Source organism: Necator americanus, chromosome II (assembly GCF_031761385.1).
Source record: "Necator americanus strain Aroian chromosome II, whole genome shotgun sequence".
In the NCBI taxonomy this organism is placed as follows: domain Eukaryota; kingdom Metazoa; phylum Nematoda; class Chromadorea; order Rhabditida; family Ancylostomatidae; genus Necator; species Necator americanus.
In genome coordinates this window covers 8,898,070-9,139,132 of record NC_087372.1, presented here as the reverse complement: position 1 = coordinate 9,139,132, position 241,063 = coordinate 8,898,070, and the positions used below count along the sequence as shown (strand labels likewise).

General features: G+C 39.2%; 15 protein-coding genes across 32 annotated transcripts; 5 read left to right on the top strand and 10 right to left on the bottom strand.

Annotated features, from left to right (window-relative positions):
- Window positions 1-713: 713 nt before the first annotated feature.
- RB195_017237 (uncharacterized protein) lies at window positions 714-11,051 on the bottom strand (the record flags this gene model as incomplete). Of its 2 annotated transcripts, XM_064184152.1 has the most annotated exons (19): window positions 714-789; window positions 850-1,005; window positions 2,191-2,285; window positions 2,402-2,494; window positions 2,682-2,804; window positions 2,905-3,027; window positions 3,132-3,197; window positions 3,343-3,408; window positions 3,492-3,588; window positions 3,661-3,761; window positions 4,582-4,668; window positions 4,729-4,864; window positions 4,935-5,093; window positions 5,156-5,269; window positions 6,423-6,475; window positions 6,529-6,540; window positions 10,763-10,766; window positions 10,839-10,841; window positions 10,969-11,051. In XM_064184152.1, 19 exons carry the CDS (start codon window positions 11,049-11,051, stop codon window positions 714-716), a joined length of 1,647 nt encoding a protein of 548 aa, XP_064040032.1. The 2 variants fall into 2 exon arrangements, with proteins under 2 accessions (XP_064040032.1, XP_064040033.1); XM_064184151.1 differs by lacking the exons at window positions 714-789; window positions 6,529-6,540; window positions 10,763-10,766; window positions 10,839-10,841; window positions 10,969-11,051 and having other exon boundaries at window positions 846-1,005; window positions 6,423-6,517.
- Window positions 11,052-11,471: 420 nt separating this feature from the next.
- RB195_017236 (uncharacterized protein) lies at window positions 11,472-26,163 on the bottom strand (the record flags this gene model as incomplete). Of its 4 annotated transcripts, XM_064184148.1 has the most annotated exons (21): window positions 11,472-11,595; window positions 11,651-11,713; window positions 13,339-13,409; window positions 13,537-13,659; window positions 13,714-13,776; window positions 13,833-13,919; window positions 13,986-14,075; window positions 14,172-14,350; window positions 15,181-15,256; window positions 15,796-15,924; window positions 20,876-21,024; window positions 22,072-22,192; window positions 22,339-22,502; window positions 22,630-22,735; window positions 23,237-23,358; window positions 23,407-23,536; window positions 24,058-24,087; window positions 24,237-24,331; window positions 24,405-24,467; window positions 24,984-25,018; window positions 26,117-26,163. In XM_064184148.1, 21 exons carry the CDS (start codon window positions 26,161-26,163, stop codon window positions 11,472-11,474), a joined length of 2,067 nt encoding a protein of 688 aa, XP_064040028.1. The 4 variants fall into 4 exon arrangements, with proteins under 4 accessions (XP_064040028.1, XP_064040031.1, XP_064040029.1 ...); XM_064184149.1 differs by lacking the exons at window positions 24,405-24,467; window positions 24,984-25,018; window positions 26,117-26,163 and adding an exon at window positions 24,134-24,150 and having other exon boundaries at window positions 24,058-24,074; window positions 24,218-24,330; XM_064184147.1 differs by lacking the exons at window positions 20,876-21,024; window positions 22,072-22,192; window positions 24,405-24,467; window positions 24,984-25,018 and adding an exon at window positions 23,727-23,820 and having other exon boundaries at window positions 24,058-24,150; window positions 24,218-24,331.
- Window positions 26,164-30,418: 4,255 nt separating this feature from the next.
- Window positions 30,419-34,888, bottom strand: RB195_017235 (uncharacterized protein; the record flags this gene model as incomplete). Of its 3 annotated transcripts, none has more annotated exons than XM_064184144.1 (7): window positions 30,419-30,484; window positions 31,285-31,419; window positions 31,579-31,690; window positions 31,796-32,026; window positions 32,091-32,236; window positions 34,020-34,136; window positions 34,673-34,888. In XM_064184144.1, the coding sequence occupies 7 exons, from the start codon at window positions 34,886-34,888 to the stop codon at window positions 30,419-30,421; spliced, it is 1,023 nt and encodes a 340-aa protein (XP_064040025.1). The 3 variants fall into 3 exon arrangements, with proteins under 3 accessions (XP_064040025.1, XP_064040026.1, XP_064040027.1); XM_064184146.1 differs by having other exon boundaries at window positions 34,673-34,837; XM_064184145.1 differs by having other exon boundaries at window positions 31,579-31,687; window positions 34,673-34,837.
- Window positions 34,889-51,849: 16,961 nt separating this feature from the next.
- On the bottom strand, window positions 51,850-55,730 carry RB195_017234 (uncharacterized protein; the record flags this gene model as incomplete). The annotated part of the gene is made up of 5 exons (XM_064184143.1): window positions 51,850-51,990; window positions 52,322-52,433; window positions 54,900-55,099; window positions 55,581-55,664; window positions 55,725-55,730. The coding sequence occupies 5 exons, from the start codon at window positions 55,728-55,730 to the stop codon at window positions 51,850-51,852; spliced, it is 543 nt and encodes a 180-aa protein (XP_064040024.1).
- Window positions 55,731-55,952: 222 nt separating this feature from the next.
- RB195_017232 (uncharacterized protein) lies at window positions 55,953-62,702 on the bottom strand (the record flags this gene model as incomplete). Of its 2 annotated transcripts, XM_064184141.1 has the most annotated exons (7): window positions 55,953-56,035; window positions 56,150-56,282; window positions 56,368-56,427; window positions 56,963-57,002; window positions 59,770-59,915; window positions 61,598-61,660; window positions 62,541-62,702. In XM_064184141.1, 7 exons carry the CDS (start codon window positions 62,700-62,702, stop codon window positions 55,953-55,955), a joined length of 687 nt encoding a protein of 228 aa, XP_064040021.1. The 2 variants fall into 2 exon arrangements, with proteins under 2 accessions (XP_064040021.1, XP_064040023.1); XM_064184140.1 differs by lacking the exons at window positions 59,770-59,915; window positions 61,598-61,660; window positions 62,541-62,702 and adding an exon at window positions 57,056-57,165 and having other exon boundaries at window positions 56,150-56,218; window positions 56,372-56,427; window positions 56,769-57,002.
- RB195_017231 (uncharacterized protein) lies at window positions 57,435-74,518 on the top strand (the record flags this gene model as incomplete). 2 transcript variants are annotated; one of them, XM_064184139.1, is made up of 10 exons in its annotated part: window positions 65,572-65,614; window positions 65,683-65,778; window positions 67,474-67,581; window positions 67,664-67,775; window positions 68,501-68,540; window positions 68,584-68,648; window positions 69,170-69,348; window positions 69,673-69,796; window positions 70,599-70,708; window positions 74,502-74,518. In XM_064184139.1, the coding sequence occupies 10 exons, from the start codon at window positions 65,572-65,574 to the stop codon at window positions 74,516-74,518; spliced, it is 894 nt and encodes a 297-aa protein (XP_064040019.1). The 2 variants fall into 2 exon arrangements, with proteins under 2 accessions (XP_064040020.1, XP_064040019.1); XM_064184138.1 differs by lacking the exons at window positions 65,572-65,614; window positions 65,683-65,778; window positions 67,474-67,581; window positions 67,664-67,775; window positions 74,502-74,518 and adding exons at window positions 57,435-57,774; window positions 61,178-61,278; window positions 67,897-67,999 and having other exon boundaries at window positions 68,501-68,648; window positions 70,599-70,767.
- RB195_017233 (uncharacterized protein) lies at window positions 57,771-58,035 on the bottom strand (the record flags this gene model as incomplete). Its single annotated transcript, XM_064184142.1, has 2 exons — window positions 57,771-57,885; window positions 57,932-58,035. 2 exons carry the CDS (start codon window positions 58,033-58,035, stop codon window positions 57,771-57,773), a joined length of 219 nt encoding a protein of 72 aa, XP_064040022.1.
- A 25-nt stretch (window positions 74,519-74,543) lies between the features above and the next one.
- Window positions 74,544-76,515, top strand: RB195_017230 (uncharacterized protein; the record flags this gene model as incomplete). The annotated part of the gene is made up of 5 exons (XM_064184137.1): window positions 74,544-74,613; window positions 74,762-74,900; window positions 75,595-75,773; window positions 75,839-75,962; window positions 76,350-76,515. 5 exons carry the CDS (start codon window positions 74,544-74,546, stop codon window positions 76,513-76,515), a joined length of 678 nt encoding a protein of 225 aa, XP_064040018.1.
- An 898-nt stretch (window positions 76,516-77,413) lies between these two features.
- RB195_017229 (uncharacterized protein) lies at window positions 77,414-80,455 on the bottom strand (the record flags this gene model as incomplete). 2 transcript variants are annotated; one of them, XM_064184136.1, is made up of 11 exons in its annotated part: window positions 77,414-77,546; window positions 78,066-78,204; window positions 78,378-78,518; window positions 78,587-78,707; window positions 78,765-78,812; window positions 78,881-78,999; window positions 79,073-79,184; window positions 79,386-79,559; window positions 79,611-79,731; window positions 79,989-80,158; window positions 80,330-80,455. In XM_064184136.1, the coding sequence occupies 11 exons, from the start codon at window positions 80,453-80,455 to the stop codon at window positions 77,414-77,416; spliced, it is 1,404 nt and encodes a 467-aa protein (XP_064040016.1). The 2 variants fall into 2 exon arrangements, with proteins under 2 accessions (XP_064040016.1, XP_064040017.1); XM_064184135.1 differs by having other exon boundaries at window positions 79,386-79,490.
- Window positions 80,456-83,027: 2,572 nt separating this feature from the next.
- On the top strand, window positions 83,028-128,537 carry RB195_017228 (uncharacterized protein; the record flags this gene model as incomplete). 3 transcript variants are annotated; one of them, XM_064184134.1, is made up of 18 exons in its annotated part: window positions 83,028-83,154; window positions 84,660-84,835; window positions 84,897-85,019; window positions 85,172-85,256; window positions 85,786-85,891; window positions 86,019-86,130; window positions 86,195-86,433; window positions 123,202-123,307; window positions 123,755-123,825; window positions 123,955-124,096; window positions 124,664-124,730; window positions 125,102-125,217; window positions 125,272-125,427; window positions 125,499-125,582; window positions 125,732-125,857; window positions 125,963-126,075; window positions 127,911-127,951; window positions 128,461-128,537. In XM_064184134.1, 18 exons carry the CDS (start codon window positions 83,028-83,030, stop codon window positions 128,535-128,537), a joined length of 2,067 nt encoding a protein of 688 aa, XP_064040013.1. The 3 variants fall into 3 exon arrangements, with proteins under 3 accessions (XP_064040013.1, XP_064040015.1, XP_064040014.1); XM_064184132.1 differs by lacking the exons at window positions 83,028-83,154; window positions 84,660-84,835; window positions 84,897-85,019; ... (4 more) ...; window positions 127,911-127,951; window positions 128,461-128,537 and adding an exon at window positions 119,646-119,683 and having other exon boundaries at window positions 125,963-126,136; XM_064184133.1 differs by lacking the exons at window positions 123,202-123,307; window positions 123,755-123,825; window positions 123,955-124,096; ... (6 more) ...; window positions 127,911-127,951; window positions 128,461-128,537 and adding an exon at window positions 87,376-87,424.
- Window positions 128,538-129,373: 836 nt separating this feature from the next.
- RB195_017227 (uncharacterized protein) lies at window positions 129,374-136,968 on the bottom strand (the record flags this gene model as incomplete). Of its 2 annotated transcripts, none has more annotated exons than XM_064184130.1 (24): window positions 129,374-129,528; window positions 129,749-129,902; window positions 130,152-130,265; window positions 130,393-130,471; window positions 130,524-130,606; window positions 130,667-130,772; window positions 130,957-131,038; window positions 131,413-131,521; window positions 131,608-131,716; window positions 131,770-131,922; window positions 132,008-132,081; window positions 132,375-132,470; window positions 132,534-132,598; window positions 132,663-132,733; window positions 132,814-132,964; window positions 133,302-133,433; window positions 133,489-133,629; window positions 133,761-133,859; window positions 134,394-134,457; window positions 134,701-134,805; window positions 135,418-135,548; window positions 136,235-136,384; window positions 136,704-136,756; window positions 136,913-136,968. In XM_064184130.1, 24 exons carry the CDS (start codon window positions 136,966-136,968, stop codon window positions 129,374-129,376), a joined length of 2,532 nt encoding a protein of 843 aa, XP_064040011.1. The 2 variants fall into 2 exon arrangements, with proteins under 2 accessions (XP_064040011.1, XP_064040012.1); XM_064184131.1 differs by having other exon boundaries at window positions 132,375-132,458.
- A 2,537-nt stretch (window positions 136,969-139,505) lies between these two features.
- RB195_017226 (uncharacterized protein) lies at window positions 139,506-154,353 on the top strand (the record flags this gene model as incomplete). Of its 3 annotated transcripts, XM_064184129.1 has the most annotated exons (20): window positions 139,506-139,533; window positions 141,531-141,653; window positions 142,932-143,083; window positions 143,409-143,487; window positions 144,558-144,697; window positions 144,788-144,917; window positions 147,055-147,234; window positions 147,991-148,105; window positions 149,483-149,634; window positions 150,072-150,238; window positions 151,262-151,342; window positions 151,428-151,503; window positions 152,009-152,111; window positions 152,241-152,330; window positions 152,538-152,596; window positions 153,535-153,650; window positions 153,719-153,829; window positions 153,912-154,024; window positions 154,107-154,210; window positions 154,289-154,353. In XM_064184129.1, the coding sequence occupies 20 exons, from the start codon at window positions 139,506-139,508 to the stop codon at window positions 154,351-154,353; spliced, it is 2,184 nt and encodes a 727-aa protein (XP_064040009.1). The 3 variants fall into 3 exon arrangements, with proteins under 3 accessions (XP_064040009.1, XP_013292031.2, XP_064040010.1); XM_064184128.1 differs by lacking the exons at window positions 139,506-139,533; window positions 141,531-141,653; window positions 142,932-143,083; ... (3 more) ...; window positions 147,055-147,234; window positions 147,991-148,105 and having other exon boundaries at window positions 149,484-149,634; XM_013436577.2 differs by lacking the exons at window positions 139,506-139,533; window positions 149,483-149,634; window positions 150,072-150,238; ... (8 more) ...; window positions 154,107-154,210; window positions 154,289-154,353 and having other exon boundaries at window positions 141,533-141,653; window positions 147,991-148,118.
- Window positions 154,354-161,550: 7,197 nt separating this feature from the next.
- Window positions 161,551-170,183, bottom strand: RB195_017225 (uncharacterized protein; the record flags this gene model as incomplete). The annotated part of the gene is made up of 14 exons (XM_064184127.1): window positions 161,551-161,702; window positions 162,744-162,897; window positions 162,958-163,059; window positions 163,190-163,347; window positions 163,425-163,543; window positions 163,705-163,787; window positions 163,963-164,028; window positions 164,102-164,233; window positions 164,365-164,542; window positions 165,588-165,690; window positions 166,048-166,113; window positions 166,178-166,261; window positions 166,357-166,442; window positions 170,122-170,183. The coding sequence occupies 14 exons, from the start codon at window positions 170,181-170,183 to the stop codon at window positions 161,551-161,553; spliced, it is 1,545 nt and encodes a 514-aa protein (XP_064040008.1).
- Window positions 170,184-197,374: 27,191 nt separating this feature from the next.
- RB195_017223 (uncharacterized protein) lies at window positions 197,375-237,274 on the bottom strand (the record flags this gene model as incomplete). 4 transcript variants are annotated; one of them, XM_064184124.1, is made up of 31 exons in its annotated part: window positions 197,375-197,485; window positions 199,309-199,416; window positions 199,474-199,606; window positions 199,676-199,848; window positions 199,912-200,061; window positions 201,090-201,184; window positions 201,280-201,350; window positions 201,417-201,467; window positions 201,746-201,915; window positions 201,983-202,069; window positions 202,308-202,484; window positions 202,861-202,926; window positions 202,996-203,141; window positions 203,196-203,262; window positions 203,342-203,454; window positions 203,592-203,715; window positions 203,786-203,966; window positions 205,024-205,139; window positions 205,916-206,038; window positions 206,101-206,210; window positions 206,345-206,468; window positions 207,178-207,377; window positions 207,693-207,764; window positions 207,826-207,897; window positions 208,095-208,191; window positions 208,417-208,483; window positions 209,858-209,959; window positions 210,018-210,052; window positions 226,546-226,647; window positions 226,724-226,762; window positions 237,200-237,274. In XM_064184124.1, the coding sequence occupies 31 exons, from the start codon at window positions 237,272-237,274 to the stop codon at window positions 197,375-197,377; spliced, it is 3,357 nt and encodes a 1,118-aa protein (XP_064040003.1). The 4 variants fall into 4 exon arrangements, with proteins under 4 accessions (XP_064040003.1, XP_064040004.1, XP_064040007.1 ...); XM_064184125.1 differs by having other exon boundaries at window positions 202,996-203,129; XM_064184123.1 differs by lacking the exons at window positions 226,546-226,647; window positions 226,724-226,762; window positions 237,200-237,274 and having other exon boundaries at window positions 209,858-210,036.
- RB195_017224 (uncharacterized protein) lies at window positions 232,308-234,674 on the top strand (the record flags this gene model as incomplete). The annotated part of the gene is made up of 3 exons (XM_064184126.1): window positions 232,308-232,367; window positions 234,087-234,176; window positions 234,552-234,674. The coding sequence occupies 3 exons, from the start codon at window positions 232,308-232,310 to the stop codon at window positions 234,672-234,674; spliced, it is 273 nt and encodes a 90-aa protein (XP_064040006.1).
- Window positions 237,275-241,063: the final 3,789 nt, after the last annotated feature.

The following is a 241,063-nucleotide window of genomic DNA, read 5'->3' as shown; positions in this document are numbered from 1 at the left end:
GTTTTCCTCACTCAGCACCAATGGTTGCACCCCACAATGCCCGAGATTGAACGAAAAATGGCGAGAAATTTGCAGCAACGACACAACTATATCCTCCATATGATTTCTGATTTCGTATAACAGATTCTATTCCTACAACTCTTCTCCAGACACGATTTTCTAAGATTTCTACTAACATCGCTAGGTCTTTATCGGGGCATACGCCCCTACCATTACTGGTGAATAGTGAAACATTGAATTCGAAATGATGAATCTCACATTCCTTATTTCCCACAATTTATTATTTGAAAAAAAGTACGTAAGACGCAATAAACGCAAACAGTGATACAAAACACCATAAAAATGCCATCTTTATTATCACATTTCTAGTTTGCAGCATATTTGCGCACCGTCGTTAAGTCATTCAATTTCATGCATGTTTTTCGTCAAAATACCTACTTTACACTCTTCCTTTTCCTTTTTGTTCAATTTGAACGCCTACAGGACGCCATCCACTAAATATACTGCAATTTCTTTTTAGAAAATTAAACGTACATTTGATACAATAATCGACTAGCTTTCACTAGAATACACTAAAAAATGGTAGAACGAAGAAGCAAATTGGAAACCGTATGTGCAAAAATGTGATAGGCAAGTCACGTAAGTAAGGCATACTTTCTGTATTTGTTCTTTAAAATGCAGCTGTGTATCAAAGATCATAAACAATACCCTATCTACAATAATACAAGCATATAAAGACATAATTTTGAGGTTTTTGAGCGTAAATGCCGGAATTTAACCAACGATATCCTAGAATTTCACCTACAAAGCAATACAAGCACAGACTATATCACAGTGTAGCATCGTTACCATTTCATATTACTATCAAAGCGGTAAAACTGTGAATATAACAAGCCCGTCGTCGAGATCGCATCGTCCACACCAACAGTTTTCATCGGGAATTTGCACACAAGCACTGGTGTAAAGATGAAGAGCGTCTGGTCACGCATCCATGATGCAATCGGACTACAAAAAAAAAAACGATTTTGTGAAAAAAAAAACAATGGTAAGGGATTAAATATATGCAAGGTGTGCGAATATTCTTCGTGGCAACTCTACGACCAAAAAGAAATAGAGCAATATGGCGAACGGTTCGGGTGAAATGCAGGGGATGGGGCACTCTGTGGCGCTCTTATTTCTGGAGTAAATAACCAAATCCCTAAACGCGGCCATAAGACCTAAGCATTAGTCTTAGAGAATCTATGATATGTAAGCTAAAGTTTCTAATAGATAGAAGTAAGTTAGACCGTCCACAAATAAGTGCGCCGTGGTTAAGTGGTTCGACCACAATTCGTCCGTCTATGTCTTCATGATCGGCTCAAAGCGTAACAAAGAGCTTTTTTAAGATTGTCAGGATCTCTAGGAATGATATGGGTAGCTCAGTTCCTAGCAAGTAATTAGACAACGTTTTCTTCTTGAAAAATAAAAATGGATAAGACAGCGGAAGTGTTGCATTTGCCGCGTCTGCCGCAACGCATGCACCTGAAAAGCAACGAGCATGGCAAGAGAGCACATCCAGTCGATCAACTATTTTCAAATTCGATCCCTTTCTTTCCACACGCAAGTCTCTTTCTTTCGTCACTTTCGCTTCGTGACCTTTTCGCTTCGAAATGTGCATACCCTCGCATGTGCCCGTCGTCTTCTGACTTCCCATTGTTTTAACGTGAGAACCGGTGATATTTTCACAACAAGTCTGAGAACAAACGATGTGAACTGATAATCAATACGTACGCATGCAACTGCAAGCACTTCTTGTCTTCGTTGGTTCATTTTGAGCCCAACGAGTCTTGAGACCGTTTAAACAGTGATCTTAAAGTCCAATCTAAAGATTTTAGTCTATCATCTGCTAGTTTGTTCAATATGCATTTTGGCCCCTCTTCATGGAATTGTTTTCGATTCGATTCGTTTCCAACCAGGGCGTGTCACGTGATAATGAGACTATTTATTTGGTGTTCCTAGGGACAAAGATTATCAAGGAAGAGAAAGATTAGTTGTTCAAACATCGAAAAAAAGGATGTTTAACACTTCTAGTACATCTTGCCCTATAAGATATTGAAAGTCAAAAGTCGTCTTTACATAGTTCTTCTAAACGCGCATTGGCTTCTTAAATTTAAAAATCACATATTCATTGTCAAATAATCAGACACTTACTTATGAGCATGGAAATTGTACATCTTTCCAAGCTTCTTGTCCAAAATAAATGAAGGTGCTGTCCTTACTTCCAACAAATCTGTTTCGATACGTGCCTTAAAGAAAATGCCACAAATAGAGATGATTGAACAAATTAATGTAAGAGTGCTGACAGGTAAAGGACAGAAAACTCTTCAAACCTACACATTTTAAACTATAGAAAACAGCTTACTTGATTAACTAGATTACATGCCATCCTTCCGGCAAGTCGAGAAGAAGCTGCCAAACCCGAAGCAAGATTGGACCAATCATTTCCAGAACTAACCTATAAATGTAGGATTTAGAAATTGCAACGCTAGAAGCGATGGGAGATTTAAAACGCTTGAACGACACTGCTGGAAATACTTACAGAAAAACAGGATTATGTCTTTAATTAGACCCAAATTCAAAGCGTGAGCATGCACAAAACTACATGCTTCTGACTTTTGGATAAGTAATAGAAAATAACGTACCACCATTTGATAAGTCAAACACTGGAAATGAATCCTTTGAAGTCGGTAGCCGAAATTCTTCGAGTTCGGATTCATTCGATCACGTCCAAATGTTTTTAAGAGCCAATCGAGCATCTCTACGACCTAAATCCACCAGTTCATTTGTGACAAACTTTTTTGTTGTCGTTGTTGAAAATGTAGTTGAGAAGAAAGTTGTAGAAATGATGATTGCAGATGATCATACCTTGTGAGCGTGAACAGTTCCTGCTTGCACAGGGTACTCTTCCATATGGGGCCCACCTGCTACATGAGACAAAAACGCCAACTCTTGTTCATTTATACCCAATGAGTCTACGTGTGGTATGATCTAAATGAAGTCGTGGCTAATATCGGGTGAACATTTCTCTTATCAGAGAAAATATTTCAATTTAAAAAAATCAAATAAGCTTGTTATTTACGAGCGAAACTTACGCGATGTAGGATATCAAACATGAACGTCGCATCGGCAAGACTTCCCAGCTCGAAATGGATAGGTGTCTGAAGTGCACATGTGGTTAATGTACCGTTACTTTTCATTAAATTGTTCGCACTACCTTGGTTGTTTTTCAATACTTCACAAAAAATAATCACTTCTTGGTGAAAATTTAAATAATTCAATACTATCATTTTAAGAAAAACGCACCTTAGACGAGATTTGTAAGAGATTTCGTCGGATCATTCTTAATTTCTCCAATCGCATTTCTTTATTCTGAAAAAAGCGTTTCATAATTGCTCCTAGAAGTTTTTGGAGAATGCCATAAAAAGAGACATTTCACTACATTCGAAACTTACATGAAATTCTAAGGTGTGAATACCAGATAAGATGATGAGATCAGGTTTGAATTGAGCGATTGCTTTGAAGAACATCTCCATAACTACAGTGCTTCCGCTGCAAATAATTTTTTTTCCACAACTGACAAAATCCCCTGATTTACATGTTGTACATTTTCCTTAAACTGACCTAAAATGGTCGTGGCTAGTTATGAAGCGACTACTACTTGGTGCGATCCAATCACCCAAAGTCTCGCCTTGCTTGTATTCCATAATCACGTGTAGTTCATCCTTAATCAACCTATGAGTCTACGATGAAGCGCGCGATAAAAGTAAACATAACACTTGTGAAAGATCTGAGCAAGAATTTTCAAGCTAGTAGGAAAAGAGAGCCCAATTTCCAAGTAGCCCAAAGTGAATATATAGTAGAGTCAGAACGACATGAAGCACGGTGTAGTTGGGACGGCGATTGTGCTCGAAGCGGCGCGGTGAAGATAGCGGTTGGAATCGAGAAGAGTCCATTGCGAACTGCAGCGGTGAACGGTGGTAGCAGGGATCCTCGCTCGATCCTAACCAGTACGCTCCACCGCACCGCTCTGAGCGCAACTGCTTAGACAACTGCACTGTGTTTCATATCTTTTTGACCCGACTATAATTTCACCATGTATTCGAAAATCCTGAACGATGTAAAACACATTTGTGCGAATTTCGCAAGCATGAAAACTCTAAATTCTTGAAAACATAATCCCACTACTAGCAAAAGTAACAGGACGCAACTATGTACATCTTGATTTCAAGGAAGAAACGCCAAAAATCAGGACAGGAATCAGTTGTTTTTATATTAGTACACAGATCTTACTCTACTCCACGATTTCGACTTTACTGAAATTTTATATTAAGAATTGATCTACCATTTGACAAGAAAAGAGTATCCAATGCACAATATAGTCGGATGAAAAGGACATGAAGCTCGGTGATGCTGCGCAAGCGGCTCTGCTCGAAGCGGTGCGCTGGAGCTAGCGGCCGGTATCATCGCGAACTCTAGCGATAATTGATGCTAGCAAGGGTTGATTGTTGTTTTGACCTGACTATACTAGCTGAAAGCACTCACCTTTGTTATTCTCGTAGAATTCGTCCGTCTCACAGACGGATTCAACAAAGCTTGACTTCTTGGACCAATGGGACCGACAAGATAAACCTAAAACAGAACAAAAATTCATTTCTCAAAAAAAAAAATAACTGCGAAATTGTCTTGAACCTCAGTGCTAGGGAAACCAGACGCTATTCGTTCGGCCATAAGGGCCGCATTTCCTCCAATATGATATTGCGCACGAGGTATAGCCGCTTCTGCTTGCCGAACTACCGTTTCGAATGTGCTTTCGGATGACATATATCTTGAAAAGAATATATTTTACAAAACCACTACTACACTGTTAATTAATAGATATAAAAAGAAATATTAACCTTTCAGCAGGTGCTCCTCTTTGGAAAAAATGTACAAATGTTTCATGTAAGTCATCCAATGTTTCCAAACTTTCATGATCTTTGCCTTTTTCACATGTTGTGTTCAGGTTCTCAATAATCTGTATCCCTGATACGATAACATCCACATTACAGTTAAAACTGAAAGTTTTTCATTAAGAAAGAGGAATTAACTTTTGTAGATGACAAACTTCAACTCTCACCCTACAACCGCCCTTCTGAATGGTATACCAGGTTTTGCAATTGCTCGATCCCATGCTAATGACATGGCCCGTTCTACTGAATATGATCTCAGCTGGTGTTGTTCATGTAGATAGCTGAAAAAAATCAGGATGTAGCAGTATTGCATCTCAAAAACTGCAGAACACCATCACAGGTTTAGATTGAACAGAGATTCTGAGTTATTGGAACCAGGTGGTCATCGTAAAACACCTTTTTGAGAAAAAAAAGTGTGACTAAGGTAGTAAGAAAAAGTGCTGTCTGGTAAGGCAAAAAAAAAAACAATAAGATTAAAGTATTTCATAAAAGTGCCCTCGACATTTCCAGATGTAGACGCCTTGGTTTGTAGCTCATTATATTGGAGAGATATCCATAAATTTATCACTGGACGATCCTCGTATAAGCGATCGCGCAGATACAATCGATAATCGATGACTGCTCAACTGCCATTCTTTACTTTTGCCCTCTATTAACTGTGTATATTGCTCTATAGCGGCCACAATTCCGCATAATTATTGCGATTTCATTGTTACAGAGTCAACGATGAGAAGCGCATCGATCCGAAGCCATGTGAAAAAGATGTTGGCACTGGGAATTGCAGCCCAGAATGAGGAAATGACAAGCAAGGTTTTTCGTTTCCACAGTCGTATCAGGATCAAGCATTTTGTAAGATTTGGAGTCAAGAGCTCTATAATGATCACAACTAACATTTGCTGATACTGAGTATGTCATTTATGACACGCATTGCTAGAGGAGTGATGGTCACCCGCGCGGATGGTTTCATTCTTGCCAGACCGTGATTTTGAGCGGTGCAACGGTTGTTGTCGTCGCCATCCACAAAATTCAAAATAAAATGCTTCCCATTGATTTCAGTTCCGGAATGCGGCGACGAAGAAAGAATTTACAGTAATCTGTGAAACGAAACATCAATTCCATTGCGGACAAGCGAAGATATGATGCATTGTGACACATTTCAGCGTGTGAAAAAGCAGGGCAACAGTTTTCTATTTCGCGTCGTCCTCGAGAAGGAAAACAGTCGACATCCTTCTATTTGATTTGTTGAGCGAGACGCTCAACTTCACTTTAGGCACTATTTAGGAACGAGCTTTCGCTCATAGTTAATTGAGAAAGTCTTAAGAAAGCAATAGTTCTGATGTTATAGAAGTTACCCAACAATTCTTTCACATCAACAACAGAGACAAGGTGTTCAAAAATCACAGAGATTTATCTGGTAAAACCTGGCAAACTAACCTGTACAAGTACGGTACAATGAAGAAGAAAAATGACGCATGTAGTAGCCGATGCTGAGGCGAGAATAAAAATGGTACCCACGATTCGATGAACATCACCACCCTACCGCATCAATTCCCTGATAATTGAAGATTCAATTACTGCACTGTCCGATTACTGTAGCGAACTTAAAGACGACGAAGTAACAACACCAACTTGACGCATCGATAGAAACAAAATGAGGCAGAGGGTATGGGAAAAGGAAAGTTCACGCATATATTTTTTGAATAGTGATAGCAGAGCAATGCAGCACAACACGCTTATCAATCAAAGCGTAGACAACAGATGGTGGTCATTTCAGAGTGAACAATGAGGTTTCAGCGGTACTCTACAGCTTAATCTATGAATTTCTAAGTATATCAGATTATTTATGAACTAGCTATAACAACGAAGAAAAAATTAAAAGATTGAGGTACCAAAAGTTGGGAAATAAACAGACACTGACACTCATACCGACTTTTCCCTATCCAACGTGCATTCAAAAAATAAATTTTAGCTAAACTATGCCTGAGTGCTTATAATAACGCTAGAACAGTATTACGAAAATGTCCAGGCCTACACATATGCGAGCCGCAGTGAAATGACATTGGCACTGAATTGTTCGGCGCTTTGAAAGTGTCGGCGCCACAAAAACAGCAGTAATTCACGAATTCCACCCACGAACATAAGAGAACGTGCGAACGTGATGACAATTGTACAATTATTCTTTGAATATCAATCAGATAAAGACCGAAAAAGACGCTTCATGTATTCTTTAATCTAGTCGCGAGCAAAAGTTCGGATGAACAAGAAGTGTGGGTTTGGAAGAAAAAGGTTTTCCTGAACTTAAGCTCACAACTATAGTACTGTCTGAATTTTAAAAATTCAACCTTTTTTTCTAGATCATTTAAAAGTAGTCTTAAACAGTGCAACACATTTTTAAAATATGCAGAACGGTAGCAAATTTCCCTTTAAGGATAAAACTAGTCCACTTACCTAGCAGCTCTTCCTAGAGTTCAATCGATTTAGATCGCCAACTATCAACAACTTATACCTTTTTATAGAAGTGAAGATGAGGAGTTGCAAATTGTTTATTTTCACGCTCTTGTTTTAATACCTCTAGACTATTACGAAGGGTTCAGCAACTTCTCTTCAAGACTAATTTTCAATAGTTCATCACCCCACAAGTTTTCTTTGCCAGTTTTCAGATTTCTACTAAGACTTATCGGACGCTTATCTTTTGAGAACTGCTTATCGAAATCACTGGAGTGCAATAATCCTAACGATAAACGAAGAAAAAATAGTCTTACGATGATAGCAAAAAGTCGAGAATTTGAAATATTGGAACACCCAAGACTCTTACTCATTTTTCCTTATCCAACTTGTATTGGAAGAAAGAACTTTAAGAAGACAAGTTCTAGATGAGCATAGCACCGTTAGAACATTATTACGGAAATGTACAGTAATGTAAAATGCACATACATGAACTGCGGTGATTGGATTGACATTGAATGGTTCGGCGCTTTGAAAAGTTTGTAGACGGTCGCACAAAAAAAGCGGCGCTAATTCGTGAACTGGTTATTGAAGACTCTCACGAGGGAACGATAAGGTTTTTAACGTGCCGCCATGGTAGCGTTGTGCTTTTATAGATGGTGCAAACTATCGACGCAATATCTTGAGCCAGTTACTCATCTGCGTATGCACTTTTCTTGGTCACTCTGAGGGAAGGGAGATAAGCTTTAATTTTTTTTTTTTTGGATGTCTTCAGATCCTTTATTTCTGAGAAAGACAAGTTTTCAGAAGCTTTTTCCAGTTTCATTTCCGCTATCGAAGTTCCCCTGATTCCGCATTAATTCTTCGAAATTTCATGTCTCACCACTATTTCAGTTATGGTAGGTCAAAATGAGATAGCGGAGTTCTCAGTTTTGAAACAGCACTAAATAACTAAATTTTGAAGAAAAAAAAAACAACCACGCTACTTCAGATGAACAGATACAAAAGACTCTGACTATCGCATTAATCGATAACATTGTTTGATAGTGAATAATAATGCAAGGTGATAAGTGTGAAATCAATCGATGATCGGTCGAAGTTCTGATCCTAATAATCGGAAATCAATCATTCCTGTACTATGTTGTGAAACATGAAGAATGCAGGTATAGATTACGACGTTTCATTTTTTTTTTTTCAAACAAATCAGAATTGTCTGCATAGTTCCTGGACGGAGTAGTTTCCTACTCAATGCTACATGCTTCCTAAAAGCTCCTATTATTTGTTCTCGTTTATATAATCGTATATATAGGTGAAGGTGATATCATGCTACACCCTGAGCATGATATGTGTTTGTAAAAACTTTCATAATGATCCTTTAAGGGCAGATATCTTGTGTTAATTGTTGTCTCATTTTCATTGCAAACTGAAGGAAAACTAGCTGAGTATATGTAGGTTACGATACGAACCGGCAACGAAAAACATCTACTATCGCACGTTGAAAGAAAACCATAGTAAACATCAAAGAAATAGAATAGAACACTAAAACATCTCCGGAAGTGAAAAAGAAAACGCTATAAAAGCAAGGTTTTGAAGAAAAGAATTCTAACGAGAACCATCTATGAATCTTGCTAACATTCGCATTAGAGGCGAGTTCGAAACAGGTGGAACGCGTGTTCGAAATATCCAAGACACGTACTGAAGGAGCATCTGCGAACAGCAGAACGTTTGAGCAGAACGTAGTCTAATGTCCAAAATAATCTCTTCGACAAAAGACTAACAGATATAAGTATTATATCAGAAGATCCCTTTTCATTTCGAAGTGCAGTTGTAGAAAACTGTAGTTATATTCGAAGAAAAGAAACATACATGTGGTACAATTTTCAATCTCGTTTTCAGCTAACTGCATCTTAAAGACGTCTTGTAATTGCAATGTTGAAGCGTTTTTTTTTTAACATTAATAAACATTAACGAAATGCGCGCATGTAATCACATCTATTTTGAAAATGTGTGAGTTCAAGAAAAAAGATTAAGCAAATAAAATCCAAAATTCGGAGTTAAGAAACCGAGACGTGGGTGCAAAATCCAGTCCGGGCCTACCCTCGAAATGGACATGTGTTGGCTTGACAACCTATTTACAAACACTGTTCATATCTTCGTGTTTATTTTTTCCTAGATTACATTAGATTAGATAGGGTTAGATTGTTACAGAACAGAGATACATTGTCTTGCCACATATCATAAGCTCTCCTGCTGGTACTTTCAGGCAAGCAGATACTTGCAACTATTGGACAATAGAGCTGGACTATTTACCGCAAATGTGCACATCTTCAACTGGATTGAGAACATATTTGCAGCTACCAAAATAACCATTAGAAAAAATCCAGAAAAGTAACACAAAACTATCACCACCTTTCTTTTTTGCAATGTGTTGGATTAAAAAAGGCATATGTCATGTGTTCATACATAAAAAGAAACGATATTTCGTCCGAACGAGGGAAATCTAAGCAAGAGAGAAAAATATCCCGATGAACTTGTAGCCAGGTTTCCAAACATAAACAACTTCATTATTGTGCTTATGCGCTCTCTATTCTCTCATATAATTGTGATTTATGCTGTCTACGAAAACCAATATTTAAAAAAAAAACCTCCCCAAACTCAGCCTCAACTGCTTCTCATGTTAGAGAAACGATCTGACGGAGAATCGCGATACATAGCTATACGTCAGAAACATTTGCAAAAAAGAAGATGAATAGACTTTTTTTTTGCGTGAAGAATTAATGTTTGATTTAATGTTCAGAAATACACTTAACATTGTACTCATTCATATAAACGCTGTAGACCTAATACTGCTAAATATTTGTAATTCTACTAATCAAGAGCGCGTGATATGGGAACACAAGCTACATATCATTTAAGGACTCTACGAGGTTAAAGGCATCACCCCACGAATCTGAGGTGGTGCAGGTTTCAGGTGGAGTATTCTTATAAGGGATAGTAGATAACGGAGAGGAGGGTAATTCCATCCATTCCTTCCTAACTGCCGTAAAAAACGGACCGGAAGATGCGGCGCCGCACAAGCCTGGCACGCTCCAGTCGAAATCCTTGTAGAAAAAAGTGCGCCAGAACGCCCGAAGCCGTATCTTCCGGGCGGTTTTTTTTTACGGCGATTAGGAAGTAATGGACGGAATCACTCTCCTCCCCATAATCTACTATGCCGTATACGAATACTCCACCTGAACTTCCGTACCACCTCAGATTCGTGATGCCTTTAATCTGACGTGAGGACTAATACATCCTCTCAAACGTATAATCAGTAAACCCTATCATACCTGTCTTGACAATCACATTAACGTAACAGCTGGCATTTCACAAACTCATTTCGAAATCATGACGCTATCAAGGAACGCTCTGAATGGAAAAAAGACATCCGTATGTATTATCTTTATTAAATCACTTCAGAGTATCCAAATGATTCTTCCCAAACAACAATCTTTATGATCTATCAACCGATTTTCATTCAGAGAGAAAACCGCACCTGCATAACATATAGATGTACGGAGGAGCGCGCGCAAACAGTTGATACCCGCTCCACAGTCGATCTCGTCTTGTAAACGTCATCAATACCGTCATTATATGGTAATAATGTGTATTACACGAGCACGTACTCGAACAAACTTAACAAAGTTTCAAAAGACGAAAATAAGTCGGTTAGTACCTGCACGGGCACAAGATCACCAAGTACGGAAGAATGAAGACGGGATTCTCACGGAATACGCCCACATTTGCGTGATACGATGTACAAGATGAAGCGCGAAAATAAAAAAAGACAGCAAAGTACCATAAATGCTTTGAATTTAAATTAACGACCTTATTTTATATCTCAATCATTCACAAAAAAATTCACAAAAGAGGAATATCTCTACCAAAGATGTTGCCAAAAGGAAACCGTAATATTGCCACAGAAGATGCGGGAAGGAAATCGCGGGACTGGGGATCCTCGCGCGCACCTTTACTACTCGCAAGGCGAGCCACAGATCACTAGCGGCGATGTCGTCGGTCACGATCTTCCCTGTCTCTGTCGCGACGATCGCGATCATCACGGCGATGCCTGTCGCGAGAGCGACTGCGGCGTCGATCACGGTCACGCGAACGCGATCTAGACCTGCAACTCGGAAAATGCTTTCGATGAAATAGATCTAAGTACAATATGGGCCCACCTCCTACGCCTGTCTCTATCACGTGAGCGGTCTCGTTCACGTGAACGTCTTCTTTCTCGTTCACTGAAATACCATCAAATATTAGTGAAGATGGATTTTCTCGCGTCTGTTGACAAAAAAACTGTACATTAACAGTTCGCAAAAAAAACGACGCGAAAAGATAGTCATATTTCACAAGGATTTCACTCGATTAACTCCTCGTCCAACTTCGATTCATGCAAAAAGTAGTCAAAGTGATGAAGTTTATTTCCGCCATGGTAGATTAGCCTTATACACTACTTAACACGAACGCGCGAGCGCATCGCTAATGGACTGATTTATGCTAGAGCTTTTCCCTTCAATATTTACACACACTATTATGTGTCTACAACAATTTCTCAGCCTTGCTTCGGGGAAAAAAACCCGGAAGGTAGTGTAGGGAAAGAGTCACTGGTTGAAGACAGCATACCATGAATCTGACGTGGTGAGGGAATTCGCAGAAAAGGCTAGGAGGAGGGGTTGGTGGTGGTTCCGCTCAAAAAAAGGGGTTGGTAGAGGTGGTTCGACGCTCATCACCTAACTAAATTCAGCCTAAAAAAAAAAAACAAAACACAAAAACGCCTGACGGATTTTCCTGATAGATGGATTACCTTTCCCTCGCCACCTCAAATTCATAGTTTGCTACCTTTGAGACTTCAGTTCCATTAATGTATTTTACATGATCGAATCATAAACCACACAAATGTCACTGATCATCACCAGACCCTGAAGGAAACCTAATCGATTTTCTGTGAAGTGGTCAAGTCGCAGGTTCTCGTACATCAACACGAAAGAAAAATTGATGTGTCTGTCAAATAAAAATACTCTCGTCTGCATGCGACTTCGCAAACAAAAGGTTGACTCTTCCACGGGAAAGAGTATCTGTTGTACTAACCCTGTTACTTTCAACATCGAGAAAAGTCCCAACAAGCATAAACACATCTTAAATTAATGATCTACGGTAGTTTTCGCAAACCAGTGGATTGTGACAGAAAGCGCCACTATAATGCAATTCCTAATTTTATCACTACTTCATGACTGTCGGTGCCCATCAGAACTATGTAACTATCACTGCAAGCAAAATGTATCTGCGATGTTTCAGTTTACTGGGGCCATGTATGAAATGTGACCCGCAGTACTACACATTTGTTTTATATAGCAAATCTTCCTCTGTACAACATGTCCAAAAGTATTTCACAAAGCACTCTTCTCGCAAAGTTGTTTATGATCATACTAACTTAACACAATATTCACACAATTTGAGCACATTTGGTAAGTAGCTGTAACTAAATCCAACTGTGAATTGTTCGAGACTGCGTAACATAAGTGCAATAGATAGGAACCGGAACCTCCTCAGATGAAGGGGTCTAGACCATGTGGTTCAGATCAAGTGGAGGATCGCTTTCCCAACCGTGCAAAAGTGAAGGAGGTCCTTTCGCCAACCGTCTAAAAGTAAAGGGGAACTTTCGCCAACAATCCAAAGGTGAAAGGGGTCGGAGCAAGCTCTGAGCTCTGCGATGCTCAGCAATGCTGCGTAATATTGAATTATTGAACGTCAAAGCCCTACGATATGAACAAAAACAAAATAAAAACTCCTGATTACACACTTGCACACCACCACAAAAAATAGAAGAAGAATGTTCGAAACGCAATGAATTCTAGAAAAATACCGCTTTTCTCGCTCTTCCCTCATTTTTTGTCGCTCCTTCTCGGTTTCTTCATCCCGTTTGCGGATGCGTTCCTGAAAAGAAATCAATTGAAAATTTCCTATGTACCACAACAGGATTGAGCTGGAATAAAAATAGGCAAAAAAGACAAAAAGGTGTGGCGCAGTAAGTCAGCAACAAAAATAACGTTTAGAAACATACCCTGAGTTCTTCAATAGTAACCTTTATTTTCGAGAATCCCATGTGCATCTTGCCACTTAAGTGTTCCTCGACTCTACATTGGGCATCATTCTTGATAAGCATAGATCCACATACTTCGCAGACCTTAAAATGTGTTATCATTGTTGAAAAACTCAGAATCCAGAGATAAACACTGACTTCCATAACTTTGATAGCAGATTCGTCTATAGGAGGTGGTAGAGCAGTATTACTGTTTACTCTCTAAAAATAAGTATGCTTCATAGTCGTAAATGAATGAGGCATGTATGCTATGTCACCTCTTCAACTGCTGCCTTTTGCTTTTCAAGCTGCTCGATCTTTTCCACAAGTTCTTGGCATTTAGTAACGAGACCTTCTTCACCAGCCTTCAAAAGTGTGATCGACACTCTTTTCTGACTTGGAAGAATAAATAGAAAAAGAAATACTGCTACCTTTTCAGCTTCGGCCATGCATGCTTTGATTTCTCCATCTATCCTCGCCATTTCTTGTTCGTCACGAAGCTTTCGCAAATCCTCCTTCTTCTGGAAATCAAAGAACTAGAATAAAATACTGCATGAACGAATCTTGACTATAGGCTTCGCTAAAACGTAACTGAACAAGAGGACTAAAAACATTACTTGGCCATTTTCTTCATTCGCTTTGAGCTTTTCAAGGTTCTTCCGAATTCGTCTCTGGTTGTCTTCGTCCAAGCGCGACAAAAATTTCAGAAATTCTCTTTCGAAGCCAAGCTTTTCGAATTTGTCACTTTTTGGATACTCCAGCCGTAAGTTGTCGTCGTGCACTCGTGGACAAGCCCCTGAAGGAAAAAAAGTATTTTAAATAGTAGTGGTTCAAAAAAAAGTTTCGTAATTATGAAAACTACCACAGAGAAAGAGTAAGATTGCATACTCGTAGTAAAGAATCGTAACGGGATTCGCTTTTTTAGGGTAACAGGTACAAAGTACGCTTAATACCAAAGGAAGTACAGCTCGATGAAGTAAATAAAAAAAAGTTAGGAATCTCAAAGATAAGTGAAATATTTTCGCCTGCAACTTCATTACTTGTATGCATCATCACATGTTTTTTATCACAATATGTGAATGTCCTGAGGCGTTAATGTTGTAATATTGTAATAATATTGTAATATCTTCCATTAGTTCAAACCCAGTGCATATGCGAAAGGTTTTAAACAATAATAATGAAGCGAATGAAGTTCATTCATGCGTATCGATTCAAAAATGCAAAAGAAGTCACGCAAAAGTCCCAACTATAATAGTTAACAAATTCTTTTGCTCTTCAGTACGAGGCAAATGTGAAGCATTATATGAATTTCTGACGCACGTCTACAATAGAGTGTTTTCAATATAAAAACTTAGGTGTAGCTTTATGCATTCTAAACAAGAAAAAACACCTACTTCAGTAAATAAACTTGTGATAAACGGAAATACTACCAGTTTATATTGTCCAATGATAAGTAAAATTACACGATCTCCCATAGCTCGTGAGAAATAATACTACGTTTTAAATTAGTAGGTATGTCTACCTGAGGGAGTGCAGACCCGCACACGGCTAGAGCCCGCACGTCAAAAGAAATGCAATTACACGCCAAGTTACACTGTTTAAAAAAAAACAGCAGAAATGACTCACCTAAATCAGCTTTTGTGTTCACGAACATGTCATGCGGGCAAAAGCCAACAATATAGTACTTGCATATGTCTGGATCCTGAAAAACAATATATGTTTATTGTACTAAAGTAAAACCATTTACTGTTATAATGATCCAATGGAATAATAAGAATATGAAGGTTTGAGTCGAAGCGCTGTAAACGCGAAAAGCACAGAACACAAAAAAGCGACTATATGCCGATTACATTAGACACCTGTTCTGCCGTGGCGAAAAAGAAAATGGAGGAAAATACCAGAAAAGTTTGTTTTTTTTACAACAGTAATATTATCTGACTCAGAATGAATTCCCTTCTTGGAAATGGTAGTCAAACGACAACTGGTTTCAGGAGTGAAAAAGTACTTCTACGATGTCCAATCCATATACTGGTGACAACAAAAGTTTCTTCTACATACCTTTTGGGTCCATTTCCCGAAATTAAATTAAATTAGATATTTAGATTAAATTGCAAGTAACGACTATTTCTATTGTTCAGCTAGTTCAGTGTTTTGAAGTGAAGTAATAACTTCTAAAACATATACGTATCTATGTCTTAGTGTATTTAATGAAGGAAAAACACAAATGGCGTATGAGCTTACATCAAAGGTGACTTTGGTGTCCTTGCCGAGTTCGACGTTCCGCTTTGGGCCCATAAGCTCGTCGAGCATTGCCGCCATAGCGTTACGCGCCGACATCGCTACGGGTACTAATGCTCTTACAGATAGGTCCTAGAACAATAAAAATCGAGTAAAAAACTCAACAAATAACTGAAGGTTACAGAAGAAGAAACAGCACGACGTAGCAGACTTTACAACTCATTTTGATGGGGTTCAACAGAATGGGATGTTCTTTTCATAAAAAAGAAAAAAAAACAACTACAAAATTAGTAATTCATGACAGGAAAAGAACTAAGTGATCACTTTCTAAAAGCATAGAAATAGCAAAAATAACGAACAAACAACATTAGCAATAATTCATCTCGCGTCCGTACTTCTGTGCGAGACCCCTACATCAGTAAGAACAAGCCAGCACAGTAAGACATTCCTCAAAGGCTAAAGAAAAACTCAGAAAATAAGAAATTGTGACAGTAAAGAAAACAAAATAATCGTCAAATGAGGACTGAGGTAAGCGCTTCTAGAAAAAAATGGTTGCCAGCCCAGAGACGCGCCCATGCATTCTAGGCGGAAGGTGCGATATTTGTATGGTGCATTGTCGTTGGAAACAGCAAAACGTAGTGGAAATTTGGGTTGGTTGCGAATAGGACGAGCTGATGGAGCTGAAAAGCTTCCCTTCTGTTATTCAGGTAGTAAATGTCAGGAAAGAAAGATTGAACCGCGCTCTTATTTCTGGAAATGAATAAAAAAAGCCAGTCGAGACACTGAAACCAAAGCTTTAGACTTAGCGGACCTATGACATGTAGGCTAAAGCTACTACGAGAAAAAAGAAAGATAGAGACTCCAGAAATAATGCTATTGGGTGCCTCCCACCTTTTCCTTTCTCCGAACTACACATTTTCCGGACTTATCTCCACTACGAAAGGAGTTCTCGGTTGAGAAGAAGCACAAAAATTTGCTTTGCAACGAGCTATATTTTGCCTTCAGGTTACGTTTGTTTGTTTGGTTGGTTGTCCACTAGTCATTTGATGTAAGGGGATATTGAACAAACCCATATTCAGAAATAACAAGAACGACGAATTATGAATTTCTTCAACCAAAGCCGAGCACTTTGCTTATATAGTTCAAGCACAGAAACTGTTAGGGGGTGTGTGTGTTGTGTGTGTCTGGTGTTAATCAATCCGTTTTGGATGCTCCAATGCGTTCGAATTCAATTCAGAATCGTTTGAAATCTACAAACGTGTGTCTCGTCTTGTATGTCAAATCAGTGTCCTCCCAGACAAGTCTAGTGCAAATCTGTCGAATCCGAAGGGCTGAGAAGCTTGGCAAGGCAGTAGGGCGGCTTTGAGCCAACAATCGATCCTTCAATCACTGGGGAACCTCTTCTCGACTGCGCTATACACGTCCGTAGAAACTACTATTCACTTGGAAATATGAGAACATATAACACAAAACGTGAATAACCATATTCACATTTGGGTTGTGTGTATAGGACTTTATGCTTACTGTTTAAATTTCAGCAGTGTAATACCAGATGCCCAACCACTCAAGTTAACTTAACACGCAAAATTCAGTCTAAATCTAATAGAAAAATCGCTTATTTTATTACCCTGTTTGTTAGAGGTACAGTGATCTTCTAGCTATATCCAGTTATACCTGACAAAACCACGGAAATAAATCCTGTATAAGTTGACTTTCAGTGGCTAAAAACATGTAATGTCACTGTTCTTGATAATATATAGATGTGGTCGGGTCAAAACGACCTGAAGCCTGGTGCCGTTGCGTACGTTCGAAGCAGCGTGTTGAAGTGTGGATCAATATCGCTACCACAACACATCGCCGCACTCCGCCTGACGATTGTCCCACTTCAATCCCACCTGTTCTGCTGCATCGCGTCGCTTCCGCAATTGCACCAAGCTTCACGTCGTTTTGGTCCACAGCGCTGCATCGAGTGCGGTCGTGTACGCAATTGCACTAAGCGATCAGAACGGCACTAAGAAGTCGTTTTAGCTCGATTACACATTTAGAGTGATTCATTGTGGGGATAACATTCCTACCATTCACACGTATTTTGGATGGAAAAATCCGACAACTGGCTGTTCCCCAATGTTTTGTTGCTTCCAAAATAACCGATTAATTTATATAAGGTGAAACGGGGATGAGCTGTTGATTTGAAGCGAATTAAAGGCAGACACTAATTCGATGACATCTTTTTCCACAGAGTTATTCGGAGTTCTTTCTCTTGCATGTACATAAAAGAACTAAAGGCACATCAGAATAGGATACGGAAATGGCTCTAACTTTTTCCTTCAACAGTTTGATGACAACCAACCAATTTTAGCGGCAACATAAAATTAATGGCGGTAAGGAGGTGCAATCAAATATTATTATAATATTATTATATTATAATACAATCAAATATTATTATAATATTATAATATTTGCCAAGAAGTGATGTGCTTGAAGGGGACCTCATAACCTCACATTTCGTCACACCTTCAATTACGCCGAGCGATCAATACACCACAGGCGTTAAAGGCATCACCCCACGAATCTGAGGTGGTGCAGACTTCAAGTGGAGTATTCGTATAAAAGATGGGAGACTACGGAGAGAGGGGTGATCCCGTCCATTTCTTCCTAATTGCCGTAAAAAACGGCCCGGAAGATACGGCTTCATTCGTTTTGGCGCACCATTTTGTACAAGAGGTTCGATTGGAGCGCGCCAGTCTTGTGCGGCACCGCATCTTCCGGGCCGTTTTTTGAATTAGCAAGAAATGGACGGAATCACCTCCATCTCCGTAGTCTCCCATCCCGTATACGAATACTCCACCTGAAATCTGCCCCACCTCAGATTCGTGGGGTGATGCCTTTAAACGAACGACGAAATAGACATTGTATTGAGACGAAAGTGAATGAAAAGTGAACGTAAGCACAAAATGCTTCGACCAACACTGGGAACCACGCAGTCGCTTGTAAAAAAAACATCAATGAAGGTTATAGTGTGGTCAACATGACATGAAGCCCTGTGCGGTTATGTAAGCGGCTGCTCTCGAAGCGACGCGGCGGAGCGGTAGCGATCGAGGTGGGACCGTCGAGAACTGCAGAGATGAGTGTTGCTAGCGAAGGTCCCCTGTCAATCCTAACCGCTACGCTGCAATGCGGTGCTTTGAGCGCAGCTGCTTACAATCGAGTCAAAACGATATGAAGCACAGTTCAGCTCCACGAGAGGTCAAGCTGGAGCAACGGGTTCTTGACCGCTCTCAGGTAGTCTGCGAGCCGTCTGTTTGGGAGTTTGCCAGATCTTACCAAATGACGTCACTCGGACCAATATTGGCATTTTATTGCTGGTTTTTTGAACTCTTTGTCTCTTATTTTTCGTATCTTCGTTGCTTACTTTGTTTCCTGTATTTGCTTTTGCTGTAGAGATCTATATTGGATCTGCACAGCTCTTATGTTATTGTATTGTTCGTTGTTCATGTTTTGTTTTTGAGATTTGTTTCAAAATTGTATTTATTTCTGTGTAAATGTCCTATAACTCCTGTAGTCCTGTAAGTTCTGATGCTCACGAATGCTAGATCCTTCTTCTCTTTGGAATATGAATCCAATAGCTGAATCAGTTTGAAGATTTTGCTTCAAAACTGAATTTCCCCTGTTTTAATAATTTATATTGCTACTACGAGTGTTCCTTAGCAACCAATAGAATCTCAACACATTAGACATCTAGTTAGGCTAACGTTGACTCCCTTTTTTGAAACCTCCCCTATAGAACTAATAAAATCCTGTAAGTTCATTCAATGTTCCATTAGTGTCATTTGCCCTTATTACTTCGATCTTTCTTGTAAAGATAACATCTTTGTACGCTGGGGTGAAGTTTAAAAAAAAGAACCGGCAACAGTCAGAGTTTGATAGAAGCACTGACTTACATAATCCTTTCCAGTAACTAAATCCAGTGATAGCAGGACTGATGTTAAATTTACAATTCCAATGCCAATTTTTGAATAAGTCAGAATAGATCCTCTTAGCTCCAAAACAATCACATCTTACATCGTGTTGGTGAGCAGATGTGACGTGATGTGCCTCTAAACATCATCATTAGCTAAATGACTTCTCCACTTATCTCTTTAGTAGACTGCGTAGCTAGTGTCCCCCCGCTCAATGCTCCTTCAAAATCTTTAGCAGAGAGGAAATACGGGACAGCGCCAGTGAATTTATACGGCTAGAACTTCTGTTGCCTAAAAGTCTTCTCCAAATAACATTCTTGTTCACCTGAGAATGTGCAAAAAGCTCTTTTTGAAGTTGAAATGAGCGAGGCAGTAATACTATACCTCTTTTGGGGGAAAAGGAAGTTCGGGGCAGAAAGGGGTTGTAATGGCTACCTAAGCAGATTTGTGGAGGTCCAAACCACTAAACAGGATTGGCTATTTACGAATTACGCTGATTAGCATAATCCGCTTAATTGACCAATTGTCATTTTTTATCAGAACTCGTCCTAATGGCTTTTTAAGGTTGTGCCTAGAAATCCAACAGCTGCCGAGCAATGTAGAACTTGTCACAGCTTCCTATTCGTTGGAGGTTGATCGCGAAATATTTTCGAAAACTGCCGTGTATAAGGTCGAATCAACGGAAATGCGCCATTCATTGGCGAAGCGGTAAAAATGGCTGCTGATAACTTGCTCACTTTTTGTGAATTCAGTGTGATTTCTAAAAGAATTCAGCGAAACCGCATAATGGATGGGGGGACGGACTCGTCTAAGGAACAGGGCATAGGCGCCGGCGCGCACGCGTCGCTTCAGCAAGGTTGAACGCGTACGGTGGCGACTGTGTTCCTTATAATATAGTCACTTTGAGATCCAGACTCTGTAGACACATTCACAACTAAGCATAATACTGCCACACTGTTGACTCCCAAAAGTTTATCTGTTCTCTGTTAGTCCACGATTACATGAAAAATGCAGAGTTGAAAAAGCGAAATACAAGAAAACTAGAATATAGAGTTAACAATATCATAAAATGCATCATATGGCGTGATAGTTGCATAATGCAATTTCTCGTTCTCATAGTTTACTTCTTTCATTGATAAAACAATTGTGATAACAACAATCACAACATAAAAACCGGCTGTAGCTGTGGATGACATAGAACGGTACACTTTGCTGACTTGGAAGTAGAAGAAGGAGGCGACGATGAGTGAAATGCAGAGTCCTACGTCAATAACTGGAAAATAAATGAACTTTTTTCTTCTTTTCAACGTCAACGCTCTAAAAAGGCGTGTTCCCGAGGAATGTGAATAAGATCATAAAAAAATCTCTACTCATTAGTGGGTCTCAAATGCAGCAAACCACGTCGTAAGAAATCGTAAAAAAAAACGGCATTGAAGACGACATTTTTTAAAGACGAACTCAGTTGCAAAGGGCCACCCTTGTGCAGGCGCGGCGTCCACGTGCGAGCGGTCGAGGATCAGTGATGTCTTCTCACCGGCCTATTCAAGCGACAGCGACATTCAAGCTGAGGAGACCGGAGCGTGTACAACGATTAGCGTCCTAACGTACCTGACAGGAACTAAAGCGGTTCCCAAACCGTTCTTTCACGACGATTAAGAAGAGATGAGCGGAACCACTTCCGAGGCCCGCAATCTACAACCGCACCTCTATCTTTTTTAGCGAATTGTCTCACGAGGTCAGCTTCATGGTATGCTGCCTTTAAATCATTACTTCAACCTTACTCTCATCACATGAGTCTCGCAGCGCGTTCCTCAAATATGTAGTTGCCAGAAGAAAAATGTCACCTGTTCTCGCCTTTCATTTTACTAAGTTTTTGTTCTTGGTACCAGTCCACTTCTTTTTGTCGTTTTTCTGTTTTTCTGTGTTGATAAGGATGACATCTTCTGTTTTTCCCGCATCAGAGAATAGCCTTGCACTCGCAAAACTTTCAAAAAGTGCCAGTGCGTCTGTTTTGTTAAGCTGTTCCCATCGGAGTAATTTATGAGCAGGCATTGATGTTTGTTGTGTGAAGTGGGAAACTCCTTTACGTTATTTTACATTATTTTACGTTCACCTACACTCACATTGTTAACCAACCAATTATTAACTAAGCCAGTTGTGCTTGATGATGAAAGTTAGTTCACGATTATAAAACAGTAATTTCGAAACGATTAATTTACAGGTGAAATAGAAATTCGTTCGATTCTATTTTTTTCTTTAACAAAGCTCGACTTCTGTTTTGTTCTGTCGTGCTAATTACGACCAACAACTTAGAACTTACATATTGCCGTGATATCGCTGTAGTAAATTGCTATGCAGTGAATTGGCCACTGTGCTAAATACAGTGGATACGAAATATTGCCCAGAAATATCGTGACGCGATTGGTGAGGAAGGAAAAAGACTAAATATTGAGAAAGAGTAAGTGCATAGGACTGCTGAACCAGTTTATTTATTTCGAAACATCGCTCTTTGTTCGTTGATGGTACTAATGAACCTTAACTACAGTACCTATATTGAAATTAATAATTCGCCTCAATAACGTCTAACCTCTCCTTTTTGACCTGCATATAGAAGAAGTGATCCTGCAGCAGTGATGTATAGTCTGAGGTCGAAAGTCGGAAATCGGAACCAAACCATAGGTATAAGCAAAGGTAAGAAGAAAACTGGGTGGCGCAAACATGTGCGAATATAGTCTGGCCAGCTAGTGCTAACTGGAAGTATAATACTACTATAGTTATTATAATATTTTACTATTAGTTATTACTATTTAAGCAGAATATTATTGTAGTAGCGCTTATACTAATGTTAGTAATAATAACCGCAATATTTTTAAAATACCATCAGATCGGTCTCCTCGAAGTTTGTCGGTGTTGCCAGAAATGGTTGACTTTTCTTGTGTGCTCAATAATGCTTCCTTCTCAGGGCTTTGTTCTAACTCGTAATCCTATGGAGTCGTAAGATTAGCGGAAATTTTAGATAAGTGGATTCGATGGAATTTGGAGATATAAAACATGTCAAGGACCCGCTGTGAAATACCGAGTAACGAAAAGTTCGCGATTCTTCAGCAATTATTGCCTTAACCTACACACCTCAGTTACTTTGGAAACAGTGAGAACTGCCAGTTAACAAAACAACCACATGTTTTAGAACCCTTGAATATTCGGATCATCACGTGTTCAGTTCTTACTATTACGTTGAATGGGTTATGGTGTCAGTTTCAAGAACAGCCCTTGTTACTTTTCTACAAGTCGCACTCAAAATGATTTGTTTTTGCGAAGTGAGGATACCATATGCAGAACAACCATAGGTTTTAGAACCCTTGGGCCCATGTGCAGATCTATTAATAGCTTTAACATCATTAGCTCCTAAGAAACTACATATTCTTTTCTTTATACCCTCTTATTGGGATCTTCCTCTAAAAAGCCTTTGTGCCGGTGAAACCTACTCGTGGTAGGTACAACGCGGCCATAACTCCACCACAGAATTGCCACAAACGGGAGTGTAACCAATACGCTGCGACCATATTTCTCGAGAAAAGATACATCACCATTGAAGCGACAGATATTCCTGGGCGGATAAGATTGAAATTACCTTCAACTATTATGAGGTGCTCACCTGTAAAGAATAACTTATCCTTGTCCGTAAGAACTCTTTGGATCCAGAATAATACCGGAGCAACCAAATACCATTGCATTAGTATGCAAGGCAACCAATTGTGGCCAAAAGCGTCTTCGGCTGAAGGCAACTGAAATGTATCGGTAGCGTATGAAGAAGGAGCTTCTGCTGTAGAGGTGAGTGACAGAAAAGACACGACATCGTTTTTGGGCACTACTCTTTTGATTGTTATTATATTGAAGTTACCTATTGCATTACTGTAGCAAATCTTAAAAACAGCTAACAAGATAATATGGCAATAAATGAAGTCCTCAGCGTACCATGATCGAATATCGATTCTCAAAGCATGTGAGCTTTATGTTTGAGATAGCTAGCAATGCCGTCTTGGATCGTTCCAGGTTCATTTGCTGATAACTAATAGGAAAACACAAATAACATGTCACAAGTGTCAAGAATATGCCTGTGTAATAAAGAGGCAGCAGTCGTTTCGCTCTGAACAGTGTGTCCAAATGACCAGAGGCTAAGACCGTGGTAAGCTAATCGACATAATCTGTTCCATGTAAAACGCGTAGGTTTTTACTACTCATTTAATATCGTTGATCAACGAATTCCACGAATTCATTATTTTGCAAACAATTTACATCACTTTACCTTCTTAAATAAAAATCCTTTATGATCGTCCTGTCAATCACTCGTTCTCTTCGAAAACTATAAGCAGCAATAAAACCGGACACAATCATCATCCTAGAGGTAAACTATTTGAATCGTAGGAATAACAGCAATCAATAGACAGAACAATATCAACACTTACACATCAGCTCCTACGTAACCGTTCGGAAAGGTGTCGTTGTGAGAGTAAAATAAGAGGAGAAATATAATGCTCCATCCGCGAAGTCCCTGGATGACGTCTCTTTTTGGAAGCATTCTGAAAGTTCAAGATCAAATACGTAAAAGCGGAAAGAAGCAAGACTGGTGATTTCAGAAAGTAATGATCTTACCAGGTTGTAACGTAGTAGATTGGAGATGGTATAAAATAGGTGGTACGCTCAGCGCCGATGCTCCTCAAAGATTCTCTTTTCATCTCATCTACACATCAGCAAACGTGCACTTTTTCGCAAGATTTGACAAAAAAGAAATGAGATCTTAGAGATAGACATCTTCATGTAATGAAAGTAGGACTTTCGGTCTTTTTCTTTCAAAAATTAAAACGTGTGCGTCCAATCAAATAACTCTTTTTCAGCTGTACCCGCCGTCCTTTCCTAGTCCACTGTTCTTTATAGTTGCGATACTAGTTGCGATACTAGTCCCATTTTTGTGTAGGATCCACCATTCTTTTGCGGAGGAGCAAGCAAAGCTTCAAATCATGTATTAATTACAACCACAACAACTACAAATTGTACTAATTAGCTGCTTGCTTTAACTGGAGCTAACCACGAGTCAATGGAAAGATACGGTTATGTCCGAATAAAATAAATTAAAACTAATTGCTAGAGAAAGTTTTCTGTAGATAAATCAATCCGCTTACCTCAACAGAGAGATTGTTGACGCTTTTCATGAGTTTGTGCATTTTCCTTCACTAGCAGTAACGTCGTTTTTCTTCCGGGAATATAACCTAAAGAAAAATGTTAATAAATCTAATAAGTAGCGAAACTCGTGATTGCACTTAGGTGCATTTGTTATTTATGTTGTTCCTGACAGCCTCGTTATGCGTAGATCGGAGTTTATCCTCACCTAAGGTGGTGTATTGTCTGAAATGACATGCTCAATCAAAAGATGGTCACCGACAAATGATTCGGTCCGAAGTGACCTCGTTTATAGATCAACATAGCGCAAACAGTCAAGGTGGAGCCAAACGCTTTCCCGCAAGCTGACAGCTAGCGTATCGTTACAACGTACAATCGTGCTAGAACCACCTGAAGCCTGGTGTACATGCGTTCGCCGCTGCGTTTAGAGCGGCCCGGTAGAGGCAGCAGCTGCGATCGATGTGGTATAGTCGGATCAAAACGACATGAAGCACGGACAGCTGCGCAAGCGACTGCGCCCGAAGCGATGCGGTGGTGCGTGGCGGTTGGGATCGTGTAAGGATCCCCTCTACTGCCACCCATCTCTGCAGTACGCCATGGTCCTACCTCGATTCCAACATTCCCAGTTGGGGATGTAGCTGCGCTCGAAGCGTTAGGATGGAGACAGTGGTTGGAGACGAGATGGGACCATGACGAACGGTGGAGATGGATGGCGGTGACGAGGATCCCTACACGATCCATTGCGCGGCTTCGAGGGCAGCCGCCTACGCAACTGTTCGTACGTCATGTCGTTTTGACCCTACTACAAGTAGTTTAAAACGCAGAGTACCGTTGTGTTGGTTTGAAACTGTTTTGTTGCTAAAGCAGTAACGAAGGAGAGCACAAATTTGATCCGTGTGATCAACCTAGATGTCTCACACGATACTCATCCTGCCGAAGATGGCGGTCAACGTCCATTCGACGTATAACATGTTGCAATGTTTTGACGCGACGCATCCTCGGTGCAGGCGCACACAGAACTCCCTACAGTATGCGAAGAACTCGTTCTTGTTTCTTGTTCGAAACAGCCTATATGATAGATACAGCATCTGTGAAAGATGTGTTATTTATCCTTACGGAAAAACAGGCGACTGCGCAAAAATGGAGTAATATATGAGATTGAGTGCTTGATATGCAGTGCAACTTACATTGGGGAGACCGGTAGGAATGTTGGAGTGAGGATTGGTGAACGCATGGCAGGAAAACGACGAAAAAGTTTGATAACACCTCTAGGAAGGCACAGACATGAGGATCACAACGGAAACGATTACGATGTGAAATGCGTTATACTGGCTCACGAAACAGAAATATCGGCAAGGAAGACGTTGGAGGCATTTTGGTTTCTTAAAAGAAACACTTCAATGAATAATAGGAATGAAAGCTTGTCGATAACGAATGAGTTCTTGCCACTTGTACCGCTCTGTGACCTATAACCGCCTGATATTCTGTGTGTAGATCAAATCATCTATATCGTCGCTGGTGATCTACACGCAGTAATACTCATTCGCTGGTATACTGAGTGACAAGTGCGTACAACCAGCCACGCCACATCCGGTGGAGCAGCAGGTAAGACCATTTTCAATGTAGATAGGTTTCTGTTTTCACTACCCTGAACGATTATCGAAACACTGACCCAGGGTAGTGTGACACTTGACGGGATAAACGTAGCATTGCTCTAGTCATCCTCTATTTAGGCCTCTGAAGACGGCGAAAAAGCCGAAACGTCGGGCAAATAAAGGCTCCATCTAAAAATCTCGTAGGCACACTATAATAAAACTCTAACGATACAGTTTGTAAGGATCTGGTTCTGTTGTATTTTTATTGTGTAGTTGTATGCTCAGGTGAAGACGACATGAAGCGTGGGGCAGTTGCATAAGCGGTCGCGCTCGAAGCACTGCGGTGGAGCGACCGGTTGGGATCGAGGAGAGTCCATCGCAAGCACCGATGATTGGTGCAAGCAGGGGTCCCCTCTTGAGACTGACTGCTGCTGTGTTTCACCGCACCGCTTCGAGCGCGGCTGCTTACGCAACTGCACCATGCTTCATGTCGTTTTGACGACTATACACAGCAGGCATCTTTCGTTGTCGTAATACCGAGAAATCCTTTTTCGCAAGTTCATCATTTTCCTCGATTCCAGGGTATTTGTCAAGGGCTTCAGTTTGCAGGAATTAGATTTCTGGGGTAAGTTGTAGTTGGGGGGAGGGGACTCTGACGCGACTGAACCGAGCTGTGCTAATACTGTAATATGGAGTGTATATCGATTGTGCTATTACTGTAATAGCGTGTACTGACTTGCACTCAGAGCGCGGAAGAATCCATGGGCCACAACACGTGCAAAAACGTCCGTAGAGCACAGGGACCGTTCTCGTAATGGAAGGCATCACCCCACGAATCTAAGGGGATTTCAGGTGGAGTATTCGTATACGGGATCGTAGATTACATAGAGAGGGCTGATTCCGTCCATTTCTTCCTAATTGCCGAAAAGAACGGCCCGGAAGATGCGGCTTCGGGCGCTCCGGCACGCTATTTTCCACAAGGTGTTTGATTGGAGCGCGCCAGCCTCTTCGCGCCGCATTTTCCGGGCCGTTTTTACGGCAGTTAGGAAGAAATGGACGGAATCACCCCTCTCCATAACCTTCTATCCCATACATGAATACTCCATCTGAAATCCGTACCACCTCAGATTCGTGGGGTGATGCCTTTAAACCGTTCCATCGGCATGATGGCTTCTGCTGCTAATTTGCTGACTCTTGGGGACTTCACTCTGGTTAGTACGTGGCCGCAGCTTGGATCAAAGTACGAAGAGAAATTTGACGAATGGTTCGATGGCTATGGATTGCTGTTGAAGGAGCGACCCTTACATAACTTTGGAAATCCTGTAAAGTCACGGATTAAACGAACGTGAACAGCTTTTATGAAGACTAACCCAACGACCCTCTTCGGGATCACCACCGTGCGAATACAAATCGAAAATATGCGAATAGAAGTTGCTGGATGCATGATGATCGTGGATTGCCATAGAGTTTATTTTCGGTTCTTTTTTCCTTGGAAGTAATACATGATATGACTTAGCTACTCACTTCTGGTAGGCTTATTTGAAAGATTTGGTAAAGTTAAAGCAGTAGTAGTTCTGCCTTTCTTTTTTCTTAGTAACTTCAACCTACATGTCGTGGATCCTCTAACACTAACGCTTAGGTGTCAGGGCCCCGACTGACTCAGCTATTCACTTTCAGTAATGACCTAACCTATCGCCTTCGTAAATGCTTCTCAAATGGGAAACCTATTTGTCACTTCAAAACGGTATTTGTACTTTCTAGACGTCTCTGCTCCTTTGCGTCTTCTCCATTATGCGCCATGTTATGTTATGGTCGGGTCAAAACGACATGAAGCACGGACAGTTGCGTAAGCGGGTGCGCTCGAAGCAGTGCGGTGGAGACAGCGGTTGGAATCGAAGCGAGATTGATGGCGGTAGCGACGGGTCCTTAGACGATTCCAACCACTACCCTCCACCGCGCTGCTTCGAGCGCAGCTGCTTACGCAGCTGTCTGTGCTTCATGCCGTTTTGATCCAGGTCCCAACTACAGCACAGTTCGATTCTGCCGCGTCGGAGTGCCCTCCCCTCCTGCATCCACATTTCACCCGATTTCTGCCGTATTGCGTAACTGTAATGTGCACAGTTGGTGTTCTTGCAACAAACGCTAATCATGCACATCTACACAAGAATTGTATGTTTCAATTTAATGATTCGTCTTTCGTCTTCTCTTTCGTCTCTCTTCTGTTCATCGCTCACACATAACAGGTCAAAGGACTTCATAATGTGTAATTTCGCATCTGCACTAGTCTATTTGCCCGGTTCTTCGAAAAGGTCCTTTTGATTTCCGAAGAACAAAGCAATTAGATGTCTGCAGAAAATTACTTTTCCAACCATTGCCCTAAAGCCGACTACTCAAGCAAAATGATCTGGATTAATTGGACGAAAAGGGACAGCAGCCATCTTTTTCAATGTGTGATGTATGCGGGTCAAAACGAAGATGAAGCCTGATGCAATTCCATAAGTGGGTTCGCTCGAAGTAGCGTGGAAGAACTAACGGTTGGTATCAACTTGGAACTTTTGCTAGCTTCACATGGACTGCAGTGCCAACGCTGGTCGCACCTCGAGCCTCTGGCTAGGTCGGGCGCGCTTGAAGCGCGCCCGACTTTGCAATTGCACTATGCTCCAGGTCGTTTTGACCCGACTATACTAGTCATGGGATGGGTGTTACGCAGTCGGTTAGAGGTCCGTTGTAGCCACACAGTGTAGGGTTCGAAACCGCCCTAGTTCAAACCAAGCCTTTCATCCCTCCGGGGTCGATAAATTGGTACCAGACTTGTCTGGGAGGATAAAAACACTGACTTGATCATCGGCTGGACCTTGCAAGTCATTGTATAGGCCAACACGCGTTCCAAAAAACTTCATCGATTACGAATTCCAGTCAAACGCGTTGGCGCATCCCGAGCAGATTGATACGCCAGTGACTTTATCCTTTATCCTTTTATACTAGTCATTATTTACAATACCATATTGATATGGTGATCGTTAATGTTGCCTTATATGCTCCGATGCCAATCCACAATTTACAACCCATCACAAAGATGAAAAAGCATAAGTCCTGCAAAACATCGGAAGTGGATTGTCAAATGTCTGCAAAAGAGCGTCGGTGATAGCACACACAAAAATCCGTGGAAAACTGGTCTAAGTTTGAGGTTTGGTCTTACAGTTTTCTTTTCTTCTGTTCACATTTTGCGGGCAGATTCTAGAATTTTATGGATGCAGAGAGTATCGCATCCTTTCGCGCAAAAACCCTTGCATTTCTACATTATGAATCACGGAGGTTTTACGTAGATACTTTTTTGTTTTATAATGGATGCTTTCAACGAAGTTTGAACACTAAATGTACTCAATGATTCATTTCTGATCATCCAGAGGGGTCGCGATGAAAACCATGTGTAGTCGGGTCAAAACTACAAGAAGTATGGTGTAATGAATTGCGCGAGCTGCTGCCCCCGAAGCGGTGCGGGGAGCGGTTCGGATTGAGGGACCCTTGCCAAGACAACCAATCGCTGCAGTTAACGATGGACCCACGTCGATCCTAACTGCTAGCTCCACCGCACCGCTCGGAGCGCAGTCGTTTACGTACGTTACGTAACTGCACCGATCTTCATGTCGTTTTGACTCGACGATATTTGACCTCTCGTGATGATGAGATTCATTTCCTCCTTTAAGTTTTCGTATCGTATCCGTATTTGTTTCCGTGTCGCTCACTTTTACAGAGAACTAAGTTACTTTTGGAGTACATAAGAAAATGTTAAGTAGTTGCAGTAGATTAAGAGCAATATGATATTCATTAGTAATATTTCAGTATATACAATGAGAGAATCTATCAAGATCCTTATATTGCAGTGATAGACTGTTAGCTTCGGATTGTTGTAGTTTTCTTTTCGAGGACTTCGATGTGTGCTTGACTTTCAGGGAAGGCCTGCAAAATAAAAAAAAGTAGAATCTGGTTATTTTTGAAATCTTCTTATCATCAAGGTGTAAATTCAGCCGGCGTCGAAATTCTTTGTTCCGGCTACCGCAACGCATCCGCAGCAATGGACGGAATTTCTTTGCCTATTCTTCGGGCGACGTTTCACGAAATTTATGATGTTGATGTTGAGATCTCTGCACGGCTGGGTGGAGATAGTGGTGTAACCCACGGGTATGAGAGGATCATACCCAGCTCTTCCTCCAAAAGATCCAGAAAGACGCATGTACTCACAATTATTAGAAGGATCACGATCAATCCACCTATCTAAAAATTCAGAAGGATGCATGTTGAGTGACTCTGTCTGTTTTCGTATCTTTAACGATAAGACTTATTACGCGATGGTACGAGGACAAATTCATAGTCGTCCAAAGTCCGCAATCTAAAGTTAGTACAACTCAAGCAGCAAAAGCTATCCAACCATACAGTCGCGCACGCGTTGCGGATTGCCCACGTTCTATCACACGTAATAAGTTGCATGGTAGGGAGAGACGAAGACGCGCAGAGAAAGTATATAAGTTTCTTCGGATTTGGAGAGGTACGAATTGAGAGTGATTCCTCTGATACTCTTGAACCACACGTCTATCACTATCTACTCGTGCGGAAGTTCCAACATCGTGAAAATATTGCGATACGCTACTTTTAACAGATACTCTCTGTTCTCCTATCCTTTTTCAGTCGTGCACGCATCATTTCTATTCGGGCAAAGAATTTTGGCGCCGGCTGCAGAAACCTGGTCAAAGTTTTCTTACCTTCCTATATCCACACGTTATACTATGCAACGTTCGATGTCGGAATTCTGGACTCAGAGCAATATAGAGGAAGAGATTTATTGAATAAGCAATAACACTGAGATACGTGCTTATCTGTAGTGTTAGCGGTGATATCTGAAACTCATCCATAAAAAAATGGAAGAAATGTGTTAATTTTATATTAAGAAGGCGACTGAGGACAGCATACAACCTGAAATGACATTCAAGTAAAATTCCTAGTAGCTTTTTTGCAAAGATGATAGCAGTTTGACTTTAGTATAAATGAATACCTACAGGATTTATGATGTCCAAAAATGATGAAGCATTTGGCACAGAAATAAGTAGAAAGGATACAAAAGAGACAATCACGGCAATCTTCAGTGATCTTGCGAGACTGGCGTTTCTGCTAAGACACATAGTATATTTGTAGTTGTCAGTTTTAAATGTATTGTAATAGGTATGCACCTACAAAAGATTTTAGACCCATTAAAATTGATAAAGCTATATTTACCTCCTGCCTGTTCTCACGAGTATAAATGAGAAGACGTTTGACAAAAATGCCAAGAAGTATCCAAATACGAGCACTACGTATATGATCATCGTATAGAAATTCCCGAAACTTGCACGACGACCGCAGAAAAACTTCACAGGACCACTATTACGACGCAAAAATGCTAAGTAGAATCCGATCGGTAGGAACAAAAGCACTGCTACCACAACAACGAGGGGAAGTAGGAGCTGTCTGAATTAGAGCAGAGATTAGACATTTTTGTTGATAAATTGAGCTGGCGTTATACCCGACCCACCTTGTGGCGATGTTTGAGCGATACCACAATGGATATTTCACGCAGATAAAACGATCGAATGCGATCGCGCCATGAACCAGCGGTGACATGACGTTACCGATATTTCGGAGATAGACTGGTGCACTTAAAGCGCATGAGAGAGAAGTCTGTAAACACAGAAAACACACTTTCCAGTATATACTGGACTTATGGTGGGATCAAAACGTCATGAAACACGGTTCAGTTGCCTAAGCGGCTGCGCTCGAAGGGGCTCGGTGGAGGACCCTCGTTAGTACTGTTCTTCGCTGTGGTTCGTAATGATTCCATTTCTTTTCTAACTGCTTTCTCCATTAAGCCGCTTCGAGCGCAGCCGCATGCGCAACTGCACCATGTTTCATGTCGTTCTTACCGGACTATGATACCCCTAGATCTTTTCTTAGGTGCGTATTTATGTATTACTGCGTATACTGTATGTACTGTACTTATTACTGCATGCGTGTAACTTTAAATGAAGTAATCACTGGTGCTCGGCCAAATCGAGAAACAACGGGTGTGAAGGTGATTAATGTCCGAAAAATAGAAGTCGAATGAGTTGCAGTCTTGTTATAGCGATAATCTGCTCATCATATTTATCTCTGCACTCCATTTTCAGATAGCGAGGGTCCCACCTCGATTGCAACCTCACGCTGCACTGCGCCATACTTCATACGATTTGGTCAGACTACAAATCGTGTTTTTCTAGGATTGTGCTGTAAGTTTATCTTCGGTTCAAAAATGAACTTTGGAACATAGAATATGCTGTGGATGCGGAGGGTGCGAAGAAAAAAGTGTGGCCGTTTTTCAAAAATTAGTTGTTTGACACATTGAAGACCTTGCGCTTTTGAATATTTTATTTTTGAGATCTGAAAGCAGATCATTATTTCTTACCTCTCTTTGATGTTCTCCTGTGGTCGTTTTGTACCCAATGATAGCATTTTTGTTGGAGCTTTTTCTTTTTATAGTCGGGTGGGTCAAAACGACGTGAATCACGCGTGTAGTTGCATTGCAATCACGGTGCATTCGCGTACGCGCTCGAAATAGAGCAGTGAAGGCAGCAGTTGGGACCGAGTTGGGACCGTCGCAAACAGCAGCGATGGGTGGTGCCACCCGGTGTTTCACCACACTCGAAGCCACTACCCTCCATCGACGCGCTTCGGGAGAAGCTGCGTACGTGCTTCATGTCTTTTTGACCGCACTATATTCTTGGTGTTTTTATTATTTTTTTTTCATGTGGTGGTGCGTGAGTAGGATTACAAGCGTAACGACGCTTTGCACCGAGAATCTTAGTGCATATGTCTACGTGCATTGTGCCGTTCTCTGTGTGCTAATGAGATTGAAAATAAGATTGAGTAGTGAGAAATAAGTGTGCTTTGAACATAATTATAGAGGAAGATTTCCGAGATTGCAATACGTTACTTTACGAGTAATTCACAAAAAAATACGGGTAAAATGTAGTTGGAAGGAGGCTACTCAGTGGCGCTCTTATTTAATAATTAATAATTGAATCAATCGAGGCCATAAGACTTAAGCATTAGTCTTACACGATCTATGCCATGTAAGCTAAAGTTGCTAAGAGAAAAAAAGTAAGTTAGAGCGTCGAGAAATAAGCGTGCCACTGATTCCTCCCCCCCTCCCCCTTTCCTCCCTCCTCTCCACCATTCAACTACATTTAAAAAAAAAATCCTTCAAACTCTTTTCTTTTCTCAGAAAAATTTTGTCGAAAGGAGAATAATATCAAGCGTATAGTAGGGTAAAAACGACATAAAGTACAGTGCAGTTGCGTAGGCGGCGCGGTGGAAACAGCTGTTAGAATCGAGGCAGGACCATCAGGATCTGCATCAAAGAGTGGTGCTAGCAACAGCCCTCATATTTTAAAGGAGTATGGCGGCGACAGAACCAGAAACCACAAACCTCTTCAGGAACAATTTTATCCCGAATAGCCGTAGTATAGATCGTCACTGAATGAACACCAAGAGTTAGAATAGCCAAGCAATTGGTTGCATCTGCTATGCATAACAAGATGGGGAGCTGAAAAAAATTATATGCAATGTTTTTTCAAAGAAACTTTGATTAATGACACTAAACAGTCGCGTCGAAACGACATAAAGCCCGCTGCAGTTGCGCAATTGGCTGTGCTCGAAGTGGCGCAATGGAGGTAGCGGCTGCGACCAGGACGGGACCTTTACTCATCTCTGGATTCCGACTGCAGGAAGCGAGGGTCTCGTCTCGATCGCAATCGCTCACGCGACTACACCGGACTGCAAACTTTCGACGCGACTGTAACGTCAACAGTTCCTTCCAAAATGGCGCAATTTATAAACCTAATTTCCAGTAATTATAGTCGGGTCAAAACGACATGAAGCGCGGTGCATTTGCGTACGCGCTCGAAACGACGCGGTGGAGGCAGCAGTTGGGACCGAGATGGGACCATCGCAAACTGCAGCGATGGGTGATGCCAGCAAGGTTGCCAGTACGCTCCTAACCGCTACGCTACGCCGCACCGGCTCGAGAGAAGCCGCGTACGCAATTGCACCGTGCTTCATGTCGTTTTGACCCTACTATACCTTGTAATCTTTCCGATATGAGCGATGAGCAAGTAATACAAAAAGGAGTAGGATATTTGGAATTATCCCAATTGCGCCGAACACCTCGTAGAAACAGAAACTGATATGCCACATCCCGAAAAGTTCTGGTCGATCGCTCGCAACCACTGGACGGTACCCGTGCATGTTGGCAGCTTCCGGTTGAAATTCTAGAAAAAAAAAGAGAAAAACTTTCATTACTTCACTACAACTACATTTGTATCTGGGCAATGAAGAGAAAAGAGTCAGATTATAGTTTGGTCTACAAACAGCCCAGATTAAAAAGACTAGGAACAATTAACAACAATAATAAAGACATTAAAATATTAAAATCTATCGGTCCAGAGCTGTGTTCTGTGAAGAACAGATACTGCATAATTCCTCGTAAGGAAATTGTTTAATGGATGTGGAACAGAAGTGCGAAAGTTCGACTTTCCTTGAATCTTGGCATAGAGATTGCAACTTGTTGATACTCGAATTTAAGCAACAGCCAAGATTGTTAACAAAATTTATTACGGCTAACGTTTAGGCGAAGGCGACAACGCCGAAACATTAGCCGTAATAAATTTTGTTAAGAATCTTGGCTGTTGCTTAAATTCGAGTATCAACGAGGATGTGGAACACGCAATCCCATACTGGAAGGATTGATAACGCCAAGTACGGTTCACGAGTTGAACGAGAACGATACATCTACAATGAATCTGTGGGCGGTGCGGCGCCCGCCGCTCACTTGAGTTACTTCAATTGGATTACAGACGTCGAAAGACGACAGACTTTCCCACGTTCTATTGTGTAATAAGTTGCATCGTTGAGGGGACGGGATCACGCAAAACTGTTTCACACGCCTTTTTTGTAGTGATGCGATGGAATTGAGGGTGACGACGCTAATAAGCTCATAATTGCACCTCTACTCCAATTTCATCATAGAGAGACTTCCTCACTTTCTATTGTGTAATAAGTTGTATCGTTGGGGATACGGGATCACACAAGGCTGTTTCCTAGTTTCGTCAATTCCATGCTGCACTCTTTCAACGAATACGTTAAGAAGAACAAGCAACAAAAAAAAAACACTAGAAATTGTTTATGGGTGTGGTATGATAATTATGACAACTAATTATGACATGATATATGTGATCCATATCCCCATCTTCTCCTCGAAATCCCTAGCATCGTCGATCCATCACGTTATGGAAATTACCGTTTGAAGGCATCACCCCCCAAACCTGGGGTGGTGTGGGTTTCAGGTGGGTTACGCCTATACGGGATCGTAGATTGTGGGGAAGAGGGTGATTCTTTCCATTTCTTTTTAATTGCCGTAAAAAAACGGCAGGGAAAGTGTGGCACGTGCACAAGGCTGGCGTGCTCCTTACAACTTCGTACAAAACAGCGCCTCGGAGCGCTCGAAGCTGCATCTTTTGGACCGCTTTTTTTCAGCAATTAGGAAGAAATGGACAGAATCGCCCTCTTCCCTATAATTTACGATCCCGCATAGGCATAACTCACCTGAAACTCGTACCACCCCAGATTCCTGGGGTGATGCCTTTGAGCAGAAAGAGCAGAGATTCCCGGCGCAACGTGGGAGACAGCATATTCCCGACGCAACGTGCCTGTGGTTGATGAAATTACCTTTTAGGCAAAAGAGATAGAGAGTCAACTACGTTACAATTATAAAGAAAGTAACTGAAATAAATGTATAAAACGAATAAATCTCCGACTCGAGTGTAACATATACAGCGAAAAAGATGGAGGGAAAATGCAAACCTCTTAAATTTTCAAACAAGACTAACAAGATCTTTTTCAAACGCAGAAGATTTGCAAGAAAACGACTGTCAATTTGTGTTGATTCAAGGAAATTCTCAATGAATTTCGCCCTCCACCCATTCACAATTCTTCGTATCTGCACTTTCTTTGGTTATGTTTACAGTACATGGGGACTTAAGCTAGATGTTGGACTTTTTTCTATCGAAGATTTTAAAACCAGCATATCTCTATCTCTCTCGTAAATGACACCTGCTCTTATCGTGCACTGTTGTTTACAGACAGTGGTGAAAATCACTACAAATCACTACAAATCACTACAAATCACTACAAATGGCCTATTAATTATTGGAGATATAACTGAAAAAACAGCAAGTTATATAGTTCGTTGAATGCCGCTAGTTCAGATTAATATCTAATTCTTGCTTTTGTCTTTTATAATAGTTTTTGTAAAATAGGAAGTTGAACTTGAAATTGCTTCCGGTCGTCAGTGAATTTGAATGAAGAGGACTAAATTGAAAAAAAAAAATACAGAAAGAACATGTTCAGAGTATTGAATGTACTTAATTTGAGCGAATGTACATTGGTTTAATCGCACATTTCTCTGGGGGAGTCAGTAAAAGAACGATTTCTGCTAAAACCTGTTTCTGTAGTGCATAGTGCACATTCATCGTCTTCTTCATGATGTTTCACTTGTGTTTTTAACGTACGGCGGCGCAAATATCATCTCATAACAGGTTGTGACGCACCTACGTCTAGCAAAGCGTAGACGTAATCCCCTCGGGATACGCCTGCGTCGCGTTCCGCTTCAATTAAAGGCATCACCCCACGAATCTAAGGTGGTTCAGAGTTCAGGTTGAGTATTCGTACACGGGGTCGTAGATTATGGAGAGAAGGGTGATTACGTCCATTTCTTCCTAATTGCGGCGTAAAACGGCCCGGAAGATACAGCTTCGGGCGTTCTGGCGCATTATTTTCTACAAGGAGTTCGACTGGAGTGCGCCAACCTTGTGCACGCGCTGCATCTTCCGGGTCGTTTTTTACGGCAATATACGGCAGGAAGAAATGGACGGAATCAGCCCCCTCTCCACAATCTACTATCCTGTATACGAATACTCCACCTGAAATCCGTACCACCTCAGATCCGTGGGGTGATGCCTTTAAGGATTATATCTGGTTTACGAACTCGAATGTATTTATTTACTTTCTCGGAAACACCCATAGGTGTGCCACGAAACGGAAAACAGAAACAACAAACAACAAAACTGACTAGAAATTCGCCAAAGTTCCACTTTTTATACAGAAACTCTGGCCCTTTATTGTAATTGTGTGGTGGGTTGACAGATCATTCTCCTGCTACAGAAAGTGAGAAATGCTCACCGAAATCCCTTTCCGAACACACAACGCTACAGTAGACAAACGGTTACATAACCCAGACGTAAGAGTCCGTTAGGAGCTCCGGGAGAACGAGTCGGGGGATCTCAGGCGGAAGGGCTCGCTAACCTTGCTATCCTTAGACGGTTAACAACTATTGGGAGAGAATAAGGACCATTTATAGGACCGAACTAGAAAAAGACCATATCAAGCCAGAATTCAAGTTGGTTAGTGTCACAAAAGAAACACAGAAGGAAAAAGCCCCTATGCAATGAATTGCGGAAGCTGATCTATCACATCAGTTCTCCTCCCAAATCTGTTTAGCATCGACTTACAGTCGCCGAAAAGATAAAAGGCTTAGTCTGCCTCAATGCGGTTTCCAACCGTCGACACTCGCAACCGGAAATCTTAACGATTGCACTTTCGGAATGACTGATTTCTTAACGGATGAAGGACGACTGGTAATACAGGTATCTGCGATTCCTTTTGAAAAAAAGTGTACGAATTTAGAGTGTTCATAAATTTGTCTGTCTTTGTTTTGTACCCTTGTATTCATTTACACGTTGGTAATCATGGAGCAATCAAGTAAACAAATATTCTTTGAGGTTGGAGTTCTTAGAATATTCGAAACAAGATTTCTGAATTGCTTCGGAATTTGATCAGCGGATCTATGAAAAGTGAACTGAATCATATGTAACGAGAAAAGGGAAGTGTGGACATAAATGTTTTGATTTTATTTGCCAATGCAATGAACAGAAAATGCCTCATTTCACCTCTCAGAAATTTTCAAGCAATTCAGCCCCTTCATTTTACTTTGTTTTGCTTATTTTATTCAGCCATTGAATTTTAAGTTCCATTCAGTTCCAAATTTTAATTGGAATAGTTGTTGAGGAGGAACCAGAACTATCCCTATGTAGGAAATCTTTGAATTTATGAACGCATTGCTTATAACAATTTCCTGTAACACATTCGGTGGATTTCTAAGAAGAAGAAAAAGACGTAAACGAATTTCGTCGAAACAAATTCGGTGCGGTGTGAAAACAACTATGGGATATCCAAAGAGGCGCGGGGAAAAACAGGTAATGATACAAATTATTGCTTTCTGCACCTCTAGACACAGACAGACGGATTACTGTAACAGTCTGGCGTAAAATAGCGAGATAGAGAAGCGATAACCGGTGTGCTCGTAATGTACTTAAGATACGTCATACATGTGTACGTGTCTATTCTTAATATACTTCAAAATCGATAGTTACTCAACAGAGAGGAAAAGACACGAATCCGCGTCTTTTTTCGTCTTTTTTCATGACTGGGCTCAAATTTGTCTTTATTTGTTGTTTCTGAGTAGCAGTGAATTTGTGGACAGAAGATCTATCGGCTGAATTCAATTAGAACTAATCAAATGTGCCGCTAGAATATTTTCTGAAAAACAATTACACATCTTAGGACCTCAGATAATTGCCCTCTAGAGGTATGTTGTACTTAGTAGGATTGATTGTTTGAAAACAAAAATAGTACTTACGTATTCTACCATTTACGTATCTACAATTTAAGAAAACGTGAACTGTGGTTTCTGAAAATACGTTTCACAGACTTGGACAACAACAAAAAAAACCGAATTTGTAGTCATTCGACAATTTTTTATGAGTGAGGAAAGCACCTCAAATACGAGCTACAAAAAAGGAATTCTTCAAAATTGAAAAAAGTTGTTGTAACTTGGAAAGAAGAGGTAACTTAGCGGAATGGATTAATTATTTCTGAAAACTTCGTTCTTGACTAAAAGAAATGGAAAGAGAAAGAAGGGAGAGAGAGGGAGAGAGTGAAGCAAAGAGAGAGGGATAGAGAAAAAAAAGAAGATGTGAAGACCAGCATTCTAGCAGCGGTACTTTACTTGCACCGGTACATCAGAGAAACAGTATTCGCGCACATGTGACTCGGAGGCGGAGTCTAAAGTAGAGGAGAGGTGAGCATTTTGCAGCGGCGGTGTCGCGGTCGCGCGGATGAACCGGCGTATGCTCTCCGTTGCAAGACAACATGTCCTGCACAAGTGAAGAAAAAAATGGAAATAATGGTTAAAGACCACGTGAGATCATTAACTCGTCACTACTGACCCAAATAAGTAACAGGTTCACATAAACTACACAATCGAAATGCAGCTGCTTTCACGACAAAGTATTAAAAGGGAAAGAAAAACAAATAAGGAGCAGGACGAAAAAAAAAGAGATGAAAAGAGGAAAAACTCATCATTCTCCTTGCGGCAACTACTGAATAACTTCTACTTGATTGTTTAGTTCTTCTGTCGCCTACCGCGCAGCAAAAAGTGTTGAAGTTTTTCAGTCCGAGAGTTCATGTATCCTCCAAAGAACACTCAAGACACCTATCCTTTCCCCAGTGGCTCCACATTTTGGGATCCGAAAAAACAGCGCATCTAATTTTTTTTTCTCGAAATTTGACCTGTTTTTTCACATTGATGGATCCCTCGTTAAATATGAGCTAGAGGAATGGCTGCTTATCTGTGATAAAAAAATATTTTTTGTTATTATATTATAGATTTTGTCGAGCAACACTAGTAAAACGTACCGATTTCAGAAATGCTGCCGATTCCCATAGATACAATGAATTATAGCGAATGTTTCCATTGCTCTGGGCGTTAATGTCAGCGTGCGATAAATTCAAGAACCAAAAAGCATCTCGTACAAATAACAGCATCCGTAAAAACAAAAGAAAAAATTATTTAGTGGTAATACAACTGTATAAAAAGAAAGGCTTGTTTCTATTTTGTTAGTATTTCTGAAAATTGTCGTATGAGCAATTATTTGAGAAACATACGTATTTGCTAAATTTTTATATTTTATCGATTTCTGTACGTCTATGTTGGAGTATTATTATAATTCAAAGCATCATTGAAGCTCTCTTTTTCTTATCTGAAAAACCAGAGTGTACCATTCAAGAAGATTTAAATTAGCTGAGAATTTATAGTGAATTCACCTAGAAATTTCGATCCTCACTCTTGGATTACGGTAGTCTCGTGACAAAACGGAGTTGCACTAGAAACAGCTCAAAATTAAAGGCATTTTACCCGCAGTCGTATTAAAACGTTCCACGGACGGGTATGATTTACAGCGGTTCTATGATTAGTGGTTATATCCATGAAGAAGATTGCATGCTAAGAGTTGTACACAGCTGTGATCATCAAATTCACGTTACGTGGAAAAGGAAAAGAGACAACGACAGGTTACCTTGAAATTGAAACCAATTACACGTCTAAATATGATTATTGGGAAGAAATACTGAGACTACGGTATCACAATGTTTTACGATATTAGTGCAAATTCGGGAAAAGTGTCTATTGTCTACACAACTTTGTAATATTTCGATTTTAACAAATTTTGAGTGAAATAAAACGAAATTTAGACGGCGAGCTAGAATTTTTCAGACTATGTGCAGTTAGTAGCGAGGTCTTCGATTTAGTCCTATTTTTCAAGAGAAATTTTCTCTTTATCGTAGAAATGTGCTAAAAACTTGAGCATAGACATTGAAGGGAGAATATGAGATTTTAGCCGTTAAAATAGATGGATAGATAAACAAAAGGTGTGGTGTCAGCAAAAAAATAAAATAAACAGAAATAAATTTTGAATAATGATGAATTTCCCCAATCTTCAGTCGCAATTTCCTTCTTTGTTTGTTGCAGCTTTAGCATAAATTCTTTCAACTATGTTCATTTTTAAGAAAAGAAAAAGGGAAAAGTCGGTTTCTAGTGTGAACAGCTCATGATCTACTCAATGACGCAGCCTCTACCATGAAATTCAAAAGTGTTTTCGCATGTCTACTACTGGATTTGATTTAATTGGCACACGAACGTATCCACAAACATTGCCATGGCTAAACAATTAAGGAATTTTCACAAAACTCCCATTATTTATGTTTGTAATCAAGGCAGAGATTGCTGCGAATTGTAAAAATCACAAAAATAATTCTTCTAATCAGTCAGCCTGAGAAAGCTGTGCAACAAAAAAAAATCAACGCAAGACGCGCTATGCGGGCCAAAGTGATTACCGCAATGGAAGAGCGTGAACGCTGAAGAACAAACAAAAGTTTATAAATCCATTCAAGCGAGGATTCGATTCCCATCCAAAGATAGTCAGAAAATGAAGAGCTGGACCTATTTCCATAAACAATTCGTCGTTGCGCTATCTTTTTCGTCTTATTTTCACCATGAAAATAAGAGGAAGAAGATATTATCTAAGCGAGATAAAATTTAGGGAGATTTTTCACTTTACAACATAAAGTTCGCTCAATAATGAAGAAGTTTATTATAGCGTAACTTTTTTGAGTTTTTTGTATATATTTATATTATTGCTCTGGATATTTTCCTGGCATTGTGTGAATTTGAAAATTAGTAAAGCACATAAAAAAACTAATGATTTCTGATGCAGAGAAAAAGTCAAAGTAAATTTTTTGACTTTACAAATGAACATCGCCGATATGGCATCAAGTAGGGTTCTTTACATCATAAAACACACATATTCCAATTTTACGTATATTGTAATGTGATTTTTTTAAAAGTTTTTTTTTTAATGTGTCCACACACGCGTATTCTATTATCTCAGAAAAGTTCATTATTATGTCTCGTCAGTTTTTTTTTAGCCTATCAGTTCTAATAGTTTATTAGTTACAGAAATAGTTGCAGAATTAACCACAAATAACGCTAATAATATGTATATGAATGGGTCTTTACGTACAAATCTAATTGTTACTTCCAGAACACTGCCAAAGTCCACACTCTCATTCACACAGTGCCTGGGGGCTTTAATGGAACCTTTGGCTACAAACGTCCGTCTCGTAACGTTGAAGTTTCGTTCGGTGTCCAGTGAACTCTAGGTATCTGTATCTGTAGCGCCGTCTGCTGTAGTGCGAAAAACACACATCAAAAGACGTCCAATCAACGGTCCCGAAAACAACACCGCATGCGGTGATGCTGATGAGAAAAAAGAGCGGCTGTGAGATAGCTGTGATGAATTACTACAATAAGTTGGCGAAGGGATCTGGCTCAAGAAGCGCCTACCAGAGATGTCAAACTCTGCCGTAGAAGTGCTAGCGCATTTGTATTTGGATAAGGACGCTTCTTATAGTGAACTCAACACCCTGATGTTCAAGATACCCAACCGGCAGAGGGTTATTGCGGAATTGATGTTACCGCGGAGATGGATCTTATCGTGTCGGAATCACCATACGATATGCATAGAAAATGGTATCATCCCGGACGTGGACGTGGAAATACTTACAGCTCCTCCCCCATCTGGGACTTGTGAAATGACGAAGATCACCCGTTCGATATGAATTGACAAAAGGATACATGACTCGTGGAAATACACCTCCAACGAAGTCAACTTGCGAGTCTACCTATCCGCAATTTGCATTGTCTGATGTATGGATCGGAGGATTGGAAAGTGCCGTCGGCCGTGATGAAGAAGGAGAGAAAGCTGTTCAGGCTACATTTACCCAATTGTGATAAAATTACAAAAAATATTTGGCGCACAGACCATAGAATCAGCAAAGAGCAGAAGTTTTATGAAAAGATATTCCCTTGTTTATGAGAAAGATTCCTTTCAAGTCCAAAAATAAATAATAATAATAATAAATAATAATAATAAAAGCAGTACAAAATAAAACTGAACGTTGGATGAACTTCAAAAAGATTCCGTTAAAATACGGTTTTCAGAAGCACGTGATTTGTTTTTTTTTAAATGATTTCCCATGTGGCAGTTTGACGTAGCTGTTAATAAGAAATGATGACGACAACAACGATGATCTTTGATAATTTAACAATTCAGGAATTACTCGACCGAATGTAAAAGAGCGACTAGCTTTGGAACCATCTATGTTGACTCCTAAGGTAATACCATGAAGACGAAGATATATCAAGAAGTTGTAGGGACTTCTCCAGGAAAAGATAAGGTCGGGGTGCGTTAGGTAAGGGAACTTTTTTCAGGCAAGGAATGCACATAGTAATGAAAGTTATTTTTAAAACGTTATGAACCATTCGGAAGAAAATTTCTCACTCTACAAATCAAGTAACATTCTGATTTTTTAGTTTTATTATTTGCCTTTTTTCAGATGAAGTGAAGCGTTAAATGAACTGAGTCGAAGATTTTCAGGACATTGGTTACTATTCGCATTTAATCGGGATAATAAGAATGTGAAGCTGAGATTGGTGCTGTGTACGGAGGAAAAGAATGTAATGCCTAAGAACACTCTTGTGTCTATCTTCAGGAATTAATATTGGGATTTTTGAACTCGAGAACGGATCACACACAGGTGAACCGTATTGTCGAAAAAAATTGAAAACAAAAAACATCTAACTGGAATTAAAAAAAAACGGAAACAGGGAAGAGTCATTCTAAACCGCCTTTTTTACAGAGACACTGCTGCAAATTAGTTGGTAGTACACTGTGAATATTCTTTCCATCGCTCCCATCAACTTCCTCCCATCGCTCAGTTTTTCAATCCTCCTTATTGCTTTTTGTTTTCTCACGTTTTTCAAGTTTTTTTTTAATTTCTAGACCTCCTAATCACTTTTTGTACAAATACGAATCCAACAATCAGTACCAACAACTTTATTTTCTCGATTAAATATAAAAAAGATTTTTTGTCGAAATGTTCTCTTCTGCTCAACTGACATTCCACTTTAATGACCTTCAAATTTTCGATTGTTCGGCGTTTTAAAAATCGGGAAAACGGCATACGAAACTTCCTTTGTTGCACAAACTTTTCCCACGAGGCACCTAACGACGTGCTCGAAATGGCAATGATCAGGGAATACAGGAAATAGTAGACCTAAAAAAAATAGGAATATCCCTTTTTTTCTATTTCATTTTACGCGTACTTTTGAGAAAAAAACGATCACCACTTATTCCTCCACCCAATAGTTCACGAGTATAGAAGCGATCACAGGCAGTTCCCCTTAATTATTCGGAAAAACGGCATACGAAACTTCCTTTGTTGCACAAACTTTTCCCACGAGCATCTAACGACGTGCCCGAAATGGCAATGATCAGGGAATACAGGAAATGGTAGACCTAAAAAAAATAAGAATATCCCTTTTTCTTGTGTGAGAAATGCTGCGTATTAGAGCGCCAACGTTTAGCATTTCTGGACTTTTAAGCTGATTTCGACTCTCCTCAGCGAGGCTCTCTTGGAAACGCGCCCCTGGAGTATAAAGAAAGTTCGTTGGTTGATGAAATGAATCAAGAAACAGCTGCTGCAGTTCGAACACCAGCCGGATGTACAAAACCGTTTGAGGTGGTAACTGGGGTAAGACAAGGGGCAGTGGCAGGACCCTTCCCTTTCAATTTTCCCATCGACGAGATCATTCGAAGGACAGTAGATCAGTGTCCTGGCAACATCGTCTTAGCACCATCAGGGTGCCCTGGACCGATGTCGGGTACGTCGACGATGCTGTTATATTCGCGACAGGCAGGGCGAAACTTCAACACGCTGTATCGAAGCTAGCTGCGGCCTATGCACTACGTTTACGCCCTGATAAATGCAAGAAGATGTGAATCTTTGTGTCCTCGAACGGGAATAACGGTGGACGGACAACCGATCGAACTCGTCGATGAGTTCTGTTACTTGGACTGTGCGCTGAAGAACAATGGTAGGAGAAAGATATCAAAAAATATGCGCTGTGTCCATTTCTGCATTTAACTCATTAACGAAATGCCTGTGATCGACTCCCACCACTATCGAAGTTAAGTTGCAAGTCTACCTATCCGCAATTTGCCCATCATGATGATCGTAGACTTGGGCAACATCCTCTACGGTGAAGAGAGGTTCGATTGCACGGGAAGAAGAAAACTGCTTAGATGGTTGGTTGGCTACTTTTGGATTAAGATATGGCACAATGAAGACCTTTACGTGGAAATTGATATAGTGTATCGGCGGACGACACGTGGAAAATATCAACATCTTGCACCGCCATCTAAAATGGCTATAGAAAATTGTCCTCGCTTCTTTGATCATACATTAAGGAGAACAGCAGATTGCCTTGTTCATTGAGTTCTGAGAAGTTTGTCAGGTTCGAGCTGGAAGAGGCTACCTGGCTAAAAACTGAACTTCTGGACTGAGGTGGTGAAAGAGGGCCTGAGAACACTCGGCGTGGATAGGCAGTCCAGACGAGACGTAAGGTTTCGCAGGATATGGAATAGCGACGATTGGATTGATCTTGTGCAAACTCTAGCAGAATATCGAAAAGGTTGGGCAGAGCTCTATTTAAGAAAGGCACCCCTCAGCAAAGATGCGGGTAATCGCGTCAGCTGATGACATCAGCCCACCGATTAAGTCAAGTAAGTCAAACGTTGTACCAATTTATTCTATAGCAGCCTGAACGTCCGTGGTAAAACAGAATTTTCAGATTTTTATGATACTCAACTTGCGCGCCTTTCTAGGTCAATGAAAATTTAAAGCAGGGACTCTTTTGCATAGTTCTGCAGCAGAATTAGGCCTGTTCTTCTTGCTGACAACGGCTATTCTCGCTCGTTTTTAGAAACATTTTAGCATTAACAATGTTTAAATTTCTCTTGATTGGGAACTTGATTGGGAAGTTCTACCTACATCCTACTTACTCTCCTGACTTGGCTCCTGACTACCATTTGTTTCCGACACTAAAGGTGCATCTACGAGCGAGAAGATTCGATGATCAGAAAGACCTGGATAGTAACATCTCGCATCATTTCGACTCGTGGCAGCCAGAGTTCTGAACTTCTGGAATTGATAGTTTAGTGAAGCGTTGAACATGCGTAACTTGTCGTGATAGCCATTATTTTGCTGATTGATATCTATGAACAATAAAGTTACAATTGTTAAAAAAAAGTGTGAAATTTGGTGCAAGACTTATGGGCTAACCTAATAATAATATAATAGTCCTAAGAAACATTGTAGCAGCATTCTGTTTTCTTCACGTGGAAGATGGAGGAGTGACCCTTGCCGTTGTCGTTTGGTTGAAAATTTGAATGGTTTTTCAAGAGTTTTTCGAAAGCACCTTTGTTTGATAGGTCAATTTCTTTTGAAAAAACATGTCCACCTGATATTTGGAGAAATCTTCGTTAAATTGTAAAAAATAAACAAATAGAATAAAAACATAGATAAGCAGTAGAATCGCATGAAAAGTTGTCCTCTTTGCTGCTTCAAGACTGATTCTTGGTACGGAAGAAATGAAAATAATTCATAGGACTGGAACCGTTGCCTTAAGCGATGTTTCAACGCATGCCATTTGTCAACGATTAACGAGCTTCTAAAAATCACCATAAGTAGTATAAAACATCAAAATTGTAATGTAAGCTGTTGAGCTGGGAAACCACGGGAAAAGCTTTGAATTGTAGCTTCAAGGGATACCAAGCTGTTCGCAGTAGTATGTACTTAACCTAACTACTTACTGTAACTATCATTTTACTTTTCCAACAGAATATTCACGTCAAAAATTATATACCCTAAGAACGCACTTATCCTCGGCTCGGTCTTGTCAATGCGTAATGTTTAATAAGCAGTAGGTAATTGTTTCAGAAAGTGTTTGAAAACAGTGCATAAAGCATGTCCAAGAGGTATGAAACTAGTACTCATCGGTGTTTTGTGATAATTCCAATTTAATTGTGATAAATTTTGCTTCAGTATTTCTAAGATAACGTCGTTTTCAGTATTTCTAGTCTAGTATATGTCTAGTATATCGTCGCTGCGGAAACGGCAGACTCTGCTTACCTACCGCCGGTTGTACACTGCATCGCAAACTTGCTGAAACGGATTTTGGCCCGTCGAGGATCACGGAACTATTCACAATGCTCAAGGAGGCAGTATACAGGAGACTAAAATGTTTCAGATGCATACTTTCTTCATAATCTGAGTGAGAACTTGTTTTGCTTCTGGTATTGCTACAAAATTGATGTCATGTTACACAACAATACCTTTCCTAATAAGTAACGGGGATGAAGAAAATTGATATTCTGTGAGTTCCGAGTTATTGTAGTCTAAGTTGCTTACGTGTGAAACATACGAATAATATTTGAGAGAACTGAATAAATATCGAGCGGAACAGCAAAAATCTGGTGGTATGGATGAGAAATAGATCTCTAGGAATTTTTCGCTCCGTATTACCTTGTAAGTGGTGCAGTTCTCTGCGTGCGTGAAGCCAGGAGACCATCTAGGTTTTTTTCTGTGTCTCCGTGAACGTTTCTGAATGAATGAAGCATAGTACGTCGCCATATTCGCCGTTGTTCTTTTCCTATTCGTGATACAACATTTTTCCATCATCTCTTCGTTGTTGGTCCTTCGTTGTCGTTAGTCCTTTGCGTTCGATATCGTCACCTCTCCAGCACCTCTAAGAAACGATTGCATTTCTGTCTCAAAACACTTCGGTAACACTTCGACTTCGATTAAAAGTAATAACAATGGTAAGCGTCGAAGACGCGGCTTTTTTCTCTCATTCCTCTCCCTAGATTCAAAACTGAAACATGATCAAGCGAAATGAAAAAAGACCACTCAAAAATTTTTGTACAATCGAATTAGGGTCTTTAAAATATATGCATGACTTAGCCAGCCGAAACTGTGGTTAAAGGAACGTGCAGAAAATAACCTAAAATTATGAAATAATCTTATTATCTAATTGTAGGGTATTTGTTTAATTGTTCACTGATGTGAAACCAGCGGTGTGTCGTGAATTACGGCTTGGGCATAATTATACAAAATTATGGAACTAATTTCAAAGAAAACCGTAACTATTTCGAACTCGGAATAGTCGGCGGACAGATCCGCGTTTTTCTACAGGAAATATAAAGGTCTCTAAACGGAGTTTCGGATGGCAAAAAAGAAGTCTTCAGAAGAAATTTCCTAGGTCTCAATTGGATATCAACTACAAACTGAGTTTTTTCGTTTTGCGCAACACCCCTTGACCTTGACAAGACCAAATCGAGATGTCTACTGAGGCTTGAAAAAGAGTGACTGGGATGAGTAAGTGTTATCACACAAATAAAAATAAATAAACAAATAAAAAACAAATAAAATAATAATTTGATCCGCAACCATGTGTCAATTTGTCAAATGATCGAATGTTAATAAATTCCAAAAAGTTCCATAGCAATGACTTTTCCTCTTAAAGATTGTCTCTATGGATAGGCTAAATATAGAGATAAAACCAAAGGATAGAAATGAAGTTGTTGGAAAAAGAAGGATGAGTAGAAAACATTTCGATACGCGAAGGTTCAATATACATCCACTCATGCATTAGTAATTTCACTTTCGGTGAGAAAATTACTGGGGAGAATGATTCGCAGTAATTCCATTTCATCCGCGAATTCCTTTTATCGCGTGCTTAGAGGGTGTTGATGTGTTCTGTGAATTTTTTATTTGAAGAAATCTACAGAACTCCCATTGGTTGGTAATTGTGATGTACAGCGCAATTGGTAAGAGGTTCTGCTGTGTCTGCAATCACGATCGCTCCTAGTTTCGAATCCGCCGTGATGCCAATCAAGCATTTCATTTTTCAGGGGTCGGCGAATCGGTACCAGACTTGTTTGTGAGGATAAAAACACTGAGACATCGACTAGCGCGCAAGTCACTGTATCTGAAATGAACGTGGTGGAGCATCCCAAGCGGATTGTTTACCACCAGTCGCTTTATAATATTGTAGACAACTATTTGCGGAGTTCTACTAAAGAATACTACTTAAAGACATCACCCCACCAACCTGAGGTGGTACGGATTTCAAGTGGAGTATTCTTATACGGGATAGTAGATTATGGAGAGGGGGGTGATTCCGTCCATTTCCTGCTAATTGCCGTAAAAAACGGTCCGGAAGATGCGGCGCATGCACAAGGCTGGCGCGCTCCAATCGTAGTCGTTGTAGAAAATAGCGCGCCGGATCGCTCGAAGCCGTATCGTCAAGGCAGTTTTTTACGCCAATTAGGAAGAAATTGGCAGAATCACCCTTCTCTCCATAGTCTACGATAAGAATGCTCTACCTAAAATCCGTACCACTCAGATTTGTGGGGTGATGTCTTTAAAGGCAGCGTACCACCAATGTGACGTGGTGAAGGAATCCGCGAGGAAATCTAAAGTTAGGGTTATAGATTGCGGGATTAGGACTGGTTCCGCTCAACTCTGGCTGATCATCGTAAGAAACGGCGTGGGAGACGACTTTTTTTAAACGATTTAAGTTGCAATGCGCCACCCTTGCGCACGCCCCGCCTCAGGCTGCGCAGCGGTCGAAGATCAATGAAGTCTTTTCAGCGGTCTGTTCAAGTAAAACCAATGAATAAGTTGCTAACGGAAGGGTTGCTTGCTAGGGAACGGAACATTTACATAGGTGAGGGTTCTAACGTACCTCGTAATAACCAAAGTGGTTTTAACGCTGTTTCTTATGACTGATTTCTTATGATCAGGGCTGAGAGAGATCAGAGATGAGCGGAACCACGCCAATTTCGCAGTCTATTATACAATCCCATGCCTAGCTTTCCATCACCGCGTCAGATTAATGGTATGGTACCTTTAACTATTCAAGTAAATCGTTTCCCTTTGAAACTATGATGCCTTATGTAAGATAAAATCAAACTAAAATAAAACTAAATTAAATCAAATTGATTAATTAATTGAAATACCTGCAATCGTTGCTGAATGTGTTCAGACCGGTTGACGTGACGCGTCTGCCGCAACGCAGCGCTCGAATCCGCCTTAGTGCTCACCATGCCTTTTATCTCTCCAGGGTCGATAAGTTGGTACCAGACTTGTCTGGGAGGATAAAGGCGCTGACTTGACACATCGGTTAGCCACCGCAAGTCATTGTAAAGGCCAGTTGCACGTTCGTAATCCTGAAACGATTCCGAATTGAAGTGAACGTGGGGACGCATCACAAGCGGATTGACGCCTGAAACTTGATCCTCCAGAAAATATATATACATATATATATACGTATATATATATATATATATATATATATATATATATATATATATATATGCACGTACACATACATATGCATACACATTCCTTCCGTTTCTCCTCCCTCTAACTCGGCCAAATCAAAGTATACTATGTAGGTCGAGTTGAGTTGAGGTGAACACATTCGTCACCGACATCCTTGGCTTGGAATGCGCCCCCACGTTCACTTCAATTTAGAATCGTTTGAGGTTCAGGAACATATAACTGATCTATATAATGACTTGCAGTGGCTAGCCGTTGTGTCAAGTCTGTGTTTTCATCCACCCAGACAAGTCTGGTACCAATTTATCGAACCCGCAGGGATGAAAGGCTTGGTGAGCATTAGGGCGGATTCGAACCTCCAATCAATCGTGCATGAAGCGGAACCTCTAATCGCTACACTACAATGGATTGTTGAAGCTTTACCTGATGTTACCCAGTTGAAAGTAAATTGGTGCAAAGCCACGCAATTCCGAAACCGAGAAAACCAATTTATAGTAGGCATCACTAATACGAACGTGCGGTTGACGCCCTCTATGCCGTCCAAAGCGAACTGAGTCTTTCATCTTTAGTGGGACCAAAAATCAGTGTACATGTTTTTTCCAAACAAATTTGGTACCATAATGTGGTACCAGATTTGTTTGGGAAAAATATGTACACTGATTTTTCAAGCGATTAGGTAGGCCATCTACGGACTTATGAAACTCAACTACTTTCAGTTTAATTTGAATTCACTTCTACATCCCAAATATATCGATCAGTGATGAGATCTCCATTTTTTATTTCCCTTGTAACAAAAGACATCTGGTATTGAACACATACTTTGCACGGTAGACGGAAATTTGAGGTAAAATATGTTAGTATAATGTTTTTCTTGAAGAAAAAGTGACCTTTTGCCTTTTGGTGAACTGGAACAGCCACAACTTTGAATTTCAATCTGCACAAGGTAGTCATAGAATTCATTTTATTACCAGATTTTAAGATACAACATTACAATCTGGGAAACCATTATTATGAAAATACAAAAACTCCATGAACTTATAACCAAACATCTAAAAGGTTCCTCAAACTGCATGGAAAGCAATGTTTCTTCGCAATGCGTTCGCTGATTGTTCCATTATGTTTCTGAAGTTTTGAAATTTTGTACTTGAATCCTTCTTCTTTACGGTTATAGGCACAGGCACAATGGTTTGTACAGAGGATTCCTGAATGACCTTTATAAACCGTGAAAATAACCCGTTTATCCGTACAAAATATAGCATCGTCAAGAATTTTCAAGAATAATCCAGTTTCGTAGTGGTTAGTATTTTCCTTACGACTTACCGTTGAACTTCTGCAGCACAACATCTGCACAAAATTCTTGCGAAACGTTTTACTGAGTATGATATACACAAATAAGTTGGCTGAGTACTCCGGAAAGCACATAAAATGCGCCACTACTAAATGTATGCTTGGCAGCTATAAAACAGTTGAACAGTAGAAGAATTGTGTACCTAGCATAAAACTCTAGATTATTGCTTTTCCGAATAAACTTACTTCCACCACCCGACTCAATAACGATGCACTGTTAGGTACGGATATTAGCACAAAGGACAGAAACGACAAGACTGTTAAAACCTTAACAGTTTGTCGATTCTGCTTGGAAAGGCTGAAAATTTCAATAATCACATGTTGTACCAGAGAAATACAGAACTAATCAGAAACGCCAATTCCTTGTGCTTATGTGAGCTTATAGCTGATCGACAACAAAGTTTTTCCTCTCGGAACAGTTGCCCGTTCGAATAAGAATGTTGTAGGGTAGACTGATATATGTCTGAACATCCAACTAACTTTGCCGTTAGACATCTTGTAGTGCTCGTTCCATTTGCCTTCAATGACCAACAAAAATTCAAAGAAAAGCACTTTCCCAAAACTCTGCTCCAGAACGAGAATAGCTTTTCTTGAACTGCACTTTCTTCGCTCTTTTAAAATCAGGGATTGAGCACTGACGAAATATTTGATGATCATCTCAACTCCTCATCTGCTTAATATGTATGTATGTATGTATGTATATATATATATATATATATATATATATATATATATATATCTCCCGTCTCACTACATTCTACCTTCGCGTTCTAACGCAGGCCCTTTACCTCTTTCACCACTCTAATTGTATTGAATTGTATAGCGATCGCGCTGTTTCACTCACATATTCGTCACCAAAGCTCGTATAAGAAATTAGAAATATTAGGAAATTAGGCACCAGATCACATTCAATTTCCTGGTCTGCATCTGAGACAAATAATACAAGTTGGTGTTGTACAGATGGTGACGTGCGAGGAATTCCGAACTAGCTAGAAAATGCTTTAAAATGTTCGGTGATTTTTAGCTGTCTAAGTTTGCTTTCCTCAGACAATGGGTGGTGTTCACTTCATTGAAGAAAAGAGGAAATACGTCTTGTCCGAGGTAGGGGTTTCCAACTATCCTGCTCCCACATCCCCGTATCTTCTTCTTGGACCATATCATAACCATTAAAAACAGCAATCTTGCGAGCGAAAGCTAACACGTCTCTTTTGTTTCAAAACTTTCTTGCTGTGTGAAACATGTCGTTAGGACGGCTTTCTTCGTTTGGAATGGATGACCAGAAAGAAAGTGAACTGAGATGTTCCTGCCATTAAGTTTGCGATACCATTTCATTTGGCACCTACCTTTCAAGATGTCAAACTTGACGCTAAAAACTAGGAGTCAATTGGCCTCTGAATTCTCTCTTGTGAACTTAATGTGTTGGGACTGTCCGTTGAAAAAGACAAAACATTTGTTTTTCCCTAAGTGCGAATGAAAAAGCAACCGTCGATGAACCGAGAGTAGAACAAAGGCGAAGTTCCAAAAAAAGACTATTGAATTTTGGTTATCAAGGAAAAAAACTGGCTGGAAAGCCAATTTCCGTCCGTGACCAAACGTTTCAGTTCTGTGAAAGAAGTACCCGATAATTTGAAAGTATTGCAGTCGAGACGCGCTTCGAGGGGAACGATTAAGTAGGGTTTGATAATCCGTATAAATTGATGGTTCTCGCTTTTTTGGGTAGTTCGAACAAACCCCCTATCGCAGAGTCATTACGCACATTGTACACAAGTTTTATGTCCGTACACATTATCTGTATGTCGAATGACTCCATGACACAGTCTTCTGTTAGGTGTGCTGCGAGCAAATGAACGCACTGGTGTTTGTTGAATGGGCGTATACATAACCCAATACCTGCACAAATATTTTGTTTAGGAGCCGTTCTAGTGTAGACTCTCTCCTATATCACTGATGTAGGTGTCATTTTGAATTGCAGGATTAGTCGAGTCGTAGTTGGATGGGAGTTTATGCGTTCTGATAAGGTGATAAAGTACTGGACACACCGGCAACTTTAGGCGAGCGATGGGAGAAGAGGATAAACAATATACTGAAGGCTCTTGCAAATGTCTTTCTGCTCTTGCAATATCCAACTGGTGTTGAACCATGACTATGAACTACCCACTTTCATCGCTAGAGTAAAGCTTTATTTGTCATGCCTATTACCTTGCTTTTTTGCAGGACGAATGCTACCTCCTAGTTCTGTCCTTATGATATCGGGCCACCGTTTTCGGAGTTTTTTTTTTAAACATCGTTTGGGTTGTGGAAACACCATCGAACGAATTAAAATTTCAGCTGGATCGGAACTACTTGTGTGATACCATCTGTAGCACACCAAAGTGTATTATCGCCTAACACGTAGACCAGGAAATCGCATGAAATCCAGTGCAATCTATCTCTCTTGCTCTGGCTATGAATATGTTGGCGAAGCAACATATACTCGTATCGAAGAGCATGTAAGTGGCAAGAATAGTTTACGAGAATGGACAGCTTTAGGCCCCCATAAAACACAAAAAACACGACGAAGCCAATTTCCAAATCAGGATTCAAATCTTTGCGTACAAATCAAAAACGTTAGCTCGAAAATTGCTAGAAGGATTTCGGATCTAGGCCAGAAATCCTAGAATGAAAAAGCAAGCTTAAAGTTTGTGTGTATAATTGCCGCTTAGACTGTGGAACGACCATTATAGGCTCTGAAGAAGGCGATTGGCCGAAACGCTAGCCAATAAACCCAAATAACAACATCATGTAAAACTCGTCAAAAATCAATATAACATCGTCATCATCGTCGGCATCGTCGAAGTACTCGAAAGCGGTCAGGGGCAGCTCGGTGGTGCTAGGGCGATGTCGGCAGTACGCTGGTTTACTGTCCTTCGCATGATGCCATTGAAGAAGAAGTTGAAGAATAAGGGTCCTCTCGTTGTCACTTGTCTTCAGTTACCGATTCAATACATGCCTTTCTGGTTCTTGTTATCGGGTCGCAGCAGTTTTTCGTTGATTCATGTAATCAAATAGACGAAATCTCTTACTACTCCTCCATAGAGAAGCACGTTGAGAAGATGGAACACCTGGTCAACCGTGGATCAAGCGAGACGAAAGCCAGCTTGCTCATCGCGGGTTGTTTCTTCGCGATGTTTAGTAAGTAGGTCTAAGGTAATCCGCTCCAAAACCCTCAGAAAACACACAGGAAAGAAGTTCCTTGATAGCTTCTTGGATCCGTGATTGAAAACTTGTTGTGGAAAGGAATTATGAGGGCGTATCTCCACAAGTTAGGTATTCTTTCGTCAGTCTATATTGAACGAATGATTTTCGTCATCTCACTAATTCCAGAGACAGGAGTAACTTCCATCATTTGTGTTCTTATTCCATCTTTTCTGCCGGGATTTCCTTTGCTCCTCTTCTGGATACAGACCAGAACATCCGACTCAGTCGGTGGTTCCTCCATAATCACATTGTCGGTCTGCAAACGTTCTTGATTTTCGGGGGCTGACGGCGCCTGCTATTTCAGAAAGTCATTGAAACAATCATTCTAAATTGCTGTGGTTGCTCCACTAACAGCCATTGGCAGTGTACAAGACTGTTGAAGACTTTTTCGTCTTGCTTCTACTGTAAAGTGCTAGCTTTCTAGCTCTTTCATTTTCAACGTCCATTCATTTCCGCGGTCTTTTAACAGTTCGGGACGTAAATTCCTTCTCGTAGCTTTTCTAGATTGCAATTGCCTGTGCTGCGGAAGGCACATACAAAGTGAACTCACACATGAATAGAAAAGTTGGCGGATCTTCGTTCAGCATTCCTCGCTTTTCGGAGCTGCGATGTCGATGTTAGCTTGAAAAGCGTCAGCTTCTTTTGTGGAGAAGTGTTTTGGAACTGAAAACTCAACCTCCAAAGAATTTTCAACAAAAACACCTTCAATGTCTCGACTGAGGGATGTTATCCGTCACTATCTAGTCGAGTTGACGTTTTAGAGTTCTTATCTCGCACTTGCGCTGTTGTTCAGGCGTCGAGTGGGCTGACCCTTGCCACGTTGGGTTATGGCATCGATGGTTCCTCCTGAACGTGAGAATGATGATGAGCCCCCTTTATTCACGTAAGTCGACTGGACGGCTACCGTTATCTAACGTAGATGACGCTAACCGTCTGGTCGACCTATGCACTTATGTGGATAACACCATTTTCATTTTTGCACTTTCTTAGCATACTGACGGCTGTTCAAGTCCCATCTTCGCATTCTCGTCGATTCCGATAATGTTGACCTCTGGCTGGAAATTTTAGACATCAGCATAAAACCTTGGGTTGATCATGAAAGGCGTCCCAATTGTTGTCGTTAGCGGTGTCGGTAGGTGCATCGGTCCCTACGATTCAGAGTTTACGTCCTCTGCGATCTCGCAGTCGTACAACGGTGTATCTCGGCGACGTTAAGCCAAACTCCTCCACTAGGTTCTTTTAGCCGTTCGTCAGAACTATCGCGCTGCCTTTTATCTTCGCCGCAGCAAGCAGTGTGTCAACGCTATGAGACGGATATTTGTTTCCAATAACTCCATAAAAAGAACAAATAAATGACTGATAACAATAATGCTTGCTGCACCATTTAAAAACATACGATTTTTGCTTTGCAAGTAATACGAAACATGAGAATAGACAAATTATGAAGGCAGCTGTAAAGCCGAACACAGCCAACGCATGGCTAAAGATTTCGAAAGCTTCGCCGAATGTTGGTCCACGTCCACACAAATAATCAACATATCCCATGTTGCGATGCAAATATGCTACACAGCAGCAGCCTACTAATACTACCATTGTAGCTAGAATCACAGCTGCAGCAAAGCAGTACTTCCTAAAAAAAGTTTAGAAGGAACCAACTACACATACAGTCGTTTCGAAACGAACTGAAGCCTAGTACTTGGAAGCAGTATACCAGGATTCTGACGGTAAGCGAATCCACAGGAAAAACTAGAGATGGGGTAGTAGATAGCGGAATAGAGGGTGGTTTCACTCATCTCTCCCTGATCGACGTAAAAAACGGCGTGGGAACTGCTTTCGTTTTTACTAGATACGTTAAAACGCTCTCCGTACACGTTCTTATCCTATCAGCACTAACTGATTTTACTACTAGGGTGTTCGGAAAGTATCTGGCGAAAATTTCACAGTAGCGCAGATTTTTTGAGATGTTCTAGAAGTTCCCATTTTAAATATATTATATAAGAACACCACCGCTTGTATACACATAACATATCTGGCTCCCTCTTCCTTGCCTATTTCATATATAATGACCGAACATTCCACCCATATTCGACACGTACTCCTCTACGAGTTCGAATCTCGCCATTCCGCTGCTGGAGCCCATCGAAACTTAAGTCAAGTATTCGGCACTGAAGCCCCTTCTGAGCGGTGTGTGCGCGCCTGGTTCCAGCGCTTCAAAGTCGGAAACAATAAACTCGAAGATGAGCCTCGCTCTGGTCGACCGACTGCAATATCGTTCGACGAACTGAAGAATCTGGCAGAGCAGCATCCATATGAAGGTGTGCGGTATTTTGCTTCCAGTCTTCGCTGTTTGCTGTCCACCGTGAGCAATGGACTGCGATATCTCGGGATGGTGAAAAAGCTAGGTCAGTGGCTCCCTCATGCATTGAGCGACGGCAACCGCCAAAGACGCCTGGACTTCTGCACTCAGCTGCTCTCCAAAAGCGGCTGATTCGACTGGCTGGACACCATTGTCACTGGAGATAAAAAAATGGGTCCTCTGCGTCAACCACAGCCACAAACCTGAGTGGTGCGCTGGCGATGAAATGCCGGATCCTTTCGTGAGAGGTGAAATCCATGAGAAGGTCATGCTGAGCATCTGGTAGGAAGTTCATGGAATCTACCATTTCGAACTACTGCCAGACAACACGACAGTTACTGCCGAGGTCTACAGCGCTCATCTGCAAAGACTGGCCGACAAGATCCGCAAGGAGCGCCCGAAGCTCGACAACGTTCGCCTGCTGCACGATAACGCGCGCCCTCACATCGCGAAGAAGACTTCCCAGAAAATTCCTGAGCTCGGATGGGAAAATCTATCGCACCCATCGTATAGCCCAGACCTGGCCCCGTGAGCGACTACCACCTCTTCCGATCGCTTCAGCATCACTTGGAAGAGTAGCGCTACGATGATCGTGGCCACCTCGAAAATGACCTTCGGGCTTTCTTCGCCTTCACGACGCCGGAGTTCTACGCCAAAAGAATCCGTGATCTTGTGAGACGGTGGCAGAAGGTTGTCGATGTTGATGGGGATTTTTTGGTCGAATAATAAAATGTTGTTAAAAGGTTGTGTTGTTTGGAATTTTGCCGTATTTCGGCAGATTTCCGAACACCCTAACAGAATAGGCTGGTGAGAAGACCTCATTGACTTGCTTAACTTGCTCGCTCATGCACGCACCGCATCCAGGTGTGATCGAAGATCAGTCCTGTCTTCTCACCGGCCTATGCAAGTTGAATCAATGAATAGGTTGATACGAAGACCGGGAAGTGCGCACAGAGGAGCGTTCTAACGTATCTCGTAATAACCAATGTGACTGCCACGGCGTTTCTCACGAGGATCACGTAGAGATGAGCGGAACCACCTCTTATCCCGCAATCTACAATCTCATCTCGAATTTTTCCCGTGGATTTCCTCATCACGTTGTATTCGTGGTATGTTGTAGTTAAAGGCATCACCCTACGAATCTGCGATGGTGCGTGTTTCAGGTAGGTTATGCCTATACCTCTAGATTATGGAGAGGAGAAACTGGCGCGCTCCAAAAGAACTCGCTTTAGGAAATGCAGGCGCACAGGAACGCTCGAAGCCGTATCGTCCGGGCCGTTTTTTTACGGCAGTTAGGAAGAAATGGACGGAATCACCCTTCTCTCCATAATCTACGACACCGTATAGGCATAACCCATTTGAAAACCGCACTATCCTAGATTCGTGGACTGATGCCTTTAAAGGCAGCATACCACGAATCTGGGGTAGTACGGATTTCAGATGGAGTACTCGTGTACGGGGTCGTAGATCATGGAGACCGGGGTGGTTCCGCTCATCTTTGCCTGAATCACTGCAAGCAGCCGGCCCCTGAATGCTGTTTTGTACGATGCTTTCTATTGTAGCGCGCCACTCTTGCACGCGTAGCGTCCCTTACTGCCTTTCGTGGCAGTCCGAATTGATTTTCAACGAATCGCAGGGCGGAGGGGGCGCAGAGGATGGAGCGTTGCAATATATGCCGTCGTACAAAACTGCATTCTGGAGGCGGCTGGTCGCAGTGATGCAGAGAGAGAGATGAGCGGAACTACCCCGGTCTCCATAATCTACGACACCGCATACGGATACTCCACCTGAAGTCCACACCACCTCAGATTCGTGGTATGCTGCCTTTAAGTGGCTGCGATCAAGGTAAGGCTCTCGCTAGCACTAGTCGCATCCAGGAATAAATCAAGGTCGCACCACTTCGAGCGTAGCTGCATAAGCAATTGCACCACGTTTTACGACGTTTTGACCAGACAGTATAAAAAAGCGTTTATATTTGTGAAAAAAAGCACTTTTTTTAAACTGCTCCCAGATCGAAATAGAATCATAGAAAAATGCCTACCTGCCCATTGGGTTCCGGCGATACATGCCTGGAAACGCTACGCAGATGAAGCGATCAGTCGCAAGTGCTAACGCCGAAAGAGGCGTCATAACACAGGATCCCATCCGCAAAAAATCGAAACCGTATAGAAAACATGTCCACGAAGTCTAAAACTAGACCGTTTACATCTTCTGTAACCATCCCAAACACTAAAATTTCTCTTCCTTCTATCAATGTGAAGAATTAAACATTATATCTAGCAAGTCAGTTAAAAAGATTTAGATTTAGAGATTGACAGAAAATGATTGATTTTGATCAATACTTCGTGCGCACTCCGACTTCAATTCAGAATCGTGAACCACAAATCTAAAATCAGTAGGTATACTTATCCACACAGACAAACTTAAGCACTTACATGTTATGTTACCATGATACGCATCAGGTTGATGCAACAGTCATGCTTCTAATTCTTTGACAAAATTCCGAAAGTTAAAGGCAGCGTATCACGAAACTGATGTAGTTGGGAAACTTGTGGGAAAATATAGAATTCAGGGTATAGATTAGGAGTACCGCTCGATTCCTACTAGTTGTCCTGAAAAACCGCCTGAAAAAGGGCATTTGTTCTGACGAGGTACGTGAAAACGTCCCATTTTTGAGCACGCGCGGCCGTCCACCAGCGGCCAATCGGAGATCAACGGGGTCTCCTTACCAGCCTATTCACGTAAAAGCGATGAATAGGCTGCTGAGGTAACCGGAATGTTTACGAGGGTAGCGCGTTCTGACGTATCTCGTTGGGACGAATGCGATTCTCACGATATTTTCAGGACGCTGAGACGGAATTCAGCGTGGTCACGGACATTTTCATAATCTAATCTCCGAGCTCTATAAAGTCCATGAAAGGTCCAAACATCAAAAATTTGATGACACCCTGCCTTTAAGAAATCATCCAAAACACAAAAATGGTAGATAACCATCTAGAACCTTATCAACTCTTTCATTCCTCTGTGACTGATATTGGACTTAGCTGCGATGATAAATAACGATAGAGACAACAAATGCTTTATCTGGGTATGCTGCTGAGTGAACTCAATTGATTTCCGTCCGCTCGATCGCAGACGCGGCGCGTGTCCTTCATATGGCGCATTAAACAGTGTCGGGTAGGAAAACTCGATCGACGAGGTAGTTTCCTACACCGTTTTTTTGGACGATTAGTGAGAATGGAGCTTGATTGGGCTCATTTTTTTTAATGATCTACGCTCCTAATCTTATCTTTTCATGGAGAGATTCCAACATTGTCATGTTTCAATTAGCTATTATAGAAGCTATGGCTAGTCGCTAAATTGGTGATTGAAAGTAGGCTTGGAGTTTATCAGTTTAGTTGTGGAGAGGTTGGTCGTTTAAATTGTAGATTCAATATCCCCCTTTTCAGGCTCTGAAGAAGGCGATATGGCCGAAACGTTAGCCAGTAAATTTATTTACCAACCTCGTGTACAGCTTATCAAACTCGATACTACATCCAACTATGCCGAGGTTCATTGAAAGTCGAACTTTCCAACTGCTATGGCAACAGTCGGAGTTCGTTTGCAGCATTTAGCACCGCAGTTCTGCAATGTTTGAAAGCGTGCGAGCCAAGACTCATATCTTCCTTTGTTCGCTGCATTCGAAAAAGTCTGGATGTTTATTGAATACATTTTAAACAAGAGATCAAAGCAACTCACCTTATCACGCGCTTGGATAAAGACTTGATGAAGTTATTCACCCTAAGAGAGCATTGAATTAATTCTCCTCCGAAACTTATCTGCATACTCGGTTTCCCGTTTATGGAGGAGGTCATCAAAGAAAACCTCACGAAGCCCATGATAATATGAGATATACAAGCCACTGCTTCACCACTCGACAACAGAATGAGCAACTGAAATGGAGATTTCTTTTCCTTCCAGTCATTCCTTTTTTCAAAAATCTTGCTCAGTGATTGATAGACAAAAGCTTCTAAAGATATAGTAGGGTCAATACGACATGAAGCAGGACCGGTTAGGAGCGTACTGGAACCCTTCCTGCCACCACCCATTCTGCAGTCTGCGGTGGTCCCATCTCGCTTCCAACTGCTGCCTCAACCGCGCCGTTTCGAGCGCGTAAGAGAATGCACCGTGCTTCATGTCGCTTTGATCCAACTATATGTTGATTTAAAGGCCGTATACCACGAATTAGGATAATTAGACATAGGAGAACCTGCGGGAAAGCTAGAGATGGTTCCGCTCATCTCTCCCTGATCGCCTGAAGAAAAAATCAGGGGAAGGCTGTGATTTTCACGAAGATTTCAGTTGGGGGACGCGCCACACTTGTGTACGCGCTGCGCAGGGGTCGAAAGGCAGTGAGGTCTCTTCGGCTGCCTATTCAAGTGAATCCAATGAACACGCTGTTAAGAGGACCAGAAAATGTATAGGGGAGCGTGCTAACGGGCCTCGTAGGAGTTGATGTGGTTCCCACGCCGTTTCATAGAACGATTAGGGAGGGGTGAGCGCAACCTACCCGGAGCCGGCAACCTTAAACCTCGTCCTTTTTCTGTGGATTCCCTCACCTCGTCAGATTCGTGGCATGCTGTCTCTGAATGTACGCGACCATTTTCGCCATACCCATAACCATGTATGTGACACAACGCTAATTTACTTTTTTCACACCACACTTTCTCATTTTTAGTTACTATACTATCCTAGTTTAAGAAAAAAAACGCCTAAGGAAAATAATAATACGATGGTATGAAAGGTAGATATGTGAATACTTCCACAACTGACCGGATATTCACGACGAAACGATCGAAAATACAAGATAGTTGTTACAAATAATATGCTTGGTACGAAAGCTATAAGAGCAAGAATGGCATCAATGAGGTATAACATACGGAGTGAGTGTTCTTGTGAGAGTGTGTCATTGATTGGATCGGATTCCGAACGCATAGCTAAAACAACATATCTTATACCATTTCAAAATTAAGCGTGTCTCTGCAGTTGTTCTTCATTTGATTCAGATGAGTGCCTAATTATAAGGATTTTCTAAGAAATAAAAAAAGCTTTGGTCAGTCTCCTAATTGTCATAAAGTGTGCATTTAAGAAGACGCAGAAGGGATTTTTGGCAAATATCCAACGAATCCAATAAGATATTTGCTGTGATCTGTGTGTTCTCCTTTTCGAGCAGCATCTCTTGACCTTAATAAAAATGCGGCGAAATGTTTATTAAAGGTTGGAAATTAGAGCAAGTGAGATGAGAAAGTGTTACTAGACAAATAACGAAGCAAGCATTCCAGTCCAAAAAGCGTAGTTGAGAGGAGGGAGGAAAACAACGAAGCAAGACGTCTCCTTACAAAGGCCCAGTGTCGTTATATTCATGCATTAGAAATCGTGTTCGATGAGAAAATTATCGGTGTGTGGTTTACAGGAGATTTCTTTTGTGCATTCCTTCCATTATATTGGGCATTGGGGCGTGCGGAGAATTTTTAATTTAAAATAGAGAGAAAATCTAGAGCTCATGAGTCTGGATGACCATATGTAGAATTTGAAAAAAGGAATAAATTTTTCCTATAATCAGTTGTGTACAATACAACATATTCTTTCAAAATATAATTGGTTTTTATGTTGCATCAATTTTGTTATGTAGAGGATGGAATGGATACACTGAAATTTGCCTAACGACGAGCAAAACAGTCAGTCGATGTTCAACGAGTTTTACCGGTTTAAAGTCGACGTAGAATATGTGGTAACGCGCTGATGCGACGCGTCCACCGGTGAGCGCGGATCTTTTCCGCCGACCACGACAAGCTTTTCAAAGCTTTTTTCCTTTTCGTTTTTAGATAGTTTTTCGTTCTTCTTTTTAAGTCGTAAAATAGTGCACAGATCGGATTACGGAGTCGTAGAGAATTCTTCTTCATTAGTTTTGTCGTTTGTTTTGCTGCAGGGGTACCTCACAACGAAGTAAGACGTTGCCTGATACATTTCGTTTTGCAGGAATTGAACGACAGTTCCACTTCTTCATATGATTGCTCTTAATTAGTTTTGGAATTGTAATCGCAGCAGAATTTTAAAATTCGACTGAGAGAAATGTTAATCATGCGCAAATAGACTGAAAACTGGGAGAAATTCTATTCTAACCAAATAATATTTTAGATGAAAAATTAGAAATTTACGCATTAGAACTGTTCGACTGTCTGTCTCCTGCAGTGCAGCAAAAGACACACAGAGATATTGCAGAAGGCTGGTTAGAGCGGTTTGTTGGAGTTCACTCGATAGTGTTCGGCAGTTCAGCGTGGCGAAACGAATGGTTGTTGCCAAAGATTCCATGCTCGCTTCAGGCGGTTGACCTTTCAGGTTATGGGCTTTGGCGATGTGCTGGACGACAGCACCTTTTTGCAGTGTATGGGAATCTTTCGCCATATAACAGTGCAGGTTATATAGCTCGTACGTTCCCAATGCGTTCTCTCGAACGCCTGATTGCGTTTAGTTAAAGCAGGGCCACCACGTGCAGATAGCAATCAGTCTCGTATACGCGGCCCCACGTAGCTACTTAAAGGAAGCATACCACGAATCTGGGGTGGTACAGATTCTAGGTGGAGTACCCGTATACGGGGTCGTAGATTATGGAGACCGGGGTGGTCCCGCTCAACTCTCTCTGAATCATTGCAAGCGGCCGGCCCCTGAATGTTGTTTTGTACGATGCCTTCTATTGCAGTGCGCCACCCTTGCACGCGTAGCGTTCCTTACTGCCTATCGGGGCAGTCCGAATTGTTTCGCATGGCGGAGGTGGCACAGGGGGTGGAGCGTTGCAATAGATGGCGTCGTACAAAACAGCATTCTGGAGGCGGGTGTTTGCAGTGATGCAGGGAGAGATGAGCGGAACTACCCCCGTCTTCATAATCTACGACCTCGTATACGGATACTCCACCTGAAATCCGTACCACCTCAGATTCGTGGTATGCGGCCTTTAAGTAAGCTTAGTACTTACGCAACGATTTGGGCTCTTCTGGTCTCTGGTTCCGGGTGTAATATGTTGGGGGATGGTAACTTGTACTGGATGAGGCTTTTGAGGGGATATGTTGCAAATGTTCTGGCTTTTCAGGCTGTGACGAAGGCGACGGTCCCGAAACGTTAGCCGCAATATAAAGTGTAAACGATATTGTTTCTAGCTTCGCATTTATTACTGACCATGTGCAAGGTTAGCCTTCTTCTAAGATGTTTTTTGATTCTACTATGATTCCGATTGCAAGAACACTAATCATGTATCGTCGCACAAAAAGTGTGTCGAAACAAAATGAAAGGGATATTGGGATCTCAGGAGAAGAACAAAACATGAAGACAACGTAAGCCTACCATCCATTATTATACGGAAAAAATAGTGAAAATATAAGAAGCAAAACGAAGAAGAGTGTTCCGGAGAGTTTTCCGCATCCTGTAGAGAAATGCTCTGTGCACGATTTCGCCGAGTAAGTGCACAGAGCTGTCTCAACATAGTAGGGGCTTGAGGCTAGGTGCGATTGTGAAAGCGGCTACGCTCGAAGCGCTGCGGTGCAACGCAGCGGTTACTGTTGGAGTGAGGAGCCTTGCTAGCGCCATTTTCCGTTGCAGTTTTCGATGGTCCCACCTCCACCCCAACCGCTTTCTCCACCGCGCTGACTCGAGCGCAGCCGGTACACAAATGCACCGAGCCTCAAGCCGTTTTAACCCCACCATATAGTTGAGTCAAAACGACATGAAGCCCGTTGCAGTTGCGAAAGCGGCTGCGCTCAAAGCGGTGCGGTATAGACAGCGGATGAAACCGAGGTGGAGAACTGCAGAGATGGGTGGCGGTAGCGAGGATCCTTACACGATCCAAATCCTCGGTCAGTGTTTCGTTTTGACCCTACTATACGTTTTACGTCGACGTGTGGAACTTGAGTTCCTCTTATAGTGCTGATAATATCAGCGCACATTAGCCCAGGAGATTTCCAGATGGAAACCTTCATCAACCTGACATTTCGGCCTTTCGACGTCTTCGGAGGCCTAGGTAGAGGTTGATTGGGACACTTTCACGTCTATTCCGTTAAGTATCACACTAATAGAGAATGTTTTTCGAAATAAACGTGAGATTGTTCCAGTAAATCTCTGCTAGGTCCTCTGAAGATCACGAAGAGCCGAAACGTAACGAAGGTCTCATCTGAAAACCTCTTCGTCACAGTAATAGAAAACCTAGACAGAAATATATTCGATGTTCGAAGACATGAGGACGTTTGAACATCTTGTGATAGGGTACCCTGATCCCTATCAAAGTACTATACTTTGCTTTTCTCTACGTGTTAGCCTACACAATGACTTGCGGTGGTCGATGTCCCAACCAGTGTTCGTTTTTCCCTGAAAGCAAATAATCAAGTTTTAATTATAGACCTTATTTCTTTCTTTCTTTTGTTCTCGCTCATTCATTACGTTCATAATACATTTGCAGAAAGAGAAAGAAGACAGAAAGAAATATGGTTGGATCTAAACGACATGAAGCACGGACAGTTCCGCAAGCGGCTGCGCTCGAAGCGGCGCTGTTGAGCGTAGCGGTTGGAATCGTGTGAGGATGCTCGCTTCCACCACCCATCTCTGCAGTTTGCCATGGTCCCACGTCGATTCAAACCGCAGTCTCCACCGCATCGCTTCGAGCGCAGCCGCTTGCGTAACTGTCCGTGCTTCATGTCGTTTTAACCCGACTATATAAGCATAGATGAGCTCTACTTCGATATCGCAAATTCGTCTAAAAGGGAAGGGAAACGAAAAAAAGGGAGTGGAATGGGTGTTACTTGGCGTCAGAAAGTAATATTTTGCTATGTGAAGAAGTGAAGCAATGTTCGAATCTATCGTGTTTATTTGGGTTTACTAACCGAACCACTACAGCTCAGTGAAAACAACTTGATTAGTGGTGCAATGTGGTGTAAACAGAACAGTTGAGTGAGACTTTAGCTTAGTTTTCCCATCAGACTGGAACCCAGCCCCTACCTGTCCAGTAATGTTACGTTTGCAGTTGCCTCTGAGAGGCTTGGAACGCAACTGTTTACGCCATATTGCACCATAAACCAGATCGTTCAATCGAACTACGAAAGAACTTGCTACGAAATTTGTTCTTAAATTCTAATTCATTTTTGGATGTGAGTGATAAGTTGGCTACAGATTACGATGGGACCAAAATTCGCAGCGTGGTCTGAAACTTTGAAACTGGGTCACGCGTGGGTGCGTATCACCGTTTGAAACGTTAATATCCTCTTATCACTTCGGAGACCAATGGGACGCTAATTTGGTCTCACGCCAAACGGTTCAATCCTGTGTTCTGCGGAAATTCTATCTCACAATTCTTCGATTACTGCCTCCTCCTCAATGCCTTTTTTACTGCTCGTTCTGCTTCGATATCAGTTGTTTTGCTTACTTTTCAGCAGCAGACACTTAAGGACCCCTCATTACTTTCTTCTTAAAAAGAACTTGGAAAAATCAGCGAAAGTGGTATCAGTTATGGTGCCATGCATGTTTGGGTGGTGAATAGTAGTGATGCAATCGATCTTGTTATTTGTAAATTAGAAGAAAAAACCAGCATAAGTTTATGAACAACCCGATATACTCGCATGTGTGTCGCGTATGGTAACTTCAAAAGGATTTGCGATCCATAATTTCTCGAAATCTATCGTGAAGAACGTTTAGAAATACCTGATTTTCGGTTCATAACTTCTAGGGGCTTGCATTCGAATCGACGTGGCGGGACCCCTCACTCAGCTTCGCTGCGTGACTGAGCTGACAAGGGTCTCACCGCGAGCGCAACCGCCTACCCACAACAGTTCAGGTCATTTTGACCTACTTGACTTGCTACTGTCTTGCCATATTTATTTGGTATTTCCAGTATAATGTCTGTCTCTTCATTTTAGGAATTTCTACGACTTTGCGAAATTGGTTGAGAAACTGGAGGAATGTTACTCTTACTGCTATTGGGGCTGCGGACTGCTACAGCCTGTATAGCAAGCATAGACCCAGAAGATAGTAAGTGTTAAGCACATTCATAGATTTATTATTCAAAGTTTTTCTTAGTTGCCTGTAAAATGTTGTAAAATGAAAAGACGCATTGAGATCAATTTCTTTGTTTTGTTTGAAATTCCTATAGTCGGGAATGCATAGTCAAAACGACACGGACAGTTGCGTAAGCGGTTGTGCTCGAAGCCGTGCGGTCGACGCAGCGAATCAGGTTGGAATCGAGGACCGGGATCGTGAGTGGCGGTAGCGAGGATTCTTACACGATTCCAACCGCTACGCTCCACGCTCCGCTTCGAGCGCTGCCGCTTACGCAACTGTCCGTGCTTAAAGGCATCACCCCACGAATCTGGGGTGGTGCGGGTTTCAGATGGCTTATGCCTATACGGAGTCGTAGATTATGGAAAGAAAGGTGATTCCGTCTATTTCTTACTAATTGCCGTAAAAAAGGCCCAGAAGATACGATTCGAGCGTTCCGGCGCTCTATTTTCCACAACGAGTTCAATTGGAGCGCGCCAGCCTTGTGCGCGCGCCGCATCTTTCGGGCCGTTTTTTACGGCAATTAGGAAGAAATTGACGGAATCACCCTCCTCTCCATAATCTACGACTCCATATAGGAACTCTCCACTTGAAATCCGCGTCACCCCAGATTCGGGGGTGATGCCTTTAATGTCATTTTGACCCAACTATAGAATCTGGAGACATTACTCCAAAATCTACATTTACCACATCTCCAGCCCCAACCACGACCACCACGCTTCCACCTCCTTGCCAGACGTGTCCGCAGCCGGTCTATCGGAATAACTGTAATGGCGTTCAGCGACCTCCGTGCCCGAGTGCTGCACAAGCCAACGTACAGACAGCGAATAGTGGGACTGATTGCATGTCAGTATTCTGAAACTTGTTTTGCATTTTACTCGCGACAGAAACGTTTTAAATACAGCAGAACTCAGGCGAAATACGCAAGAACATTACTTCTGCTTCTTTTACACTGAATGAATGCTATTCTACTCGACTTGAGTTGCAGTAGCCTGATCTGAGGCGAGTACAGGCACCTTTATCACCCAGTTCCAATATCCATGTAGTTCGGTCCAATACAATACATAATTAACATAATTGCCTTATACTAGCGTTTGTAGCATCCGAACTTCCAGTGTACATTGTCACCGTTTTTTTCTCACCTTTTTTCTATTATTTTCTTATTCCTATATCGAGCTACCCTGTTTAGTGGGTCAAACCCCATAAAACTTGCTTAATTAGCCATTACGATCACTTTTTGTGTCCCCCATCCCCTCCTCCTTCCTTTGTAGTAACATATGAGTGGCTGCTGCAACCGAGATCATGAATTTTCGTCTTTTTTCTCGTGAAATCATAATGATGTCCACATAAACAAAGTTGTCTTTAAGACTCACATTCGTCTGTCCAGCCGGCACAAATGCATTTGTTTGGCCAAATGGAGGGAACACTCTTATATCGTATTCGGGCACTGACTTGGTCTGTGATGGACCATCTGGCAATCAGTGGCGAACCGACATGGGTTTGAACGTCGAATCATTGTCATGCATCGGACCTGTTCCTGTACTCGGTAATTTCTACTATATAATAAACATCTGGATTGATTATGCAGTTACCGGTTCTCTTGTGCTACTCGTGTGTGCTGTACGCTTTGTGTAACCATAACAATTGATTGATCTTGTAGTTTTTTTTTTTGCCCTTTTTCGCTGTGATGATCAAAAGTTGAGAAACTGAGTCAAGTTATACAGGGTTAAGTGGTGTGGTCAAATGTAACTGTATTTCAGCAAAAAAAAAAATCAAACGAATTTCACTTCAGATTCAGATTGAGCTTTCGGACTAGTACCGCTGTTTTCAGTGATTGTACACAGATGAACAAAAACTTCCATGATTACAGGTTGCGGCTTCTGTCCCACATTTGCGCAAGTTTACGTCGATTGTACCATGTATGGAAGAGTGGATTGTTATCCGGATCCGGCGACGATCGTTGCTGATATCCAGAGAAATGGTGCACAGTGCGAGTAAGCAACTAAACCATTTTTCAGTTTGAAAACTATTTCGAAGGAAAGTCATTATTGTTCGAGTTCTGATTTGTTGGAGTTTCGTCAAGAACTTGAAAAGATTTTGCTATGAAAAAGGAAAAAAAAAGCCGACACTTTTTCGATCGTCCTTTTAACTTTTTGACTGTGGAGTGCCTTGAAATCTTTCGATTAGTTGAAGACGCAGCAACTTCCAGTTCGTGCTTTCTTGGATCTTTTTTCAATGCACGCTTTCAAAGTACACTTTGTTTTGAATCATAGCGTCTTTTTTTGTATTTTTCGTAAGTCTCACCAACTAAATCTATATTCTTTATTGACATGCAACTAATTTTCCTGCAATGTTCGATAAAAATGTTGTGGATTGGAATAGGTGCACACATTGAAGCTCATTTTCGTGAAACAAGTAATCGAGCGCCTAGTGAATGATCTTCTTTCTTCATTCGTTGATCAGTGCTTACCGTACGCAACACTCACATGGCGCTCGTACGACTCCAATCATCTCAGAGAGATGATTGAAATGCGAAAAAGAGTGTAATGAGCTGTTTTTCCTTCCCTTTGGTTGAAACTGTAAGAGTGCCGGCACTTCAGGTTGTAATGTTACAGAATAATAGAATGGTAGAATAGAATAAGGTAGAATAGTAGGCCACGTTCTACAACCATCCTTGTGTGGCTCGGATAAAAAATTAAAGGAATGTCAAGAATTGTTCACATTAATTTGAGCACCTTAGTACCTAATTTCATACAATTTTCCAAAGCAAATCTCTAACCTTCGATCACTTTCCAGTCTCGATGTCCAGTGCCCGTACGGGGCAACTTTGCATTACATTGTCGGTGGGGGCACTCCAGTAGATACGTTTAATGCACTCGCTACGCTGTCATGCACAATGGCTGGAGGTAAGTGGGAATTTGGTGGAGTAGCTGTTGACGAAATCACTTGTATGAGTGATCCATAATTTGTTTATATTTCTTCCCTCTGTTAGCACACATTGTTCGTTTCAGTACTTCAGTACTTAATTTTGTTCTTAATTTTAATTTTGAGACGTGTACTTATTTGGTTTTTTTTTCGCTTTCCTCATTTCAAATTGTTTCTATATTGAAAAATCTGTTGCACTGCTTGTGAATGAATACGAAACAGTGATCTTGTCATTAATTTGGAAAATCAGTTGTTGTGAAATGATTTCTTTTTCTGTTTCTGTGTATTTTAATGTTTCTGCTACAGCCTAAATATTGCATAAAAAAGAAGTGAGAGTTCTTTTTTTTTCTCAGATTTTATTTTCTACTTCGTTTAATTGCTTCGGAACCTGCGTTGGAATTGAATCAACGAAGAACGCCGCTTTTTTTTTCTTTTGTTCAAACTTTTTTCTTAGCGTTTTTTTTCTTTTGTTCAATCTTTTTTCTTAGCGTAAAACATTACTGATCTTCAGAAATGTTTTACGCTAAGAAAAAAGATTGAACAAAACCTGACGTGCAATGGCCTCGTCTATACTTTGCTCTTTTTTTAACCTTCCAGATCACACTTCTCGGTAGAAGGGAAAATTTTTCGAGGTTTCCTTAGGATGCCAAAAAAAAGAAATAAAGTGCTGTTTTGAAAGTGCTTTCAAGGGAAGATCGTTCGATTTCTTAAAAACCTCCCGAGGGAGTTTTGTTTAACCATGTACTCATGTCTGCTGAGGTGGTGTGGTGTCTTCTGCATAGGTCGGATATATTGGAGTCGAAATGACATGAACCGCGGTGCTGTTGCGTAAGCCGCTGTGCTAGAGCGGCTTACGCACCGAGAGTAGCGGTCGGATTTGGGAAGGGGTAGAAACAGCGGTTGGAATCGAAGTGGGACCATCGCGAACTGCAGCGACGAATGATGGTAGCGGGGATGTTTTTTCAATTTTTTTCTTTTTTGAATTTTTTTCAAAGAAAAAGCTGATGTCTTTTTTATCCTTTACCGCTGTCAGAGGGAAAAAATCAGTAAGGCAAGAGGTTTAGTGTATTTCGTTATAAAAGGCTTTTTAATACTACTCCAAAAACTCTAAAGCAAAAGAAAAGATAGGTATTGTTGGGTCTAAACGAGGTCAAGCACGGGCGGTGCGGTGGAGACAGCGGTTGGAATCGAGGTGGGACCATAGCGGACTCCAGAGATGGGTAGCGGTAGCGAGGATCCCTATTCGACCCCAACCGCTACTCTTCACCGCGCCGCTTCGACCGCAGCCGCTTACGCAACTGTCCCTGATTCATGTCATTTTGACCCATCTATAGACCCCTGATTATGTATGAATGGATCAAAAAGACTTGAACCACGTCGTAGTTTCGTAAGCGTCTGCGCTCAAAGCGGCGCGACCGAGAGTAGCGGTTGGGTTTGGGAAGGGACCATCGTGAACTGCAGCGATGAGTGGTGCTATCAAGGGCCCCTTTGATCCTAACCGCGACGCTCCATACCTCTGTTTGTGCTCGCCGCTTCGTGCAAGCAACTACGCAACTGCACCGAGCTTCATTTCGTTTTGAACCGACTATATTCATGAAGTGGACAGGGTGTTGCGCAATTGGTAAGGAGTTCCGCCGCAACCGAACGGTCGATGGTTCGAAACCGCCTTTAAGCCAACGGAGGGCTTCAAACCTTCGGGGTGAATAAATTGGTACCAAACTTGTCTGGTAGGATAAAAACTCTGTTTTGGTATATCGGGTACCTCTCGCAAGTCATTGTATGCGACATGCGTTCGTAAATTTCAAATGATTCTGAATTGAAGTGAACGCGTTGGAGCATCTTATTAAAGATGAAGATTAAAGCCAAACACTTCACAGAGACATTATATTCATGGAAGGAAAAATCACGGAAGATATCCTATCATATTCTGACCGGAACACAGATGGCTGTACTAGTTTAACCAAACTATCCGTAGAACAACACATTTAAAAGCTTAATGCAACAGTTAGCATTAGTGTTTCTCGCTCCCAAAAATGTGTGAGCTTGTAGATCACGCAGTCAATATGTTAAGAATCTGTTCATTTGTTCAAGCATAGTCTTAAATTTCTCTTTTTTTTTATCTGTTGAGTAAAGATATGAAGGAGTTATCGAATAATTCTAAATGTTTCTAAAGGTTTTCTCAACGAATCATTCAGGAATCCTGTTGTGCCTATCCAAAAATCAAAGAATCTATGCGTAGAATACGAATACGAAGAATGAAAGAGAGCCATACCCAAGCTGGGTGCATCGAGTGCAGAATGTTTTTTCCGTAAAACCATAGATCAGAGCCTTAAAACTGGGTCAAGCACTGGTCCGCGTCATAGTCTGAAATATTTATATCACCGTATCAGTTCAACGATCAAAGTGACGAGAGTTTGGTCTCACGCTAGACAGTTCACTTTTTTTTTGTTAGTGTAGATTTCCCACCTGCTTCTTTTTCCTGTAATATCTAGTTTCTTTCATATAATATCGAATTTTATTTGCTTATCTGTAATTATAGTTACTGTTCGGTTATTTTCAATACTGTTTTTAATAAGTAATAGTGGTGGTAGTAATTAGACACTACAATCATGAATCTCCAATTGTTTTTTGGGGATAAAATGTGATAGAATAACATGAAAATGTTGCATAGTATCAAATGTAATGAAATGGTGAATCTTCATTTATAGTAAGGTCAAAACGACATGAAGCACGGTGCAATTGCGTACGCAGAATCGCGCGTGGCGCTTCGGTGGGGCGCAGCGGCTAGGAGCGAGGTGAAACCCTTCCTGGCACTACAAATCGCTGCAATTTGCGATTTACCTCAATTCCAACCGCTGTGTCGACCGCACCATCCGCAGCGCATACACAAATGCACCATACTTCATGTCGTTTTGACCCGACTATATCTTCACCCTGAATCTGAAGTCTCCTGCAACAGCGTAAGTCTTGGTTTCGATTGCCGCAAGCGAGGCGCTGCCTCGATCGCAACCGCTAGCTCCATCGCGTCACTTTGACTGCACCCGCTTCCGCATTTGCACCGGGCTTTAGGTCATTTCGCTATAATACAGCTGTCGATGTGAGGTAGGCAATGTACATATTTAATTCTCGGCAGTTTATGGTGTCCAAGAATTAAGTATTCTTTGATATCAAATCGCATAAACTAGGTTGGCACATAACAGCATTCATGCTGTTCTTGTTTTTGCTTATAGAAGAGTTTTCTCGGCAAACTTCACCTTTCTGAAGTGTAAAGCACATTTTAATCTCTTTCATCTTCTCTGCCAGAAACAGTTTGAGACTTTTCGGTGTGACAGTTTGTCTCGCTGTCAAGTTGACAGGACATAATGCTGAGAACATCCAAAACACTTTCTTCTTTACAATTTCATTTGAAATTAAAGGTCATGAAGAAGATTTTGCTAGCTGAAGGACAGCTTAAAAACAGTACAAAAAGTTTCAAGTAACATAATTTCAACACGATTGATTCTCAAAGGTCAGGAAAGCAATCTGACTTCCATAAGTATGCCCTAGGGGTCTAAACCACTAGGTTTTCGTCAACCAATTTTTTGAGAGTAACTCTGAGATTGTGGGGTGTTCATGCCGCCAACGTCTCACATCTTCCACCTGGGGATGTGGTAAAAAGTTTCTATTAGAAACTCTTCGTAAACTTGCGAACAACATAGTGTATGTACGTAACTCATCTCTACAGTACCAAATCTTCTTGACATCTTCAACTTTACAGGAGTTCCTTCATTTCAGGAACTTCTACGATTTAGCAAAATTGTTTGAGTAACTGTGGGAATGTTACTCTTATTGCTAGTGGGGCTGCGGACTGCTACAGCCTGTATAGCGAGTGTAGACCCAGAAGATGGTAAGTGTTAAGCACAAATAGGTTTATCATTCAGTGTTTTTTTTTTGCTGTCTGTAGTTCAAATGTTGACGTAAAGAAGCATTTATATTAGTTTTTTTTGCGTTGTTTTTAACTCCTAAAATCTGGAAACCCCACTCCAACCTTACAGTTACAACGCCTCCACCTCCTTGCCTGACGTGTCCGCTGCCGGTCTATCGGAACAACTGTAATGGCGTATCCGGACGATCTCCGTGCCCAAATTCTGCACAAGCCAACGTACAAGCAAGGAATAGTGGGACTGATTGCATGTTAGTGCTTAGAGCTATGTAATATTTTGATTTTTGCAAGAGTATAAGGCATAGGAGATGATTGGTATGTACAGTCGGGTCAAAACGACCAGAAGCTTGGGATCGAACCATCGCCGGCTTCACTTGGACTACAGCCATGAGAGGTGTGAGCGAGGGCCCCTCACTTCGACCCCAACCGCTACGCTCCATTGCACCGATCTTCAGGTCGTTTTCACAGGACTGCACTTTTGTTTGTATTTATCAACTGCAGCACTACCGTATGACTGCGCTTTCGCGCTGTCACGGGTGAGAAACAAATACAGACACCTGTTTTCCGAGCAGGATATGATAAGATATTTTCTGTGATTTCTTTCAAAATGGTTACAGTCTGGTCAAAACGACATAAGACTCGGTGCAGTTGCGTAAGCGGCTGCGCTCGATGCGGCACTTCGATCGAGATCATGGCGAAAAGCAGTGTTGGTACTGGCAAGGGTCCCACCTCAATCCCAACTGCTTTGTCTCGCGGCGCTAATTCGAGTAATTTTAAGTTGTTTTGACCCGACTATACATACCCCCTGAACATACAGAATGCAAGCTATTAAAATGAAAATGCTATTAAAATCACGGATCTTCCAATCGGACTGGATTATATTTTCCACGAAATCATAGTGTTCTGTGTCATAACATTGTGTAATTCCACGAATTCCTCTTTTAGACTCGTATTTCGCTGTCCAGCCGGTACAAGAGCATTTGTCTGGCCAACAGGGCGGAACACACCTATACCGTACTCAGGCACAGATCTAATCTGTGATGGACCAGGTGGGAATCAATGGCGCACGGACATGGGTTTGAACGTGGAATCATTGTCATGCATGGGACCTGTTCCTGTAGTTGGTAATATCTCTTCTACCATTCGCATATCTCTGGAAATGCGTTTCAAAATGCAATTCTCCTTTCAGACTGCACATTATGTCCTTCTGTGCCGCGAACGTACGTTGATTGCACCATATATGGAAGGATGAATTGCTATCCAAATCCGGCGATGATCTCGGCCGACATACAGAAAACTGGTCAGCAATGCAGGTGAGTGATTAACTGGCTGTTCTTGTTATTTGTAAGAAATTTGAGAAGGAAGTCATCAGGATTTGATTGCTAGAAGTCTAGTCGTAAACCTGAGAAAATTATGGTAAAAATGATACTAAATGTAACGTTGTTTTTCCGGGTTAAGTTTTTAATTCGATTTTTTAATCATGCTAGTGTTTCTTTCAATTTTTTTTTTGGGGGGAGATGGGGGAATGAAGCTGATGGGTTCCAGGTCCTCACCTTGTTTCATCGTAAAATAGTCACTTTCACAAGCACTTTTGCGCAAAAAAGAAACCTAAAGACTATGATGCGTAAGAACTTGGGGATAATTATTTTGCATAGCTTCTCAGAATTTTTTGAAACAAATTTCTGATAAATGTTTCTTAGGCTCATCGTTCTATGCGGACCTGGCACAACTTTTCATTATATTGGTCCAAGCGGTCCGGTGGATACGGGTAGCACAATCGGTATACCGATATGCACAATGACTGGACTTACCTGGGTTTTTATGGGAACAACCATTACTGGTGTGACTTGCATGAGTGCCACATAAATTGTTGGAGATTTGTTTTATGTTTGGTATTTTTCATCGTTCCCTGAACGATTTTGGTGCATTTTCACACTCTATTTGTCTGTTTTTGTTGCTTATTGCTCGGGGATCTTTCCATACGTTCTAATGATTATATAGATGTTAGGTGAGAGTATAGTCTAACTGTTAGAGGTTTCGCTACCTGCACGATCGATCGGAGGTTCGAATCCGCCCTAGTACTCACCCAGCCTTTCACCGCTCCGGGGTCGATAAATTGGTATCAGACTTGTCTGGGAGGATAAAAACACCGACTTGACACATCGGCTAGCCCCGGCAAGTCATTGTAGAGGCTCGCCACACACTTTATCCTTCATAGAGCTGTAAGCAAAATGATCTTTTCCAGCGCAGTCAGTTTTGATTCTATATTCTATATTTATATATTCTATATTTCTGATTCTATATTTCTATAATTCTATTCTAAATTTGATGGTTTCTATTGATCCTATTTCACAAGCCTCATCATATTGCCTTTCATACTTTACGTAAGAAAAAGTGGATGATTCCGAGGTGTTGTAAGCGCAACTATAACTTCTCCTATCTAAGCAAGAGAGGAATACCAAAGCTTAAATAGACAATGTAGAACCATGTTGTGAATTCAGTGCTAACAAATCTTGGAAGTATACTAATATTTATATCATGCAACAGTATTTCTTGTTATTCAAATCTTAAAAACAGATTCCTAGAAATAACGAACAAGTCAAATGTAATTCTCGTAAACCATGAGAACGAGATCAAGTATAGAAACATTTTCAAAATGAATTTAAAAAAATTCAGATATTATGTACAAATAAAAGATTAGACTTAGGCGCGATGAGCAAATTGTAGCTGATCATGACTAGTGCTGAGAAAACCCCTGAACGTATCACTCGTTTTTCGCGTGATTTGGATCGACTAGATGGGCTCGTTCGTCCTCTTCCACCGACTCGTCGTAATCTTCATCTTCATCGTCGGGATAGAACTCTTCTCTGTCGACGGTAAAGTCCGCAGAACAAATACTGCAAAATTCTAAGGCTAGAAATCAAGGGAATAGAAAGAGATGAGAAAAAACTGCCCGTGGCGCTAATAAAAGTTTTTTTTTAGAAGGATTTCTAGGATTTTATAACTCTCAATAGCACCTCTAAACTTTTGGTGCTGCATCAGCTAAATTTAGTTTGATTTTCATTGAAAAAAAATTATTATATTGATAGGATGTCAGCTATGTTCGTCAAAGAATAAAACCGTACAAAAATGGTGATATCCCTCCCACGTTCATAAGGGCAGAAAAGCATTCTCTACGCTATTAAATGGACAGAGAAAGAAGGATGAAGCAATACGTTTTAACATGCACATAAAACGACACAAATCACCTAAGAAATAATCAATCATCCTATTGGAAGCACTGTGTACCAGTCAAGAAATTCATGGTTAAAAGTCGCGCACAAATGCCTAGTTTTTTCTTCCAACTAGAAACTTGTATGTATCATATTTTAATCAGCAAATATCGCCTCAAAATTAGTACCTGACGCTCTACTTACCTATAACAAATTATGCTGAGGAACGCAATAGGAACACCAAAGAGGCAAGATGACAACAGTGGTTGAGTGGCGAACATCTGCGCAACGTTGGAGTACACCTCGTAGAACATACGTTTTATTCTCGTCGGCCACGAGCGACCTGAAATCGATTTTTTTTTTGCAAAGCATCGCAAATACCTTCTACTACTAGGTAATACAAAGTTTACTTCTTTGAAAACTTTGAGCAAAAAAAAAAGGAATGAAATGTGGGTGGGTGTATATGAAGTGAAGAAAAGCAACAGAAAAAGAAATGAACACAACATAAAAAAGCACCTCCAAGCGCAACAGTTGTCCCTTTCTCTATACCATCAGCCAGATTATCGAGCCACGTCACTATCGAAGCCCGTGTCATCTTTTCTGGTTCATCATCATTCAAATAATACTCATATGTGGAATAGTTGAAGACCAGAATATCTGAACGAATAACATATGTATTAAAATTTCACGGACAAAATGGCAAATCAAAGTATGAAAATACCAACTAGGAGGCTCCATATTTCCCATAATGATGTTCATTGCTATTTCAGGGCCATCTAACCACGCAAATTGATAACGTGACCACAGATATTCGTTCTTTCGTAAATCCTCGGCAGCGCGTCTTGCCTAGGAAAAAAAGGAACCTTTGTGAGAAAAACTTGGGACTTTAACTTTGATAATTACCATTTCACAGAATATCCCTATTGGTGAAGATTGATTTAGTCTCTCCAACTGAAAGCAAGAACATTAAGCCTCTATGATTTCGGAGTTCATAACGTTTCTGGGCTAAATATACTAACCTCACTGCACACAACAAGCACTGTGAGCTTGCCAGTACTAGCAAGTTCTCCAAGGTTAGTTGGTGTGGCACGAGGCATCAGTGGCCACCTTTCGGCCAAAATCCAACGTTTTAGGCCTTCTGAAAGACTTGGATGATGCATTTCCTCGCATAATAAACATATAATAGCAAAAAGAACGGTAAAGCAACTCGCCTACAGATCCATGGTAGGGGAAGAATGACTCATCTTTAAATACTGCTATTCGAGCTCCAGACTCACGCAGCGATGTCGGAACCGCTATAGGATCAGCGGAAAAGAATCTGGTCTAAATTATTAGGAGGGGTCATACCGTAAACTGCAGAGAAAACCAGGAAACAAAGAGAAAAGGTAAAGGAGAATGAAACAGGTACTAGTCCTTCGTTTTATTTTCTGGTTTCCCTCATACACTTCGAGAGGAGAATTCTAAAACCTCTAGAGTTTCTAAGCATACTGTTCCTGGAAGATCAACAATGATCAAAGACCTCACCTTTGAAAACAAGGAATCGGCTATTGTTTCGAATTTGGCCTGCACTTCATCCTTCTCATCGCCAATGATCAAGAACGCTGGGTCATACCGTGAATCTCGTCTGATCTGTAGGGAAAGGAATGAAATATCGCCAATGATCAAGAACGCTGGGTCATACCGTGAATCTCGTCTGATCTGTAGGGAAAGGAATGAAATAGGAATAAAAAAACAGTTTTATAAACACACCTCGTTGAGCCTAACAGCGTTGACTTTCTCAACAATGGGGGCAGAACTTTTTACAACAAAATTGTATAGCGCCTCTTTAGTGCGCTCACCAGAATACTCTATCTGACGTCCTTGACGGAAGCTGAACAGAAAACGACGCTGAGACAATTCTAAACAGAGATGCGATAGTCGGAGCCGATGCTCTTACTCCCTTCACTTTTGAACGAACGGCTCAACGAAGGGACCCCTTTCACTTTTCCATTTTTGGCTAAGGGGTCTTCATCACATGAGCTGCACCCCATGAGCTAAACCTCCTCAGCTGAATAGGGTCCGGCTCCTCCCTATCGCACCTATTATTCTGAATGCAAAAATAGGAAATTAAACGTAGCTAGCACTCACAAGAATATAGTGGGGTATCCAGTGATCGACAACTTATTACATGCCGAAGTGAATCGAGTGCAGTCCATTTTGGCTACTCGCACAGGTAGATTTTTGTCACTGACCGCATATCCAAGATGCTCCCATACGGGAAGCAAACGCTTACAATGCGCACACCATGGAGCGTAGAACTATAAGAGAAAGATTTGAAGGAACTCAAATAGTAGAAATATGCACTTATAGCAAGGAAACACGGTACAGAGACCAACGTAAGCAGATTTTTTGTTTATCCCCTGTTTACAGAAAAAAAATACATTAAAAAAAACAGAAAAGAGAAAGAGAAAAGCACGGACAAACCTCACCTTCACTATCCACATTCCCTCATTACTAACTTCTAAAAATTTCTCGTTCAGGTCCATAACAACAGTTAACGGACCTGCTGCAGAACAAAAAGCAAAGATCTGGAAGATTAACGGCGGCCACCGCATAACTGTCTAAAATCAAAGAGAATCAAAATTGAATAATATATACGCAACACAATTACAATGCAAACAACATAACACGTTGATAAGCCGACGTTTGAAGCTAAAATTACATGCATGCAACAGAAATGGAGTCTTTAACAGAAACTGAATCAGAGAATGAAAGGTGAAGAAAATATGTACTAACAAAGAAAATTAAGTGAATTTAATGTTCAATAGCAAGGTAGCTATCAAATTTGCTAATTTGCAAACAAACAGTTGCATGGAAAACATCGTAGCTCGCTACAGGCTAGAAGATATAAAACTTGTGAATCTTCGTATAGAACTAGAAATATTCGAGCAATGTGAACATAAGTCTTCATTTGAGGAGGAGAAAAAATGCGATAAAATCGCTTTTTTTTGTCTTACTCATCGGATTATATTTGTTTACGGGATTTTAATCTATTATGTTGTTCCACAAGTTTCCTTCCAGAATCATCGACTTTTTAAGTCATAACGACCTCATTGCTAGGACAAAAGAATAAACGATTTATCGCATCGAAGGAACGACGATCATTGACCATTCTGCTGACCATATCGTTGATTGGAATATTTTCTTTATCGACTAAAAAAAGCATCAAAAAATAAGAAGGAACCGGAATTGGAATAACCTAATAAATTAATATTTGGCTCTCATTCACTACTTTGTTCAGTGCGTCGTTCCTTTAGCGTAATTTTTGCTCTCTACATAGTTTTCCTAGAGTTATTATCCACACTTCTATTACGACAAAAAAAAAACAAATAATGCATGAAAAAACTATGGTAGGCCCTCCTAATTCATTCCTCGCATTGATCAGGAGGCGAGGACGTCTATATAACACAGCAACACGCCAGTGAATGGGATAGAGTATGAAGAAGAAAAATCCCGCTGTAAAAGCAGCTAACTTAAGAGAGATCCTGCAACTTAATAGTATTACACTGCTTTATTACTTTATTACATTCATTTTCAGCTGTTATTATTGACGTGAGAACAAAATGATAGGGTAATGGAAAGAAGTAGAACTTTTCCTCTAGAATAAGAGTAACACGAGATATTGAGAGTAATAATAACAAATAATAGGCATGTTAAAACAAAACATGTACAAGCTGTGTCCCACTAGAAACGAGAACTTTAATTTGCATAATTGAAGACGAAGTATGTAAAAGGAAAAAGTGGGAGTCTCATCTTACAACGTACACGATTCAAATGCACAAAACACTTCTTAGATGTGAATGTAATAAGTACTAAAAATAAATAGTTGCTCCTAGCTAACTAGTGTTGCTTGGAAACCATGAAAGTCACAAACCCTACCTCCATAAACTCGAATCAATACCAATGCACTTCGACTGCGCGTCAATTAATGTAAGAAGGCGCAACTACACAGCAAACACCAGCAGTCTTCTCCAGTTCTTCAGGAAAGCGAATATTTTTCTTTTCTTTTCAGCACTTTTCTTCTAGTTTCCCTGAGATTTTCCGCACAGTGATGTGTTCGTTGAATTTTAGTGTAAAGCTGGACCACATTCCTACAGTATTACCTCAAATCTCCTCTTATTCCGCAAAGTCTTATTTCAGTAATTTTGAAAAAAAGCGAAAGTATCTGGAAATCAATGTATGCGAATAAACGCCTTGTTTTCGGATATACTCAAGAATTGTTTCTCCTCAATGTACTACTGCTCCAGTTCCTCCACAATAAGAATATGATTATGACTGACAAAAGATCCACTTTTATCTCCTTTAAAATTCATTTCTTCGCTTCCTTTCGAAATAATTCATTCATGTAGATATGAATAATTGGGTCAAAACGACATGAAGTACGGACAATTGCGTAAGCGGCTGCGCTCGAAGCGGCGCGGTGGAGCATAGTAGCGGTTGGGATCGTGTAAGGATCCTAGCTACCGTCACTCATCTCTGCGGTTCACCGTTGTCCCACCTCTGATTCCAATAGTTGTCTCCACCGCTTCGAGCGCTGCCGCTTACGTAAGGGTGGCCGCAGAGTTCAGAGCCGCACGGGCGCGCGATTTGGCGGCTCTACGGTTTTGGTGGTTATTAAAGGCATCACCCCACGAATCTGAGGTGGTACGGATTTGAGGTGGAGTATTCGTATACGGGATTATGGAGAGAAAGATGATTCCGTCCATTTATTCCTAATTGCCGCAAAAAAACGGCTCGGAAGATATGGCTTCGAGCGTTCCGGTGCGCTATTTTCTACAACGAGTTCGATTGGAGCGCGCCAGCCTTGTGCACACACAGCATCCAAACCGCGCGCCCGCGCTGTTCTGAACTTTGCGGTGAGCTTTACGCAGCTGTCTGTGACTCATGTCGTTTTCATCCCACTATAGAGCTCATGGTATGTTTATTGCCAATTGGTTGCCGTCACAGAGATTGCGAGACACGGGTGTGGCTCATTTTTTCGTTCGAATTTCGCATTTCAGCACCTTCATATCCTGGAAATTTGGCACTTACAAAGTAAATACCAGTGATAATTTTCAGAGGCGAACAATCCGTTTCAACCCATAATGCCCGTATAATTTTTGTATAACGGCAAAGACAGACTGCTTCATGTGTGCAAGCAACTCCAATGTCCAGTCGGAATGTGTAGAATGTGAAACAAAAAGTGAATGTGAGGAATGCTACGACTGTTGTTGCGATACGTATGTCGGAGTCGTATCGACAGATATTATACCAGGTTAGGTTAGAGTTCTAAGTATTATTACAAATTTAAAAGAGTTTTTAGAGCTGAGGATTTGTTCTCATGCTTTGCGACTTATGTTGATTGATGCCATTGCAATTAAAGGCATCACCCCACGAATCTGGAGTGGTATGGATTTCCAGTGGAGTATTCGTATACGGGGTTGTAGATTATGGGGAGGAGGGTGATTCCGTTCACTTCTTCCTAATTGCCGTAGAAAGCGCCCCTTAAGATACGGCTTCGAGCGTTCTGGTGCACTATTTTCCACAAGGAGTTCGACTGGAGCGCGCCAGGCTTGTGCGGCGCCGCATCTTTCGGGCCGTTTTTTACGGCAATTAGGAAGAAATGGACGGAACCACACCCCTCACCATAATCTACCATACGAATACGAATACTCCACCTGTAATCCACACCACCTCAGATTCGTGGTATGCTGCTTTTAAGCAGCATTCTTTTTAATTAGGTGGAATAAGTAGTTTCACTATGAGGGACATTCAAGCATAACCCTTTGTTAAATATTTGATTATTCCAGAAGGCTGAATCATAGTACAATCGGGTTAAAACGAACTAAACGTTGGTGCAGTTGCGTAGGTGGATGCGCTGGAAGTAGCGCGCTTGAGCTAACGGCTGCGATCGAGGTGGGACCTTATTCATAACTGCAGTCCGATTGCAGCAACAGAGAGCCCCTCCTTGATTGAAATTAGTACCTTCACAGTACCCCGTAGTCGTCCGCGCAACCACACCGGGGTTCTCGTCGTTTTTACCCGAGTATAACTGTGACAAGGCTGTGTTGTTCGATGTGACAGTGGAAGCAAAAATGTGCAGGACAACAAAGTTGCACGCACGAAGTATATATTAGGTTTAAAACAACTTGGAGCCCTACGCATTTGCATAAGGCGCTCAAAACGGCGCAGCGAAACTGGATGTTAGAATCGAGGTGGGACCCTCGCTAGCTCCATTCATTTTTGTAGTTTGTGCCACTTGCAGCCGTAATCTCATTAGCCTCACTCCTCACGCAACCTGCACCGGGTTTATGGCTGTATGCAACTTTAGGGTCAGGAGCTTAGTGCATCCTTCATTGCAAAATCATGAAATTTTGTGTAAGAGGAGAACCTTGCAGCATCAAATTCTTGAAGCGGACTATACGGATCATACATTTGCTAATCCACTACAACACTAACCACCATGGAATTCGCTCGAATTTCTAGATTCACATAATTTAGCTTATAGTTTCCTTTTTGTCGGCAAAGAGTAATAACCCTTTGGAGGCAGCGCTTATCAATGGTGAGCCGCCACTTTTTAACGGCTTCTTTTCATGGTCTCCTCAGTTTTCCAGATTTTCTTCATACATAATGCGCTCGATCCTTATTATTATTTCCATGTTCCAAATACAGTTTGCGACTGGCGCCTGATATGCAAGAAAGCGCACTGTCGTCAATGGGTTATGGAAAAGATTACTTCTTGCACGCTCTTAGGACTTCACTTTTGGTTTTCACTTTTAGGAACACGATGTTCTGCCAAAACTGTTCATGGCGTGGCAGTGACAAGATGTTGGAATACTGTGGTTTCGTCATTCGAAAGTGCTGAAGTAGAACCAGTGCGCTTGTTGTGTCCTCAACATCAGTATTTATTCTCAAAACACTCTATATGCCTTTTCTGCAACTGTTTCTCGAATACAGTACGCTCTTGACACACTTATTCTAGAGAAACAAATCCTTTATCGAAGAGTTATGCATTAGGATCGCTTTGGACAAGGATGGCTGGCTAACTGTAGCACATCTCCTGCACACCTGACACATCTTCGTTGTGCAGTGCGTAACTCTGGCGTACTGTTTCTGTCGTGTTCGCATTGTAATCATCCGGTAAGTTTGTCTCGTTCTCGTAGAGGTTATCTTCTGCACTAAATTGTACGTTTTGTTCCAAATCGAATGTAATAATTTTTCTGGACTCCTTAATTTCATGCTACATTCACATGAAACTAATTCGTATTTCTTTCATGAAATGTGTTTTACAGTGTCTTCCATCTTTTGATATTACTGCTACCCTGGAACAACCTATTAGTTCCATTCTATTTGAAATAAACAAGGAACCTGTAGTCTGTAAGTTACCTGTCAATACTTATTTCGATTGAAACAGATAAGAAATAAGAACCCTTTACTACTGTATCGATGTATCTTTTTTTTCGCTCCTTGAGAAATATAATAGGAATAGGGAGAGTTTCCAGAATTCGTATTTCGTCACATTTTTCCTGTGTTCTTTCCTGACATTTGATTTTGCCGTTTCTCTTGCTATAACTTTACAAGAACTAAATGCATCTATCTTCTCATTTTCACGATTTTGGCATCATTTTTGAGGTAATGTTAAACTGAAAAAAATGCAAACCGCAAGTCATCGATACTGATCTTTGAATACACCGGGAGATGGTCAGGCACTTCTAGAGCTGTGATAAAATCTTCGTTAAGTGGTCTAAGTGTGGAAAATGAGTCGTTGAGTTGTATGAGCCCCGTTGAGTTGTCTGAGTCTCGGTTGTAATACCTCCTCAAAATATATTCTAGCAAAAATGATCAAAATATATTGTTACTTAGATTACTTCGGCCGGTTGAAAATAACTTTATCCTGAAATTTCAGCTTGTCTATTGCGAATTTCTAATGAACTTGTTCAATACTATCAGGATAAAAAAGAACCTCGCAGAATTCTTTGTGCCATCACATCAAACCTTGTCAATAACCGCGGGTATGTTCTCAGTTACTTTCTTTTCACGATCTTATAATTGTTGCAAAATTAATCCAATTCCCTTTTTATTTCTCCTCAGTTGTTCCTTGCTAGTGGTTATAGATCGAAGGAATTATATTTATTGCAGCTTGCAGTCGTATTTTGCGGATCTGCTGTTGATATTAAGCCAAAAGAAGGATTTTGAAGTTTTACGTCAACTGATTCGCTTTTTAATACATTGCTATGAACCTCTATCTACTGTAAGGATAAGTTTCACGCTTTACAGTCCGTGACATTGTTGCCACTATTTAGCTTTTCTTGAAGGTGTGGTCGGAAGGAGAACTTTTAATGACAGTTTTGGTATCCAGTGAAATCGAGATCGTGACAGTTTTACGGGAAGCTGGTTGTCCTGTATTGCCTAAACATCTGGATGAAATGATCGTATGCTATACTCCAACTTTATTCGATGCCCTTATGATTGAACCGGAGTACGCTTCGACGCTCATAAATGAAGATTTGGTTTCTAAACTCGTTGCGGAGAAGTCCTGGAGCTATCTGTTAAGGTTAGTTTGTCAAAATCTTTTTTTTTTGCAAGGAAACAGTATTTCGCATTGTGTTGTCTTCTTTTTGTTCTATTCGGGCGAACACGGTATTAAAATCTTCTTCTCGACGGTATTAAAATCTTCTGGATTGTGGATTCTATGACAGTGTTAGAATCCATGGCATGTCATTATCTTTACTCACTGCAAACTGATTTGAAATGGTTCTGGAAGAATAACAGCTCACTAGGGTCTAGCTCCTCTTTTTTCTTTCTTAATCTACACCTTACTTAATCTCAACATTAATTATTGAGTACAATAACTGTAAAAATATTACCTATTGCCGTAGAAAATTGGTCAATCTAATCCGATCGGAATAAGGGTAATGTTTCACCTTGTTTTCGCCACGACAATAATATTGTTCAGCGCAGAAGCTATAGTTCTATGTTCTGGTTCCTCTTTTACTCCATGTGTTATTGTTTTCTTCTTTTTTTTTCCTTATCCTTCGGATGTTGGGTTAAAAACGACAATCAGTTTGGAATCACTCAGGCAAACGTTGGTTTTTTTCTTTCAAGTTTTGCACTGCATACTGCACAACGACGAATACTGCATTGGCGCTTGTTATTGCACTTAAAATTCCTCTCACTTGTTTTTGGGATACTTAAGGCGTTTGAGTATAGCTTCATCAGAGATTTTATTGCGGTGAAGAGTGTATCTTTTAATGAAGGCCTGCAGGTGCCTGGCATTTAGGTTCAGTTGCAGACTGTCCTTATTCTTGAGTATCGCTATTAAAACCTCACAAATGCAATAAAATGTCGAACTTAAAGTTAGAATCATCATATGTTTCCGATAATGAATACCTGTAGTTTTCTGCCATTCCTTTAAACACCTTTCCTATTTTCAAAACAGCTTGGTGGAATTGTCTCGGTATCGTATAGAGCTTAGAAAGACATCTTAAATATTAAGAGTTGTTGAATACCGTGATGACGATGGGAACAAATACAATGAGGATTAAAAGGCTTAGGAGCTGCATTCTTCATATCTTTTCTCCTTAGATTCTTATCGTCCGATGTTTTCTTCTAGCACAATTGATTTGGCCTTTCGATTTAAGGGGCGTGTGCAGCAACGTACAACAGTTTTTTTTTCTTGCGAAAACAAAAGCCAGATTTCGAGTTAGCCATGTATTGTAGTCGTGCAGGGAGAATACAATTCCGCTGCAGTATTTCGCATTTTCACCCAACGACTGCAAATAAATGCTGGCTGGGGAAGTTTCAACAGAATGTGAGAAGCTTGGCATAGTTTTCCCGTTCAACTAATTTTTTTCTGTTTCTATGTACTAATTGTAATTTGCCTAACAGTTTACTTCCACACACTTACTTACATGCGGAATTTTTCCGAAGAGTCAGTTTATTTCTCAATTATTAATCAGACATCGGTCTGTTTCTTAGTAAATCGCTTTGATTCCCTCACTAGATTGTCATTTAATGAGAAATAAGAATTTCAAGTGAAGTTCATTTTTAAAACATCAGTTTTAAAAAAATCGATGCGAAGTACAACGGCAAGTGACCCAACACTTCTCCATTAATGAGGTTTTTTCTGAAACCTCATCAATTCTGTTTTCTTTGAAATGTCTACAGGTTCTCAGTTCTAGATAGCATAGTTCCCGAATTTGTAAGTTCAGGGCGAAAAAAAACTACATATAGAAATACCAGAGCTTGTTTACCGCCTGACAAATGCATATCATAGTGATTCGTGGCATATGAAATGTAGATGTCGTGTTATATATAAGTCTTAATCCTCTAGGCAATGAGAGTAGAAATTACCCTTATCTCGAATGTCGTCTAGCGCTTCAGTCGGCTATTGATGCAGTGTTCAGTGGATTCGAACATGAACTGTGCCCTTCAGGGAAATGAGTCGTCGAAAATTGCGACTAAATCTTTTTTCTATCAATAGGTATCTTTTTGCTTGATCGCATTGTTTTTGATCGGTGGTTATTTGTCTTTGGCAAACTACTGAGAGTAACATGGTTGAAAAGAGGAGGACGAAAGCTAGTAGCAAAATTTTCGACCACTGTCGATGCTCTTCTTCGTGACTCGATTTACTAGATGCGTCACTGATTTGTTATTCAGTTGCTTCAGGGAACATTTTGACTCTAACGTCGTATAGACTAACCTTCTTCGGGAGTGATTCGCCTCTTTGAACTCTTTATCGATCTGAAAAAAAAAGCATAAGACGATAATTACGATAAGACGATGTACTGACTATTCTGACCTGTTTATGTCCAGCAATAAGTATATTTGCAATCCTTTGGCATGACACTTATTATTATTAATGTTTACTCTTTGAAGCTACTTTAAAGGCAGCATACCCCGAAATTGAGGTTTTTAGGATCTCTCCAAGAAAGAAATGAGTCATCGAAAATAAATTGAGTTAGGAGTGTGGTTCCTGAGTATAAGCGCATAATCCTCAATTTTGTTGATATGGTTCATTAATAATAAAAATTCATTTACTAGTTATTTAAGGATTTTTATTATTGTGTATTGTTTTAACTTATTTCGTCTGTAAAACATTAAGCGGATGCTTTAACGTTTTAAAGATAAACACTTTATCCAAAAAAGTTAGCTAACGATAGCTACGAGTTTTGGAAGCTTCAGTTGGTCTCTTTAATTTATTTTTTTTCCTAATTTATTCCTATGTTCTTTTTTGTTTTAAAATGAACTTTCTGCGAAAAATAATGGTGGAGTGTATTTTTAAGAATTATTTGAAATGGTTGTTTCTTTCCCACAGCATTTATATCTTTCCCAGAACATTCTATTTCTCGGAATTCATTGGGAATTCAATTTCAATAAGTGCTCAGTTTCCTCCTGAAACGTTTTAGACGTTTTTCTCACATTTCCAGCCTTTCCATCTCCATTCCTACATAGATAATTCATGGCCGGCAATTTTCCCCCTATAATCTTCGTTATCTCCTCCACTTTTTCTACTATCCTTCTTCTTTTGTTCTGTCAGCCATTTGTTGCGATTCGCTCTTTTCAAGCACCCTTGAAATACCATTGCACTTCTGTTTTTTTTTCTTATTTTCTTGTCTTTGAGAGAACTGTATTTTTAGTGGCTAATGATTCCTTCCCACGGTCTTTTCTTGACTTTAGGACAGATGACTGGTTTCGTAACGTACTTTCGAAGAAAAAAAAATAGCGAAAAGTTTGTCGGTTTTTTTTGTTCTAACGAACACTATTCAAACCGTATTTTGTTAGTGAGGTGCGCGAGTTTCAAATTTTTTTCCTATGCAATACATGCATGTTCTTTACCTAGGTCCTATTGTTTCCTTGAAATTTTTGTATAAAGTAAATTATACACAGAAGGGATACAATGACATTTTTTAGTGCTGAATTTGCGGAACATTAATTACATTCTCGTTATCTACTATTCTTTGGCGGCAACATTTCAGCAAAAAGTACCTATGTAACATAATGAAGTTTCGATTTTTAGCGAAAAAGTAGAAGAGAATGAGTGATGTGTTGGGCTTAGCTCACAGTGCAATCGAAGTTTCAGGAAAGAGGGACAAAATAGAGATGAAAAAGGGAAAGCTTCCTTTTAGATCTCTATTTTAATTAGGTACTTCCCTAATTGTTAATCCGAAGATTGGAGATAAAATTGAGAATGTACGATAGATATTGTTTTTAGCAGCGTTGGGATGGGTCAAACTACTCAAATACATTAACCAATAGTTCATTTTAAGTAAACTCAGCCTTTCAGTGGGATAATGAGATTTGCTGTAATCTAATGAAGGTTGAGCTTATAAAAGTAAGCAAGTATTAGAGTCCACAATGTTCTGATTAACGAAACGTAGTAAAACCTGTTGAAAACGCTGTTGTAATGCTAGAAATAGCTTTTGCGCATATACGGAGTCAAAAAAGGCTTTATATAATACGATATGCACATACTTTTCTATTGGTATATTGATTGATAAATGCTTTTTCTTATTTGTAGATTTATCTGGAAACTTCCCTGTTAAGCTGGAGAATACTTCAGATTATTTTCGAAGGTGTTTTTAGGGGTTTAATTTGAAAGATATATGAACATTCTATTTACTAAGGATTTCTAGGAGAGCCGCTTAATGTGAGAAGTTCGTTGGCGGAAGTAATGGCTGTCTGAGAATAAAGGATAAGGGATAAAGTTTCTGGCGTTAATCAATCCGCTTGGGATGCGCCCTCACGTTCACTTCAATTCAGGGATCGTTTGAGGTTTACGAACGTGTAACTGGCCTATACAATGACTTGCGGTGGCTAGCCGATGTGTCAAATCAGTGCTTTTATCCTCCCAGACAAGTCTGGTACCAATTTATCGACCCCGTAGGGATGAAAGGCTTGGTGAGCAGTAGAGCGGATTTGATCCTCCAATCGATCATGCAGGAAGCGGAACCTCTAACCGCTACACCACACCCGCGCCAGTCTGAGAATATCTCACTAGAATGTTGTATAGAATCGTTCAACTACGGACTTCGACAGAGACACGCAGAGGTGTATAACGGAAATTTTTGAATTGTTTCTGTAAGAATTCGCAGTGGCACAGTCCTACGCAATGAATCCGATTCTCTCTTTATTCTCTTTTTCTTCATGCCTAGAATTTTCAAAAGTTGAAATGAAGGGTTAAAGGTTTTTTTTCGAAGATTACCGATGATAAATTTTACAATCTACGTATTTATATCTCCGCTGGAGAAATATCACCTACCCATCTCTCCTCTCCGTGCCTGTACTTACATCACCCCACAAATCTGGGGTGGTACGGGTTTCAGGTGGGTTATGCTTATACGGGGTCGTAGATTATGGGGAAGAGAGCGATTCCGTCCATTTCTCCCTGTGTCAGTGGAAACGGACGACCCCGGAGTACTGTTTCTTATGACGGCTTCTGTTGCAATGCGCAACGTTTGCGTCCCGTCTCGCCTGCGATTAGTTGAAAACCCATTCGGACGATTCGCAGGCGATGGGACGCAAGGGTGGCACGCTGCAATGGAGGGCGTCGTAAGAAAACGTTCCGGGGTCGTTCGTTTCCATTGATACAGGGAGAAATTGACGGAATCACCCTCGTCCCCACAATCTACGACCTCGCGTAGGCATAACCCACCTGAAACCCGTACCACCCCAGATTCGTGGGGTAACGTCTTCAAAAAATCGAGGCGGTAGCGCAATTGGTAGGAGAGTCGGAAGTGACTACACGACGGACCGATGGTTCGAAACCGCTCTAGTGACATCCTAACCTTCCATCTCGATGAACTGATACCAGACTTGTCTGAGAAGATAAAAACACTGAAAACGAGTTTGAATTGAAGCATAATCACATTTCCATAGGGATTGATCAGTGCTTTACACTTTCTCCCGTATCTTAAATTATCAGGGGACTGTTCCTCTCTCGTAGCAGCCCTTTGAGACTGACTAGAAATTGTCTGAAATTTCTGTCATTACTTCTTCACAACTTCAATCCGCCGCATAGAATGCTGCTTGATATGCTTGATATGACCTCGTTATATGCTTGACGTGCGATTCTCCCAGGAGAGAAATCCTATAGGATGACGTTGTCAGCCAATTTTAGATTATGCTCGTGCCAAAACTCCGCCCATTATCACACGCTCATTAACGGCCACAGTAGGCATAATGAGCGCTCGTTGATGAGATTCGAGTAGAGAAACTCAAGGAACTCACTTGTTGTTATGTATCGGATCCTAAACCTTCTTCTAAAACCTCGTATACGTGTAGAATTTTTGGAAATTTTGGAAAATTCCTTCGAAGCTTGAGACTTGATTCTTAGACCTTAATGAATTTTTCTTCGATCTTCAAGCGTATCAATAATGGAATAACCGGGCTCAATGTTGGGCTGCATGAGTCCGCAAAGAAAGCCCGTAAGTACATCCACTTTCAATTATCGCGGAATCGTGGGAATTGTGACTTCCAATTTCTTTTTACCTTTTTCAAAAAAAGATAAAAATTGGTTCAATTTATTGTCTACTATTATTTTTATTCTATTTTCCTGCGAAGACCAATAGCAAATGTAGGTTTTGTTATTGTTTTGGACGAAACAATAACAAAAGCTACATTTGCTACTGATTAGCTCGTCCAGTTAGTAAGTTAGGAATTTGTAGCATGTTCCATGTTGTGGACAAAATTCCGAACAGTCATTACATAGCGATTATCGTTTTTTTTTTCGAAAATTTTCAATGAACAAAAACAATGTATCTGCACATTCAAATTGTATTGTAACATGAGAAATTTCGCATGTTCACACGTATGCTGAGAATCAAACAGATCTTTGGTGGTACATAGTAGATGTTTGGCAGCTGAACAACATTCTGAGGAATACGATACTATTCAGCAAAAATCTCTTAATATTCGATTTCGTTCGCTGCTAGCCTTGAACAATTACGACCATTGTTTTTGTTCTTTTTGTAACATTTGTTGGTTGTATTTTTAAAGAAGGAACAAAAAAGAAAAAAAATCAAATGTTGCCGCTCTTAGTTTTTTTTTCTTCTTTCGAACTCTAAATGTATGTATTTCGTCCGTATTCAATGTTTTTGTCATCCGTACTCAAAATATCATAATTTTTGGAGAAGATGCCTATGGGTCCTATGCAAAGACATTACTGTCTGCCTATTGTGCTCCGTCAATTCCAGCAAGATTTCTAGTTTTACTTTTTAATTATATCTTAAGATTTAGTTTGATCTTTTATTAATTTATTAATTTTATTAATTTTATTTTTTCTACTTCTTATTTTCTACTAAAAGAATTACAATTATTATACTGGTGAATTTTATTATTTTGTTTGAACATTTGAGTAGTTACATCATTGCCTTTTTTTGCAAACATAAAGTCTATTTGCAGAGATAAAATCTGTGTAAATAGAAAAGATTTATTTTATAGTTATCGCATGGATTCACATGTTATACATTCTACTGGCGTCGAAGATGTCGTTTTATTTTCAAAGTTTTTTTTTTCCAAACTACAGTATGCATTGTGATAATGCATAACTAGTAGCTGTTTTATAGTTACATTGTTACATCCATTAATTTATTACTCGTCTACGGATTTCTCAATTGAATCGTGAAATTTCTCAGAAATGCATGTTATCGAGGTAGTTTTATTTTGAGAATTTTTCAATTACAGTATCTATTGACTATGCATGTCTGGTAGCTGTTTTATAGTTAGTACATACATTTACTTATTACTTATTAATGAAATTTTTAACTGAGCTGTGAAATTTCTCACAAACACATTCTACCGACGCCGAAGATGTCTTTTTATTTTTAGAGTTTTTAGATTACAGTACGCGCTGATTATGCATGATTAGTAATTGTTTTATAGTTAGTACATCCTTTTACTTATTATCTATTTATGAACTTCTCAATTATACCGTGAAATTTCTCAGAAAATGCATGTTATCGACGCAGAAGAGGTAGTTTTGTTTTGAAAATTTTTAAATTAAATTATTTGATGATCATATACGAGTGAATTTTTGATTACCTTTACTTTGGATAAGGATGAGCGATTTGCTCATGATGAGTTTTGAAGGTTAAAGTGAAGTAATGGATTTTGTCAGCCTAATCCTAGGTGGACTTAGTGATGAATACGACAACAATTTAGGAGATCAAATTCATTGCTTCATCTATCTGTGGTTTTCGGATCTTGAACATGGCAGTGTCCAGAAAAAAGTTTTTCTGTCCCATTTCTAGATTTCAGATTTAGCGTTTTTTGGTAGTGACCTTGGATTCCCACTAAAATCTCTGAATTCTGGATATCGAAGTCCCTGAAACGATGCTTTTAAAAAAGTGCGGGACGACAATCTCTCACTTCGCCATTATTGCTTCAATCTGTTGTTGTTCTAACCCTAGAAAAGCTCTACACATCATGCAAAACGCTTAATCTTATTGTTTTGCGTCGAACGTCGCCCGCATGAAGTGTGAATCGATCCTATGGGAATGTGGTAGTCGTTGTGAAGATTTGTGCAGACTACGTATGTTGCCGAAAACTACTGCTAGGATCCATGAATGGTTAATTTATGGAGCCATCGGAAGAAATGTAGCTTTTCAGTGATTGATACCGCTATCCAAGTAAAGGTAAACATTATTTTATTTGTATTTTTATTTATTATTTATTTTCTTACTTTCAAACGTTTGCGTTTTTCGGAGTCTCATGCCCTTCTTTCGCATTTTTCCTGCAAAATGTTTACTCCATGTGGATGATGCTTTTGACATTTACACACTTATGTTATCCTAATATCGTTTTGCCTGAAAAAAACACCACATGTCAATGTCAGATGCGCATCTGGGCGAAGCTATGCACGAACATGTTGTTGTTGTTTTTAGGCGAACTCTTCTTCGTTGTTTATTTGTTTGTCTTGCATGCTAGTTGGTATAAATAGGATTAACTTCATCTAGTAGACTGAATTGCCTTGCTAAAATAGGCGGCTTTGGAAACTTCTGGTACTTTTTTTTCTAAGGGTTTTTATCCATAGTTTGGAGTTACATATGAATTTGTATTTGGAGAGGAGATCTATGAAGGTTCATAACTTCGACGTGACTTGGACTTTTGATGTTCACAGACTACCGCCAAAATTGATGGTTTTTTTTTGCCGATGAAAGACAAAATTCCGCACTTTACGAAAAGGATTTTCGAAAATGGATGCTGGGCGTAGCGGCTACGATGTCGTTCTGCCCTCTTTCGTCTACTAAGCAGATGCACTGAATTTTTATGTAGGTGTTGTATGTAGCTTGATGATACGATTACAGATTTTGTTTTTTTCATGTGTAACGTGCAGATATAGCGGTGAAATGAAGTAGAGGATAGGTTGGCGGCTCTCAAATGAAGATAGGTTCTAAATTTTTAATATGTAAGCACTTTTCAAGAGAAAACATTTTTATCTTTTCATTTCAATCTGTATTTAATGTTGTTACTCAATTTTTCATAAACCACTTTGTCTCTTACCACTCGTATGTTTCGAGAAAGATTTCTGCGTTAGGAACTAAACGAATTATACTTAAATTATAAGAGTGGGATGAGTCAGAAGGGAAGGATTTATTTCCTTAGAGTTTGAGGACCGGCTACTGTGAGCTCACAGAAACCGCAGCGATTGAGTAAAGTGATGCAGTAGGAAGATATTTGCAGTATCGCATCTTTCTCGTGAAAAAAAAATGCGTCGATATCCTCAAACCCCAACAAACTAAAATTCTTGCTTTCTTGCTGCGTGACCTTGTCCATAGTAATCTGTAAAGAAGTTTTTTTTCTCCTCGAACATTTTTGGGAAGCAAAGAATTATTCATTGTTGCATGCCTTCCTAAATCCAATACACTGAGTTGTTGTGAAATTGCTGTTTCAGTAATTTATGTATGTGTGCGACATGCTTGAACGCCCATCGCTCTGTTCACATTTGTGTTTTCGTGTGAACTTGCGTTTTTTTCTTTTGATATGGGGAAACAACTTTCCTTCTTTTCATTCACTTTGATGAAAATTAAGAAGCGGAAATTGCTGTTGACATATCCCAGACACCTATTTTCCTCAGATTTTTTGGAGAATGTCAAAACAACGTCATTAAGTAATGCTCAAGAGCTTTTTTTTTCTTACTGGAGTACCCTGAGTTCACTGGAGATTAAGAGTTGTTCTTGGGTGACACCTTCCACATGGAGCTGAGTTATTTGCGTGCTTGCTTCATTGATTTAATTTATTCCCTATTTTTCTGAAGCTTTTTATCCAATAGTCCATGTACATGCTTCTCGAGACTGATAAATCATGCTGTCAGCTGAATTACATATGGATGTTTCGTGCATGGGACTTGACCTCCAAGCCTCGGGAAACGTTCTCAATAGCATGTGTTATGTTTTAGAATGTCTCAAAGCGGTACTTTTTGAAGATAGATTTTGATTTTTCATGTTAGTTCCCCAATACTGATCCAATATTTACATGAAAATGCTATTAAAGGCAACATATCACGGAATTGACACTGCTTTCCATGAATAGATAGGAGTATGGATGTAGTTTGGAAGTGTGAGCGTCATCACGCCCAATTCTCTCTAGTAACCAGGAAGAAAAAACATGTGAAACAGGCAGAGTGATCCCGTCTCCACGACGATGCAACTTATTACGCGATAGAATACGGGCAGCTCCGCAGTCGTCCTACGTTACCAACCCAATTATTATTACTCAAATTGCCAGCAGAAGTTGTCCCACTCCCACATTCGTAGACGTGTTGCAGATCACCATAGTTTTACTACCCGTGATAAGTTGCATCGTTGGGAAGACGGGATCACACAGGGGCTTGTCGCGCTTTTTTCCTGACTGTTTATTGAGCACACTCATACTCACCAACTGTATCCAACTGTAGCCTTATTTATTAGCGAAGAGATTAACGCAACATCATCGGTCTCACCGGTCATGAAACAAGCTTTAAACATATGTACAAACCCTGCGATCCCATAAAGGATCCTGTAAATGCTGGAAATAGAATTGTTGTTTTGAGAAAATTATGGAAAGAACGCTCATTCATAAGTACTTCAGTCACGAAGGGAAGTAGTGATCGAAAACAGAGTATGAACGGCAAGAAATCATCGACGACACTGACGAAGAATACAATGAAGGTTTCGTTCCGGATTCCATGACGTAATATAAAAGATTATAGTGTGAGTATGTAATCAGATATTTTAGAGGCAAGGCGACTACAACAAAATATGAGTCATTCTCTCTATAGCGCATTTAACCTTACACCAATATTGTTTGAACAGTCGTCATTTTACTAGACCAACATAGAAACCGCCTAGCTTCTTTCCTTCTTCTTTTAGCCACTGTTAACCGCTGTTTTCTATGTGGTGTCGTTCTCCCGTGAGCTCCATGCTAAGGTTCTCACAAGTTTTTTTTTGTTCAAAATCTTAAAAGGTTTGTCGTGCTGCTTTTTTTGTCGTAAAGAGAGTTTCTTTAGAGACTGGTGTAGTGTAGTGGGTTAGAGGTCCCGCTGTGACGTATGGGAGATAGTTTGAAACCGTCCTATAGCCAATCAGTCCTCTTATCCCTCCGGGGTAGATAAATTGGTACCAAATTTTATGGGAGGATAAAAATACTGATACTGATTAATACTGATTTGATACAGCGATCAGCCGAACAAATCACTGCATACGCTAGACACGCGTTCAACATCAAACGTTCCTGAATTGAACTAGACGCTTCAGCGCATCCCAAGCGGATTAGCTATTGCCAGGCGTTTTATACTTTATCCTTTGAGGAGAGTTCGTATTCTGTTATAATTATAAGCGCTTGCATATGTTACTAAGGTATTTATGAAGTAGTAGAAAGGAATGGAAAAGTAGTAAAGAATTCTATGTAGGTAGTCGTGGGATAGCACTGCTTAGCTAATTTGAACTTTTTTCTTTTTTTTTTTCGTGCCGCGGCTTCGGATTTTAGGAAGTTCACTATTTACTTAATTAATTTTTTACTTCAAAACGATTGCGTTCTAAGATGTCTTCTGACTCGCATGCCCTTCATGCTAAATCCGATTGAAAAAAAAAGATTATGCGATAATCTGGCGGCGCCACGCCTATCTTTCGTCGTAATTTTTCTTTAGAGAGCTTTTTATAATTTTCTATGGCACTGATTTACTAATAGTGAGTACTATTCCACTGTCATCGTATTTATATCCAAGAGATATGTGTTCACAGGGTTATTTTTTAATTTCATACTCAATTCCTGCAAAAATAAATGAAATGCATAAATCAGAAACCTTTCGGATTGGACAAAATTCAAAATATCATTTTCTTCATTCTCCTATCCACCAAAATTTCATTTCCGTCATGTGTTCGACACGTTTCTTTGAATTGATGAACTGCCATTTACGTCTGTCACGTTTTTGCGCGCGAATAGCAATGGTGCCAAATGTTTTCCATTTATAATACCACCATAATGCTGTTTTTCGTACGTGTCGAACGCTATAAAATTTCCTTGCATGTGAGTTTTTTTACTAGTTAATAAGTCTTTCACGTTCTATTGTTCATGTTCATTTTCTCGATGTAATTTTTCAGTGCTGTCGCTTAGAGTGCATTTTTTCTCTCAGTACTAGTCGTCTTCATCTTCTGAAACTTTTTTTCCTCAAAGGATTCTCTTCTCTGAATTAAATTTCGAGAATATTCACAGTGGAGATGGAACGGATCAGATGCCTTGGTTTTCCGACCCCCATTTTTTCCCCAAATTACTGCGAAACGTGATTTTACAATGTTCACTGGTCTAACTGTTAGTGTCAAGAAAACTGCTCGTTCTCGCAGAGAAAATTCATTTTTCATGGTAGTTTTTTACTGGAAATTTTTTTTTCAATTGCTGTTGACTAACTTGAAAAAGAAACTTGTGTTACGACGATGTAGTCAAATTTTACAAATGATCGTTGATTGGTCTTCACCTTGCAAATTCAATAAGCTAGTACCGAAAAATGCATGAACAAGATTTTGTATCACGTTACTTAACAGCTTTCTGTATTTTTTCCCCCCCCCCAAACAAACAGCTACAAATTAAGGTCTTGATGAAATTAGTTTTTTCTTTTTGCTTTTTTTTTTGCTTTTGTTTAGGCTTCGCTAAGACTGAGTCAATGTCGTAACTACATAGTATGCCCCTACGATAGAACGTAGTGTAAGCTTTGCAAGAGAAATTTTGTACGGTGTTAGAGCGGTCAAAACTTTCCCTGTAACCTAACATTAGTCGAAAATTGCCAAGATAATAGGTCTCATTTCCTTTCCGCCGTGGTAATGGTCAATTTAAGCATGGTAATAATTACCGTATTGTTAAAAGCAGCGGAAATTTGGCACATTTAGGTGAAAGTTTTGGTCGCTTGCCTTCGTAGAATACGTTTATTTTCTTGAGAATATTTCATTTGAGCTTTATTTTCATCAGGTTAACTGCTTGCGCAAAAAAATTAAGGTCCACGAGTAATCGCTTAAGAAACATGACTTTGATAACTGCTAAGAAGAACCTCGTTGAAGCGTTGTGGCTCTAGCACGAGAATAAGTTAGTTTGTGCGAGTATTCGCACTGAATTCACTTTTTATCGAAGATTTTAATAGATAATGAGTTCGTGTATGTCTGAATTCTTAAAAAAAAAGTTGCGCCAAATTAGGTCTAATGGTTAAATGTAAGCACTAGGACTACTTAGCTCTTAGCTTTATAACGCTTTGTACCATCTGAACCCATCTTCGTGATGCCAATAGGAGAAATGAGTCCACTTACTGTACCGATAAAATATGCGCTCCTTTATCTCTGGAAAATGCTAGGATTATAGAAAATTATTTGAACAAAGAAAAACTATGTTTTCTTTGATACCGAATGCATTACGTATTACTTTATGTTTAAAAAGGATAAAGGATTAAGTTCCTGGCATTAATCAATCCGCTTGGGATGCGCCCCCAAGTTCACTTCAATCCAGAATTGTTTGAGGTTTACGAACGTGTATCTGGCCTATACAATGAATTGCGGTGGCTAGCCGATGTGTCAAGTCAGTGCTTTTATCCTCCCAGACAATCCTGGTACCAATTTATCGACCCCGGAGGGATGAAAGGCTTGGTGAGCACTAGGGCGGATTCGAACCTCCGATCGATCGTGCAGGAAGCGGAACCTCTAACCGCTACACTACCCCCGCCCTTTGTGTTTATACTCCCCAAAAAATCCTGTCTAATCTTCACTTAATTCCCCCGTCCCATGAATATTCATAGATAATTGATCTATTATCCACGAATAATTAGGGGCGGATCTTGTAGTCGACGTCAAGAGTCAATTTTTCATCCTTTTCCTCGACCATCCATTGTCCCTCAGCGATCCACAACCACGACTGCAAAAGAGCAATCAGAAACCAATCACTCGGAGAAATTCGCCGCAACCAATCTTCTGCAATTATTCGTCATCACAGCTCGTGAAGCGTAGTTCCGGAGGAGATGCTCGCGTTATGCTTTTTAGAGCATATTCATAGATATCTGCATTATGGGCTACAATATTTTACGGGTTTTAATTTTTCAAAAAGATTAGTGGTACAGTTTATTCACTTGAGTAGGTTTTCGATTTAGTCGCCTTCCGTTGAAGACCCTAAAGATCCCTCCCAGTTGAGGTTAAGTAGAGCTTAAAGGCATCACCCCACGAATCTGAGGAGGTGCAGATTTCAGGTGGAGTATTCGTATACGGGATGGGAGACTATGGAGAGGGGGATGATTCCGTCCTTTTCTTCCTAATTACCGTAAAAAACGGCCCGGGAGATACGGCTTCAGGCGTTCTGGCGCGCTATTTTCTACGAGGAGTTCGACTGGAGCGCGCCAGCCTTGTGCGGCGCCGCATCTTCCGGGCCGTTTTTTACGGCAGTTAGGAAGAAATGGACGGAATCACCTCCCTCTCCATAGTCTCCCATCCCGTATACGAATACTCTACCTGAAATCTGCACCACCTCAGATTTGTGGGGTGATGCCTTTAAGGAGTCTTGCTGGGGAGCTTTTAAAAGCTCTGAAAAAGCCAAGTGAGCTGGAACATTCGAATATGGAATCAGTTCTGGGTACGGTAGCGATCACATGAAACTTATTTTCCGTACCATAATTCACTTAAAAATCGAATGTATATGAAAATACCATTGAAAGCAACTTAATTCCCAGTATTTTTGACCAATAGTTGATTTTCTTCTCCAATCTGAGCTATTGGGATAGACTAAATTTGCGTGGTTTCTTTGCGCACTCACAGCACCATGCACTATTTGCGATCTAATCCTCAAGTAATTACGTTTTCCGGAAAATTTTATTCCACAGCTTTTGCAGCACTTTCCTGTCAATTGCCGAGGTAAAACGCTTAATTTTATTCTAGTAAATAGGTTATGTAATGGATTGTAGGAAGAGGAGGGAGGGAATTCTTGCAGGGAAACCATAAACGTCACTGATTTTGAACTAAGCGCCATCCCAACATTCCCCGAACCACTATAATTGAGTTTTCGACGCGCGATTGTCTCGTTTGCCGAACATTTTAAAGATTTTCGGTTTGGACCACGTGGTCTTTTTTTGTTTTCTGGAACCCTATGCAACATCTGATCGCATAGGCTCTATGGCTCTGGAAAAATCAGAGTTAGAGTTTTATAGATTGATAATAACATTATTAGTATTACTATATAACTAGAAATTCTGCGATTTTTTTCACTCATTCTTCATCTTTTTTTTTCTCCCGCTGCTGTTTGTAAACCGTAAAATAGTGCAGGTGTGCATTTGCACAACCTTTTCTTTCGCTCATCAATGATTCGAACGTGTAAATTTCTGCTACTTATATTACAAGGCAATTAAATTCCAACTTTTCCGAGATTAGTTCCACAGATAACCGTTTACTGAGAAGTTTTACAGATATGTACATATGTTCTTGGGAAATTTTAACGAATTTCTGCAGGCGTTTTCTTTTTTCTTCAAATTTCTATATTGCTCCCCGTTTCACGGGGAAATTTCAATCGGAATTTCTCTTTTTGTACACTTATTCGTATAGGTGGTGTCGTTTGGGATTTAGCGTTGTACTTATTCGCAAATCATTCAAAATTGCCGGAAATGCGGAGAAATAGGTGTCTGGCGGTGACAGCACTGTTTTTGCGATATGGTGCCACTTTTTTTCGTAATTTCATTCCCATAGCAAATCAGTGTAGTTCTTTCTAAGAAATAGAATTGCGTCGTGCTTGAATGGTTGAGAGATAGCCCGTGATACGTTAGCAGTACATGAGCTGCAGTGGTATCAGTTGAGTTGTATTCGGACGAGTTTGTCCTCACATTTCCCTGGATATCCCCTTTAAACTCGAATTTTTTGTGCTCTGATCTTGTAATCTTTGAACGAAAGAAGTGTCTGACAGCTCATTTTGCCCCGATGTAAAATTGGCGATATGGCGCGGTTCCCGTCCACATTGACAGCGTAATGAGGTGCGCGAAATCTTCCTGGAGCATTCTCTGCTCCAATCCAAGACTAACTTGGGAAAAGAAGAAATAGTACAGAAGTTAAGCCACCAACAATGACCAATAATTTGACATTAACGTAGTTAATTTTTCTTCTGGTCAAAAATTTTTTGGTGTTTTTTTGTTGCTTTAATATATCATTATTATTACTCTCATATTCTTATTAGTATTATCACCAATATTATTACCGTATTATTTGATTGAGATTGGCTGATGAAAGAAGCATTGAACTTGACTGAGGATTTATTTTCTTGCAAAATTCCTATATTCATAAAATAAATAATAAATAAATTCCCTTTCTAGTGTTTCTTATTGTTGGTACAACTAAAACAACAACAAAACATCAAGGAAACTCCGCCGGCTTCAGTAACGTTACGATCATTCCTCACAAAACGGCTCCTAATAAATTGGAAAAATTCTGTAATTTCCGTTCCCCCTGTCCCAGGACGGCATTTAGAAGAACCTTAGAAGAATACGTGAAGATATTTTATCATGCGTTATGATATATTTGAGTTACGCGGCAGATAATTTCCTTATTCATTTCCGACGGTTTTAGAAAATTATGTACATGAAGTAAGCATTCGTTAGAACAACCAAAAAGAAATGGAACGATTCGAGCTTCCTTTCAAAATGTTGTATTCGAATTTTTCTGGAAAAATCCATCACACCCATACATCATTATATCACAGGTTGTGCCAATGCTTTTTTTCTTTCATTCATTTCTGGCTCCTGCCGAGAAATCTTTTCCTGAAGAGTATGAGAAACACCGTTTTTTTTTGTAAATTGGAAATCTAATTACACCATTTTTCAACGGTTCTTATGCGTTCACAAAAAACGGTCCACATCATTCCTGCAGAACTTCACGGAATGAGCTAAAGGACTTGAGAGAAAACGAAAAAACGACAAGACTCTTTTTTCACTTCAACATATTTGCTTGATATAACTTTTTTGTTTGCGTATATTTGAATTCGGCTCATTATTACTTTTTTGCCGTTCTCGAATCCCACATGGGACGTTCACGTAACAAATAACAAATTTGGCTTCGTAAAAAATGTATTGTTTAGTTTTGCATTGTAATTTTGGGTAACTGCTGTACCATGTGTACTTTACATTTGGTGAATGGGTCCGGCTGTAAATTTGGAAAGTTCCGGAACGCTGCGTATACGATGACAATTTTCCCTTTAAATGATTCAAACTGCTTCCTCACATCCCTCAAGTGCTCAGCGTTTTCAGAATTTTGCGATTGAAAAATTTACGAAGCAGGCTCTTAGGGCTTGACGCAAACGGTTGGCAAAAAGTCTGCGAACAGCTTTGTTTTCGGAGGATTCCCGAACAATGCACCTTTGGAAGACTGTAGCCAGGCTCTAAGTTTCCAACTTTTAACTTCCTACACAATATACTGCCTGTCTTTTTCGTACGACTAATTTGTGAATACTTCTTGAAGCAAAATATGGTTACACACAGAGGTTTCGTGCTTCTTGAGAGTCTTTCTTTCTTTATTCCACCGCTCCGCAAAAGCTACTGACAGTGTTAAAATAATAATTTAATATACGTGCGGATTCTTGTTTCTGTAAGTAAAAGAACTGCAATCTCCAAGTCGAGGTCCTAATTGGAGACTGAAGTTCTGTTACTTGGAATTGATTGATGTAATTTAACGTGATTCAAAAAAGAGTTGCAGTAGAGCGAAAGAATGGATAGAAAAAGTTTAATTGCAACCAGTGCACGTCTACGTCCTACTTTCAATGACACACTGATATTTTGAACAATTTGAATGTTGCGCTGTTCACTATACGAAAATAGTTGTTGTTGTAGTTGGTGTAGTTCTCCTACATACGCCCCACGCGAAATTGATCTGTGACTTGTAAAATATACATCAGATAAACACCGGTCCTTAATTCCAGTAACGTTGAAGCTGCGGTTGCATGAAAATAAATTTGAGTAAGTTGTCCACGTATGATTATAAACGCAATTAGAAAATTCTCCGTGAACCCCTTCCGAAATTCGGTTTCGACGTTGTTTCCAAAATTGTACCTGCTTGTTAACTCTAAATGCTTAGGTAACATCTGGAATTTCTTTTGATGACGCTTTAACGTGTTAGGCTCTTAAAGGCAGCATACCACGAATCTGAGGTAGTGCGGATTTCAGGTAGAGTATTCGTATACGGCATAGTAGATTATGGAGAGGGGGGGGGGAGTGATTCCGTCCATTTCTTCCTGGTTGCCCTAAAAAACGGCCCAAAAGATGCGCGCGTGCACAAGGCTGGCGCGCTCCAATCGAACTCGTTGTAGAAAATAACGCGCCGGAACGCTCGAAGCCGTATCTTCCGGGCCGTTTGTTACGGCAATCAGGAAGAAATGGACGGAATCACTCCCCTCTCCATAATCTACTATCCGCTCTACGAATACTCCACCTGAAATCCGTGCCACTTCAGATTCGTGGGGTGATGGAACCCGGAATCCTCAAACCCAGCTGGATGATCAGACTTCGCAATGAACTCTAGCTAAGATTCCAAGTTGCCGAGTTGTTTCCTATAATTAGGAGGCAGATCTCAAAAAATCGGAGTTTTCAGAGGATCAGAGTAGTAAGAAAGTGAATGGATGCAATATAAGGGGCGCCAGAAATTTTACCGCAGAAGTGATCTTGAGTTCTGTTTTCAAAAAAACTACCAAAATTGATCGGTAGCTAAAAAGAGCCACTAGACTTTTCTTTTTTCTTCTTCATTCCTTCCTTCCTTCCTTCTTACTTTGCTTCTTTGTGTGCTAGTGTGTTAGTCGGAATATCCCCGAATTCCTTACTTTATTTCTATCCTTTTTGAGCGCACAGGACAGACTGAGATATTGTGAGGCTTCGCTGAAACTTCTCCATGCAATTCTTTTTTTTTTAGGAGAAACTCATAAAGTTTTAGTCAGTTTTTCACCGTTTCAAAATGCCAGAACTTTTTCTTCGTTAATGAACCTCATTTCATTGACGCCTGTGATCTGCAGTAAAATAATCTAATAATGTGACAAAAAAAGCGAAAGTCACCAACGAAACTTGTGAGGATAGGAAATCTATTTTCTTGTAGATCTTTTAAAACAACTTTTTTTTTGTTGCTGAATTTAAATAATGACAATTCAAAAACTACAAGCTGTTGCATGAAAATTTGTTTCCTATTCGTCCATAAAAGATTCATAAGTAGAGCTAGAATCCGTATATCTACATAGCTGGTGATGTCCGAAAAATACCCGTTGATTTTATCGCATCAGAATAATTGTTCTTAAGTACACAGTTTGAAAATTTCATTGTTTATTAAAAAAAAGAATGTTCATTAAAAAATACGTGAAATGATGAGAAAGAATATAAATTCCTTCTTATCTTTCACGTATTTTCTATTATATCATGTATACCTACATTTTTTTGGTAATTTTTGGATAATATATTTCAACGTGTTGTAAGTTCCTTGAATGACTATAGCTTGCGCTATTATTCACCACAACTCGATTTTCCCTGAAGAAGGTGTAGAGGAATTTATGCATGACATACCTAGTGTGACTTTTGACGACTTCGAACTTTTACGAAAACTGAGTGTTCTTTTTCTGGAACTAAATGAATAATTTAGAATGTGTCGCTGGAGACATTTTTCTTGGATTCGTGACTATCTTCTTGTTTTTGTTTTTTTTTTTTTTTCATTGTACGTAGGAGAATTTATATTTTGATTCGAGACCTTTTAACCGTTTCTCCTCATTTTAAAAAATGATGCTTTTATTTTCTTATGTGTGGTTTGGGTTTAGAAAAGTACAATTCTTGATCGTCTTATAGTGTGTAGATTATACGACTTTCTATGTTGAGGACTCTCTGGTGAATGCTGGACATTTTTTATTCTTTCCAGTTATGCTGTGTAGGCTTATGTCGAATGCGTGGAAGCCATTGTTGGCTTGAAGCTTAATGCTCGTCTATTTTGGGTAAAAAAACTCCAAGCTAACGAAAGTTCCAAATGTTTAGCAGCAGCAGCAGCAGCTTTTTTAGCAGCACGTTGCCAATTTTAAGATCTCCTGAGCATTTCCTCTGAACCTTTCAAAGTTTGTTCTTTTTTTTCCAGACGCCAATCTCTCTAGCATAACGATGAATTTATTTACTGTTCCCTGTTTTGCTTCCTTTCCCTTTCCTGTTTTCTACCAAGAACACATGTTTTCATCCATTCCAGAAGCCTCATGTGTTGTGTTCCTTGCTATTCATTTAATCGAATTAACGCTTAAATTAGGCTTTCTTTTGAATTCGAGAAGAGGAATGGAATCTCCGCACCCTAGTGAATGTGCAGAATTTTTTCAAACTCATTATTTTCTTGGAATTTGGTAGGCTTTTGTAGTTTTTGAAATTTCTTAACTTTTTTGAATGTCCTTCAGAACAATAGCTGCACTGGGAATGCATAGAATAGCAAATATTTGTGAAGTAAAGTGACATTCAAAGGCATCGGTCTGTCTAAGAAATTCCCGAATGCTTGAATACTTTCACGTTTACTGAGTTTTTGAGTTGGTATATGTGTGATTTTGAAAACATTGTGAGTCGTTCGGGAACTAGTGGTTAGTGTACCTTCCTGAGTTAAGAAAAAAAATCGGGATAGCGTTCAGTTCAAGGTTTTCTGGATACCTGAGCGTGCACCTTAACTCTATACGTCAGAGGATCGCTTTTTTAGTTCTTTTATGGCTAAGATATTTTATATCCTAATAAAATGAAAACAATTCTTTTTTGAAATGAAGTTATGTGACGTACGATGAGATTATCATCCTCAACGTTTCAAACTGTTCTAGAATTTTTTTGGTTAACCAGGTTACATTCAAATTCTAAGCATAGATCATTTTGAAGGCTTATTTGCTTACTGCTTACTCGAGGGGCTTGTGTTGTCGCCTGACGCAGTTGCCAGCATCTTCGCCGAGGGGTGTCGTCTTTGAACATAGCTCCTTGCAAACTTCCCGATTTACACCACGAGCTGGCACAGAATCCACCCATCCACCCTTTCGACACCAAGTCACTCGAGTACCTCAGGTCGAAAATTCGACACTTCAGTGTATCGAAATGGAGAGTTGTTATGAAATATTCCTTGCTCCCTTACCGGGTAATGCAAAAAGTTTCATGAATTTTTCGAACTGTTCATAGGGATAACGATAGAAAAGAAATAAGACAAAAAAAAATCATTCGCCATACTTTTTTTTTTGAAATGGTCATGGTCATGGTCGGACGTAAACGTAAGCCAAAAGTATGAACATAAGGTTGGTCTTCTTACGATTCCGTGTGTTCAGTTCTTAGCTATAGAAAGCGCGAAATTATCCATTTGATAGGTTACTCCGGATGCCAGAACAATATAAACGTTTTTTCCTGAGTGACTTTTTTTTTGCACTCTCCACCTCCTAATACTTAATACTCTAAGTATTTCACGTATTTGAACTGGGCTTTAGCAGTGTGGTGGACGGCAGTACCTTTTTGCAATATCTGGGTTATTTCGGCCATATAACCGTGCATGCTATATTGCTCGTATGTGCCCAGAGCGTATACTCAAACGCCTGATTGCATTTAGTAGAAGCTCGCCCAGTGCGAGCAGGTAGCAATCAAACTCGTTTACGTGGTCCTCGAAATCTAAAGGCTGAGGGATATAATCACTGATCGATCAAAAAGGGTATCTGTCCGTTCCGCTTGTTTTGATCCCTTTATTCAGTCCCTTTAGTCTATCCAGATAATCTGTTTTATTTGCCATTTATTCTTCAATAGTTTTCCATCATTTCTTGCGCTGCATTTCACTTCTTATCTCTTATTTCTTATCATATCCCTTCTCTTCTTAAAAATTTCGGTGATTTGTCGACTCAATCACAAACTTTCCTTGGACGCTCTTGATATTCAGGATTCTCTAAGACTGGTATTTTTTTCATTTAAGTAAGTTATTTACTTGCTACTCGCGCTGGCACATATCGAAAAGATGTGTATTGATCGTAGATGTGATTCTGATAAATGACAAGGCATTCAACGCTAATAATTTTTGTTCCGCAGCACTTTTAATTTGTTTAAATCGATGACAAAATTAATCTGAGGTCAGTTTTGAACTTGCTTCTAAAGGTTTTCTCTTGGGAAAATGGTGAGGCACCTGCGCAAAAATCTCCATAACACATTCTTCCAAAGTCTCCGAGTTAAAATCTTTACCATTCCCATGCACTACTTGGACGACTGAGAAGCTTTGAGTTGGTTGCAGAAGATTTGTATTTCAAAAAAAAAAAAAAAAAAAAACTTGGAAACTGGGTGTAAAACGGATACATCGCTTGAAAACACTGAAAACATTTCGGATGTACAAAGTAATAAATGGTGGAACCCATGGAGACATACGTAAACCGACGTCCGTTAACGACCACTTTCGATCTTTTTTCCCGCAGGACAACGACGTATGAGCTTTGGCGAGACGTAATTATGGTGAAGTGGTTGCACTTCAGTGTAGTAAGACGTTGATGTGTTTGCATTTCGGCTTCATTTTGCAAAATATAGAGATTTTTAGAGGTGTGTCTTATTTGTTTCGTTATCAAATAACAATTGAAGTGTGGACTGCAGAAATATTATTTTCTCAGGTGGTCCCATGAGTTTCTCTCTTTCTTTTCTGTTCTACCATCGTTTTCTCAAACAGTCATTTATCTCAAGCTATAAGAAAGCTATAAAGAGGGGAAAACCTACGCAAAAGAGACGATGCACTAAATAGAACAATGAATGAGAGCCAAGCTTTATTTAATAAGTTGTCACATAAATTTCTTCCCGATTTTTCTGTTATTTTTTATTTTTATTTATTCAACAACAAAGATATTCTAATCAGCATTATAATAATATTCGTCCATCGATGTGATAGATTGTTGATTTTTCATTTGGCCTGGGACTCGGGTTACCGTGAATTAAAGTGTTGACGGTCGTGAAAAAAAAACGAATGGAGAATTTAACATTTCAATTACGTTGTACAATTCAGCAGTATCAACCCTCTTTTTGTGAATCATCCCTGGAAATTCTTTTTTTTTTTGTTTTTTGACTGCAATAAAATTTATATTTCTAAATCACCTGTACAAGGCTTTTTTCCGACCACTATAAAATATATGTTCGTGTGCATGCGTCTCTAACTTCAACATAGCTCTATTTTCGACTAGTGTAGGTTACGTTTATTTATTGTTGTTTACGTGTGAGTAGACGGCTAAACCATCGACAACGATTAGAGAGTCGCGGTCGTTTCCATAGCGCAATTCGTTTCTCTCTTCTTCTCCTTTTTTTTGCGCGGGCACATCCGATTCTATACGAATGTGAAGAGCTTAATTGCCATTGTTAATTATAATAGAGCAGATCAAGAGGTTGTCTAAGTGTTGGCGAAGTCTCGCCCCGCTAAATTTTCGATTCTGTACATTAAAAGATGGTTGTGGAGCGAAATGCCCGTTCTAGGACCTTCTACATCAATCCTATTTTAACTGTTTTTTTTTCTCGCCATTTTTGCTGTTGAGTTTCTTATGAGGCAATTTGAGAATGAATAAAAGCTAATTCTCCGAAATTGGAGCTAATTGTGCTGTATTTTTGCGTAAGACGTACAAAATCAGGTGAAAATTGTACTCTTCTGCAAGACCGCAGCACAGACGAGAACTTCTAGTCTCTATTCTTTTTTCTCTAACTAATAAGAAGTTGTAGATATTTTTGGTATCTTGAAAAAGAAGAAGTAGGCTTTGCTTCATTGGAATCCACCTCTGATAAGATTCCCCTAATCCTGTGCATTTGCACTGCTAATCCTATACCCTAACCAATCGTGCAAATCCACTGAAGAACTCTGTACTCGTGAGGTTCTCTAATGCATAGATGAATAGCAGACACGGATGACGTTCCGTTGTTCGTCACTTTCCAATATTTCTCACAGTTTTTCCATACGAAGCCAATTGTACTGCGCTCGTTTGTTTGATTTTACTCTGATGTCGTGAGGTGTCCGATAACGATATTCCCAGACTCGTAAACGATTCCATTTTTGCTGACAATATTCGTTTGATGTACTCAGTTCAGCATCTATTTCCCCTTCGTCTTAGTTTTTTTTTTCTCTCGAATCCGGAAATCGTAGATTTCTTGGATGAGATTCAATGTTGTAAACGTCCTTAATGTTGCTTATTCATAATTGCCTCGTGTACGTATTCGTTAGCATAAACAACAAAGGGGAATGTCTTGATGTGTACGTATGTGTGCGTCTTTTCCATTAAAAGCATCACCCCACAAATCTGGGGTGGTACGGATTTCAGGTGGAGTATTCGTATACGGGATAGTAGATTATGGAGAGAAGGGTGATTCCGTCCATTAGTTCCTATTTGCCGTAAAAAACGGCCCGGAAGACACAGCTTCGGGCGTTTCGGCGCACTATTTTCCACAAGGAGTTCGATTGGAGCGCGCCAGCTTTGAGCACGCGCCGCATCTTCTGGGCCGTTTTTTACGGCAATTAGGAACTAATGGACGGAATCATCCCCTTCTCCATAATCTACTATCCCGTATACGAGTACTCCACCTTAAATCCGTACCACCCCAGATTCGTGGGATGATGCCTTTAAATGCAGTCTTTTTTCTAGTTATAATGAAAGATGTGTGGACAATCATGGATAGCGAAAAAAAAAACAATTTTGCTCAATTAGTTCTCTTTTTTAAAAATTAATTCTCATCAGACGGAAAGTGTTCTTTTTTCATTTTCATATTTTCGTATCATTTTTCTTTCTGTTTGTTTTATCCTCGCTTTGGGTTCGTTAGTTAGTGTTCGTTCTTTTTTTTTTCGTGTAAAGAGGAGACATGTGGCGAATGTGTGTGTGTGTGTATCCGCTAATTGCATCTTCGTAACGACTTGTTGTTTTTTACATCGGGAAAATATTGAACCATCTTATTCTCTGAAAAATGCACTTTGGAAATCTTATCGCAATACTTACACTTAATTACTACTTACTTACTTACTTACTTACACGTACAGTGTTTGTTCAAATGAAGAGAGTGGGCGGGACAGAATTGTCATAATTGGTCCATTCGCACTCGTCTTCATCTAACTGTCAACAGCTACCGGTTCCCGCACATCTATTAGTTTCGGTCTCCGTCATATTCAAAATTAAAATCACTCGAATACAAAAAAAAAATAGTGAAAGCGAAGCAATTATGACGAATCTACTCCGCCCATTTTTTTTCTACTCAACCCCAACCACAACAGTTACCGCTTCACATTCATTCTAACATCCAATTGTTTACCTGCAGAGATCTCGGAAGGGACATTCGGAAGTAATTAGGGAGCGCTGAGATTAGGCATGATTGCTGTTGTCTAGTGGTACACCGCCTAAAATCTCAGAGAAAAATCCATGAATGGGAGGTTTTCGCTAGAATATTCATGCCTTATAGTATTATTTAACCTGTTATGTTATTATTCAATCTTACAAATGAGATTTCTAGTAAAATATGTAAAATATTCTATGTATTAGTTGAACGTTTAAGTATTCTTAGTTTGACGGAAATTGACAGTGCAAAAAATTTCATCATTACATAAATCCGCTATTGGATTCAATTTTTTTTTTGCGTTGACCTATTTTGAATAGGTTAACGCAAAGAAAAAATTTCATTTGATTTTAAAATTGTTTTACGGAAAAATACGTGTAAAAGAATGAAATATTATTTAACAGAATTTCTTTCGCCGATTCGGTAGGTTACAACAATGCTCACTCAAAAAGTGCTGCACTAGTTTGCGAGCAAACTTTAAAATTGAGTATTTTCTTTTTCTTTTTTCTTACGGGCGGAGGAGACTCGCACACATCATGCTATATGAACCAGTCGTAATAAGAGTTTTCTTGGGGAAATGATCATATTTCTCCAGAAGAAATTTCAATATTCTACTACGATTTCCATGCTACGAACGAAATAATTTCTTGGCTGGGAGATGAGCTGGAGTTTTTGTTGCTAGGAGACTATTTGAATTTACGTACTGGATATTTACTTGCTGAACAAATTTTCAAACCAAACCGAGATGGAAAATTTTTTTATGGATGCAAAGTTGTAGTGTTTAAAGGCAGCATACCAGGAGTATGAAGCGGTGAAGGAATCCGCGGGAGAAACTAGAGATGGGATTATAAATTACGGGATCAGAGGTCTTTCCGCTCACCTTTCCTCGATCGTCGTGAGAAACGGCATGGAAGAAGAGGTTTTTTTTTAAAAGACTATTTCAGTTACAGTGCTCCACATCCAAGTGTGATCGGCCGAAGCTCAGTGATGTCTTCTCACTAACCAGTTCAAGTAAAACCAATGAAAAGGTTGCTAAGGAACGTGTGCTTCGAGGAGCGTTCTAACGTATCTCGTAGGAACTAGCAGCGGTTCTCACGCAGTTTCTTCAGTGATAGGTGAGCGGAACCATCCCCGATCCCGGAATTTACAACCCCATCTCCAGCTTATCCCGCAACATCCCTCATCACGTCAAATTTGTAGTAGGCCGTCCTTAATCCTATTTTTGTAGTTCCCCTCTCCATGGAGATATTTGACAAATCCAATGGTTTCGACTTAGACACGTCAGCTGCTGTTTCGGATAGCAGTTAAATCCGAATCCAATCTCATCAGATGAGCTTCCTTAGGGTCTTCATAGCTTACCAAGTGTTTCTTTGTTATTCGCGGTGAGCAGAGCAAATTCCCTCATTTGAACAGAATACCGGAACAATACATAATCTCATATTTTGTTACTGAAGTGAGATTTCCTTCAATCTTTGCGCTGATACTGAGAACGACTGAAATTTACTGCTCGAGCATACAACTTGGGAAAGAATCCGTTAAAAGCATCACCCCACGAAGTGGTACAGATTTCCGGTGGAATATTCGTTTACGGGAGAGTAGATTATGGAGAGAAGGCTGATTCCGTCCATTTCTCCTAATTGCCGTGAAAAAACGGCCGGGACGATACGGCTTCGAGCGTTCCGGCGTCCATTTTCTACAAGGAGTTCGGTTGGAGCGCGCCAGCCTTGTGCATGTGCGCATCTTCCGGGTCGTTTTCCACGCCAATTAGGAAGAAATGGACGGAATCACCCCTCTCTCCATAATTTACGGTCCCGTATACGAATACTCCACCTGAAATCCGTACCACCTCAGATTCGTGGGGTGATGGCTTTAAAAAAAAGAAATAATTTAAGCTGAAATTGTAGTAATGAAGAGATTTGTACTTTCAGTACAATTACCCACTTTATCTCTTCATTTCGAGATTGTGAGGGTTAGAATGCAAAAAAAAAGAACTAACATGAGCAAGCAGTGGCAGAGTAGTATTTCTAGTCATACTAATGCTTTCTTCTTTTTTTTTTTGCTTTTTTTTCCTATGATGAGATGATTTAGGTAAGATTTGGGGGATTCTGTTGATTAATGAGCACAGTGTAGGACGTAAATTTCGGTAATATCAAAGGTATAAAGATATGAAGTTTTGTTTCTTTTAATTTAGGATTTTTTTTTTGCTGTTTCAACTAAAGGGTGTTCAAGAAGTTGTTAAAAATACTATAAAACACATAAAGTTTAATGAAAATTAATTTGTTCTCCAGAAACGATTCAATGACTGCATGCTCTTTATGTATGAAATATGGTATAGAACACACAAGGAGGCATTGAGTCACGCCTTGATTTGAACCTCGATATGACCTCTTTACAGAAAACTGGCTCGATTTTTTTTTTGATGACTCTTACGATTTCCTTTTTCGGCTGCGAGGTATTTTGAGGTTCTTTTGCAGAAACTTTTGACTTGACAAATATCTACAAAAAGAATTGACATTGGGTTAGATCACAGGGTCTAGCAAGTCATCCTCGATTGCTACGCAAAGAGAGGAAGTGTTGAGGGAATTTCTCATCCAGCGAAGTAATTTCTTTCGCGAGAAGTGTGACAGTTTTCTTCATCTTCTTGAAACCAAAGATTTTTAAGTACCATGCCCTTCAACATTTGTCAAAAAAGTCAATAAGTATACTTCGTTAACGAAAGCGACAACAGCTCTATAGCAGTCTTCCAAATAATACTCCCTGAGCAGTTCTCTTGCCCAAAATCCACGCCAAACAGTTGAGAATGGACTGTATGTTCCATAAGCTCTCGCGGATTCTCGGTCTCACCTTGGTCTTACTACGCTCCACCACACCGCATCCAGCGCAATCGCTTTCGCAGCTGCAAGGAACTTCAGTGACCTTCACTTTGACCCGACTTCATCAGGTTACGAATCGCAAAGTTAGGAGATGAGAAAAATAGAAGATTCCTGGCTGCCAATCGTTTTCAGAAAAAAGTGGCGGCGCTTTTGAATTCGTACCAATTTTCGTGCAAATAATGCTTGGAGCGGTTTGACACAGTCGGCAAGAGGTCCGGATGTGATTACACCTTCAATAGTTCAAAACCGCCCTAGAGCCAACCAAGACGGGATCGATGAATTGGTACTTGATACCAAACTCTTGTAGAAAGGTAAAAACACTGAATTGACACATCGGCTAGCCTCTACAAGTCATTGTAAGTCTGCACCCGTGTTCATAAACCTCAAACAAACTCTACGTTGGAGTCGAGCGCGTAATCGGATCCCTAGGGATTGATCAACTCCGTGCACTTTAGCCTTGATCGTACAAATTTTTTGTTAATCAAAGTTTTGTTCTTATTAATATGAGAACATCTGGTTTCTGGTTCTGGTTCGCTGAAGATATGAAATTTATGTGCTTGAAATTTTGAGGATGTGGAAGGCAAAGGGCACAACACTCACCCATTACACAATGTTGTTTTCAGCGAATTCGTTACGTAAGCGACAGAGCTCAAATTACATAAATTGCTCACTGAGGCGAGACACAATATACATACCAAGAAAGGTGTGTGTTCTGTTTATTCAACCTCGGTTGTTCAGTCACCTACCACGAAAAAAAAAAAGTCAATACCACGAAAAATCCATCTGCTTTGCATCTTTTTTCTATCATCCATATGTTTCAAATCCAGAATTGAAATTTGAAACCAACATGGTACGATAGTGATGACTTTTCTTATGATGGAGTAGGTTTTCTGCACATCTGCATAGGATTTAAGCAGATTTAACCCTTTCATTGGAAGGCATAAACCCTTTTTATTAAACGCTGTGTAGAACTCAAACTCTGACAGTATCGAGTTGTGAAAATAAGTCTAGATTTTTTCTAAATTGTAATATTTTTAAGCTTTTTCAAATTTTAGGTTTAATCTTATTTTTTTTAATTTAAGATTTTTTAAAGCAGGCCAAACGAAATCTGTCGTCAGTAGGAAAGAACCTTTGTGAAGGAGTGAAATCGTTATTTTCAGTAATAGTAGTTTTAATTTCAAACATCACGCTAAATGTCAGGCTTCAAGCTCACGTATACCGCTTCTAGGATCAGGTAGTGTATGCTGCTGACCTCCTGAATTTATCTCTTCTTTTCAGTATGTTTTAAGCCATATTACCTTTGCAATTCACCAAAAAAATCGTTCATCAATCATTTCTTTCCAGAATTCTTCTTGTTCTATGTAGTTCTCGCTAGTCGTTCCAAGAAATTATGCGGCTAATGCCAGAAACTACGGGGCAGACACATCGGATTCCTCAGTATTCTTCACTTTGCCGTATAGACACTCATTTCTTTAAAAATCTACTTAATTTTTTTATCCTTCCAACTAAATATTTTCAGAGTATTGAATTGTATCTTTAGAATGCTTACCCAGGGATAAAACAGTTTCCAAAGTACTTCTTTCTTTTTTTTCTCTAGATTTCACGGGCTCTTATGGTTTAAGTAAAGATTCATAGTGTTTCACGTCGAGACCACCTTATCTGGGAAAAATTCTTACTCAAACGCTTTCATCTCTCTTTACTCTCTACTTTCTAAGTAGAATTCGAAGATTTGTAGTGCCTAGTAAGCGGGGAAGGAGTGCGTCGACTATACCTCTCGAAGAAACATCGGTTTTGTTGTGATTGGTACTTGATAGTTTTTTTTTAATTGGAAGGAAAAGCGAAAATTTTTGGCAAAGAAGCTGGTTACGGACAATTTTTCTTAAAAATTATAGATGCTGAAATTTCTTCGTCCTTGATGGCGCTCTTAAAATGCTTGTCTTAGCGTTGGATTTTCCGTCAGCATCTTTTTTTTCCACAAATCTCATAATGGTTTTTTTTTTTGAGAATAGGTTTCTTGAGTTTCCCGTCTGTTCGTCTCCCTCTCTTCTCTCCTTATGTTTACAAATTCTTATGCTCCTATGACTTTCTATTGAGTATACTAGGCACTGCACCAATGAACTCGATTATCGTAATGTCTACAAACGTCAGCACATGTGATTACTTTATTATGTGGATTTTTTTAAACGAAATCCGCTATGATCGTTCAAAGATTCTTTGCGACTGTTGGGTCCAGTAATTCGACTTTGAATAGAGAAATTCATAAGAAAGCCGACGAATTGTGTTTTAATCCTCTGTAATCCCCTCTACGCGACTGGGAACGCTTAGTGCTGCAATTATGACGTTACCGAGCAAATTTCGTCCACCTCAATTCTGAAGTTGCATCTTTTTCCCTTCGGGATTTCCAAGCCGTACTCATTCGATTTGCATGGTTGAGTTCGTTGAAGACTCCTGAATGCACTCCGTTCCGTTCCGAATCTTGTCGTTGTGACGTCATCGCGCGTTTACTGCCATGCATCGTTTGCATCGCCGGCGGCGGCAATTTTCGGTACACAAAAATGCATTATTGGTAATTTGTCATAGCAGGTGGATATAGAATGTCCAGTTTAGGTTTGGTGGAAATATGAGGTGGTTCCGATCTATTTTAATGGATCTTTCGTATCTTGGACTATCTCTATTATTTCTGGACAGTTTTTCTTCCCAAAAAAACAACTAAAAAACGTTATTTCATTATTTTCCACAAAATCTATGTACTCTGAGAATGTACTATGCAACATGGTACTCACCTGTCCATTTGAGTCATTTTTTTAAATCTGAGAGAGAGCACCAAGATAGGATCAGAACTTGAATATTTGTTTATTCAGGAGCTATTGACGTACGGGTCTCCTCCTAACTATTAAGAACCACATCCTTGAATGATGCCAAGAGCTTCTGCGACTTTTCGCTGTGTGAACTGAATCGAAAGTCATAACTCAAATAATTTCTTCAACTGAACTTCATCTAAACGCACAGTTTAGTCTGATATGGCGCTGAGTCTTCGAGGTACAGGTCTTTCCGTAGCTTTCAAGGATAAATCTTTAAAATGGTGAATCTTATGGGAATTAGGAGGGATTCATTTGATATATCGTTGTGGTTTGTCTTAAATTGTGTGTCGCAGGTTTTAAACTGAGTGGCAGATCAATAGTTAAAATTAGTGGATCATTGTTAAAATAAATATATGATATAATAATACTCTTATATGTATTTGCTTGTACCCAGTGGTTTTTGGAGGAGAGTACAGTATACAAGGCAAAAGATATGTATCGATTCGAAAGAATAGTCACAGTTCCACGACATTTACGTGGTGTTTTTCGATTGGTTGCTGCAGTGGCCACACTTCGTTGATCATATCTCGGCTAATCTCACGACTTATCATTATGTTCCAAACGTTAACAATAATAACTCGCTATAAGCTGCTTTTTTTCGCTCAGCAATCATGCTGAAATATCTCGGAAGAAAAGCTGTGTTCTATTTCGGTTCGGTTCTTTTTTTTTTTGTAAACTATTTTTCCACCTTTTTTGCAGACATGTAGACGATTGGCCATCTTGGGTAGTAAATGTTTTGCTTTTGTTAAATTTTATTTGCTGAAATTAAATCTAATATTAATATTCGTTCCCCATAGTAAACAGGGGTTCTACAACAATAGTTCTAGAAGTTCCGAGTAACTCGAAGTTTTATCTCGTTCCTGGTGAAAAGAAGGAAAAAAAACGTGGAAAAGATCGAGAAAATTTCTCTTTTCTCTCTAGTTTATGAAAACCATAGATCCGTTGTTTTAAAATGCTGGGATCTACTTTTCATTTCCTCCGCTATTCTATAAGATGATAATTCTGTTGAAAACCGAGAAATCCACTCAATAAACGTGATTCCATGGAACCAACGTGCCTTCTTCTGTATGTGTAGCAAAATTTGCCCAGATTAGAAGGTTGCGAAGCTTATAGTCTGCTTTTTGTTGCTCCATCCACTTGAAGAGGTCGGATCCTAAATTAAGGATTACCGCTGAATTCTGACATAACGGTGCAGGGATGTTTTAACCTTTCAATACTTTTCGAAAACTCTATGAGCGTTCCTTTTTCTCTTTTTTTTTTCTTTCCAACCAATATAAGGAATTTCTCTAGCCAATATAAAAAGTAGTAAAATTACAGCTCACTATGTTAGCGTTTTTCTACCCCTTCAATAAGTTGTATCGCTTTGAGTCTCCATTTGCCTTTAAAGAATCGATTTTCTACTTTTTTTTTGAATTTCAAAGAAATTGAATAACTTGCTGAGTGCTGAGTCCCCACTCGCTTACTTGTTGAAATGCGCTTAAAGAGCGGGTAAATTTAGCGCAATGTGAAATCAAGGCGAATTGTTGGGATTCTGGTCGAAACCCCGTCGAAAGCACATCGTCTGGGCAAACAACTCGTTTGCATCTATTCATCTGATTTAACCGGGATGTAGTTGTAAGAATCAACTAAGGCGTACGTAAGCTACTCGTTTACTCAATGTCATCAATTTATTCATCAAGTGAATACTTTTCTAACTCCGTTCAGAGAAGAATAATTTGCTGTCTATTGTAGGAGAAAGTGGTTTTGGAGCACATTATCATCTTAAGGAAAGGTATTTACCGAGGCACCGTTCATTTTCTGGAATGCTTTCCAATGAGCGCATAAAATAAAAATGAGAAGTTGAGCCAAATTTGTGAAGAATCCTTTTTTTGTGCGAAGATTTGCTAGTATTTTATTTACCTTCAAAAACTTGCCAAAGATCAAAGAAACGTTATCTCTTCGATTATTTCTCATAGAATTGAAAACTTCTCCACTCACTATGTGGAGAGATTCCTTTTTTCTTCCTAAGATTTCTTGGGAACATTTTTCATCTAGTATCTGCCGTCCTTAAATCTCTAAAGATTTCTTTTTTTCTATTTAACAGCTCCAAACTACACCCTTCAGCCCATAAATCTGTTTACCCTAATACAATAATCTGTTTATCCTAACAGAATATAGCGTAAATCTAAATTACTGTTGTCCTTATTTTTTACATGTGCCCTCATTGAGCCTACCTCAGTATTTTCAAGGAAAATGCAGCAGAGTTTTCGTATTTCAATGTGCATCATTGTGGTGAATGTTCCTCGCTGATTTCTATTTCAACGTTGTAGTTGCGTATGTATTCTTGGATTGGATAATTACACCTTCCGAAAAAGGTTACCATGTAGATTTCAAATAAACACGGCTATTAAAGCGTTACAACCCATTGATTCTGCTTTTCATGCCTAACTTCTGTCCCGAATCCAATACAGGTGTTTGGCATAAATTGGCAGTTACCTAAGAGTCGTAAAAGATTGGCTATTGGCTGTTGGAGAGCTATATAGCATGAAAGCATTTGGTTTTGGTCTTGGATAAATATGAGATATGAAAGGAGAGAAACAATTTTGTTGATGATGATGATTGATGATTTTCTACGAAAGGATGAGGTAATCCTTTTGTAAAAGAGGGTGCGCTCTCTTGGGGGAAAAAAAATATGTGCAAATCAGATGATCTCTACAGGACTGATTTTTTTTTGAAGAATTTTCCACAAAGTATGATGAAGTGGTACCTAAGGATCATAAGCTTCCTTATTTCATCCAAAGAAACCTTTATTCAGAACCATATTTGTTTGAAATTATGAAATCGTTTTTATGAAACCATTTTTTATAATGAAATTTTTCACCTCTGTGATTATGAAGTCATTTTTATGGAAATTGATGTAAGGATATTCAAAGCATGTATTCAAAACACCATCGGAAAGTATGTACATTTCGTATGAAGATGAAATTTGAAGCATTTGCAGCGTGCAAAAATTGGGCATATTACGGCTGTCCACATCTAATTCTGTTGATCCCCAACCGGATGCACTTTAGCCACGCCCATTGACGTAACGGTGAACGAGTTGACCACACCTCTTCACCGCCCATTACGACCTGTTGCGCTGGTGAATGCTCCTCCTACGTTCTGTCCCACATCTTACTATATCGACAGTAACTTTACGGTACCGACCTCTCTCATGTGACTTCCGATCCGTGTGTCAGGTCACATGAAATACTCAAATATTTCAGTTGAGCTCTATTTGCTTGCTATTTGCGTATTTTCGAGTTTTAAAGCCAGGGAATAGGTCAGGTTGATAATAAAGCGTAAAGAACTGTTGTGTAAGCCTAGAATAGATGTCAGTCTGGTCATCTTTTCTGAGTGATAGTGCAAAAAAAAATAACAGCCATGGCAACCGTATAATCCAGGATTTTCCACAATTAAACAGCAACATTTCTGTAGACTCTTCTAATTTTAAGTATTAAAAAGGTTAAACGACCTCCGCGAAACTTACCTAAGCATAGACTTCTTTTTAATCTGACTTGAAGAATGCGAGCCAAGATTAAATCATTCACTTTGTGAAGTTCTGAAATTGAGTTATGGAGAGTTGAGAATGAGTTTTGTGTTCTGTTATCTATGTACATTTGCCAACGTGCAACATGTTTCTTCTGATGCCTTCTGATCTAGCCATGACGTACTGTAAGCGCTCTATAGAAAAAACAAACAAAAACAAAGGAACAAAAAGAAATGAGCAGAGAATACCATGCACGAGTTCAGTCATCAGGCGTAAACAAACCGCTTCCAGGATTGTCCTTAGTCCAGTGTTGGTAATTATTCGGGAGAAATTATATTTTCGGCGGATTTTATCTTGGAATTAGGCTAATTCAGCTTAGTTACGTGAAGTTCATCGAATAGGTTCAAGAACTTCTTACCATTGCGCGTAATTTTGGGAAATCAGGAGATTTCCATGAAACACGTAATTTGTGCATGAAACCAGTGAAGGTTTGATCTTGCTTTGGCACTTTAGAACTTCAGAAGAAAATATTCGGAAAAATCCATGTTATTTTCTCGAGGTTTTATTCCCTCCATGAAATTTCACTGGCAAAGCCGATGTAGTTGTGACTCTTTTTTCAACGTCATATAGGGCCGTTGGGCTTAGTAGTTCGTTGGCGCTGGGATTAGAAGTATCGACATTTAAACACAGATAATCTCGGGGATTTCTTAAGAGCGTAGTGTTTATTTCACTTGTAAATCGCTTCCTCACGCTAAGTATTTCACCATTTTAAAAATGGCAAGGATTTGCACTTTTTTTTGAAATATTTTACTGACCTTATCCGGACTTCTCTAAGAAGTCTATGACACAATTTCGTGGTATCTACAGAAAAATGCGATGAAATGAAGACTTTGCGCTGAAAAATACGGGACAATCTCATACATTCAAGATTTCTACACAATGGGCCATTTTCGGAAGCTCTTTCAACGTCACCTTCATCTTCCTGTGGCCTGTCAAAAGAACAGCCATCGTGATTCCTTCTTTCTCGAGGTCTTCAACATCAAAAATTTAATCCAAATGAACTACACAGGGAATACATCACAAAAAACTGCATTATTTGTAATAATGGACGTTTTTCGCACAAAGAAGGGATCCAGACGGCGTCGTTGGCCTGTCGCTTTACTGTGTTTTTTTTTTTTAAATAAGTGAATTCTTGTGGTATTCGTCATTAGATTAGTAATTTTTCCTTTTTTGTTCCAATATTCATGTCTGCATTTTTCTTCCTTCAGCATAGCGATATGACACTGAATATTTTATCAATAATATTTTCACCTGCCTACTTTTACGGTAAAATACATAATTCCTTCTCCTATATAATTTCCACGAAAAAAAAGGAAAACGCATTTTAAAACAAATCTCTCCTATTCGAACGGCTGTTATGGGATCAAGAAAGGCGGAGAGGATTTTTTTAACAATGTGAAGAGGAGTTAAAAACTATCCAATCTAATATCCAAGCCCTAACACCTATGGTCACCATTTCGACTTCTACTATCACTCATACGGCTCCAATCACTCCAACTACTCCAAGCGTTCAGACTCAGTGGCGTGGGGTAGTCAGGATGCGGCCGTAGTTGTGGACTCTGCTCCGAATCCTTCACTATTCTTGCACGGATGCTAGGTTGAGTTGGCTCATTGTCCCAACTCAACCTAGTATCGGTGCAAGAATAGTGAAGAATTTGAAGACCCGTTTGGAGTTCTCTTCTATAACTGGAACTCCTATTCAGCGTGATGAAACTGAAGATGAAATCCTAAACGCAGCGATTCGCAAGCGTGATACAGCAATTAAGCAAAAGTTTGGCAAAAAACCACGAAACCTGCAAACGTATCCAACTGCAAAAGTGGCGCAGCAAATTAGGCAAAATGAGAAGCGTTCTCCAACATGTTCACCCACTCTAAAAGTCCTCGTTATCCTAACGAATCGGATGAAAGTGGTGATCTAAAAACAGCACACCAGGTTAAAAAACTAAAGGATAATGAGTTATCCAAGGAACTGAGGGCGAGAAATCATTAATAGTCCACTCATAAGCGTTGGAGCAAATACGTATTTTTCTGCTTGATTTATCCAACCACATTTCTTCGTTACAATAAAAATGTGGACTGCATTAAGTTGGATGAGTTTTTTTTTTCTATTTCTCGAATTTTTCCTTGTTCTCGACCATTTCCTTTATCCGATGTGGTGTTTATTTGCCTTTTTTCTGTCCGTTACCAATTTTCTAATGCATTATTGAAATTTTCATGTTTATCCACGCAATGTTTCCCAATGAACGATCGTCTACAATTACAGATTACTTCAACATTTCAACTATACGGTAGGTGCAGGGAAACATTCGTTGCTTATGAATGAAAATGCTGTGGAAGAGCTATGCAAAGAAGCACCGGAATCTGTTCAGGTGGGTTGCGGAAGAAAGCACCGCTTATCGGCGATGGGTGCAGGGAGAATTGCGATTGGAAATTGCGTTAAATTGCAGAAGAAAAACCCCAACATGAGACTTTTTTGAGTAATTATACTTTTTCATAAAGTATACCGCCATGTAATGGGCCTATAGGGGAATAGAAGGAGGGGGGCGGAGTTTATCACATGTTTCTGCTGTGAACGTCGCGCAATCTTGTACATCATTTTTGCCTCCTGGAGTAAGTGTGATTTTCTCTCTCTTATTCGAGCACAAATGATGGATTCAAATTTCCCGCTCTGTCATTGCGCAGGTGACGGCACAAAAATCAGCTTAGAAGCAGCAATCAGATGCAACTTTACGCAACTTTGAATCACTCACTAATTATCGCCTTCAGAATGCAATTTTATAACTGCAGAGTAATTATAGTCGCTTGTATGATTTCAGTTTGCAATGCGACGAACCAGCCAAATGTCCAGAGCGATGCTGATTTCTCAGGGAAAAAAGGTTATACATGAGTGAGTGAGTTCGATTCCTTTGAAATTTCATTCTTTGTAGATAATTTCTGATATTTCTGCAATACTTTTTCGTTGCTTATTGTCACTTCTTTCCCGAAATATTACCGTTTCTATATACATGTATTGAAGAGATCTTTCAAATGGTTCGGAACGTTTCCCGGTACGTGTCGTAAACGATGTTGATACAGCTAAAATGATTGATTTTGTTTATACAACAAGAATAGTGGATCGTAATGGAGTGCTGGCATCAAGAAGGAATACGGTAGTAACGGTAGGTCCTTATAGTATTTTGGTGACATCAATTCACTATCTGGCATTAGAAGAATAATTATGTGAATCTGCTATGTATATAGTGTTGATATCTTGGCTTGTCACTGCTAATCTTTCCAGATAACCAATTACAGAGACTGCTTCAGAACTTTTATATAGATAGGAAAGAGATTAGATACAGCGCAACTGAACGGAAGCGAAAAATAGGCAGATTTCTGTAAGGCTAAATTAGACCTTTCATTGACCAATAACAGTTTAGTTGCGTTTGGGCGGGGCATTTGCGCCGGCATTTGCATTTGTAAATACTATTCTCTGCTATAATTTCCTACAATGGGACGGTCTCACCGTTACATCAAAAACTGAACACGTTCGCCCTCTGTTTATGCGCAATTGCCCCGCCCCGAAACGCAGCCAAACTGTTATTCGTCAATGGGAGTTTTAATTTAGTCTCGGCAAAACTCATCTATTTTTTACTTCCGATGTATCTAATCTATCTTTCTTTCTATCTTTCTTAATCTTTTCTATCTATATAGGTGGTGGCCTACAGTATCCAAATTAAATTTTTCAGTTCTGTTGCTGTAGCGGTATGTGTACGACGGGTTGTGAATGCAGCAGTGGGATCTACGATGAGTACGGTATGTTCGTCATTGGTTTCTTGATAAACAGGTTAATTTGTGACATTGTAGGGGAAGAATTAAAAGTCACATATTAAGTCTATTATATTAGTCATATATTATACATATTATTAATAATATTAATATTATCATATTCAAAAGTAACTTTTGTCTTTTCCAAGCTGTCATTTTGCTTGAATGAAATCTGAACGTTATTATATTTTTATTACAGAAAAGAAATTTGAGCAAAAAAAATCATCTGCCACAAATTTTCTGTTTCATCAAAATTCTCCGCTGCCAATCCATCAAAATTAGTGTAGTTTTAATAGATAAGTCAGAGCTAGATTTTTTGCAATTTTATATCAATTTTATGTGGCTGTTCATGCTTCCAGGGTTTGCCAAGGAATCTTCGCTAGAATGGCCGTTCGTAGAGTGCAGCGCGGCCTGTACGTGCAGCCTTCAGTGCGGGAATCGTGTCGCTCAAAAAGGAGCTACGTATCCTACCGAGGTAAGGTGCATACGTAACCAAAGAGGTCTTCCGAAATCTTCAATTTCCGTATAGGTGTTTCGTACATGTGATGGTAGAGGTTGGGCAGTGAGGGCATTAAGAAACATCCGTAAAGGAGCATTCATCGGCGAATACACCGGAGAATTACTAAGTGATGCAGAAACTGCAAGACCAGAACGCACGGACACATATTTCTTTGAGACAAGAGTGGTGAGTGTTTTCTTAGTGTGTGCGAAACTTTTACGCGAATTCCCAGTAGATCATTAGTGTATTTGTTCCAGGGTGAACGGTTATTTACCGTCGACGCTCGTTTATATGGCAACTTTACACGATTTATAAATCATAGTTGCAGGCCGAATGCTACTGTAAGTGTCTTAAATTTAGTATAATTAAGTGAAAAAAAGCTATTTAGATAAAATACATACGTCTCCTATGATTGGTTACAGGAGCTGGGGACGAGTCTGTGTTCTCTCATTGGTCAGCAAAAATCGCGAAATAAACTTTTGATTTCTAGGTTGGTATGGTTGTTTGGGAGGCTCAACTCGAACAATTAAATCATATCTGCATATTTGCCACAGAAAATATACCTAAAGGAAAAGAAATCACTATATCCTATGGGCAATCGTGGTGGGACGCTAAGGTGTGTTTCAACCAGTGAACGTTCTGCTAAGCCACGCCCACTCGCACGAGCAACTCATTACTATGATGTAATGCACACTTTTTCTATTTTTTTCTTTTTTTTTAGCTGCCTCAATTTTCGTGCCGGTGTGGTCATGCAAATTGCGAATATTCGGAAGACCGAAGGAAAACTGAACTACAACGGCTGGCCGCTGAAATGACAGCAGAATTACAAGCGAGGTCGGCATCGACGGCGTCAAGCTCAAGCAGTGATGAAAGTGATGAGAAGCGCTCAGTTTAATACTCAGAACATGACTATGTGAATGCAGCATTTTGCACCAACTCATTCGATCAATATTCATGGTTCCATACTGGTCCTCTTTGAGTGAAATTCTCTTCAGAACTTCTACTTCCACTATTGCTGTGGAGAATGCTGGGATTACGAGCTTTATTCAGCTCACCTTGGCCCTATTTCTGATCACATCAAAATCAAACACTCGAAAAAAGCACCACTCATTTTGGATCCTATATCTGGATATTTTATACGTCTTCGGCTGTCTCTCAATAATATTTCAAGGTCTCAGGGGTCTTATTTATTGTTTAATGCAGTTTTTTTTTTGTGCTTCTCCATTTTTTTCTAGAATATCCAGGATGATGCAAGTAAAACCATATTTGAGCTCAACATCCCCTATTAGGGTCATAATATCGTCAGTTTACTTTAGCGCAATTTTTTGTTAGCATGGAAACGGGTGGCGAGCAGTTTGCTGGAGCAGTGTGGCTGAACAGCTATGAAATCGACGAAAAAAATCGAATAAGAACCAAAACGTTCAGGAACAGGAAAGAGCATTGCATATAACTAAGGAAAAATTTTGGGATAGATGAAGTTTATTGAAGGATGTAAGATTGTTGTAAGACTGGAAACAGAGAATAGTTGTACGTGCATAATCTACGCTCCCTTAACCTTAACCCTATCCATAAACCGAATAGCCATAAGACGGCTAGGCGTGACCTCTGGGCACACTTCATTGGCTGGCACGGCTAGATCTCCGCCCACACATCCTTAACAGGCGTAGATCTCTTGGTTTGTTTTTCCAGTGAATAGTAACAAACTTCCTCGTGCGATTTTCCTGAGATATCTATTATTTACCGTAAGCGTGATCTCAGCAGTGATGTTTTCATTTAAATTTAATCATTTCAAAGATTTTTTCATCCCGTGATCATAGGTAAGGATCAGCTCATTCATTTCAATTTAAGGAAAGAAATTTGAGCATTTTAGTGTGACCTCATCGACGAGAGCTTTGTTTTTATTTATTCATTTGATGTTTAATCACAGTATCATGTATTCTACAAAAATTGGGTGATAAAGATTTTGCATTACGGAATAGTGTAATTACCAATGTCAGCAAATAATTGTTTGTGGACATTATATTTTATGTTGCATCATGCTTCAAAGTTTAATTGAAGACAGCATGTCAGAATCTGAGGTGGTGCGAATTTCAGGTGAAGTATCCGTATACGAGGTCGTAGATTATGGAGACGGGGGTAGTTCCGCTCATCTCTACCTGCATCACTGCGAACAGCCGCCTCCAGAATGCTGTTTTGTACGACGCCATCTATTGCAAGGCTCCACCCTTTGCGCCGCCTCCGCCCTGCGATTCGTCGAAAATCAATTCGGACTGCCTCGATAGGCAGTGAGGGGCGCTACGCGTGCAAGGGTGGCGCGCTGCAACAGAGGGCATCGCACAAAACAGCATTCAGGGGCCGGCTGCTTGCAGTGATTCAGGGAGAGATGAGCGGAATCACCCCGGTCTCCATAGTCTAAGACCCCATATACGGATACTCCACCTGAAATCCGTACCACCCCAGATTTGTGATATGCTGCCTTTGATGGACAAATGTTTCGATCCAAATCGGACTGTAGACCAATTTATGAACAGCAATGAATATTCCTCACAGATTGGTCATAAATACCGCTAGTTTTTATGAGCATAAATGAGAAATGAACAAGTTTGTGGATAGGAGTACATTTACGTTACATACGTTTATCATGAGATAGGTCAAGAAATTTTTTTCAGGTACCAGAAAATTGCCGATTTCGGGATTTCTCCTGGAAAAGGTAAGATTGGTGTAAACTACGAGTATAAGTGTGTTCACGCCCATTTCGCTCCTGTGGTCCTGATTAACGTTGTAGGAATTGGCCTTTCTGTATGAACTTTTCTACGGGGCACCAGTTGACATCATCTTTGTATAAGCGTCGGATCCCTCAACTACACACCTATTGGTCTTATTTGAATACCGGGAAAACCCCATTGATTTTCGTCCATTCGTTCGCGTTCGTGGAGCGTGTACAGGAGTGCGCGTCTAACAAGGTGTCTCGTAAGAGAATTCGTTCAAGAAGGCAGTTTCCCACGCAGTTTTTCTGGATGATTAGCGGGAATTCAACGTAAAAAAAAAGCCACTACTTGTTATCTGCAGCTCGAACCCTATCTTTTCTTGGAGAGATCGTAATGTGTGCAGTGATCTGCTGTCTTTAAAGGTATTTGTAGTTTCCCAAAGTACACATTAGTTCACATGGTACCCTATATTACACTATTTGTCCCACCTCCTTCGTTAGCGCTATTTCAGGGTGCTCCGGCAGCCGCTTCTTTTTCTTTCTCTATGTCTGTTCCATGAAAATGAGTAGCAAGAAATGGACCGGTTAAAAAAGACTAAGGAGATTCGTACTCATCCCCGTTTTCATCCGATAATCTTTTTGTACCACAAAAACCGGTGACTCCGGAAAATTTACCTACGTGAGCCATAAACTTTGATGTGATACTAGTAGCACTAAGGACACGAACTTCAACTCATATGGTGGAGCATCGGTATAGGGAGATGTACAGATTCCTTCCACACAAACAGTCCCCTCCCCAGACTAATCGCCAGTTTCTCATTGACGATCAATCATTGGACTTCCTCCTCCGCTGTATGGTGCGGGGACTCACATTCCAAAACAAAATCCTTCTGGATTCAACAAAGTAACAGCGAATGGCAAGCTGAGAAAGTCACGCCCACACTAGTTCTCCAACCTCACAACCACTCTGATCCAAGCAAAAAAAGGAGAGGTTTTTCCACAAGAAGAAAACCATGCAGCGGTACTTTTATTGAGGTTACTCCCTCATTATACTACGTTATAAAACGAACAAAATAGGCACATGAGATATAAATACATGGAGAGTCGACGTGTTTCTCCTGGGAAAGTTTTTTCGGAGAAAAACAACTTGGGCACAATTGAATTCTGAAAGTAATAACGGGCCTTTGCACTGGAGGATATTTAAGAAATGAATTGTACACGGAAGAGTGATATCGAACACGGGAAATAATCGCCGAAAGTACATCGATTACTAGACTCATAATATCCACAAGAAATCAATATCACCGGCAGGATGGAATTGAGTGACGTATGACATATGAAGTAACAACAGCTACATAAGAAATAAATAATAAATTATATAAATAGGCTCCGTTTGGGTTAAGCCAAAAAGGAACTGGAACCGTTTTACTCTCTGAACTCTTCATCGACAGTCAACAGATGTCCTAACAGAAGAAATCGTTCATCGATCGATTTGCCCAACTCCACAAAGCCTATCCTCGAAAAGAAACTGATGTGATCTTCAGAATTCAGTGGAATCGCCACGAACATTCCGGAACAACCTTAATCAACCAATATTTCTGCACCCATGTCTCACTTTGCCGTTGAAGTGGAAGCTATCAACTAACTAGTTTTATAACGTTCAACAAAATATGCACTTTCGCGTACCCCAAAAGGTTTGTAGAACTTGGAAAGAAGCCAATCAATCGATAGGATGGCTTGAGGGAGAATTAGAAATCCTCGTTAAAACTCATTCATGCAAAAGTAACACCAAGTGCTTACCATTTATGTACAGAGCACTTCCCGCAACTTGTACGAGTTTTTTAGTTGGTACGGCGTCATACGCGTCTACTAGTAATCGCGCGTCCAGCCATGCTGGATAAACATCCAATATTTCGTCCGGAACCATTGGAAACCATCCGTCAATTTCATCAGGCTAAAACTTAGATAATGGATAAAGCAAACAAAAGACTAGTAGGAAGAAATTGAGTAGAAAGTATCAAAATATAATTTACTCGGAATTTTCTCCTACAAAAAGGATCAACTCAAAAATAACAAACAAACAACTAACGAATGTGTCTAGCTGAACCATATCTAAGAGATACAGTTCAGAAAATCACTGACAAGAAAATCAAGAGGTCTATTTATCGTTTTCCTTCGTAACAATACTAGCTAACTGCCTTACTTCTATCCTTGAATCCTCCCGAGTGGTGTACTTGGCCTTTAAAGAAGATATATAGTCGGGCATTCGAGAAAATACAGATTTAGCATCTCGATGTGCAGAGACAGCGCTTATTACCTAAAAATCACAATTCCTAAAGAATTGCCAATCCGAACTACTACATTCGAGAACATTACAATACAAGGATATTCAAATTACAAAAATATTCAGCAATACGCTAAAGGTAATAAATAGCTGCTATTACCTTAATGTCATTCGACTGTACAACTTCTTGGGCCACGAAACAGTATTGTGGATGGGAATCCAGGAAAGGCAAAACGAACCTAAACAAACTCTGCTTATTTGTGGTCAAGATACAGAAAAGAGAACACCTACCTATCTAAAAACACCTCCTTCTGATGAGAATACAAATTATTGGATTTATCAACGCTTGTTATAGAAAGCGTGGCAAGATTGTCCTTAAAAAAAGGCCGATTGAATGGAATGGGGAAAAATCGTATTAAAACAACAAAACATACCAGATCTTCTGTAGTATACGGGCGAATCAGGTAGTTAACGATCGATAGAGGTAAGAGAGCTCGATTAGCGAACAGATTAACAAGGGGTCCCTGAGGAGCGATGAGCCTAAATTTCTTGGCGATAGAGCAATTTTGGAGCCTTTTAAATTAAATTAGTTTTTTAAAATCGTTATATGAACGCTCGCTACACTCTGAAATAGCAAAGATACATAATAAAACTCAATCCATTCAAGACACTATTGCTTATCTCTTAATTTCGAGCTTAGAACAAAAATTATGGAACTACTTACTTCGAACACTCAGAAAGGAATCCTCCGCCTATCATCCACGGTTCGTCTTCTCGATCACTAGCCCAGGATCGTAGTTGCTCATCTAGAAACAGATCAACCTTTAATGATTACTTTGAAAAAAAAAGAACTCAATCAGATAATTGATGAAATCTCCTAAGTAACTGCTCCATTTCAAATTCCCAACATTTGGTCTTCACAGAACCTACACCATCAGAATATCTATCGTACCTAGAAAATATCTTTTGGTTCAAATATGTTGTTTTTGAGATGGCGCTTAAGCGATATATCTTATTCGTGCGACTTAATATAACAGACAAGCCAGGACACTTCCTCAGGAGCAAAAGGATGCGTAATAGCTTCCACATTTCGATGACTTTTCAAAGTGGAAAATTAACTATTCATAATAGACAGCCAATAAAAACATAACAACGCCAATACACATATATTTTCGTTAACCTGGTCGGACGGTCACAAATCCTTCACTCATCCATCGAACAATGCCCAACAGAACTGCACAACTCCCATGAGCATCCCATATGTACGGTATGAGCTCGGAAACAAGAGGCTAAATTTGGATTATGGGTAGATGAATGAATGAACACACGATGGATGTATGGATGAATGTGTTGAGAAAAAAAAACAATAACGAACCTTATTGGGACAATCAACAATATATTTGAAAAGATTATTTACAATTTGTATATTACTCTGAAGTACATTACTTCGTCTACGCCACTCATCCTGTGTTATTGCAAGAATTCTGAAACTTCATTAAAAAATTCAGGCTCGTTTCTTACAGAAACAAGGACTCACTCCTGGGGCACATGTGCTCCATTCATAACCAAAGCATTCTCGTAGAGCCACGAGAACTGCTCCAAAAGATCAAGCGCCCTTTTTCCACATTCAAATGGTAAATAGAACATATCCACCAGCATAGAAATTTCATCAACATCGATTTGCCGAAAACTATAATACAAATTGCTTGAAAGAAACAGTGTACTACGAAAAAAGAATATGTAGTTCCTGGAAAGCGCTCGATCCCAAAACTCACCCATCCAGATCTGTCATGATAACATCAGCTGAATCTGTATCGTTGCTTGCGACATGATCAACGATGGTTTCTTCCTGAAAGAAAATGTTGTTACCTCTGCACGGTTTACTGAACATTCATAACATGTGTTTATATGCATAATACACACCACTTTTCATATTATATAACAGATGCTCAATTTGAATTGGTGAAACTAAGCAGAAACTTGCAAGGAGCATGTTTCTGCTTAGTTTCACCAATTCAAATTATTTCTTCCGAGTATTTCTTCCTCTTAACAGCTTTTTGCGTCAACTTTGACATGTAGAGAAAATTTTGCAGACAAAAAAGATACAAGATAAAACAAATCTTCAAAGTAAAGGTGCATTACCTTTTTTGATGACGGCACCGATGTTTCCATGGGTTCACCATAGTCAGCAGTCAGAGAATTCACTGTCGGTTCGTCCTCTATTGGCTGAAACTTGGGCTAAAACTATAACATTAAAGAATGCCTTGTAAAATGTACAAAAATGCTAAAGAAAAGTCTGACCGACGGGATAACAACCGATTTTAGAATCTCTTCGAACTGGTTAGAAGATTCCTGGCCAGAGGTCTCTGGAACAAAAAAGCAGAGCTACCCTATAGATAGAAAAATCGGAAAAATCGGCAAAGCACCAACGATCTGTGCTTGGCGCAGCGTCACAGGCAACATTATCTGGCTGGTCAACATTTGCATCTGGGCGTGGTAACCTAAATTTCCACCTCAGAAGAAACTTTAACTTTAAGCAATTTGGGAAAAAAAAACAAAAAAAAGTGTTTTTAAAACACACGGTGGTACGGTCCGGTTGCTGATGCAGTTGAACTCGTCAATCCAGAGTGTTATCGCATTTCGTAATGATCGCATGGGATCATAAAATCTCATCGATTGTGGTGAATCCATTTTTTGAGAAGATTTGTCGTCTTCCTCATCATTAGCCAAGTCTAAACATTAAGAGTTCACACCAAACTTTCGATTTGGTGTCCTAATAAATTCAATGTTGTTACAGAACAGCAGACGAAAGAATTATCCACTGATAGCAATTTCTCATCGCATGAGGCACCAAATTTCAACGGAAAATCAATGTAAAGTCAACAGTAGTTGCATAGAAAATTCTTGGGGCCACAGTTACATGCAAAGGAAAGAATTCTGACGTTTGATTTAAAAACAAATTAATAGACAAATTTACACCACATAAATAATAATAAAATACTTCAGAAAAAAGTCAAAATGAAAAGTAGTCAAAATAGATGATTAGGTAGCAAAAACCTAGTAGCTCACCAGTGAAAGGTGCGTCTTCTTCGCTAGCATTCCAGTCAGCGTACGTACGAAGGGGAATAAAATTAAGCTCGTATTTACAGCTGGGATTCATCAGCAACCCGGCAACTTCTTTCTTGAGCGCTACTGGTCGTCCTTAACAATAACTTTCTTGATTTTATACCACATTAAAGTGAGAAGATCCACCTACCTGAAAAGTCACCCATAAAAACACGTTTCTGATCATAATCATTAGCATGAAGATTATCCCAAATGAGAGGTTTCCTGCCAATAACCTTTGCTACATTACGTGCGTGTTCGACAGTAATGTGTCGAGATATAACACGAGGACCTAGAGATAACTATTATTTACAACTGGACAGAAAAATCGCTACTGTCAAATTTGAATCTATGTGAATCGCTGTGAAAAAGAAACAACGATAAGAAGCAAAAATAATGCTGACTGTGCAGAAAGGGCAATACCTGTCCACAAGATGTGCACGTCCTTGACAAGATCTTTTCCTAATGTGAGAAGATAGTCGGACTCTTCCAAACAAGGAACAGCACGACTTTCACAGTACTCTGTGAAAAAGAAATGGGTAATATAGAAATAATATACAAATATCAAACTTCAGCCACTTCAAAATGTATTGACTGAAATCGTTCTTCAACGATAAACACAGTGGGGTCAAAACGACATTGAGGGTGAAGCAGCTGCGTAAGCGGCTGCGCTCGAAGCGGTGCGGCGGACCGTAGCCGTTAAAATCCAGTTAGGGCCATCGTAAACTACAGCAAGGAATAATGTCAACACGGGTCTTTCCTAGATTCTAACTGCTAAGCTCCGCCGCGCCGGTTACGCAAGAGCACCGTGCTTCATGTCATTTTGACTAATAAATATAAATAATAATGTAAACACAATAATATAAATCGAATTTATCAAAGAAAGTGACATTTTTAACAATTACATGAATAAAAAGAAACTATGGATAAAGATAAAAAATATAACACAGAAAAAGTCCAATCCTCAAAAAGAATCGTCTTGAGTTTACGGCACAAGCACAGAACAGTGATAACTGAAATTTAAAGAAAAAGAAATAAAAGTGAGAAAAACCACACCTGTGGGACAAAAGAAGAACTGAGGGCATCCCAGATATTCATAGACCTCGTTAGTAACAGCTACCTGGAAAAAAAGGATACTGCAAAAAGCGAATCCAATGTTTCATTTTCGATTCCGTATAAAAGAAAAGTTGTTCGCATACAAAAACACATTTGGTAGTCTGAGAATATGTAGTGAAAATATTAGAAAACATAAAAATTCAAGGTGGCCAAATATTTGAGTTTGGAAATAAGAAATTACTTAAACCAAAAACACACTGAAATCATAGTAGCATCACATTTTAGGAAATGAATCCAATGAACCAACTTGAGCTGCAACGAAGCTTCTGAAGTTCTGTCTATCAGTCTCGTTCATCTCACACTCAATGTCGTCGAAAAGAAGAGCAAAAGACTCACATCCAAGCATGCGAACCTTTAAATTCGTACAGTAAAAACTCGAAGAATGAAGGCAATAAGGAAAACTAGCAGGGAGTTCCCGAAAATTCGAATCCCCATAACAATTCATGCGTAGCGAACAGAATCGAAACTAGAGTTTCCAAAACTTCGTTTCCAGTCAAAGTCATATTAGATGATTGAAAGCCGTCTTTATAAATACTTGAGAAGTTGTCATTTCCTTCCTCTCATTTTTCTCATCGATCTTTATGACATTGTCGCAGTTCACAGAAAAGTAAGTCTTTTTCTTTGAAAGTGGCAGAAAACAGTCTTCAAATTTCAAAACAATTGATGACAATCATCAACATTGAAAAGCGAGTTTTCAGCTAAAAATACTCTTCTTCATTGAAATGAACAGTGTGATGTACTTTACAGACTTAAAACATGAGATTCGTTGATAGTTGCACTAACTGAAAAAAAATGAGATATTTTTATAGCAATAAAACAAGAAATAAAGTCTGTTCCAAAACTTTCTCCTTCACGTGCGAGAAAAAAAGCGAACAAATGAAACAAAAAAGAAATTAAACGAAAGGACAAAAGAGGAAGTGAGAGAAAATATAGAATATCGAAGAAAGTAGTAAAATATCGGTACCTGGTCAAGTTTGCTTTTAATGCAAATTCTCTCTTCCACTTTCGAGTATACTATGTCAATTCCTGGCGAAAGCGAATACACAAAGGTGATATTGTTTGCCTTTGCGGATTCGATAAGGCTCTGGAGAATCTCTAAAAAAAAACTAGACGAGAGGGAATTTATAAAAGAAATCATTAATTGTCTCAACATATAAAAGTTAAAAATCAAACTATTGATTAGAAAAAAAAGCTGGTGGTAACTGTTGACCATCTCCAAATTAACTTAAAAAAGTAATCTTATGTTGATTGGAAATTTTGCGCTTCACGAAAGCATAAGGATATTATACATAAGGGCATGTTTACTACGCATACTACTATATATATATATATATATATATATATTCCAATTAAATCAAAACTATTAAATTCACACTAAGATTGTGTGCAGAAGAGAACTTATGTCTTATGACATTTTTTAAGAACATATCTCCACATGTTCTGCCACTGTTTCAGTTGTTTGTTTATTTTGTGAAGAATACGCAAGAATTGATCGAAAACAAAGCAACTACATGCTTTTCTCCAACTTATTTTCGAAGACCCACTGTAATAACAGGGAACAAGTCGAGAGATTTTGGAAAAAGATGCTAGTCACGTATCCTCAGAAGAAAAAAAGAGAAATCTATCGCTAAGCTTCGAAGAATTCAGCACTATAGCTATGCATAAGTGATTTTATCCGCATTTTCGAAATTAAAAAGTGGAGAAAAATTTGCTATTCCCATTCATTTGAAAGGTTTCAAAAAGGAAACTGAACGATGAGAAAGGAAATTAGAATAACAAACCTGCTTCCTCATTATTATACGGAATTCGCCACTGTGGTCTATGCTTGAGGTCATCCTTAGGAGCGTAGACATAAGTGTTGAGTCCTAAGTGATTTAGCCTAGCAAACAAATGTTTCCTTTGTTCCAACGTCCATGGTCTTCCATAAAATCCTGGAAGGCGTTATGTTTAAAAGAGAACATACAGGAAATTCAAAACAGGACTTTCTAATGTGTGATATAGTGTGATTTAGTTGTTTGTTATATAGCTCCACAGCAAATAACTCTCATGAGCAATTATGTCCTCGCTATTTTTGAATAATAATTTTTGAATGACAACGAAGCCTTCCTGACTTAACTCCGAGTTCTTGCTAATGATTTCGTCCAATAGCATCATTAAAGGACCTCTTCGAAACTCTTGTGAGAAAAAAAAAACAAAGAAAGGGGTGGACAGAAAAAAATGATCTCAAGAAATTATCTCGTTGTTCCTCACCTTCAACCACTCCACAAATGAATTCCGACCGACGGTTCTTTGGAGAGAAGTTACTGAAATGAAATTATTGATAGGGAGATCGGAAATTGAGAAGAATCGATTTCAATCGACCGGGTTCAGTTCAAACGGAGGCTGTGGCACTCTCGCTAGATAACAATGAGTTCTAAAAATCCGGGATTTGTTGTCTAAAAATCCGGGATATGAAATACCTTTTGCTATGCTGTTCGTCCGGATTCTCATGAATTTGCGGCGATTCGGTCTGCATTTTAGTGACTTATTGACGTTCATATAATATCACAAATAGCACGTAATAACATAGCTAATAGTGAATTTTACGAATAAAACAATTTATTCATGTGGTAGTGATCCGGTGGTGGCGATAACTGCCATGAGTAAATCACCAGAGTCGAGTTTAGACGCCAGACGTGCAGAGGGTACGTCTCAGCCGCGCCGGGACTCTCGCTCTCTGCCCGGGAGAATTAATTGGACCACCCCAGGAACTGTTGATTTGATACGACCACGCAGCCAGCAACAACACGTAAATCAATGTGAATTCAGCTACCGTGTACAGATGCGGGGAAGAATTTATTCTAGCATCTATAGCGATTAGTTTAGCGTCGTTTCGCGATGGGAACTCGCGTATTCGCGTCTCGTTCCAACGTTCCACGTCAGCCGACGAACAGCTGCGTCAGCGATGACGGACCGTCGTGGATTTGTGGGAACCTGATCGTTATAGCTCATTGGGCTTAGCAAAGTTTAATACACACTTGCACGTTCCCTATCCACTAATGCATCCACAAAATCCAGCATTCAATCGCTTTTCGAATTGTCCCGTTGGTATAATTTAATTATTAGCTTCAATAAGTATATTCTATGTCTATTTTCACTTTTTTCTATTTTACTTCCGTTGAATCTCGCATCCAGCCGGTTTAGGACCCATTTGGAGCCCGTTTTATCATGTGTGTGTTTTCTGAATGATTTGCTTGAATTGCTTTCCAAATATTTCCGACCAACTTCATCGTTTGAAGAAAAATTCCTCTCTTATTTCCCTCGCTTTTTCACTTTTACTTCCTACCAACGACGTTCTAATATCACAACATTGCTGAGTTCTATCCAACAAATTTTAGAAAAAATGACCAATGAATATTGTGTGCAATGCACAAAAAAAAAGAACACCATCTATCCGCTCATAACAATGGTGCCAATCGTTTCGTGTATATTTAATCACCACATCAACTCTGTACTAACGACAACAGTAGCAAGTCCAGTAAAACAAAATAACTCTAGTGATGCAATGGGATGAAGTAATGCAGTGATAAAAATGTAGGAGATATTTGATATTTGTGAGTAAAGTTGCAAATAGTTCCACCCACATCGCTATCGGCGCCGTTGTAATATCAGGGATTGGGTTCCAAAGCGGCTTCCCTTTCCGTCCATCTAATGATCTAGCTACTCCTCATCGAATACGATCTCTTCATCCGTTATGTTTACATTAGCTCATCTATTACTCTTCGAGACTGTTGCTGCAGTTTTCTTTTAAAGGCATCACCCCACGAATCTGAGGTGGTACGGATTTCAGGTGGAGTATTCGTATACGGGACCCTAGATTGTGGAGAGGGGTGTTATCCCGTCCATTTCTTCCTAATTGCCGTAAAAAAAGGCCCGGAAGTTGCGGCGCGTGCACAAGGCTGACGCGCTCCAATGAAACTTATTGTAGAAAATAGAGCACTGGAACGCCTGAAGACGTATCTTCCGGGCCGTGTTCTACGGCAATCAGAAAGAAATGAATGGAACCACCCTTCTCTCAGTAATGTACGATGCCGTATACAAGTACTTCACCGGAAATCTGTACCACTCCAGATTCCTGGGGTGCTGCCTTCAATCCTCTGAAGCAAAGACAATCCTATTAACTTTAGTTTTCCTTCTTAGCTCAGGTTCGTTACAACAATATTCAGCTTTCATCATAGAATTCAATTTTTTTTAGCAGAAGGCGATACAGTCAGGTAAAAACGAATTGAAACTTGCGGCAATTACACAAGCGGCTGCGCTCGATGTGGGACCCTATTGATTTCTGCAGTTCGCTTGCGGCAAGCGAGGATCTCGCCTCGAATACAACAGTTAGCTCCACCACCTTCTGAATTGAGCCGACTGTATTAAGCACTTCAAATTATAGTAGGGTCGAAACGACATGAAGCACGACGCAGTTGTGTAAGCGGCTGCGCACGAAGCTTTGCGGCGGAGCGTAGCGGTTAGATCGAGTGGGGACCCATACTAGTGCCTCTCATCGCTGCAGTTCTTGGAGCCCAGCCGCCAAACGCATCGTGCTTCATTTCGTTCTGTCCCGAGTATATTCACATACAAAATTAAGACATTGAAAAAAAATAATAGCGGACTATTTAATGTTGTACCCAAAATCGAGTCTTTTCCCTACCTCTTCATGAGCTTTTACAGAATTTCAAAATGGACGTGGTACTGAGGTGATATAGTGATATGAAAAGGACATGAGGCTCGGTAAAGTTGCTCAGCAGCTGCGCTTGAAACGGTGCAGCGGAGCGTAGCGGTTGCGTTCGTGTTGGGATCATCGCCAATTTCACATGGAGCTTCACTTGGCGGTGATGAATGGTTCTAGCGAATATCACCGCTCGAACCCAATGCCAGCGCTCACCCGCGCTGCGTTCAGCGCTGCTGCTTGCGCAGTTGCACCGAGCTTTACGTCATCCTGGCGTTATTATCTGACTGTGTTTCCAGCAATTTTTTCCTGAGTTTAGTCGAGATTTTAGTGCTGCAGAGGTGTAATTAAGAATGCTCGTTTTGCATGTACAGAAGGCAAGTGGTGTAGTTGGAGCCCTATAGTTCTTAGTTAGTACTGTTTATACTCTTTAAGCTTGGTAATTTTTATATGACTAATACAACGAACCTTATTGTGGTAACCTGATGTTTGTGACGATCGTATTATTGCTTTGTTTCATGTGGATTCTCGTGGCTGATTTGGCGAAATAATCTTCAGAATGAGTGATAACTGCACAACAATCGTCCGAGACTTTCATACATTGAATGAAATGAGGGGAAATTCTAGAAAGGTTCCGAAATTTTGCACCTAAAGAGCATTTATCCGCTAATATCAATCTGGCTCAGGTAGACCAGAGTGGTAAGGCGGTTGCAATTTTGTTATTTTACAAATGAAAAGTAAAATGAGTGTTTTAGAGCCGTTCGTGTCCTCCAGTATGAACCTCTTTTTGGCACCGAGCATATATATCCGAAGGGAATTCTAATCGCTGAAAAGTTCAGGCGAAACGAATGTTCACAGAAATGAATCTGTGCAAATACATGAACTTACTCAGAATTCAATATCGGTGGTGTCTGCTAATCGAGGGAAAAAAAACGTCCCGTTATGTTCTGTTGCTGCACAAAGTACAATTTACGTCAACGAAATGGAACGGGGCTGGTGTGTTTTGTAGCCGAAGGGACCATCGACTACATCTTTTTTTTCTCTTCTTTACAACGGACGTTGTGCTCGGCAACTCGGATGTGCAGAAACACAATCGTCGGGTGACCAATCGTTTCCCCGATCGTTATTTTGGTACGTATTATCGGCGCAAAAACACTTTTTTTTAAATGTGGTTGTAATCTTAAAACTCTGAGTCATGGATCCTAGGCAGCATTTTAGTGGTTAACTTATTTGTGCTAAAGTGAAGAATTATGATGGATTTTTCTAGAATTTCCCGTCCAGGATGACTCCCTTCTCGATGCTAAGTGGCCTTAAAAGTACGAAACGTAGGCGTGTTCCATTGTTATCACTCCGTGGCCGGGTGGTCTTCATCGTGTACGTCTCACCCCATCGCGCCACTCCCGACGGGGCAAGCCTATTTCTCGTTTCTACTCGATTCTTTGGAATGATTTCGTTTTAATTCCACAATTTTTTTTATCTTCTTCATAGTGGCCATATAGTATAGGCCTATAGTATAATGTTTTACGAATTTACTTCTCTCTAATCTAGAAATACTCACTATTTCTGTTTTTTTTTTCTTTCCTTAACAAGTACTATTCTCCCGAATTCTCTCGACTCTAATATCGGATCCAATGTGGTCTTTCGTTCCAGATAACAAGAAGCATCTATGAAAAATGGTTCTAGGCATCTCCTAGTGACTTATAAGTGATCCGAGCTTAGTAATTTAAGCGGCTCTGTCAATAATCATCCTAAATCTTGAGTTGTTTGGTCTCTTCAGCTACTCTCTTTTATTAATACAAATTCAATGCATAAAGTGAAGTAAAATATAGAGGAATAAGGAATAGAAATATTGTGGGGATACAAAAGGGAACCTCTGGTTTGGAATCGCTTTATAATTTATAAAAAAATATCATCCCTGCACGGCTCCGCTGCTTGCTTTTATGAGGGATTAGTTGCAAAAAGTGTCAACTTTCCTTTACTTTCACGTTTAAATCTTCTCTGCCCCTCTATGACTGCTTTCTTCCTCCCTTTTTTCTTCTCTCTCCTGGTCTCTTCTATATACTGCGCGAAAAAAACGCATGCCCAAATTAAATGATGGATTTTCCGTGTCGACTTCTGAACAAGTCCGCAACATCTCGTCACTATGCTGAGTAATCAGACGCAATTTCGCGTTTACGCCCGTGCACCGCCCGTACGAAAATGTCTGTCTTGTCCTAATTGATGGTTTGTTTATTAAGTGGTTGTTGTTTGAAGTATATGTGTGTATACGCGCATCATCATCGTTCATTTTAATAGATTGCTTTTTTCATGGTACACCGATTCTCTGTCGAGGTTTAGTTTTTCATTGGAGACAAATGATTGCATGATATTGCAGGTAGAAATGGGAGGATTTAACCTGGAAGTTTTTGATGCGAAAGAGCCAACTCGTTCGATTATTACGCTCGATAATCTTACCGGTGATGAAACGGTGCTTGCCATTAAAAAGCGAATAGCGCAGAAAAGTGAGTTTTTTTTTATGTTTACAGGGCCTATCTAGGTGCTTTATGAAGGTTTTAATGTTAGCGAAAGAAATGTATTGAATCTCAATGGTTTTTAAGGTTACTCTGCACAAATTTTCTGTAAAAATGTACCTGAAACTAAATACATTCGAAATTTCTGCACGCGAAATGTAGCGTTCGTAAGAATGCTCGTTTTGAAGTCGTTGAGGGACATATTTGTAGTATTCTCTTTTTTCGCTTCATATATAGTTCGAAATCAAAACTATCATGAGCATACATGTTCATAAGTTCATGAAAATATTGTTCATATCTCCATGAAAATATTGAGAAATTTCTGTCATTGTGTTTACGTATCAGTTCGAGCAATAGAAGCAATGCGTTCGAAGTCGAATGTGACTTTCCTGATAGTTAGTGGACCTCCCATATCGAAATTTCAAGTTTCGACTGAAAAAAAGAATTACCTGAAAGAAACATCCGTCGAGAACTAATGTCCGTCATCTCTGACTCTCACTCTGCAGAGTAATCGATGTTTAAAACGACTAGACTAGATCCTCGTTCGTGGATATCCCCACCAAAACACCCCTCGTGAAGTAGATCCGATGATAGTTTTTCTGTCAAAAAAAAAAAGCTATGGATTAGTTCATCGATGCAGATGTTAAGGCAGATGTTAGAACTTTTCTCTTTTTACGATTTTAATAATTTTGAAATCTTCGTATAAGAACTACATCTATTTTCAGGATGGTTAGAATTGATTTTAACAAAGTTCTATTGTTTTGGATGATGTGTAAATGGGAAACTAATTGATTCCCTTATATTTATTTATAGTCTAATCATCAGAACTGAGATTTTCATTCTGTCATCTTCACTGTAGCAGGTGTTCTGATTATAGTCACTCAGTACTGGACAGTTAGAAGATTTTTTGATAGGATCTAATCATAGATGCGATAGTCGTAGCCGGTGCTTCGATGCTCTTCACTTTTGGACGTTGGCAAAGGGATCCTTATGACTTGAGCTGCGCCCCATAAGCTAAACCCCTTTCACCTGAATAGGGTTCGACTTCTCCCTGTCGTACCTATAGATTGCAGTTTTCAGCGGATTTTTTTGCAAGCTTGTAGAGTTAACTATGAGGTTATTACTTGCGTTAATTGATTCTTCTGTATGAGCTGCGATGAAATTAGTTGGTTGTAATTTTGCTGTAAACTAGCAGCAAGCGGCTGAATCACATGTGCAGCAGCAAGAGAATTGGTAGAATCTGTTCGAGTGAAGAGGTTTTATCTTCAGAATTGAAGTTAACTGTGGAACGACAATCTGTACGTGTAGAGCCAAAAGGAAAACCTATCCCAGACGAGAAGCAAATCAAAGAACTCGGTTTGGCTGCGCAAAACGCCCATCTATACGTAAGAGATCTTGGGCCGCAAATCCCTTGGAAGACAGTAAGTTTTTTGTTTGTTTTTCTTTTGTGCCTTTCTTTGCTGTTCTTGCAAAATGTCAAGACACTCCTGAGCTGTCTGACTTATTACTGATTTTAGGAGAAAGAAGACATTTTTATTTCTTTTTGGGAAATTCTGGAGGTTCTTTGTGTTAGGTGAATGATAACGTGTAAGAAGGATCTAAAATGGTTATAGAGTACTTGAACCTACTTTTTTTTTTTTTTGGAAAGACCTAACCTATAAAGTATAAAGTAATCTTTTCGGAAGTCTTTTAAGTTGAACTGAATTATATTTAAAGACATTCTGCACCTCTATCTCACTTTTTAAGGTCTTTTTACTCGAGTACGCCGGTCCTCTCCTGATCTATCCGCTCTTCTACATCCGTCCTGGATTCATCTATGGAGAAGGTGAGAGCCAGCAGTTTGCTTCACTACTACTTATTGTTTTTTTTTTCTCTTACTTTTATGGAGCAGTTCGGATGGGTGACCAGTTCTCAAAGACACACGATCTTTCCTATGGTCAAAGTACTTCGTATAAGTGCAAAAACATTAACATACTTTGAACTTCCGGACTGATACGTGTTTTTGCAGCTGATGTGATTTGTTTCGCGAGGTTTTTTTTGACGCGCCATTATCGGAATTCTTTTCTTTTCTTCTCACACTTAAGCTGAGATGATTGCGAGTGCTTAATAATTGCCTCCGAATCTATTCCACATCCAGTTTTTCTTCCTCCTGGGTAGTAAGGAAGTCGGGATTACATGCTTTAGAATAATCTCAATAATTGCTCTCTTGGAATGTTCTCTTTGGAATTCTTGTGGACTTTGATGATAATCAAGTTTGGCAAAATTGAAATTAGTCAGAACTGGTGTCATAGATCGGGAACACAAAAAAACTGTACTTTGGCGTTTGTGGGCTCTGAACACTGAAGGATTCCATTCCTTCATTCAAATTGCATTCAAAGACAGCGTATTACGATTTTGACGTGGTGGGGATCCACAGCAAAAGTACAGAACCCGGATAGTAGATTGCGAAGCAAACGAATACGCAGTTTTTTTTACGGCGATTTCGATTGCAGTGCGACGCCTGCGCGCACTCGTCGCATCCAAGTGTGAGCGGTCGAAGATCAGTGATATCTTCTCACCACTCTATTCAACTGAGAACTATGAACAGGTTGCTGAGACCGTAATGCGTACGTGGAGGTGCTTTATAACGGAGGGAAAATGAGAGGAACCACGATGGATTTCGCAATCTAGTATCCGAACTCGACGCTTGCGCCGTAGGTTCTGCACCACCATCAAAATCGTGATACACTGCCTTTAATTCTGGATGGCCCACCTTTCTTCTAGCTTAAAATATGCTGCTTGTGCTTGTATTATTTCAATACACCGAATCTCTTTAAGACCTCCTACTTGGCCTTTTTTCAAGTTTGGTAAAAACTCTTTGATTTTAATAGTTGGCTATCCACACGAATACTTTAGGAGCGTCCGACCGAGAATACCATTTGGCGGTTACTTATGCATTCATCTGTTGGTCCTTCCATTACGCCAAACGTCTATTCGAAACCGAATTCATTCATCGGTTCAGTAATGGAACCATGCCGAGATTTAATCTTGTAAAGGTATGTGTTCAGCTGCATTACTTTCTTTTGTTATTTAGACAAATAGCATTTTTGAGACCTCATCGGTCTTTTTAAACTTATTATTTCTAGAACTGCTCGTATTATTGGGGATTTGCTGCCTTTGTTGCTTACTTCGTTAACCACCCAGATTATCACCCTCCATATTTTGGCGATTTTCAAGTATACTTGGGACTGATCGGTTTTGCGATTGCTGAGTTTGGTAAGTGTTCTTCTAAAATTTTACAGAGATCGTTCACGAAGTTTGGAAATCTCATCTGGTACTCGTAAATCCGTGTAAGATGCAAGTTTTATTTTGAAAATGTAGTAGTTATGAGTTTTCCTGAAGTATGTTTATCCGTAAACTTATTTTATTGCAAGGTTTTGATAGATTTCGACGAATTTTTAGTTCATGTTATTCTGTGGACGAATGAGTTCTAGTTCATTATTCCCAAATTTAATCAGACTGTTACTAGACGATAACTGGCAGTATCTTGGGTCTCTCGTTCATATTTTTATCCTAAAAAATCGAGTCGGAATTGTTCGAGAGATGCGATCCTAATATTTGTATTAAAATTGTTCTTAAACAAAAGCATTTCTTCGGTATTGTCATTGTCGAACTACGTCTATGTCTATCTCTCGAAGGGCTCAAGCTTTTATCCGTCTATCTCTCGAAGGACTCAAGCTTTTATCCGTCTATCTCTCGAAGGGCTCAACCTTTTATCCGCTGCTCTTCATCACCGTCATAGATCCCGTGACGAGATACCTTCTGAAACCTGAACAATGTACGCTGCTCTACGCCGACAACGTCATGCTGACGTCTCAAGACAAAGAAGAAGTGGAGGAGCAAACGCAAGTGTGGTGACTGGTGTGCACGAAACTGTCTGGACCAATGGCAGAAACATTTCGCCTTTCTCGGTCAGATGATAACATGCGATCATCTAACCGAGATAGGCGGAATAACAACAATGTGCCTGGCCGTCTAAAATCGAAGGTACACAGAACTGTCATTAGATCTGTAGAGCTCTATGGTGCCTACTGCTGACCCACAAACAAAGATGTGGGAGCTCATCTCAAAGTGAAGGAAATGAAAATGTTGTGGGCGAAGATTGGCATCACTCGTTTCGACCACATCCGCAACAATGACGTCTGGCAAAGACTGGGCGTAGCTCGCATAACAGAGAAAATGCGTGGAACTCGCCTCTGATGATACGGACATGTTCTACCCACTGATAACAACACTACGTAAGACCGCAGTAGATCTAGATATACCGACGATAAAGCGGCCGAGAGTACCCCTGAAACAAGGTTTACTAATTCACGCTGACTCAAGTTACACACTACACTAATTAATCGGACGACGGAGCAAAATGACGGCATTTAAGCTGAAAAACGCCACTGGACGGGTCAGACGAAGAAGAAGGAATAGGTTACCTTCGAACATTGCTTTACTTCGGTAGCTCTGTTTCATGTAGAACATTACTGCTAAGATCGAAGAAAAAACCTCTTGTAAGAAAAAAAAAACAACTGTTATTTTTGAAGGCTTCGTCATCTTCTTAAGGGCAGTAACACTCATGAAGATGAAGTAACTTGCTAAAAAAAAATCTTGATATCTGTCCTCTTCAGCACAGGTGGCGTGAAGGAAAATGATACGACGGAAGATTTTAAAGTTAGAAACGTTGAATGGCAGAGGTTTCGTTTTCACAATGAAAAGTAATCAATTTGCTTCTCTGATAGGTGTTTCGTACTCGGAACGTGTTGTAAAAGTGAATGAAAGGATCATTTCAACTTTCAAAATCCAAAACTATGAAATTTGTAGCAGCAAAAGCTGGCACTTTTTCTATATTTGCACAACGTCTGTAAAGATCATATTTCTATATGAAAAAGTATAGTAGGGTCAAGAGACACGAAGCACGTGCGCAATTGGGTACGCGGCTTCTTTCGAGGCGCTTCGGTGGAGCGTGGTAAAACCCTTGCTGGCACCACCTATCGCTGCAGTTTGTGACAGTCCCAACTCGGTTCCAAGTGGTGCCTCCACACCGCCGTTTAAAGAGCGTGCGCAGTTGCGTGAACAATTGCGCTCGAAGCGAGGGTGGAAACGGTAGTTGGAATCGACATGGGAGCATCGCGAGCTACGACAATAAACGGTGCTAGCAAGGGTCTTCACTCGATCCTAACCATTACGCTCCACCGTACCGCGTCGAGCGCAGTCGCTTACGCACCTGCACCATGCTTCTTTGACCAGACTATAATTTGCGTTGGTAAGGCGTTTAATTCTTCAGAATTCTAGAACGCACTATTATTTTTCTTTAGTCCATAGAATCCTTGTTCTATCCCTCTTTATGATACGAATATTCTAGGAAACCTTTCAATCCATATTCTTCTGCGTAATCTTCGTCCACCTGGCACTCGTGAACGCCGGATTCCCCGCCCAGACGGCAACCCAATGAGTTTGCTCTTCAACTTCGTTTCGTGCCCTAATTACACATACGAAGCACTTTCATGGTTGTTCTTCACCATCATGGTTCAAAGCCTCCCTAGTAAGTTTTCAATATTTCTAGATTCCTACAATACTGATCAGTTGGAAAAGTATCGTTTACGCGCATGTGTCTCTGAGTAATCAGCAGCCTGAGAGGCTACTCTATTACAGGGCTCATGATATAGAGTGCACACAGAGGCAGAAATTGCTTAAGGTCAGGTCAAAATGACCTGACGTGGTGTGGGAAACTACCGGCTGCGATCGAGACGGTACCTTCGCTTACTGCAACAGGGCTGTACAAATGAGTATGACCCCACCTCGATCGCAGTCGCTAGCTGCACTGCGCTACTTCGTCCATAGTCGCTTACCTCCCGAGCTCCAGCTCGTTTTGATCCGATTATAACTCTCATCACTACAATGACATTAAAAAAAACTTCTGGGTAGGGCAATAGAAAAGCGTATGATTGTCTAAAATTTGAGAACGAAAGTTTTGTGGTTGTGACCTGAACAGATATTTTCTCTTTATACGAAACCCTCATAATGTTTGAAGCATTTCATAAATCTCACGAACTTCGTCAGTGGTGTTAATAGGACGGGGTAGCTGCGATAGAAGTTATGGATCATTTCGAAGACTGACATCTGTTGAATTTAGAGGACGGTACATGCTCGGACTAGAGTTTCTTCAAAGAAAAAATGTTCTTATTCGATTAGACTATTCGCAGAGCCTGTGCGCATAAATGCAGTGTAGTGTGATTACTACCTTTGCGGTGTATTGCGTTAAGTTATTTTTCTACTGAAAAGAAGTGCCTTTTTACAGGTCTTTTCTTCACCATTGCTGGATTCGTACAGATGACTATTTGGGCCCAAAATAAGGATCGTGCGTACAGAAAGGAGTTCCCCGACTATCCGAAAGATAGAATGGCCATTGTGCCGTTTGTGATTTGAAATGTTTCATGATTTGCACTACAAAGGACTGGTTATCGCTTGTTTCTCCCATCTTTCACCCAGCATTGGTACACTGATCTGTGCACAGTAGTAAAAGCCTATTGTACAGTTTCCCGTGTGCAGTTTTTAGATGTGAATTTATTCTTTACCGGTGTCCGCTACAGTGCGTTTAAAGGTACATTGTTATTTATTCTATTTGCTTTCAGTGTTTGTTAATTAAATCCGATAAATTTTTATATAATAGTCGGTGTTGTGAATATTTCCAGGTAGAAACCAGACGTATAGAAGTGGGAATGTGCTGGTTTCATAAGAAAAGAATCAAGGAGAGATCGCACCTTCTAAATTTTGTAATGGCTTAGCGAATGTTTCGAACTTAGAACTTTGATGATGCCTTTTGATTCTTACTGAAACTGTCCTGTGGGATCCTGTGGAATTTCCTAAGAAATTTGAAGAGAAAGGATATGGCTAATGCAATAACGGTGTCAATAATAAAGAGGTGTATGATGGTGGTCCAGTATAACCTCTTCGTAGGATATGTTCTAGTCAGTAGCAGTGTAGCGCAGTCGGCAAGAGGTTTCGCTATGTCTTCAATCTATCAGAGGTTCGAGTCCGGCTTAGTGCATCCTTCAATCCTTCCGGCATCGATAAATCGGTACCAGACTTGTCTGGGAGGAAAACAACTGACTGACTTGGCTCATCGCCTAGCCCTCGCAAGACATTGTATAGGCAACATGCGTTCCAAATCCTCAACGATTATGAACTGTAGTGAAACGCGTTGGCGCATCCCAAGTGGATTGAGACGCCAGTGACTTTGTCTGACTGTCTGGCTTTATTTTATCTATTTGTTGAGGATATTGTTGGGTTTTGGGCTGGTCGAGCGCAATGCATCCGTCAGACCTCACTTCCAAAAGCAGTCCAAAAGCTTGAGCTTGATATTAGTTTATATTAGCTTTAGCTCTTGCTTATAGCTTCTATGATTGGGAACTGAGAAATGAGCATGTTGCTACTTTTGTAGGGTGTAGTTGAAGGAGTAGGAAGAGGGAGAAGGCACTCAACCGCTCTTTTGCTTCTGGAAGCTCTATCTCCCTTTTCGTGTACGTAGCTTCGTCGCACATGTCATGGATCCTCTAAGACTAATGCTTAGAGGTTCGGCTGACTCAGTTATTCGCTTCAAGCAACAGCAGCGCGGTTGAATGCCCCCTTCCCTTGCCAACACTTTTCCCTCTTCGTTGATCTGTGGCTTGGTATCTTTCAAAAATGGTGCAGAAGTCAGATAAATATTAGTTGGGCTACTCGTGGCTTGATTTGCGCCTTTTTGTTTTTTTTTTTTTGTTTCTAAGCATATGAGATTTGTATCTTTTCAGGATGACCGAGTTGCAAGCGGTCCTGTTATGTAGTGGTTCTGGTAGTCGCATGACTGAGCTATGTGATAGTATGCTTAAATTTCTGTTGCCAATTGCTGATGTGCCCATGTTTTGGTTTCCGCTGAATACATTGTTGAATTCAGGAGTGAAAGGTGGGTAATGCATATGTTTCAGTTCTGGAGACATGTAGGTTAAGTAGAAAATAATGAGAGCTTCGTTTGGTCTCATTATTTCGACCAATCTCTTTTTTTTTTTTCTTTTTTACTTGTGGAGTGGGTTTTTCGCAAGGAACCGTTCTAGAGATGTAGTCGTTTGTTTCTTGATTGTTCCATGTGAATTTGTAATGTAATAAACCACTATATAGTAGAATTAAAATGACATGGAACTCGGTGCAGTTGCGTGAATTGCTGCGTTCAAAGCGGCGTGGTGAATATAGCGGTCAGAATCGAGGTGGGATCCTCGGGAACTGCAGCAATGAGCGGTGGCGTTTTCACACGACTATACCATTTCTGTTGGGAAAAAATCTTGAACACAAAGTCGGTTTTGATAGCGAACTGCTTGATAAGAACGAAAACATACTTGTTTACAGACATCAAAATTTTTGTTCGAGAAGATGGTGAATCAGAAGTGCGTCACCTGCTCACTACACCACTTTTCGATTTTCCCTCCGCATCTATCGAAGTGGTTCCTGTATCACGTGAAAACGAAGAGTGGGGCACAGCAGATGTTCTGCGCAACAATGCAGCTAAAATTACAGTGAGTTTTAGTCCATTTTTCCGGGCTTGTCCAGTGCTTGGCTATGAAAATTTCTGTGAAGGAGTATGCACGAACTAGGACAAGCTGTAACGTGGACAGAAGTTTCCCTTTTTAGTGCGTTTTGACATTAATTGAAAGTCGTAAATACATGTGGCTGATACAAAAACTGTCATGTTACATTTTGAAAATGAATTTATTTCAATCATTTTCTCTTTGTTTTAAATAGAACCACTGAAGAAAATCTTTTCGGACTCTTACCATGTGAGGTGTTGCCTGAGCTCCCGAAGACACTGCTGTTACATGGAAATAGCAACTGTAGGCAGTTGTTGTCATATGTACCAAAGCTGGATTTCGGAGACGTGCTCCGCAATGATTCTGTGTTACTGATTATCCGAGGAACCACTAATTCGTGCGCTTTTGAATACGAAATGTAAGAATGGGAAAAGTCAAGGGGGACGGTTGTGGCGGCGTTCATTCCTTTTCATTAAACGTGAAGGATTTTCCAGAACTATAATCTACCTGACCTAGAACATAACCTATTAAAGGGAAACCCTTTTGTAGACGATTTTTAGGTATGAGATACCAAAAGAATCCGTAAAGATTTAATTTTTTTATCTAGGTATGAGAGTTAGTTTCTTTGCGGATTCTGTAGTTCGTAGCACTTATCACCCTGGATAGTTCTTTTTTTGTGGAAATTCGTAATACGGTCGTAGGCGGGTCAAAACGACATGAAGCAAAGTGTAGTTGCGTGAGCGCTCGTGCTCGAAGCGACGTAGTTGAGATAGCGGATGGAATCGAGGTAGGACCATTGGGAACTGCAGCGATGAAAAGTGTTAGCATGGGCCCTCATTCGATCCTAACCGCTACGTCCCACCGTTTCGAGCGCCGCTGCTTGCAACTGCACCGTGCTTCATGTCGTTTTGACCTTGCTACATATGTGCGTTATATGATATACCAAAAAGGCAATAAATATTATGGTACATCACACAAATGAGTACTCTAAACTCTATTGGATAACTTCAGCGCGATTTCATTGTGATGTCTTGCGACTTCATAACGGATGCACGGCTACAACCTATGATTGACCAGTTTCGTGCGCATAATGTAAGTTCTGCCAACCATTCGCAGTCATTCTATCCCTTTTTTCGTTTGATAGTTTGATCTCCTAGAGGAATCAGACAATATTTAGGCAACGTTTTCTTGCCTTCTTAGTGAAATGTGTGCTACAGGACCTGTTCCAGGACCGAAAATACGTCGAGGGAAAGGTGAGAAGCAAGTTTGTCTAAATTGTGTTGGCGTGATTTCTCTAAAACTGGAATCGGCTGAAAACTATCGTCCGATTGCTAAGGAAGTAACCAGGGAAGTGGAAATAAATGAAAGTGGAAGAAATCCGTGTTCATCATTATCTTTACCGACTGGATTAACGTGTTATTCCGAAGTGTTCTAAAGATGCACCTACTAAATCTACGTTTGTAAAAATGCATGATGTTATGCATGAAGACGTCAGACGTCGCTAATTCTTTTGCACCTCATGGCCGCTATTTTTTCGGGTTTGGTCATGGCCTCTAAATTGTAGTCAGAGTGGCGCGAGTGCTCGAAGGTAGAGAAATAGTAGTTTTGGCTGCTTTTCACGAGTATCATATTTGTAGACATGAAAATCGATCGATTTAACGATATTCTATCTCTCTGATTTCTAGATCAACTATTAACAAAAGTTACTTCATCTTTACGCGCTTTCTTAGTATGGAGTGTTCTTGTTTTAAATTTCAGGTCGAGACTTTGTTGCACTTGAAGAATCCACAAGTCGGATAGTGTACATGACATCCGAGGAGGATTTTGACCAACCTGTGAATGCAGAGTCTTGGATGAACAAGTGTGTGTAAATTATGGTCGTAAAGAGATTTTTGCTTTCGTTTTCCCTTCCCCATAGTTAGATTTCTTCGCTACATTTATGTTCTGTAGTGTTATGGGGTTCTTCTAGTTCCATATGCACGAGTTTCAGATTTTCTAATGTGAGTCTGACTGCACGATATGTGGACTGTCACGTGTATTTCATGCGACATTCTTGCTTAGGCATGATTACGAGACAAAAGTGAGTGGAAGTGCATGTTTTTGTATTCTCGGGGACAAAATAGGCAATCTACATGTTTTCGCTCACTTGCACGAGGCAAGGGGCTTGAGGGACTTGTGCTACATTGAAAAAACTTCGATTGAATCATAGCTATGTCTTATCTAACTTTTACTTCTATTCATTTATACACTTATACATCGATTACGGTGAAAATTTTTATAATTTCAGTAATTTTGCATCTTTGAAGGCAGACTTTGTTCCTTACTTATTGGCTAAGCAGTATTCATGTGAGTTGTATTTTGAGTTCTAATTGTACAAATAACTATGTTACTAAATGGTTCCATCTAAGCTTCCTCACTAATGGTACCCAGTGGATGCGATTCTACGTAAGACCCAATCGAATCCTAACCAAGATTGCTTCAAGTTATTGGTAGTAGTGTTGAAAGGCAGAAACATAGAAGCAGAGCGCTCCTCCTTTGGTGTTGTCGTATCTCTGAGAAGTTTACTTTGAACAATATAACAATAATTGTTCTCTTCAATTTTTCTGCATACTGATCTTACTCTTTTATTTACAAAATACAAAATAATAAATAAAAAAATTACAAAATGGGACAGGTCTAAATTTATACTGCATTCACTTTTTGACGCATATTATGTGGTGGTTCGTCTTTTGTAGGAATAAATATGTGAGAAAGTTAAGTAATTCTAACGCAGCGTACTTCTTGTCAGTTATGGAGATAGTTAGTTACGCGTGGGTCGTTCTATTTGCTGACCGAATCACTATTGGGAAGCAGAAGAAAAGTGTTAACTTTTTAGTAAACATTGCTATAGTATGTTATTGTTTATATTATTACACTAGTTGACAAAAAAGAAGCCGTTTCTAGCCATCAGAATGAGATAGAATCAGAAATGAGATAGAGCTCAATTTTTACGGCAGGGGATTCGGATTTCATACAATAAATAAATAGATTAAAACGTTCAGAATTGTTCAGGAGAGGTCTCCAAATCTGAAATGCGGACCAGTTCTCGCGCGCGAGATATTGGACTCAGCCGGAATACTTCATAGATTCCTTTATCGATCTTTGCTCTTTGCTGACGAATCCTTATCAGGGAAGAGGATGGGAAGGGGGGGGGGGGGGGAAAGCTTATATTCTTGTGTCATTTTTTTTCTACGTCTAGTTAGTTATTTTAATGGAATTTGACTACATGTATTCCATAATTATAGTATCTAACGGAGATGTTGAAGCACCAAAATGTATGGCTTACTTGCTTCCACATGGTAATGCTACCGTCTCAGCTCACAGCAACAATTTGGGATCCTATTTCGAAGTGAACAAATCGGTAAATATTTCTGAGATTGTGGAGATTTTTTTTTCAATTGAAAGAATGTTTACGTTTCTTACCGCCAGATACTAAAATGCTTACCTCGCATATCGTCCAAACTGTATACTGGTCAAATTTTCGATGGGAGGTCTACTGGTATTCATACTAATGAGAGTTTGGTGGCCAAGGATGCTCAGGTGATTCTAACTCATCTAAAATATTTGGGAAAAAAAGAATGAGCAAATGATTGTTTGAATGGATGAGTGATTCGATCTATAGGTTGGTGAACGTACTCTGATCAAACGTAGTGTGATCGGGTCACGGTGCATCATTGGTGAAAAGTCGAATATTCAAGGTAGTGTTGTGATGCAAGGATCGTCGATTGGCAAAGGGTTTGTTTGTTATCTGTCATTTTCATTTATTTTATTTTATTTTCTCTTGTACAGCTTCAGTAGAAGTAGGCAGATTTTTCAGCGCTAAAATAACACTAAGTATTATTTCCCCTGGTGTGGTTGTGGGAGATAACGCCGATCTCAACAGCGTTATTGTTACGAAGGATCAGAAAGTTAGCGCTAACGGTGAGGATTTTTTTTTTTTGGCTGTAGATTTTTTCTATTATTATTTTTCTAAATTTCTCAGGGATTGTTACATTTCAGCTAAAATTCAAAATGAAGTTGTTGACTTCGATGATGAGGATAACGCGTGGGAGAATGGTCTTTAACGGTTTGACATTCAATACAGTTGTTACTTTGTACATACGTGCTACTTTTTTGCTGCTTCTTTTTGTTCTTACACCTGTATATGATGGTGACTCTTTTTTACTGTTGCTATAGTGTCAAATTTGCGATTTCGCACTTATTTCTCCCGGTATTCCTAGGTGTGTTCGTATTGTAATCGGACTTTGTTGGCTGTTTTCGGTATATACTTTGTTTTGTTCGGTAACGATCACTCGTTTGAAGAGATTCTACCCGATTTTTGTTAATTTTTGATAATATTAAGTACTTTTCTTTTCCTCCCTTTTTTCGTTCCCTTAAATAAATTGGTTAGTATCAATTCATTTTGGATCGAATCTCCTTCTATTCGAGTCGACTTTCACAGAGTACAACTTAGGTATAACTCCTTTAAAAGGTTATTTTTTGCCTCGAAATAAGGTTGCCTAAGCACCAATACTCTTAGTAGCATGTGTTACCGCGGCGCGTATCACGGTACTCGTGAAATTCCCCTTCTTTGCTGCAGTATTGTTCTCTAATTTTCAGAGACTCTACTGAGGTAGATTAGAAAGCGTCACCGAGACAATGTCGTTGAGTAGCCATAAGACTGAGGAAGTAGTCAAGCCGATAGGGGTTACTGTTCCGAAATTAGTGTGTTTCTCTTATCGATAGAAACTTATCTGTCCCTCTGGGTTCGAAAAATTGGCACCAGACTTGTCTGGCTGATCCCTGCCAAATCATTTTGTAGGCTGTATACGCATCAAGAAACCTTGACGATTCTGACGTAGAGGTGAACGCGATGGAGAATCGTAAAGAAACTGATCAATGTCAAACGCTTTTTCCTTTTTATCCGTTGATAGTAGGATGTGGGAAGGTTTACTAAAACCACATCTATAGGTAACAGCGTCAGTTTCAGAGATTTCTTTTTGAAGAAGAATATCCTAAAACAGGGGCAGGTGTAGCGCAGGCGGTAGGAGGTTCCCTCTCTGCACAACTTATCGGAGGTTCGAATCCGCTTTGGTGCTCACCAAGCCTTTCATCCATTCGGGGTAGATGAATTGGTACCAGCCTTGCTTAGCAGGATAAAAACACTGACTTGACACATCGGCTAACTTCCTGAAGTCACTGTGTAGGCCAGTTGCACGTAGGTAAACTTCGAACGAGTCTGAATTGAGGTGAATGTGGTGGCGCATCCCAAGAGGATTTACTAACGTCAGACACTTTAACCTTTACGCACATTTTTATCCTAAAACAAGGAACAGGTGAAAGAACAGCAAAATGAAGAGGAAACTACAAAAAAGTGTTGATGTAGAAGGAAAGCATTCTTGCCGATTCTACCTGAAGAATCCTTTCGCTTCTTAAGAGTTATTCTCCTGTCCTAAATGAAATCAGAATCAAAATGTATTGGAAGGAGAGATTTCGTAGATAAAAACAGTGGATTTCTCCGTGTCACACTGAGACATGCCCTTCTTCGCATTCTCCCGCAATTTATTGTTAAGATCACATACAGATCACATAGTGATCAAAAATTAGAGCACTATCAGCGCTAAGAAATCACGAGAATCGAAATTTGGTTTTTTTTTTCGAAATTTTCTTGCAAGGTGTGGAATTCTTTGTTACGTATCTTGGTTAGATTTTACTCTGGTGCTTACTGTGAATTTTCCCAAAGATTATTTCCCGATAATGGATTACGACAAACGCGATCTCTTCCGAATTTCGTCAAAAAGGATTTGATCTAGACAACGATTAAAGGCATCACTCCATGAATCTGAGGTGGTACGGATTTCAGGTGGAGTATTCGTATACGGGATGGGAGACTATGGAGAGGGGGGTGATTCCGTCCATTTCTTCTTAATTGCCTAATTAATTAATTCTTAATTAGAACGGTAAAAAACGGCCCGGAAGATACAGCTTCAGGCGTACTGGCGCACTATTTTCCACAGGGAGTTCGACTGGAGCGCGCCAGCCTTGTGCGGCGCCGCATCTTCCGGGCCGTTTTTTACGGTAATTAGGAAGAAATGGACGGAATCACCCTCCTCTTCATAATCTACCATCCCTTATAAGAATAATCCACTGAAATCTGCACCATCTCAGATTCGTGGGGTGATGTCTTTAAGCTGTCAGACGTAGTTTTAAAGGCCATTTAAACGCAAGATAGAGAAGTATGCAGGTACCGTAATCAAAATGCGAGTTTGTAGGTTAGAACGGTTTTCGGTTGAAATAGAAAAAATAAAAAAAATAAAGCCATTAATTAACGAAGTGGTCCAAAAGCATTTGGCTCAGTGTCTGTTGCCGATTAGCAATTCTATGAATTTTATAACAATGTTCGAAGCGATTATGATTGTGCTGTAAGTTGGTAAACGTAGTATACTACTGTACTGTCTTCTGTAGTGAATTTAGGAACTGTTGTAGGTTAGCACTGCATAATATCCAATTCCAACGACTAGCGCACCTTCAAAATATGCATTCAAAAGACTATTATATATTATATAATTTATTACAGGGCGTGTATAGTGCAGTTGGTTAGAGGTTCCGCTGCCTGCACGATCGATCGGAGGTTCGAATCTGTCAAAACGCCAACCAAGCCTTTCGTCCTTCTGAATGCCTATAAATTGGTACCAGACTTGTCTGGAAGGATAAAACACTGGCTTGATAGATCGGCTAGCCCCCGCAAGTCATTGTATGGGCCAGTTACACGTTCGTGAACATCAAACGATTTTGAACTGAAGTGAACGTGAAGGCGCATCCCAGGCGGATCGATCAACACCAGAAACTCTATCCTTTATCCTTTATCAATAAAGCCAATTTACATAGATTCTCGAGTCCGCTGGTTAGATTTCCATTGAAAAACATGGATATTTCGCCAGGTAATTCTTCTTTTATATTGTATTATTTATTAGTGATTTGTCCATGTGTTTCTGAGAAAACTAGCTCAGTAGCAGAATGATCTAGAATGAAGCCAAAAACCGTTCTGATCTACGGTTAAGTATCAGACTGCATAGTTATGTCGCAACATATTTACACATATTAGAAGCAATAACGTTTAATAAATAAGGTTGTCGTTCCATCGTTTGATCTACATATAACACTAATTTATGGGGAAATTATCGGATCCTTCTTGAATTTCTGCAACCACGTCTTAAAAGCAGCGTATCAAGAAATTAACGAGGTACGGAAATCCAAAAGGAAACGTAGAGTTTGAATTTTAAGTTATGGAAACGAGCGTGGCTCCGCTCATCTTCTGATCCTCGCAAAAATATAGTATGAAAGACGCCGTTCTTTCCTACGAAATCAACTGCTACGCGCCACTTGTGTGCACGCGCCGTTTTTATGAGCGAGCGGGCGAAAATTAGTGAGGGTTTCCTCACCAGTCTATTCAAGTAAAAAAGATGAATAGGCTGCTGAGGGGAGCAAAACGCGTACAAGGATGCGTGTTCTAGCGTATCTCGTAGGGAATAAAGCGGTTCTCACGCCATTTTAAAGGATGACAAGGGGAAATTGAGCGGCTCCACGCTTGTTTCAGTAATCTACAACCCGAGCTGTACGTTTTCTCTGCTGTTTCCGTAACATATCAATTTCCGTGATCGTAATACCCTGCTTTTATACCAACAAGAAATCTAAGTTTTCTCATCGGGGTTCGCTCTTCTTTCTCAAATTTCTTCAGAAGGAAGTTTGAACACAACAATTCTTGCGGTTTCTCGTATTTATTCACTAGTTGATAGTTGATAGGAAGACCATTTCAATGGCGTTTATTCAAGAAAACTTTCACCTCTTCAATTTCTTTCGATTTTCTGTTACGATCAATGACTTTTATTCAAATGGATTCATGCTTTTTTTGCTGTACTGTCTCGGTGAAACTTTACTAGTGGTTTGACGTTTCGACAATCCCAAACGAGTGGAAATGGCTAGAGGTCTTTAATCCTCCCATTCCCAACAAACTTCTCCTCCGCCCTTACCAAGCCTCCATATCGTTCTGAGTACACTACGCAAGAAGTCCAAAAGAAAAAAACAAGTTGACCACGCTCACCGACTAGCGGGGCTGATGAAACACCGCGTTCTTGGAGAATGTCACAAAGGCGAATGAGATCTACGCACTGTGCAGTATCCTTAAGTACTGGGGACTGGATAACGTTAAAGAACTGCATGTGGGACAATTTTATAGCTCACAGAGGGTTACGAACGGCATAAAGTCATTGGTAATTGATAAGAACTCATTTCTGTCATGAATAGATGGATTCGTGACAGAAATCCAGAGAACTTCCCACGCCTTCCTTGCAGATATTTCTTTTTCATAGGGTAATATCGCGCATTTTATTTCACACTCATTTCCATCATGCTTCTCATTTTTGTGACTCCCTAACGGCGCTTCCAAACTTCTACGCATTTTACCAGCAAAATGCTCTTTAGAGGCATCACCCCACGAATCTGGGGTGGTACAGATTTCAGGTGGAGTATTCGTACACGGGAAAGTAGATTATGGAGAGGGGGTGATTCCGTCCATTTCTTCCCAATTTCCGTAAAAAACAGCCCGGAAGATACGGCTTCAGGTGTTCTGGCGCACTATTTTCTACAAGGAGTTTGACTGGAGCGCGCCAGCCTTGAGCGGCGCCGCATCTTCCGCTCCGTTTTTTACAGCAATTAGGAAGAAATGGACGGAATCACCCTCCTCTCCATAATCTACCATCTCCTATAAGAATACTCCACCTGAAGTCTGCACTTCCTCAGTTTCGTGGGGTGATGCTTTTAACACGCATGCTTGGCATCTTTCCAGTTTCTCCAACATTTTCAAAATAGCAAAAAAAAAAAACAAACATAAAATAGCCTTTCCCTAGTTTTTTACAGTTCTGCCGTGAATTGATGTCAGGCCAAGCACCTCCTCAAATGTTACAGCGTAAAGAAAAGGCAACAACCCTCAACCCTCAAATGGACGTCTTAACTCCACAATTCCTTATCGGATAAGGGAGTCATCAGGTTTTCGAAAGAAGTAAAACAGAATACCCAATCAGTAAGTTTCCGGGAATTCTATTCCTAGGAAGGAAAAGGATGGAGTAGGATGGAATGAAGGAGAATAGAATGAAGACTTTCGGTGTCCCACACAATGTATATTATTTTAGATATTCATCTTATTGTCGAGTCATTTTCAAATATAATCAAATTCTCCTTTATTTCAATCGTTTATTTTAATTATTATTACTTAGTTATTACTTATTATTATTATTAGTTATTACTTAATTATTTTTACTTCGATTTCATTAATCTTATTTTTCTATTAATTTGATTTTTTAATTTTTACTCAATTTTTTATATTGTTAAGTTCAATGATTAAACTTTTTGGTTTTTATAATTATTTTCTTATAAATTATTTTTATTTTTGTTTCGCTGTAATTTGTCTCTTTGGTTTGAACGTAATCTTTCTTTTTTTTTCTTGAACGTCAGTCTCAATTTTTCGAAACAGTTCAAAATCTTTTCTGGCAAAAACTAATAAACTTTATTAAGATTTAACAAATTGAGGAAATTCTTTAAGAAATCCGGAATATAACCATTTCCTTTTGACTGTGTTTGACTGCTATTTTTCGCTTGAATTTCTCAAATACATCACTTCGACCGGATTTATTCACCAATGTCGATTAACACATGTACAAACTACACGTTCGGAAGTTGGAATAAAGATCCGTAGACAGGGAGAGACGAGAAAATAAAAATGTATAGAAAATTATTAGAAGATTTGATGATTCAATAAATTTCTATGTATCACTAGAGAAAAAAAGCAGAGAACTACACATAAAGAATATAAATGAAGCGAAGCGCAAAAAAAAAAGAGAGAGAAAAAAAACACCAAAAAAATCGATAAATGAGGTGATTCGTTTAGAGGACATTGCTATGAATGAAGGATGCAGGATGAGCCGTACATACACACACATAAACGGTATACGGTAGATCACCGGCAACTGGTGTTGTATGATAGTGCAACAAGCATTCTCACGTCTATTTGTACATGAATGAAACGTGCGATCTTTTTTTCTTGTAGAGGCGGTTCACAACATAGCACGTTCACCGTCGTAGAGGTCACTGGGTTATTCTTGTCCCCGAGAAAATCGATAATTTTGCGACTATCGATCGATCAAAGCAAAAACAAAAAAAACGAAACGTGTAGAGAGGGACAGAAAATACGTTTGACAAATAATAGTATATAATATACACCGCAAATGTGGAGGTTTAAAAGCATCGACTATAATAATAATGACGAAAAGTCTAGACTAAGTGCCGCCGACGGCTACTGCGGACAACTGATACAAATACTGAATACTTTGATGCAAGGTGTGTGAATAAATGAGGGAGGAGTGTGTGCGTGTGTGCAGTGTGTGAGTGACGGCGGATGAGGTACACTGTGGCCCGTCGTCACTATACTCGAAAATCAAGAAGCAAAATAAAATACATAATGTTCCAGTTTGTAGCTCGAGTAGAAAAGTGCGCGTGTCGTTGTGGGCGGGGCTTGCGCGGCTCGACCAATCAGAGTTGAGCCATCATCGCAGGCATTTTCAAAAGATTTGTTCGCCGACTTAATCCGATAAAATTCCCCACTCGAGCCACAAATATAAAAATTGCTGGAAAAATAACCGGTGAATACACGGCATAGAATCGAATACGTGACCTGGTTTTGCCCGTTGGATACCACTCTTCACCAGAGGGGCGTACACTGAGGAGACGCATCACACATCGTGTCGTCCGTTCATGTGAGTCCGGCCACGAACTGGCCGGACGTTCACAGACGGTCTCGTTCGACATGTGAATACAGAGGAAAACTTAAGAATAAAATCCGAAGCAAATCAACATGAACACTGCCTATTAACAAAGAAAAAAAAAGAAATCAATAAATCCACGAACACTTGACGAACACATGACAAAAAAAACAAGGGAAATCGATAATGATCGTATATTAAACATGCGACTAGGTGAATAAATTGACTGCAAGTGCGGCGGCGACTACAATAAGTGTTCAATGTTCTTGTCACTTATCGATCGATCGAACGATAGGAGATCAAGTTATTGAATTACTGTTGACATGAACGCTGAACAACTTCTAAAGTTATGCGTTTTATTCTCAGGTAGATTTTATTTTTGTAGAGTTTCAACATTACTTCGTCCATTTCATCATCATTGACGGGCGTGAGAACTCGTCCAGGAGACGTGGAGTTCACTCACTCACGTCACATGAATCGGAACTGTGTTGGCGCTGAAGTTGAATCAAAGAATGATGACGGTTGCGAGTAGTTCTGAGATGATGCGTAGCTGACTGCCTGTTGCATTTGGAACTGTTGTCCGGGGAAATAGAACGGATTGTATGACATCGGAGTGTTCACTGAAATAAGGAAATCTTTTTTCATCGTATTGATAAGTGTTTGAATGAGAGTTTACTTATCATCTCAAGGGTTAGGAAAAATTTCTTGCAGGTTAAATTCGAATGAAATTTTCTAGATATCTGACAGAAGTATATGCCTTGACGCTGGTGGTCATGATTCTGTTCGAAGGTTTTTTCCCGACTTTTCTTCATGGAATCTATGATAAGACTGATGGATTTTTTTTTTTGCAACGCTATACTATCAAAATGACAGTAGTGAGCGGACATAAGGAACAGGAGGGGAAAGGCGAAAAGTAGTGACGGAGTGGTGGGCGGAGAGGTTGGAGAGGAGTTATGACTGAATCCGTTGCATCATGAACGATGGAACATCTATTTTTGGGAATTCTATCTTTCTTAACATAGAAACTGGTCCAAAAAATCAAAATTACTCGCTCACTCATCGAATTTCGCTGAAATCGACCCCGAGCGAAAGTTCATGTTGTGACCCCGAACGAGAGTTCATGTTTTTGATGAATAAAATTAAAAATATTTCAATAAATAAAACAATAATATTTAATATTTAAATTAGAAATAATCAATTTATGTTTTCTTGTTATGCCAACGAGGTTTAGGTGAAACTTTTTTATTGGCCTGACATTTCGACAAACTCGTCTTTTTCAACCTCGTTGGCATAACAAGAAAACATAAATACACTATCAAATGCCGAGGTTTCAAGAAGAGAGGACTTGGAGATTTAGTGGGATCGACTCCGAACGAGAGTTCATGTTTTTGATAAATAAAATTAAAAAGATTTTCCCAATAACAAATAATCAATTCACAGATAGGGAGAACTCCAAAAAAAAAAAGACAGAATCAGGTGTCAAAGAAGCACACATGATAAAGTGTTGAAAAAAGAGATGCAGCCGCGAACGATCTACAACGGTAAATACAATAAAACCCATGTTTTCCAATAGGAAAATCACTTTGTTTACATTACACTCGAGAATTCCACAGAATGCTCTCAGATTTGTGTCAGTTGTCTCATGTATGTATGTGGCTCACCTGTAGGCAGTACAGGAGCTGGACGAGTTGGTTCAGTACATGCTGGAATCTCTTCGTGCATCTCGCCCAGGTCTGACGGTAAGACCGGTGACGTGGATGGATAGGTTTGGGTGGATACATCTGTTCTTTCCCTACTACATGGAGATGGAATCACCTGAAAAAAGATGTAAGTACGGTGCTGATTATTCTCGGACAACTGTCATGAATCGCCTACCTCTGAGGTATTATCGGCGAACAGTTCGACGAGCAATGGGTCAAGTGAGCCACCGAACATACGTGCAAATTGCACATTTTCACCGACAAGTGAGCTCAATTTCTGTAATGAATCGATAAATCGATCTTCCGATAAGGTTCATTATTGGGAAGGAATTATTGTAGTAATATACTTAATGAAACAAGAGAGCAGCTAATATTTCCAAATCAAGTGGACTAAATGTTATACTAACCGCTAACGGCGGAAGAAGTAGTAAAATATTCCCGAAGCGGCTCGTCACACAGTGTAACGCGGACGAGTTCTCACGAATCAGCTGGAACAAGGCGTTCTGAACTCTGTCACGAAGCTGGCTGAGCGCAAGTGATGACGATTCCGAGAGTCCAGGCGAATCTGAAATTTTGGTTAGTAATTTTGAGTTCCCTTAGTGGGACCCTTTTGGCTTCTAGAAAGAGGCGTGGTCAACTAACCTGGATCTAGAATCACCAATGCGGACAGAACCACTATCTCTGCTTCATTCAATGATAATTTTCGCATCGGCGCCACAAGATCGTCGAGAATTCGTGGAACGAGATTGTTTGCAAGGAGACTGAAATGAGATTGAATTCGTTGTGTGGGACCATGTCCCAAAAGTAACGCATGGAGAAATGTATTCAAAACACAAAGAAGGATCTCCTTATGTGCTTGTATGTGATCCGGGGATCGCAAGAAACAAGGAATTTTTTTCTCGAAGAAAATTTGAAGTCGTACTTCGTCTCAAGGAGGTGACGTGGTGGTTGTCTTGGAATAGTTGTCCGATTACACAGGCAGATCACATCAACGTCACGTGACAGCTGTAAAATATTAGAGTAGACTGACTATTGTATGTTAAAAAAAATTGGATTATATTTATTTTTTTTCCGGATTTTTTCATCTCTAAAGCAGAAAAAGAAACTCATTCAAATATACGTCCAAAAAAATGTTGAAAGCTGATGTTGAAAAATGTTGAAAAAGCAAAACCGTGTCCACCTGTGCAGTTCGTGCCGCCTGGCATAAAATTGTGTATGGGGCGAACACACTCTTCAGCACTGACACCTATAACACATTTGCAATCCATCAAAATCATCAGTCGAGATTAACTAATAGTAAATGCTGAAATATTGATTACTTTCTCCGGTACGATATCGATTTGTGCCAGAGAAAATAGCGCTTCAATCCAGTGAACCGTAGCGAAGAGGTATCGTCGCAGTGCTGACGCTAACTGTTCCACGGATGCCACACGTTCCAAGCTATAACCCATCTGAAAGTGTAAATCGTAAATTTTTAATTACGAATTTAAATTTAAAGAAAATTATTTTTCATTTAAAAATTTTAAAAAAATGTAAAAAAAAACACTGCGCAGCATTTGCGGCTGTCAATAAGGCCTCATACCTCATAAGCCTCTTGTTCGAATGCAAAACGGTTGTTGAACAGTGAGCTGATGTCCATGTCCGGCTCGGATTTGATTCGTTGAATCCCAATGGGGAGAGGCGTGCGAGCTGCAGGACCGCCCATTGATTGTAGTTCGACGTCAACGAGAAATGTGACTAGCACGTCTTCATGTGGTGATCTGAAAAAATCGATATCGATCGATAGCAGATACCAGTGATCGGTAGAAACGTCGCTGTAGCTATGCGTTCAGAAAAGTGAGGTTATCACAGCTGAACACCACAAAAATTTCTGATTCGCCTAAGAGCGGATGTATCGTCGCCAAAGATCAGCGGACGAGTTTTCCATGCATTCATATCAAGCGATTTTTTTTTCTCTTTTCTGCTTGGACGAGTTCAAAGGTTGCTTCACATAAACTTTGCGGACGAGTTTTCTCTCCAAAACGCCGAGTATATTATAGATAGTTGCCGTAGTGTTTGGAAACAACTTGAACACTATTAAACACTAGTGTGGGCGAGTTTTAGAGCTCCTTTTTTCCCATCAAACAAAAAAGTTCTCCGATTCTTTCCAAGAAATATTGATGTTGGAAAATGCCAACTTCATTAATTACTCCAAGATTTACGAACGTGTACGAGTTTCCCTTATCAGTCATCAGCAGAAGTATGGATGCAAACGGGACAGGGTGAAAGGGCTTTTGGATGAAAGCGTGGACGAGTTGCAGCAAAATTGAAAATTTATTGGTTTCGCTTGACTTGTAAATATGGTCTGATGCTGATCAGTGAGATATTATTCGAAAACGAATCGTACGAGTTTTCTCGACATCATAAATTTCTATTGTGTTCGAATGGGGGTCATCGAACACAGTTGGACTATCAGTCCTGGAAAATTCAGGAATTGTAGCTTAAAAAAATATCTTGGATGTATTCCTCAACGAAGTGAGTACGTAGTCGCACAAGTCTGAACATACAGTACCCCTCAGGAAAATTTTATTATTCAACCAATATTTCTGAGGATGATTCTCATATCCGTTCTAGAATTCTTTCACATTCGTTTGTGATGAAACATTCCATAGAGCGAATGTCAGCTGATGTTCACATGAGCAACTGACATGCGTTCGTTGATTTGAAACGTTGTAATAGTCCATGAATAACCGACACAAATGTGAACATTAACACTAATCAATAATATCGATCCGTATAAATTGATGGCAAAAAACGAAAACCTACGGCGAATCACTGCCTGGTGATGGTAGAGAGCTGTCTTCACGTTTCAACTTCTTACGACGTGGATTCTTCTGCTTACCGATGATGTCGCGATCCGGTCGTATGGCTGAAACGCGGATCATACGTAAGTTGGAGGTATTTGAGGAAAATAGAAAAATTCTACAAGATTTCTATATTCTATCCCCATTTCTATTTCTATTTATAATTGTTATTTCTATTTCTATTCATAAATTCTTTTTATTTGGGCGTGTCTTTGGATCACACCTGATTGGTTGGTGTTTTTTCTACCAATGATAATACTCATAATAGCAACTAAAGACATGGACGAATCACAAGTGTTACGATCCTCGACGGGGGAAAAAATCCATTTTTGGAGAGAAATGGAAATCAAAAGAAGGAGAACCCAGCCAAGTGCAAGAAATGAAATGTAACACATCAATTGTTCAAATTTCCGAGCACTCACCATCTGGCTCCATGCCAACATTCAAACATCGCTGAAATCTGCAGAATCGGCATGCATTTCGCTGATCTGAGAACATTTTCACGCATTTAGGAAAATCAGCAGCAACCATACAAAATCCGAATTACCGTACCTTTATCGATGCTGCATTTCTGTTGAAAACGACACGAATAATTCTGTCCGCTACGTATTGTTCGCCGAAAAAATCCCTTACAGCCTTAAATAGCTCGATCTTAGCTTTAGAGAATATTAGTGAATAACACTGTGGTTAAATCAATAATTCACAGAGAAATCAACAATCGGGAAAGTTACCGTAACATGCCATCACTCCGTAATGTTTCCCTGCTGATCGATCTCCGCACACCATACATACGCCGTCGCACAGGTCCATGATGGACCTGAAATCACGACATGATCTGTGTGATCCCAGCCATAAATCGGGATTGCTGCAGAATCCAGAGAACAGCGCCCAGAATCACAACAAAAAGCTGATGTTGTGCGAAAATGTGCAGTGCTGTGCCAGCTTCTGTACATATTTCGTGCAAAATTGCGTCGTGACTTAGCGGATAATTCCAGACATTTCATGTGTTTTCCAATTAATGCTAATTTCTTTTGCCAGCATCCTTATTTGCTCAAATTGGACCTCGATGTTCTGAGCGGATTAATGAAGCTTGGGCATGATTTCCTTCTGGATCTTAAGATACGTAACAGGAAAATAGCAACAGAATCCCCATCGGTCAACTTTACAAGCGTAGGAAATTCGTTCTAACACTCGTAGGAACACCCCTTCCTTATTATAGTATTCCCTTTTCCTTTAGAACAAATAAAGGTGTGATTTAAGGGATTTTTTTAGGATTGGAAGAACGCAAAATTATGCTTTAGGTTGCGATTAACATAGGTTAGGAAGGTGATCGAAAATGCAGAACAGGATCCTTCGCTTTTTAATCAGGATAGGAAATATTTTAAAAAAGCACAGATTTAACAAAAGGATAACCTTCTTTCAAAAGGAAAAAAAAGTGAAGAGAAGGGAGGATTTTAAAAAGGTCTTCCTAGGCGGCTACTAAAATAAGGTCCTACCTTATTTTCTACTGAAGAGGTGAAAATCAAAGGTATTCCAGAGCTGTTAATTTATGTGAACGATATGGAGAAAAGAGAGAGAGAATAAGCCTAAAAGCAGAGGCTTTTCAGTTAGAGAAGAGAACGCGTAATTATTTAGAAGCGTCAAAGTTTAGTAACTTCCAGGAAAAAACTCAAAGCACATGGGCAACGCAGTTATAGGACAGGGAATGAAAAGAAATTCGCTTAAAGCTTCCCTTTTGAACGCAATTTAATTTATTCGTTAATGATTTACTACTATGAATAGAACAACGTATTGAAATAACCCTAACTGTTAATTAATAGCGAGTACATGAGACAAATTGCTGGTACGAATTGTGTAAAATTGCGTCTATTTCGATGTATTGACTGTGCAAGATTATGCAGCTGTACTATATAGCGAAACATCACAACAATTCCTATATATGCATGTGATTTTCACATGTTCATAGAATTCCCGATGAAAAAAAGGGAGAGGGAAAAACGGGGGAAATGTTAGCTCTCTGGACTCGTGAATGGATCTAAGCCGATATATTTACGTATATGAGTCAACGAATATTGCATATATTGAAAAATTTCCGGAAAAATATCCTCACAGCTGATTACAAGAAGAGTGCAATGAAAAAAAGATGTGTGTTTACGCAAAAGTGCACCAACAAATGGATCACCACCATCAGCAGCAGCATCATTATTTTGCAGCGTATTTTGCTGCACTCTGACGAATTGACGCATTGTTGCAGAAAAATTAATGAGAATTTGCAGAATTATGCATGCAATTACTATAGAAAGGAAATTCAAAAAATCCGAGGTCTTCGAAATGTTCACAACCTCATCGATTCGCTTTTTTATTTGGTTGATTTAATGCAAAGTTACTATTTCTGAAATGTTCAAGAAACGTGAGGGGAAAAAAACGTAAAACAAGTGTTTGCAAGAAAAAGATAGAATGCTTGGATTATTTGCATTTTATTTTATTTAAGTTTTATTACTGTTTTCTGTCATTACTGTGTTATTATATTTTTACTTGTTTTTTCACTTTATTTCTATTTTTCTTTTTCCTGAGATTTTCCAATAATTTATTACTCATAGTACTTAAAAAATTTAACTTTTAACTAATTTCAACGTCTTTCTATCAATCACCCAGTACCATAACCTGAATCCACATACGATCAAACTTTCAAAAAAAAAAGAAAGAAATTATTAAAGTGCTCACACATTCATATCTTATTTATCATTATAATATTATTATATTATATTATGTTATAGTATTATATTATATTAATATCACTATTATATTTTATTATTATGTATTATATTATGATTATATTTCATCTATTTTTTGGTCACCACTCGACAAAAAGCACGTGTGGAAACAAAAATAGATAGAAAATTAGAGAGCGGAAATGGAAGTATGAAAGAACAATCGTGTTTTCTTGATTGCGGAGCAAATGGAGAGAAACTAGAGAAAGAAAAGAAATAATACACGGAAAAATCCACCATTTCTGAATAAATAAATTACAAAAATTACAGACAGATAAATACAGTAATTAATAATAAATAGGTAGCTAAACTTAGAGATAGCAGTTTCTAATTATATGGAGTTTCTTGCCATGGATCGAATTGATGGTTACGAATTTCCAATGGACGCTTTCTGCAATAACAATTACAGGTAGGATGCCTTGTGTTTAGCGATAAGTTGGCGAACTTTCGGACAAAATTGTTCAACTTTTTTTATACGGGAACTTAATTTATACTGTATATGAGGCACAATTATAAATCGATGAAGAGAGAGCCAAATAAATTCCGAAGCCTTTCAGCAAAATGGAATCTTGGTAAATAAACAATTGAGTAAACAAAATAGCGCGGATAATGAAAGAGAGGCAAAAAAAATAAATCTGTAAAGCGAGAGAAAATTTTGACAAGTAAAAAAATGTAATAAAAAGGAGACTCAAAAATTCTTTTTTCTTCTCCTTCTAGTAGAACTTTTTCCAGATTTTCTGCATTGACCCTGCGCTTTATTGTCTCTTTCTGTATTTATTTTTATTATTTATTCATTTACATACGATTTATTTGCTTCTTAGGTCCAAACTGTAATAAAAGAAGAAGATCGAAACATAAACAAACAAAAAAGCTAGGGAATAACTATAATTAACGAAAAAACAACGAATTAGTAATAAAAAAACAAAATTACAAGGAAATAAGCAAAATTTCTAAAATTGAGATTTCTTTCTAGCTACTGAAAAAAAATTGCAGGTAAGTGACGGATATATTATTAGTAAACTAGGCAGTAATATTGACATTTTGGAAACCCGTGCGATATACGTCGCATCTCGGTAGATTGAACAGCTGTAGAAACGCTCCCGAAAAAAAATCTATATGCTGAATTTGCACATAGATAGAGCATTTCGATGATGGTAATTTTGGGTCCCGTCGACCTCATTAATCTTTCCATCAGATGCATCAGAACTGGCAATTTTCACTAACACTAGTCATTGAATCTACTCATAAGTACGACATAGTATGGAGAATACGATCCGTACGATTCGCCTACGCCCAGGTTACGTTGGTTAACGTTATTCGGTTGCGGGTGATGTCCATTGCGTGTTTCAGCCGTTAATGTAACGGGTTTCGGCCCGGCGCCGTTCTCGTCAAGAAATCGAATTAAATCGACACATCGACATCACTTACTCGGACCGTTACGTTATGTGGTTGTGGTAAGAATTTTTACGGACACATAGCACATCCTCCGGTAACCGGTACGGTTGAAATTACAGAAGAGAATTTTTTCAAAGAAAATTTTCCTGTTTCATGCTCTCTATGTAAATTAGGCTTTGGCACCGAGCGTCAGCGCTGGGAGTGCCTTGAAAGTGTCCGCTATTCTTGCGTTAGTACGCTCAGACCCAACGATCTTCGTTTATTTTCAGAAAAAAATCGAACTAATCGAATATTCGGAAGATCAGTTCTGTAAAATCCCGTAATCCTCACCCTTCCCTGGCTATTGGAACAGAATATGACGTGAATGAGGTAGCTGATGATTGTTCGAACATACAGCGATGGTGTGTCCGTGTATTATTTAGTGTGTGTGTGACTCGTTGATCCAATGGACGAGTTGTCACTGTGGTTCTCTGTCTCGGCCGATTCAGTTGTCGCACGCCATCCTAGCCCTGGAATTGTCATCCATTCTAAGTACGATCAATATCGATCAATAGTCATCCATTCTAAGTACGATTCGACTCGACACGATGCTTATTTATACGAGAATGATTCAGAAGAAATAAAATCGACGACACAACAAATAACCATCGGACAGCTACGTAAAATTGCACGGCGTTTCGGATGCAAGGGAAAGTATTAATTGGAGAGAATTCTGGAGAAAAAGATTTCAAATTATCAGTCAGAAAGATTAATTCTACACATTTATCAAGCTGCAAATAGACATTTGCTTGAATTTTTTCTTCTAGTCATGTTCATGTGACTGTGTTGGACAAAATTTCGAGAAGAAAAACGTGCCGCAGTTTGCGAAATGTAGCAACTAAATGTCGTTTGTTCAAAGTTTGTTTCACATGACTCAAAAACAACCAAACTTAACCTTTAAAATTTAAAAGTTGATCAAAAAATTGAAAATACAAAATATGTTCGCTACTGGTCTTAAAAAGAATGCTCGAACTACAGTAAGCTCAGCAGCACCTCATGTTAGATTACGGAAATGTCAAAATCAAGCTGAAAAAACTTGAAGAAAAGACCATCTCATTCGAAGAGAAGGAAAAGAAGCGAGAAGAGTTGAAGTGCTGCAGAATGTGCTCGAAAAGAAAAATTTGTGCAATATAATGAATAAAATTACGTGTTCCCTGGAGAAATTTTGCTCATCGCTCACGCTTAATGAAAATTTTCTGATTAGCTCATAATTACTCGTCAGGATGACGTGAAATGAGAGAAAAAAGACGGTAATGAAAACGGCACAAAAGTTTTAAAGGGGATGGATACTGTACTGTCCATAGTGTAGTCGTCTAGGTAGGGAGTTATAGAAGTTATGGGAAGGACTACTATTGTTTCTATCAGCTACGTTACCGGCTGAAAACTTTCGTCACGATCTTAAAACGTTCCCCAGATTTTTCAAGAAAAAAAAAGATGAGTGCCGCCGTAGGTGTATAATGCCAAGATGGATAAAATGAAAGTTACGGAATAATTCTACGTTTTTTCTGCTCTTGAAAATTTCTGGCACCGGGCCAAAATCCACTACTAAAGGCCGCACCTCTCATCGATCTTTTAGAAATAGTGGACTTTAGCAAGAAAGTGACGTTTTTGCGAAGGACTACACCGTGTTTACTTCTTAGTGTAAGATAATGAGGCTTAAATGGATTTAACCCCGAGGTCACCGATGCAGTGCTGCTGTATCCTCAGTACAGTCTCCTATACTCGGTTCCACTCAAGCAAAGCCGTGCTTTTTTTAGAACTATAAGCTAAAAAATCTTCATCTGGTAGTGGATCGAAGCTACAGTACCCCGTCTTAGAGCAAACCACACGTGGGTGGCCTGAATCTTTCCGAATCTCAAACAAAGTCTGGATTCACTTATTTACGGGACAACTATGCGTTGATGCATGGAATGTCATGAAATAAGTGTTTTTCTGTGGAACTCTATTGTTTTACTGCGGACAACGTAAACATTATTGACAAACAATGGGCGTGGCCTAAACGCGACCTAATTCTCGAAGAATTTGAGTTATTTGGAGCGCAAAATGTGCATAATATGAAACTTTCGATTTCAGTATCATCGATGTGAAATCAGCTGTTTTATAGAAAATTTCGGGTATCATTGAAGAATTCACGGAGGAAAATGACTGACGAGAGATAGAGACGGCGAAAAGATATGTGAATTTGACGGAAGAGCTATGCGTCGTTGGACAACTGACACAAAAAGCACAGCCACCAAAGTTGCGCTCAGCGTGAAAGAACGAGCGAAGTGATCCGACAAAAAAAAAACGACGATGGGTTGTATGTGAAAGTGGAGCGGGAAATAGAGAAATGTCAGGAAAAATTAACATCACTATTGGACTTCTGGAAAAAATGGCACATAAGGAAGTTGGATCATGTCCGAGAATTTATCACAGTGAAGAGAAATGAAGGAAGTGAAAGAGAAAAACGAATTTGGACACGAAAAGAAGTATTCCAAAGATAAGGGAGAAGATGAAAAATGCAAAATGAAAAAACACTGCTTAAATGAATGCTTAGTTTAAATGAAAAAGGTGTGAAAAAAGGTAAGAGGAAAGAATCGAATATATTAGAACAACGTATTTATTGTCGCAGTCCTTAGAGTGAACTGATCAGAGAGAGGAAAAGCGAAAAGGACGAAATTTCAGAAAAAAAAACATTAACGAGATGAATGATTGGAACAAGAAAAGCACTTAACAGGACCCCAAATTTATGGAAAATAATGGAAGGGAAAAAAATCGGAAGCAAACGATAGGAAGAAACAGCAAATATTCTTGAGAAACGTGTATTAAGAAAAAAAAACCGGAACACATGATGAGAGAGCGATTTCTCAGGTGTAATTCTCGATCGAAGAGAAGAATAGAAGAAAAAATGAAGAAAAAAAAAGAAATATATGTAAGCTTGTCAACTGGTTATGTATGTAATCAGTAAAAGAACTCCCGAATAAAAGTGTGGACGGAGAAGAAATGAAATGTGATTAAATACGAGGGTGAAAAAAACAGAAACTAAATAAAGCATGTAGGAAGATTGAGAGACTTATGTGAGTAACGTAGAGTAGTATCAGAAATAAAAATGGTAGCGAGTGATGAGAAAAAATAAAGAAAGAAGAATTGCAGAGAAAGGTGGAAAGAAAGGTGAAGAGAAGGATGTCTGGAATTTTCCCAATGAAAAATGTGAGCCAGAAAGAAAAGAAAAAAGTTTAGAAAAGTGAATTTTTAGAAGGGTAATAAAGAATAAAGATAAGAACTAGTGGCAGAAAAAGTAGAGGAGAATTGAAACTAAGAGGAAGAGGACAAAAAATATATGGTATTTTTCTTTAAAAAATGTTTTAACTCAGAGGTAGTGTGTTTTCTTTTTCTCTTTCTTTTGATGTACCATTGTTGTACGTAAAAATATATAGATAAAATAAAATAAGTAATCTCAATGGATATGAAATAAAAGAATAGGAGTTGTACTTCGAGAAAAGAAAATGAGAAAATAAAGAAAAAAAAAGGATTCTTTTTGAAAATTCACATGAATATACACCGAACCATCGGTTCGACCGTATCGTATAAATAACACTGGAAAACAGGATTTACGAATGACATACACTGCATTCAATTGAAATTCGAAAAATGTTATTTTCAGCCACCATAACTCACAAGACAATCACGTGTCTAGGCTGGTTTTGTACAATTGTCCACCAGTCGGTCCTAGAAAGATCGACCATCAACGGAGAAGAAAATTTGAAAAATGTAAATCTAAGAACACAAAAAAAATATACAATTCTGTTGCAAGTGCAGTACTCTGACTAAAGTCCACATTTAAAAGTGAAAACAGGCTCGGCGAGACACTCTTCGTCCTTGCTCGTTGAAGAAAAAAAAAACATTTTAAGTGGATGTATATATTCATGAGTGAAAGACCCTAAAAAATAAAATAAGATTTTCGTCACATTTTCAAAAAATGTTTGTAATGAAATAGTTATTAGGACGTGTAAATATCAGTAGAGGCAGAAAAAGGAGAAACATACTTTTATTTTGTATATTTTCTTTTAAATTGTATTATCGCCATTTATTACCACAGCTTTATGGATTGGGAACCAACGATGACGTTGTCGTCGTTGGCTATTATTATTATTATTATTATTATTGAATACCGATACAAACCGCAAACCGATAAACCGATTCCTTTATCCTCTCCCTGATTCTGCATTGCCCATCCACTTCACGTTAACTCCATCATTCTACTTGATCAATTGATTGATTTCACTTGATCTACACCCACTCTTAACAGTCTACGTGCTGAAATTACGAATTAACGCCTACATTAATAAATAATGCGATTAATTGATGAATTAATAGCATTATAGTTAGCCTTTCAGCTACAAATTCAAAATTTCCACCTTTTGTTACAATTCCAATCCATCTACGATCCTTTACCTTTCCTGTATTTTTATTTTTTTTTTTGTAAAATTTCTGCTACCCGCGCGTAAAGAAAGTTTGGGAGAAATCAAATTGAAAGATTAAAAATTGAAAAATTAAAATAGAAAAATTGAAGAAACATTAAATTATTAGGCAAGATTTCTAGGAACATTTACAGATCCGAATGGAAATTATTGGAATGAGAAACTCTCAAAATTTTTCATACATCTACATCTATCCACAGTGATTTGTTTTGTTAGTATTTTTTTTTTGTTTTCCTTTATTTTTGAACGATCTCATGGTTGTAACCGATAGTAAAATGTTGGGAAAACAGGTGCGTAGGTGAAAGAAGACGATAGATCCAAATAGAAACCAATTCATGAAATGGTTAATTAAGTCTGACCGATGAAACAAAAATCTAAAATAACAACGAAATGAGAAAAGGAGGAGTTTTGAAGGCTTAGAAATCGTTCAACGAAAATTTATCGTCTTTAAGAAAGAGGAATTGCCTAAAAATCCAGAAAACAACAACTTTTTCCGTTACAGAAAAACTATAGGTAGGAAAAAAAATTTAGGAAACTAATTGATAGCCACTGGATTTCTCCTATGTGAACGATGCAGAAGCGATTTAGTTGAGAAAAAGAGTAGTCCCTGCGGAATGGTAACCACTCAGTGTTCGGCTAGTAGCGAAATGCCGCTGTCGATCAAATCTTGGAGAAAAATTGCTACCATATGTCGTTTTATTGCAGACTTTCTCAACCTCACTTTGCCGATAGTCGTTTTCGCCACCCAAATCGCAGTGGTTAAGACAGGTTTTATGTTCTGCAATGTTCTGCAATTGCAGAAAATAGTTCTTTTTTCGTTTTTATGTCGTAATCTCGAAGAGAAAAAGACAGAAATAGATGAAAATAGCGGTGATTAGATGGAAGAATGTTTGTCGGGCACACTGAGCCGTCGGCCGTGCCGGCGGCTTTGCCCCATCGAGATGAGGTCAGCTGCGCTGTTTTCCGGATGACTGCAGAACAACACACACGTGACATTGCCATCGATGTGTGCGTGTGTGTGTGTGAGACATCGTCGAACAATGAACGAAATCTGCCAGAAAAATATGTTTGCGTTTTCTAGGACGACATCGATGCACCAAACAGGCCTTGGATTGGAGAGCATTGGAGAGGAGAGCAAGCAGACTTCGAGTAAATTTTGACGAATAGAGAAGGAGCAGCGATTTTGAAAGTCGGGAAGAAAGCTGACCGACAATGACTTTGAGGATCAGCACCAATTAAAAAAGGGATGTAATGAGTTCAACGACATTCTACCAAGGTCCTATTGAAATCCCTCGCTGGATCAAACTACTGTTTTCTAGGATTATTTAGTAAAATCTATCAACTCAGCTGATTTCTGTGAGTTCATTTGTTGTATATCCATATTTAAACTACAGTATTTGCTCTTTCTCTTTCTTTCTTTCTTTCTTTCCCTCCCTCTCTCTTCCCCTCTTTACCTTCTTCTCTCTACCTTTCTCTCTTTCTCTCCCCTCCTCTTCTCCTCCCCCTTCGGCGTTGCAGAATTGATTTCCCCCTCAACTCTCACATAAAAAGAATCCTCGTAAGCTTAAGCGTTTCTTGTGCAATCGCAGAAAAAGCCCAGTTTTTGCTTCAGTTTGCCCTTGTTTTAAAATTAGATAGTTGGATATGTAGAGCAATTTATTTATCTAGAAAACTATACAAACAAACAAATCTCTTCTGTTTGTGCTTTTTTTTCCTGGTGCTCACTACTACACTACGAATAATTTCCACGAGGGAACTCGTCCAGAAACGCTCCTCCCATTGAAGTAACGGGATCAACAAGGACAAGATGTAATAGATGATAAGATGATTTGTCCATCATCCGACGAAAATCCGATTCAATTTCGTTTCACACATCTCTGTGAGACAATTTTTTTCCTTTTAAAAATGTCAAGTGTGTATGTACTTTCTGGACAAATACGATTTGATGGCAAAGATAATTTTCTGCTGTCTAAGCGTCTACTCGGTTGCGGATGAATTATTTGTTTCAATGCATTGAAAATGCTCATCGAACAACGAGTGCGTCAGCTCATACTTGATTGACGCATTTTATACGATATACACGTGTGAATATCGATAGAAAATGCGGAAAACAATAAATTTGATTGAAATGCTCGCAAAGGACTCGTTGAATTGAGTTCGAAATATAAATAAGAACTTTTTTTGGATAATTTTAGCGTATAGAGAAGTTTAATGGATTTTCGCTACTCCCGTCGGACAAATCTATCTGGGAAACCCATATCTAGGCACATGACCTACTTATGTGTTTATTTATTCATTCTATTCTTAATTGTGGTCCTACAACGATAGATTGTCATGTGACGTCCATAGGTGGACATATAATTTTATAATTTCACAAATTTTCATCTGTACACACAGCAGCTAGGCAAAAAAATCTGCTATTCACGAACATTACTACGTATTTTTAAACGTTTTTTTAAATAATGCCATAGAAGAAAGAATGCGAAATAACAAATGTGCCGCATGCAAATCGCGGCGCAATTTTAGCAACGGTAATGTCCGATGTGCGCGTAATCAGAGCACATCCCATGATTATGATTTACGTAATTTTTCATGCATTCCAATCAACAAGTTGCTTAGCAGCAGCGCCGAAGGCAACATGGTCGTTGGTTATTAAAAGATTATACCTACCTAGTTATTATAGCACGTGCGATAGCACGCTTTCGACGGAGATCTCAGAGAAGCAGAAAAAATATGGCAAGATCGTCGGAATTTCCATTTTTTTCTCTGGTTCTTAGGGATATTTGGCGGTCATCTTACTGGCTACTATGGTAGCTTCTCAATAGAAAAAAAAAGAAAATAGAAGATAAAAACGATGCTAACCCCATATCCAAGAACCGATCAGGACTGACTAGGCACTATTTATGTATGTCTGGATAGGCACTTCGAATAGAATGCCGCTAATAGCGGACGCTGAATTTGAGGATAATTCGTTTAAAGTGCTGTTGAACCGAAAGTACGGTAAATAAAATCGCTAGAGACTTTCCTTTGCTAAAATCTTCCGCTGATTTTCAAGTGTGTTCCGATGGATAACGAAAAGGTGAATTGTAATAAATAACCAGCAAAAGATCCCAGAAAAAAACATGCAAGACAAAGATGACGAAGGTGAGAGACGCAGAGGAAGACATTATCAGTATTTCCACGAAATGCCACGGTCAATCATGGTTGAAGAAATTTCCATCCACCACGCTGTCCAAATCGAAAATCAGCTTAGAAAACGAAGTCAAAAGGTACCGCAAGTAATCGATTATCGATCGGCTGTGATTTTTCTCGAGAGCATTTCCATGGAACATGGTAACGATGTGTGACGTGACATTCAAATATTTGCACAACGCAATAACAGCTACATTGTTACATGTAGCCGGAGTATTTTTGAAAACACTTTCGAAAATGATGTCATTGGTGAAAGTCTGCAATTGCAGAAAATCCCATTAACACTGGAATTTCTTCAAAAACTAAAACTCAATGAAAGAATCAGACCTCGAGAAAGAGCATATTTTTAGAAGTTGTTGAAGAAGTCAAATTTTATTTTAAACATCTATCTATTGTAAAAGCGAGGGAGAGAGCAGAGAAGCAGAGTGAGCGATTATAAAAATATAGTAAAAATAATCCTATATGGTAGACCACATACATGTATGTTTCTAATATCATGTCTTGAGAAAAAAAACTTTGTTTCTCTGCGCTCCACAATTTCCTAGAAAACAATATCGAAAATCGGCAAAATTGGCAAAATGAAATTCTACGAAAAAAATAAAGTTGTGGAATAAAAAAAAAACAAAAAGAGAAATAAGTTGCGCTTCTCTACATGACAACCAACCGAATGGTAGTAACATTAGAAACACTTTTTTTCTTTAAAAACATATTCGACCATCCGAGCTCTGAGTATAGAAATATTCATGCCATTTATAACGTTATCCACGTATTTATTTACTTAAATATTTAGTCAGTTGTTATTTACTTTATTTATTTTCGTCATCTTATTTATTTACGTTGCTCATGTGGCTCCTATTTTTGCGAAGTAGAAAATGGAAAATAACTACCTTTTTTGAATGCTGAAAAAGGAAAGCTAATTTTTTGCTGTTTAAAAAATTCAGCTGTTTCAGATTTAAGTCAGTAAATTAAATTAGAGACTAAACTTTCTAAATAATCTTAGTAACTCTTCTTATTAACTTGTGAGTGATACGACGAGAGGACGTACGTAGCCTGCATATCGCGAAAAATCTACGCAAATAAGGCTAGTTACTTATCGTCTCATTCCTCTTCTTATTCCTATTATTATTTATTATTTTATTTTAGTTCTTTTAATTATCGTCGCTAAATTCTAGGAAATCCTAAAAAAAATGTTCTCTGGATGCTTGAAGCTTTCGAAGAAGATTTTCGGAGAACTGTTCACTTTCTTATTTTTCTCTCGACAAGCTCTCGATCATAGACTGAAGATTTACCAGCTTGGTCTTCTTGCAACATATTTGTATACGTGTTCAGATATTCTCTATTAAGCCCAGATTATCCCCCCTGTGCCACTGTGCTCACATGAGAGCAAAGACTGAACTATCATATCATCTAATTAAGTGTTCGGTTCTCTGAACGACAGGATTCAGGAACTAGAAGGTGATCGACGCTCAATATGAAAAATGATGTGGGAAAAGTGCAGAAAAAGTAGGAAAAAATTTTAAAAAATAAAAATAAATTTAGGATAAATAAAGTTAACAGATAAAAATAAGTATAAGAGGAATTTGAGGATATTAAGGATTAAAGGAATTAAAGGACAGATATATTATAGGTAGACATGATAGGAAGACATAAAATTGTTTCAAAGTTTCAGGAAGAAGTGTGTGAACGACGCTGAATATCAAAATGATGCGGGAAAAATACAGAAAAATGGGAAAAAATAGGATAGCAAAAAAATAGAACTAGTAAAAACAAAATAAACTGGTAAAAATAAGTATAGGAGGAATTAAAGCAGGCAGATATATTATAAGTAGATATAATAAAGAGATATAGACATAAAATTGTTCGTTATTTTGGACGACAGGATTCAGGAAGTGTGTGATCGACGCTTAATACTAAAATGATGTGAGGAAAAGTGCAGAAAAAGTGAGAAAATTTCAGAATCGACCGGTAAAAATAGATATAAGAGGAGTTTAAGAAAGTAGATATAGTTTTAAGTAGATATTATAAGCAACTGTAGGTAGATAACCATGTGTTCTGCACTTCTGGATGACAAAATTCAGGAAAAAAAATGTGATCGACGCAGAATGTGGAAAGGATGTGGGATAAGACACGGGAAAGTTGCAGAAAACTTGGCTTAACTGACAAAAATAACTACAAAAAAAGATCTAAAGTAAGTAGAAGCACTATGTTCAACATAATCTTAAATATCTATTAAAATATATCTTAAATACAATTAAAATATAAGCGGCCTACTGTAGCATGAAGTACTTTTAGTAAAAATTGCTCATAGTATCAGGTTTGGGGGTGGGGGAGTGGAAAGTTCGTCCCAATGGCATATCAAACATTCCTTGCCGAGTTCACTTCTATTTATTCATTTTTATTCTTATTATTATTCTTATTCTTATTAATATTTATTGCTTTATTTTAGTTCTTCTAATTCTTTTTATTTTTATTTAATTGTCTACACATTTATTTATTTTATTATTACATATTTATTATTTATTATATAATATATTTATTTATCATGTTTATTTCATTGATTTCACATACTATGACTTGAGCGAAAGAAGCAAGTATGAACTTATTTATTTATCTATTATGCTATTGTTATAATATATTTATTTATTGTTTATTACTTATTGGTTATGTATATATTTATTTATTATGTTTATTTTATTGATTTCACATCCTATAACGTCAGCGAAAGTAACAAGTATTAGCTTTTCCGCAGCTCCGTCTTTTTTTTTCTACACATGAACGATCGATAGTTAGGAAAGCTCATGGGATTTCACTCCGAAAACCAAAATTACCTTCTTTGTTGCGGGAGAATTGTGTAAATGGGTTGATTGGAACGCTTACAGTACACGAAACCACAGTGAACCTTACAAAATCGAACAATTTCGTTACTGTAATGTCATTTTTACATCCAACCACTATTCATCATGGAACATCTTAACATGTCAACTTTCTCGGGATTACTGTAAAGATATTTTATAGCAGTTGTTTATCATGTGGTCCTGTTCTCAACATTTGTCATAAAATAATGTGAGAAAAAAAGCGTGTGACATGTTAAAGAGAGGTAGAGATGAAAATTTGTAGCAAAAGAAAATCCCCTGAATCTTCAAAATAGGGAACTAAACATTCATTACAAATAAATTATTTTTATTTGAATAGCAGTAACGATTACGCATGTTGAGAAAGTTAACCAATAAGGTTGTAACGGCTTGACAATATCGACCAATCATAGGCGCACAACGCTCCCACCCACTGTCTTCCCTGCTTAACGAATCCATAATATTCATGAAATCCTTTAGTGCTGTGTAGGTAATCTTGTTCTTAACAAAGCTAATCAGCGCGGAAGCTACGCGAGATTCCCGTGGGTCGCAGATCAAAGGCTGCAGAAGCTGCTAACCCATAGATATAATCTTAAATAAAATGAACACTGTAAATCCCGCCTACTTCTGTAAATCCAGTTATTTATCGCCTATTTCTGTAAATCCTTACTTATTTACTCTTGAAACAAATGGAGTAGAGCCATTCTTATGAACAGCAAAGGTTTTACTTTGAAAATCGGGTCCGTTGAATTTTTCGGATTTTTCTTTGTGCGGGACGCTCGTAGTTTTTGAAATGGTGAAAGGAACGAAAAAAGAAGTGAAGAAAATGGAAAAAAACGCAATTTTGCGAATTTATGTCAGTTGATTTCAAAAATAGCAACTCATTTTTAAAATTGAAGTGGGAAGATGAGCCAGAGAACGTAAACCATGAAGTTCTAGCGGAATTTGTGTTCCAGGAAAATTTTTTGAAAGGAACGGACACCAACGGATACAATTATTTAATATCCCATATCCTGAGATCTATGTATATGTATTAAGCGTATTTAGACGTCCACGTCCATGACATCATAGCATGAACAAGAAAGTGTTACGGTAACGTATGAAACGATACAGTTAAATAAACCAGAGATCATCCGAACGTTTAATTCAGCAGAGGAGATCGTTCATTAGTAGCACATTAGTACGCATTGGCTCCGCCCACAACAATTTACGGTTAAAATTTCACTAAAAAAAAAGATGAAATAAAAGGAGAAACGAGAGGAAAAGTAGACTAAAATACTGGTACCGTAATACTCAAGCTAATGGAACCATATTAATTGAATTTGAATTAAAATTAATTAGAACTCTTCTGCAGCTCCCCACTAAGGTTCTGAAATTTCGGATAAGTGACAAAAATGATAGAAATTTGATGACGTCATCGAGATCTCCTGTTTGCGCTATAGCGTTATAGCATAGCATATCGCAGCGAAAAGAGGTGAAAATTTCAACTGCATAGATTTGAATAGTGTCAGATGTCCGGCAAACTATCACTATCACTAGTAGTAGAGGAATGCGGCAGAAACAGTACTTTTTGATGGTAAGCTTAGCGAAAAATAAAATATCCGCCCAAATCTCATTGATCACCGCCCCCGCTTTATTTCACTGCTAGTCGAGAATACGATTTTTGATCGCCAGAAAAAAAAATCACATATTACACACCCATAGCTGGGGATTGAGGATCGCGGCGATCAGCTATTGTCGACGCGTTACCGTACTGTCTGTATCGTGGCGCTCGTCGTCACCGTTTTTGTCTGACGATTTGGTGGTCTATGATGATCGCATCGCACACACACACACACATAAATCCGCACACACACACACACAGACGCATACACGGTTTGATTCATGATCGACTACGAGCAGTGCATGGCTGCTGAATGAGTGCTGTGTTCAGTGGCAGTACACGTGCGCTGCTCTGCCGGGGTGAGTGAAGAGAAGAAAAAAGAGCTCTCCTTTCGGCGGACGGCGAGCAGGAGGACACGAGGACACGAGGACGACGAACGAGGAGTAACGGGCGCCGGTGATCAATGAGATTACATGGGTGCGTGTGTGCGTATGTGTGTGTGTGGCCCTCATCGATGCAATACATATATATATATATATATATATATATATATATATATATATATATATATATATATATATATATATATATATATATATATATAGACATACACGTAGATACACATAGACGTGAGAATAAGATGTACACAGTAAAAAAAATCTCCTTAGAACTCCACAAAATTATTTGTTGTTCTCTAACATTTCTGTACTTCTTAGTAGTTCTTTCTCTATTTCTAAGTATTTATTTGCTAAGAAATTTCACAATTTTTTCCCCAATTTTTCACAAACAAATTTGTTTTAGGCACTTATTCGTTTTGTTTTCCTGCGAGTGAAAAAATTCTCAAAAAAAAAAACACCTCTCGAAAACGTTTTTGACGTTTTTTTGTGATTTTTTCAGCTTTTTAACCAGTCAGTTGTTTTTCCACATGAGTGAAAAAAAATCTCAGGAAACATCGGAAAACCTAAACCGACTCAAACAAGTCGGAAAGAGACCAACGGAGATCAAAAAAAAGATAAATTTTAAAGCGAGTAAATAAAAAAATAAATTTTTAGGAAATAGTTAAAAATTATGAGAAGAATTTTGCGACGAGACTTATCGTGGATCTAAAGATTTAGACTCGCAGTATTAGGATTTCTCAAAGTGATGTCCGAGTCAGACAAAGAAAAAACGATGTGAATTTGGAAAAAAAAACCTTAGATTTTTTTGAAATCACTATCTCTCATTATTTAATTATCGTGAAATTATTTGTTGCTGATAATCTGAAAAAATAAAGCTGAACCGTAGCGATACAACTATACACTTCAATTTGAAATTTCTACACACTTACGTTAAAAAAAAATGTGTTTCGGGAGGAACGCAGGAGTATCCGCTGCTTTGAGTTGGTCCTCTGTTTGTCAACTTTAAGATCAGTCTTTAATATTCTTTGTTAAAGGTTCAATCGTACCCTTTTTCTTGTTGCTCAGAACTTTATCCAGTCAGAAAAAGCACCAGGCTTTTCAGAGCAAAATAGAAAAAAAGAGAAATTCTGTGAGTGCTCCTAACAGCTCGAAATAAACAAGCTAATCTCGTTTTTCTCTGCAAACAGAAATGTGTGTGTTTGGAAATCGGACAACCTCCGTACGCTAAGTGAATCCCGTGTACTTTTAACCACTCAGTGAGTGAACTTTCCCGTGTTGAAGTAGAAATTCAACTGAACAAATGTAGTTTTAGGACACTCGGCGACCTAATTCGGCCGCAGGCGACATTGTTCTGCCGACGCCGCCGACGCCGCCGCCACTACGGTGGCGTGGGCGCCGGCATGGCCTCTAGTGTGTTCAATAGGAACACAACAACTAGCGCGAGAGTTTCTCTATAATAAGAGGTGTGCAACGCAACGAGTGACGAGGGCGGCCGCTCAGCCCGACGGGACCGAGCTCGCCGCGAACCGAGCCGGCACAACCAGGCACCGCAATACTTTAGTTAGTATTTACGAGTATGTTGCGAGCTCCGAACACACAGCGCACTCAGCTCTCCAGCAAAAGTGTCGCCGCAGCCGTTCCGAATGAATTCGTCACGGAAAATAAGCGCAATTAAGCTGGGACCCGAACGAGAGGTCAGCAGGGAGCGGAATATGTAACTAGAAATTTCAAACTGATGTTCTCCGCACAAATTTCAATTTCCCCTCCGTCTCAACTACTTAACAAACTTAGGTTACTGTTCATTTGAAATAGTCCCAACGGATAGTTTCGGTTAGATTTTCCTCATGTCCCAAAAATCGCGCATGACTCAACTAGGAGCACACCTTTTCAAAACACCTGTTTTTATGTATCTTCAATCTCTATCGATGATCTGAGGCAGTTGGGTCTCCTGAGGAACTCCACAAACTGCGATTTTCCCTTCCTGTCAATTCAGTTGCTATCATTCCAACCCTGGAAAGCCCGTCGTATACAGTACACCATTTGGAGTACCGTATTATTTGAATGTAGGCATCGTACCTTAACGATTTCTGCCGCCACGTCAGGTAAGACCGAACGTGACAGAGATCAAACGTCCACTAGAGGTACGGAGTGTGGCTAGAGGCGTTCCACTGAAATTGCTGTGGGCGGAGCTAATAGCAAAGTCTCGCACACTTTTTTTTTCCACAAACCCCATTCCTCAAGTGTCATCGAAATCGAAATCACTGGCTTTTTCGTGCAAATTCTTGCTATTTTTTGTCTAGGAGAAAAACTTGTTTACAAAATGCATCATACATTCTTGTTCCTATTTTTAAATCCTCAAATTGAAAAATAATTGATGCACCGCATTTTGGACGTGACGAAAGAAATTTTCATTGAAAATTACTGCAAACAATTAATAGATCTTTTCGAGAAATTGAAAGAGGGATCAGAAAATCAAACAAAACCGATAAGAAACGAGAAACAGATGGTGTTCCTGTAAAACTTGCAGTGAGCGGGTGGATTCTATGACTGGCAGCTTTCATATCCTCATTTTTCAGAGAATTTCACATCTTTCTGCTGAACGTCAATTACACAGCGATTAACAATGAGATAAAGGAAAAGAGGATGATCGAGAGTGGAATGATGAATGAATAGATGAATGAACGAGTAAATGAATGAATGAAGATTAAATGGATGAGCAAACGGATACGGTTGATCCTGGTAATTAACGAATTTTTTCCACTTTACTAACGAAACCATAGTCAACCATAGTCCATTTTTCTAAGGAAATATGAAAGAAATCTGAGAAAATATTAACAAAAAAATAAATTTAGAATCTTTCTTCTAGAAAGATCAAATTTCTAATTATTTATTCTAGTACTGAATTATTTGTTTTTATGTAGTATGTTTTCGAATCCATCCCATGTCTTAGAAGCAAAAAAAAAAGAATTTTTTTCTCTTTCTCTAAAGGTGAAAACATAAAAAATCTGCAATTTTCTAATGCAGGGGACGTTTTGAGAATTCATGGAATTCATTGAGATTTCAAAAAAAAAATTCTTTACGACTTATCTTTATTATTTGCTGTAAGCTATACATAGTATCACGTCGCAAGAAGGGAAAATTCTTGGCGATAGGTGAGAAACTAATTTCTACCGAGGCATAGCGCAGAGAAGCAGAGTGTTCCCTGCTTTTTCCTGGTTTTTTCTTTTTCTTTCTTTCAAAGGCTGAAAAAGCTAAAGCTAATTAAAGCAGTTGTGGAAGTGCTTTGTCCCATCACTTATTCATTGCGTCGGAACTTGCCCACAACTACATAAATATGAAAGAATTATTTATGCGAGAATTCCGAGAAACTCAAGACCTCCTTGCTTTCTCTTTTCATTTGTTGCTTCTCATTTTTCACATAAATTTCACATGAAAACAATAAGGATATGTATCGAAATGATTTTTTTATTTAAAAAAAGAGCTGTTTCAATTTTTGAGGTTTTTACGGCGAAAAATCCGCTCTAATCTGGACCTGGTTTACTTCTGTAATCTTTACAGTCACGTGGATGTGGATGCTTTTCGGAGTATCGAAAAAAATCCAAATCCAGGACAATCCACGATAATCCTCTAAAATAATCCAACTATCCTATTTACAGTAGCAATTCATACAAAAAAAGTGCATCAAAAAAGAAGTTCTGGCCCAAAAATGGAAATTGCTCGAAAGAGCAGCTAAATAGCAGTAGTATAGCGATAGTATAGGAGCAGATGCTGCTATCGTATCAAGAAATAAATTTTTCCCTTTGAATGTTATAGAATTATGAACGTGAGACTGTGTATCATTATTTTTTCTGACATTTCAGGATTCTGCCTTTGAAACTGCATGCAAAGCAGATCAATACTGTAATGTTCAACTACTGTAATGTTTTACCAGATCATTCTATGTGAATATTGTGCTGCGGAACTCCCGCTCTCGTATGATGAGTGCATTAGAACTAATAAGACAGGAAAAAAGGATCTGTTTACGTTGGCGTATGCGAACATAAAAGTGGAAATATGATACGACAATGCTCCCACATGGTAGTGCTGGAAGCGAAGGACAGAAAAGCATGCCGATCAATATGCATCGAATGCACTGGATGAGGACTAAATTTGGTTTGGTTTTTTTCGATAAAAGGAAGAAGTTTTCGTTTAAAAAACCTCTGTAGACGCAAGTATTTTTAGCTGCACCGCTTCTCCCCCCTTTTTCCTCCCTCCATGAGGCGAGCGTATCGGATTCAAACGTCACGGCACGTCGGCGGCCACGAGTTTGTTTAGTTTTCAGCGTCCCAAGCCGTTGCGACAGCGGCTGAAAAAACGCAACAACCCGGCATAAACCGCCGGCAAATATGTACACAAAGACTGAGTGAACCGTGAAAATGTGAGCAAGCGAAGCGAACGAGCGACGACGACGGGCCGAAGCGAAAAAAAAAGCGGAAGAACAACCAGATCAATGCGATCGGGGCGCGATGCGACTGCCACCCTCTCGCTCCCCCCTCATCCGTTTCCCCCGGAGGATCGTGCCGCCCGAGTAATTGAGCAGTCTGCACTCAATAAAAAAGTGCCGAAATGTAATTGCATACGTTAATTTAGGAATTTCAATCGCTTCACTTATACTCACTACTGCTAATTTCCTGCGGTACAACCGACACCACATGGAACGCAGAAACTCTCGGACTTTTGCGAAGAATACGTACACACACACACGCTCCTGCTACAGCAAATAAAATTGTTCATCGGTCCACCGTTTGCAAACGAGTCTGCACTAAAAGTACGGTACATGTGCATGTTTTTCACGATATTCGTTTGTAAACACCATCTGTTAAATGTTCAATGTTTCATGAAAAGGTATTCAACAAATATTTTGTGACAGTTGTCCTAAGGTATATGCACACTATGAGAGTGCGAAGGAACAGATGTCCAATCAAATGGCAGAATTTGATGTACTGAAAAAAGAAATGAGATCAGTTTTACGGGGAGAAAAAACAGCAAAACGGGCCCAATATAGTATCCTGGGATGGACAACTAGCACAAAGTTCACTATACTATGCGGAGTGGAATACCCGTATACTGTACAAACACAGCGGTACAAATACATATGGTTACCTCTGTGAAATCACTTAACCGTAGTATTTACTCAACAATGGACATAAAACAGGTGGGGAATTGGAAATGAAATGAAAACGGAGGAAATAAGGACAGAATGAGAAGCAGAGGAACGCTAAAAGGGAAATAGAGGAATAACGAGAAAAAATGAGATGAAGAATAATAGGAAGGATCACTTTTCTCAGAAAGGAAAGGCTGGAACAGAAGATGAGTTTAGGAGAAATGAGTGAATGAATGAGAAATGTTTAGGGCATGAGGAAATTCAGAGAGAAGAGCAGAGAGAGAGAGAGAGAGAGGAAGAGAGAAAGAAAGAAAGAAAGAGGAACAAGAATGGATAGAGCGAGGAAAACGAAAATGTGAAGATTAATCAAAGTTATCTCATCCTACGTACCTCTTACAGTAACCTATGTAGGTAGGAAAGAGAAGAAAGACAGTAAATAAAAGAAAGAGGATTGAATCCCCGAATGGGCGGACATCGAATGTTTTTAATGCAATCTACCACATGTGCAGCATATGAGAAGACGGGAAAAAACGTCCAGAAAAAAAGAGAAGAAAAAACAGAGAGAGAGCAGAAACGAGCGCATATATAAAGAAAAAGAAACTGTTACAGAAATAGTAGAGAAAGAAAGGAAAAAAAAAGCAAAAATAAGACCGAGAAAGAGAATTGAAGACAAGAACTGACTAAAAAGAGCATAACAGTTCAGATCAGAAAGTTCAAAACTCGCACGGCTTAAAATCGATTTATCGATTTCATGCAGCTAGAATCGTAACCATAAACGTGATTATAAACAGTGCTTGGAAAATTCTGATTGTTGAAATCAATTTGTTTTGTCTGCATCTCTGCTGCCTCCAATTTTGTCATGTTCTGTCTTCGCTTTTTTTTCAATTTTAATGTCTTCTCGTTTCTCCCGAGCAATCAATCTATAATCGGAGATCAGCTGACACGAGCCGACGGACGCTACCGTAATCCCAAAGACAGTATACAGAAAATGAGTCATGTTTGATTGGAAGTGATATCAAGTGAACGCAAATCCTGGATTGCAGTTTTTTTCGCACGCGGACAAAAATTTGTGCGAATATTTACTTGTTGATTTATTTTTTTAAAGTTAATGATAAACATTTTCAGAAAAGTTTCTCTTAGTTTTTTAAAGAGGAGGAGAAGCGTAAAAGTTGTGATTTACGAACTCGTGGCGGGACTCACAGAAAACAGGAAAGGTGTTATAGGATACGCTTATGTCAGATGACAGATCACATTTTTTCATTGTTCTTTCTCATGGGGAGTAAAAAAAAAACAAAAACGCAGAGGAATCTATGTCTATCTTCAGGCAAAACAGTTCCAGACAAGACCAGACTGTAGAACGATCGATGGCGATCAATGCCAATCAATGAGGATCAATCGATAATTGCCATAAGACAATAAAAGCGAACGAACACAAACGCAGACAGACAGCACTTTTGTTGTATGAACCAGCGCACACATACACCCATACACACACGAGCGGCAATATGATAAGAAGAAACTTTCTCGGTGTCTCGCGGTCTGCGCTCTCCACCGATTCCCACGATCGCACTCTACGTCTCTGACCGCCATCATCGCCGCGCGCGAAAACTAGTTAGCCGATCGGGCCGAAAGAATTGTTCGTTGGTTGGTTGGTTGAACACTCTAACACCCACATGTGTGCAGGGATGCATCGATTTTGAAGGACGGGGGGAGGGGGGAAGGGGGAGAGGGAAATTGCCTGACAAAACCAGCAATGTCCGTGGTGATTAGTTTTCATGCCGAAGTGGGCGTGGCCTAACTGCAACTGACAACTTCTCGACGGATGCTTAATGCAGTAAGAACGGGAAAAATGTACAGTTCTGAATCTCCTGATGATGGGTTTATAGGATGCATATAATATGAAAATACGAGGAAATGGTACTTTATAGCTTCTTACTGTAGAAATGACGTCATTACGTGGACGTGGCTAAATCCCTGGATACTCCAATGGGTCGACGGGTTTATTTAGGAAAAGTCGAGAGATTGAGACATAGCCTCAAATAGCAGGATATCAATTTCCTTTGAAGTATTCTTATGTTTGTGAATTGTTGCATGGGTAAGCCCCGCCCACCCGGTCCTAAAGAGAACTGATCATTTATTTTTTATTATTTCTTTAACAATAATTATAACTTTTATTTAGTTTGCTGTATATATTTGTGCATGTCTAAAAACACATTAAAATTCTTATTTTATCCACTTTAGGAGAGCTTAGGAAAAAACTATGCAATTTCTGAAGAAAAGAAAAAGAAACTCGTAGATAATTCTCCTTCGGATAGCATTGAAATAGGGTCCTGAACGGATAAAAACATCCTCGACAGTTTCTTTCTATGACATCCTTTTGAGCTAATTACATCACCCCGGACGATGCACATGTTCTGGCCCCGCCCCTTCAGGGGAAAAAAAACTAAGATGGATGGGCTCTGGACGTTGAGAAAACGATGCCATCGCATTTGGACGTTAATTTCTGTGGGACCCAGTGATGTCGACAAGCTCCACCTTTTTCTCTTCGATGTCATCGAATGGATGCAGCTTCAGAGAGAGAGCATAAAACCGATCGATACGGTGAGTGCGCCACGGATCATGCGCACTCGTAGCTACAGGTGGAGCGTGGGTGCATTTGCACCCGGTACAGCACGTACGACGGTGACAGTGAAAAACTGGACGCATGTGATCTTCGATCGAACCCGCTGCAAACACACACGAAATAGAGTATATTAGCGGTGATTAGCGCGAATTTGGATGCGTTGCGTAGATTACGGTAGCATGTAGTGACAAATCCGCTACAGCTACAAATTCGCATATCCACAGCATAGTAATGGCCATTGTGACTATGCTGTAGATGTAGTGAAGACTGAAAAATTCTGGCATCCTGCCAACGGTTCCTGAGGTGGAAGGATGAATTAGGTGAGATTCAAGGGAATTAAGATCTAAACGCATCACCCCACGAATCTGAGGTGGTACGGATTTTAGATGGAGTATTCGTACACGGGATAGTAGATTATGGAGAAAAGGGTGATTCCGTCCATTTCTTCCTAATTCCCGTAAAAAAAACGGCCCGAAAGGTGCGACGCGTTCACAAGACTGGCGCGCTCCAATCGAACTCGTTGCGAAAAATACTGCGCCGGAACGCTCGAAACCGTAACTTCCGGACCGTTTTTTACGGCAATTAGGAAGAAATTGACGGGATCACCCCACTTTCCATAATCTACGATCCCGTATACGAACACTCCACCTGAAATCCGTACCACCTCAGATTCGTGGGGTGATGCCTTTATGGGAAAAGTGACGTCATCAAAACTTTAGCTGTTCGGAAACCGCAGCCGAATTAGCTATATGTCACGTATGTGTGGCGTGGGTGAAGGGGGGAAAATTCAATTCGACCTTGGCTAGGTGCCAATTCGTTGCGATGTAGTGAGAAATTACACAGTGGACCGCGAATGATTGATGTGTATGGCGAACATGGTAAGATTGACCGTGGGTAGGTTCACCCGAAATCACATGACTACATTTATTACTCGGTAACGTGACAGTTAGTTTTTTTTTCTCTTGTTTTCGGTGATTAACTGACGATTAATCGAAGACAAACGAACAACGTATTACAATGCAGTAATTTTTACTGCATTATCTGCGACATGACTGTAGGGAAAGTAAAAGAAATGTTGTAGAAAAGTGGGCGGAGCGAGGAAAATCCGGGAAGGAAGACACTAAAAATCACCGTTTTCAGAACGCTACGAAAACGATTGCGCAGGGTTTCACTACAATAAGTTAGTTGCCGATTTTTTACAAAATGTTCTGACTAAGAAAAGCGTGTTTTCTTTTTTTTCTCCTTTTTTTCGTGCACCATTGGTGTACGTGAATAAATAAATAAATAAATATTCGGAGCGTTCTTCCTATTTGGGGAAGTGATACAACATTTGTGCAAATCCAGAAATTCAATAAATACCAAGAAAAAAGAGTCACCTCCTACCAGCTACCTGAACAGCGGGTGAAAGAGAAAATTTCGCAAATTTTGGACGATCGCATGTATTTTTAGCATAAAATTTACATACGTCAGATAGAATTAGCAACAAATGGGTGGAGCGACGAATGTAAAAAAAGGCGATTATCACAGGGAGAGGAAAAAAACCCCTACCCGCCTTAATCTCACTGAAAGTCAGGAATGGGATCAAGAGAGCATTTACGACAAGAATGAGGTGAAAAGAGGGCGGAGTGAAGAGTTTAACATTTTAGACGTAGATAGAATTCCGAATTCATGGTTTCATAAAAGAATCTCATTATAGATTTTATGATCCGGACTTTTTTATGAAAAGCATTCGGCTTTCCTTCCCAGAGGGCCACCGAACTTGTAAAAGCCCGTGGATGGTTCTGCGAAGAAAAGTACCCAGCAATATATCTGTGGTAAATCCGCCGAATGAGAACATGCGCACTCCCGGGAGGGAAAAACCTGCAAGAAGCCCCAGATCCACATCGGATTCCTTACTGTAGTTCCAGTTCCAGGAAAGTGGGCGGAGCTGGGAAGCTTAAAAGGAAGAACACTTCCTGCTTGAACTCGTTTATTTATGGTTCCAGGCATTGGATATCCACTCAAGTGGGCGGAGCTTTTTCTGATTCCTTAACAAACTAAGTAATTTACGGTATAATTTATATTTTTAATAAACTAGTGATTTAACATAAGTGGATCTTTAAACACAGTTGACAAGAACTTCAGAAAAAGAGAAATTGAGGAAAAATGAATGGAACCTGTTTCTTTGCTATGAAAAATTACTTGTATTCATTTTGAAAAATTTTTTTCCTCAAAAATGACACGAAATCAAAAAAATGAAGCAGTTCAGCCAAAGTAAATCGCTCACAATAAAGAAAGCAGTTCTGTTAGACATAAAAAAGATTTTAAAAAAGCCGGAGGCCTCAGTTTTTGTGGATTTAACAAATTGTTTTCAAACTCTCACAAGGTTTACGTCATTAACTGTGTGATCAGCAAAAAATTGCGAAAAAAAGTCGAATTGTCTGCGTCTCGTACTTTCATGCAAACTCTCCCTCTTCCATGCAACACATACATGTATATATATACACACACACGCGCAATCGCCGCCATGGTCGGGAACAAAAATTGGTTTGTGCGGCGGGGCGCCAGCAGCCGGCGGAAAAAAAAACGGGACCCCGCCCCGGTGACGACGACATCGTCGACGCGGAATCGATCTCTGGTTCGAGACAGCGCAACATTGGCGGTGACGAAGTGCAGTGAAGGGGCGGATGGAGTGCAGCATCATTGGAGGACCACAGACGAGCGTTTGCCGAAAGAGCGCGGCATTTGTGGAGTGCGGGAGAGAAGCAGCGAGTAAACAGAGAAACACCGAGGCTGATATTCACAGCACACACACACTCACACACCGCACATACGCACACCAAGCACGCGAAATGGCAAATTTGTGTGGGGATCGAAAATGAGTTTCTAGCTGTGGTGGATGGATGGAGGTGTGGAGAAAAAACGGTCGACCAGGATCAGAGGGGAGGGAGGACCCAGGGGAAAAAGCATAGTTGAAAAAAAACAAGAAAATCCACAAAGAAGAAAGCAAACGAGCAAGGATAAAAGTTTTTCGGAAGAAATAGACAAGAATCATGATAAGATAAAGACGACTGCAAGGAAGTAGCCGGACACCTTTTGATTCCTTTTTTTCCTCTGAAGAGAAAAAAAAAGATTCAGGAAACAAACGTTAGACGAAAGAGTGAAAAAACCGAAAAAAATCGTAATAAAAAAGGAATAAATGATGGAGATGAGAAAAATGAGAGGGATGTGGGAATAGGGATGCGATCAATAGCTTGCAGGAGGAGAAGTGCAGTAAAAAGAGATAAGGCGAACAAACAAACACGCTGGATAAAATTCATCTCGAAATTATCGAAGAAATTTATTAGAGAGAAGAGAAATGAGAAGAGAAAAAAGAAAAAACTCCTGAAAGTTTTGAAAATGTCCCGAAGCGGCGAAGGTAATAGTTCACGAGAACTAACCACATGAACATGGAAAATTCTAGAAAATTTGAAACAAAGCGGGGGAAAAATAAATATATGAGAAATCCAATGTTAAGAAGAGAAGAAAGAGAGCAAGAGATGAAAAAAAAGATGAGGAAAGAGGTACGAGGGATGAGGAAAGAGGGGCATCGTAAGTGAACGAGAATGAACAAAGTGGGTGCGGCAGGAGAAACGATCTACCATGGCGAGATCAAAAGTGAGGCAAAGAAAAATCTGATTCCCAAGAAAAAGGTTCCTGACAATGACAGTCGAGAGCAAACACACTGTGGTACCAATAAATTTAGAAAAAATTCTAAAAAGAATCCGAATGAAATTGATTTATTTAAAACAGAACGATTCTGCCGGGGTGAATTTACTGCAGGTCGGCTCACATGATCTACGATACTCGATCCACTGCTGTGTTTGGACAAAAAAAACATCGCAACCGTCATGTTTTTTCTTGGAGGTTCAAAGAATGACGTCATACTTCGCTATTCCAGAGAGAGAGAAAGAGAGACAGAGAGACAGAGAGGAAGAGAGAGAGGAAGAGAGAGAGAAAAATTATTTGAATTTTTTCCATAGGAAAATTTCTCGCCTAGGACTATTAACTGTGAAATTGAAATTTAGAGCGCAGATTTTTGTTATTATTTATTTTTCTCCTATTTATTCCCGTATATTAAAAGTTATTGATTAAGTGCTCCCTTTTTTCAACCTCGCAGTTTTTCGAGAACTGCGGCATTTGAAAAAAAAAAATTCGAGCATTAGTACTCTTCAGAATTTATTTATTATTGTTTGTTTGTGATTCGTTCTGGTGCATGTTTGGTGTTTCTAGAATTATTATCAACATTTTCATTTTCTATCGTAAAATAAAATAGAATAATAAAATGTAAATTTACAAATTGTTTCGGGTTCATCAATCAGCACGAGAAACACCAATTATTTGTGCTTTAACTCACGTGCATTAATGGGCATGTCTACAGGAAACGGGAACGTAAACAAATAAACAAGTGAAGTGTGTAGAAAAAAATTACTTTCGAAAACACTAATTCAATTATCTCCGAATTTCTTAGTTCTTTTCTCTAATGTTGAAACCTAAAAAAAACTTGCAGAACACTTATGTCTACTCAGTGGAACACGACGCTTCCGCTGCAATTCATGGACTCACCATGCACATAGTCTCTGTGTGTCCCACATAGAAATCTGTCCGCCCCAATCGAACATGAAATGCAGTCATTTGTGTAAAAATACAAACGAGCGTCTCTGTAGATGCAATTCTAATTTGCCTCCCTTAAAGGCAGCATACCACGAATCTGGGGTGGTACGGATTTCAGGTACAGTATCCGTACACAGGGTCGTAGATTATGGAGACCGGGGTGGTTCCGCTCATTTCTCCCTAAATCACCGAAAGCAGCCGACCCTTGAATGCTGTTTTGTACGATGCCTTTTATTGCAGCCCGCCACCCTCGCACGCGTAGCGTCCCTTACTGCCTATCGGGGTAGTCCGAATTGATTTTCAACGAATCGCAGGGCGGAGGCGGCGCAAGGGGTGGAGCTTTGCAATAGACGGCGTCGTACAAAACAGCATTCTGGAGGCGGCTGCTTGCAGTGATGCAGGGAGAGATGGACGGAATCACCCCCTTCTCCATAGTCTCCCATCCCGTATACGGATACTCCACCTGAAATCCGCACCACCTCAGATTCGTGGTATGCTGCCTTTAACTTGTATGCAAAAAGAATATCTCTCAAAGAACGACGAAAAATTGCAGTAAAATAAAAATATGTTGGATCGGCGTAGGTGAAAGTGAAGGGATGAGATGAAAAAAGCCATATCATGGACTGGATGTGGTTTTTGTGGTATTCCCATGAAATACCTCGAGAAACTGAACAGAAATTAACATCGTAACAGATTTCACGAGGATAAGGTTAAGATCATCCGTATGAAGAGTATTTTGGAAATAGTATTTGTCTAAACTTCAGTGAAAGATGGGAACTGAGCCCTTGTTTTAGTTCTAGTGTACATTTACCATCACCTATTCACTATTATTTATTTATTTATATACATTTATTTATTTTTTCCATTTTGAAAAGCTACGCTTTTTATAAAAATGATAAAGAATTGCTTTTTTCATCTGAGACCATACAATACTTAAAATTTCATCGTAGCGGCTTTTTACCACTTTACTAATAAGTTAAATCTCTTACCAAGAAAACTCGTCCTAAAGGAGTAACAGAAAAAAATATTACTTGCAAGATTCTTAGGAAGACTGAGGGTTTATGCTTCCGTGGATGGGTAGAACCTCATTTTTCAGCGGAAATCCACAAAGGCCAACAAGGATACGAAAGAACAACGACAATTGAACAGCTAAAACAGCTACAAATTGCTTTGCGGAAAAAATTGTTCGAATTAGACAAAGAGCCATAAACCGAAAGCATTGTCGAAGCATTTAAGCGATTTGGCCTCAATTCCATCGATTGAAATCGATCGAACTAATTGCTTGGTCGAACTACTGCCCGTTCTTTTCGGCAACCTAATTTGTTAAGAGTTCCCGTCACATGACTATGTCATGACATGGTCTTTTTGGTTTTTTTTATCTCCAGAGACATAAAAGCTCTCGAATATTTCACCGTAGACACGTAGAAGGAGGGTGGCAAGGGAAAGAAAGCCGGAATGAGGATATTACGACGAGCCAATTCAAAATCCGTAGCCGTAGTAAAATCCGTAGTAAAAAAATCCGTAGTAAAATCCGAAGATCTATTCGTAGCCTTTAATATCGGTAATAGTCATTGTTTTCGTGATTTTAGGCGTTGAAATCTACGTATGTACAACCTTGCTCCGAAAAAAATAGCACAAGAAGGAAGCTGACGTGCTGCTTATGAGAATGGGATAAATCTGTTCGAACGAACCAATCACAATAACTCGACTCCGCCCCTCGTCCCACCCCCAAATGCAGTATATTTTTTCCTCGACTTTTTCTTCTTCTTTTTTTTCTCCTTTCTTTTATCCTTTCCTTCCATTGTTCTCGAGATATTTTAATACGCATTTTAATACAACTCCTTTATTCATTACTATCACTTTCGAAGCACACAAATCATTCGGATGACTTCACATATATGTAATTACTCGTACACGATTCCGTGTCATAACATGAATATCACGATGTGTATATGGGCAAAGGCACACAAAAAAAATAGAAGAAAGTATAAACGTGTTCTAGGTTCTAATGGAATCTACGATGCAACACATGACTATAAAAATGGTGAGCGATTTGGGAAAAAATAAGAAAATATTTCAGAAGAGAATGCAATGAAAAGGAATTCAAGAATATCTGTAAATATATTTCATAGAATAAACGTTTTACAAATAGCAACACAACCCAAACAACCATGCGCATTTTAACGAGGAAACTCGTCCGCTAAGGCGTGGCACCAAAACACTATCGAATACGTATGGTCTAGCATTGTTGGTCACGTAAAAGATTACGAAAGAAAATCAATAAATCTATCATGATACAGTTTACTTTTATTTTATTTAATATTTTAATGTCTAAATCTGAAATCCAGGTGAAATACACAAATTCAGCTGAGCAGCAGTCCAAAAACAATAAATGCATCGAGGAAATACGAATAACAACGATAAGACGAAATTTTCTGCGATTAGAAACGGCTCTGATTGGCTCATTGCCTGTGGGCGGGGCACGCTGCTGTTCTGCGCATGGTTAGCTCACGTTTCGGAACTTAGTGGCTTTTATAATGTACATTCAGGCGAATTTCTGGATAATTTTCTCTGAGGTAGTGGCTGATAGCACGCTTTTATGCCGAATTGAAATTGTACATATTGATTATTGATTATGTGGTCATTTCTCTTCAATAGAGTCCGCTCGACTATAGTTGAGATGAGCGTAGATCAACACGCCAATGTCCCGGTGACCATTTTCGACAGCAATGGAAAGCGCTGTTGAGCTGTCCTGGAATGAAAAAGTGGATGAGAACAAAGTTATTAATAAATATAATAGTATTAGATTGATAAGAAAGTCTTGTAAAGTCCGTAATTTTCTCCATTTTTTTTGTTTATCCAGCATACAATGAAAATCAATCAACAATATAATCGCCATTGTTAGTCACTACAGTGTTCCATCTCATGGGCGTCGCGCTCTCACAGAACTGAGAAAGAAGCCGGTGACCGTCCGACTAATATCATCGCTTAGTGAAGTAATTTCTTAGCCAACAATGCCTTAAAGGGGCAGAGTAAGCGAGGAGGCTATGCCAGGAGAACCTGTGCCCCAGCCATTTCTTCTTTATTTTTTGATAGGTCTCCTTAGCTACAGGGGGTCTCGCGTTGCCGTGAAAGAGTTGCACCAAAGCTCGTCTTTGCCGCTTTTCTCGAACAGCTTCGGCGAGTTTCTGGAGCTGAGTGGCGTAAATGTCAGCGTTCAGCGTGTTCTTCTTAGAGAAGTGCCAGAAGAGGATCTTCTTGGATCCTCTTCTGGCACTTCTGTGCTTCGAGGAGAATGCTGGATCCGATTGTCTCCTCTTGCGAAAAGAGCAGAACAGCGGTCGACAATCCTGGTCGTAATGGTGGCCTCCGCCAATGCGCTGTTCATGTCATGGACTGCTGTCGTCGCTCTACTGGTGCGGCGGCATTCATGGAAGGTGATGGCTCGAGGGCTGCTCTTGTGAAATTGACATCGTGGTTGAAATTGACATCGTGGTTAAAGTTAAAGAAGAGTACCCAGCTACATATATCTTTTGCTGAGAAGCTTCGAGAATGTTCTATAACTACCACATGAGACTCCCATAACCCTAGTATAAATCATGTCGGTAAATTAACATTGCAACCATCATGCTATATAATAACAAACTTATTCTGTCACGTGTGTGTATATCTGTCTGTATTCTGTCTGTATTCTGTCTGCCTGTCTGCAACGAGATTCCAGAAAGCGATGAGATGTGTCCAACGACGCCAGATAGATGTGGTGACGCGGCAAAGCGATAAAATGAAGTGAGACAAGTTCCACGGCATCCAGTTCGCTGGCGCCACATTGTGGTAAAATGGGTTGGGGCGGATCGCACGACGCCGAAATGGTGCGCACCGGTGGCGCAAAGCTATAGAATGGAGTGAGACGGGTCCAATGGCGCCGCGGTGCGGTGATTCTAAGTGAATTTGTTAAGAAGCGAACGAAACGCTGTGAACCATTTTATGGTCATGAAAGCTGCGTTTCACCCGTACTGAACCGCATGTATATTTCCACCGCACGTTCGCCTTATCACGTTGTCAACATCCTTTCTTCAAAGATTGGCAACATGAATCAAACCAGCTGCTTGAATAGTGGCAAACAGTTTACATGATCTGATGAATGTATGTAGGTGTAAAGTCAAGTTTGAATACTCTCCGTATGTAGAACTGACGAATTTAGGAAGGGAAGAGCACCACGAAGTCATCACTTCAATTAATGATCTTTCGCGTATGCTCAAATTTCTAAAAGGAAAGAACGAAAGAAGCGTAGCTAGAAGAAATACAAATTTAAATTTCGGGAAAAATTCCACTACATTTGATTTCTATTGATAAGTGAAAAGGACGAGGCGTGCACCAGAAGAAGTCTGATGTCCGGCTAACATAGGATGTTCAGACTGGTATATAATAATCCGCAGTAACGTAAATAGTAGTAAATAAAGTAAAGAGATGAGTTTATATCAGGTGACCTGCTTGCAAAAAAAAAACAAGCATGTTAGACCGTGAACCGGAAAGAAATTGTGTGAGCGAGACCAAGCGGACTTAAGCGACACTTACACAGTCGGTAAGCGCAGCGTCGATGCCTGGTTGAGCTAAGAGCAGCTTAACGATATCCTTATGTCCGTGTTCAGCAGCGCACATCAATGCGGTCGAACCTTCCTCATCCTAGAAAAATATCTGGTCGATTATTGATTGGCCAACAATTTAATACTTAGTATGTACCTGTAAATTCACTTGAGCACCACACGCTAACAATAACTCAGTGGTGTTCTTCTTCCCGTGCGATACCGAAAGCATAAGTGCGGTTTGACCGTGTTGTGTTGCACGTGCGTTCACGTTGCCGAGTTGGAATAGTCTATAACGTGTAGTGGATACTGTATGAGTAGATATGCACCGTGAAAAATAATATAAAAAATTCGTTTACCGTTGAACGACCGCTTTCTCGACGTCGTTCTCCAATGAGCTGAGCGCCGCCAGCATCACAGCCGAATAGCCAGCACGATTCGCCAGATTCAGCTGACATTCGCCCGAATCGAGTAGCGACGATACGACAGCGAAATTTCCATGCGACACGGCATAATGTAGCGCTGTGTTGCCCTGAGATCAGGAATCGATTTATTGATCGGTTCTATGGGCGAAGAGAATGCATGTATCGCTCACGTTCTGATCAGTAATGTTGACGACAACTTTGAGAAGAGCTGACGAGAGTTCTCTGAGTTGTTCAATGAGTACGTCAACTGCAGCTGCTTGACTCCCTTTGCGTGCAGCACATTTCAGCCATTCATGCTGGACATATTTTAGTGCCCAGTCCTGGAAAATCGATTATTGATCTTTCACTATGTACCAAAGGGGAATCCTAAAGTTCAGGAACAGTCACAGCTGATCTCTTTAGATAGCAGGAAAGTTCGACGTTTCTAACTTTACGAACAAAAGTGGGCGTGCCCAACTCTGCACGAAAAGTCGAACAAGAAACTCGTCCAAGGAGTTTTCTGAAAATGAGTCCGAAGTTATTCGTCAATGCGCGAGGAACCAAGAGAGAATAAAGGAGCAGAAAGATTCGGGTCATTTTCTTATAACTTAAGCTGAAGCGAAATTTTTCGACATGCACAAAACAGAAGCGACACCTCCTGCAAGAAGTTCTTGTAGGCTGCAGGTCCCGCGCAGAGAGGCGGTCCAGACCGGCCTTGATTGGATAGAAGAGCTATGGACCCCCCGTGTTACACGCAGCAGCCACAGCCACTAATTAGAATTAAATTAGGTTGCTAATTAAAGCCATGCTAAGCTGTTTTGAAGAACCAGAGAAAACCTGACCTAACCAGAGCGGTTTAATTTTGAGTGGACGTGATTGGCTGGCTCCAACCACACGTAACTGGACCGATCAAATAGCCCGCCCATCGGTTGTGATCGGAGGAATCTTTGCACTCTGGTCTACAGTTAAAGGCATCCCCCCACGAAACTGAGGTGGTATGGATTTCAGGTGGAGTATTCAGTATTCGTATACGGGATCTTAGATTATGGAGAAGTGGGTGATTCCGTCCATTTCTTGCTAATTGGCGTAAAAAAACTGCCCGGAAAGTGAACACGGCTGGCGCGCTCCAATCGAACTCGTCGCAGAAAATAGCGCACCGGAACGCTCAAAGCCGTGTCTTCTGAGCCGTTTTTTACGGTAATTATGAAGAAATGGACGGAATCACCCCCTCTCCTTAATCTACGATCCCGTATACGAATACTCCACCTGAAATCCGTACCACCTCAGATTCGTGGGGTGATGCCTTTAATTGGCGGGGGAAGTGCCCACTTTGCGTCGCTGCCCCGCTTTAAAACTGTATGGTTCTTACCGCTGTTTCCGGGGTTATTGTACCGGGTTGGATCAAATGTGAGTTAAGACTCTCCATCGCTTCACGCATTGGACTTGAGATCTCGTACGGAGATTCTGGAAAAGATAAGCTTGAATATCTAACATTGCCGGGAATCTCATCACAGTCATCTGTCGGTCTGACAATCATAGTTCCTTTTTTCATGGCTCACCTTCATGATCGACACCGTCTTCATGCGTATCATAACTGCCTTCGGAATCGTCTGAATCTTCGTCAGACTCACTAAATGAGAAAAATCGATACGAATAAATCAATATTCCAGTCGTTTGTCATCCAATAATCAACTACCTTCCATTCTTATATGGAGAATACGGTACTTGCGCGTTATTTCGAGGCCACCTGAAATATTCAATGGTACGAATTAGCTTAGTTCATACACATGTAACCAACTAAAGCGGCTTAATTTTGAGTGAATGTGATTGGTTGGTTCCGACCAACTGTGATTGGACCGAGCCCATCAATTGTGATTGGAGGAGTCTTTGTACGCCAGTCTACAGCTGATTTGTGAGCCAGATGGGTCATTAGCGTAATGTGATTAGCTACGGACGGTTAATTCAAGTGATCTACCGTACGATCGGTTACTATACCAGTAAAAAAGTCTTCCAAATATACAGTACCTTCCAAGACTTCTCAATTCACTTCGCAACGGTGTCAGACGATCCGCTGCTTCTTCTTCTTCGTCCGGTGTTTCCGCACTTTCTGCAGGCAAAGCATATTTGCTAATTTTTGGACGAGGTATTCTTGCCGGTATTGGATCTGGCAAGTTGGACGGTGGTAAGGGAACTTCCTAAAAGTACAGTATTATTCGTGGGAATGTCCCAGAACTAACGCATGGCTCGCATTTTTTTGCATACCTTTTTCAGAACAACTTTGTTCTTCAATGCGTCTGCTGTCTCTCCCGATGGGGTTGTGGCTGGAGCACTTTGTGAAGCAACTATTGACTAAAAACTAGCTATTTATTGATTTATTGATTTTTAAAATGATTCTCCTAGATTACTTTGAAGGCCTACAAGTAGTAAGAAACAAACGACAAGAGTTATACTTTTCCGAAAAGAAAAAGTTAGAGCTGTGAATTCGCGATCATTCCTTTCTGGTTCTGACCACCACAAAAAGAAAAGAACGACGTTGTACATCGGAACTAACGTAGAACATAAAATGCACGTGTTCTGCGTCTCTAACCTTATTCTTGTCAGCAATGTACTCCAGATCGTCGCCCTTCTTCCTCTCAATGCGTGCGCTTCTTGACACTGCCGTTCCTCTCACAAATGGTTGCTTTTGTTCACATGTGAGCAGCTTCTTCACAGCAGCCGCTCGTGCCAAATCGAATTCTTTCGAGCGCAACTGGTCGCTGTCGGGCTGCAAATAGCTTTTTTTTTTGTTTAAATCAAGTATTATAGCAGTCCATTAGCGTTCAAGAACAAGCCAGAACAGCGTGCCAGAGAAGGCTGTAGCCTTAGAAAAATTGAGACAAATATCCTATGAGAACATCCCATAGGAACATCGCCGCGGACTGGTGATTGGTCGTTTTCGAAAAAGCCACACCCCTTACCAGTCAGGACATGTCGATTACGGCGTCGTGATTGGTCCATTTAAATGAGGTTGTTTTGACCGGTTTCATCACAACTAATTCACGTAACGTAATTTCGTCTGTTAGATTTCGCACATAACATCCTTCCCTTGCGTCTCTACCCATCATACTGATTGGTTGAGATAATTAAAATTCTAAAGATACCTTAAAACCTGGTGCATCGTTCTCATCCACCTCGTCAGGAGTCGCTTTGTCACATTCTATGCATACCTATATAAAAGTGAACGATCAGAGCTAAAAAAAAAATAAACAGACATGTGCATACGCTGCGTCTCTAACCTTATCTGAAACCGAACACGCGCCAACGCCCACGTTTCGAGTGAACGTCTCCTCACGTTGTTTGCATCGTGCACATTCCGAAACGGATAAATCTCCAACCATATCATCAGATGCTATCGACTCCCCGTTGGAATCTGCAGTAAGAACTTCAAACCGCTCCATATATTTCATGCATATCGATTGATCCACGCGAAATGCACCTGTTTCCGTCTGACATTCGGCGTCGCTAGACGCGGCTATAGCACAAAGATCAGCGGGTACAATCACCTGAATGAGAAAAATCAATTGATTAATTAGACTGGATTGAACTAATCAATGAGATCAGTGAACAGAGAATCGCAAGTACTTCTTGAGCCTCCTCTTCCGCTAACGTATCCGTTTGACTGGGAATATTACGGTAGTAGGTACGAGTTGTCATGGTCTCTTGATCCACGCTTACAGCAATTTTAGGGATCTCGTCTGTAAAAATTGATTGATTTATTAGCTTTCAAGCTAGCGTGCAATCTTCTACTGTAACTCATTTTTAATTAGAACGGTCAACTGTCACAAAATTCATGCACTGGGGGCGGAGTTTAATAACAAACGGGGGGACTCACCTTGATCCGTATTAACACCGAGATGTATCTTAGCTTGATCCTCAGTCTGTGAATCAATGTTCACTACATTTGGTTCGACAGTCACGCCCACTTCGGCCATAGTAGTAGGACTGGTTTGGCACTCCTGAAACGATGTAATTAACCGCGGCAAAAAACATCTGGACCTGGAAAAAGTCCGGATAACTACCACTAACCGCACTATTAATGTTGATATGCATTGCGTCCGCTCCACGTTCAACCGTTTCGTAACGTTCCGTCTCTGTTCCGATTGTGTACCATAGCGTTGGATCGCCCACCGCTACGTCTACTCTTTTGATCTCCTCTGTCCCAGTTCCAATCGATACGAGAACAGGCTTTGCTTCAGCTACTGCTAATCTGCGAATATTCAGGAATGAAAATTAATGGAGGAAGCACTTTGGAGGTTATACTCTGCTAGGTAGGAAAAACGATGATACGCGAGCGACATCAGGCGAGCGATGAACAAAGCTGACTACAGTACCCCTCAACAAGTCAGCTTGACCTCTGTTTTCTCAAAGGTTTTCAGATTTCAAATCCTATAACCTAACCCACCGAACTCACTACAGCTGAGACTCTTTCAGAGTGAGCGCGCGACAATAAGCGACAGTTAGCGACATTGAACTATAAAGAGTAACAGCGAGCGACACGATGCGACAAGGCGGTGCCGATCACCAGCGTAACATTTTCAAACAGAACTCAGAGCGATGTACCCACAACGAACAGTACAATATGTCGCTCATGAGCAGAGCGAGTCAAGGCGACATCAGGCGAGAGAGTATGTATGTAGGGTACCTACATTTAGGCGCAAGTTATTATAATCCTTTTTTTCTAGAATTTCCTTCGGTACCTCCACTGAAAGCTTTTAGAATGACCGTACTACTGCACCGTACCGTAGAACTGTAGATCGATGTACCGTGGTATTAACGCATTGACGACCTAACGCTTTTTTTTGTGTATCTGTCACTAATAGACCGTTAATGGACACGTTTGAAGAAGGAAATAATGATAAATAACGATAAATCCTCTAAGTAAAAAAACTTACGAAAACGTTAGGACAAAACGACAAATAATAATAACAACAATAGTACTAAACAAATAATAAATAATAATTATAACTTTTGAATGCCTCATCGGTCAACCACACCGTCGTCGAACGGTTAAGCACAAGATTTCAATGTCAAGAGGTGAAGCTAGCGAAATTGGAGGTAAAAAGACGCAACAGATGCCTCCAGGTTTTTACTAGACTTCTACCTCATAAAAAAATTTTGCAATATTCTTCTCCTAGTACTCGCATTTTTTAAAAAATAAAATTCTTTAAATAAAAGTTTGCAACTGATAGCAGTTTTCGCATCATTTGATTCTTCTTTGATTTTCGTTTTTCAACGAAATTTTGAAGATTAAATAAAAAAATTACCTTTTCAACAATTCTTGCACTTCTTTCCGTAACGGTCCACATTCGACACACGGTTTCGCCGGCGGTAGCGGACCAGTGCAAACACCAACGGTAGTCATCTGTTTGGGAATGAATAGCTGAAAATACCTCTTACAGGGAGGCAGCAAATGTTGTGAAGATAGCGCAGAGAAGCTAGAGAACAAGTGAACAGCTTAAATAACAGTTTTTGCGGGTTGTTCCTCAATAAATATGAGGATCACTACAGAGATTCAGCGATATTTCGTTTAATACCCTGCTAGGGAACAATTTTCGCAATAAAAAAGTCCTTGATCTCCATTGATTAGAGATCAGTATTTCTTTAATTGCAATTTGAAGTAATACAATTAGAAAATTACATCTTTATAAATTACAAAATCATATAAAATAATGCAATATTATAAATATAAATTGATTCAGTTATAATTGTAAAAGAAAACAAAACTATAAGTCATATGTTCATAAATTAAATATTTGAATGAGATTAAATTATAAAATTATGTGTTTGTAAGTAAAATTACATATTATATTATAAAAATTAAAATAAATGAAACTAAAAAAATAAATTTTAAAGTTTAAAATAAAATAAATTTTTAAAATATAAGTAAATAAATAAAATATAATAATAAATTTAAAAGTAAATATGATAATAAATAAATATGAAATGGAAAATAATATGTTATAAAATATTAGTCAATTATATTATAATTGTAGAAGACAACAAAATAATAAGTTGTAGATCAAATTATGAAATTATATGTTTGTAAATTATAGGTCCAAAAAAGGAAATTTTAGTGATCCGCATAAATTACATTACATAAATTACATCCATAGATGCGGACATCGCATCTGGGACCTCATTGGTCCGAGCACAAACCTTCTCATCTCCCGGTCGTGGTGACATTGAGGTCCCCTGCGTTTTCGCAAGCATTGTGTTCCCGTTATTATGTGTGTACGTAAATTGTGATGCAGATGGTAGAGGTGGAACCGCTTGTAATTTCTAAAAAAAAATCATCAGGTTTCGAAAAAGACAAATATTGCTGCTTTCTCTGCATCTCTTACCCTTGGCATTTTTGGTGACGCTGAATAATACCGTACTCGGTGCGCGTTTTGTGTGTCTGACACCGCATACTCTCTGCCACGTCTGAGACTAGCAAATTCCGTGGTGCGACCTGCAGGAAACATTGATTGCAGGCAATTAGGATTGAAAATTCGATCAATAGTCAAGTCTGGTCTCTTCCAGTAGAATCAATGGCTATCGATTGTTCCTCCCGCCCCATCAGCAACACGGAACAGAAAAACCAACCGTTCGCATTCAGTCGAGGTTCATGTGCCTGTGGTCTCTCCTCGACGGGAATTCGACGCCAACTATTGCTGTTGTGAGTGCTCGGAGGTTGGTACGATCGCTCCAAAGACGATTCGGAAACGAACTGAAAGGATTACTGTATGCTTGAATCATAAAAAGTGATTCACGTGATACCGAGAGTCCTCAACTATGTCGTATTAGGCGCTAGCTAAAGAAATAATTTTGAAAAAAAAAAACACTGAGCCCATATGACGGAAGGTTTGGAAGTGGCCTAGTAACTCTAATCTTGGAAGAATATTTCTTTTTGATTTTCGAAGGTTAGCCATTTCATATACGCAAAATTTCCTTCCGGTAAAAAAATTAAGGGGGAAAAAACGAGAACTGGTCCCCGGAACAATTTACTTGGAATCGATACGGAGGTGATTGGTGTGAACATAAGTACGCGAAACCCGCAAAGTTTGTCTACTTCTGAGATATCATGCGATGAGAAAAAGCAAGAGAGAGAGCATTAAAATGTGGGGATATTTGGGACGCAACGAAACAGCTAATGACACTAAAACAAATTTTTAGGTCAAATTAGCAATTTCTATGGACTAATATATCCAAACCATGCATTTCACAAACAGATAGACTATTGCTATTACTAGTACACAGACATTTTCTCCAGAGTCATTTTCCATAGACATTTTCCAGAGAGACACAAAAAGTACGTGAATTATGTCAGACGCGTCGCGGTCACCCCAGGACCCAGGTCGCAAGACTTTGCGTCGTCGCGTCATTTAAGCGTTGTTTTTGACGTTTTTCTTTTATTTCGTAAACTTATCAGACCTCACCTTCTGGTCCTTTTCCGCCTCCAATCGATGCGGTGTACGTGGCCGGGTTAGGGTGTTGTTCCCGTTGTATGCGGGAACACCCAAATCAATCGGGGTCCCAACACGGGATCCCATCCGTGAATGCAGTTCTCGATCGGGAAACGGGGATTCGGTGTTTCGAGCCTTGATTTCAGTGATCGTGCGACCAAGAGCGGTATAAGCTGAACGAGTAATCAATAGTAGGAGAAACTTGATAGTAATCAATAATTAATAGCGATGAAGAGCAACTGTCCGCAGCGCGCTCATCCAACAATATCAAATCTCTTCGGATTGAAAAGTGGATCGTTTGTTTATGCAGCCGATCATTTCGATACAATAGCAAGCAATAAAAAGTGCAAACTGCACTTACAGTACCCTGCGCAGCAAATGCCAGCCCGTCTATTTACTCTTCTTGCAAAAAGTGCTTAGTTCATTGTTATGGACAAATCAATGATGGAGTGGGACCCTTATCTACAGTATACGTAATTCACATGTACCTGATGTTGATTGCTTCGAGGGAGTGGCTCGTCCATTCGCGGTGGATCTATGTGGTGGTTTGGGCGGTGCGCCTAAAAGTATTGATTTTTTCGAATGATTGGTGTGTTGACGAAAATCAATAGCTGCACATACTCAAATCAAGAGCGAACGGACGTGAAGCTAACATAGCATTCGAGTCTGCTCGTCGATCAGGACCTAAGCCAACTGAAAATCGATAATTGATCGGTGATGACCAAATGTGGCTTTGAGGATCCAAGTAGGATCCCTCAACAGAGCAACACAGTTGAAGAGAAACGACACTAATTTGAAGATCAGTTCATCTCATCAGAAATACATTATTGATTGAAGGTGGGTGCCTGTTCTGACATTTTTCTCAAATTATTGATTTTCCTGGAAATTACCTGGTGAACTGTAGTACCCTGTGTAGTCGGAAGCGTAACCATTTTGCATCCGTCGCCCGCTGGGTACGGTATCGTGGTCGCGTGGTAGTGTACGATTCTGCAATTGCACAATTACCGTTCCCTGAATGTTAGTGAAACTCTCGAATTAATCGATTGATTCCAGGCTCTGACGAAGGCGAAAACGCCGAAACCTTAGCTTTTGTTTAATAAAGCAAGATCAATACCAATCTTGGCTAGAGCTCAAGAAAATCAATGGATTGATTGTTCGACAAATCATTATTGGACTGAATTGGAACTCTTGACAGCTGCTTTAAAAACTCACCACTTTTGACGAATGAGTAGCACCAAGAGCATCATCGAAATCGCTGAGGATGTTCTCCAAAGAATCACTAGAAAAAAGACGTTAATTAGACAGACGGACAGGTCAGACTTCGAAATATTGATTTGTAACAGTTGTCCTAAATTTAGCTACAAATAAAATTCGGAACTAGTTTTTGTTTTGGAATAATGCATTTCAGAATAAAAAAATTACTTAATATAAAACAAGTCAAAGTATGACCTAGAGCTCTGACAAACACAAAGCCGCTCTGAGTTCGTGCACGACAAGTGGTATATATTGATTTGTAGCTGTCTCAAACAAATTCAACGAAACAAATCACTTGAAATGAGAATAAAAAGATGTGAAAAGGAATGGCAGTACTCTGGAATAAGTGGAAGTGGTAGTCGCCCAAAATACATAAGGCATATAGGAAATAGCAACTGTTTCTGATGGTTCTACATTGGTGTCCCAAAAATTACGCATGACCGAGAAGCAGAAGCAGCAGATTTGTTAAAGAAAAGAGTTTTTAAGCATATCCCTGAACACGTTTCTACACTATATAACGACGATACAGTTTAAAATCATATGGAATCGTGATGGATTCAAAGGAGCAACTAATGCGCAACTTTTAAGACGCATAAAATGATTCATACCGTAAGAGAATTTATGATCCATCGCAAACCACTTCTTTTCTCTTTTTTTGTGCGCATTTGAATGGTAAATGATAGAAATCTTGCTTGAACGACGCACTGATGCACATCAAAGGCGCCATCCAAAAAAGGAGGACAGAAGGCAGAAACAGGCGTGGCCTATGCACCGTGAATAATCTTCAAAAATCACATGGAGAGTATAGGTATTGATCGTAACGAAACTTTCGCCAAATCATTCAGAAGGGAATGCGAAGGCGCCGTGATGAAACTGTTCCATGGAACCACGAATATACAACCAATGTAATAAAAATAACATGAAAATACAAATCTTAGACCTCATAAAAACTATTTCAGGACCTTAGGACGAGTTTTTACTGAGGTAGTTCAGATTTTTAGTTCATAGTCACATCTAAAAAACAAAATTGGTGATCTGAAATAAAAAAGGATCTAAAATTTAATAAAATTATGATTTTGAAAGTGCTGGAAAAGGATAACGACGAGTTTTTTAACGATAAATGTAGCTATACAGGAAGTTTTAATTAATTTATTTTTTCTGTGACCATTTCTAAAAATTCTGAAGAGGAAGGTTCGTACGAGTTATCTTGGGAACACCTTTATTAGGGTAATGGCTTATGGTCCATTTCTTCATTAATTTTATAAATTCTATTTTTTCCGGTCACCTTTAATTTACAAATAACGTTGTAGCCCTTCCTGGAAAAAAGAAACTCGACGGGAATTTTCTCAAAAAAAAATCTTTACGGGGGGCGTGGTTTACCCGTAGGCGGAGTGTATACCTGAATATGCTGTCCAATGGGCTCATCAACGCTCGTTCACCGTGTTTGCGACTTAACGTTGGTGTTCGATTTTGTCCACCTTTACGGACATCTTCAGCGTAGCTGACAAAATCGACGTCTATATGGAACCCGTACGGACAGCAACGGCATTTTTCCGCACGCTGCTGTCGCGTTGTCATGGTACGTTCGATTTACCTGAAAAATCGATAATTCGGGCAAAGAAACATGATATTTTCAGGAGGAATGCGGAAATAATTAAGTACGTTCACTAATAAATTCAGCATGGAACATGGTAGCAGAGCTGCGGTCCGCATCAATCAATAACGTACTCTTCGGTGCAAACATGTCAGCAAAGATTACCAAAAAAGACATTATCGATTATTGGGTTGCATTTACTCAGGGAAAAGTTTAAGAAAGAAATAGAAGGACGGATAGTCTAAGAAGAAGAATAAGTACGGACAGAAGCACAAATAGGGGAAATCGCATTAATTATTGATTAGTAGCGCCAGTAGCAATTGCAGTAGTTATTGATCGGAGTGGAGCGCCACGCCCACCACTCCGATCAATAACTACTGGAGGTAAACACCGTGATCGCCACTTTGTTTATTATCTTCGAAACATTATCAGATCGAGTAGATGACGAACAGAAAAGCACTCCTACATAAACAAAATTCATCACAAAAAACTAATTTGCTCCATATTTTCTAAATTATTGATTGGTTATCGATTATAGTACTGAAATCTTCTGCAAGCTTAAGCCAAGAAATTTTTTAAGTGATCAAAGAAACAAATAAGAGATCAAAAAATAAATAAAAAAAATTTCTAGCGAAGAGTTAAAAATAAGCTTAAAAATCAAAACATGGCTCTGTCGACCGCTATCGATTGGAAGCGTGGTTGCATGCGCATGCAACCGGAGAATCAATCAATAAATTAATAAGTCGGTCAATTATCCACATATTTACAGGATTTTGCGATAAAACCATCAAAAAAGTGCAACCATATCTAACTACATTTCGTTGACATTTATGACCAGTTTGTGTCGTGCGTGCACGTGCAATTCTGCAATTGCAGAATTTGCAAAAATTCCATTTTTAACTTGCGGACAGCATGAAGAGATAGGTAGATAAATACCCTATATTACAGATAAAGGATAAAAATAAAGACTCTGGCGTTAATCGATCCGCTTGGGACCCGCCACCACGTTCACTTCAATTCAGGGATCGTTTGAGGTTTACGAACGTGGAGCTGGCCTATACATTGACTTGCGGGGCTAACCGATGTGTCAAGTCAGTGTTTTTATCCCTCCAGACAAGTCTGGTACCAATTTATCGACCCCGGAGGGATGAAAGGCTTGGTGAGCAGTAGGGCGGATTCGAACCTCCGATCGATCGTGCAGGCAGCCAGGAACCTCTAACTGACCGCACTATACTCGCCCCCTATAACAGATGTTCCGCCTTAATTAAGCCAACAAAAAAACACATAAAGTAGACCCCACGTTAAACGACAAGACATTTTTTTTGCGGGCCATAAATAAGGATTCGGAAGCACTAAAACACAAACTGTCCGCATATCACACACATCGATACCGCCCACGCCTTTTATATTATTGAGAGAAATGACCGAGTTTCGCTGATTGATAGTGACAGTTTTCCGAGTAGGCGCTGATACCGCGTGAGGCGCCAGCAGCGTTCGATAAACACCCGATGACGTCATCGCCTTTGGGAATCCTTAAACTATCACCTTTCGACCTGCAAAAATACACTAGCGCTATAGAGCTTATGGTCATGGAGCGAAACGATGACGTCATCGAAATTTTCCATCGTAAACAGTTGTAGATGGTATGAGGAGAATAGAAAAAATGATTAAGAAAAAGGAAAAAAGTAAAAAAGAGAGATAGTGGGAAAGATGGACAGACAGGTGGGGAAACAAGGTCCCATAAAGTGACGCACGCACATACAAGCGCTTGGCCACAGAGAAGCAGACGACACACAAAAAAGTACACTAAAAATATCTGCCATGAAAAATATGTACTGTGCATAAAAAATAAAGTGAAATAAAATAAATAAAATAAAACGAGTAAAATGGAATAAAATGAAAATATCTATGCATTGGTGGAAAGATGCAAACGTAAAGAGAGTGAATAAATGAGAAGAGAATCATAGAGGGAGAGAAAATGAAGGAAAAAAAAACAGGAAGAGAGACGGAATGAGAAAAACAGCATAAGGATAGCAAACATCGGCGAGTAATGATGTAAAAATCTTTGATGGTGTTCTTTTTTTGATATTTGATCTGCGATAGACGAGTGGAAATTTTCAAACAAAAAGGAGGAAAATTGAAAAAAAAGAACGGTCTGAGCTTTAAAATAAAATTATGAATGGAGAATTTGTAGATGAAATTTTCAAAATTTTTGAAAAATCGAGTCATTCAAGTGAAATTTGAGCATCAGTTGTAATTTATATCTTAATTTTTAACTACTGTACCAGATTTATCCGATTAAAAGAGGAAATAAATATATTTTAAGAGAGAAAATAATAATGATAATAATTCCCAAAGAAGTAGAATGAAATGATAGTCGTAGTACACGAAAAACAACTAACAATAAAAAACAGCAGATTTTTGTTTCATCAAAAATTAGTGGAAAATAAAAATGCAAGGAGAACACCTGAAGACAAACAAGGTGACAATTGAGGGGTAGAAAAGAGCCGGTAGCGGTAATTACTGGTAGTTACAGCAGTTAAACTGACAACTGTGCGATGACTAAATAATTTCCGGAAAAAATTCATTGGAAATTAAGAAACGCAGACAAATCATCAGATGAGAATGCTGCAATGGACAAAAAAATTCCACAGAAAAAAAAACCGAAAATACAAACTAATTATGATGGAGTTAAGTAGGAGTATACTACCAAATGGGACCCAAACTAATTGAGAAAGGCAAAGTGAGAGCAGAGAGATGTTCACAGACCTAAGAAAAATTCAGAAAAAAAGTAGGATAATTTTAATAGAATATTCAATGAATATGTATATAAATTCTTTTTTAATTTCAATTTTTTTATTCAATTTATTTTTTATTTTTTTAATTCAATAATTTCATTTACATTTTTCTTCTTTTTAATATTTATTTATTGATAACTCTTAATTTGCTTTTAAACTATCATTTCTACATAATATTCTATAGGGTTTAGACATAAAAAAATATCCATTAAAGGCATCACCCCACGAATCGGAAGTGGTACAGATTTCAGGTGGAGTATTCGGATACGGGATCGTAGATTATGGAGAGGAAGGTGATTCCATGCATTTCTTCCTAATTGTCGTAAAAAAAAAACGGAACGGAAGATGCGGCGCGTGCACAGGGCTGGCGCGCTCCAATCGAACTCGTAGAAAATAGTGCTCCGGTACGCTCGAAGCCGTATCTTCGGTACGTTTTTACGGCAATTAAGAATAAATGGACGGAATCACCATTCTCTCCATAGTCTACGATCCCGTACACGAATACTCCACCTGAAATCCGCACCACCTCAGATTCGTGGAGTGATGCCTTTAATGGACGGATATGGATAAAGTGTGAGCGGACAGGAAGAGGAGAGGAAGAGGAGGGTAAACGTGCGAAACACATTTGAAGCGTAGATTCGTGAAAGGAACAATGTCCTTTCGACTTGTACACATATAAACAACAACGAAAAAACGAAAAAATTGTACTGATAGCCTGAGATATTGTTGTTTTGTTGTGAAGAGTCCACTTTTTGTTTTCTTTTGCAAAGCTGCCGTTTGACAGACAGACATGCGACTGCTGATAGAGCTGATAAAACAGACAATGTCCCAGGTGAGGTAAAAAGACGTTTCCTAAAATATCCTCTGCCTCCCAGGTGGTGCCATTCGAACTCGCCACAGTAGATATATTCAACTAGGGGATATTTTCCCGCTACACCTCGCAGGAGTATTCGGAAAGGTGCAAAATTCTTGGGAAGAACTAAATGGAACAAGATTTGAGAAGAAATAATTCCCTTAAGTGACCTCTCTACTATTCTCTTATTCAATATTTAAAGTTTTATAACATTGTTATTATTATTATTATTACTATTATCGTTGTTATTATTATTCGGTTTTGGTTTCAAAACGCGGAAGGCGTGTGGGACACGGTCGGTAAGTGGTCCGCTGTGGCCACACGGTCGATGGTTCGAAATCGCCCCAGTGCCAACTAAGCTTTTCATTCTTTCGGCGCAGATAAGTTGGTATTGGATTTGTCTGGGAGGATAAAGTAGCATTTCCGTTGCATAACATTTCAAATTGTCATATAAATGGCTGACAATTAACAAAATATGACCACTATTCGCGTCTGTCATCTACTGTTTACTTAATTTTTTTCATTATTTTATTTAAAGGGTGGCGGCGGGAGCAAGAGGTGCGGTTACAGTCGATCGAAGGTTCGAATCCATCCAAGTGCCAATCAAGCCCTTCATCCCTCCGCGGTTGATAAATTGGTAATAAATTTTATCCACCCAGACTTGTCTGGGTGGATAAAAACACTGACTTGACACATCGGCTGACCCCCGGAAGTCATTGTAACGCTGCACGCCAGTCATAAACCTTAAACGAACTCGGAGTTGATGTGGAACGCGTAGGCGTATCCTCGCAGGGATTCGTCAACATCCTGCTCTTTATTTCACTTCTAAAAGATGACAAGTACTAAAATAAGGCAATCGGTGACCCATAGATCCGTATAAATAGTAAAAATTGTTAACAATCTCGGCTGTTGCTTGACGTTGTCAGTCGAAAACTCGGACTTACAGGTCATTTAAATGCGATAAAATTCGCAGAAATAAAATAAGCATATTTCTGTAAATAATAAAAATAAAAATAATAAAATAAAGAAACAAATAATAGTAAATAAATAATAAATAATAATAAAATAAAAGTAGAAGTCGAAAAAAAACGAAGGTGAACGTTTGGAAATGATGAAGATATCATTTTCAGGATCTCGAAGAATTCTAAGGCTACAAAGCTGGTTTATTTTTGGCGATACATAAGAAATAATTGGGTTGCTTCTTAGAAGAAAAAAGACGTGAAGAAAATAGCAATTATATGTATTCAAAGGTACAGAAATGACTATAAAGTATTCTATAACTCCGTCAGCCCTCATCTGGAAAAAAATTGGGGAAAATCTGGATCTTACCACGTATGTGGTAAGACATTTGCGAAGCGAAATTATGTAGCTATTATAATTTTTCAAAAGAAAAAACCAATAAAAATTATCGAACCACCACCACCGATGTAAAAGTGTGGGGGGAAAATCGTAATCAATAGAAATTCAATGCATACGAAATCGTTCCATTAATTCCAGATGTATGCTTGAAATTCCGCATACATAGCTTTTTTTGTCATAAAATTTAGAGAAATGTGAAAATCGATTTTAAACATTACGGTACGCTAAAAAAAAGAGATTCCCGCATAGTCGAAATGGAACCGAAGCCCCTTACGTCCTCCCCCGCTAAACCTACGGACGTCATCTTTTTAGGGATTTTCCATGCTATGAAAAAATTTATCGTAATCTATCGAAGAATTACTGAAACCGTAGTGTCGGCTCGTCAAACGTTAATATTCCACTCTAGGGCTTCTATTTTCGGTATACATTAAATGGGTCAAGTGGGCAGGATTGACGCATTCAGGGTACATTGGCGCAAACTCCATTAATTTTTAAGAAGTGAAAATTCACACAAATTGAAGATATTTAGTGACGGCTCGGTGTTCGGCAGTTGAATTGCATGCTTATTATTGTTATTATTTACGGAAAAAGAATTATAGTGGAATGAACAGAGTGAAAGGTTTCAATTGGCGCTTCAACGTGATCCTGACGAATCGATATATTGATTTCCGCGCAGGCAAGTAAAAATAAGCAACAACCATTGGTTCATTGATGCTTTTTAGCAGATGCAAATAATTCTGCTATTGGACGAAAAATCTCTACCCAAGTGAGTGGGTCCCGTTATCGATTACCACCGATTTATTGATAGTCACATCGCTCCATTAATAATCAATAATGCATTCGTTGGCCAGAATTAGTGCTAAACTTGCACCAGACAAGAACACCATAAACATACATGCTAACGAACAAATAAACAATGATGAGCCGATGTTCCGAATCGTGTAAACAATATCGGCCGTCGGAAAGGGCAAAAAGAGAAGCGAAACCGAAGAGACGCAGAAATCCTCCACCGATTTTGGCACACGGCCAAAATCTTTCAACGCGCATTTGTGCAACGAGTTATCAACGTGAAAAGTACAATCCTATTATCGTATCAAAACTTTGTGAAATTGAAGGTTATCGTAATTGTATCGGAAAAGTTGTGAATTTAAATAAAATACATAAGGATGAGGCTAGAATTAGAACACTAGAGTGATGTTAGAGAATCAGAGTGTAAATAGCACAACAACAGATCCCACAGATCACATGTAAACATGGATATCAGCTTGCATGTTGAAGGATTCCAAAAAAACGATATGTCAGCAGTGGTAGGTCAGATCAGATCAGATCGAATCAGATCAAATCATTACGTAAGGGGTATCGGAATTTCCGCAGCACTTCCCTAACCTTCAGAGATGAGATGATTTTTTGAATGCTATGGAAACAGCATTATGTGGCTTCAAAAAAGACAACAATGATAAAAATACGATCATTCATAAAATCCAAAGAAGAGGATGCTGTAAACATTCCTGAACTCTTGAAACTTGAAAAACTTGAAACTGGTACTCTTGAAAAATAACAACAAATGCCCGAAAGATACTGCTGAACAAGGAAAATTAACCTGCTAAAATTTACGTTGCTAAAATTGAATTCGACTGATGAAAACTCAATAAAAACAGCCGTTTCTAGAAACGATAAGAAAAAGAAGGTGATCAGGACTACCGCAGACAAAAAATAGACTGGATCTCGTCGAAGTATGTGCATTTATGCAAGAAATTGGGCTTGGTCTTTCTTTTTTTTAGTTCTCAATGAAAATATCCATCGGTTTTGTGAAATTTCTCAAAACTAACGAAGAAAAACAATGAAAATATGAGAAATTAGAAGTTGGTACTTCAAAAACACTGGAAAATAATTTTCTTTTTTTTTCGAATCAGCTGTAGCAATATCGTAGAATAGAAATTTTCTCAGCGTCTGATAACCACCTCAGACTTCGACTGAACTCAAATGAAGTTTAGATGGTTGGAAGTATACGAATTCCAAAGTCCGTTCCTCATGAAATTTTTTGAGAGCTTAAAAATTCGAAGAATTTAAATTGCTGCCAATCTCAATTCCCCAGAACTTCATCAGCGCTGCGCCAGAGCCGATTTTCTCGGAAATTAAATCATCCATCACAAAATAACCGAAATTGAATTTAACAGAAAAAGTTTTCGGATTTTCCATTCGATGAAGTAGATGAAAAAGAACTTTAGTCTGCTCACTTTTCTATTCTCTTCAAGCAAAATATTAATTCCAAATAAATTTTAAATGAACAACATTGAAAACGAGCTCTAAGATTCGGGAGGGAAAATATTTTGCACTTTAAGAAATTAGGAAAAGTAAGAAAGTGAAAAAAGTAAAGAAAAGTCTTTGAGGAAGAAGAAGATCAGAATTTCTTCATTTCAAGATGTCAAACTCTTCGAAATTTAGAAAGAGGAGAAGAAAATGAAAGAGGAAACATTAAACGAGAAAATAAAAAAAAATTCTCGATAGAAATCACTCAAATAAAAAAAAACGAGAAAAGGAAAGGTTATGGTAGAAGATTTTCAAGTGATTTGATTCTTTTCCGAAAAAAAAAACTTCTCAGGCAGAGAATTTTCCTGGAAAAAAGGTCCCAAGTCAAGGATTTTGTTTTTCCAAAGAAACACACATATAGCCAGACGATCCGCAAGGAGAATATGGTGAAGTGGGCGGGGCCAGTGGCGACGAGCGGACACATTTCGATGATTCAAGTTTGAAATTGAATTACGTTAATCTTGTTGCAATTTCAGTGCATAAATGATGCGAATCGGATAGGAACAGATAAAGTGCGACTGGTTTCCATCGAAATGGCATCGGTGGAAATCAGTCGGTCGTCACATTTACGTCCTCCTCCTCGTCGTCGTCGTCGTCGTTGGGTTGGTTGGGACCTGGCGCGACAACTGCCATGAACTCTCGAAATTCTCGAAATTTAACAAAATGGGAGGAGTCAATGGAGAAAGAAGAAAACACCTAAAACCCTCTGCGTCTCTAACCTCTAGAAGAGTCAAGCGACAGTGGAATGTCACTTGTCGAGTACATAGAAGGTCTCAAGCACCACGCAACCTTATCAATCACAAAACGACACACGTTCCCAGAAAGAAAGTTTAACATAAGCGTGAAAATTATCAGAAATTATCGAACATAGAAACACCAGGACAGCTGCCAACACGGAAAGAAATAAAAGCATTTTGGTTAATTTGCAAAAAATCCCTGGAAATTTCCAAGAAAACTGAATAATAACCGAGAGAACGAGGCCGAGAGAAAGCTATTAAAGGACGTCGCCAGTCTTTTGTGGTTACCGATCGACAGCCGATCGTCCCCGTACGTAAGTACGACTGCAAAAGGAGCAACAGACGAAAAAAAAAGAGATGGTGCTGGACCAGAAAAAAACTCCACCACGGAAAACTCGTCCATCGGCCAGTCAAAGCCATTTCATCGAAAATCAAACAAACTGAGTGAGCTTTAAAGTGTCCGGGAAAAAACGTCATGCGGCTAGAGATCTGCATTGAATGCGCCGGGAGAACCAATTTTAGTCTCGTCTTACAAATACTATCTAATAGATCAATACAAATATAAATTGATCTTATCTAATCGATCAATACAAAAATCAATCGATATAGATCACATACGTGACCTTTAGGTCGTAGATCCTATTTTTGCCGCCTTCTAACACATGAAAATGATGTTTGAAGGAAGTTTTTCCAGACTCCTTCCCTTCATGAAACAACCAAACAACACTAAGGAAAATAAAAAACCAAATAAATTTTTTCATATCTCACCCCAACGGACCATGAATTTTTAATCACAAATGTGGAGAAAACGAGTATATATGGGAATAAATCTGTAGAATTCTGGAATCCTATTAACTATTTATCCTATGAAGTGGTCCTCATTTCAGATTGAAAACCCAACACAGAAGTCCTGATGCTTCTTTGGTTACAGAAAAAAAAACTAATACTTAGAGAGTTAACGCGATAAGAATATTAGCGTGAAATTCTCCAATCGTTGCTACCGAAACCGAAAAAAACATTTGTTTCAAACTTATACCATGGAATGTATCATATCATTTTATCTATTTATTTATTTATTTATTTATTTATTCAATATTCATTTAATTATTTGTTATTTTACTTCATTTTGTTATTAAATTAATATTTGTTATTTGGTATCATTTATATTACTATGGAATGTGTTGAAATTAATAATTTATATTATTATTGAATTTATTTAAATGTATTACACTGTACGTACTTGCTCTTGGGATAGCGTTAAGGCGCAAGAAATTTTACCGTGTTCTGTTGTCCCTCACGTTTCAACTGCGCAAGAAAATAAAATCATAGTACGGTAAAAATTATATTTCCCCGCTAATACATAAAAGGATCCTTCCGGTTCTCGACTACTGACTCATTGCGAACAAAAACGAGAGAAATGTGGAAGATTTGAGTTGATTCAAGAGATCGTCAAGTGACTAGACGGTGCAATTTTTACCGATGCATCATTTGTTCGCCGCGTTTCTGCCAATACACACGTTTCAGCATTATTTTTGCACGAGGCCAGAAAAAGAGACACTTATGATTCGGGGATATTTACTTTTATGGATATTTATTTATATTTCATTTTTATTTTTATCGGGATAGATACTTATTTTGTTCGCCAATCCGTCGATTTTAGAGGAGATGGAATTTTTTAATTGAAAAAAATTTCAGCGACTAGTTGGCTCGCTATCATGAATGGGGAGCTGTAACGACAAACAGAAAGAATGAAAAATTGTAAATAAATAGATATAAAATGAAATAAAATAAGTTGACAACCAAGAAGTTTACAAAGGAAAAAAAACAATTTAAGAAAGAAAACGAGAAATAAAAAATTCTCGCGAAATCCCCGCCGATCAATAGCCATTTTTTGCACATCATCGTCTTAAATACGTTTCTTCAAATTTCTATTCATTTCCATGGATTTCTAGTTTTTGGGAGCGGACTACCAGAGATCCGTAATAGCTTTTAAACCCGCATAACAAACGTGGAACAAACGAAACGAGAAACGTTATTGGAAAATATCCAAAAAAAGGTCTTTTTTCCATTTTTTTCCGAGACGGCGATGAAAAAAAAAACCATTCAAAGCGAGAAATGCGAGAAGAAAAACTCGACAAGAGAACAGGAATTGAATGCAAAACTGTGTTGTGCTTGAACAAACAAAGTGTTGAAAGTGTAAACAAAGTGAATCAGACGAGGGGAAATGAAAGAGGCAAAACCATCCAAAGAAAAAGTGAACTTTCACTGACTAAAGTCACCACTTTACAACGAAAAGTGAACTGGTTACTGTTTTAAAAGTAATTTCAAAGTGTTTAAGAGAAGAAATTTCTTCATCGTGGCAAAAACAAATCGCCAGTTAAGATGGAATGCACTGTTTCAAATAAACTTTGGTCCGAGAAAAATCCAGCAAACTGGAGACATCCAGGATTTATGGCGCCTTTGGGAGCACACACGCACACATACACACAATCGAAGCAACAAGTCAGACGATAAACAGAAAAACATGAAAATTTTGATAGTAATCATTTGCAAAAACAATAAACAAAAAAAAAAACATGAGAAAATTGTACGTGCACTGGGTGAAAATATATCGGGACAATATAAATAAAAATCTACAATTTTTCTGCGACAACAAGTCTCGACGAACGCGAAGATAAAACGAAATAAATGTCAGTCAAAGGTAATAAATCGAAAGAAATATTGTGTCGTTCAATAACGTTCCATAAATCATGAAGCACCTAACAGATACATACGCTCCCTAGTTCCTGAATTTTCAAATATCGAATTATTTGGGATAATTTTTAGTGGAGTGGTGTTGAAAGGAAGCCAAAAACGTGAATCTAGCTATAATGTAGATAAGTTGTTCATTTAACATAAATAATTATCATATTAATAGAATACCTGTGTTTTGTTATATAAAACATACGTAAATTAAAAATACGTAAATATAAACAAAAAAAACATACTAAGGATCAGAAAAAAATTAAGACACTCTAGTTTTCTAAAATAAAAAAAGATAAAAAAGTCTAAAATTGTTGTGAAATGATATGCGATGGTCTTCTATTACATGCTACGAAATTATAAGCTGCGACAATATTTCAGAAATTTTGTTTACTTTACATCCACGTATTTGTTTTTGTATTTATTTGGAGTAAAAAGCAAAATAGATAGTTGTAAACCGACAGTTTAAAAGTTTATAAAGGGATTTTCAATATTAACGAATATTCAATATTAATTTTCAATATTATTATTAATATTTTCAACAATATTAACGGTTTCCTCTGGATTCACTCCATCATTTTTCCACCAAATCACGAAATTATAGCATGAAATTTACTAAAGGGCTCCAAGATAACTTCTCCAAGGATTTTAACTGCCATTTCTGAGAACATCTACGTACCAGAAAGGCTTTCTGCATAGGAATAAAGCCATCCCAGTTTTCCTTCATATTTGAAGATTAATCATTTCCAGGAATTGATGCATCCTGAAGATATAGAATATGCACTAGGATCTATGAATATTTATGTTTATGGATGATAATTAAGCGAGATGTGGGTATCGCTGAAAATTTCCCATCACCTTAGGAGGAGACTCGATAGATTGGAAAACAGGAAAAAGAAAAAAAAAAGAAGGTGAGAAAGCAAAGAAACAGCAAAATTGAAATTAATCTTTGAAAAAACAAAAAGAAGGAAAAGAGAGCATAATGGCTGAGTAGCATCGCTACTTTCCTGCTTTGAAATTGTCCAGTCCTCCCTCGTTTTCAATAATAATTTTAATAATTTTTAATAATAATAAATATAATAATTTGGTCGAATAACAAATACTATATTATATTACTTTAAACAATAGAATATAAAATTAGTGGAAAAAATTAATATTACAGAAATGTAAACAAATCCAAATAATGTAAACAAGTTACATGTTCGTAAACCTCAAGCGATTCCGGATTGAGGTGAATGTGGTGGTGGATCCCAAGCGGATTGATTAACACCAGAATTAGAAACACTTTATTTATCCTTAATCCTTTATTCAGTTTCTTTAATGTGAAGAATAGTAACAGTATTATGATGCGTATAATATATAGTATGATAACAGTAAATAGTAGTAGCAAATATTATATTAATATTAATATATATATTAATTAATTTTATAATAATATTAATATTAAATTCATAAGAGAATCTTATCAGTTTTGTAACTTTTTTCTTCATTTTTTTTATTCAGCATACAGTAGAACTTCCCTATCAACCTAATATAATATAATAAAAAATATTCTACTATTTCAATATTTCCTTTATTTATCACCTCAGGGATCAGGGTCCCGCATAAATACCTAAATGTAGCACGCTTTCAATAGGATTACTTACTTACTTATTTATTTACTATCTTTCTTTTTTTTCGTTACGAATAGAAAGACTACCTGAAAAATGGAAGAACACCGTGGAAAATAAAAGTGAATACTTTTTAGGTTACAAAGGAAGTTTTTTCTTTATTTTTTCTTAATTCCGTATTTTTAAGATTTTAATTTATTTGAGATTTTAAAATTTGTTAAGATTTTTAAGATTTTTAAGTAAATTTCTTTAAGAAAAAATGGAAGAAAAGAGAGGATAGCGATGAATTTATGGGATTATCCAATAAAATTAAGAATATGGAACGAGTTACAGTACGAGTGACTTAAGCTTCTTTACCGTAACACGCAGTATCTTATGCCGTATCATTCCTCTTCCTTTCCGTCGTCGTGTTGCTAATTTCGCAAACCGGACGGACATGCAGAGACTGTAATCATAAGGCGGACGGGGGAACAAGAGTATATACATGCCGATACAGCAAATTAGGCTCCGAGCGCTAGGCTTATCGCCGAGACACCAACGCGCAGCAGCGGTTACGGTATTAAATTCACACCTCGTCGAGTGTGCGTAGCATACGATAAAATTAGCGACGACCATTTATCAGGGAACCCGGTAATTTCCTATTTTCAAGGAAAAAAACCGAAATCACCAGCAAAAAAAGTAGCAGTCACCGACATGGAAATCCCTCGAAAAAGACTAATTTTGTGGTGTTTAACAGATAGAGTGGGGAGACAACTCGTCCCACGGAGGCTCAAATAAACCACACCCATCCGCTTTCAACCAGATTCTAATCAACTGCAAATCAACGTGGCTTTACTGATTTCAGATCAACTTAACCTGACTTTAGCGTAACTCTGCATACATGTACATATTATTGCTGAAATGGACAACTGTCACAAATGCTCCTACCTTCGAGTAATATAACTAGTGGCTTGTAGTGATTTTGTGAATGTTTTAGCTGGTCCATCCATCTAAACTCGTCCAAACGATGGAGAACGTCCATCATTTACCAGCCGGATTCGTTTCAGGAGAACCAAGTCAACCAAAAAGCAGTTAGCAGCAAGGAAATGCCTCGGAAAGGCTAACTTTGTGAAGATTAGCTAATAGAAAGAGACAATTCGTCCAAAGAAGGGCCAAATAAACCACGCCCATCGTCTCTCAACCAGATTTTGATCTGGAAGTGGATCTTAACCTAGCTATGGTATTTTGATATCAACTTCACTGGAGTCCACATTGAAATATTATTGTTGCTATGGACAACTGTTACAAATGTTCCTCCCACCAAGCACTATAACTAACTAAGGGGTTTCGTAGTACTACTGATTTTGTGCTATGCTGTGCTGTGCAAACTCGTCCAAAAGAGGTGCCACGCCCATCGTTTATCAACCAGATTCTTATCAGGCGAACGAAGTCAGCGGAGCTATGCTGCATAGAGGTCAATTACGATTGGTATAGTTCATGCAGGACAACTGTCACAAATTCCACTGCGCTTCAAGTAGTGAGTGGATCTCTCTCTCCCTCTCTCAAGAGCGGATTGTTTAACGAGTAAATCACCTCTACACAATAATATCTCGATTGTAGACTCAGTTCAGCGTCTCGCACACACAAAAAATGAATATTGATCGGCAGCCTTTCTATCAACACGCACACACAGAACAACAGGGGAGGATTACGGTCGAGAGATAAGTGATAGGAGAACACAAAGGAGAAATTATCGGGGAAAAAAGACGATTCGTAGAAGGAAGAAAAAACGTTGACAAATTGAAGAAATCTGACATGAAACGACTTTAAACATAGGGTAGCCGAACCGAAAAAAAAGAAACAGAAAAAAATTGATACTTGCAAAAAGCAACGATTTTAAAATGAGAAGATAATTAATCATTTGCAATCCCGGAAAAAAATTAATTAAAATTACATGAAATAATCATATTAACTAAAGTGTTCCACTTACTTTATTTATTTCTTTATTTATTATTTTTTATTTATTTAGCTCCCTGTTTATTTATTTGTATTTGCATTTTATTATTGTTTTATTAGTTACTTTTATTGTTGTTGTTTAATTTTAAACAAAAATGTTAAAATCGAAGCAGAAACTAATTCCAGCACATTTCTGGCGGTTTTCAACTGCTTCAGCTGTTGGCAAAAAAATTGACAAACACCAACAAACAAAGCAACTGTTCGTGCTTTAAAAATAGCACTTAGCTACAATTGATTTGGAAAAAAAATTTTTAAAAAACTCGCTAATAGTCGCACTTTCCAGAAAAATACCTTTATTTATTATTGAACTGATTTTTAAAATAGCACCAAAAAACGAAATGTTGCTGTTAGCTGAGTTCGCAAAATATGTGAGTAAAGAAAAATAAAACAGAGAAATCGATTGATTGGAGAATGACAGAGTGCTTGGATTTTCTTTTCATCTGGGATTTTTCAGGTTAACATTTTTTTGGAATGATCGAAAAAACTGGAACTTCAGGCGGCAAGTAGAGATTCGGATAGAAAAAAGCGTTACATGGAGAGGAAAGGACGACGACGAAAAGTGCAACCAAATATGCCACTATAGAAAGCAGGTATTGATTGGCAGTAAAAATTGCTTTCAAAAAAAAAACACATAGTACGTATGCACCATATTTGTCGATTAGCAATATTAATAGATTGATTAAATCGCACAATCGAAATGGTGCGATGGGTAGACTCCGCCCACTCGACGCTCTTACCCAATGGTGCCCTGGAAAAAGGGGCGGAGCAGATCACTACTACATCGATTATATATAGATTTGGACAGTGAATGAGATGCTACTCTCGAGTTTAGAAGTAATTCTAGAAAAAATGTTTTGTGACGAGAACACCAGGCACAATGTAACCGAAGCGCTCTTCTGTCGATATGCTGCGGTAGTCCTGCTACCACCATATCCTGAAAAATAAGTACAAATAAACTGCAAAAAAAAGGATATTTGACCAACAAACAAACGAAGAAGACGGCGCTGCAGCGATGTTTACATGAGATGGCGCCGGAAACAACTTTTTTTCATGGTGTGGCGATGGTGACGTTCGGAGAAATCGAGCACAAACAAATGAAAAAGGTCATGGAACATTTCTAGGATAATACGGATGCGTCGGTGAGAAAAATTTCACTTGTCTCTGACAACAATGTCGCTGTCCAAACTGGTTGCTTCAGTGAAGGAGAAGAGAGCAAAAAGAGCGGGGTGAAAAAAGAAACAGAGAAATTCCAAGTGGAAAATATTTGGCTTTTGGAAAATGAGAAACAGTGGGTGAATGAATGAATGATCGATTGATCTGAACACACCAATGAATGAATGGATGAATGGAGAGAAAAGCACGGGGAAAATGTTGTTGTGGAATCTCCAATGACTGTTTCAATTAAATAGATGCCAGGTCAACAAGATCAACACTACTGAGGAAACAGAGGTACGATTAGAGCGTAATTTGTTGGTTGGGGCGCAATTACACGGTGAAATTTGATGACAAAGGCGAAAAAATTACAAGACTCGTTTAAGAGTTCTCGTATTGAGTTCGATAGATTTCGAATTATAGAAAAATTTAAGGGAACAGAAATAGCTAATTCAAAAAAAAATTAAATTAAAAGCAGCATGTAATTACAAAGTTGTGTATAAATATAATTGAACATGCCATTTTTGGTCATTTATAAGAGAGAACAAGATTTTTCTTAAGAGAAATTTCGAAAAAAAGCTCTGAAAAAAGGAGAAAATAAAATCTTGAAAAGGATTAGGATTTATAACAACTACTTGTGCAAGGATTCAAAATGCTCCAATCAAAAAAAATTAATTGAAGCAGCAAAATAACGCAAAGTTGGATCCAAGTGAAAATGAAAATCATGATAATTATGAGTTCAACTCGGGACGAAAGACGGGACCTCTTTTATTTTTCGCTGTAGTTCCAAAAAAGTTTTGTTTTTCTTGCAGACAAACGCAATGTGTTTGAATAGTTAATTGTAATTTTAATTAGTTTATTTTAATTATTAATTAAAATCACAGCGTTTCTTCTTTAGAAATTTAGTGCGACAGCTAAACGATTTATTGAGACTCACCAATAAAGGATAGCCGGGATGATATCCTGCGAAAAAGCCACGAACAGAAGCGATTCCTACGAAACCATCGAATAGGAACACAGCGATGATCTCGATCAATACCTATCGATTATACACAGCTAAAGTAGCAGCGTTCAACGGCTTGTGCACTTTTAATAACGATAGACCCGGAACTAACCACACAGCACGGACACAAGACGCGGAACGACAGGCGATTCTTGCAGACGATGAATGATCGCTACCGGGGCGGTGCGATCATGACTCGGCTGGCCTGAGCCAGCGCCGCCGTCGCGGTCGCCGCGATCGCGCACGTTCCTTCACGGAGCAAAGAGCGATTTCAGCCGGGGAAAACATTAAAACAGTGCTTGATTGATACGATAGGATGTTGAGAAGGCAGCGCAACACCCAGTGTCGAGAACGTTTCAACGCAAATATGTACGCGACGAATCTCATTGAATTCTCATTGAGAAATTTTAGGAGAAATCGTGGGAAAAAATTTCAGCCGAATAGCGGTTGCTTTTGTGAACAGGGAATTTTCGTACAGCATAAATTTCAATTCAATTAACTTCAATCGATTATCTTTTCAGTTTCGATTTCTATACAATTTCAATCCATTCGTATAGCATTTCAGCTCATTTCAGGTAATTTTTCTAATGAATAATTTTGAATTTTCGCGGAAATTGTTCTAATTCCAATCTAAGAAATAATTCTCAACTTTTTCAAATCTTTTCATCTTCTTCTGCGTTTTTCAGTCCTTCTCCAAAATTTCTATCATGAAATTTTTTTCTTTTTATTATTTATCGAAAATTATCGAAACTATTAAAAAAAACCTATAACTATGTCAATGCTCGAATTTACGGTAACGCGCTGCTTTGAATTTCACTTTTTTAGCTCACTAATTTTTTTCCATTGCGTCTTTATATTCTTATTTTATTTTGTACTCGACAGCTCTCTATTACCAATCTGAACGTTTTTGCCATTACTAAGTTGTAGTTTAATTTCATAATTCCCTACCGGTCTTACTCTACGCCCACGCAAAAGCATAAATGAGCGAAGCGAGCTGCATTTCATAGAATCATTATTTATATTTTTGATAATTTCACAACAAATAAGAAATATTCCAGGACCTTTTCTGAACCTTTTTATTCTCCCCTATTTTTTCAGCTTTTGCAAAAAATTTCTGTTATGAAGTTTTTATTTATTATTGATTACGAATACTATCGATGGTGTAGAAAAAAAAGAAAAAAAAGGAAAAAGTTACTTCTTTTGACTTCTCGTGAATAGATAGTAGAGTAGATTGCTCAAAGCGTAGAAGAAAGTATAGAGTGATGTATTTAGAAATTTTCCAGAGGAATTTTTTTTCCAAAGAAATTCTTAGTACAGTAATCGTACCGGAGGAGATCATGCGCTCGAATGATGTGTGGAGAAAAATATTCGCTGTCAGCAAACGTGACAGTTATTTTAAGCTAATCTCTGTGTTCTGCAAACGAGGCGAAATTCCCCGAAATCGAAATGGACGTAAAGCCACGCCCACTGTTGATAACGCATTAGATCCGGAAACTTGTGAAAGAGTCAGTTTCTGGCATTCGGACGTTGATTTTGTCCCATTGAGCCGAAAAAAAAACTACTTTATGAAAGAAAACTCATAAAAAAGTATGAATTCCTACAAGTGGAAATAGTAATTTTTCATATTATTATTATTATTATTATTATTATTATTATTATTATTATTATTATTATTATTATTATTATTATTATTATTATTATTATTATTATTATTATTATTATTATTATTATTATTATTATTATTATTATTATTATTATTATTATTATTATTATTATTATTATTATTATTATTATTATTATTATTATTATTATTATTATTATTATTATTATTATTATTATTATTATTATTATTATTATTATTATTATTATTATTATTATTATTATTATTATTATTATTATTATTATTATTATTATTATTATTATTATTATTATTATTATTATTATTATTATTATTATTATTATTATTATTATTATTATTATTATTATTATTATTATTATTATTATTATTATTATTATTATTATTATTATTATTATTATTATTATTATTATTATTATTATTATTATTATTATTATTATTATTATTATTATTATTATTATTATTATTATTATTATTATTATTATTATTATTATTATTATTATTATTATTATTATTATTATTATTATTATTATTATTATTATTATTATTATTATTATTATTATTATTATTATTATTATTATTATTATTATTATTATTATTATTATTATTATTATTATTATTATTATTATTATTATTATTATTATTATTATTATTATTATTACTATTATATTTATAAGAAGATGAAGATGTCAACGACGGAGCAGAAGCCAAGACGGCATCACCGATTGTCACGCAAAGGACGTGATTAAAAATAAAAAGAAAGATTCATGTCCATTTCTATGTTAATTATACTAACAGCTTTTCCTGAGTAATTTTTATTATTGAACATATTTTTATAGACGAAAAATGTTTTGAGGTTAAATCCAGACTAACGCGGAGCATTAAGTGAAATTAGTATCGTTGCAGGATTCATAGAACACATTGCAGAGGAGCGGGAGGAGGAAAGGAGCAAGCAGTTTTTTTTTTCTTCTCTTCGAGAGCACCTGATCAGATTTCAGTTCCTGGCAACTGCTGTTTCCGTAAAATTACTGTATCGTTTCGGGAATTCTATCATCGTCTGCGTCTCCGTGCTCTCATGTATTCGTCAAATTCTATTTCAGTCAGTTTCTTTTTTCTCTTGGTCACCAGTGTCTTCACGGATTAGAAACGATTTAGAATAAAGCTATCCTAGTTGTACGTATAGCTTTTTCATTTCTTTTTTTTTCGCCTCACCCTTTTCTCTATATCTTCATGGATTTTATTATTAAAAGGATAAAGGATAAAGTATACGGTGTTAATGAATCCGCTTGGGATGCGCCCCCACGTTCACTTCAATTCAGGATCGTTTGAGGTTTACGAACGTGTAACTGGCCTACACAATGACTTGCGGTGGATAGCCGATGCCTCAAGTCAGTGCTTTTATCCTCCCAGGCAAGTCTGGTGCCAATTTGTCGACCCCGGAGCGATGAAAGCTTTGGTAAACACTAGGGCGGATTCGAACCTCCGATCGATCGTGCAGGCAGCGGAACCTCTAACCGACTGCGCTATACCCGCCCCTAATTTATTATATATATATTTATTACATTTATATTTTTACTATTTTATTAAATTTTCTTAAAACTAATTTATTTATTGTTATTTTATTATTATTATGTTATTATTATATGTTTTATTTTTTCATTTGTTAAAATAATTTCACCAATACTTTATTTTATTTCATTTCTGTCAATTATTTCCCAAATATTGAGTATATTTGCAGCATTATTGAAATGACTGAGACCAGAAAACAGAATTTTTCAACTTTAGTTGACGGGGCGGAACTAATCATTCATCATTCCTCCATGATCACATCCAATCGCACCAAAAAGTGCTAATTAATCACGATAAAAAAAACGAAGTACTAATTGATAATTGGAACGTTCGAACGTCAACAATCGCGTTAAACGAACACTTTTCAGCAGGGGAATTTGTTTTCTGTTCGAGGCCCAGATAAGCTCCGCCCATCGCCTCGTCGTTTGCACCGTGAAACAGCAATAGAGCACAGTTAAGAAGATGCTCGATGTGCTTGCTCGATGTGCGGGTGTACGTACAAAGTGAGGCGACCGGCCTCGTAAACAATCGTAAACAAACGCATTGACACCAATAAAGTTGTTGCTAACATATGCGTTAGTTACACTCTCAAGTCAACTAGAACAAAAACCACAAAAACATGCTCCATTATATGCGACATTATTGGACGGAAACGTAGGAGGAGCGAGGAAGAACACGTCGGCGAGGAGAAATTTTCTGGATCGGGGGAAAAATTTCTTGAGAGAACTAGTTATTGCAGTGTTTAGTGTTTAAACTGCCCTTAGAGCGAAATCTTCACGAGAAACAATGATTAAAGACCGCGACAAGGAGTGACTGCAGACTCTTTCGCAGGAAAAACGCGCTCTTCTTCATTTGTTTCCATTCTGAACTATGAACGGAACGTAGAGCAGGAAGCAGTTAGCAATAATTTGGAGGAACTGGAAAGTCACTTGCAAACCTTGCCGAAAAATATGAGGTGGATACGAAAAAAAGAATTTCGTGGCCAGATTATAGTTTCGGGCAACATTTTGCGACCGTGGGCGACAATGCGCGACACCAAGCGACTTGCGACATCCAGTAACTTATGCGAATTTCTCTTAGTAGAGATGGATAGTGTGGGTGGAGAGAAAAATTGGAACCTGCTCCCCAAATTCGAAATGATCTTAGCGAAATGAAGAATGTAAGCGCTTTCTGAAAGACAATGAACGTAGCGAGCGATTGTCAGCGACAAAGGAGTATAGGCGAGCGGACGATTAGTTCTAACAGGATAACCTGCGATAAGTAACTATGCACTTGCTTTAAAGCTAACTAACGTGGAGTGCAATTGTGTAAACACTTGCGATAAAGATGGGACCCGCGCCAGCTTCGATTAGACTGCAGAAACGAACTAGGGTCCCACACACCATTACGAGCGCAACCGCCAACGCAGTTGCACCAAGCTTCAGTTCTTTCTGAGCGGATTAAAATCTCGTGCATCGGGGAGCGATACAGAAAGCAGCTTAGCAGCTGAGGGATTTTCAATGAGAAAAACGAAAAAAAGTCATGCGACTCTGGAGAGCGTTAATCCAGAGGATTTCCTTGAAAAACTTAGGATCAGAGGATAAAGGAGAGATGGAAGAAAAAAGAAGGAGGAAAAAATGAAAATTCCGAGCGAAATATTGTAGAGATAGGAAAGAGGGAAAAAGCGGAATGAGCGAGCGAGAATTTGTGGGAGTTAGAGAAAGAATAAGGCGGGCAAGGAAGAAAACAAAATAAATATTGACAATAAATAGACAACATTTTGTAAATAAACAATTAGTAGATCTCACTTGTCAAGAAAATAACAGACTTGCAGAGTTCGCAGGAATTATTTTCATGAAGATTTCCAGAAAGAAGCCGAGAAAAATTCCTAACTTTCTTACACTGGAAGAGTATGATCGACTAAGAGCGGCAGGAGGGAAGAATCCTTGGATACACATGAAACTATCCAGAAATCAGAAGATTTCCCGGGAATCCGCTTTATCAGCGCTGTGTTAAGACTGTCGAAAATAGCTGAACCAGTCCTGCAGGACTACACACGCGTCGCAATAAACGGATGTGCAGCCGTGTCGTCGTCATGTGACACTGTGTGAGCGAGCACAAACGACAATGACGAGAATGAGCGCGACGCGACGCGACGATGACAACTGTTTTGTAAGTCGTTGAAGGATGCGTTTTTAGTTCGTGCAGAGATCCTCTTCGATGGCTGGTTCTCGAATAGTGTGTGTATGTGTGTGTGTTTCGTTCGTTAGAATAGCAACCGAGGAACAGGAGGGAAAAAAAACCACGCCTCGTCTCGCTTCGCCCCTCTTTCCACTAATTGAACCCCCGTGTGAGCGATGCGAACGAACGTTGGTATCCGCCGCCCCGAGCACGACATGACATTTGTATTCGGGGCGATTTTTTCCCCCCGTGAACAACGATTATGAATCTGGTAGCGGTGCGTCCAGGATGAGAACGCTGGCTGGGCTGGGCGGATGCAGGTGAAGTTACCATGCAGCCACCAACCACCTCGACTGGTGAACTGGTTGAAAGAGGACATATTCACAGTACGGTACGGTAATGACAGTATCAAACGGTGGCGCCATCTTTTATGATATCCAGACATTGTGGAATGTGTACGGACGTAAAATAGATGATCATTCATGCCGGATAGGAAGAAAAACGGAGAGAAGATGGTGAGCAACACTTCTTCAACGGAAAATAAAAGAAAAGGACAACTGTTCCTAGTACAAATTCGTTTGCACAACTATCGAATCTTTACACTTGGTGAATGTGATGTGGATAGATGAATTTGTGTTGCAAACGCGAAAATTATCACCGTTGTACCGTTACACTTTCATTTTCGTTTCGGAATCGGTAAAAATCCTGCAAAACTACAAAAAAAAGGAGCAGTTGTCCATGATCGACGCAATGAAGCTGCAGACTATAAATCTGCAGCAGCTCCTTGATGCGGTCAACATTTTAACGCCTCGATAGTAACTGCAGTAGGAGAATCTGAAGGTATGTTGGGTGAATTGGAGAGATGTTCGAGATGACCAGGAATGCAGCAGTACAATAGCAGCAGAATGACGGCACATTAGCAGCAACTCTTCCCGAAGAACTCTCTTCTATCGGATTGTTTTTGTCCAAGGAATAGAGCGAAACATAATCTTGTTATGAGTTTTTTTTTTCTCAAGGCTGTTTTCGTGTAAATCGATACTTGAATCGTGCCGTTTCCGTGATAACAGGAACAGCAACTACTGATGATGTCCTGCTGTTGTCCTGACATCCTGATCAATTCTCAATATTTTTGCAATTTCACGACGCAACAGAGATATCTTCCTCTGATAAAAAAAAACGCAGATATTAAAACGAAATCAAATTCTCCATACTGTATTTATATTTACCGTTCACATTTCATTTTTTAAATTTGTGTTCATGTTTGTTAAAAAATTCCCATTAGCAGCTCAAAATACACAACCACAAAGCAGTACAGACAAGCAGTAGACAATTAACTATACTGATTTTCGGTAAAATAAAATAGTATATATACAATAAAAGTATATATAAATTAGTATTACTTGTATGTGTAATTTAAAAAAAATATCTGTAATTTCACTAAAATATACTGCGCTTGAAAGCTGCTGCTATAGTGCTGTCATTCTGCTGCTGTTCTCCTAAACCCAGCTCTCAGAATATTTCGTCGTCTAAATTATGTGATATTTCAAATAAATTAGCTCATATTTCACAACTTTCTTTATCTGAAACTAAAATCATCACTTTAAAAAATATTTAGGAAAATTTTCTAGCTTTCCCGGAGAAACAGAAATCTCCGAAGAATTATAACGTCAGAATCTTTTTGCATATAATACAGCGTAATCATGCAAGCCGGAAAACGCTGCTATCCTTCCGATCAAATTGATTGATGATCAGACTAAAACGTAAGGTAAACGCCTAAGTTGTAGCAATAAGCTATAAAAGATGATAATAATACAATAATAAAGCAATAGGGCAAAAGAGGATGAAAGTAACAAGATAATACGGTAGAAAAGGATAATAATAATAATAATAATAAAATAATACGATAGAAGAAGATAATAATAATAATAAAATAAAAAGGTAGGAAGGAAACGGAAAAAAAGAGTGCTTAGATCAAATATAATTTTTTACCTATGCATATTTTGCGTATTTTTCTCGCAAGACTTCTAAAATTGCAGAAGTGCAAAAAAAATCATTTGAAGGATCACTTTAAAAAATTTACATTTGTTTTTAAAAAAATTCAGCATTGAAGAGCGGACTAGAAGAACAATATCGTCGTAAAGTGACGTCGTTCAGCACGATAGCAGCACTAACTGACGATGGATTTGGTATCGAGAAGCTGGTGCTGCTACCCGATTCCATTTCCGAGAAAAAAAAATGGTGAAGAATCCAGGAAAACAACATCAGAAAAGAAATCCAGTAGCAGTCTGGAATTGGATCGAATTATGGGGCGAGAAAAATAAGAAAAGAAGAAAAATAGAAATAAGAATAGAAGAAGAAGAAAAAATAGAGACTAATTTCATAATTTATAATTTTCGTTACTACTACATGTGTGTGGGCGTCAGCGGCACAATGGAAAACAGTCGTACTAGACCATAATCCCCTGGAAAACGCACGCATGCGACACCTCCACGTCCACGGTGATCGGACGACGGTGTAATGTAAGGTGCCATCCACTCCGTGAACGTGTTCCTCGCTAATCTCTCCGTCTGTTCAGTTGCCGGCTGACATCAAATATGATGCGACACCGACATGTGACGCGGAACATGCTGTAGTGGGTGCCGGAGAATCTGCTGACCATGTGCGTGGGCGTGGTGGCGGATTGCGTCGTACTTCGTAGAGGTACGTCGTTTTCAGAAATCCTTTCTCGTTATCGAAGCCCTTCACAGATATGAACAGATGGAAAATTCTAAGGTAAATAAGGCAGAAGACGAAACCGAAAAGACCCCCTCCCCCAGAAAAATGGGCATCCAGAACTCAGTGAAATACTCATAGTACCAGAACAATTTAGATGTGCCTAAGAAAAAAATGCTCCTAAAAAAAAAGAAGGGGAGGAGAGAGGAGCAGAGAAGAATATTCTAGTCACAAACACCATAAACCTAAAGAAAGGAAAACGAAGAATAAATGCAAAAAATAAATTTACTTCTTCACGGCTCCAGAAAAATTTCCTATGACTTTCTCTTTTCAGAAGAAATGCACGAATGCAAAAAAAAATTAACCCTGACCTATTCTTTTCAGAAAAAAAGAGGCAGGAAAAAAAACTCCCTACGGTTTCCTGCTCCCAGAAAAAGAATGGCGCCGAAAAAATTTCTACGGCTTCCTCTTTTCAGAAAAACCACAAAAGCGGAAGAATTTCGACCGGCTTTCTCTTTCTCAATAAAAAAATTCGTGATTACAAAAAGAAAACCGAAAACCAACATATTTTTCTTTTTCGAAAGTAAATAGCCAACGCAAGAAAGGTTCCTGTGGCGATTCCAGAGAAAATCACAAATGCAGAAGAATTTCCTGCAACTCTTTTCTTCCAGAACAAAGCTAAAAGCCTTTTAAATGTTTTCAGGAGGGAAAGCACTTCGGAGGCTGCAATCGAAGTACTCGAAGGAGCGCAGCGCATCCAGTGAAAGAATCCTTTCAAAAATAGCTATTCATCGGATGCGCAAAGCCGCGGGCGGTAAACGTAGCGCAGGTCGAAGCACGTGTGAGTGAAATTACGAGGTTGGTGTGGTTGCAAAAAAAAACTTGACGATATAAAATAATATAATAAGGAGTAAAATAGAAATAGAATAGAATAGGGAATTCCATGGATAAAGTGAATTTAAAAAAAACTTTGCCGGTAAATTACTCACCTTCTTCCTTTTCTTTGCTTCTAGTAAGTTATTCAAACGTTTCCCGTTTTCTCCATTTTTCATCGCAATTTTTTTTACTTATTTAAATTTGCCATTTACCGATTTGCAAGTACTAATTTCCCTACGGAATTTAATTTTGCAAGCTTGAATCTATAACCTTAAAATTTGAGAACTCTTTAATTATTGATGAACTGTCGCAGAACAGCGGGCAGCCAACGGGAAACGGAGAACCGAGTTGAGATCTCGAATAAAAGTGATAACGAATGAAATGATGATGAATAAATTCACCGTGTTCTGAACGAAGTGACCGTAGTGTAACTTAAAGCTTAAAGAAAAACACCGCTACCATCATTATTTATTTATTTTGCGATCTAAGAATTTCTTTTGACTTATATCTTCTGTTTTCTTTCCATGTGCTGTTGATTTCGAGTGATTTTTTCCGGTAATTCACGCTTTACTGCCAAAAAATCCTCAAAAGATGGAAAAAAACGAAGGGATGGAGTCATCCGTAATTATGGATTCGAATTATAATGGTAGCGGTGGTTTCCCCCGAGCTTAGGATATTCGAACCTCTGTCAGCCAAGCTGCCACATAGCTGCCACCGTACATTTCTGATTACACAGTATCCAGAAAATTTTCCTCCGAAAATCATGTCATCCTTAATTGATGAGGTCTTCAAATATCGTCGAATCGTTGAAAAATGCTAGCATCGGGAAATTTCGAGAACAACCAAAGTTTAACTTCATTTAATTCTTCCTTACTTAATGTCTGTCGAATAGCGTCATTTAAGGTGGGTTGTTTAGGCAATGACGAGATTTAGTTGATCATGTGGTCGAAGATGGAGGAAAAATGCTGTAAATTCCAGAAAATTCAAGCATCCACTTCAGAAAATAGCTTCTTCAGGTTCGATAATCATTTTACGAAAATAACAGCCGAGATAAGATGTAAGGTGAGATTGTTGAGTGAGCCGAAGCCATGCAAGCCATGCGTTCCTATTGACATCCAGAGAAAATACTGCCGTCACGCAAAGTTACTGGGTGTAAAAAAGACGTATTCGATCAAAAGTCAACACTTTACAACTCAATTTGTGAATATTTTTCAGCGTCGCATCAAAAAAACCGTCACCTAATCCAGACGTTACGGCCTGATGACCCCGTAGGCGCAACGCTCCGTATGTGACGGATTTAAATGTCAGCTGGAATAAAAATCACTCGGAAATGATTTATTATGTGGAATATGGCGGCTTATCGGATTAGTTTCAGCCCCAAAAAGTTCTGGAAGAGAAATCACGAATCATCAGTAGGTCATTATAAACTTAGCGACAACCTTGAAGTGAATGCTCGTTGTCGTGGACGGAAATTTTCTGCGGAAAAAAACCGGTTTCGATTAAGTCATTGGTAACCTCTAGTTTATTAGTTTATCGTAGCCCAATGCCATCCTGGCTGGGCTCTTCCATAACCCTATAAATCGCTGGATGTTTTGCAATTTGGCTTCGGCCAAACAGCTGATGTCATACACTAACGATGGTGACAGATGAATCGCCAGCCACCCAACCAACCGGTTGCTGACTGGCGGCCATTCGTCCACCACCATCCATTAAGATATGATAAAATAATAAAATGATCGAACACACACGAAGAAAAGCGGAAAAAATCAATAGAACAACAGAAAAAAAGCAAATTTCTACAGGTAGCCCAACATTGAGATAAACACCAGCTACTCCATTACATTTAATTTTTTCCGATGGGATCTAACCAGAAATTCTCTTGGACATTGAATTCTAAAAGACAAAAATGAGTTACTCAACTCAGCTGCTCAATTTTGAGGGGGAAAAACTCATAATTCTCAAATTTCAAATTTCATAAGAAAATCTCCTGAAGATCTTACTGGGGGAAAAAAGTAGGGAAATTCTCCGAAAATGAGAAAATACTACTTTTTAAAATGAATTTCAGTAAAATTTCTTAAACATTAAATTCTTTCTTTCAATTTCACAGCTTTTTAGAAACTCAAAATTTGAAAAAAAACACAAGTAAAGTACTGCTTGGAAAAATCCTTTTTTTTGTAATAAATAACTTTTTGAATAAATGAATAATTCAAAAATGAAGTTCATGAGTAGGAGAGAAAGAGACTAATAGATGTTCAATCTGTAATGTTTGAAAAAAAGTGAATTTAGCAAACCGATCAAACTCTGCGATAGTTTGTTTTGGAAGAAATCCAGAGAAAATAAATGAAATAATAACGGTTATATTTGACTTTACAGTGTTATACAAATTAATTTAACCTAATAGATACGATGACTGCAGATTTAAGACTGTACATGGAAGAAGCGCTAATTTGGAAGGATAGATTAGATTGGGATTCCAAGAGGAAAAAGGAGCAAACCTCCAACTTTGTAAGAGCGAACTCCATGGAGAGTGCAGAAAGAGAAAATCCGGGATCCATCATCTCAATGTTGGAGGAAGAGATAAGAATAGCTTTTCAAGTACGCGTATGCTTGTCAAGAAGTTGAACAGCACTTGTATAACATTCGGAGAAGTGAAAGGGGAAAGAAACGGAGAAAAAAGAAGCATAGGTAAAGACGGATCCACTTTCTATGTATATGTAACTCAAAACGAGAAAACCTAGTTCTGGATGAATATCTGGATGAACAATCTCGAGCGAAATAACACGAACATCTAGTGAAATCAAAAATATCACATGTCTTGGAACGGAAACGGATACGATCCCACCCTTTTCATTTTTCTTCTCGGATGAAACGTAGGATTTTCATATATTTTCATTTATTTAGTGCTGAATAATTTTTATCTGATTTTATCTTATCAAAAAACTACAACTTTACTATGTAGCTACTAGCTAAATAAAACAACTCTAAAATAATCTGTTCCATTTTGTTCTTTTTTCTGTTTTATGGCACACCTGCAGGTGTTTGAAGAAATAAATAAATAAACAAATAAATAAATAATACCCTAAAATAATCTCCAAATAATAGTAATAATAAAATAATCTTTGAAATAATAACACTACTAAACAATAATGATAATAAATCCAAGAAATCTAAGAGGATAAGAAGAAGAACAAATTTGAAGAGTTCTATTTCTATTTAAATATAATATCTATAATTTAAAAAATTCTATTTAATTTTAAATGAAAACAATGATCTCTAAATAATAATAAAAAAATAATCTCTGAAATAATAACACTACAGCGGAAAAATCTAATGAGGATAAAAAGTGGAAAATTTTTTGAAAATTCTATTCTCAAATCGAAGCTTCTCTTGGAGCAATATTCGCTATTATATTATATCGTTTTCGAGATTGTGTAGTGCAGAAACTGTGTAATAAAAATCCACTTCAACCATTGACCATAAATAGAATTTAATGGTTTTTTTTTCGTTTGAAAAAAATTGCGACAAAAATCGCTACGGTTGTGTGAAATACAGAGGAGAATTTCAGCAAATTTCAACACGCAAAGCACATCCGGAACAGCTGCGAAAACATTTCCATTTCAGCTATGGAACATCAGCATTGGCTCGTGGCCAAAAAAACCGTTCGATGTGTTTTTAAAAGAAGAATTCTGAAAATTGTCTGTCTGTGTGTGGGTGCGCGGGAGCGAGCGCGAATTTCGTTTACACAGCTTCGTGCACAGTCAATGATATGGCGACGGTCGGTCGGTCGGTCGGTCGGTCGGTCACTCACTCACTCATCAATGTTAATCCGTAGGCGACGAGCCGGTGATTAGCCTGATGAGGCTTTCTTTAAGTGGCACGAACTGTGTGTGAAATCTGTGCTCACGATTCAACGATACCGTACTCGTAAGGGTCCGAAGAGAAAGTGCCTCGCCTACTAGACCAGCGAACCGATAGTCGTACATGCAATAAAATAAATTTAATAAATGTGTGTGTCATCGGTTCAGAAAAAAAATACAGGATGCAAAAAAACCTCAAAAACAGGAATTGGTTGTAATTTCCTAATTAGAAAGATCTATAATAAGATTAAAAGAAAACCGCAGGAATTTAAAGATTCAATTTTTTACTACTTAATTTTTTTTACTTTCTTAATTTAATTCTTCTAATTGGGGTCACAAATGTTTTAATTGGTGGTGTGTATCGAAAATTCTACTTAGTTTTCTACCCTAGGAACGAAAAAAACGGACAAAAATGAATATGTGGACGTACACCAGCATTCGAATATTCGAACATTCAAAGCCACAAATGACAAATATTCGAAAACGCTCCCTGAGTTATGTAGAAACATTCGAATAGAAGCGCGTCGAGAGTGATAGTTTTGAGACCACTCGAATGGTCGACTCTGTATGAAAATTATGCAAATCTCAATATTTCACAGTGTCCTCACAAAAGTTGACTGCTCGGAAATTTGAATGATTGAATATTTGAAAATTGCAACAATCGCATATTCAAGTTCGAATACTTTCAGAGAACAGAGACTGATTGATGTTCAACCGTTCAAAAGTCTTTTCATCGTTGTGGATTACCATTTATAAAACGAGTACAATTACAACTACAACCATCCAGTTATAAAAAAAGCTCAGTGGTAAAATTTTTCGTTTCTTTTCTTCTCTAAAACCTCCACACCTTAAGGGTAACTAAAACTGAGGGTTATCGAGGGTTTTTCCCCAACCCTCAAAGCCAGACTAGAGGCCACATATGCTACTTGTAGGTGGTTGGTGGGACTCCTTTCACTAATGGACGGTTGTCGAAGGGATCCTCGTCACTTGAGGCCATGAGCTAGACCTACTTCACTTCAGCACGGTCCGGGTCCCACCTATCCGAGAGACGCACGGAGCTGGTGGGCGTGGCACATCACTTTTGTACGAGTTATCCGCACGCATAGTGAGGATAATTCGCGCAGAAGCTTCTGGATGGATTCAACGCCACATACATTTATCGTTACACACAATTTTTGTTCTCAATGTCTTTCCTCAAAAAAAAAGAGTAACAAAAGAAGGAGATCAGAAGGTCTAGGCCCAAAATCGAGGTTTAGGATTTTGGATTCGATTCTAGGAAAAATTTCCCGGGAGAAAGTCACTCTTTTTTTTGGTTCGGACACAAAATGGGAAATTCTGATTCCGATTTATCGAGAACGTTCCACTTAGAAGATCATAGAACGACCATATCAGCAAAACTGCGGAAGTGATAGTTTGCTATTGTGGTTGAAAAATTCTAGAAATTTTTTCATTCACAAACATTTCCCAGATGTCTTTTAGCGCGGAGGTGAGGTCAAAAATACTCAGAAAATTTAATATAATTGAAATAATAAAATACTTTGTAGAACACAAAGGCAGGTTAATTTTGGAGGAAAAAAAGAGATGAAAGAAAACATGAGTAAAGTAATCGTAAAAAATAAAGAATAGACAACGTAATTTATGC